The 288,358-nt window shown below is 38.7% G+C and overlaps 1 pseudogene; it reads left to right on the top strand.

Moving 5' to 3' along the window:
- Nucleotides 1–68,052: 68,052 nt before the first annotated feature.
- Nucleotides 68,053–241,433, top strand: LOC149245130 (protein rough sheath 2-like; annotated as a pseudogene).
- Nucleotides 241,434–288,358: the final 46,925 nt, after the last annotated feature.

The following is a 288,358-nucleotide window of genomic DNA, read 5'->3' as shown; positions in this document are numbered from 1 at the left end:
TTTGGAGGACAATTGGGTCTTCAAATCCTGGATAATTTCTTTGTCATTTACAACTAGCAACATATCATCCACATACAAGACCAGATAAATAACACGGTCACCAATTAATTTAAAATACACACAGTGATCTTCTTTGCTTCTAGTGAAGCCAAGTCCCCGTATAAATGTATCAAATTTTTGATACCACATCCTTGGTGACTGTTTTAACCCATATAGAGACTTCTTTAACTTGCATACCAGTTCTTTCTTACCCTTCACCACAAAGCCTTTAGGTTGCTTCATGTAGATTTCCTCTTCTAGATCCCCGTGAAGAACTGCCATCTTTACATCCATCTGTTCTACCTCAAAATCAAAAGCAGCAGCAACAGATAAAAGTAATCTAATAGAAGTTACCTTGGCAACAGGAGAAAAAATATCGCCAAAATCAATTCCTGGCACCTGGGAATAACCTTTTTCTACCAACAAAGCTTTGCATTTCTCCACTTTTCCTTCTTCATTTGTCTTCTTTTTGAACACCCATTTGCTACCAAGGGGTTTCCTTCCAACTGGCAACTCCACCAAATCCCAAGCCTCATTTTTGTGCAAAGATTCCATTTCATCAACCATGGCCTCTTTCCAGAGTTTTCCATCCTCTGAATCCACTGCTTCCTTCATAGTTCTGGGATCATCATTAGTAACAGACAAAGCAAAATTTGAACAGAAAGCAAATGGACTATACCTTTTTGGCTGCCTTCTTTCTCGAACTGATCTTCTCACAGCTGGAGTTTGTGGCTCTTTATCTTCTAATTCCTCCTCTACTGTAGAGTCTTATTCTTCCTCCTTTAGTTCAAACTCTATCTTCTCAGGTTCCTTTGATTGGACTTCATGTTTAATAACATCTTTCACCTCTTTGAACACCACATCTCAGCTATACACAACCTTCCTTGTTACTGGGTTCCAAAGCTTATAACCCTTTAAGCCATCCTTATACCCAATAAAGATGCACTTTTCAGATTTACTATCCAACTTGGTTCTTTTCTCCTTTGGAACATGTACATATGCATCACATCCAAATACCCTTAGATGTGAAAGAGAGGGTTTCTTACCAGTCCATACCTCTTGTGGAATCTTATCCTCCAACGCTGATGAAGGTGACCTATTGACTAGGTAACATGCAGTATCCACCGCCTCTGCCCAGAATTCCTGTCCTAACCCGACACCATTGAGCATGCTTCTTGCCCTTTCCATCAACGTCTTGTTCATTCTTTTTGCAACTCCATTTTTCTGAGGTGTATATGGAGTAGTCTTCTGTTGTGATATACCACACTGCTTATAGAATTCTTCAAATTCCTTGCTGCAAAGCTCTCCACCATTATCTGTCCTCAGCACCTTTATCTTCTTCTTTGTCTGGTTTTCCACCAGAGCCTTAAATTCTTCAAACCTGTCGAAGACTTCAGATTTCTTCTTAAGGAAACATATCCATGTATTCCTTGAGAAGTCATCTAATATCTGTTTCACCTTCTTACCACCAGAGGGGAAACTCACCTGATTCTGCTTCCCATATACACAATTTTCACAGAAATCAAAATCTAAAGAGTTATTACTCATACCTTCTACCATGCCTTTACCATGAAGTATTCGAACGCCCTTCTCTCCAATATGTCCAAGCCTTTGATGCCACAGCATGGTCTTCTCTACAGAGACCACTAGATTTTCTACTCCACTTTCAGGAACCATAGAACTATTGCACCCATCAATAACAGTGCTACCTTGCAGCTTGTACAGAGTTCCAATCCGAACTCCCCACATCAACACCAGTTCTCCCCAAACCATCTTGCAGGTATCCTTCTCGAACACTGTTTTTACACCTGCATCATCTAGCTTTCTTACAGAAATTAGATATCTAGCCAATGCAGGAATATGTAGAATACTTGGAAGTGTTCTAACCCTTCCACCTTGCAACTTCAACTTTACTTTTCCGCGACCAATGATTCTAGCCTTCCTATCATCCCCCAAGAAGACGTCACCACCATCATATTTCTCATACTTGCAGAACCACTCTCTATGGGGAGTGAAGTGAAAGGATGCACCTGAGTCAATCAACCATGCCTCATGATCTACATGTGTACTTGAAGAATCCAAGTACACATCCCCACCTTCATCTGAGGTGGTTTTCGCCTCTGTAGAAGGAGCCTCATCAGATCCCTTTCCTTTGTCAGGAACTTTAGATTTACAATCCCTTTTAAAGTGGTCTTCCTTTCCACATTTCCAGCACACCACCTTTACAAGTTTTCCTATAGATTTAGATCTCCCTCTAGATTTAGATCTCCCACTCGATGACTTACTTTTGTTTCTGTTCTGGGACCATCCTTGTACAGACAAGGCATCACCATTATAGCTCTCCATATTTTTCTGTCTCATCTCCTCCATCAGCAAAGATGAAATTATTTCATCAAACTGCAAGGTAGTTGCATTGTTACCTATTGCAATAACCAAACTATCCCATGAATTTGGTAGAGAACACAACAAACTGATGCACTTATCTTCATCTGAAATTTCAATATCAACAGATGCTAACTGACTTACCACAATATTAAATGTGTTTAGATGCTCTGTCACCGAGTCTCCATCCTTCATTCTCAGGTTATATAGCTTTTTCCGCAGGAACAGTTTATTCACCAGAGACTTAGATTGGTACAAGGTCCCTTACTTGTCCCACAAAGCCTTTGCCATAGCTTCCTCTGATACATTCAACAATATTGAATCTGAGACACACAATCGTATTGTGCTATTTTCCCTTCGATCCAACTTCTTCCATTCTTCATCAGACACTCTCGTTGGTTTAGTACCTGGATCTATCACAATCCTCTGATCTTTATCCACCAATAGATCCTCCATCTTGAGTTTCCACAACTCAAAACTCTGACCATTAAATTTCTCGATCTCTATCTTTCCATTTCTCGCCATCTTCTTTCACCACCAGAATCGATCTTGCAGATCTCCCACTGAACAGGGTCTACCATAGGCCCGAGCGAAACCCCTGAGCAACAAAGGCGTCCCCTTGAAGCCAAAACTACTCTGATACCAAATGTAGGTTTTAACCCCGTACAAAAATTACGTGCATATGAATTCTAAAACACAGAAAATAAATAATGCAAGAGCAGAACACATAAAACACATATACACAGATATTTTCCCCTGGATCCAGAAACTAGGACTACCAGCTTGATTTTTCATTATGTTCCTTTCAATGTTACAGTACATATTTATACATGCTGAAGCATCCAATACCATGGACCGAAAATCATCGCGTCCAATACCATGGAGCGAAAACCATCGCGTCCAATACCATGGACCGAAAAACCATCGCGTCCAAAAAAACATGTGCGAAAATCATGCACAAAACCATAGGTGGGTCCGCCCAACCTAACATAGGGTCCAAAACCAAAATTTTCCAAGGCGCTACCCTGGACCCCATAAAGTGAGGTTACGAGTGCCCTTAAAACCCCCTGTTAACTACGTGGAAAGAATATAACAAAACCCAACATATACAGGCGATTTTTATGATATATTCAACATAGTTCAGGGCCTACCAAGCCTCGACTTAAATAGTAGATTACATGCTCATATAAAGCATCATATTTTGAACCAAAACCATACCAATGGTTGATTCTGCTATAACGAGATAACAAAGGAAGTTTCTACTATAATCGGGTGGACTCAATAATGGAGCAGAGGTTAATGCTTTTTTCAAAGCATCAAAAGATCATTGTGTGAAATCATCCCATAAAAATGGGACTCCTTTCTTAAGCAAACACATAAATCCTTTTGTAATCTCGGCATAATTTGCTATAAATCTCCTCAAGAAATTTTCCTTTCCTTGGAGATTTTGAAGTTAACAAATGGAAGACGGGGGGGGGGCAATTGAAGTATTGCCTCAACCTTGAAGGGATCAACGCGAATCCCCTCTTTCGATATGATGAATACTAACAACCGAATGGATGTGATGGCAAAAACACATTTATTTGGATTCAACCAGATTTTATAAAAACGACACCATGTAAAGATCAACCGAAGTTGTTTAGGATGATCGATTCTCTTTCGAGAACGAGCAGCTAAATCATCTGCATATGCTTCGATAATGTGTTTGATGTCATGAAAAGCATAAGATATGGCCCACTGAAAAGCGACTCCAACATTTTTAAGGCCAAAAGGCATATTTTTGTATGCAAATGTAATCCAAGGACAAATAAAGTCTATCTTGTGTTGATCTTCTGGACGGACAGTAATTTGATTGTAACCAGAGAATCCATCCATGAACGAAAAAATTTCATTACCCGCACATTCATCAATAATTTGATCACTAAAGGGTGTGTGGTAATTGTCTTTTGGACAAGCCTTATTTAGGTCCCTAAAGTCAATACATAATTGGATCGTTCCTTGCTTTTTATCTACGGGGACTAGATGAGAGACCCACTCAGTCAGAGGAACAGAGTATATAAAGCTTGCCTTAAGTAGCTTTTCAACTTAAGCTTTAATAGCTGCTACTTTTCTAGGATTGACTGGTCAAAGTTTTTGATGAATAGGTTTAGCATTTTTTTATATCTTGATCTCAAGCTGGACTATAGATGGATCTATTCCAAGAATTTCCTCATGAGACCAAGCGAACACATCACGAAACTCATTGAAGAGATCGGTGTAAATTTGAATTTCTTCAGGGGAAGATTCGGCTCTGATGAAGACATTTTTTGATTACGGTAGGATTCCTAGAGATGTTCACAGGTATAGTTCGTGAGATAACAGACATGTTACCTTCGGCAAAAAATTGTGCTGGTACCAAAGGGTTTAAAAATTGTATGAACATCACTAGTAAACGGACTGGACAAACTTGACTCAATTTCTTGCAAATGAGGGAGGAAATATGAACGATGATGTAAATCATCCCATGGTATATCGACACCCATCATTGCTTCTAGAATTGATTCCTCAGATGGTAAGACTATATCTAAACAATCCTGAGCTAAAGTTGAATCGAGGGTCTAAGCGGGAGACACATCTCCATCTAACTCCTCTTGTGAGAAAGGAGTAGGACGGGAGTCTGCAGAGTTAACAATAGACTAATAAGCAATTTCTGTTGTAGACATAGGACATGCCATTCCACCTACCTACCTTCCATCTAATGTGGTGGTAGATGAGGGTAAACACCAAGGGTCTGAAAAATAATGAGTTCCAAAGAACTCTCTTCGAGAAGATCCCTTGGAGGATGAAATAGCATTGATTCTTGCTAAAGAAGCAGGGAGATAAAAACTACCCATTAAAGAAGAATACATCCCAACTCCTAAATTCTCAATAGGTTGTCTGAGATTGTCCAATAATGAAATAGTAGAGTCAAAGGATGCGTGAGAATCACCTGGAGAATAATCCATCTGATCAACTTTTACAATCCTTCCCTTATGAGGAAAACAAAGGATGCGAAATAATGATGAAAATAAAGCATCCATCTCGTAAATCCAATTTTTTGCCTAAGAGAAGGTTGTAATCCAGGTTCACATTGACAATTTATACCTCAATATTTACCACCTTTCCCCAACACAGATGGGAAAGGCTGGTATAATCCTGTGCGGCCTGTTAGGTTCCTATACCAATAGGTTTCATTTTTCATGATTGACTATGGAAGTGCCAAATATGATCATCCTTTCCAGATTGCAAAGGTTCCATATTTTGTATACAGATAAAGAAAATTAAAAAATGTAAAGAGGGTATGCCCTAAAGGAAAAATCAAAGGGCAAGAAGAATGAAGTGGTCAACAAAAAGAAAAGAAAATGAACCCCAAAGAAAGACCAGCAAAGTGGCCAGTCAGAATGCCACTATTATATTATTTGTGCAAGGCAAGTTCACAAGGTGCAAAAACTGCTTCATCACACCTGATGGAGGGCCCAACAGCTCAATCTGGACCACTCCATATTTAAATTTACTATTGTAGAATAGAGAATGAATATCTATCAAAACAGTTCAAGCTTGGCAGATAAGTAGATAGGTAGAGGAAATAAGGAGCCCAACTGCTTAATCTGGGCCCTTGGAAGAGATAAGGGTAGACTTAGATAGGAGGGCAGTCAAAAGAAAAGAGGAAAATCAGGGTTTGCTAGTCCAAATGCACCCAATCAAAAGGAAGAAAAAATGCTAGGTGTAACCTGGGTAAGCAGTTTGAGTTTGCAGAAGCAAGGTTATGATCACTTTTTGTCTTGTCAAGAAATACTCATCTCATCAATGACATTGGTACCATGGCAGTTGTTTGGTTGCATAACAGTGGAAGCATGACTAATTCCCTTATCATTCCACCAGAAATCATTTGCTAACATCCCCTCAAGGACCTTGGGATCTGCCCAATAGTCCTGTTTCACTTCATTCTAGGAGAAATGCTAAGCTAAACTCTGAGTTTACTTAGTGAAAAGAAGCCACATTTCTTGTGTAAAAATCATTATTCCATACTCCTTTCATTTCCTTATGCCTAAGTTTTCACTCTATAAACTTAGCATTTGTTCATGCAGTTTCATTCCATAAAATCATATTAACATTTAACTTTATTATTTAGCTCCCTCAATCATTTTTCCCACCCCTATTTTTACAAAAACTATATAAAAACCCAAAAATCTAAATACCCCTACCCATTGGCAATTATAGCCATACAATACAGTTTTCGGGGAATATTAAGTCCATTTGGGACCTTAGTATTAACCCTTCCGCGTATAAACCTTGGGGTTATCCAACTCCTGGTTAGATAAATAACCCTGCTAACCCACCCACATAAACCATACCTTATAACCTCGCGCACATGTATATAATGGGATTAGTTTAATATCTGGTTAAACTAATAACCATACCCACCTGCACAACCACAAAAACCCATAAACCCAAAATTTTAAACCCCCGCGGCATTATATAATATTAAAATATGGGTGGGTCCCCGCGCCGTATCATATTGTCACCTGCGCTTCCCGTCAGCCGTTGGATTGCGCCCACCAGATCCGACGGCCCATGCTGATATCAGAGCCGCCCCGCTGTACGAGGGTTAGCACCCAATAGAAAGCAGTTTTTCCACCGTACACAGGGACGTGTGGCCCATTTCTATTGCATCGGGCCTGCTCTGACAGAAACTGCTCCCGTACCAAAAGCGGTCCGATGCAAACCACTTACCGCTTGTTCTCCCGGCCGCGCACGTCATCCCCACGTCTGCTTCTGCGTCAACGCCCATGCTACTGTACAGTCCACCGTGTCCACCCCGTCACCCACCCACATCAGCTGCCATGTCACCCTCCGTACCATGCTATAGGACAAGGTGACGTCATGCTAACGTCAGCACAAAAAGCGACAAAAGGTCCGAAAAAACACAAATTTTCGTTAAAACTCACGAAAGTGACGTTTTTGTTTATTTTCTATGCAACCAATGGTGAAAGTCTGTGCATGAGAGATACGTCAAATCCGCCATCAACGTCCCATTCTGTCACCTAGACGTGTTCAACCTGCAAACCCGACCTCCTCAGCTCTACCTGCAACTGCATTTCACCACAAAGTCACGAATAAACAGGTATTTATTCAATTGTCACCCGTAAACCCTGTTTTATGAAGTTTCTCTGTTAAAACAGTCTTTGAAAGAGCTAAATGTGATTGAAATATGCTTTTACCTCTAGACCTCCCTGTTTCAACTCACTACTCACCATTGCTTCCCAAGAAAAACTGTTTACTCTATCGCCCTCTGCAAATTGCCCATGTAACTAGAAATTGAGCTCGTTTCCGCCCGTAAAACCATCAAGAAAGCACCTGCTGGTGAAACAATCTTCTCACTATTTTCTCACCTTCCTAGCTAAACTCTCAAGTTCTCCTTTGAATCTTTCCTAGAGAAGCCATAACCATATAAACTCATATTGCAGCATTCCTGTCAAAAAACCCACTGTCAGGACTCTGTTTCCTGTTGAAACATAGACTCAAATCCAACTATAATCACAGTAAATCATGGAGGCTCCAGTGGCCCTGAATATTGCACCATTAAATGCACCTCATAAAAAGTTAGAGTGGATACCTCTTGCTGATAGAGACTATCAAATCGATGGTATGGAGGGAGACAAGCCTCACCTTCAGGCTTTCTATGAAATAAGGAATAACTTCAGAAGCAAAGCTAACCTATTTAGGATATGGGAGTCTAATATGCCTATATATTACCTGCCCTCAGTGAATGTCTTCCCTGACCTCATCCATCAATGTTGTGCTAATTATGAGCCTTCTCAAAGGGCAGTGATGGACCCTTCCAGAAATATCCTCTTTTACATTACCCCTCAGTCTATAAATGAGATGCTACAATTCAAGCCAATTCAGCCTTTGGTCCCCCTTTCCATGAAAAAATTGCTGGATCAAGCCTCAAAGTTGTCCTCTGTAGAAGTTGACCAAATTTCCAAGATGTTCATGCCTCCAGAGTGTTACTCTAGATTCAAAATCCCCTATCACCATCCTTGGTTTACTGAGGCTGGAAAAATGCTCATAGACATGATTTCCTACATCATGGGATTTAGAACAAGTGAAATTGTGGATGAGACTGTCTTTGCTTTGATGTCCATGTTTGCTCCAGGACAGCCCCCTGCTGCCAAGTATGATTATGCCACCTTCATAGCTAACAAAATTCATGATCAGTTCATGAATTTGGAGAGAGAAAGAGTGTTCAAATACACTTCATATATATATCATTTGCTGTTGTACTATCAGTCTGATAGTTTCCCAGTCTTCCTTAAAAAATTAGATGCTAGGGGGGAGAGAAGGTCTGTAATATTTTGGTCCTCACTGTTCCATCATGTTAGTTTCTCCCCATACACATACTGTGAGTTTATTGACCCTTTTATCTATCCAGCCACTTGCTTATTTTCAACAGATCCTCCTGTCAGGCTCACTGCTGAAATGCAGAGAATCCTACATCTATCAAAGGGATACAACATTGGTGACTGGTACTACTACCAAAACCACACTGTATCAGGATTTATGGCTATGAATTAGCTCCCTACAGACTGCCAAAATATGTCCCCATAAGACTCTTTGCCTTGGAGTACTATCGGCAATTCAACAGTGCAGATCTAACTCACTTCTATGGTGCTAGGAAAAAAGCACAGCTTAAAATAAGACATCAATTGGGCCCCTTTATCTTTAATAAAAGGGAAGAAGCATGGAAGGATGCTGAAACTATTCTGAGAGAGAAACTTAAGCTCAAACTAAGTTTCCATTGGTCACCATATGACCCTGAACATTTCATAAGCTTTAGAAGAGTTAAAAACAAGCTCACAGGGTATGTGCATCACAGAATCCCTGAAATTGAAAAATATGCCAATCAAAGACCTTTAAAAATCAATTGACCTGGAATCTTTTGGACAGGTGTTTTGCACATTGCCTCGACACCTTGGAGCGGGCACATCATCTGCCACAACTTCCCAATAGCCTGCCCAAGAAAGTGCTCCACCAGCAGACACATCTAAAGGCAAGGAAGTACAGCATTCCGAGCAGCAAAAGACAATGGCAGACCGGCCAGTTTCAACAGATGAACAAAGTCAAGGGCAAGACCCTTCAACACAAGAAAAGGTGACTGAAATCCCTGTGTTACAGACTCCTCTTAATGAGGAAAGGACCAAGAAAAGGGATAGGTAGGAAGAGACACCCACAGGGGCATCTACAGATCAGCAAGGAGAAAAGAGACAAAGATTAAATCCTTATTCAGAAGAAGAATTTCCAGAGGGGCCAGCTGGACAGCAAGTTCCCCCAAGTATGGAAACATCAGCTAGCTCCTTTCAGCCAGAGCAAGAGAGACAACACGGTGTGGAGGTTACATCCACCAGGCAACAGAGCAAACAGGGCTCTGACATCAAGAAGGAATTCACTGATATCAAGGCCAGAAATGAGCCAGTAAGGTTCCATCTCTATAACCAATTACTAAGAATGGCTCCCACTAATCAACAAAGGCTAATGGCAGCCTATGATATCCAAGAAGGGAAAATGACCCTCAGTCATTTCAGACCTACAATGCAGCAACCACAATCAGCTGCTGACTATATCAGAACCAATCTGGAAGTTCTCTCCAAAGACATCCATCCAATGGACCAGATTGAATTGTACAAACAAACCGGTGAAATGGTATATTCTATCTTGGCAGACAAAACATTATTAGCTCACAGATTGCAAAATTCATTGCACAATACTTCTGCCCAACTGGAATTAGAGAAGGCCTCCTCAATGGCTAAGGATAATATAATCAAATCCTTGGAGGAGATTATTATGGAGTTGGGACATGATCCCAAGGATCCTAAGGGCATTCAGGCCTTGATCAAAAAGAAAGAAGAAGACATAGCAGCCCTCAGAAAACAACTCAGGCTGCCAGCTACAATACATCCTCAAACTACAGAAGTAGCACAACAAAAAGAAGAGGAGGATGTAGTAAGCTTGCTCATGAGGATGCATAAAAGACTGATAGAAACAGAGAGTGCCTTGGAGGCATCACTGCAAGGAAGACAGGGAGAGTTGGCCTCTCAGCCAGTTCAAACAACTCACATTCTTACAGCTGCTCCTCCTACGGTCACCACAACAGTCCCTCCTACTGATCCAACATCAATAGCAGGTACCTCAACTTCAGCAACAGTTTCAACAACAACTACAGCAGCAGCAGAGCAAGAGGCCAGCCTGAGTATGGAGGAGATGATGAAAGAAATAAAGGCTCTGGAAGTACAGATGGCAGAATTAAAAGAGGCCAAAGAAAAGCTGGCCAAAATTGAGGTAAGATATGACAAATCAAAGATGGATGTAGCAGAGAAGATAAGGGAAGTAAAGGCCTTGGAGAAAAGAATAAAGGAGCTGGAAAAGGAGCTTACTCTTGATAAGACTCTAGCTGAAGTCAAGAAAATTTTGTGGGCCAAAATTGGCCAATCCATTACTGACCAATGGCAATCAATTGAAATTATACATGAGCAAATGGAATTGATAGGCTTAGCTCAATTTGAAACTCAAAAGGCTAGAGCATCATTAGGAAATATGCCTGAGCAAGCCAATAGAATGATTCAATTTCTGAACACTCATACCAAAGAGCAGTTGGCAGCAATAGGTATCAGGAACAGGACAGATACCATCTTACTAGTGAAAAGGGTGCTGACCCTAAGGAATTTTGTGTAGACTCTAGAAAGAAAATGTCAAGAAATGCAGGTAGAGATAAATGACTTCAAAATCAAGTTTGCAACATTACAGAGCAAAGGGCTACCCAGTTTATTAACCAATGCTGGAAGACTGCTATCACATGAGAAATATGCCCACAAGGTTAATAACTATGCCTCCAATCAAATTACATCATCCTCAAGCACCTCAGAAGAAACAGGGTCTCCCTCTGGAAAGAGTCTTTATGACAAACTAGAAAATTTGTTTTACATTGAACATGAGATAAACCACCTTTTCGAAGTCTAGCCCAACTTTTATAGATACACTGAAGCTGATGAAACACTGATAAAGATACAAAGACATCAGTTGCCTACAGAGGATTGGTGGAAAGGAATGTTGGAGATATTTCTCAGGTAATTTTGTTTTTATTTTTCCTTTTGGTTAGTTACAGGTCAGCAGATACAGAGGCATGGTCCACCTGTCAAAGGGTAAAAAACAACAAAAAGCAGAAATTGAATGGTGACTATAGCTCGTTGATGAAAACCAAGCACCGATGACAAGGCCAAGACAACGACACAGTAACATAGCAACATCAAGGCAACAAACGCAGAGTAAATACGCAGCAATCAACCGACTCACTTAGTCCAGAAAGTCAAAAATCTCTGACAAATTGGACAGCTAGCACACCAACATTTACTATGGCATTTATTTCTCTTATTTACTTATTCTAAAGAGTTGGTGAAGGAAGTTATTGCATGAAGACTTATCTACAAGATATTTGGTATCTCATTTTTGTATAAATACCTCACCATAATATGAATTTGGGGTTGGTGATTTTCTCTCTGGGCTGCGCTGTAAATTCTGAGACTGTTTTAATACAAAATCTGTTGAAGTTCACTGTTGCTGACCGTCTGGATGTGGATTTGATGTTCTGGGACCTGCTACAGAATTCCTGTGTCATTCTATGGATCAATAAGTTATTCTAAACTGTGTTTTATGTTTTCTGTGTTTGCAAATTTCATATATGTTCCATAATCTTGGTAAAAGAGAAGAAGAATAGGCCAGGATTTGTTTAAATGCACCCTGTGTTCAATCTCTGCTATTAATTATGTTTTCTTCAGACTTAGTCATAAATATGAATTCTTAGTTGCTCATGTTTGCACTAATTCTTTCACTTTGAATATTACCCAAGAATTCTTTATTGCTCCTTGATAATATCCATGCACTTTCCCTTTGCCAGCATAATGAAAGATGCTTGATTGCCTTTCATTCCCTGACTTCATTCCATCAATTTCAGATTTGAAAATTGTTCCAAAACTTCCTATCTTGCTCTGTAGCGTTACCATTTACCCAAGAAACACTTTCAGCAGTACACCATCATTGAATCCATTGCCCAATAGTATAGACTGTTTGGGACTTGCATCACAGCTCTGCCTGAAATCACCATCCAACAAACTTAAAACAAAACCCTGTACATCATAACTAGCCTAAAATATTTCAAAACAAAGCTAAATTACAAAGAGAGAGCCCTCTCTGGTTACAGATTGGCTAGAATCTGCAGCTAAAAGATTGGTTAGTGGTTACCTCGGCCGTATTCCCTTTAGGAGGAAGGGAAAAACCTGAGTGATAACACGGCCTATGAGAATGTCCATCAAATGCCATCAATAGAGTCGGTGAAGGGACAACTTGAGGTGATCCAATGGCCTTCCAACATGACATGGACATCACACATGTGGAAGCTCCCTCATCTATAACTTTTCGAAAGATGTTAGTCTTTCGATATGTAGACTTTATCTGGAAAGCCATATGATGGGGAAGTCTCTTTTTGATGTTTGACATATCAAAAGTGAGCATAAGAGAATTTTTTGGATCTACTGCTCCAATTGTCGAGAGCAAAGCACTCCTTAGAGCAAGGCACGATTGGAGTACCTCTAATGCTGACATAGCGCAAGGACTTTGAGCTAGATCTTCTACAATTGAGTAGTTCTGGGTTGCCCTAGCATTAGGGTTAATGGTCGAGTGCTTCGCAGAGCCTTTTAGCATATGAGGTATAGACTCAATAGAGGGCCTCTCAATATGGAGCGGCTCTAGGGTATCGGAAGCAGACTTAGCCTTAGATGATTCTGATTCACCGTAATCATGTGATCACGTAGCAACGTCGATATGTGAGCACGTCATATAGACATTTGACGAATTGTACCCTTCTTGGTTGCCCCCTGCGGGGGTAACAGCATTAGAATTTATGCCAGCAAGTAATTGCTGCCCTTAGGGAAAAGCGTTAGTGAGAACAACCTAGGAGCTCGAAGACCCCTACTGCACTAATAAGCGCTGAGCGACTTGGATCTTAGGGCAAAGATGAGTCAAATGATCCCCATTGCATAACTGTTGGGCATGGAATCCCCCCATAGCATGTTTTGGGGCTCAAAGCCCAAGTTTTGAGTTGATATTATTGTAAATATCCACGAATTGCGGGCACGAAATGTATGTTAGAATCATAGGGTTTTCTGCCCTAAGTGTGAATGTAATGTCGGCCTACCAATGGTCCGCGTACCATGGGATTGTATAGATAGAGTGAGGCTTTGAGTTGTAAAGACATCATAGAATCTAATGAATAGAAGGAGATAGTGAAGCATAGAAGAAGAGTCTAAGTGTGTCTTGGGTCATAGTAGTAGAAAGAGGCCCTACAGCTGAGTGTGCAGAGACCTAGTAGAGTCTGCAGCTAAGTGCGCAGACCCTTGCAGCTGAGTGCACAGGGTAGAGTTGAGTCTGTAACCGAAGAAGAGATTGATAAAGAAATATTTTGTTACCAATTTTGTGCATCTGTACTGAGTTATTACATGTTTGATATCATTTGCAATTATATTGTTTATTTATTGTGCGCACTTATATGAATTGAGAATATTTTTAAGTATAACTGAAAGCATACAAATAAGCTAAGTTAATTAACTAATATCGGGTTACTAGTAAGTACTTCGGTAATAAAATTGTTCGACCCCCGAGTAGGGTTGCGTGAAGGTAGCATCTCAGGTTGCAAAGTACGGGTAAGTGCGTGTAACGACGTGCACACAGGGTCGAACCACGAACTGCTTGAAATCATCAGACATCTCTAGGGTGCAGAAACCTAGTTCTAGCACCCTTCCATTCTACTTCAGGTGAGACCTTAGTCCGCGCTCTGTGGACTGTTGCCGAAAGGGCCAGTAGTACCAGGATTTGTTTGGCTAAATCACCTTTGAACCTGGGTGCCCCAACAAGCCAACAAATGGTTTCGTTGCCGGGATCGGGATCTGCATAAGGGATGTCTAATGTCGTGTCACTTTAATCCAACAAAGAAATAAATTGAAGGGTGGTTGGACAAAAAGATTCACAAGTTCGCGATGCAGGAAAACAGGAATCTGTGAGTATCAAAGGAACAGTAGTTGGAGCGCTACTTATATATGGAAATCCACGAAATTTTCTTTGCATCCTTCCTTTCTAAGTTATATGAGTGGATCGTGAAGCTAGCAGATAGTCAGGGAAGGTGTAAGCTCGAAAAACCGATTGTGTGGACTCCAGAATTGGTGCACATACTAGAAGCATCGGGAGATAAGATCACGCGTGCTGTGGACCATTGGCTCGATCAAATTATAGGAGGGTTTATCACTGAGTTCGTGGTAGACACGACAGTCAGCTACAGCGAGGCAAAACAACGCTTCCTCAAAGGACCGCGAGGTAAGTACATTAAATCATTGAACACTTGGATTAAAATGATATTGTGTTAAAAGCGAGTTATGTGAATAAATTGATGTTTGGGGCTACGCAAAGTGGGAGGATCTATAGAAACGAAGGTAGCGCAGAAATAGAAAATAGCCCCTTGATTTCGCCGCGGCAAGAAAGTGAGGAAGAGCTCACGAAAGTTTCTCCGAGAAGCACGATCAGTTTGATAAGGTAGCGAATTCTACTCATACCACCCCCACCTACAATGCCACCGGTTTCACCATCGTCACCTTGATCTCCACCCACACCACTTCCGCTGCTACCACAATTCAATATGGCGAGCGCGATAAAATTTTCAGTATTCAGAGGAGTAGGGAACGAAGATTCGGACCAATTTTGGTTTGTAGTAAAGGCTGTATGAGAAGCACAAGGAGTCATGGATGAAAATATAAATAAGGCAACGCTGGTAAGCACGTTGCAGTATTGCGCACTGACATGGTACATTAAGCATTATAATGACCACCCAAACACAAGGATCGCAGATATCCAGGCTGCACTAAACAGGGAATTTAGCACGCCAAAATTGGAGACACAATCAATTATCTCGTTTAAGGAAATCATGATCCTTCCAAGCAAGATCCCATGGGATCTGGATCAGAGACTGAAGAGTATGATTCACAAAGCCAAAATGACCTTGACGGATGGACAACACCGTGCATGGTTTGTAGCATCACTAACGCCGCATTTAAGGACGGCGCTGTCATAGTAGAAGTTATCCACCCAGGCCGAAGCTTTGGAGATTGCAATGAGACTGCACGAGACCCCAATACAAGATCCTGGCCTGGGAGTCCAACAAATCCACGTGTAACTGCAAAATTTGTGTCTGGAAATGCAGAGTTTGAAACAGGACAGGACAACTTGCCCAGAAGTGCGCGAGGAGGTATGGTGCATAAAATGCAAAGGCCAGGGGCATGACAAGGACCATTTCCCAGTCTTCACGAATTACTTGGTGGGAGGAGGGCCGATGCCATTAAGACCAGAGGCACAAGCAAGACTAAACGTGGTGCCTGCACTATGGTGTGCGATTTGTCAGATAGGAGGAAAACATGCTATGGATAATTGTCATCTATTACAAAAGTATACACAGACGTCCAAGCAATTGTTTTGTAATTTTTGCAGGTTAGTAGGCCATGATGAATGGACCTACAAAAGTTACGAGCTAATGATGGATCGAAGTCCTGCTTACATAGTGCAGATCGAAACGCGAGCCCTCAATCCAAATGCAGGGATGACGCGTGATGGATTTCTGGGGTAGGGACGAGGTCGAGGTGGAATGGGAACAGTCAGGGGTTGCAGACAGCTGATTTGCTACGATTGCGGAGGGCTAGGGCATTATGCTCACAATTGTACAAATTCGACAAAGGCATCATGTTTATATTATACCCAATTTCATCATGAGACAGAGGACTGCCCTACATTGATAGCAAGGTTACGCGATAAAGGAGTAATCCAGCCTCCTCCGACTTAGAACCTACAAATGATGAGGTCTGAGCCCCGTAAAGAGGACCCAAATGTAAACATCGTGCTTCGAAGTGGTATCGCGATAGGAGAGGACAAAGGTAAGAAACCTGAAGAAAGTGCGTGGGATTGCAAGGCTCCTACAAAGGAACCTAAATTTTATTTGGAGCACACGAAGGAGAGATTCATGGAAGCTAAGAAGAGCTTCACGAAGACCTCTACTTCAGGTAGTAAGGATCCACTAGAACTCGGGATGGATCCTTCAATTCTCACTACCTTTCTGGAGACATGTATGAAGCTATTACGTGACGACAAGGGTGTGAAAGGACTACAGGAATTGACCACCAGGTGCACTGGGTTAGGAGAACCATGCGTAGTCCAGAAGCTCAAGAAACAGACATCGCAAACAGGAAGGGAAATGAGATTGACTACGCAAATCACAGAGTATGAAATGGATCAAATGATTCTGGATCTAGGATCAGACGCAAATGTATGGCTAAAACAGACATGGGAATGCATGGGCAGGCCCACATTGTAGTGGTCTCCTATTCAATTGTGAAGGCGAACCAGCAGAAGATCCTATCGATGGGAAGGTTGTAGGGGATAACAGTAGACATCGAAGGTGTGAGCACACTTGCAGATTTCTAAGTGATAGAGATTGTCGATGACAACAATCCCTATCCCGTGCTATTGGGAATAGATTGGAACACTGATATGAATGGAGTGATAAATCTAAAGAAGCGCAAAATGATTTTTGAAAAAAAATCACTGTGCGTAGTGGTACCTTTAGACCCTGCAGAAGGATCATGCTACACAAATTGAGTGCGTGAAAATGAGAGCAACGATGAGTTAGACTGTATCTACAAGATAATCGCTTAGGAATAGGAATGTGTAAATCCTACAGTGGATGGCAAGATTTCATGGGAGTGCGAGAGCTCCTGCACATCAGATTCGGACGAGGAAATGGAACGATGGCAGAACTGGTTACACAAGGTAACCACACTCAATTGTAAAATGATGGTAAGATCATTGCGCTGCGTGACAATAGAGGTAATGGATCTGCCTATGTACGATGGGTTAACAATGGTGGATGAATTCCTGAACAAATTTGAAAGCGAAGTACCAGAACAGTAGTGGTTCAATGCTATGAAATGGGCACTGCGCTCTACGCCTGCAAGGTGGTGGGGTACGCATCAGAGAAGTATTAGAAGCTGGCAAAAATGCAGAAAGATGATGCACTTACGATTTGGGAAACTGCAGATGTGGCTAGGAGACAAGTATGATGGGTAGGATGATCCACGTACATACCTCACGAAATGGACCAAGGTCTACGGGGAAGATCCACAATCTGAATGGGTGCATTTGTTCTGTCATAACCTGGATGTCATACCCATGAATTGGTATACTGAGACGGAGCTCCGCCATGGTATGAGTGAAGGGGATATATTGTGCGAGGGATTTCTGTTAACTTTCACGTTTGAAGATCGTTGGTGGGACACTGTTGATGATGTGCTACAAGCGGTAAAAGCAGCTATCTTCAAAATACCCTAGGAGCCAATGGAAGTGCTCCAGTCGGCATGGGAGAAACAGCCAAGCTGTGCACTGGAGTGTTACAATGTAAATGTTGAGGAGGATGATAGGGACCCATGAAATATTAACATTCCAGAAATGGAAGGCTATCGCAAGGTTCGAGGACCATTGATTGAGGATCTCGACATCACCGTGCCGCTAAAAACGAAGCAGGTAAACATTGGAATGAAGACGGCACCAAAGTATGCAACGCTTGGAGACTATTGGGATGATGCCACAGTGGATAAGGTTGTTGAGTTACCCCGTGAATACCAAGAGTTTTTCTTGACCAAAATTATGGATTTAAAAGGGATTGTTGGCGACTTAGGGATGATGAAGATCACTATAAAACCTGACATGAAGCCGGTTAAGTAGAGGCCTTACTGCTTGAATCCAAAATATTAGGAAAAGGTTCGCGTAGAATTAAACAAAATGCTCACGGCCGGAATTATTGAGCTGGTGGAAGAATCCGATTGGGTAAGTCCTGTGGTAGTACAGGAGAAAAAGCAGAAGCGCGAAATAGGAATATGTGTGGACCTCAGTGTTGAAGCCCTGAAAATCGGGTCGACAACAAGGGGGATACCCACCCAGTCCAGACCTTGGTTGGAAGCTCCTTATCCATTTGGTATAGTGGGTCCAACTAGGGATAATGGGACCAGTTTCCCAATCTAAGGGGTGTGTGTGTGTGTAGAGTTGGATGATGCTGATCTAGGAGTACTTATAGCTAATTTAAGTCAAACTTCTAAACTAACTCTATGCTATTGTAATCTAATGAGAAACAACACATCTAATCTACGCTAACCCGGGGCGAATTTCTTCTATTATGCGATCTAAAGAGATTTCAAACAATAACTGGTAATAAAGATCATTCATCTATCATAAGAATAGAAATCAATTAAGATAAACCACTTTGCATAAAAAGTTAGGCAAAACAGTTGTGAATAGCATATCGCATAATAAGTTATTCATATATCAAACATAAATAAATGACTCCACCGTACAGAAGTGCCAAATGGTAACCCACACATTCATGCATTAACATATAAACAACTGAAAACTGTATATCACTTTAAGAATATAAGCAGAAATGGTCAAGAGATAAAAGTACCATTTATGACTGGTTCCTACCCATAAACTTCAAGTAAAAACGATTTATCTCTACTTGTTCTAACATCTACTAAGAGTACAAAAGTGCAACATCAGTAGCAGACGTTAAAATGCAAACATTAATAAATCTCGATCCATCCATTCATCAAAACCTCTTCTGAGGGTGCAGAAGTGCATGTTCCGAGGAAAAGTTTTTGACAAATTTCTGGACCCTTCTCCAAATGCAATGAGAAGGGTTAAAATACTACTTCCTAATTCTAATAATAGTATTTTTACAAAATTTAGGATGCAGTTTTCAAATGACCGTCCTTTTTCTAATCTAATTAAAAGAAAAAACAACATTCTAAATAAGTCTACTTCTGAACCTGGTCCTTAAAGTTGCAAGTGTTCAGCATGGGCTTGAGGAGAGTCGGCTGACTGATTTCTGCGCTGAACTGGGCTACGAAAAAACATCTACGAGAGCTGGCACTACTTTTTCGGCCGCGTTTGTGATGCATTTCACCGTCATCCATTGACTGTGTGGTTTGACCAAGTATGTCCAGTAACATTCCCAATTCAACCTGTTTAATGCTTGGATCGCTTTTCCCTTTGCCTGCGCTTTCTGCTTCCATTCTGCTTCCAATTGTAACTTATTTGGTAGGTACCCCGGGGTGGTCTCTGCGATTAAATTGGCCCTGTGTAAATTCTCATTTACACAGTCGATAAGAATGCTTGCCTGTGTAGCCGCTGTCTTCGCTGCTCGCTCCGCCTTCCTGATTTGATCGTCCCATTTATTAAAGAAAAATTCTTTATTATTTTCGTTTATCCTGGGTGCACCTGATCTTTTCCCTTCATCTTCATCCTGCCAAGTTAAGTATTCTGTCACCCGTCTGTTACTCTGATCATAGTCACTCCGCAAGTCTACCACTTGATTGGTGATTTTATCGCTCAGCTCGCAATAGTGACCCCATTGTGATATTTTACGTCCCAACTCCTCCTGTTGGTACAGTAGTTTCTCATTTAAGCCAATAGATTCTGAAATAAATTCTGCCAGCTTAGGCTCATCTTTATGCATTTCCTATAAAGTCTGCAATTGTTTTCCTTTCTCATCTAGACTTCTTTGATAGCCTATCTGCATCTGCTGAAAGTCTTCCTGCAGCTTCTCGAGCTTTTTGGAAGCTTCAATATTAGCATTGGCTTGTTGCAACTGTCGTTGTAGCAGCTGTACTTGATCTTCTTGTTCTTTCAATAGTTTTTGAACTTCCGATGACTTGTCAATAGTTGCAGAAGCATATGCTCCTACGATCTAAGACAACTTAGTGAGATTTTTCAGTTGGGTTATTGTTGGGGTCTTTCCATAAGACGTCCAAATGTTCAGCATCTTGTGACAGTGTATTTTCTAGTTTTCTTTTCTTCCTCTGTCTCCTTACAACTGCTTTGTGTTGGGGACTATAGAATACATCCAGTGGGGGAATTTCTTCTACATTAAGTAGAAGCTCAGAAGGTGGAGCGATAGGAATGTGCTATGTTTCTGTGACATTGCTGACTATGGTCGAAACCACTTCTTGCACTACCTGTGTATTGTTCACAGGTGTTTTTGGGGCTTGCCCTTCAAGATTGATCAATTCATTGAAGGTTTCCCATTCTTTGTCCAGTTCTGTTGTGACGAGTGGTGCTTCGATGACAGGAGGGGGGACATCTCTTGGTGGAGAGGCGATAACTTGTTGTTGAGACATTGCACTTGACTGAGCTGTATCTTTAGTTGTTTCTTCGTTTTTTCCTTGGTCACATCCAGACTCTTTAGGATGCTCAGGTACTCCTTGTGCAGCGTTGGATTTACATCTGGAAGTGCTAGAGTTTTCACTGAGGCTAATGCTTGGAGTTGGTTCTCTTGCAGGCAGTCGCAGCTTCTCTAGAGGAATACTGGCCAGCCTTCTTTCCCTGTATAACATGAATCTTTGGAGGTCATCTGGAGACAACCTCGACCGAGCTTCCCGCAAGAGAATTTTTCATCATCAAACAAATCTTTCTTTCCAGCGAATACTTTTATTTTGACGTTCGTTGTGAAATCTTGGGCAACATCATTTGGGTCAAATGGCCTTGCTGGGAATTTAAATAATTGTACACACGTCACATTCTCCACTTTGGTGAAAGCGTGTCCTACACCGAACAATGAGAAGGCCCCACAAGCTACAGGAAATTGAGGCCATATGGCCTTCTTTTTGTCCTTTAGGTCTTTGGTCAGGCCGCCTTCTGAACAGGTTTGATAAGCAATTTCCCGAGCCAAAAGTTTATCAGGGATATATAGAGGTAGGACATGTGGAGGTACAGTGCTTCCAAAAACTCTAATATAGGTAAACCATTCTTCCCCGAACCATCTTGCGATGGGGATGATGTCTATTTGTGCCTCGGGTGAGCACCTCGGGGGGTCTTCATCATACATTATTCTATACAAGGGAAAAATAAGCGCGTGGAAAATCTGGTAGAAGTGAGGGACGAACTAAGAATCCCATAACACCTTATGATAAACATGGATAGGCAATGGGTCCTGGGTAGTCCATTTCCAACCCATAATGGGAAATTTAGACACATAAAAAATAGAATCCATAACATATGCAGACAGATAAAAAGGAGGATAGATCCTTTGAGACAAGGATCTTTTAGACCGGTAATTGATAACAGCCGTGTATAGATTATCGGAAAGGATCTTGGCCCAATCCATAATATTGGCGTTTGTGGCAGCATCAATTAATTGTAGCCATTCAGACGAAAACTTATTGATATCCGGCATCCCAAATAACCTACAAAGCATGGCTGCAGCAAAACAATATGGAGAGGTGAGGGAACCAGTGCTGTACATATCCTTTTTGTCCTTTTTGAGCGGCTCCTCTTTTCTGGACCAATCTTTGGTGGTCCCTGATAAGTCTGGGTTCTCTTCCGCAAATTTCTTAACGAATTGTGCATTGTAAGTCACCTGCGGTTCAGGAAGATGATACATAAGCTTCAAATCTTGCGCAGCAAATGATCCAATGAGCCCGTGTCCTTGAACCTTGAATTTCCTGTTGTTCATGTCTGCATTGTCAAGTATCCACTTGATCATATCTGTATATGGTAGAATTTTGGGTCTTGCTGCTATCCTGTGAAGAAATGAACATGCTAGCTCATCTAAGGATTCCTCGGAAGAGTGTTGTGAGCCCGCGATAGCAAAAACCTTCATTATTCTAGGATTTTCCTCCTCAAGCAGCCTGTACATGCTTTCCCATGTCGATATCCCTGCGTCTTTGTTACAGGCTGTGTCTGTATACAAAGGCGCCATCTCCTTCGTCTTTTCCTTCACTTCAGATATTTGAGCTTTATTTTTCTTTCCCATTTCTTCCTGCGTTTGGGTTTGAATCGTCTTAGCTCTTCGTTCCTGCAGATTACGAGTGAAATGGAAATGACTGATCCAGAAAGGTGATGGGAGAGTTTTAAATGCAACAGATGTATCAAATATGCTACCTTACATGAAGTAATTCTCTACAAAGGCACACGTCTTTAATTCATTTAATAACTGACAACTAATTCATTTACTATCATTAGAAGCGCATGATTTCGAGTCAGATTATGGTAAGTGGCTTTTTCTTTGAATGGCGTGCCCGAAGGATTTGTAATGAAGTGATCTATGATTTGCTTACGTAACCTCGCATATCGCGCCATCGCAAATCGCACCATCGCAGATCGCGAGAACGCAATATCACAGCAATCGCAACATCGCAGATCGCAGAAGTTTGATGTTTGCCAAATCTTGTCGGCTCATTTCTGCGATATGCGATCTTGCGATCGGTGTTATCGCAGATCGGTGAATCTTTAAGTTTTTCCTTATGAGCATTACTTTGTTGTGACGCGATGTTATACTTAACATGAGGGTCTTGCGCATACTGATATTAAAGAGAAATGGAGGCATTTCCTATCCTTTTTGCAACGCGACTTTAAAGATTTTCTCCTTATCATAGACTTAGGTTTAAAATATTCAAAAGACTTACCTAAGCTTATGATGGTAACCTTATTTTGAGGAAAGGAAACTCTTGTTCTTCCTAAAAATTAACTAAGGGTCCCCATTCATTTAGTATTTTGGTCGACACTTAAATGAACAAAGGGGGGGGGGGGGGGGGGGGGGTTGTTGCCGACCACAACAATTGGCGATTCACTTGGGAGAACCAGTTATCTCCTATCTTCTATTGACGTTTTCAAACTTCGGAAAAAAAAATTTCTCAGAGAACTTAAACTTTATTATAAAAAGATAAAACATATTATACTTCAAACTGTCAATGATATTTCGTTTCAACCTCTTTCTATTTTAATTACTTGTATCCTCAGCTTGTCCTTGCATTTACATCAGCCATTACTTGGTCTTGCAAAACATAAAATAAAGTTTCCCCTGTGTAGCAGCCTTTTAAATATGCTCCTTTGTCGCAGGTAGAGCCTCTGCTGCCAGCAGGCGTCCATAGCCTCGACAGGGTTACCTATTACCCAGTAATGATCCTTTATCCTGCTTAAGGCGATCTACAACCTTTCAGAGAAAAACCCATTTTGACACTTTTTTCCTTTTTATTCTCTAAAGAACAATGTCTTGATTTGGTGGCCAAATTATGACACAGTCATTCACTTGATTTACACTTTTGCTGAACAAGCTGGCTCGTGATGAGACCCCTTGTCTTTTGATTGTAACAATCTTGAGTCGTTGCCTTGTTTTGGTGGACAGTATTGGCAAAGTCAGCAAGTTATAATATATGTGATCATGATAAGCCGGCTCATGATGAGACCTCTTATTCTTTGAGATATAGTGTTTTTTTTTTTTTTGGATTGTTCCTCTGAATGCTGCGATTTCCTTTAGCAGGGAGGAAGTCAAATTTTCTTTCCTTAAGAAAGTTCTGGACGACAATGATAGAGTTGTTTGGAAATGGTTGTTTCTATAGAGAATCTTTATTTTAGTATTGATACATGTACTGACATAAAACAATTTCTTCACTAAGATAGCTTTCTTCAAATTTCTTGGAGTTGAAACTAGTATCATATCTGGGTTAAAGTTCTATTGATAATAAAGATCAAGTTTCCAAAAGATTTGTTGTTCGTAGAAGCAGAAGTTCAAAATCTTTGATAGAGAAAAGGTGTCTTTAGTAAATGTCAAATGCTGTTAACCATAGCAAATTTTATTATGGAGAAAAATATTTAACGAAATGAGAGGTAGACATTCTCTAGGGTTATGTACAGAATAGGGATAATCTCTTCTCTTATTTTGCCTACCAACTATTAAAAGTAAACCTAATAACCTAGCTAAATTACTCCTACTCCTATTCTAACTATATACAGAAAATTAACTAGGTGAAATGGTATTTCCAGTGGAGCCATCTTTTCATTTTTATTCCTACACGTATATAACTTTCAAACATCAGTGTTAAGAACAAAATTTTTCTTGGACTGTTAATGTTGGATGTGGAATAAGAATGCGTAACTTCAGTTGGAATTCTGTCTGAACTCTCTTTCTCACGAAAACTTCTTTCCAACTGGATACCTATTGGATCATAAAAATTAGGATGAATTTCTGTTATGGATTGATGATCTCGTAATAGGAAAGATGACAAGCCAGGTTGTGAATATGATTTTTTAGTTTCAATGGCTTGTAACCTACTGTTCGTTAAAGTTGAGCTTTTAGCGATTTCGTTTAAAAGGAAAGTTTCCATATATAAATCACTAAATAAATCGATGCAGAATAGATGGAAATTCCTGGAAAGATTCTTATCAATTGGCGCGAATTGCCAACAAGTTTCGAAAGGTACTTTCCTTGGTTGATGGTGTTTTGGATGCCAAAGAAGTTTTTTAAGAAAGTCTCATATTGATTGATCTTGAAATTGAAAAGGTTCTATACTTTCTTGACACAGTTTGGCTCTCCAAAATGGTATTACGTCTTTCGAATGTTCTTTGATAAGATGCTCAACGTGCCACAGTAATCTATCAAAAGTGTGAAAATTTAAAACACAATCCGATTTTGTACATAATGAGTGCAAGTGAGAAAGAAAGGAATGATTATCTGTACAAATACTGTTACAGCACAACTGGGATTTACTTGTAATATCTTGCTTCTCACAAGAACTGGCCAGAATTATGGGATCCGAGCAATTTCGAATTCTTTCTTGTGAATCAGAAGACAAGTTATGATTGTGAACAGGCATGGAGGTTTCCTCATGATATGAATCATAGATCGGGGTATTGTCTTGGATAGTAAAATCATACAAATGATCTTTTACTTTGAAATGAGGATTGACTGATATGATTTTAGCATTAGAATATCTCTCATTATCTGAGCTTTGTTGAGTTACTTGGGATAAATCAACAACATCATCGTTGTCAAAGTAGCTGTCATAAATGATTTTACAGGTTTCCGTAGATTTCTCTTTTTCGTCATATATTTTCAGACAAGGGAGGTCAAGTGGTTCTTGTTTGAAAATGATCAAAGGATGTTCTATAGCTGTCTTATTATCTTGAAAACCTAATGATGATTCATTTGAATAATCCTCTATACTTTTTGAGATATCTTTAATATTGAGAGGGGAAAAATTATCATCACTAAAAACATCAGGATAAAGAGAAAAATGCTATTCTAGAACAATGCATTTGAAAATATCATCATGGAAAAATCGTTGTTCATCAGATTCATCATAGACATTGGGCTTTAGATCATACCTTTGTGTACTGATACTTTTTGAAAGAGAAATAGTTTGTTGTTCTAACCTTGGCATCTGCATTTGTTGATTTGCAATGATATTATCTGACCTTGTATCAAAGTCATCTCCTGGTTCCAAGGTAGGCTTTCCTCCAGCATCCACACTTTTGTATTCTTGCATTAGAGCATGCATGACTCCTAGGCTTTGGGGACTTTCTTCATCATGGCTGATTTGTATATTCAACTTGGAATTCTCATTCACATTAGAAGAAAATGAGACAAAGCTTGAACTAATTTCTGCTTGATCAAACATAGGAGGCAGGGAATACTCAGCATAATCTGAAGATTCTTCATCCATGAGTTCACTTTCAAGGTCATACTTTAGACAATCAAGATGAAATCGCATATTAAAATCCCTAACAGATTCATCTTGTTTCCGTAGATAATAAATTTCATCGTATACCTGGTCATAGTCATAACAATCAAATTCAAAAATGAAAGTCTTGACGAATTGGTCCCAGCTGTGAATTGATGCAACTGGGAGGGTTCTGCACCATTTTCTAGCTTCCGCCGTGAATGTAAGAGTAAAAATTCTGCATAAAACGCCTTCATCAATTCTCTGAATATCAGAACTTGAAACTTTTTGAATAAATTGAAGAGCATGATTAAAAGCAGAAGAATTATTCTTACCATTGAATTTTACCTGAGACAACAGTCTTACCACTTCAGGTGGAGTGTTGGAAGAGGTAGGAACATGGATGCAACTCCAAATAGGAATTTTATGAGCAGCCATACTGATTCAAATTTTACAATTGAAAATTATTCCAACAGACGCTATGTTCAGGCCCTCCTTCTAGCGCCAAATATGTTGAAGCCCCGAAAATCGGGTCGACAACAAGGGGGATACCCACCCGGTCCAGACCTTGGTTGGCAGTTCCTTATCCGTTTGGTATAGCTAGTCCGACTGGGGATAATGGGACCAGTTTCCCAATCTAAGGAGTGTGTGTGTGTGTAGAGCTGGATGATGCTGATCTAGGAGTACTTATAGCTAATTTAATTTCTAAACTAACTCTATGCTATTGTAATCTAATGAGAAACAACACATCTAATCTACGCTAACCCGGGGCGAATTTCTTCTATTATGCGATCTAAAAAGCTTTCAAACAATAACTGGTAATAAAGATCATTCAGCTATCATAAGAATAGAAATCAATTAAGATAAACCACTTTGCATAAAAAGTTAGGCAAAACAGTTGTGAACAGCATATCGCATAATAAGTTATTCATATATCAAACATAAATAAATGACTCCACCGTACAGAAGTGCCAAATGGTAACCCACACATTCATGCATTAACATATAAACAACTGAAAACTGTATATCACTTTAAGAATATAAGCAGAAATGGTCAAGAGATAAAAGTACCATTTATGACTGGTTCCTACCCATAAACTTCAAGTAAAAATGATTTATCTCTACTTGTTCTAACATCTACTAAGAGTACAAAAGTGCAACATCAGTAGCAGACGTTAAAATGCAAACATTAATAAATCTCGATCCATCCATTCATCAAAACCTCCTCTGAGGGTGCAGAAGTGCATGTTCCGAGGACACGTTTTTGACAAATTTCTGGACCCTTCTCCAAATGCAATGAGAAGGGTTAAAATACTACTTCCTAATTCTAATAATAGTATTTTTACAAAATTTAGGATGCGGTTTTCAAATGACCGTACTTTTTCTAATCTAATTAAAAGAAAAAACAACATTCTAAATAAGGCTACTTCTGAACTTGGTCCTTAAAGTTGCAAGTGTTCAGCATGGGCTTGAGGAGTGTCGGCTGACTGATTTTTGCGCTAAGTTGGGCTGCGAAAACAACATCTACGAGAGCTGGCACTAGTTTTTCGGCCGCGTTTGTGATGCATTTCACCGTCATCCATTGACTGTGTGGTTTGACCAAATATGTCCAGTAACATTCCCAATTCAACCTGTTTAATGCTTGGATCGCTTTTCCCTTTGCCTGCGCTTTTTTATTCCATTCTGCTTCCAGTTGTAACTTATTTGGTAGGTACCCCGGGGTGGTCTCTGCGATTAAATTGGCCCTGTGTAAATTCTCATTTACACAGTCGATAAGAATGCTTGCCTGTGTAGCCGCTGTCTCCGCTGCTCGCTCCGCCTGCCTGATTTGATAGTCCCATTTATTAAAGAGCAATTCTTTATGATTTTCGTTTATCCTGGGTGCACCTGCTCTTTTCCCTTCATCTTCATCCTGCCAAGTTAAGTATTCCGTCACCCGTCTGTCACTCTGATCATAGTCACTCGGCAAGTCTACCACCTGATTGGTGATTTTATCGCTCAGCTCGCAATAGTGACTCCATTGTGATATTTTACGTCCCAACTCCTCCTGTTGCTGCAGTAGTTGCTCATTTAAGCCAATAGATTCTGAAATAAATTTTGCCAGCTTAGGCTCATCGTTATGCATTTCCTGTAAAGTCTGCAATTGTTTTCCTTTCTCATCTAGACTTCTTTGATAGCCTATCTGCATCTGCTGAAAGTCTTCCTGCAGCTTCGCGAGCTGTTTGGAAGCTTCAATATTAGCATTGGCTTGTTGCAACTGTCGTTGTAGCAGTTGTACTTGATCTTCTTGTTCTTTCAATAGTTGCTGAACTTCCAATGCCTTGTCAATAGTTGCAAAAGCATATGCTCCTGCGATCTGAGACAACTTAGTGATATTTTCAGTTGGGTTATTGTTGGGGTCTTTCCATAAGGCGTCCAAATGTTCAGCATCTTGTGACAATGTATTTTCTAGTTTTCTTTTCTTCCTCTATCTCCTTACAACTGCTTTGTGTTGGGGACTATAGAATACATCCAGTGGGGGAATTTCTTCTACATTAAGTAGAAGCTCAGAAGGTGGAGCGATAGGAATGTGCTCTGTTTCTGTGACACTGCTGACTATGGTCGAAACCACTTCTTGCACTACCTGTGTATTGTTCACAGGTGTTTTTGGGGCTTGCCCTTCAAGATTGACCAATTCATTGAAGGTTTCCCACTCTTTGTCCAGTTCTGTTGTGACGAGTGGTGCTTCAATGACAGGAGGGGGGACATCTCTTGGTGGAGAGGCGATAACTTGTTGTTGAGACATTGCACTTGACTGAGCTGTATCTTTAGTTGTTTCTTCGTTTTTTCCTTGGTCACATCTAGACATTTTAGGATGCTCAGGTACACCTTGCGCAGCGTTGGATTTACATCTGGAAGTGCTAGAGTTTTCACTGAGGCTAATGCTTGGAGTTGGTTCTAGCAGGCAGTCGCAGCTTCTCTAGAGGAATATTGGCCAGCCTTCTTTCCCTGTATAACATGAATCTTTGGAGGTCATCTAGAGACAACCTCGACCGAGCTTCCCGTAAAATTTCTTAGAGTGAGCTTCTACTCTGAAACAAATCATCAAACAAAGCTTTCTTTCCAGCGAATACTTTTATTTTGACGTTCGTTGTGAAATCTTGGGCAACATCATTTGGGTCAAATGGCCTTGCTGGGAATTTAAATAATTGTAGACACGTCACATTCTCCACTTCGGTGAAAGCATGTCCTACATCGAACAATGAGAAGGCCCCACAAGCTACAGGAAATTGAGGCCATATGGCCTTCTTTTTGTCCTTTAGGTCTTTGGTCAGGCCGCCTTCTGAACAGGTTTGATAAGCAATTTCCCGAGCCAAAGTTTATCAGGGATATATAGAGGTAGGGCATGTGGAGGTATAGTGCTTCCAAAAACTCTAATATAGGTAAACCATTCTTCCCCGAACCATCCTGCGATGGGGACGATGTCTATTTGTGCCTCAGGTGAGCACCTCGGGGGGTCTTCATCATACATTATGTTGGGTGTGGAGCCTGATTATCTTCTATATTCAAAGGTATCGCCACATAGGACCCCAGTTCGAAATGGGGGCGGCAACGCCGCCAGTAAAATATTCGCTGCAGGGGGGGCCCGGGGGGGGGGGGGGGGGGGCGGCTGCGACCTTTGGGAGCCCCCCCCTGGCGGGGGGTTTCGGGGGCAGTGCCCCCGAAGCTAAAAACAGCTGTAAAATTGCCTTGTAAAAGTATAGTAATTTCTAGTCAATCTGGGCCGTTCATTAGGCGGATGATCTGACGGTAGAACTCATGTTTAGTTAAGGGTTTGTTTCCTAGAAGGCAACCCCTCTCTTTGTATGAGGGTATTGTATTTGAGGCTGTGAGATAGACGTGTATTCTCTGAGCGAGAAACAGAGAGGTGAGACTGTGAGAGAAAACAGAGGATATTACAGCGGATTTGCTGTAGGTTGTGTCTCTTCATTTTGCTAGATAATAAAAAGGAAGGACTGGTTGTTCGGGTTGGACGTAGCCCAAACTGGGTGAACCACGTATATCTGTGTCTCTCTTGTTTTGTGTGTTTTCTGTGTTTATAATTCTGCAATATTTTATGTGTTCCATTGCTCCGTAATATATAATTTTCTAACACATTATTCTATACAAGGGCAAAATAAGCCCGTGGCAAATCTGGTAGAAGTGAGGGACGAACTGAGAATCCCATAACACCTTATGATAAACATGGATAGGCAATGGGTCCTGGGTAGTCCATTTCCAGCCCATAATGGGAAATTTAGAGACATAACAAATAAAATCCATAACATATGCAGACAGATAAAAAGGAGGATAGATCCTTTGAGACAAGGATCTTTTAGACCGGTAATTGATAACAGCCGTGTATAGATTATCGGAAAGGATCTTGGCCCAATCCATAATATCGGCGTTTGTGGCAGCATCAATTAATGGTAGCCATTCAGACGAAAACTTATTGATATCCAGCATCCCAAATAACCTACAAAGCATGGCCGCAGCAAAACAATATGGAGAGGTGAGGGAACCAGTGATGTACATACCGTTTTTGTCCTTTTTGAGCGGCTCCTCTTTTCTGGACCAATCTTTGGTGGTCTCTGATAGGTCTGGGTTCTTTGCCGCAAATTTCTTACCGAATTGTGCATTGTAAATCACCTGCGGTTCAGGAAGATGATACATAAGCTTCAAATCTTGCGCAGCGAATGATCCAATGAGCCCGTGTCCTTGAACCTTGAATTGTCTGTTGTTCATGTCTGCATTGTCAAGTATCCACTTGATCATATCCGTATATGGTAGAATTTTGGGTCTTGCTGCTATCCTGTGAAGAAATGAACATGCTAGCTCCTCTAAGGATGCCTCGGAAGAGTGTTGTGAGCCCGCGACAGCAGCAACCTTCATTATTCTAGGATTCTCCTCCTCAAGCAGCCTGTACATGCTTTCCCATTTCGATATCCCTGCGTCTTTGTTACAGGCTGTGTCTGTATACAAAGGCGCCATCTCCTTCGTCTTTTCCTTCACTTCAGAGCTTTGAGCTTTATTTTTCTTTCCAATTTCTCACTGCGTTTGGGTTTGAATCGTCTTAGCTCTTCGTTCCTGCAGATTACGAGTGGAATGGAAATGACTGATCCAGAAAGGTGATGGGAGAGTTTTAAATGCAATAGATGTATCAAATATGCTACCTTACGTGAAGTAATTCTCTACAAAGGCACGCATCTTTAATTCATTTAATAACTGACAACTAATTCATTTACTATCATTAAAAGCGCATGATTTCGAGTCAGATTATGGTAAGTGGCTTTTTCTTTGAATGGCGTGCCCGAAGGATTCGTAATGAAGTGATCTATGATTTGCTTACGTAACTTCGCATATCGCACCATCGCAAATCGCACCATCGCAGATCGTGAGAACGCAATATCGTAGCGATCGCAACATCGCAGATCGCAGAAGTTTGATGTTTGCCAAATCTTGTCGGCTCATTTCTACGATATGTGATCTTGCGATCGGTGTTATCGCAGATCGGTGAATCTTTAAGTTTTTCCTTATGAGCATTACTTTGTTGCGACGCGATGTTATACTTAACACAAGGGTCTTGCGCATACTGATATTAAAGAGAAATGGAGGCATTTCCTATCCTTTTGCAACGCGACTTTAAAGATTTTCTCCTTATCATAGACTTAGGTTTAAAATATTCAAAAGACTTACCTAAGCTTATGATGGTAACCTTATTTTGAGGAAAGGAAACTCTTTTTCTTCCTAAAAATTAACTAAGTTTCCCCATTCATTTAGTATTTTGGTCGACACTTAAATGAACAAAGGGGGGGGGGGTTGTTGCCGGCCACAACACTCAGGAAGCTAAACGACACCTGTGTACATGACCCATTCCTGACAACGTTCACAAATGAAGTATTGGAAAATGTTGGCAAACAAGAAGCATACTCGTTCACGGATGGGTTCTCGAGTTACCACCAGATTAAGATTGCACCGAAAGATAGGAGCAAAATGACCTTCGCAACGGAATGGCACTGCTTTCAATACACCGTTATGCTGTTTGGATTGAAGAATTCACCAACCATATTTTCACACATCGTTGTTGCCACGTTCAAAGAATACATCCACAAATTCTTGGAGGTCTATTTGGATGATTGGACTGTCTTCGGATTAGTTAAGCACCATGTAGCAAGCTTACGCTTGATGCTGGATACTTGCCGATGACACCAGATTGCACTGAACCTTAAGAAGTGCACATTCCTCATTCCCTTTGGAAACCTGTTGGGACATGTGGTCTGCAAGCTGGGACTGATGGTGGACCCTGTGAAGATTGTTGTTATTCTAAATTTGGAAGCACCGCGAAGTGTTAAACAATTGTGCGCTACCTTGGGACACACCGGGTACTACAAAAATTTTATCAAAAGCTATGCCCAAATCACTGCGCCGATGGAAAAACTATTGAAAAAGGATGTTACATTTTGCTGGAATGACGATTGCATGAAAAGTTTGGATGTCCTGAAGGGGAAATTGGCCTCCACTCCAATCCTGGTCTTCCCAAAATGGGATGTGGAGTTTCATGTCCATGTTGATGTGTCATGTATTGCGCTAGGAGAAGTGCTCACACAAAAGGGCGGGGAAGGCTTGGATCAACCTATCGCGTTTGCAAGCCAAAGGTTGTCCAAAGCAGAGAAGAACTATTCCATCACCAAGTGTGAGGGGTTGATGATGGTGTATGCGCTCCAAAAATACTGACACTATTTGCTCGGAGGACATTTCAAGATGTATACCGACCATTCCGTACTGAAATACCTGGTCAATAAGCTTGTGTTGGGGGGGCGCATATGCAGGTGGCGCTTATTGTTCTAGGAATATGATTTTGAGGTCATTGTAAAGCAGGGACACCTAAACGCAAGACCAGATCACTTGTCGTGCATTGAGATGGGTGAGGAACCCACTAATTTGGAGGAGGGACTACCTAACGTACAACTCTTTGCGGTGCACGTCACAAATGGGAACTTCAAAGATATAATCCATTTTATGACAACAGGGACTACGCCGAGGGAATACTCCGTCCAACACAAGAAGGAATTGGTGGTGCATGCGATGGATTTTTTGGTCATCGCGGGGCACCTATACAGAATGGGAAATTATGAGATATTGTGAAGATACGTACCTGAATTTGAAAGAAGTCAGATCCTCATAGAAGCACATGGGGGTGCTGTCGAAGGACACTATGCAGGATGAGCAACTACACAAAAGATTCTCCACGTAAGGTTGTGGTGTCCAAACCTACACCAGGATTCGAATGTGCATTGTAAGGCCTGCAATATATGTCAAAGGACTGGAAAACCATCGTGGAGGGACGAGATGCCATTAAATCCACAAATGACACAATAGTTGTTCGAAAAATGGGCAATCAACTTTGTGGGATCAATCAAACCTCAGGGAAAGGTGGTTGCACGCTACATCATCACTGCAATGGAGCATCTAACACGATGGGCAAAAGCACAACCAGTCAAAGACTACACAACCACTACGATTGCAAAGTTTTTGTTCAAAAACGTGTTGACCTAATTTGGCTATCCAAAAATCTTAATGAGTGATTGTGGAACACATTTCCCAAACGAAACCATCAGAGCTCTCACAGAAGAATTCTAGGTGTATCATTAAGAAAGTACACCGTATCACCCACAAGCCAATGGGACTGTAGAAGCTTTCAACAAAATACTGAATACTGTGCTAACCAAAGTGTGCAACACGCAGCGAAACGATTGGGCCCTGCACGTACCTGTTGTGTTATGGGATTACGGACAACATGCAAGAAACTAACGGGACAAACACCTTTCAGGTTAGTTTATGGCATAGAAGCTGTCATGCCAATGGAATATATCGTACCTAGTCTGTACATAGCACCGCTCACAGGGATGATGGACAACGAAGCCCTGGAGAAAAGGCTCGTGTAATTAGAAAAACTTGAGGAAGAATGGTTTTTGGCTGGGTTTCATCAACAGGTACAAAAGTAGTGTGAAAAAGCCTGGAACGACTGCCATATCAAGTTGCGCACCTTCAAGGTAAATGACTTAGTGCTACTGTATGACAATAAGTTTAAAACATTTCTAGGAATATTCAGAATGCATTGGCTGGGACCATACGTGGTTATGGAGGTCACAGATGGAGGCGCAGTCCAGCTAGTCAAACTAAATGGAGAACCCTTCCCAGACAAAGTAAATGGCAACCACTTGAAGCCCTACATGGGTGGGTCAGCTATCTGACTAGCCAGCCGATGCATAGTCTTCGCGCTTCGAGGAGCCAGACAAAGGCGCGGGACTATAAACATATGCATCAGAAGCCAGTACAAATGTAAGGAAACAATTCCAACACTGAGGTCTCAAGATAGAGGATGCAGCAGGTTCAACAAGTAGTAGCTCAGTGCGCTGCGGACATCAAGACCGTTCGAGACCAGTTGGAGGGACTCCACCCCAAGATCACCGCACCAGTAGAGTGACTCGAGGGCAAGTCACGATGTATGTGTTTGGGGCCTGTTGGGCATGGAATTCCCCCACAACATGTTTTAGGGCTCAAAACCCGAGTTTTGAGTTGATATTGTTGTAAAGCTCCGCGAATTGTGGGTGCGAAATGTATGTTAGAGTCATAGGGTTGTCCACCCTAAGTGTGAATGTAATTTTGGCCTACCCATGGTCCACGGACCATGGGATTGTATAAATAGAGTGAGGCTTTGAGTTGTAAAGCAATCATAGAATCTAATGGATAGAAGGAGATAGCGAAGCATAGAAGAAGATTCTAAGTGTGTCTTGGGTCGTAGTAGTAGAAAGAGGCTCTGCAGCTGAGTGCGCAGAGGCCTAGTAGAGTCTGCAACTGAGTGCGCGAACCCCTGCAACTGAGTGCGCATGATAGAGTTAAGTCTGTAACCAGAGAAGAGATTAATAAAGAAAGATTATGTTACCAATTTTGTGCATCTATACTGAGTTATTACATTTTTGATATCATTTGAAATTATATTGTTTATTTATTGGGCGCACTTGTATGAATTGAGAATATTGTTAAGTATAACTGAAAGCATACAAATAAACTAAGTTAATCAACTAATGTTGGGTTACTAGTAAGGACTTGGGTAATAACACTGTTTGGACCCCAGATAGGGCTGCGTGAAGGCAACATCTCAGGCTACGAAGTACGGGTAAGTGGGTGTAGTGACATGTGCAGAGGGTCGAATAGTAGACCACCTGAAATCATCAGACATCTCTAGGGTGCAGAAACCTGGTTCTCGCACCCTCCCATACTACTTCGGGTGAGACCTCAGTCCGCGCTCCACAGACTGTTGCCGAAAGGGCCAGTAGTACCGGGATTTGTTTGGCTAAATCACCTCTGAACCTGGGACAGACCCCAACAAGCCAACAATAACTTGCATGGAAATTTTACCTTTTTCTTTGATTCTTTCTTATCCTCTACGGCATCATTGTTGGGTTTGTTTGCATTAACCTTCCCATCCTAGTTCTTCTTCCTACCTCGTTCTTTTCCTTTCCATCGGATTTTTTATTTCCTTTGGGGTTAGAAGCTTAGATGACGTTTATAGACGTAGGTTGAGAAGTTGTAGATGTGGATAGTGATGCTTGCATAGAGGAAGCAATTTGTAAAGACAACTAATGCAATTGATTTAGCAAGTTAACCATGTTGACATCAATTAATCCGACTAGCCCATCCGCATGGGGACCTAGCTTCAGTTTGGCTATATCCACCTTGGATCTAGGAGTGTCAAGTAGAATTTTTTGAAGAACCCTAGACTGAGAATAGATCAGTTCTAACTGTTGGGCCCTGAAAATAGCCTGCTCTTCAGTGAAAACACCGGAGAGGGACACGTCCTTAGAGATCTCAGGTTGTAATGATTTAAGAAACCATTCAAGAAGGAATTCTTGTGGGATATTGGCTTTGATGAGCCTCTTCCTTCTCCTCCATTCCTGGATATGATTCGAAATTTGGGTCATGTTGGGTTGTGTTATATTGTTTCCATGACTAGCCCATGTAGTTAACTGAGGGGTTGGAGGGGGGGCGTAGCCCCCCCGTCATTGTGCCAATTGCGTAGTGGGGGGGGGGTCACAGGGGGTTTGAGGGGTGCAGGTAACCACCCTCTATGGTGTCTAGGGTAGCGCCCCGAATTTTTTTTTTTTAGGTTGGCCAGACCTACCTATGGTTTTGTGCATGATTTTCGCACATGGTTTTGGACGTGATGGTTTTCAGTCCATGGTTTTGAATGTGATGGTTTTCGGTCCATGGTATTGGATGCTTCAGCATGTATAAATATGTATTGTAACATTGAAAGGAACATAATGAAAAATCAAGCTGGTAGTGCCGGTTTTGGGATCCAGGGGAAAATCTCTATGTATATGTGTTTTATGTGTTATGCTCTCGCATTGTTTATTTTCTGTGTTTTAGAATTCGTATGCAGGTAATTTCTATACAGGGTTAAAACCTACATTTGGTATCAAAGTTGCTTTGGCTTCAAGGGGACGCCTTTGTTGTTGAGGGGTTTCGCTCGGGCCTGTGGTAGACCCTGTTCAGTGGGAGATCTGCGGGATCAATTCTAGTGGTGAAAGAAGATGGCGAGTTGTGGAAAGATGGAGATCGAAAAATTTAATGGTCAGAGTTTTGAGTTATGGAAACTCAACATGGAGGATCTGTTGGTGGATAAATATTAGTGGATCGCAGTAGATCCAGGAACTAAACCAACGAGAGTGTCCGATGAAGAATAGAAGAAGTTGGATCAGAAGGCAAAGAGAACAATATGATTGTGTGTCTCAGATTCAACATTGCTGAATGTATTAGGGGAAGCTACGACGAAGGCTTTGTGGGACAAGTTAGGGACTTTGTACCAATCTAAGTCTCTGGTGAATAAATTGTTCCTATAGAAAAAGCTGTATAACATGAGGATGAAAGATGGAGACTCGGTGACAGAGCATCTAAACGCAATTAATACTGTGGTAAGTCAGTTATTATCTGTTGATATTAAAATTTCAGATGAAGATAAGTGCATCAGTTTGTTGTGTTCTCTACCAGATTCATGGGATAGTCTGGTTATTGCAATAGGTAGCAATGCAACTACCTTGAAGTTTGATAAAATAGTCTCATCCTTGCTGACGGAGGAAATGAGACGGAAAAATATGGAGAGCCAGAATGGTGATGCCTTTTCTGTACGAGGACAGTCCCAGAACAAAAACAAAAATAATTCATCGAGTGGGAGGTCTAAATCTAGAGGGAGATCTAAATCTCTAGGAAAACCTGTAAGGGTGGTGTGCTGGAAATGCGAAAAGGAAGGGCACTACGAAAGGGATTGTAAATCTAAATCTCCTAATAAAGGAAAGGGATCTGATGATGCTCCTTTTGCAGAGGTGAAAACCACCTCAGATGAAGGTGGGGATGTGTACTTGGCTTCTTCAAGTACACATGTAGATCATGAGGCATAGTTGATTGACTCAGGTGCATCCTTTCACTTCATTCCCCATAGAGAGTGGTTCTGCGAGTATGAGAAATATGATGGTGGTGGTGTCTTCTTAGGGGATGACCGGAAGGCTAGAATCATTGGTCACGGAAAAGTAAAGTTGAAGTTGCAAGGTGGAAGGGTTAGAACACTTCCGGGTGTTCTGCATATTCCTGCATTGGCCAGAAATCTGATTCAGTAAGCAAGCTAGATGATGCAGGTGTAAAAATAGTGTTCGAGAAGGATACCTGCAAGATCGTTCGGGGAGCACTGGTATTGATGCAAGGAGTTTGGATTGGAACTCTGTACAAGCTGCAAGGTAGCACTATTGTTGATAGGTGCAATAGTTCCATGGTTCTTGAAAGAGGAGCAGAAAATCTAGTGGTCTCTAGAGAGAAGACCATGCTGTGGCATCAAAAGCTTGGACATATTGGAGAGAAGGGGCTTTGAATACTTCATGGTAAAGGTATGGTAGAAGCTATGAGTAATAGCTCTCTGGATTTTGATTTCTGTGAAAATTGTGTATACAGGAAGAAGAATCGGGTGAGTTTCCCCTCTGGTGGTAGGAGGGCGAAATAGATATTAGAGCTTGTGCATAGTGATGTGTTTGGACCTGTGAAGGTTCCATCACTGGGTAAGTCTGTGTACTATGTATCATGTATAGATGACTTCTCAAGGAATACATGGATATATTTCCTTAAGAAGAAATCTGAAGTCTTTGACAGGTTTAAAGAATTTAAGGCTCTGGTGGAAAACCAAATAGAGAAGAAGATAAAGGTGTTGAGGACAGATAACGGTGGAGAGTTTTGCAGTAAGGAATTTGAAGAATTCTATAAGAAGTGTGGTATAGCATGGTAGAAGACTACTCCATATACACCTTAGCAAAATGGAGTTGCAGTAAGAATGAACAAGACGTTGATGGAAAGGGCAAGAAGCATGCTCAGTGGTGCCGGGTTAGGACAGGAATTCTGCGCAGAGGTGATGGAGACAACATGTTACCTGGTCAACAGATCACCTTCATTAGCGTTGGAGGATAAGACTCCACAAGAGGTATGGACTGGTAAGAAACCCTCTCTTTCACATCTGAGGGTATTTGGATGTGATTCATATGTACATGTTCCAAAGGAGAAACGAACCAAGTTGGATAGTAAACCTAAAAAGTGCATCTTTATTGGGTATAAGGATGGTCTAAAGGGTTATAAGCTTTGGAACCCAGTAACAATGAAGGTTATGTACAACTGAGATGTGGTGTTTAGAGAGGTAAAAGATGTTATTAAACATGAAGTCCAACCAAAGGAACCTGAGAAGATAGAGTTTGAGCTTAAGGAGGAATAATCTGACTCTACAACAGAGGAGGAATCAGAAGAAGAACCACAAACTCCGGGTGTGAGAAGATCAGTTTGAGAAAGAAGGCAGCCAGAAAGGTATAGTCCATCTGCTTTCAGTTGGATGAGTAAGAAACAATCTGTAGTGGCACTATCAACTACAGAGGCAAAATACATGGCAGCCACTCATGCAAGCAAGGAAGCAGTTTGGTTGTAGAGATTGTGTTTAAGTATGGGGTTAGTACAGGGAGCTACAAGGATACACTGTGACAACCAAAGTGAAATTTTCTTAGTAAAGAACCCTGCATATCATTCAAAGACAAAGCAAATTAATTTTTAGTATCATTTTGTGAGGGATATGATAGAAGACAAAAAGGTGTTGCTGGTAAAGGTGGACACTTTGAAGAATACTACAGATGCATTGAAAAAATATGTGAGCTCTAAGAAGTTCTCTTGGTGTAGAGAAACAATGGGAATTGCAGGGCTAGATAAATGACTAATCTCTCTTGTGGCCCCCTGTGGAAATAAAACAACAAGTGGGAGAATTTTGGGTTGTGTTATATTATTTCCACGACTAGCCCACGTAGTTAACCAGGGGGTTAGGGGGGGGTGGAGCCCCCCCTTTGTTGCATCGATTGCGTACCGGGGGGGTCACAGGGGGTTTGAGGGGTGCAAGTAACCCCTCTCTATGGGGTTCGGGGTAGCACCCTGGAATTGTTTTTTTTTTTAGGTTGGGAGGACCTACCTATGGTTTTGTGCATGATTTTCGCACATGGTTTTGGACGCGATGGTTTTCGGTTCATGGTTTTGGATGTGATGGTTCTCGGTCCATGGTTTTGGACGTGATGGTTTTTAGTCCATGGTATTGGATGCTTTGACATGTATAAATATGTATTGTAACATTGAAAGGAACATAATGAAAATTCAAACTGGTAGTCGCAATTTGGGATCTAAGGGAAAATCTTTGTGTATATGTGTTTTATGTGTTATGCTCTCGCATTGTTTATTTTCTGTGTTTTAGAATTCGTATGCAGGTAATTTCTATACAGGGTTAAAACCTAAAAGTCGCCTGATCATGTTGGAAATTAGCCAGAAGCTCAGTGCGAGCATCATATTGGACAGGCAATTGAAAATGGTTCAGAAATATAGTAGCCAAATCACCGAAACAAGTGAAGGTGCCCCCTGGCAACTCTATGTACCACTTAGCCACATTTCCAGTTAGGTATGTTGAAATAATCTCAACCTAATTGAATCGTCTATCAGGGAGTTGGGTGAACACCATAAGTGGAAGGTGGTTACATGGTCACCCGGATCTTCACCTGTCTTCCCCTCTAATTTTGGGATATCAAAGGGAAGTTTGGTTGGGACCGAAGGCCAAACCGGGTTATACCTAATCGGATCATTAGTCAATTTAGTGAGATTTGGTAAGTTTAACGTTTCCAGAAAAGGGAGTCATGGCAAGCCTTGAGGATCCCACCCGGTGTGGGCGGAAATACCAACATTCTGAAAAGAATGACCTAGATTTGTGAAGGCACCAGGTTGCCTAAAGTAATTCGTAGACCCAACTGAACCATAAGGAGCCCCTTGTGATCCAGCAAAATTCAGAGTTTGACCAACTCCTGCCGAAAATCCTTCGTAACTAGTAAAGTTACCCCCTAAAGAAGTGTTAAAAGGAGCAGAAAGCCCCTGATAAGGATTCCATGCATTAGCATAGGGAGAATTTTTTTGAAAAGAATTGACAAAAGAATACGACATATTCCCCTGTTGGTTGAAATAAGATTGATTCCCGGCTCCTAACCCACTAACTGCAGGGTTTGTCCAACTTTGAAATGGATTATAACCTTGACCTGAAAAGGAAAAAGGCATGGATCCCACAGTTGGGTTGGAATGTGGTATATGACCACCCCTAAATGGGAAACCCTAACAAGACGCTGATCCACTCACAATGGATGCAGAGGTAGCTGATGGAATACTCAATGGAACCAAAGGAATCGCGTTGGTCGGCATTCCAAAAGGGAAAAAACCAATGTTAGAGACAGCAGCTTAAGAAATTCCACTCAATGATAGAATGGAAGTAGAACCAAATATAGCAGTTCTAGGAGTAACAAAAGGTATAGAAATTGTTCCTCCTCCTTGTATAGATACAAGAGTCTGCATAATCGTAGCACTTGTCATGGATGTCGTGCTTCTAGCAATGGTCATCAAAGGAATATATTGATGTAAACCTGGGCTCGAAGGCATGTTGGTCAGAGTTACGACGTATAATAAAACATCTTGATGATCAAGAGGAAGAGGAGAATTAGGAGCCGTAATAGACTCTGAAAGCTCTTCAACCTCGATATTATCTTCTGACTGAAAGAGGACTCAAGAAAGAACTGGAGTGTTCCTCTCTAACTCTCTACTTGTACCAAGTCTATCTTGTGAATCAATGACTCCAACCGGAGGATCAATCTCTGATGCGCCTGCTGCCACTGGTTGAAAACCATTGGCAGTATTTCTCCTATGCCTTCGAGGAGAAGGATCAGGACTCGTAGGTGATAGCCCATGAAGTCTCCTAGATTGACAAGTTGGTCGATCAGCCACTTTGAATTATTTTTAAGAAATCTACTTAAAGACTCGAAAATAATTGTAAAGCTAGGCCAACTAGGCTCTCTCTAAAAGTACCTAAAGATATAAGAGATCAAACAACTTTCAAGTATTGCCACTCTGGGTGAGTAGGACCGGAGACCAAAATACAAGAAAGCCAAAATCAAGGGCCTTCCGAAAATAGACTGGGGTAATTATGCCCCAGGCCTACCAGCGAAGGTATCAGAGGAAATTACACTAACCTCCAGACAACAACCTTTGCCGATGCAAGTACCCAAGCTTCACAAGGGCACCCTCCAGAAGTAGTGTTGAATGTGATGCAATGTCAGCCTCAAGTGCCATGGGATTCCCCTCCGCAACCACTTATTGATCCCTAGGAAAAGCAACTATGGATACCAACTCGTATCAGAAGCCAGGTAGAACAGTCATGAGGCGGGATCCAACAAGTTGGAGTGGGGGTATCTCTCTTCCTTGTCTTCACTCTCCCTCATGCTTAACTCCCAGTCACAAAGCTTTCTCGATCTTTCTAATGATATTGGGTTCACTCTTTGTTCAACTTCTACGTTTTGTAAATTGAGCATCCTTAGAGATTTAACTCTCCACTCACCTAATCCAAGGCCCTAATGAACCTAAACTTGTTGGTGTTTGTTTAATGACAACATTAAAAGTTCTAGTTCATTTTATTAATCGCTTGATTTTATATAGTTGTTCTTTAAGTCAGGGGGAATTAGGAGAGTGAAACTGATGATGTTTTTATGATGCAAAAGAAATCAATAGAAAACTAACTATATGAATGCAGTCATTTCTTCAATGAAGAGTGATCTCTACTTGGGTTCTATGAAAACTTATATTTAAGAAAAATATTTTTCTTTTCTTTTTGTAGGTTTGAACCTCGTACAAAAATTACCTGCATGCGAATTCTAAAACACAGAAAATAAACAATGCGAGAGCATAACACATAAAATACATATACACAGAGATTTTCCCTTGGATCTCAAAACCGGGACTACCAGCTTGATTTTTCATTATATTCCTTTCAATGTTACAATACATATTTATACATGCCGAAGCATCCAATACCATGGACCAAAAACCATTGCATCCAAAACCATGGACTGAAAAACATAGGTAGGCTCGCCCAACCTAATATAGGGTCCAAAAAAAAATTTCCTAGGGCGCTGCCCCGAACCCCATAGAGGGTGGCTACCTACCACCCTTAAAACCCCCGGACAAGGGGGGCTACCGCCCTGTTATAGACAATTTTGTGCCTTACAGCATCAGGCATGAATTGTCAATAATCCAAGGGATCCAAAGTCCCTAAACATGATGTTCCTACCCCTAGAGGAACAAGGTCAGCAAACCAACAGCTCTCAGATCAATTCTCCACCTGAAAACACTCAAAAACAAGCAATCCTGAAATCAAAGCAGGTGCTCCACTAGGCTTCTGCGCTGAAACTCAACTCCTCCATGGTGTACCTGCGTTGCAAAGCAGGTAGAATAAAGGCCACCTGCGCTGAGCGAGATGGGACAAGTGGCACACTGAGTCATTGCTCTGGAATCTTCCAAAAATGACACTTGGATCAGGGATTTCGCCTTGTGATGAGTCAGAGGCTCTGTTTCTCCAAGTGGAAGCAAGGTTCTCCAAGTGGACTCAAGAACTGAAGATCAACTGAAGAGAGAGAGGACACAAGGTAGCTACACATCAATTGCAAGCTGACTCATCCTTTCTCAATTCATCTATATATTGAGCTCTCTCCTATGAGCTCAGCAGGCTGGAATTTTGTGCAAAGTAATGATATGCTGTTGGTTTCACCATAGAACTATTGGGTGATTGCTTGAAGGAGGTGAAGAGGAGAAATTCTTTCTGCTGGGAGGTGTTGCTGGATTGGGGCCTTCAATGGTTGTAACCTTCTCAGAACTTTACTTCTTCCATTAATAAAAGCTATTGAGGTTCTTCTATATGCACTTGTTTCAATGATGTATTGTGATAATTGTATATTTGATTTATGCTAATCCTTGAATCAGTTATGATTGCATGCTTCTTGTAGTTTCCTTCTTTGTTATTTTGCAGGATCTCATTGTAACTAGGCCAGCAAAAGAGCAAAGAGCTGGGAGCAAGCAGCAAAGAGAAGAGTTTGGATTCGACATTAAGCGCAAGGCAACGGTTAGTGCATTCCTTCATTCTCTCTTGCTTTCATAAAGAAGTCAACCTTAAGTAGTTTATTTTACAGTCGTTGCTGAGGTACTATCACCCTTAGAGTGGGATAGGGTCATCCGAGTCGAATACTTTTCCCTACAACAAACTGGCGACTCCGCTGGGGATCGTATCTGTTTGATTTTTTGTAGTATTTTGCTATTCATTTCCTGAACAAAAGAGTACCAAATCGAAAAGCTTTTGACTATATCAAAAGCGAAGTAGAGGGCAGCTACTCTAGCTCATTTCTGAGCAGGTTCATGATTTGAAGAGCTGATCTACAAGGATCCTTGTAAGCTCTTAGTGATAGCTTTTCATCTTCCTTGTCATCCCTTAGTGTGTACTTGACTGATAGCTTCTGATTTGAGCAAAAACTGTGAATTTTTTAGAAAATTGTGACCCGGAAACTGAGAAAACGCAACTTTCGTTTTCCAAATCAGGTAGTACACAGGCTACCTGCTTTGCAACGCAGGTTCCGAAGGGGCTACCTGCGCTGAGAGCCAGACTGGCTGTGCAGCGCCTGCGTTGGCCCAATTTTTCCTTGTGCATTTGGGGTTTCCTCCCTTTTTCTTGCTTGTTTTCACTATAGATTTTGCAGCCAGTTACCAGTCTTGTACCTGTTCTGAAACCAACCTTACTTGCCATCATTCCGCCTCTGTTATATAACGAAATTGTACTTGTTCTTTTGTATTTCTTACATCATTTACAATTTCCCATAACGAAAGTGAAATAGTCTTGCTTTGGCCTCTTAGATCTGAACCTGTGTTAGGCATTTTGCTGGTCTAAAGAGTTAGCTTGTTTGCTGTCCATAGCTGATTAGTCTTTTTACTTTCGTCATTATGGTTTGATTTCATGTATTTCCAGTGATTAAACAAGTAAATCTTAAGGTGTCTTTTGATTTTGGACAAGCTTGTTTGTTTTCGCTTTAAATCGAAATCAAAGTTATATAACAACTTTCTTTTTGTAATACATCAACATTAAGAAAGGGAAAAGAAAATACATGCATTGTGCATTTTGCATTTGACTGTTTGCATGCTGATTTAGGAAATTTTGCATTAGTGTGTGCTCTATGATCTGTGTGAAAAGATTTGCCTTTCTTCTCCTCAGTAGATAATATTTTCAAAGTTGAAAGATTGAAAAGTTTGCTTCTCATCTTAGACTGCATTTAGGAATTTATTACATACATCTCGTGGTGATCCTTAAAAGCAAACTGCTAAGCAAGATCAACATTAAAATAAATCCAATTTACTTAACAACGCTTTGAAACATAACGCAAACACATAGAGGTCTAGGTAGAGACGTGTTCCGGCGTCGTTAAACGTAGTGACCGTCGATCTCTACGAAGGTGGGTGATTCCTCCTGAGAGTCGGTGGCACTAATACGGACTTGTGCTCCCACGTACCGTCGCGTATATATTGGGAGACCCCTATAGGAACAAAGCCTTTATCCATAGGAAGCCGTGTCAGCCGCCCTACTGATCGCGATGCAGTGAACACAGCATTCACGAAGATCGACCACCCGTACCGTAAAACGTATTCTGTGGTTTCGCGAAAAGTTTGGCACACCCTCTACTTAGAACTCCAGAGTAGTTTCTTTTGGCCTTTTTCAAACTCTATAACTGAAAAAGTCCATCCGAGCATTTGTCACTTCAGGCTCGTTAAAACATCGAAGGAGACTAGAGTCATCTTTAGCTTTTTCTCGACTCTTAAAACATGAAAAAGAAAAGTTGTGTCTAAAGTGTCGTTAATAAAATTTATTTTAATCGGAACATAATCACCTGTTATTCCCACGTTGATCTTTTAGTTGAAAAGTATGGAGCCCACCAACCAAGGAAGTCACCTTGGTGGAAGTCCCAATCCCTTCTCCTCTTGGGGAGATGTTGGTGCGCCTCATATGGCCACATTGTCACTTTCAGGATTGACAATTGGCCTACCTGTATGGCTCTTTTCAATTAATGTAGTTCAGATCACCACTAATCCTGAGCAGTCGAATCAACAGTCAGACCAGTCTAGAGCTACCCACTAGCCTTCCACTTCTTACAATTCTTCCTCTGATCCTTCATCTTCGCAAGGTAGAGCCGGCAAAAGTCAGCCTCCCATGGAGAAGAAGGAAAAGAAGAAGAGAGAAAAGAAGTAGAAGGGGCCTATGGCGAAGGCGACTGGGGGCAAGCAAAAGACATCTGACAAAAATCCACACACTACACCGACCGGGCCTAAATCGCCATGTGTCATTTGCAAAGGGACCCACTTCCACCGTGACTGTCCTTGTATTCCCCGGATACTAAGGGACTGGTCCCCCAGGTTGCACAATCCGGTAGCATCAACCTCTGATAGACATGTTGATTGCATTCCGTCAACTAGCGAGAGTGAAGGACAAAGAGGGAGACCAAGATCACCCTGCAGACTGTGTGAAGGCGATCACGCCATCCACCGTTGTCCATTCTTAGATGAGGCGAAGAGAGTTTTGGAAGATCGTCTGGTTTCACCGTTACGACTTCCTCCTGGATACCAAAAACTCGTGCCAAGTCCCTCGATAGTTGAAAATCCAGCTGGCCCGATCAAGTGGTCAGCTGAAGTGTCGGTCATTGAGAATGAACCTACTGAATCCAGACCAGACGAAAGTCTAAAGGTCGAAACGGCAGTTGACCCGGTTCTTCCTTCAGAGGTTTCATCCTCAAATGACACCATCGTTGAAGATTCATCTTCAAATGACACCCTCACTGAAGAGAACAAGGATGACACCATCCAGATTCTTTTCATCAACACAGACTCTGATGAGCATCAGGGCAATGCGCCCATTCCTTTATCGCAGGAAGGAACATCGTCAGGGTCGTATCCGGCCGTGTATTCGGTCCCACCACCAAGAAACCTGGTTGTGTCCTTTGATTGAAACCAACTAGGCAGACCCCGGTTACCAGCCAATATACCATTCAGAATCATTGTCCAAATCTATAGAATGGTGATGGCTGGAACTATCATTGATGAAGGGGCATCTGTGAGTATCCTTTCCTCTATTGCTTGGAAAGCACTGGATTCCCCGGTGCTTTTACCTGAGATGAGAAATCTATCAGGTTTTGATAAAGGAACCAGTCGCCCGTTAGGGATTCTCCCCAATGTTCCCGTTACATTGAAGGGGAAGACAGTTCATATGAACGTCATGGTCGTCCAGGGACCCTTGGTGTATAACTTACTCCTTGGACGAGACTATATATATTGCATGGAGGCGATAGTGTCCTCACTCTTCAGAGTTATGTGTTTTCCGCACGAAGGAAGAATGGTCAAGCTCGTAGACCAACTTTCATTTCTAGGATCACGCATCGCAAATAGTCAAATACCATCCCTTAACGGTTTATCCACTCAAGGAATGCCTCCACCCCCGGTTCTACTTCCCGATGAATGCGAGTGATTCGGAAGAAAGAACTGGGACCCAGGGGGCATGCACCCTGGCCTGCCTTGGGCAGAGAAAACCTTGGGTATAAAGTTAATTTCTGCAGAAGAATATGACTAGTCCGTACCCCATCCGGCATGGAAGAGAGGGTTGTTCTAGGATAAAGTTCTTTTGTCAAAGTTATGTGAGTGAGATAATCAGCTTCTCGCTCCCCTTGTCTAGGTAAGTAGGATGCCGAGGGAGGAGATCCATTTGTGGCGGCAAGTAGCCACCATCTTTGAAGGCAAGCCTCACCCATTAAAACATATGTTTTGAAGGATAAGTAGGGGCAGCCTCCAAAGAAAGAGATGAAATTGCTGCAACAAGTGGTCACCATCTTTAGTAACCTAGTAATAGACATCGCCGGAAAAAAGAGTTTAGTTTCCGGCAGCGAACAAAACCATTTTTCGGATAATAAGTAAGAGGCAAACCTCCCTCCGTAACGCCAATGTTTTATCTGTTGCGATCTTGCAAAAATCGAAAAGTGAACTGATGGGAAGACAAGTACCGTCGGCACCGAAAAATAACGAGAAGACAAGTATCGTTAAAAATATAGCAAGATGACAAGTGGAAAAACAGAGGTGGGACAGAGGAGGGGTAGCCTTGAAATTATACTTTATACTTGGGGGCATGCGAACCTTTTGGAGTGCAAGCATGGGACGACTATTTATTTTTTAAATTTTTAGGTCCTCCCTTTAAACCTGTAGGTATAACCCGTTAAACTCGTAGGATTAGCCGTTTCCAGCTTGCATAAAGAAAGGATGTGGGGCAAAAGTTAAAACTTGCCAAATTGGAGTAACTAGTGAGGTATAGCTCCTTAAATATGACTACCTCACCTGAGGCGTTCCTTGTATTAAGACTGGTATAATCGAGCAGTTTTAGCACACAGTTCATGCTCGTTAAAAAATAAATGCAAGATCCGAGCAGTTTTAGCACATAGTTCATGCTCGTTAAAAAATAAACATGAGTTGTGAGCAATCTTCCCCTAGAGTTCAAGCTCACCCAGAAAAAATGAACCGGTAAATAACCTTGGTAAATGTAACCTTTGACAGCCATATTAAAGCCCTTGGTCGTGTTCTTGCAGTCTCACCCCCATCCGTTCATTTGGCCAATCGTTCATCTCCATATGTTTGTTTACCCATTTTGAGGAACAACTGCGAAGAGTGATTTCACTTAGCCATCCTTGTGACACTGCCGTGATTGGAAAATTCCAACCTGTACCTGGAATCTGCTGCTATCCCTGTTTATCACTCGTTCCTCAAAAGATGAGTCTTCTTTGAGCTCTTTTCTCCTGACTCGTAAAATATGAAAAGTTTGCCGAGTTTTGGCCTTCCAGCTCGTTAAACGACCGGAAGAGCTATCCCTCCTCTAGATTTTAATCTTTTTGGACCTGAGGGATTATTGCACAAAAAGATCGAGCGCTTGTTTTGTTCGGCTCGTTAAAGCAATCAAAAATTCATCCCTTCTGTATTGTTTTATACTTTTTCGGACTTAAGGGATTAGATGACGAAAAAGGAATTCTGGAGTTGACTTTATGTACCTTTTCAGACTCTCTAAAAATGAAAAGGACCGAGTTATCCTTGTCGTTAGACTCGTTAAATTCATTAAATAGCGACAAACTTGTCTTTATATGAGAACGAGTTTCCCTATCGCTAGGCTCGTTAAAACATAGCGATGGGCTTGCTCGAAGGGCAGGTTATAGAACAAGCATATGTTATCCTCCTCAAGCTTGACAAAAATAAAGAGGTACTGGTCAGCAATGACTGGGGAAAAATTGGGAGAACCTCACAGCTTTAATGGTAGCAAGTCGCTCTTGAACATGACACTTTGTCCTCCGTATCACATCGGGTTGGGTTGTTTCGTTCACCGGTCTCATCACCATGGTCCTCGCCACACCATCCACATTTGGGGTAATGCTACCGATCCATCACATCAGTGTCATTATATGTTCAAGAGATGTTGTTCTGCAAAGAGTCAACCGTGTCCCATCCACTGCCATACATTGTCCTTCATCCATTTCATGACCGCCACCCTGAATCATGCATCACAGTTTGTTTTCACCTCATCACAATCACTAGCTCCGTTTCGTGTCACTGATGTGGGATTCATTAAGGTCCTCCTTTGACGGATCGCTCCTTGTCGACATCAGCTCATTATCCAAGGAGTTGATCTAGGAACAACCCCTTCAGTACTTTGAAGCTTGCATGCCTCAATGGCAAGTTTCTCACTTCCAGCGACAGGTATACATCAATGACCTTCGACCAGAAGATTTTGCATGGTGGTCGACGCCAAGTCCTTTATTCCCCCCATGTGAATTGTACTGCCGTACCTTGAGGGTCATCATCCTTATCGGTGATTCCTCTCGCGCTTGTTAACGGTTTACATCATTGACCGGTAATCAAGCGATGTCTTTCCATGTTCGACTTCAAGAAATTCTCACATGGATCGACTTGTACATCGAGTGAAGATCGAAGAGATTGAAGACCCCGGATCTAGTTTCATCCATCCAAGCTGCGGTATATATTCAGGATATAAAGACATTTGATATGTACATCATTGCAGCAGATGATCATCCTTCTCAAAGGATGATAATTTCAGCAGAGAATTATCAGTCTATCATCAGACAATCATCTGTGCTATGTACCAAAATGAATTTATAAAGCTAAGTATGGGAATGCCCGCCTCAGCTAGATCATGAAAAAGAATGAAAAATAATGTATTGTATTGTATCTTATTACAGGACACTTCTCAGCAGATTGAATGAACTTCGGATCCTCCTAATAAAGCATTTCACCCGATAAACGACCTCATACTTTAGGGGGCATCTGTTATAGACAATTTTGTGCCTTACAGCATCAGGCATGAATTGTCAATAATCCAAGGGATCCAAAGTCCCTAAACATGATGTTCCTACCCCTAGAGGAACAAGGTCAGCAAACCAACAGCTCTCAGATCAGTTCTCCACCTGAAAACACTCAAAAACAAGCAATCCTGAAATCAAAGCAGGTGCTCCACTAGGCTTCTACGCTGAAACTCAACTCCTCCATGGTGTACCTGCATTGCAAAGCAGGTAGAACAAAGGCCACCTGCGCTGAGTGAGATGGGACAAGTGGCACACTGAGTCATTGCTCTGGAATCTTCCAAAAATGACACTTGGATCAGGGATTTCGCCTTGTGATGAGTCAGAGGCTCTGTTTCTCCAAGTGGAAGCAAGGTTCTCCAAGTGGACTCAAGAACTGAAGATCAACTGAAGAGAGAGAGGACACAAGGCAGCTACACATCAGTTGCAAGCTGACTCATCCTTTCTCAATTCATCTATATATTGAGCTCTCTCCTATGAGCTCAGCAGGCTGGAATTTTGTGCAAAGTAATGATATGTTGTTGGTTTCACCATAGAACTATTGGGTGATTTCTTGAAGGAGGTGAAGAGGAGAAATTCTTTCTGCTGGGAGGTGTTGCTGGATTGGGGCCTTCAATGGTTGTAACCTTCTCAGAACTTTACTTCTTCCATTAATAAAAGCTATTGAGGTTCTTCTATATGCACTTGTTTCAATGATGTATTGTGATAATTGTATATTTGATTTATGCTAATCCTTGAATCAGTTATGATTGCATGCTTCTTGTAGTTTCCTTCTTTGTTATTTTGCAGGATCTCATTGTAGCTGGGCCAGCAAAAGAGCAAGGAGCTGGGAGCAAGCAGCAAAGAGAAGAGTTTGGATTCGACATTAAGCGCAAGGCAACGGTTAGTGCATTCCTTCATTCTCTTTTGCTTTCATAAAGAAGTCAACCTTAAGTAGTTTTCTTTACAGTTGTTGCTGAGGTACTATCACCCTTAGAGTGGGATAGGGTCATCCGAGTCGGATACTTTTCCCTACAACACGCCCTCCCTATGACCCTCCCGCTGCGCAATCGATGAAATGAAGGGGGGGCTCCAGCCCCCCTCTGACCCCCCAGTTCACCACGTAGGTTAGTCGTGGAAAGAATATAACACAACCCAACATTCTTCCACTTATTGTTTTCTTTCCACAGGGGGCCACAGGAGAGCTTAGTCATTTTTCCAGCCCTGAAACGCCCATTGTTTCTCTACACCAAGAGAACTTCTCAGAGCTCATAGATTTTGTCAATGCATCTGCAGTATTTTTCAAAGTGTCTACCTTTACCAGCAACACCTTTTTGTCTTTTATCATATCCCTCACAAAGTGATACTGAACATCAATGTGCTTTGTCTTTTAATGATAAGCAGGGTTCTTTGCCAAGAAAATTGCACTTTGGCTATCACAGTCTATCCTTACAACTCTCTGTACTAACCCCATACTTGAACACAATCTCTACAACCAAACTGCTTCCTTGCTTGCATCAGTGGCTGCCATGTATTCTGCCTCTGTAGTTGATAGTGCCACTATAGATTGTTTCTTACTCATCCAACTGACTGCTCCTCCAAATAGGTTAAACACATACCCACTTGTATATCTTCTCTGATCCAGATCTCCAGCCCAGTCTGCATCAACAAAGCCACGAATATCGAACACTTTGTCCAATCCCGGTCTTCCTTGGTAGCACAAACCGTAATCACTAGTGCCACGCAAATACCTAAAAACCCGCTTCACTGTTGTCCAGTGCTCCTTCCCTGGTTTTGACATAAACTTGCTCAATACTCCCATTGCATGTGTAATGTCTGGTCTAGTATAGACCATTGCATACATCAGGCTACCGACTGCACTTGCATATGGAACACGAGACATATCCTCTTCTTCTTCTTGTGTCTTGGGACATTGTTTAGTAGATAACTTAAAACCTATAGGAATAGGAACCTTCACCGGTTTACTATCCTGAATATTAAACCTCTGTAGTATTGTCTCGACATACTTCCTCTGGTTTAACCAGAGCTTCCTCTTTGCCTGATCTCTTTTAATTTCCATGCCCAAAATATAGTTTGCAACACCAAGATCTTTCATGTCGAATTTGGATGACAATTGGGTCTTCAAATCCTGGATAATTTCTTTGTCATTTCCAACCAGCAACATATCATCCACATACAAGACCAGATAAATAACACGGTCACCAATTAATTTAAAATACACACAGTGATCTGCTTTGCTTATGGTGAATCCAAGTCCCTGTATAAATGTATCAAATTTCTGGTACCACATCCTTAGTGACTGTTTTAACCCATACAAAGACTTCTTTAACTTGCATACCAGTGCTTTCTTACCCTTCACTGCAAAGCCTTTAGGTTGCTTCATGTAGATCTCCTCTTCTAGATCCCCATGAAGAGATGTTGTCTTCACATCCATCTGTTCTACCTCAAAATCAAAAGCAGCAACAACAAATAACAGTAATCTAATAGAAGTTACCTTGGCAACAGGAGAAAAAATATCACCAAAATCAATTCCCGACACCTGGGAATAACCTTTTTCTACCAACCGAGCTTTGTATTTCTCCGCCTTTCCTTCTGTAGTTGTCTTCTTCTTAAACACCCATTTGTTGCCAATGGGTTTCCTTCCAGCCGGCAACTCCACCAGATCCCAAGCCTCATTTTTGTGCAAGGATGTCATTTCATCAACCATGGCCTCTTTCCAGAGTTTTCCATGCTCTGAATCTACTACTTCCTTCACAGTTCTAGGATCATCATTAGTAATAGATAACACAAAATTTGAACAGAAAGCAGATGGACTACACCTTTCTGGCTGCCTTCTTTCTCGAACTGATCTTCTCACACCCGGAGTTTGTGGCTCTTCATCTTCTGATTCCTCGTCTGCTGTAGATTCTGATTCTTCCTCCTTTAGCTCAAATTCTATCTTCTCAGGTTCCTTTGGTTGGACTTCATGTTTAATAACATCTTTCACCTCTCTAAACACCACATCTCGGTTGTACACAACTTTCCTTGTTTCTAGGTTCCAAAGCTTATAACCCTTTAAACCATCCCTATACCCAATAAAGATGCACTTTTTAGATTTACTATCTAACTTGGTTTGTTTCTCCTTTGGAACATATACATAAGCATCACATCCAAATACCCTCAGATGTGAAAGAGAGGGTTTCTTACCAGTCCATACCTCTTGTGGAGTCATTCCTCCAACACTGATGAAGGTGATCTATTGACCAAGTAACATGTTGTCTCCACTGCCTCTGCCCAGAATTCTTGTCCTAACCCGGCACCACTGAGCATCTTTCTTGCCCTTTCCATCAACGTCTTGTTCATTCTTATTGCAACTCCATTTTGCTGAGGTGTATATGGAGTAGTCTTCTGCTGTGCTATACCACACTTCTTACAGAATTCTTCAAATTCCTTACTACAAAACTCTCCACCGTTATATGTCCTCAACACCTTTATCTTCTTCTCTGTCTGGTTTTCCACCAGAGCCTTAAATTATTTCAACCTGTCAAAGACTTCAGATTTCTTCTTAAGGAAATATATCCATGTATTCCTTGAGAAGTCATCTGTAAATGATACATAGTACACAGACTTACCCAGTGATGGAACCTTCACAGGTCCAAACACATCACTGTGCACAGGCTCCAATATCTGTTTCGCCCTCTTACCACTAGAGGGGAAACTCACCCGATTCTGCTTCCTGTATACACAATTTTCACAGAAATAAAAATCCAGAGAGCTATTACTCATACCTTCTACCATACCCTTCTCTCCAATATGTCCAAGTCTTTGATGCCACAACATGGTCTTCTCTCCAGAGACTACTAAATTTTCTGCTCCACTTTCAGGAACCATAGAACCGTTGCACCCTTCAACGACAGTGCTACCATGTAGCTTGTACAGAGTTCCAGTCTGAACTCCTTGCATCAATACCAGTGCTCCTTGAACCATCTTGCAGGTATCCTTCTCGAACACTATTTTTACACCTGCACCATCCAGCTTGCTTACAGAAATTAGATTTCTGGCTAATGCAGGAATATTCAGAACACTGGGAAGTGTTCTAACCCTTCCACCTTGCAACTTCAACTTTACTTTTTCATGACCGATGATTCTAGCATTCTTGTCATCCCCCAAGAAGACATCACCACCATCATATTTCTCATACTCGCAGAACCACTCTCTATGGGGAGTGAAGTGAAAGGATCCACCTGAGTCAATCAACCATGCCTCATGATCTACATGTGTACTTGAAGAAGCCAAGTACACATCTCCACCTTCATCTGAGGTGGTTTTTACCTCTGTAGAAGAATCATCATCAGATCCCTTTCCTTTGTCAGGAGCTTTAGATTTACATTCCCTTTTGTAGTGCCCTTCCTTTCTACATTTCTAGCACACCACCTTTACAGGTTTTCTTGGAGATTTAGATCTCCCTCTAGATTTAGATCTCCCAATCGATGAATTATTTTTGTTTCTGTTCTGGGACCATCCTCATACAAACAAGGCATCACCATTCTCACTCTCCATATTTTTCCATCTCATCTCCTCCTTCAACAAGGATGAGACTATTTCATCAAACTGCAAGGCAATTGCATTGCTACCTATTGCAATAACCAGACTATCCCATGAATCTGGTAGAGAACACAACAAATTGATGCACTTATCTTCATCTGAAATTCTAATATCAACATATGCTAACTGACTTACCACAGTAATAAATGCGTTTAGATGATCTATCACCAAGTCTCCATCCTTCATCCTCAGGTTATATAGCTTTTTCCGCAGGAACAGTTTATTCACTAGAGACTTAGATTGGTACAAAGTCCCTAACTTGTCCCACAAAGCCTTCGCCATAGCTTCCCCTGATACATTCATCAATACTGAGTCTGAGTCACACAATCGTATTGTGCTCTTTGCTTTCCAATCCAACTTCTTCCATTCTTCATCGGATACTCACATTGGTTTAGTACCCAGATCTACTGCGATCCATTGATCTTTATCCACCAATAGATCCCCCATCTTGAGTTTCCACAACTCAAAACTATGACCATTAAATTTCTCGATCTCTATCTTTCCACTGCTCGCCATCTTCTTTCACCACCTGAATCGATTTCGAAGATCTCCCACTGAACAGGGTCTATCACAGGCCTGAGCGAAACCCCTCAGCAACAAAGGCATCCCCTTGAAGCCAAAATATCATTGATACCAAATGTAGGTTTGAACCCCGTACAGAAATTACCTGCATAAGAATTCTAAAACAAAGAAAATAAACAATGTGAGAGCATAACACATAAAGCACATATACACAAAGATTTTCCCCTGGATCCCAAAATCGTGACTACCAGCTTGATTTTTCATTATATTCCTTTCAATGTTACAATACATATTTATACATGTTGAAGCATCCAATACCATGGACCGAAAACCATCGCGTCCAAAACCATGGAATGAAAACCATAGGTAGGTTTGCCCAACCTAATATAGGGTCCAAAAAACAAAATTCCTGGGGCACTGCCCCAGACCCCGTAGAGGGGGGCTACCCGCCCCCCTCAAACCCCCCAAACAGGGGGGGCTGCCATCCTCCCTGTGACCCCCCACTGCACAATCGGCGCAACGAAGGGGGTGCTCCACCCCCCCTCTAACCCCTTGGTTCACTATGTAGGTTAGTCGTGGAAAGAATATAACACAACCCAACACTTTTCTGAAACAATCCACACACACCCAAAAACTGAAAAAAACTAAGAATGCCTTAAAATGCAAACTAACCTAATGCAAATTACAATGATGATGCAACATCCTAAAAAACACTCATAAGAAAATGCAACTCTTTATAGAGACAATAAGCCAACCTAAAATGAAGAGGGCAAAAATTTGAACACAAATCTCTCTTCAAAGCAAGCGAAACAAATCGCAAAAGATCTCAATTCACTTTTCAACACTAAAACAAAAGAAACCAAAAACCCAAAACTTGGAAAAAGAAAAACAAAAGAAAAGTTTTTTGAGCTTTTTCTTTTAAAGGGAACAAAACAACTTTTTGAGGTCACAAAATTACTGCTAAAACTCGAAAGATCAATAAATAGGAAAAAGGAATCTTTAAATCTCGCAAGTTATAAACTCGAAAATGAATAAAACTTGAATAGGAAAGACTATGAACTTGTACAAACTAACCCAAGTAGCAGCAAAAGATTTCGACAAACTGACAAAAAGGTCAAGAAAGAAATACTTTCAAACTTGTCAAAAAGACTCTCAAAAAGCAAGAAAAGCAACAAGGCCACCAAACAAGGGGAAGCAAAGCAAGGGATTTGAAATCTGGGTTGGAAACGAAATTGAAAACAATTTTCTGTTCTAGAAGACCAGAACAACCAAGAACTTCAGAACGAAGCCTTGAACCCAAGATACAAACTACAAACTTGCTTAAGAAGCAATCCTAGGCCAAATATTTTCAGTGAGAAGGAGATTTTTGAAAAATAAAGCTTGTAGGAAAAATGAATTCTCTAGACAGCAGATGACCATACAATAGCATAAACCACCAGGTAGAAGACCTAACTAGGCAGAAAGATTTGAAAAAACAATCCAAAAAATTGCATACGCGACTGTGTAAAGACACAGAAGTGTGCACACACGTTTCTAATACAGGAAACTCATGTATATGCGAGTCTGCCTTAAAGAAACCTGCATGTATACGCTACTGTAGTCAAAGAAAACAATGTATACAAAGCTTTATTAGGAAAAACAAAAATCAAGGTCTGATCAAGAAGATCATACTTGATGCCTGGGATACTAATGGACCAAACAATACTGTAAAAGCAAGCAATCAAGAAAGTGAACCCTGATTGAGAACAAACAACCCAAACCAGGAATAACAAGATTGTTATCCCCAGTGGAGTCGCCAATTCTGTTATGGGTGAAACCACCCTAGGGCTTTGGGTTGAGAACCCCAACAGAGTAGAGGGCAAACCTCAACAAGAAATGCTCAAGAAATCATAAAAAATGCTTATTCTACTAAATCATGTAGGAGTGTCCTTACCCGGATGTCCTTTGTTTGGGTAGATCCTGCAGGGTGCAAACCCTCAGCTTCTCCCGATGTTCTTGAAACCTGAAAATTATTCAAATGGAACATACACGATAGTAGAAACATAAAGCATATACATGATGTTAACTTTAAATCATATAAATGAATGACTAATTATATGTCGATATAAGATTCATAAATGAATTACAACATAATTTGATGCATAAACACATTTCATATCGAAAATAGAACAACATTCCTTTTATTGAAGTAAGCTATAAATAAGGTGGAGAAATACAACCTAAGTCCTTCTCTGGCTCCAAGCAGAACCGTCCTCTGGATTTGTCCTTTCCTGGCCTTTAGCAATCTTCCTCCATCACCAATACAAGGATATCTCAAGAAAGATGGGGGATATCTATAATCAAGGAAACAAGGGTTTCCTAAAGCTTTGGGGAGTGCAGGAGGCACAGGGATTCTTCAAACTCGATCAGGGATAATCTCACTATAGTATCAATATCTCATCCTTTCTCCCTTAAGGCCTTCCCATGGAGGTTTATTTATACCTTTCCAAATTAGTTTTTTCAGTTGGGAAACAGTTGGGCCATGGGAAATAGGAGGTGAGTAATAGGTAAAACCCGTGAACTCTGCCCAAAATTAAGGAAATTTATTTTTTTTAAGTGTTTTAACATATGTACGTGGGTTGGATATATGCTAACCCACGTGTACACACTTTTATCACAGGGAAAAGTAGTGTATAGGGAATAAAACACTGTTTTTTAGATTTTGGACCAAGTCTGGAAGGAAGGGTTGCCCTAGGCCATAATCAGAGCATCAGATCTACCAAGAGTGGTAAATGGTGCTATAATAGTTTGGCATGGATGATTGCAATCCTCTAACTACTCCAATGGAACAAAACTTAAAGCTCACATCCATTGAAGCAAAACAATTTGAGGATGCAACAAAATATAGACAACTTGTAGGAAGTCTCAACTACCTGACTACTACCAGACCAGACATTTCATTTGTTGTTGGAATCCTCTCCAGGTTTATGAAAAATCCTTGAGAGGGACATTCGTCTGCTGCAAAAATTGTTCTAAAGTACTTGAAGGGAACCCAAGACTTTTGACTCAAGTATACACAGGTGGGCGACTTCAGCTTGATTAGATACTCTGAATGAGACTTCTATGGAGACAAGGAAACTGGGGTATCTACTTTAGGTTATGCTCTAAGTCTTGGATCATGAGTTGTCTCCTGGATATCACACAAACAATTAGTTCCAACAGATTCCACAAGAGAGGCAGAATATGTGGCAGCAGCTGAGGCAACAAAAGAAATTGTGTGGCTTAGAAAAATGTTGGAAGATTTGCAGGTAAAACAAGTACATTCAACTCCCCGCATGATTGACAACACCTCTGCAATAAATTTGGCCAAGAACCCAAATTTCCATGATCGAATGAATCACATCAATACAAAATACCATATGATTCAACATCATGTTGAGGCCAAGACAATCCATCTACGCCATTATTCCACTAATGATCAGATTGCAGACATCTTCACCAAAGTGCTTGGAAGAGAAAAGTTTGGAAGATTTAGAACGATGCTTGGGCTCACCAACATCCCTTTAGATTAAGGGGAGGAATGTTGACACCTAATCATTTGGATTAGGTGAATTCTTGTAAATAATGGAAAATAAAGAGCCATCAGGAGGTGAATCTCAAGAGTCACTCCCTCATGTATATAACCATGAGTAATCTTAATGAATAAACACAATTCATTTGAGGAGTTACCTCCTAGCATGACACTAATGACCTAATGATAAGAACAAAGGAAAATATAAACAAATTCTCATCAAAGGAAATAAAAACCACAAGAAAACCATATGGACGCTTCTAAGAAACACTAATTCACCGAGGGACACAAGGAAAAGCAATTGGAAGATGGTTGGACAGAGAGAAAACAAAAAAAAGGCAAATTTTGGCATAAAACAGGGGTCAGCGTAGGTTCTTAAGGGACACCAGTGCTCTGTAATTTAGGACTAGAAAGGGCTGGGGTGCACTACAATGTAGGTGCAAGGAAGGCTCAGGTGCACTGCAATGCATTGTCTCTAGACCAGAGGGTGCACTAATTAAGGAATATCAAGTTCCAACACAAAAAATGCAATGTAACCTCAATGACAAGTCTTCTTATGTCTAATCAAGACTGAGTGAAACTATAAATATAAAATCAATCCCTAGTATGGTCGCCAATTTGTTATATGGAATCTACGACTTCAAACATAAGTGTCTTCCCTAGACCTGTTGGACTGACCTAAAACAACAGAAAGAAAAGGGTACAATTTATTCCTTGAAGTAATTGAATGATGCGATTAGGCCTACCTAGAATGTGTCACAAGCTTCACTCCTTCCTCGGCTTGCACACTCTAATCCTAGCTCTGATCGTTATAAATAGAACCTGCATAATCAAACAAAACAAGCCAAAGATCTATGACATATTTGTAGTATAATCCAATTACTACATTCAATAGATCAACGTGGTATTGAAATACATGAAGTCATAACATCATATATAGGAAAACAATTTAATCTTTGTATTAATAGAAATAGAGAGAGTTATAACCAAAAATACGAGTTGACCTTGTAGAAGAGTTCCCCAAGTTGACTTGTCCTTTCCTTGCCACAAAGTATGCCTCTATGTCACCCTAATTAATGGAATAATGACTCTCAAAGCAACAACATGAGGGTAGAAGCAATCTCCAAAATCGAACCCCTTGCCCATGGATAACTGCAAATATATAGGTGTGATAGGTAGTTCATGAATTCTTATCCATTTACCAATCTAGGCTTGAGATCCAAAAGTGATGGGAGGATTAGCTCTAGGGATAAGATGGTGATTTCTCCAAGGTGGAATCATATAGGATTTGAATGTCTATCTAAGATAAATGGTTGAAACAACCTCAAGAAGCTTTTGGATGAGGAAGCTTCATAATTCTTTTTATTTTTCTTGGATTTCTAAAATCAGCGCACCCCTAAGACTGAGCAGCCTATTGGTGATCAAAGCAGGTGCAGAGAGGGTCAACTTGGTAGTCAACGTTGGTCCCTAAAGGGCCAGGGTGCATTGGGCCTTAAAATATTGGAAATTCACCAGTTAAGAGAAAAAAAATCAGGGATTCCACAGAGTCATGCTGAGGTCTTTGTGTAGCGATGATGACAATATGTTTAAGGATTTGAATTGATCCCGTTTGAAGGCTTATTGACCAGATGCAACAAAATGGCCTATAACAAGCCTAGAAGACATAAGATAACTAAGGAAAAAGGTCAATCAATTAGAAAAACAACTGCAAGAATATAAGGATGAAAGATGTGATGAAAATTCAATCATTCTTTCAAATTGAAGTAGAAGAAACAAAGCCTATAAAGGAGTTTCTAACAAAAGAGTTGAAAGAAAAGGAAGGAAATTGTGAGAAGTTGGAAGAATAAATTATCTCTTTAAGAAAGACATTTATTCCTTTCTCTTCAAAAAAGTTATTCCTTTCACCGAAAAATATACATCTTGGTATCAAATTTTATTTTATGGATACTGCTACTCATGTAATAATTTTGGTCATAAAGAAGTTGATTGTAGAGCCTATGCAAGAGTAAAATATGGAAGTAGAGAATTCCTTAAAACTCCAATGAACATTCACTTAAGAAAAAAACCTAGATGTATGTATGAAACTAGTATTAGAAAAGGTAATTCTTGTGCTCCTCTGTTGAATTACATAAAATGTTACAAATGAAACAACTATGGGCACAAAGCACGAGATTGTAGAAGTAGTCTAAACATGCCTTTACTCATCTTTTTACCCATTTTTCCTTTTGACTCACCCATATTTAAATTATCTAAGTTATAATCATAAATCAAGAGCTACATTAGATACAATAAAGTAAGAGTCCAATACCTTCTCAATTCTATATGTTTTTCTTTATAAATTTGACTTAATTTGCATGAGTTATGGAACTTAACACATTTTGCAGCCTTGACAATATTTTTTAGTTGAATCCAAGGCATAGGTAGACACCGTGGAGGACAAATCAACCTAAGCACATAACTAGTTTCAAAATTCCTACATGGTTTTCCACCTATCTAGCGCAAGTAGAAATTCACAAACCGATCGCAATGGAAAAGTCAAACCTCTGGTCAAATATAAGATGGCATGAATGACACCTTAAAGTTACTTGGCACTAGAGATAAATATTAAGCGAGTGTGACATATCTTCAAGGAGTGAAAGAAAAAAAAATGAGGACGTGTTTAAAGATAAACATTTCTATGATTCACTTCCTTGATAACAAATAATAGATATTAGAGTTTCAATATAATTTGAAGACTATGTTGTCAATTCACCGATCTAGATTATAACATTTAGTTTATCAGGGTCATTATTGTATAAAAATTATATATATGCTTCATTGAGGAACAGAAACATAATCCATATATTGTTATTTCCTCAATTGACTATTGGCACTTTTGATGTATATGTTGTTCTATTAATAAAATTTGTTCATTTCCATGGTTACATATTAATGAGAAGAATTTATAATTGATCACCAGTTTCTATGTAGTTTAGATCTCGTGCTTCAGCAGGAGGCCCCCCTATTGTGTACGAGTGTAATTTAATCTCTTTCTCTTTCAATTTCATTGGTTTCCGTACTATGTTTTTATGCTCCGTTTCTTATCATATGCTTCGTAGGATCCTACTCATCCATTTCATTTGCTTTGCAAACATCAAGTGCTTGGATAAGCTTCAAAAACTACCAAAAACATTTATCAATTATTGTTTCCTTCATTTCTTTACCATCACATTCATTTCTTAGTCTCGCTTTCACACTTATCTTAAGTATCATATTTATAGATAGGCTAGGAATCTTTGCATTACATCGTAGGCATGAACAAACTCTAAAATTTGTACACACACATCAGTTCCATAATCAATCTAGTTACTTATATATTTAATTATTTCAATTCATTGTTTTCATAGCTAGTAGCATTTAAAGTTTGATTTTGTTTTCTTATAATAGACTCTGTTTTCATATGAATAGACTCTACATGCTTTGATAGAATACAAACTATCTTTACTTTGTTAGAATAGAATTTAAAAATATTTCATAGAATAAAATATGTTTGTCTTTCATAGAATAGGACAGCCTTTGATTTCTAGAAATTAGAAGTTGATTGTCCTTTTAGAATAAAATGCCTTTACTTTCCTTAGAATAATATATTTTAAGCTTCCATATAATGAAATGTCTTTACTTTTCATAGAATAGGATTTGTGAAGTTTTCATAGTGTGATTCATTTCATTGCTTTCCAATTCATTTGATTTCCTAGACTATAAACTCGTTACTTTCATAGAATTGCTAAAATACGTGTGAGCCTTTCTTAGAATTCATCTCATTAGCAGGATTTCATTCCACTCTTTAGAGCAAGTTTTTGCATTTTTTAAAATTTATTTTCTTTCAATAGAATAAAACTCTCATTCAAACATTGAAATTGAAAAGTTAATCACCTCACACATATAGTGTAGTGTACTTCATAAGTGTATGAACTTGGATTGACATTTTAATGAAAGTAATTTAACTCACAATTAAATTACCCACAAATACCCTTAGAAATCAAAATCTAGTAGTATGGAAAAAGAAATAAGAGTAGGAAAAGTGTTGTCTTATGTTATATGCACAAAAGCAAGAAAACAAATTGTAGATTGATAGTGGATGTTTAAGACACATGATAGGATATCAGAGAAAATTCATCAAACAAAAAAAAGAAGATGGAGGCAAATTAATACTTGGTAACAATGAATCATCAAAAATAATTGGGAAAGAAACAATCAACATAGATATGGAAGAACTAAGGCCCAAAATGTTTTATATGTGGAAGGACTAAAACATAATATTGCAAGTATTAGTCAAATGTGTGATCAAGGGTATGATCTCACATTACATTCCAAATAATGTGAAATTAGAAATGCTGAAATATGAAAGCTAGTGGTATAGGCTAACATAAATTCAAGCAATGTGTACATTCTTGATGGAGTAGAAGGAGAAAAATGTTGTATGGTAAAGATTGATGAGAGTTGGTTATGGCACAGAAAGATGGGACACATCAATTTTGATAATCTGGTAAAGATAAGAAAAATATTGGGCATGAAAGACATGCCAAATATATCAAAACTAGATAATTCTCTTTGTAAGGCATATCAACATGGAAAACAAACCAGGGTTTCTTTAAAACAAAAGAATAGTCTAGATCCAAGCCTCTAAAACTCATCCATACAAATCTTTGTGGACCATCCATGACTCAAACACTAAAATGTGAAAGGTATTTTATGTTCTCATTGATTATTATACAAGAATGACATGGGTTACTTTCCTTAAAGAAAAATGTTAGGATTTCAGGAAATTCAAAGCCTTCAGGGCTTTACTTGAAAATGAAACTAGTGCAAAACTCAAATGCATAAGAACTAACAGAGGAGGTGAGTTTAATTCAAATGAATTCAACAGATTTTATGAGAACACATTTGATTAGAAGACAATTAACTGTTCCAAGAAATCCATAACAAAATGGAGTTCTTGAAAGAAAAAATCCAATAGTGCAAGAAATGGATTGAATGATGCACAATGAAGCTCAGTGCCAGATAGATTCTATGAAGAAGGAGTTTACACAACATGTTATATCTTGAACAAAACACAAATCAAGGTAAACAATACTAAAATACCTTTTGAAATATGGAAAGAAAGAGAAACCATTGTCAAACATTTTAAAGTGTTTAGAAGGAAATTCTATATAAGATAAATGAAGATGATTTAGGGAAATTTGATGATAGAACTGAAGGATTTTTTCTTGGATATTCATACAAAGAAAGGGATACATATGTTATAAAAAAGGACATGTAAGGTTCTTGAAATTATTGATGTAAGAATAGATGAGGCATTGCCTCAAACCCAACCACAACCAAATAAAGACCAAGAAGAACAAGAAGAAAAAATCACAATGAAGAGCATGAAGAGGAACAAGAAGAAGAAGTGTAGCCATTACTTCCAAAAAATCCATCCAAGTGTGTCCAAAAGAACCATCTAGATAGAAAAATTCTTGGAGATAAGGAATCAAGAGTTCAAACTAGAAGGAAGCATGTTGGTACAATAAGCCATGATAATTCAACCTTGTTATCCCGGATGGAACCCCAAAATTTTTCTCAAGCTAGTCAAGATGAACAATGGGTTAAAGCTATGAATGAAGAACTAGATCAAATTGAGAAGAATGATACATGGGAGTGTGTTCCAATACCTAAAGACAAAATTTTAATTAGAACCAAGTGGGTCTACATAAATAAGTTGAATGAATATGGACAAGTAGTGAGGAACAAAGAAAGACTTATATGTAAAGGATATGCACAAGTCAAACGTATTGACTTTGAAGAAACATTTGCTCCAATATCTATAATTGAAACAATAAGAATGTACTTAGCCTTTGTAAGCTTTAAGGTGTGTTGGGTAGTGGATCCCCTACGTAACTGTTTTGGGGCTTAAAGCCCACAATTTTTGGTAATGGTATTGTAAAGGATCCACGAAATGCACAAAGTGCGAATTGTAATGAGTCAAGTCAAAGGGTAGTCCACCCTAAATATTGTAATTTAATCTAGAAGGTGTCGGCCTACCCATGGTCCATAGACCATGGGAATGTATAAATAGAGCAAGGCTCTAAGTGTAGAAAGCAGTTTTTGGGTGGGAAAAAAGTATTATGGGTTTCTGAATATGGTATTTGCTCTAAGTCTGTAAGTCTGAGTCATGGGTTCTAGTAGTAGTAGAAGAGGCTCTTCTGTTGTGTGCGCAGAGGCCTGATAGAGTCCACAGTTATGTGTGCACACCCCTGCAGTTGAGTGCGCAGGGTGGACTTGATTGTACTGGGACAGCAAGTTAATAAAAGCTAAGTTGGTTCTGGAATATTGCACCTCTTTTCATAGATCTTTTTTTTATGCTTCTAGTATACGTTGATGCATTTGTTTACAAGTTTATGGTTGTGCGCACTGAATAATTGAAAAAGGTTACTAGACCCACAAAATTAAGTCAGATATATAATAATAACCCAGTAAAGTTAGAGGATCTAGGTAGCACCCCTTCGTGTTTTGTATAAAGCTTCCTGAATGTCAGACAGCTGCGCGAAGCTGCACTAGTGCACAGGATCAGTTAACGACTATTCTAGATCTCATCAAGACATCCCTAGGGTGAAGAAACCTGGTTCCAGCACCCTCCCATACTACCTTGGGTGAGACCTCAGTCCGCGCCCCAAGGACTATTGCTGAAAGGGCCGGTAGTTTCAGGATTTGTTTGGCTAAATCACTTCTGAACCTGGGTCAGACCCCATCAAGCCAACAAATGGTTCCATTGCCATGACCAGGATCTGCCTAAGGGATGTTTGATGTCGAAACACTGAAACCCTATGAAGAAGGAAATTGAATATTGGTTGGATCAGAAGCCTCACGAGTTCGTGATACAGGAAAACAAAACCCCGCAGATATCTGAGAAGAGGTGGTTGGATCGCTATGTATATACAGAAATCCATGAAATCTTCTTTGCGTCCTTCTCTTCAGAACTATATGATTGGATCGCGAGGTTAGCTGATAGCCAGGGAAGGTATAAGCTCGATAAACCCATAGTGTGGACTCCAGAGTTGGTGCGCAGGCTAGAGGCATCAAAAGATAAGATCGTGTCAGTAGTAGACCATTGGCTTGATCAATAATAGGATGGTTTATCACTAAATTTGCGATAGACACGACGGAAAGCTACAATGAAGCAGAAAGATATTTTCTCTAGGGACCACGAGGTAAGTACATCAAATCCTTGAATACCTGGATTAAGATGTTGTTATGTGAAAAACGGATGATGCGAATACATTAATGAGTGGAACGACATGGAGCAGAAAGGTCTACAAAGGTATCAAAAGGTTAGGAAACAATCCTTTAATTTCACCTTCATGAGCGAGCGAGGAAGAGTGTGCTCGGGTTTCTCCAAGGAGTGCAGTCAGCTTGATAGGGCAATGCATTTTGCAGTTACCATCCCCACTTACGCCACCACTCATGTCACCTCCTCCACCTCCATCTTCACCCACACCACTTCCACCAAACCCGCCATTAAGCATGGTGAGTGCGATCAAGTTGCCTGTATTTAGAGTAGGGAATGAAGATCCAAATCAATTTTGGTTCATAGTAAGAGCAGTGTGGGAAGCACATGGGGTTGTGGATGACAACATTAAGAAGGCCACACTAGTAAGCACGCTGCAGGATTGCACATTGTCATGGTATATCAAGCACTCGAACATCCATATTGCATTGAACAAAGAGTTTAGCCGGCCGAAGTCAGAGACGCAGTCAATCATTGGATTTAAGGAGATCGCGATGCTTCCAGGCGAAACTCCCTAGATCTAGATCAAAGGCTGAAAAGTACAATCTGCGAGGCTAATATGACACTAAAAAATGTGCAGCATCAAGCATTGTTTGTGGCGTCTTTGACACCACACCTTAGGACGATGTTATCACAGCAGAAGCTCTCGACCCAGCCAGAAGCTTTGGAAATAGCGATGAGGTTGCATGAAACATCGATCCAGGATCTGGGGTTGGGAGTCCAACAAATCCATGCATAGCTATAGAACCTATGCTTAGAGATGCAAAGTTTGAAGTAGGATAGGGCACCCCGGCCTGAAGCGCGCGAAGAAGTATGGTGCATAAAATGTAAAGGCTAGGGCCATGATAAGGATCATTGTCTAGTATTTGCAAACTATTTGGCAGGAGGGGGACCCATGCCATTGAGACTAGAGGCTCAGGTAGGGCCAAGTTCAACACCCGCACTCTAGTGTGCAATCTATCAGGTGGGGGGGAAGCACACTACAAACAACTGTCACCTATTACAGAAGTATACACAGACTCTGCAGCAGCTATTTTGTAATTTTTGTAGATCAGTGGGCCATGATGAGCGAAACTGTTGGAGTTATGAGTTGTTGATGGATTGAACACCTACCTACAGGATGCAGATTGAGGTGTGAGGTCAAGATCCAACCACAACAATAGCATGCGGTGGATTCCAAGGACGCGAATGAGGACGAGGAGGAATGGGACCCGGATGAGGGCGCGGACAGCTAATCTGTTACAATTGCGAAGGACCAGGGCACTACAGTCGTGATTGTACCAACCCAACGAGAATATCTTGTTCATATTGTGAGAAATTTAATCATGAAATGGTAGACCGTCTAACATTGCTTTCCAGATGCACGAGAAAGGGGTGCTCCAGCCTACTTCGATGTAGAATATTCAAATGATGAGGTCTGAACTGCATGAAGAAGACCCCAATGTGAACATGGTGCTCATAAGCAGTGTGACCACAGGGGAAGATAATGTAAAGCAACCAGAGGACGATACATGGGTTTGCAAGGCTCCTATGAAGGAACCTGAGTTTGACTTGGAGCGCACAAGGGAAACATTTATGGAAGCTAACAAGAGCTTCATGGAGGCCTCTACTTTAGGTAGTAAGGATCAACCAAAGCCAGGAATGGATCCTTCTATGCTTACTACTTTTTTAGAGACATGCATGAAGCTGCTACATGACAATAAGGTGGTTAAAGGATTACAGGAGTTGATAACTAGTTATGCAGGGTCAGGAGAATTGCGCGTAGTCCAGAAGCTAGGAAAGCATGCATTGCACACCGGGAGGGAAATGCGGTTGACAGCGCAAATTGGTGACTATGAGATGGATCAAGTCATCCTAGACCTGGGCTCAAATGTGAATGTGTTACCAAAGTAGACATGGGAATGCATGGCCAGGCCCGTGTTACAATAGTCTCCTATTCAGTTACAGATGGAGAACCAACAAAAGATTGTGACCATGGGAAGACTACAAGGGGTAACAGTGGATATCGAGGGTGCAAGCACGCAGATGGATTTTGAGGTAATAGAGATTCTGGATGATAGTAACCCTTACCCCGCATTTCTAGGAATAAACTAGGCCACTGATATGAATGGGGTCATCAACCTGAAGAAGCGGAAGATGATATTCGAGAAAAAGTTGTTTCATGTAGTCATTCTGCTAGATCCAGTCGAAGGAGCACGCTACACTGAATCTATGCGCGACAATGGATATGATGATGAGCTGGATTGTATCTACAAGATAACTATGTGCGATCAAGACTGGGTGAATCCGACTGTAGATGAAGGGATCTCGTGGGAGCGCGCAGGTTCCTGCATCTCGGATTCAGGCGAAGAAGATGAACGCTGGCACAATCGGTTGAATGAAGTGACAACGCTGAATTGCAACATGATGTCTAGGTGACTACGTCGTGTAATAGCCCAGTTCTGAGATCTATGGACATATGATGGATTGACAGCGGTAGATGAACTTTTGAGAAAGTTTGAAGGTGCAGTACCAGAGCAACAATGGTTTGATGCATTGAAGAGGGTGCTGCATGCAACACCTGCGCACTGGTGGGGAACACATGAAAGAAGTTTTGAGAACTAGCGTGGCTGTAGTAGGATGATGCAGCTACAATTTGGGAAACCATAACTTCGGCTAGTAGAGAAATACGATGGATGCAACGACCAATGTGCGCACCTCGCAAAATGGACCAAGGCCTACGGAGACGAGCCTTAGCCTGAATGGGTACACTTATTTTATCATACCCTGGATGTCATACCCATGAATTGGTATACCGAGACAGAACTCCGACATGGTATGGGCGAATGGGATGTTCTGTGCGAGGGATTTTTGTTAACATTCACATTTGAAGACTGATGGTGGGATTCTGTGGATGATGTGCTGCAAGCCGTGAAAGCCGCCATCTTCAAAATACCACCCGAACCACAAGAAGTAGTTCAACTAGCATGGGAAACCTAGTTAAGCCATGCCCTAGAATGTTATAACGTATAGGTGAGGAGGATGATGACGACCCCCGAAACATTAGTATTCCAGAGATTGAAGGGTGTCGTGAAGTTCGAGGGCCATCAATTGAGGACCTCGACATCACTTTGCCGCTAAAGATAAAGTAGGTAAACAATGGTATAGGTGCGGAGCCAAAGTACATGATGCTTGGTGACTATTAGGATGATGAGATGGTAGATAAGGTCACCGAGTTACTCCGCGAATATCAAGATTTGTTCCCAACCAAAATCACGGATTTAAAGGGGATCATTAGCAACTTAGGGGTGATGAAGATCACTCTGAAACCAGACGTGAAGCCGGTTAAGCAGTGACCTTATCGCTTGAATCCAAAGTATAAAGAAAAGGTCCATGAAGAATTAGACAAAATGCTTGTAGCCAGAATTATTGAACGAGTGGAAGAATCAAATTGGGTGAGTCCTATGGTAGTATATGTAGGAATTTACAGGGTAAGTTCCACAGAAAGAATACCAAAAGGACACCGCTCACAACCAGATCTCAAATCAATACACCAGTATTTTTGACGTGGTTAAAACCCTCAGAGTGCAAGGAGGGAAATAGTCCACGGCCTGTCCCAACGTGGGTACTACAGGCAATTTATTAATCAAAGAATGAAAATTTACATAAGCTTCTCTCATGCACGGATTACCCGAACAATGACCCTCCATGCACTTTAAATAGAACTCATGGACCAATCGGGTGTCAAGCCACGGATCAAGTGTCGGTAATACCGAGGTGAGAGTGAACCGTCGGATCACTACATATCGTGACCGTCGGATTGTAAGTTACAAAATGTACAACGGTAAAGAAACACACTTTACCTAACTCTAACCTAACTCTATACTAGACCAAGTTGAACTTAACTATATCCTATGTGTCGGAATATCCTAACATCCCCCCTTAAGAACAACTTGGGATAGGATTGAAGGATTTACAAATATGACACAATAGGAGAAGGAAGGAGGCACTAGAGCCTATCCCCCCTTAGTGACAACTTCCTGAACTCCAAGCATATATCGAAGTTTAGTGAACTTCGCCTCTGTGAGAGCCTTTGTGAAGATGTCTGCAACCTGATCATCTGTTGGACAATATTGCACTTCAAGAACATGATCATGAATGAGCTTTCTGATGAAGTGCATGTGTAGTTCAATGTGTTTGCTGCGCTGATGCTGGACTGGATCTTTGCATAGCTGAATGGCACTTTGATTATCACACCAAAGTGTGGTTGAATGCTGCTGCTCAAAGCCAAACTCTGATAGGATCTGACGAAGCCACAAGGCTTCCTTACTAGCTTCCACGGCACCATGATACTCTGCTTCTGCTGACGAAAGAGAAATGGCAGTCTGTTTCTTACAAGCCCATGTAATAGGTCCTGAACCAAGAGTGAAGACATAACCGGCAGTAGACTTCCGATCATCAGGGTCACCAGCCCAATCAGAATCAGTGAAACCAACTAACAGAGGAGCTGCTTTGGCACTGTAATGAATCCCAAACTGTACTGTACCTCGAACATAACGAAGTATTCTTTTAGCTGCTTTCCAATGACTTTCACGGGGGTTTTGCATAAAACGAGCAACAAGGCCAACAGCAAAGGAAAGATCAGGACGAGTATGGGTTAAATACAGGAGTTTTCCGACAAGTTGACGGTATAAGGTAGCATCAACTTCAGGAGAAGTACAAGAGACTGAAAGTTTAACTCCAGACTAAAAGGGAGAAGGGGCTGGCTTACAGTCTTCCATGTGAAAATGACGAAGAATATCACAAGCATACTTGGACTGGGAAAGGAAAATACCCTCTTGGGATTGCAAGACTTGAAGACCAAGAAAATAGTGTAAATGTCCTAAGTCTGTCATTTCAAATTTCTTTTTAAGGCTGGACTTCACATGGTTTATAAGGTTGGGATCACTACCAGTAAGAATAAGATCATCAACATAAAGAACAAGGATGATAAGAGAGTTGCCCACTTTCTTGGTGTAGACAGTATTGTCAGAATGACACCTAGAAAAGCCAGATTCTAAAAGAAAGCTATCCATTTTGGCATACCAAGCCCGAGGAGCTTGCTTGAGGCCATAAAGGGATTTCTTAAGTCGACAAACAAGGCTGGAGTCTGTTTGTATGAAGCCAATGGGTTGTTCCATATAGATTTCTTCCTGCAAGTCCCCATGCAAGAAGGCAGATTTAACATCCATCTGATGGACTTCCCATTTTAAAGAGGCAGCAAGGGAAAGAAAAAGGCGGATGGAGTTCATTTTGGCAACAGGGGAAAAGGTTTCAGTGTAGTCAATGCCTTCAACCTGTGAAAAGCCCTTAGCAACGAGACGAGCTTTATGTTTATCAACTTTCCCATCTGGTCCATACTTGGTTCTGTAAACCCATTTACATCTAACAAGTTTGCGTCCCTTTGGTAGAGGAACAAGATCCCATGTATCATTTGTCATCAATGAATGATATTCTTCATTCATAGCTGCTTCCCAATGTGGATGGCCTGAAGCTTCTGCAAAAGTGTCAGGATCATGATTTACTGGAGCTTGAGCCAGTAAAGAAGAGGCTCTTTCAAACTGAGAACGTGTACGTCGCTGATCTGTAGGATCACCGGCAAGATCACCTGCTGCATCCCGAGTGGCACGGACCCATCTTGGAAGTTGAGGATCCTGAGAAGGTGGGGGAGGATTATCATCCTCGCTTTCATCTTCTGAAGAAGAAATGTTTTCAAAGATAGAAGAGATAGGAAGAGGTGGCACATCCGCCGGACTAGGCTCGCAGGCCAATTTATTTTCATCAAACTTTACATCTCTTCTAATGATAACATTTTTAGACTTAAATGGAATAAGTCTATAACCTTTTACATCTTCAGAATATCCAACAAAAGTACATTTCTGACTCTTAGGTTCTAAAGCTTTATGCTTTTCATCTGGAATATGGGCCCATGCTTCACTTCCAAACACACGAAAGTGACTTACATCTGGTTTAATGGAACTCCAAGCTTCTTCTGGAGTGATATTCTCTAGAACCTTAGTAGGAGTGCGATTGATTATATAATTTGCACAATTAATTGCTTCGGCCCAAAAACTAAGACTGAGTCCTTTAGATTGCAGCATACAATTAGCCATTTCCTTTAAGGTGCGATTTTTCCTTTCAGCTACACCATTTTGTTGTGGAGTGTATGGAACAGTATGTTGCATTTGAATTCCATTTTCGGTGCAAAAGTTGATGAATGTGTTTTTAACATATTCTCCACCATTATCAGTTCTTAGCTTAAGAATTTGATGTCCAGATTGTTTTTCAACAAAGGCTTTGAAGGCCAAAAAAGTGTTAAATACTTCGCTCTTGAGTTTTAAGAAGTATAGCCAAGTGCGTCTGGAGAAATCATCAATGAAAGTTAAGAAGTACTTGCAGCCAGAGAATGAAGCAACAGGAAGAGGACCACATAAATCACTGTGCACAAGCTGTAAAGGGGCTGAGGCGTGCCAAGAGGCACGTTTGTCAAAACTGTCCCGATGATGTTTTCCGAGTACACATCCGGAACAAACACCATCTCTGCAAGATACCATAGGAAGACCTGTCACCATATTTTCTTTACATAGATGCTGAAGGGAGCGATAGTTTAAGTGACCAAATCGCTCATGCCAAAGTTTGCTCACTTCATCATTATGAGCAACAAATACTGAGGGAAGATTTGATGACCCAAAGTTGTGAAACTTATACAACCTTTTGGAATCATCAGCAAGACCAGTAGCTAGAATCTGTTTAGGATCTTTTAGATCCTTGATTACAACATCATGAGGTGAAAATTCAACAATTTTACCTTCACCTGAATGAGTTATCTGATAGACAGATAGAAGGTTGCAGGATAAGGTTGGAACACATAATACATCATTAAACTGACCATTGTCTAGATGAACAGTTCCAGTCCCTACAACATTAAGAGATCTATCATCACCAATATATATATATTTTGGTGTTACAATCATTTAAAGAAGAAAACATGGCTTGGTTTTTGGCCATGTGACAAGAGGCTCCAGAATCAATGAGCCACTCATGAGAATGAGAAGAAGAAGAAGATACATTTAATGCATAACCAGACTGAGATGATTGATAATGACATGCAGAAAGTGCCATTCCGGAAGTTGAAGTTGAAGTAGGCTCCACATGGATGTTATGTTTCTTCATTGCAGCTTCCAAGGCTTCCATCTTCTTAAAGCATTTAGATTCTAAGTGGCCATCTCGATTACAAAAGTTACAATGTCTATCAGTCTTCTTCCATTTGTTTCTATTGGTCTTATCATTTTGCTGAAATGATCTTTCATTTTGAGGCTAAGATGGTTTAGGACCATTCTTTTGAGGATATGACTTCTTAGGATTCTTTGAATTTGGTTGCTGCTGGGCGGCTAACGCTTTCGTGGAAGAGTTTCCAAGATTAAGAAGACCAAGGTGTAAGAGTTTTTCTTGTTCTCTTATTAAGGAATCACAAAAGGAGTCAAAGGAAGGGGCCTTGTAGTCTTGTCCTTGACAAATGAAAGCTTCTCTTGTAGAATGGAAAGTGGAAACAAATACAGAGTAGGCTGGTCCCAACTTAGTAAGGATGGAATAAATAAGGTTACCATCGTCTTTCTTAACTTTAACACCTTCCAGGAGATATCTAAGGTTCTTGAATTTGGACAAGAAATCTTCAATGCAAGAAAAATTATTAGGATCCAAAGTAAGCAGCTCATTTTCAAGTTGATGGGCTCTAATTTCATTTTTAATCCCAAAAACTTTAGCAAGTTTTTCTAATGCTTCATGAGGAGTCTCAAGTTCTGCAATGTGGAATCTAAGATCAGGAGAAATAGACATCCCTATCAAACCACGTGCTTGATCTTGTCTATTTTCCCATTTTGCCGCCTTGTCTTCATCTTTTGGTTTCTTCTCTTGGTCTGTGGCTATTCTGAAGAGACCTTTACTTCTAAGTAAATCTTCGATGTAGGCTACCCATTGGAAGTAGTTAGTGCTGTCAAGAATGACTTGGCATGGGCTTTCCATTTTAAAAAAAAACTGAAGCTGAAGATGCTGAAAGTAGGTGTTCCAATGGATAGATCTCGAAAAAATAGGCGGTTTTAAAAAAAAATGGCTCTGAAAAAGGCTTACGGATGAAGAAGTTATGGCTTTTTGAAAAATAATTGTTGAAGTTGCCGGCAAAGTGCGCGAATGTGCGGGAATGAAAAAAAAATCGCCCCCCACAAAATGGAGACTTGAACCCAAGACCTCTACTCTCTTAAAATAGCTTTGAACCAATTGATCTATACAAAAAGTTTGAGAGAGAGAGAGAGAGAGAGAGAGAGAGGGGGGGGGGGGGCCTTGGTTTGCGTGCTTGCCTTGAGAAACCTCTTTTTCCCTACAAAACACAAAACACAAAACCCAACACGAATATGCAAAGAAAAACGAACCTTGCGGCTCGAAGTTAGCTTTAGCCAAAAAACTAGAAATTTTATAAAAAAAAATCTCAGAGTTAGCTTTAGCCGAAAAACTAAATATTTTTCTCAATGTTTCTGATTTTCCGAGATCACACTAAGGTGCAGGGAAAAGAGCATACGCATGGGAAAAATCCTTCCTCTCTGTTTCTGATTTGCCCAGATCGCACAGAGTCGCAGGGCAAAGAGCATACGCAGAAATGAAAGGTATAGATCCGGTTTAAAAAAAAGGCTAAATAAACCGAAACCGAAATAAGCAGAGAGAAAATAACAGTAAACTGCAAAAAAACACTGTATACCTCCCGATCTGAAAAATGACGCAGCTAGGGCTACCGGAAACCTTTTCGCGTGAAACGAAAGGGGTTCCTCACTGGAACAGATTCTCCGAACGCAACAGAGCAGTCCTCTCGGCCCGAAAGCAGTCAGAAACAGCAGATCTAGGAAACGACAGCCGCATGCAGTTCTATCGGCTTCAGATTTGGATCACCAACGGATGCGGCCCTCAAATAGCTCTGATACCATGTAGGAATTTACAGGGTAAGTTCCACAGAAAGAATACCAAAAGGACACCGCTCACAACCAAATCTCAAATCAATACACCAGTATTTTTGACGTGGTTAAAACCCTCAGAGTGCAAGGAGGGAAACAGTCCACGGCCTGTCCCAACGTGGGTACTACAGGCAATTTATTAATCAAAGAATGAAAATTTACATAAGCTTCTCTCATGCACGGATTACCCGAACAATGACCCTCCATGCGCTTTAAATAGAACTCATGGACCAATCGGGTGTCAAGCCACGGATCAAGTGTCGGTAATACCGAGGTGAGAGTGAACCGTCGGATCACTACATATCGTGACCGTCGGATTGTAAGTTACAAAATGTACAACGGTAAAGAAACACACTTTACCTAACTCTAACCTAACTCTATACTAGACGAAGTTGAACTTAACTATATCCTATGTGTCGGAATATCCTAACAGTATAGGAGAAAAAGCAGAAGGGAAAAATTAGGATCTGCATGGACCTCAGGAAGCTTAACGATGCCTACATTCATGATCCATTCCCAACACAGTTTATAGATGAAGTATTGGAGAATGTTGACAGACAAGAATCTTACTCTTTCATGGATGGTTTCTCAGGGTATCATCAGATCAAGATCGCATCGGAAGATAGGAGCAAGACAACCTTTGCAATCGAATGGGGTTGTTTTCAATATACCGTGATGTCCTTTGGACTGAAGAACGCACTAGAAATATTTTCGCATGTAGTGGTGGCCTCATTCAAGGAATACATCCACAAGTTTTTGGAGGTCTATCTAGATGTTTGGATTCTATTTGGGTTAGTTAAACACCATATAGCGAGCTTACAGTTGATGTTGGATACTTGCCGACGACACCAGATTGTGCTGAATCTTAAGAAGTGCACCTTCCTTGTCCCCTTTGGAAATCTGCTCGGCCATGTGGTCTGCAAATAGGGCCTGATGGTGGACCCCACGAAGATTTCCATTATTCTCAATTTGGAAGCGTTGCGAAGTGTCAAACAACTATGCGCCACATTGGGACACACTGGTTACTATAGAAAGTTTATTAAGAGCTATGCACAAATCACCGCACCAATCGAACAGTTATTGAAAAAGGACGCTATATATTGTTGGAACGATGATTGTGAGAAAATATTGGATGTTCTCAAGGAAAAGATGGCATCTGCTCCCATTTTGGTCTTCCCAAAATGGGACATTGGATTTCATATACTTGTTGATGCATCGTGCATTGTGTTGGGCATTGTACTTATGCAGGAAGGCGCAAAAGGCGTGGATCACCCAATCGCATTCGCAAGTCGACGAGTGTCCAAAGCAGAAAAGAACTATTCTACTACTGAGCATGAAGGATTGGCCATGGTTTACATGCTCTAGAAATACTAACACTATCTACTTGGGGGGCACTTCAAGATGTATACTGACCATTTCGCGATGAAATACCTAGTGAATAAGCTTGTGTTGGGGGGGCGCATATGCAGATGGCTATTGCTATTTTAGGAATATGACTTCTAGATCATCGTAAATCCAGGACGCCTAAATGCAAGACCATATCACCTATCACGAATTGAGAACGGCGAGGAGCCAACAAATTTGGAGGAAGGACTACCAGATGCATAACTCTATGCAGTGCCCATTGCAGATGGCCACTTCGAAGACATAATCCATTTCTTAACCACAGGGACTGCGCCACAGGGTTATTCAGTCCAGCAGAAGAAGGAATTGGTGGTACAAACAACATAATTTTCTATCATCGCGGGGCACCTCTACAAAATGGGAAACGATGAAATATTACAGTGTTATGTACCAGAATTTGAATGGGTCAGATCCTCATAGAAGCACATGGAGGGGCTGCAGGAGGACACTATGTAGGACAGGCAATGGCATAGAAGATCCTTCACGCCGGGCTATGGTGGCCAACACTACGTTAGGATTCAAAAGCATACTGTCAGGCTTGCGACATATGTCAAAGGATTGGGAAACCATCAAGAAGGGATGAAATGCCCCTCAACCCACAGCTGACGTTGTAGCCATTCAAAAAATGGGCAATCGACTTTGTGGGGCCAATCAAACCTCAATGGAAGACGGGTTCACGTTACATCATCACTGCGACCGAGTACCTAACTCGATGGGTGGAAGCACAGCTGGTTAAAGACTGCACGTCCACCATGACGGTGAAATTTTTTTCGCCAACATGTTGACATGGTTTGGGTGCCCGAAAATTTTAATGAGTGACTGCAGAACACACTTCCTAAACGAAGCTATTAGCGCACTCACCAAGGAATTCTAGGTGTATCATCAGCAATGTACGCCATACCATCTACAAGCTAATGGGATAGTAGAAGCCTTCAACAAGATTCTGGAGACTAAACTGACCAAAGTATGTAACACGCATCGAAATGACTGGGACTTGCGTACCTACCGTATTATGGGCATACAAAACCACATGCAAGAAATTGATGAGTCAGACACTGTTCAGGTTAGTCTATGGCACAGAGGCAGTCATGCCAATGGAATACATCATACCCAGTCTATGGATAGCAACGCTGACAGGCATGTTTGACCACGGAGCTTTGGAAGAAAGGCTTGCGCAATTGGAAGAACTTGAGGAAGAACGGTTTCTGGCGGGATTCCATCAACAGGTACATAAACAGCTTGAGAAAGCTTGGCATGATCGCCATATCAAGTTTCACACATTCAAGATAAATGATTTAGTGTTGTTATATGATAGCAAGTTCGAAAAATTTCCTGGCAGACTCAGAATGCATTGGTTGGGACCCTATGTGGTAAAAGCGGTCACAGACGATGGCACAGTCCAGCTGGTCAAACTCAATGGAGAGCCCTTCCCAGGAAGAGTATATGGCAGTCGACTGAATCCCTACATGGGGGGGTTGACTACCTAACTAGATGATGAGCAGACAGTCTCACCACTCCAGACAATTGAAAGAGAGTGTGGGACTATAAAACAGTCTGTTAGGAAGCTACGTGTCAACAGGGGTGTGCACAGGATCGGTATGTCGAAAGGATCGTGGGTGCGCAGAAGGGGCTGTGTTGTTGTGCGGATAGACAAAGAAGTGACCTTTGGCGTCATTTTTCATGACAAGATGTCCGAGGTAAGGTGAAAAGGAGCGGGCAACAGGCATTTAAGACACGAAACCAGAATTAGATTTGAACTGATCTGCTACCAATCTAGCATTAATGAGCCGGAAAAGGGGGGAATGGTCGAATTTTAATTTCAAAAGGCCTATAAATCACAGCTGGTCCTCCACCGAAAAAACCATGGCATCTTGGGACTTAAGTTATTACGCTATCCAATAGATATGACTCGTCGAACTTCGATGCTTTGAGAATAAGCCCAGTGTTTACAACATTGCCAAAAGAGATGCAAGACGACGTAATGTTGACAGCCAAGGACGCCGCTCTGAGCCCAATGCTAACGGAAGGAGATGTACCGGAAATTCCCAAACAGGTCGCGGGACCAGTCTGGATGTCGACGCAAAACCCGCGGTCTGGTAAGCGATCCATGAAAGATAAGGGCAAGATGATGAATCTTGAGATGAAAGATGGAAGTTCGTCTCTGGGCTGCTTTCCCACGATGAAACTTGAAGATTGGGACCTCACAGACAACAACAACTCTCTTACAAAAATGCAACACAAGCTTCAACGGACATTGAGTATATTGAACCAAAGATCGGAAGCTTACTGCCCTGGCACAAAAAGTTCACACATTTGACATCTCAGCTAGAGCTAAAATCCTATGAGGGGTCATTTTCTTATTAACCTAGCATAGCAGAATGGGCATCATCAGTTAAGCGAATTAGTAAGGGTAATGTAGCAGGAGCTTAAAGAAGCATTGCAGGAGGTAAGGATGGAACAACAGATTCTAGTGTGTCACTCACAGGGATGGTGGACCGCGAAGCATTGGCAGCGTGCCTCGCCACACCTACGAGTGACTCAGGACGAGTCACGATGATTGTGTTGGGGGCCTGTTGGGTAGAAAATCCCCCGCATAATGGTTTTGGAGCTTAAAGCCCACAATTTTGGGTAATGGTATTGTAAAGGATTAGCGAAATGCACGGAGCGTGAATTGTAATAAGTCAAGTCAAAGGGTAGTCTGCCCGAAATATTGTAATTTAGTTTAGAAGGTGTCGGCCTACCCATGGTCCGTGGACCATGGGAATGTATAAATAGAATGAGGTTCTAAGTGTAGAAAGCAGTTTTTGGGTGGGAAAAAAATATTATGGGTTTCTGAATATGGTATTCGCTCCAAGTCTTGGGTTGTAGTAGTAGTAGAAGAGGCTCTGCTACTGTGTGCGCAGAGGACTGGTAGAGTTCGTAGCTGTGTGCACGAACCCCTGCAGCTGAGTGTGCAGGGTGGACTAGATTGTATTGGGACAACAAGTTAATAAAATCTAAGTTGGTTTTGGAATTTTGCACCTCTTTTCATAGATCTGTTGTTTATGTTTCTGTTATACGTTGTTGTATTTCTTCACAAGTTTATGGTTGTGCACACTAAATAATTGAAAAAGATTACTAGACCCACAAAATTAAGTCAGATCTGTAATAATAACCCAATAAAGTTAGAGGATCTAGGTAGCACCCCTTCACGTTCTGTATAAAGCTACTTGAAGGACAGACAGATACGCGGAGCTACACTAGTGTGCAAGATCAGTTAGCGACCATTCTAGATCTCATCAAGACATCCCTAGGGTGCAGAATCCTGGTTCGAGCACCCTCCCATACTACCTCGGGTGAGACCTCAATCTGTGCCCCATGGACTATTGCCAAAAGGGCCGGTAGTTTCGGGATTTGTTTGGCTAAATCACTTCTGAACCTGGGTCAGGCACCATCAAGCCAACAAGGTGTTTAAAATTCATCATATGGATGTAAAAACAACATTTCTAAATGTAAATCTACAAGAAGAAGTATATATTGAGAAACCATAAGGATTTTAGCGATCATGATTTGAATTGTATTATTATATTAGTTTTCATCCATATCAATGCTTTCAAAGTGGAAAAAGTGGAGGAATTAGCTCACATGACCATTTTTATTGAGGTGACGCAGTTTGGCAAATTGTAGTCTGAAACCTTCCGAGAACATTTTGAGGCATGAAACAACATTTTTTGGGGCTAGAAATCCACTTCTTTAATGCAAAACCTTTTTTTCTTATTCTACACACAAGGACCTTCCTGACGACGTAAGAATCACCTCAATCAAAGTCCATATGTAAAAGTTCTGCCACTCAGAAGTTGACCTTCCTGTTTTGGCTACCATAATTTGGGAGGATGCCACGTCAACCCCCATTACTCAAGGGAAAGGGGCTAGCCACATAATCACGATGAAGAAGACTCTAAAATATTCCATATTATAACTTTGGTTAAGAGTTGAGGGAGTCAAACTTAACCACTAGTAGGCTATTAGGTTGTGCTATAACTGTGTCACTAGGAGGAAAAGGGGTTACATTATTTTCGAGTGTATCTTGTTCAATAGACCAACAACTTAGCTGAGCAGAGTAAGGAGAAAGAACACATAGATGATTTGTGTGTTGTAGTAGCCCATTGGCCACAAGTCTTACTTCTTTATACTTGTAGCCAATTTCTATTTAGAGAAAGAGAACAAAAAGGGCCTCACCTTCCAATGACATTTTAGGCTCGAAAGGGCTTCTCAGAATATATCTTGTGTCAATCATAGTTTGTGAGTTTTTATTTCATTGTTCTCTATTTTTTGCATAACTATAATTCGAATGCATGTGACATAATCAATAATTTACAGATACAAAAATCTAAAGAGAAATAAACCTTCATAGTGTATATTTTAGATTTTAAATATAATTTATGAGATTTCTTGCGACAAACTTTCTAATGGAATATTTGTTATATGAAAATTTGGGCACATCAACCCCAACTTCCAGATCAATGTTATTGGGGTCCTTCAACCCTTAATTCAGTTGTTTTCATTCCCTAATGAAGTTAACCTACATCATGCTTGCTTCCCAAGGGTTTCATGACACCATTCATCCAAAAAATGTCCCTAAGGTAATCATCGTAGGTGGCCTTCTATCTGGCTACAATGAATGGCAGGCACTACACTGTCTGGGTTTTATGCATAGCACCTGGCCTTTGTATCACCTGTGATGAGCGAGATCCATCGAATTTTTGAAATGAATCCATTGGATTCCTCATCCAATGGATCCTTCTGGAAGTTTTCAAATGGATTGGGCTCACTTTTGGATAAGGAATGAGATGAATGAACCTTAATCCATTATCCCCTCCTCCATGGAACCACTTCCCAATTTTGGCAAAGCATTCACGAGGGACATTAATGGCTTAACCTCCTCCATTCAGCTATAAAAGGACCAGGCATTCAAGGCTGGTCTAAGGTTGAGACTTCTTAAGCTAATGAAATGCTGCTTGGATGAGATTAGTAGAGAGAGTAATGTTATCATGTCAAATTGTTGTTTCCATGAGGAGAGAAGGGTTTGAAGCTGGGAGGATGATGTTGAATTGAACATGCATCTACATGGGTTGTAATCATCCTTTCTATGAATAAAGAGTTCTATGCTTTTTCCCATTCATGTGTTATGTGATGTATATTGTACTTTCGATTCTATAATTGTTTAGTTAATAGATCGATATGTATTCTTTGATGGTTTTCTGTCTCGGATTGTGTGCAGGTACCTTTCAAGCGAGTTAAGTATGGAAGGGAGTGGTGAAAGTGGTCAAAGGGAAGAGGGATCGAGCGAGAGATACAGGTTGGTACTTTTTCTCCTCTTTCTTTTATCTGTTAGCTATAGGAAAAGCAATGGAATTACTTTAACTGTTGTTCTAGACTTTCTACTAGGTCTAGGGGTTAGTCATTCGAAAAGACACTAAATTTTCCCGTAACAAAATGGCGACTCCACTGGGGAGTGATCCTATCCCTTATAGTAGCTAATCAATCTCTTAGAACATTTTGACATACTTTACCCTTTGTTTTTCATCGAATTTAAGTCCAATTCACTGAAATTGAGTCAATTTTGAGCATAAAATTGTCATTCTGCAATCATCGCAGCTCTGTAACTGAGATAGTGCACTGAATGGCACCCTCTGCACAGAGACAGTGTTATGCATCGCATTGTCCCTCACTCTGACTTGCGCTGATTCCTTTTGGATCAGTTTTCCCATTTAGGAGCTGAAGCCTTAATTCAATTTTAAGTTGTTTGAATTGTTTGTTGGATTTAGATGAGTTCTTGTCTCTGAAAATAGTCTTTGTTTCCTTGTTTCAACCCAATTTAGACTGGATTGTTAAATTCTTGTTTATGTGTTTTCTTTATCATTTTTAGTCCTTAGTCGAAAAGTAGTTTTAGTTGATTGTTTTGTTAAATATGAAGTGTCGTAAAATCTTCCTTCTTAGAATAATTGATTGGTCTATTTTGTGCATCTGATTCATATTTTCGTTTAAGTGTTGAAAGTCTTCGTTTCCTTAAATTTGAAAGTGTCATTTAGTCTTCCTTTATCTTTAAGTGAAATTGTCATAAATCGACATTTGTGTGAAAAGAGCTTTTGAGTCATTTGTTCATTTGTTTTTCTTAGTGCATAATTCACATTAAGGAGAATGGAAAAGAAAAAGAAATACATGTAATTGCATCTTAGAGTTTGATTGTGTGTGCTTAAATGGAATGGTTAGGGAAATGCATTAGTGAGTGCTCTTTGTTGTTTGATCCAAGAAGTACTTGTTTTCTCTATCCCTTATTAGTTAGGATTTTCATTATTAAAAGCAAAATGCAAAGAGTGCTTCTCATTTTAGTTACATTATTAGGAATCTTGGAAAACATCACGTGGTGAAACCCAAAGGAAAATTTTAAGCAAGATCAACCTAAAATTAACCTCAATTAACCTAATAACGCATTGGAATTTAACACAAACATCTAGAGGTGTCTAGGCTAGAGATGTGTTCCGGTGTCTTAAATCCTAGTGGTTGTCATTTCATTGAGGTGGGTGATTCCTCCTCTCTGAACTAATAAGTACTAGTATGGACTTGTGCTCCCTGTACCGTCATGTATATAGTGGGAGACCCCAATAGGTTTAAATCCTTTATTCCTAGGAAGTCGAGTCTGTCACCTTACTGATCACAATGCACCGAACACAGCATTCAGGAAGACTGACTGTTGTACAATAAATCCTTGGTAATTTCTCCTTAATTTACCACCAAGGTGTATATTGCAATTTTGTGATTAGTTTGGTAAACCCTCTTGCTTAGTATCTCCAGAGCATGGTAAATTTTAGTGGCGAATTATAGCCCAAAGGTGAAATTTGAGGGTTTTTACATTTTAAGAGGGCGAATTTTTTATTAAGAACCCTTTTCATATAATTAGCCCCAATTTTATTTAAAAAATAATTAATTATTTGATTTTAGCCCAAAATAAAAAATGGGCGGATAAACTAACCGAACCTTCATTTGGCCTGATTCACTGGTTTTGGGAAATTGTATTCTCTTAAAATCACTGAATTTTGATATTTGTCCCTGGTTTGGGAGATTAAAATATTTTAATACCTTACATTGGGCACAATTTTTTTTAATACCATGGGCCAATACCACATGCCCAAAAACCATCTCTCATTTAACAATCAAAATATTTATAAATATTTTATTTGAATTTAATTTTATAGCATTTTTTAATTAAATCTAAAAGAAAAAATATTATAATTACTTTTAAGATATATCTAAATCCCTTATCACATTCAAATATATGAGACATAAATAATAGTTATAAATTAAGATCCATTTTACCATATAAGTTAGTCTAATAATTTTGTAACCATATTTAAACTTTATTAATAAGCACATAAAAATTTAATACTTATAATATAACAAATTTTTTAACCATGGATATTCACCCCCACTTTACCATGGACATTATTAAGTTGTGAACATGCTTTGTTACAATACCATGGGCCAATACCATGACTTATCAATACCACATGCCCAAAAACCATCTCTCATTTTACAATCAAAATATTTAATAGTTTATTTTTTAATTTAATGTTATTACATTTTTGGTATGGAAAAGATATTGTAATGTCATGTTATGTTATCTAAACATTATGACTCAATCAAATTAAAAAAATTGATTAATTAATTAATTAAAAATTAAAATATTTTGACTCAATGAAATTACATAAAAATAGAAATTACATTAAAAAAATAAAATTAATAATTATAATAATTAATAATTAAACAAACCTAGATCCATTTTAACTTTGGATCTATCTAGAGATTTGATAATTAATAACCCTATGTTAAAATGAAAAGTCTACATTATTATTTTATGTAAAAAATTTAGGTTATTATTTTTTTAATCAATTTTTGTTGAGTAAAGGTAAATTTGAAATAAAAATAAAAATAACTCTATGTAAAAATGAAAATTCTACATTATTATTTTTTTATTATATCAAGAGATATTTTTTTGTCCATTACTGGTTTTTGAGCTCAAGGTTTATAAGAACCTATGGTATTCATGTGGAATATAGTCTATTTAAAGGGGGGAATTATACCATCCTAAATCCATCTTCTCATTCTCCCTCTTTCTCTCTCCCTCTCCCTCAGTTTTGATTCACATTTCGCATTAGCCTTAACTGTCGATCTCTCAAGATTTGTCGATCTCTCAAGCTTAGAGAGGGATGGATCTTGGCTTGTGTATATCTAAAGAGAGGTATGCTATGAATTCTTAAAGTAGTATACTTGGATTTGCAAAATGTAAGATTTTTTTTACATAGGGATATCTTAAAGTAGTATACTTGGATTTGCAAAATCTATTATTTTTTTTCCATAGGGATATCGTTTACTTTTGATTGTGGTCTTGCCTATTAAGTGCCCATATTCTGGTTTTGATGAGTTTTGATTATGGTTTTGATCAGGTGCAACGTCTATGACCCTTTCCTATTAAGTGTCTATATTCTAGTTTTGATCAGGTGAAGCATCTATGACCCTTGTCTATTAAGTGCCCATATTCTAGCTATCATTTGGGAGGTTTTCTTTATTGCATCCAAGGATGTTGTCTTGTTCTATGAAGTTACCAGTGGCTTTTGAGCTCTAGGTTTATGAGAACCCATGGTATTTCCCATGATATTCATGTGGAATATAGTCTTTTTAAAGGGCGAATTAAACTAGCCTAGATCCATCTTCTCCCTCTTCCTCTTCCTATGCGTCGAAACCATTAGTTTTGATTCTCATTTCCAACTCGCTAGGTTTTGATTCTCATAAACTAGCCTAGATCCATCTTCTCCCTCTTCCTTTGGGTATGCCTCGAAACCCTCAATTTTGATTCTCGTTTCCCACTCACTAGGTTTTGATTCTCATTTCCCATTCACCTTAACTAAGGATGGATCTAGGTTGGTGTGTATCAAAGGAGAGGTATACTGTGAATTCTTAAAGTAGTATACTCTGATTTGTAAAATGTAAGGTTTTTTTACATAGGCATATAGTTCATTGGATTTGCAAAATGTAAGGTTTTTTTATATAGGGATATGTTTTACTTTTGATTATGGTTTTGATCAGGTAAAGCATCTATGACCCTTGCCTGTTAAGTGCCCATATGCTACAAATCATTTGGGAGGTTTTCATAGGTTGATCATGATTTTGAAACCCTATTCCAAAACAAAGACATCTATCCACTTAATTAATCTTCTTCTTTTTTTCATTTTAAATTAAAATAAAAATCAATAATATGAAAAATATCAATTATGGGGCTGAAAAAAAGCTAGAAGCACTAGTAGCTGTTGGGAGATTTCAGGTTTTCTAATATCATGAGAAAAATGTTTTTTTTGTTGCTTTATATTTTATAGTTTGTGTACAGCAAAATATGGTATATTAACAACTTAATCACTTTCTATGTTAATGGTTAATTTTTTTAAATTCATTTTTATTATAATTAATTAACTTGATATAAAAATTATTGATGAGACAATATTATATAAAGGGAAAGCAATTTGATAATTATAATTACAAGTTGTCCAAATTTGTGAGTGAATGATTATCTTCACTTTCAATTTCTGAATTGAGATATAATTAAATTTGTAATGGTTTATTTATATAATCATCACTCAAACATGATATTTTTCCACAAGGAGGTTACTCACAAAACATAATAAAAATATATATATATTATTTAATTCCAAAACTAAAGAGGTCATTTCATGTTACAAGGGTTTGTCTAATATATATATATATCTATCTATATATATATATATATATATATATATATATATATATATATATATATATATATATATATATATATATATATATATATATATATATATATATATATAGATAGATAGATAGATAGATAGATAGATAGATAGATATAGATATAGATATATATATAAAAATTAACCATCATGCAATATAATGTTATTTTGACTCCGTTAAATTAAAACATAAATGATTATTTTAATATGATAACTATAATTATTATTTTATATGTGTCATTAGAGGTATCCTAAAGTGTTGTTAGATTCTAGCTAGTTCATTTTTTATCATGTTAAGGAAACAATCATAGTACCTAAAGTGACCATGTATATTCATTTTAAAATTTAAATATTTTGTAATAATTTTTGTCAATATAGACAATTTTAAAACTGAAATTCACTAAGCAAAATCATAACAACAGTTATCTACTAATCTCTCTCAAAACTACATCTCTCCCTAGACTTTTGTAATTAATATACATTTAAATAATAAATATTCAAAACTAAAAACTAAATCTCTCCTTAGTTTCAAATGTTATATAAAATCTTTTTTAATTAGTACATATTTAAAAACTAAATATTCAAAACTTATTCACATCGAGCCGCATTTTCCGATGATGGTCTAAAATCCAAAACCCTAGTAGAAAAAAAGATTCCTTGCCACATGATATGCTTCATCGCGCTCAGATTGCTGGGAGGATGATACTAAGATGTAAAAACTAGCAATTCAAAAAATACTGTAAGATAAAGAATAAATAAGTTAATTACATTGTAATTTTTTTGAGTTGAATTACAAGCTGCAACCCTCAAAATTTAACAAAACATTACTTAAATCATGATCAGCCTATTTACCTGCTTGCAAATAGTAAAATCTCATCTTCCTTCTTAGCTCTTGTGAATATATGTAGGGCTCTACATTTTAAGGACGTCGCTTTGAAATGTTGAGCATTTTTGCAGGGCAGAAACCTCTTCTTTGACTGATGCGAGGGGTTCTCACTTATTTTCGGCTAGGGCTTTGTGTTTTGGGGTTTCATCTTGATACATAAAATTCCAAGGGAGACGTGGGCTTATTATCATTGTTTTTCTTGGCCGCAGGAGTTTTAAGGCTGATTTCTATTGCAAACCTTTATGCGCTATAACCTTTCATGCTGATTTTCACCATGCAGATTTTATTAATATGTTCTTTTAGTATGTAATGTTGGATTTTTTATGCTTTTTAGTACTAAAAAGTTTTTGGTTTGGGAATATTGTCGATACAGTTGGGGCATACTTAATGATGGACATGGCTATACCTGTACAATTTGTTACAACAAAAAAATGGGAGAATTCTATCTCCAATACTCATATTTGTTCATCTCCATCTAAAGATAGGTAGGATGAGTAAAAATCATTTCACAAAATCCATGTTCTAACATAGCTACTTGGCAACTATTTTACAAACTAATTATATAACAAGATACATAGATAGATCATTCCTAATTTTTCAATAGGCCTCAAAGGAAGTACCCAAACTCAACAAGCAAGGATTGTAATCCCAATGCTTTGTTCCATTTAAATTCTTGTTCTCACGTTTCTTTCCCAGATTTCCTCCCTCTCAAGACTAGCATAGAGCTTAATGTTTTTTTAGCTACACTTGCATAAGTGAGAGTTCTAATGTCTACCTTTGTTACCCCTAGGCTGAGGGAACATCTTCCCTCACTATCTCTAATCATTATTCTTCCCATGGATTATTAATTTGTTGTTTCACCATTTTTCCCTTATATTTCTTCTCAATTTTTCCATTTTCACCTTTTTTATTTTTTGCACTTATCTTCTTCATGTCAATTTTCTAAGGACTTATTGTGGCTCATTTCCCACTCCTCACTCATATATTATATTCCAATACATGAGAAATATATTTATATTCCATATGAGTAATATACATATTTCAGTCCTTGAGGGATTTCTTAGAAAACAAGGCTCATAGTCATTACAAGAAATACTCATTATGAACTTTGTTAGCCCTTTACAAAGCCTTTATTTTTCAATGGAATATTCGCCAAGATCTTACAAGATTTTATAATCTAATGAAAGATCGCCATGATTTTACAAGATAATATAACTTGGTGAGAGATTCGCCAAAAAAATTATATATACATATTATATTATTGATAAAATCGCCTTCCATTTTTCCTATGTATCATGGGGATTCACCCATTTATTATATATATAAATTTAGAGGGGTTCTTAAAATTTTCCTTACTCCAGAGTAGTCACTTTTGTTCCTTTTCGACTCCTTAAAAGAAAAGGTCCATCTGAGCACTTGTCCTTTCAAGCTCATTAAACAACGAAAAAGACTAGAGTCATCTTTTGCTTTTTCTCGACTCTTAAAAAATGAAAAAGAAAAGTTAAGTTCTGGTGTCGTAAAAGTTAACTGACCGTGGATAACATCCTCCACGCTTGTTTTTTAGTTGATCTTAGGTTGAAACATATGGCGACAAGACCAGAGTCCACCAATCAAGGAATTCATTTTGATCGGAATCCTAGTCCTTTTCCTCCATTTGGAAATATTGGTGCTCCATATATGGCTACATTGTCCCTTCCGAGATTTACCATTGGCTTGCTAGTATGGTTGTTTTCAACCTCCTTGGTTCAAAATGTCGTGATTTCTCCGCGATCGAGTACACCTCTAACTGGACAAAATCAATCTCCAGTTGATCCTAAAGTTGACCCTTTTCCTTCTTCCTCGGTTGTTTCTTCCTCCCGTTCTTCCTCTTCGCTTGGTGAAAGTATTAGTACTAGTAACCAGGTGGCTAAGAAGAAGAAGAAGCAAATTCAGCAGAGGGGAAACTAGGCAACCATTGCTTTGAATGCAACATCTAATGAGAAACCATCCATCAAGCCTCACAAAGTTCGATATCCATGCAAACTTTATGCGGGAGACCATATTCTTCGAAATTGTTCTAATATTCCTCAGATCTTAGAAAAATGGTCTTCCCGTTCACATCATCTTGTGTCATCAACTTCTGGAGATCATGCTGGTGACACACCATCAACTAGTGGTAGTAAAGATCATGGAAATAAGGGTAAAGTTAAGTTTCCATGTAGGTTATGTGAAGGGAATCACCCCATTCACCTTTGTCCCTATTTGGATGAAGCCAAAAGAGTGTTGGATAACTATCCTGCTTCACCGCAGTGACTTCCATCTGGTTATAGGAAACTCTCCCTAAATCCTCCACTAGTTGATGAATTGACTGACCAAAATCAATTGTCGGTCAAACCCACTCTCTCGAAAAGTGTATCTTCTGAGTCTATACCCAACCCAAATCAATAGGTCGAGGTAACAGTTGACCCAGTTTCACCTTCAGCAAATCGTACCTTTCCCCAAGAGAGTGAACATGATACCACTCAAGTTCTTTTTGTTTCTTCAGATTCAAATGAGTTTGGGGGCAATATGCCTGTTCCATCAAGACAGGAGGAAAATCCTCCAGTTCTCATAACTCAAGGGGTTAATTCTCATGTTTCTACGGTACCCCCTCCAAGTAGTCTAGTCACTTCCTCTGATTGGAATCGACTAGCAGCATTCTGCCTTCCTTCTTATGTGCCTTTCCAAATCATAGTACAAGTTTGTAATATGATTGTATCGGGCATTATTTTAGATGAAGGTGCATCAGTGAGTATCCTTTCCTCAACTGCTTGAAAAGCGCTTGGTTCGCCACTGCTTGTGCCTGTTACACAAAGTCTGTTGGGTTTTAACAGAGGAACCAGTCAACCATTAGGGATCCTCCCTCTGTTACCCATTACTTTGAGAGAAAAAAGCGTTTATCTGAATTTGATGGTAGTCCCAAGCCCTTTAGATTACAATTTACTTCTTGGGCGTGACTATGTTTATGACATGGGAGCTATTGTTTCAACACTCTTTCGAGTGATTTGTTTCCCACATGAAGGCAGAATTGTCACCGTTGACTAGATTTCATTTCCCGGTCCAAATATGGCTTCCAATCAACCATCTACCCTAATTGGTCCTTATGTACCAATGCTATCATCCCTGCCATGGGTTAATTATGTGGCACCCTGTTCCATACCTACATTGACTGACTATCAATTCAATGTTGTTGTACATCATGTACTGGGGGCATTGGAACCAAATCTCTCCTTCATGACCACTTATGAGTTGTGAAAAAAGGAATTCGAGGATAGTTTGTTGTCTTGTGTCAACCTTGTTAAAAAATGAAACAAGGATCCGAGGATAGTTCGTTGTCTTATGTCAACCTCGTTAAAAAATGAAACAAGGGTCCGAGGATAGTTCGTTGTCTTGTGTCAACCTCGTTAAAAAATGAAACAGAGATGAGGAGAGTTCTTGGTCTTGTGTCAACCTTGTTAAAAAAATGAAACCAAGGATATGAGCATAGTTCCTTGTCTTGTGTCAAGCTCAGTAAAAAATTAAACAAGGTCCCCTGGAGAAAAGTTCCAAGTCGGGCCTTTGAGTAGATCTTGTAAAATCCCAGTTGAGTCTTTCACTTGATCTTGTAAAAGAACCTTCATTTCATCCACCTAATAGCCACGAGTAGTCTACTTAGGTGAATGTAATGAAGCTTGGGGGGCATGCACCTAATGGTAAAGTTAAGTTTCCTTGTAGGTTATGTGAAGGGAATCGCCCCATTCACCTTTGTCTATCTGGACAAAGCCAAAAAGGTGTTGGATAACCATCCTACTTCACCGCAGTGACTTCCATCTGGTTACATGAGACTCTCCCTTTCATCATGCTAGGGGCATGCAAACCATATCCAAGCATTGTTTTGCATTTCGAGCTTGTGTAAAAATGAAACTGAATCCAAGCATATTTTTTTCATTTTAAGCTTGTGTAAAAATGAAACTGAATCCAAGCATAGTTTTTTCGTTTCAAGCTTGTGTAAACATGAAATTGAATCCAAGCACAGTTCGCTATGCTTCAAGATTTTCTAAAAATGAACCTATTTCCAGTTTAACCCTCGTGATTTCCATTCTATCAGCCTCTTTCATTAGATGAGCCTTGGTTGTTTTCATCACATTTCCACCATCCCTTTGGCCGATCATACATTTTCACTTGGTTGTTTTACCCTTTTTGAGGAATAGTTGCAATGAGTGGCCTTATTAGCCAACCTCTTCACATAAATCAACATGTTTTGAGATGTTCCAACATCACTGGAACCAGTTGCTACCCTAGACACCACTCATTCCTCAAAATGGAGTCCTCTTTAAGCTCTTTTCAGACTCTTTGAACATGAAAATATTGCTGAGCACTTGTCGTTTCTAGCTCGTTAATGGATTAGAATTGATATCTACTCAGTATAGTTTTACCCCTTCTTCGGGCTGAGATAGATTAACTATGAAAAAGGTACTCGTTGGTCAAAAATGATCAATAGGTTCTCTCTTGTATTGTTTTATGCTTTTTCAGGCTTGAGAGACAAATGTACAAAAAAGAACTTGTGGAGTTTTCTTTTAATCCCTTTTTAGACTCTCTAAATGTGAAAAGTACCGAGTTATCTTTGTCGTTAAACTCGTTTAAAAAAATCAAATAGTGACAAACCTGTCCATCTAGACAAGACCGAGTTTCACCTTCGCTAGACTCGTTAAAACATCAAATAGTGATGGATTCACCCGAAGGGTGAAATTATACAACAAGCATATGTTATCCTCCTCAAACATGATAAAAATAAAGAGGTACTGGTCAGAAATGACTGGGGAAAATGGGAAAAAGCTGGGAACACTTTATGGTAGTAGGTCGCTCTTGAACATGACACTTTCACCTCATCATCGTGACTTTGTGGGCTAGGTCATTCAGCTTGATGGTTATCACACCGTTGGTCTATCATACCATCCATCACTTTGTTTTGGGTCAATGCTACCAATTCACTTCAGTGTCATCGATATGTTCAAGAGAAGTCATTCAATTCAAAACTTCATCCTTTGCAATACAATAAACCTTCATTTTCATGTTCGCCATTCCTGAACCTTGTGTCTTCAGTCGATGTTTCATCTCCAAAATCATTTACCTCGTTTCATGTCGTTGGTGTGGGATACATCAAAGCCCTCCTATGACGAGTCGCTTCTTGTCGACATCAGCACATCATCCAAGAAGTTGACTTAGAAACACCCCTTCAGTACCTTGAGACTTGCATACATCAATGGCAAGTTTCTCACTTCCGGTGATAGGTTGACATCACTGGCCTTCGACCGAAAGACTTCGTATGGTTTTCGACATCATATCATTTATTCACACCATGCGGAATGTACTGTAGTACCTTGAGGATCATTATCATTATTGGTGATTCCTCTCGCATGTGTTAATGGCTTACATCATTGGCTGGTAATCATACGATGTCTCTCCATGTTCGACTTCAGATCATCTATTCACATGGTTAGACTTGTACTTGACTGAAAGATTGGACGAGATTGAAGACCCTGGATCTAGTTTCATCCATCCGGGCTGCGATATATTTAGGAGTACTAAATCAAATGTACAATGGCCTTACATTCATGGTCATCCACTCATGGGTCTATATCTGTAGACGACTATATGTGTACATGTAATGAAAGTTTATAAGCTAAGCATGGGTATGCCTTCCCTCAGCTAGTTTGTGAGAAAAAATCAAAGTATCATGATATTTGTATTGTAACTGATGCAGGTCACCTTCCGGTTCAAAACCTTCTCTCCAAGTGGTAAAGCATCTCACTCGACATGGTTATTTTTGACTTCATGCTTTAGGGGGAAACTATTATAGGAAAATTTTGGCACATCAACCCCAACTTCCATATCAATGTTATTAGGGTCCATCAACCCTTAATTCAGTTGTTTTCATTCCCTAATGAAGTTAACCTACATCATGCTTGCTTCCCAAGAGTTTCATGACACCATTCATCCAAAAAATGTCCCTAAGGAGATCATTGCAGGTGGCCTTCTATATGGCTGTAATGAATGGCAGGCACTACATTGTCTGGGTGTTATGCATAGCACCTGGCCTTTGTATCACCTACAATGAGTGAGATCCATCGAATTTTTGGAATGAATCCATTGGATTCCTCATCCAATGAATCCTTCTGGAAGTTTCCAAATGGATTGGGCTCGCTTTTGGATGAGGAAGGAGATGAATGAACCTTAATCCATTATCCCCTCCTCCATGGAACCACTTCCCAATTTTGGCAAAGCATTCATGAGAGCCATTAATGGCTTAACCTCCTCCATTCAGCTATAAAAGGAGCAGGCATTCAAGGCTGGTCTAAGGTTGAGACTTCTTAATCTAAGGAAATGCCGCTTGGATGAGATTAGTAGAGAGAGTAATGTTATCATGTCAAATTGTTGTTTCCGTGAGGAGATAAGGGTTTGAAGCTGGGAGGATGACGTTGAATAGAACATGCATCTACATGGGTTGTAATCTTCCTTTCTATGAATAAAGAGTTCTATGATTTTTCCCATTCATGTGTTATGTGATGTATATTGTACTTTCGATTCTATAATATGTTTAGTTAACAGATCGATATGTATGCTTTGATGGTTTTCTGTCTCGGCTTGTGTGCAGGTACCTTTCAAGTGAGTTAAGTATGGAAGGGAGTGGTGAAACAACAACAACAATTTCTCAATTTCTCCTTCACTGAGTTACCTTTTACTGGTTTGTTCTTGCCCTGAGTTCTTCAAAAACATTTACCTGTTCCTGCAAACATTTACCTATCCCTGCTCTGATACCACTTTGACGTAGGAAAACCCTGTTATTACCCACAATGTGCATATGAAATGCATATATCTTATTGCCCCAGGAATTTCAACTCTCTACCGAGTTCAATCTTCATTTGTTTAATGGTCTAAGGCCCCCTTTATTAAATCTCATGCGGAATGCTTTATAATTTACCATAGTTTATCCCTTAGCACAATTTATTCCATTGGGAGGCTATACTCTCTTAAACCTTTAAGGTCTTTATGCCCGCACATGTTGACCAACCCCACTCTACAACTATGGTTATATACAGACTTAAACCACAAACCTTCTATCAGCGCTATTTCTATTATAATTCCTTTATAATAGAAATCCACATAACACATATATAAACCATACCTTTTTCCGTGTTTCTTCAGCCTAGCACATTTATCAAAGCATGCCTTTATCACTATTGCAATCTTGGAGTTTCACGAGACTCTTAAGACTTCTCCTTTCGCATCCGGGATGCGATCATACTATCCATCATATCGCAACCTTTATATATATTCTCCTTACCATTGATTTCTCGCATCAATCCATCATTGTCGCAATACTCACAATCATACTAACATATGACTCTTTATCGCATCCGGGATACGATAACACAACCGGACTTCAATATAATATAAACCGCATTCATACCTTATTGGGTCCACTCTATATCCGATGTCGCAATAATTATCAGCCCGCTCACATTGTGCCTTCGCAAGGTCGCATATCACAGTTGCTTAGGGCCCGATACATTACCATGGGATATTTGTGATGCGATCAAATCTTTGATCACATCGGATATCACATATCGCACATTCTTGTGGCCCAAGGTTCATTCCTCATAATCGAAACATTGTGATGCGGGGTTTTATCAATGCTCCTCCACCATTGATCAAAAAATTTGATCCAACGGTCAACAGTGATTTCGCATGTCACAATCGTCCATCGCTTAAGGCTAGTTCACTCACTCTTGAGACATGTTGCGATGCGATTTCACTTATCCTGTTCTTTGCGACTTAATCCTGTCCGTTGATCTGTTAGATCCAACGGTTACTGTGAATCGATAATTTACTCCCTCGTTCCTCTTTTCACTTGGATTGTATGCCATTTTTTCAATTCAACTGTGGTTTCGGATTACTCTAAGGTTTCTCGCCCTTCGCTATTCTGCTGCGCAATTCCTCCTGAGCTTAAGTATGTGTGTTCTTTCATTGTTGTCCCTCCAGAGCTTTCACTTTGATCCTAAGAAACTCATGTGAATGCAGTAGAAATAATATTTAGATAGCTATAGGGCACCATAAATTTCGGCTTGTGGTATCGATGGGGCACAAACCTTACTCTTAGAGCTCATAAAGATGTAGATTGGGTTGGTAGAGTTGATAAGAAGAGTACCAGTGACAGAGGCTTCTTTCTAAGCATATTCCTAGTCTCTTTGCTCAACAAGAAACAAACCTCCATTTCTTTATCCATAGATGAGGCAAAGCATATTGCAACAACATCATGTTGCACTCAAGTACGGATCTTCAAGAAAATGATGATCAACCTATGCCCATCATGTGTGACAACACCAATGCTATCAATTACTCTAAAATCCTTGTTATGCACTATAAGAGAAAACAAATCTTTATTGAATACCATTTTCTTAAAGAACAAGTCACTGATCATGCTATTAGGTTAGAATACAGTCTAACAAAAGAGAAAATTGCATACATATTTACCAAACCCATTCCTAGAGATAGTTTTTAATATCTTAGAGAAAAGATGGGTGTAGTTTCTTCCTCATTAAGGGAAATGGTCCACCACTTTAAGCAAAACAACATGTTGGTGACAAGGGAAGTTCAAGGAAAGGATATGCATCAACACAGGGGAGTATATGCCATTTTCCATTGACGTCAAAGGGGGAGAGTAAGCAGACATCAAGAGAGGAACAATTAACAAGAAGACAAGGGGAGTCTAGCTCAAAACCAACAGTGACTAGAAGATGTTTGGTAGTGTTTGCAGGTTTTAACCCTATAGAGAAATTATTTGCAAACAAATTATTAAAAGTACAAAAAATATACAATGGAAAAAATAGAAAATATACTTAAAGACTTTTCTCGTGGAACTCAAAATCAGGAAAATCATATTGATGTTTCATTGTATTCCTTTCAATGTCACAATACATTATATACATGCCAAAGCATTCACAAGCCCTAATTCATTAACCTTGGAATAAAACATAATCGTAGTTCCCTTGACCATATTTAGAAAATACCATGTCACAATACATTATATACATGCCAAAGCATTCACAAGCCCTAATTCATTAACCTTGGAATAAAACATAACCGTAGTTCCCTTGACCATATTTAGAAAATACCATAGACAAAACCATCAAACATAAAACCATACCCAAAACCATGAATAATTCCGCGAGAAGAGTTTAATCCATTTTCCATTTTATCTGTTTGAAGAGATTTTCAACAATCTAATCTCAGCTGAAATTGATGACGATGGCATTTATCCAGCTCAATGAAGTGTGATTGCGTATGCCATGTGCAAATTTTCATAGCTTTATTTTATTTGTTTATTTTCTAAGTTTTGTTGGAAACCGCTTAGCTTGTTACGCAAACTCCTAAAGAAAGTCTTTTTCATACTTAAAAAAAGTGAAACAGGATTAGGAACATTCCTAATTATGAATTGGTTATAATATAACTACCTCACCCACTTACAAATAGACAGATCAATCACATCCAACTCAAATAAAAATAATTAATCAAAACTAAACATATGATGTCATGAAATTAGATTACTTTATAATTACTGCCCATATTTCCACAACATCGTGATTACTACAAGAACAATCGCGGGAAAATTAAGTGGGGATCATATAAGCTATTAATGGAATACAGGGTGTACCATTCCAATGTTGCGTAGATGTGTGAAATGTTAGATCATTGTAATTTCTAACATAACATCAAATAATACATGGTTTGACTTTGTCTTTGGTTAATGGATTATTTGTTGTTTGTGCATATTAAAACACAAACAAGGCACCTTCCATTTTGTTTTTGAATGTGAGCTTTATATCCTTAGTGAATAATGAGGAAGCTCATTTTCTAAGTGCAATAATAGATAGTCATAGATAGAGGTGACCTTGGGAAGTGCAATAATAGATAGCCATTGAGCTTGGGACGCTGGTTAGAAGACACAATGGCTATCCACATCATTATGAAAAGGCTTTTAATGAAGAATTCTTAAAAAGGTCTTGGTTTAGGAAAGGTGTGTAAAGTTTACAAACTTTAATGATAATAGAGAATTCTTAAAAAGGGAGGGAACATGTGTTTCTTGTAATATGGTTTTAGTTCATATGTGACAGTGATAATGGAGATTTCAATATGGTTTTGTTTTCTTAGTTTATTTTAAAATATTTAGGAGTAAGTTTGTATTATGGTTTTTAAATAAAATAATAATATTTTATGTTTAGATATGTATTTTTGTTTATTAATGTTAAGGTTTTTGTAATTAAATTATTTTAATGAGTGGTAATAGAAATTAGACATAATCTATAAATTATGGAAATATTGTTTTTTTAATGTTGTATTTGCTTTGACTATGGTAGCATCATGTTTTATGAAAAAATTGTTACAGATAAGGAAAAGATAAAGATTTCGTTATAGAAAATGTGTTTTTCTTGTCTTGATAAAGTTCAAATAAAAGAACATTGAAACTTGTAATCTTAGATAGTGAACTTATCTGTTACATTGTAATGCTTATCTTCTACTTACTGCTAGAAGCTCCCTGTGCTACTATTGTATAGTTCATTCTCAAGATCTTCATTCATTTCTTCAATTTTTTCTCTATGTAGAAGTGTTTTCAATTATGAAATTAGGTCCTTGAGTGTTTTTTATGTATCTATATGGTATCAATGCAAATATGCAATCCCCTTATCATGTTTTGAGATATATTTGTAATAAGTGATCAGATCCAATATGATCTAGCCTTACCAATTCTTATCTAATTTTGTATTATTTCCAAGAAAATATGTTGGTGATCCACAACAGTTATTGAGTTATTTTGTGGTCATATCTGTGGTGTGTCTACGTTGCTAGGACATATTATTGCAACTATTGGATCTAGTGCCTGCAACAACATTAGCTCAAATAACCAGATTAGGCAAAGATCCACACTATGACTTTGACTTTGGTAAACCCTAGGGTATTTTTAGCAAAGTAATTTGTAGTGATTGTTTTTTAGTTGGTGAATTTTTTTTGAAAGATTATTTTATTTATGGGCAAAATGATTTAGGCTTTTTCAAATTCTGTTAGGTAAATTCATGAAGATTTGTTGTCAATGGTTTTTCTCTTTTGGTCATTTAATTGTTTTTTTAGTGGTGAACCTAAAATCTTTTTGGCAAGAATATTTTATTTTCAAGCAAGCTTTTAAAGGAATTTTGGAGTAAAATTATTGTAAATTTTGGTTGCAACTTATATGTGAACCACGCTTTCTTTATTGATAACATGGTAGAGTTAAGGGCCATTGGGCTCTTAACTACCCAAATTGATCACACTTGGAAATTAAAAATGAAACAACAACTCCAGTCTAAAGGAATTTAGTAGATATTAAGTGAAAATCAGCTAGTGTTTTCCAAAGAAATGGATAAGCTTTCTTATCGAAATAAGCAAGATGGGGCCTTGGGATCAATTGGGCTAAATGTTTTAGATCGATTATTGTTTAATCTTGATAAATGTACAAATCTAAAAGAAAGATGAGATAACTTGGCCTCCCTATTTTGAAACATCAACGAATTTGATGTTTTACAGTTGGATGCGGAGTTATCAACATTGATAATTAATGACCTTGCCTCCATTGACGATTAACTTGCCAAATTTATGCTATTGTTGGCCTAATTAAAAAGATGTGGAAAAGAGAAATGAGAATATGAGTGTTTTTTATTTCTTTGATCTTATAAAAACCAAAGGGTCGTTTTCAGTATTTTTCATTTACATTCTAATCTACTATGGATTCCCTTGGAGTTTCATTTAAAATTCCCAACTTTGAGACATTTTTTGATCACATTACAAGAGATCTATCTAAGTTTAAGTTGCTAGATGTTCTTTCTAGTTCATCAATTTAAGCTCTTCTGGTTGATATCTCCAAAGGTAAGCATAAATCCCATTTCAAATAGAAGAAATATTTTTCTCAAGCCCATGAGGTTCGCTCTAAGCCTAAAAAAACACTACATCTTCATCTCCATCTGCCAAGTCTATTGGATCTTCCTCCAAGACAAAGGAGAACAAGAATAAGTCAAGTGCATTGGGGCACATTACACTCAATAGTTCATCAAGACCTACACTATAGCCATCATTAGACCCTCTTCCATAAATTATTAGGGGCATATATGACCACTTTTCATTTACTACTAGACAATCCCTATCATTTGGAAATTTTCTATTTATTTACTACTAGACAATCCCTATTAATTGGAAAAATTCATATTTTTAGTGGGGGTGCCATCTAGCATGACATGTGGCATTGACTAAACATAGGTTGGAGGATGGCATGGCTATTTCCACTCCATAAATTTCTACTACTTCATGCATAGGCCTTCCTAGAGTGAGTACAAGCTTCCTCCCTACTTTGTAGCAATTGATTGCCATTTTTCTCTCTCCTTTGCTTGTCAATTGACTTTTAGGTCCATTTCAAAGTTTAATTGGTTTGTATTTTACATGTGAGAGTTATTGATTATTTATAACTATTTTCTAACTCCAACTATTTCTAATTCACTCCATTTTAGGATAATTTGATAATTTTGGATCTCCCAGTCTAATTTTGACTTATTTTCCAAGTAGAGAGAGTCATTTTGAGTTATATTGAGTGCATGCGCATGGAACCTCATACTAGTTTGAATTGCTTGGCTTCTTGGAGAGTGTTTATATTCTATTCATGTTAAGAAATAGCACATCAAATGATTTTATGAGTAATTTGAATTGTCTCCTTGGTTTATTACTCAATTTCTCAACAATCTTGTTCTCTCTTCTTTCTTGTTCATAAGTAGATAGTTTAGGATTTGTTTCACATTTAGATCCTATGATTGTGCTTAAAATCCAACATGGTATCAGAGCATAAGTGATTGTTTGAAAAGTGTTGATATTTTATTACAAATTTGACAAGATTAAATAACCCAAAGAGAATGGACCAACTTAGAATGATCCTCACTCGTTTCAATAAATTTGGCTAAAAGGCAAAGATGTTAATATTGTTTCATAGTAAGGGACTCTATAGCGTCACTATGGAATTGAGAGGACATCAGTTAGAAAATAAGTTGATTTGTCTAGATCCAAAACATTTTGAGACCCTAAAGGAATTATTCTTAAGATTCAAGCCTTTGATTACATAGATAAAATATTGTGGAATAGATAGGAAGGAGGAATAACTAGTCCTTTCTATACTTTCTGAACTAGGTCCTCAATATTTTGTCTTTGTTTTTCTTTCCATACTACTAAACTCCCCATGGATAAGAATTGGAAGATTCCATATTTGGATGATTTGGTTAATTCATTGATACATGAACAATATAAGGTGATACACATGATGGATATTATGGATTTCACACCCTATGCACTTACAATGAAGGATGATAAGGAAAAGGGCAAGTAGAAAACAAGATATCTTGGTCATATAGATGGAGAAATCTCTTAATATAGTAAGGTGACTAAGATTCCCAAGGGAGAAAAATATAAGAATGAGAGAACAAAGAGTAGCTGCTATAATAGAGGGTTCCATCCATAGAGTTCTTGTATGGTAAATAAAATTGATCAGATAACACAAGTACTTCAAATAATAATCTAGATAATTACATTCTAGACAATGTCAAGGAGAAGACTGAAGACACGCCTTTAAAGCATCAAGGTATGGATCATGCTTTGATTTCCATTGCTCATCATCTAGTAAATTAATTTTTGACTTAGGTTCATGTTGTCATTGTTACAACACCCTCCAAATTTTGGCCTATACTTAAGCTTTGGAGCCTTTTTTTAACCATGTGAACTATCATTTTTAGTTATTAGATTCGTTCCATACTTGTTTTATAAGTTTCCAAGTCTCTTTGTGAAGAAATTCCAAGTGTCGTATTTTGTTAAGGGAAGTGTCGAAGGGAGTTATAGTGCATTAAGATGTAGCTTTGGTTTTTTCTATTGTAACAATGGGTTCTATCTGTCATAGAGATATGTATTAGACATATTCCCAAAGTACTATGCACTTTCTTGGTGAAATCAACACTAGTTTTTCTTGATGTATCTTAAGTGCCGCACTTGGAGGTAAGTGTCGTTTTGTTGTCATTCCAATGGATTCATGTTTATTTTGTGTCTTAGGTGTATTATTTTCATGTGGCTAATCATTTGTAAGTGTGTGATCGAGTTTAATTATTGTTACATGTTTTGGTCTCACCTTTCTATCTTATTGATCCCACACTTAGTCAATCTTTGAAGTGTTTTTGTCTTCGTAACTTGCCCAATCATCCACTCCTCATCTTGCCTTCCTAAACTACACACTGTGTAGTCTCAAGCCCTAGACATCCATCCTTGCCTCCTAGAACTGTGCACTGTGCAGTCGTTGCCTCCAAGAACTGTGCATTGCGCAATTCCAGTGTCCAGTCCCTGCCTCTTTCACTTTCTCATTGTGAAATTTCTACCCAGTCAGGCCTCCACTACACACTACACATTCTCAGATAGCAGTTAGGCCTTGCCTTAGTCCTTGACTTTCTCAACTGACTATAGAGAATGTGAATGTGTTGACTAAATTTGTTTTTTTAGGGGACCACAATATGTTATTTTGATTTGATCACCAAAGCTAGTTGCAAGGGTTTGACAAGATCTAGCTTATGGATTATTGAAGTCACAGTGATAAAAAATTAGGTTTTTGATTTGATAATTGATGATTTGCCTTGATGAAAATGCTATGTGGCCATAGTAACTTTCAATGACTAATGTTCAACAATGATTTTGTATTTGCATCATTAGCTTTAGCACTTTGGTTGAAGTATAAACAGTTGTGACTTATCCTTGGTATATGCATTTGCATCTAGTGACAAAAATAATTCATATTATCATTATGTGGATGGCCTGATGGAGTTTGATATTATTTAATAACATTTTTTTAAAATGAAAATAGATGAATTCATAACTTGGTATTTTGATGTGAGCTCTGCCTAAACAATTCATACGAAGATTTTGCTTTAGTGATATTGGCATAAAATTTTATGACTTGAATAATAGTTTTGATCTGGCATTTAAGGCTTTATAAGGTGACTTAATTCATTTGATTGCATAGTGTTGAATTGTGTGAGGTTGAGTATATTGGTTTGATCAGTATAATGTTTGCAGATAGCATTGTATGATTTGAAGCAAGCTTCCTAAGCCTGGTATGTCTGCATTGACAGTTACCTAGTGAAGCCAGGAAGATGTGCCAATGCAAACCTCTACTTCAAAATTGGTTCAAGGTATGACTTTGATTTTGGTTTTACATGTTGATGGTCTACTCTTGATAGTAAATGAGCCTTTGATGGTCAAAGTAAGAGGGAGTTATCCTTTTAATTTTGAAATGAAGATCATGGCATGATGAATTACTTTCCGAAGTTTGGAAAAGAAAATCTATATCGTGAATCTATTGAATAGTTTTTTTTAAAAGTGGAAATTCAAATCCTTGGAAACTCCGATTGAATTTCAAGAAGTTACGTAGATATATTGTTGACCCTAACTTGGCAACGATAGTTGATTGAATCATTGATGTTCCATTTGAACACCTTTCCATATATATTTGTTTTGCATAGAACAATCTGAGTCAATTCATGATTGATCCACTTCATACACATTGGGTTTCCACCAAATTCACTTTGAGATATTTGCATGAGATGATCAATTTTTGGTTTGAGACATTGCTTCACCGCCAGCAAGCCTAAACAATACCAAGGTGGAGTTACTTGCTTCACCTCTTTGCATAGGAATCCTTTCTCTTCTTTCACCCTTTGTTTATTTTATTTATTGAACTGTGCTTAAGAAATTATTTAGTTTCACAAGTGGAATAGGGATCTCGACTTATTGAGAACAAGAGAGGTTGTTACTTCATAGAAGGTAATATATACCTCTGATATTGGTTTTCTCATTATTTTTTTCCCCTTTCCCTTCTCTACTCGATTGGATCATTAAGGGAACACTATCCAATTACAATCTTGAGTTAAGGAATGAAGATCCTATAATAGATACATGCATCATGGTTCTGCTGAGAGATTTCCATTAGAATGGATCATATTTTCCATTCATACATCATTGAATTTAAGATATATAAACCCAAATAGATAAGAGGGAATATATTAACCAAGAATTGTGTTGGGAATCATGATTACCATGGGGAGCATTGGTTTATCCAATACCCAAAAATCTCCCCCCAACACGAGTCAGGTGTGTATCGAACTTGTGATCTACGCTATGATACCACTTGTTAGGAATCATGATTGTCATTAGACTAAAACCTACAGGTGTTAGTCAACGATCACATCGCCAGAGATACGGATCCACGTGTTGAGAATGCAACAAGATGATGGAGCTTAGTGAAAAGAAGTCGCCTTCACTAAGTGGGCCCGTAGGTTATTTTTGGCAAAAAGTCTATTTTTAGACTATGTCTATTTTTAGACATATGGATCATGGTTTATGAGTTGCAGTATGCTATTTTTGCATGATTGGTCATGTTGGTAAAAATAGATGGACTTCTATTTTTAGACATATGGGCGGTTTCTATTTTTAGACTGCCAGGCTAAAAATAGAACAGTTGAATATTATTGTCTCATAATAATATTTGGACTATAAACATTATCTTATCCTCTTGGAGCACTTCAGTTTGAGCTACAGATGTGGCACATGCATCTGTCAGAAGGAAATACACTTTTCTTGTGGGTCAGTTGAGCTATTGCATGCAGGACTTCAGTTAGAACTCATGTGCTTGAGTTTGGTGGATTTGATTGTGTAGTTGATGGAGTTGTGTTCAGTTTGAGTTGGTTGAACTAGTTGTATTTTAGTCTAACTAAAGAATACACTAGTGATGAGTTGTGTGAATTAATTATTAATTAATTCACTAATTATTAACTCATAAAGCAACTAAAGAATACATCAGTTAACTCAGTGCATGTACAGTTCAGTGGAGACAGGTGTTAGAGGTTGAGATTGCTATTAGTTGTGACTATAGTTGTGCATGAGATTTGCACATGCATGGATGGAGATTTCCCATGAGGCTTGCATAGTATAACCAAAGGAATTCGATTTCACAGAGTGATTGATTCCCTTGTAGGATTGTGCAGTGGAGGCAGGCACAGCAGTGGAGGAGATTTGTGCTGTGATTGATCAGATCTGAGCTAGTTTTGTGTGTAACAAGTGGAGATAGTATTGAGTACTTGTGAGGAGTATTGTAATATGTATTGTTACATGTTCTCTATCATTATAATATACAGATAGTGTGGGGTTTTCAGCTGTATGCTTTCCTCGGGTTACGTACTATGTTAATGTGCGCATGCGATTGATGTTTCATTGTTTTTAATGCTGCTAAATTGATGATCAACGTAGAGGAGGTTATGTGTTATGCATGTATTCGGCAATAGTGTATAATCAGGATAATCTCTGTGAATAAGTGTCATATTATTCGAAATTTATACATGGTATCAGAGCTGTTGATCATCATATCTATTATTCAGAAAGTGTTTACATTTTATTTCTTCAAGCAGAGTCTGTAATCGGGCCAGGTAGCCTCTGGATTCATCTGTCCTTTGGAAGGTGAGATATCTGGTAAAAGCCCATACAGTCAATATCTATACAAGAAAGACTTTGTTCTCACGAATTTTAGATCAAAGGCGGTTGAGTTTTGAGCTAGTGGAATTTGAATTTGCAGTAGTGTTTTCTTGGTATCAACGTGGCAATGTCTTTCAACGGATTGTTATTGGAGTATGCTCTTGAGGACAACTCGAACTATATTGCATGGAAGGATAGGATGGAGGTGGTGTTAGATGATAATAGGCTGAAGGAGTTCATAGAGGCTGAGGTCCCAAAGCCTATTGATACTACGCAAGTTGATGCTTGGCAAAAGAAGAAAACAAAGTGTCGAAGGATTCTGTTGGAGGCCATGAAGGATCACATTGTGTCTAGCCCACATGGAAATCCTTCTCCATACATGATGTGGAAAGCATTGACAGATCTATTCCAAAGCAAGAGCGATCAAAGGAAGCTGGCACTCAAGGATAAACTCAGAAACATTAAATGCGAGAAGGGAGACAGTATGCCCAAGTATCTCACGAAGTTCACTCAATGCAGGGATGAGCTGGGAAGTGTGGGGGTGACTGTTGATGATGAGGACTTGGTGAGCTTGGCTCTCCTTGGTCTTTCGAAGAGTTGGCATTCCTATCAGGACTCTGTCAATGGTTGGGAGAAATTGCCAGGATGGGAGAGACTTTGGTAAGATCTTGTGCAAGAGGAGATCAGGAGGAATACCATGGATGGATCTTCATCAAAGGCAACTGATGAAGAAAATTGCGCTTTGGCTGCCAAAGCAAAGAAGGGGAAGAACAAGAAAGCTTCTCATTTCGGTGCGAAAGGCAAGAAGCAGGACATGTCCAAGGTGAAGTGCTTTCACTGTCACCAGCATGGACACTATGCCACTAATTGTCCGCAGAAGAAGAAGAACAAGCAAGCTGCTGGATCTGCAGCCAAAGAGGCCTTAGCCTCACAGTTTGAGCTTGATTTTTCATTGATTTCATGCTTGGTATCAAGTGTGATGGGATCGGTATGGTTCTTGGACAGTGGTGCATCTTTTCACATGATAGGAGATCGAGATTTGTTTTCTGATCTGGAGGAGAAATATCTTGGAGTGCACATCGAGATGGGCGATGATGGTAGATATAGTGCGACCGGTATTGGTACCATTTCCTTTGAGAGGGAGCCTGGTAAACCCTTAGTATTGAAGGAAGTGATGCATGTTCCAGGATTGAAGAAGAATCTTATCTCTGTGGCGGTGTTAGAAGACAAGGGATTTGATGTTGTTTTCAGCGAGGGAAAGGCTTTCCTGCGCAGTAAGACAACTGGAGAAACCCGGAAGATAGGGGTTCGAGTTAGGGACCTTTATCAATTGCATGTAGATGGTTGCGTAGCAATGGCATGCAAGGTAGAAGGATTGGTGAGCCAGGATGATGGCGAGCTATGGCACAGGAGATTGGGTCACCTTCACCATGGAGCCTTGAAGATACTGCAGCAAATCACTACAGGGCTTCCTAAAGGCACTCTTGCGCAGTCAGATCAGTGCAAGGGGTGTACTTTGGGAAAGTTTGTGAAAGCCACCTTTCATGAGAAGGATAGTCGCACCACGATGATCTTTGAGAGAATTCACACAGACGTGTGTGGACCTTTCTCAGTAGCTTCGATAGAAAAACACAGGTATTATGTGATCTTTGTTGATGATTTCTCTCGAAAGTGCTGGATCTTCTTCATGCAGAAGAAGAGCGAGACATACTCAAAGTTCTGTGAGTTCAAAGCACGGTCGAGAAGGAGTTGGGGAAGAAGGTGAAGGCTCTTAGGAGCGATAATGGTGGTGAATACATCGCTGGTGAGTTCAAGGACTTTTGCAGTGCAGAAGGGATTCGAAGAGAGCTCATAGCTCCCCATAACCCACAGCAAAATGGGGTTGCTGAGCATAAGAACAGAACGATCATGAGTGTTGCACGGGCGATGTTGCATGATCAGGGCCCACCCCTTCACTTGTGGGCGGAAGCATGCAATACTACAGTATATGTGCAGAACCGTTTTCCTCACATGATACTTGGCATGAGTACACTCGAGGAGGCTTATTCTGGTAAGAAGCCTGATCTTTCTCATTTGAGGATTTTTGGTGCTAACGTTTACATGCATGTCACGAAGGATGCTAGGAAGAAGTTGGAGCCGACCGCAGAGGTTGGGATATTTGTGGGGTACACTGATACGCCCCACAACTATCGTGTGTATTTTCCAGACAGTGGCAAGACTGTTGTGCGACGGGATATAAAATTTCAGGAGGAGAAAGCCATGAAGTGTTCGCTTGAGAGGGAGCCACACAAGCATGCAGATGAGGAGCTATTAGTTCCTAAAGATGAGCTTCAGGACGTGGATCAGTTACAGAACGAAGTTCATGGAGTGGAAGAGACCACTCATGCAGCGCCAACCATTAGGGGGCGAAAGCGCTTGATAGAAGCTTAGCGACTAGCTCAAGATGCAGAGAAGGTTGTAGGACCACCTACAGCTCAACACAGGCAGAGACAGTCACCTGAACGGTACACTAGATACATGGCTCTTGTGAGCAAATGTGTTGTGACGGAGCCATCCTCTTTCGAGGAAGCTGTGGAGGATCCCGCACAGGTAGATGCCATCGTGGAAGAGTATGATTCAATTGTTAGAAAAATGCATGGGAGATTGTCCCAAGACCAGAAGGGAAATCAGTGGTGGGTTCAAGATGGATCTACAAAGTTAAGCAGGCAGCTGAAAGGAGTGTGGAGAAGTACAAGGCAAGATTTGTTGCCCGAGGCTTTTCACAGATAGAGGGGATCGATTTTGAGGAGACCTTTGCACCTGTCGCAAGGTATTCTTCCATACGGATGATTCTTGCTCTCTCAACATAGATGGGATGGCACATTCATCATATGGATGTGAAAACTGCGTTCCTCAATGGATTCATTGAGGAGGAGGTGTACATTGAGCAGCCTGAAGGTTTCGAGAACTTCAGCAGCGAGTCGCATGTGTGCAGGCTCAAGAGAGCGTTGTATGGGTTGAAACAAGCACCACGTGCTTGGTACACACGAATAGACAGTTATTTCACCAGACTTGGATTCTCCAAGAGTGAGGTGGATCCTAACCTATACCAGATTGTGGTGGAGGGTAAGTTGCTTATCATTGTAATTTATGTAGATGATTTGATTCTAACAGGTGATGAGCTGTCGATACTTTCATGCAAGGATGATCTTGCTAAGGAGTTTGAGATGAAGGACTTGGGCCTCCTTCATTATTTCATGGGATTGGAAATTTGGCAGCGCAGTGATGGACTATTTGTTTCTCAGGGTAAGTATGCTCGGGAGATACTGGAGAAGTTCAACATGCATGGCTGCAAGCCTGTTGATACTCCTCTTCCTGGAAGTTGGAGGAAGGAGGATGCTACTTCAGTTGAAGTAGTGGATGCCACTGTTTATCGACAGTTGGTGGGGTCGCTTATGTATCTGGTCAATACACGACCCGGTATATGCTATGTTGTTAACTAGCTTTCACAAGCTATGGTTAAGCCAACCAAGCCCTTCTGGAAGGCAGAAAAACATGTATTATGTTATCTAAGAGGCACATCGGGATATGGATTGTGGTACAGATAGGAGGATGAGGTGAAGCTATGTGGCTTCACGGATGTAGATTGGGCAGGGAGCCCAACGGACAGAAAGAGCACATTAGGAGGGGTCTTCAGTATTGGGTTGACAACAATTTCTTGGTACAGCAGGAAGCAGAGATCCATGGCACTCAGTTCAGCAGAGGCCGAGTATATGGTAGCAAGTTTGGCTGCATGCAAGGCTATATGGATGAGGAAGATCCTGGTCGGGTTGTTCGGTTCTCACTTGGAGCCTACAATGATTTATTGTGATAACCAGAGTTGCATTAAATTCTCAGCTGATCCAGTATTTCATGATATATCTAAGAACATTGACATCAGGTACCATCATATCAGAGATTGTGTGCAGCGGAGAGTCATGTTACTTTCATACATTCCAACGGAGGATCAGGATGCTGATATCTTGACGAAGGCACTCACCAGGAGAAAATTTGAATACCACCAAGGCAAGATAGGGGTTGCTAATAATCCATAACTTGTTGAGAGGGAGTGTTGAGAATGCAACAAGATGATGGAGCTTAGTGAAAAGAAGTCACCTTCACTAAGTGGGCATGCAGGCTATTTTTGGCGCAAAGTCTATTTTTAGACTATGTCTATTTTTAGACAGATGGATCATGGTATATGAGTTGTAGTATGCTATTTGTGGATGATTGGTCATGTTGGTAAAAATAGATGGACTTCTATTTTTAGACATATGGGCAGTTTCTATTTTTAGACTGCCAGGCTAAAAATAGAACAGTCGAATATTATTGTCTCATAATAATATTTGGACTATAAACATTATCTTATCCTCTTGGAGCACTTTAATTTGAGCTACAGATGTGGCACATGCAACTGTCAAAAGGAAATACACTTTTCTTGTGGGTCAGTTGAGCTATTGCATGCAGGACTTCAATTAGAACTCATGTGGTTGAGTTTGGTGGAGTTGATTGTGGAGTTGATGGAGTTGTGTTCAGTTTGACTTGGTTGAACTAGTTGTATTTTAGTCTAACTAAAGAATACACCAGTGATGAGTTGTGTGAATTAATTATTAATTAATTCACTAATTATTAACTCATAAAGCAACTAAAGAATACATCTGTTAGCTCAGTGCATGTACAGTTCAATGGAGACAAGTGTTAGAGGTTGAGATTGCTATCAGTTGTGACTATAGTTGTGCATGAGATTTGCACACGCATGGATGGAGATTGCCCATGAGGCTTGCATAGTATAACCAAAGGAATTCGATTTCACAAAGTGATTGATTCCCTTGCAGGATTACGCAGTGGAGGCAGGCAAAGTAGTGGAGGAGATTTGAGCTGTGATTGATCAGACCTGAGCTAGTTTTGTGTGTAACAGGTGGAGATAGTACTGAGTACTTGTGAGGAGTATTGTACTAGGTATTGTTACATGTTCTCTATCATTATAATATATAGATAATGTGGGGTTTTCAACTGTATGCTTTCCCTATGCTTTCCCCGGGTTACATAATGTGTTAATGTGCGCATGCAATTGATGTTTCATTGTTTTTAATGCTGCCAAATTGATGATCAACGTAGAGGAGGTTATGTATTATGCATGTATTCCACAATAGTGTATAATCGGGATAATCTCTGTGAATAAGTGTCATATCATTCAAAATTTCTACACCACAAGAGGTAGTTAGTCCATGTCACGAAACACATGGGGAGAGTTAGTTTATCTAATCTGAAACACATTTTTCGTCATCATAATTTCCCTTTTCAAGTTGTCCACATTGTCTTTTGAGTCAAAAGGAGTATCTTTCATGCATGGAAAATTTTAGGGGCAAATGTTCGCCCTTTGGCGAAATTAAGGGGTTTTAAATTTTTAGTGGGCGAATATTTTGTATCATAGTACATTTTTACAAATCACCTCAAATAGCCCACCTTATTTTAAGGGAGAGGGTAAAAAAGGTAAATTTAGCCCTTGAAATTAGGAGTTACAACCTTCCATTTGCCCTAATTTTCAAGAATAGGTTTTATTTAAGTGAATCCTATGGGCCAAATACCATATTTATAAAAGAGGTATGGTAAATTAATAAAAATATAAATAAATGAAAGGTATGGTATATAAATAAAACATTTTTTTATATTTACTCCATAAGTCACCTTATATACATGGGTGTAAACAAATAAAAATATAAATAAAGTGGAGGTATGGTAAATAAATAAAACCTCTTTTTATACTTACTCAAAAGGTATGGTAATTAAATAAAAATACAGGTAAACTAGACGTATGGTAAATAAATAAAACCTCTTTTTATATTTAGTCCATAACCCTCTTTCTATTTATGAAGGCTCAAAAAAGAGGTTTTATTTAAGTGAATCCTATGGGCCAAATACCATATTTGTAAAAGAGGTATGGTAAATTAATAAAAATATAAATAAATGAGAGGTATGGTAAACAAATAAAAAAAAAATTGTATTTACTCCATAAGTCACCTTATATTTGTGAACACTCAAAAAATGCATTATATTTAGGTGAAACCTATGGGCAAAATACTATGGGCCAAATACCATGGGCTAGATTATTACTAATACCATGCAAAAAAACATTATTAACCCTAATATTAGTATTAATAAAAATAAAAATGGCACATGGTATTGACCCATGGAATGTAGCCTATTTAAATGGGGGAATTAAACCAGCATAGATCCATCTTTACTCTGGATCTACTAAGCCCCGAGAGGGATCAAATATTGTGATATGAAAACTAGCATAGAGTGAAAAAATATTAGATCCCTCTCAGGGCTTGGTGGATCAAGAGTAAAAATGGATGTTGTAATTTAATGTATGTTAAACATTTTAACTTGGTTAAAATAAAAAATAAAATAAAAATCAATTATTAATTTTATTAATTTTTATAAATTACTAATAGTAATTTTTAAGCTCCAGGTTTATGATAACCCATGTTAATACCATGGTATTCATGTGAACATATACTATTTAAAGGGGAAATTCTATCATCTTAGATCATCTTAATTCTAGGTCTACCAAGTGCTTAGAGGGATAAATAGATTTCATCCCCCTAAGAGTGGTAGATGTGGAGTTAAAGATAGATATAGGTTGGTTTTTATGATAATGAAGATATTAAATAGACTTAGGAAATTATATTGTAAAAACATTTTAAGGTGAATGGTTAAAGCTACATTTAGTCACTTCACAAAATTTAGTAAAAAATACCAATATCTCCATTAATATTGGTTTTTAACTTTTTCTTATTTAAAAAAAATAAAAATCAAAACAATGAAACCTTATCACTCTTTCCGCATCACCCTCACAGAAGATTTCTCACCATTTTTCAAACATTCTCAATATGATATCTTCATGAAAAATTTTAGGTACTGATGTTGGATTAGTTGTTTGAAAAATAAGTTGGTTTGTACAACCTTTCATCTTTTGTGTTATTCTTAGTTTGTCCTAATGATCTGTAGGGGTTGGAGCCATTGCACCATATTTTCCTAAAAGGTGGAGATTGTTCACCAAAAAGGAAATTAATCTACATGTTACAACACTATTAAAAACTACGAGACCTATGAGGGTAGTGAATATTGCTAATAAGCAATTTAGATTGGGAGAGACGTAATTAAATTTCATTATTTAATTGAAGATTTCCAATAAAAATAAAAATAAATCTACATTTATTTATTCATATATTTATTGGAAGGATTCTCACAATGGTCATTTCTTTCAATTAGATCCCCTTCAAGCCTTTGGGATACCTAATACTTTCTTATATAATATAGTTGGGGCTTGCTACTTCTTGGCGTGCTGGGGTAAACAAACTTGATGTGGTTTTTTTTTTATCTCGCAGTTGGAGTCTATGGAATAAGAAAGAAATTTGATAACTTGAAAAAAGTGGTAGCTTGACAAAAGTTGTATAGAAAAAATTAATCTCTCCTACCTTGACAGAACTCGTTGTCAATATCAACACCTACAAGAACTTTGTTGTGGAATATTATAAAAACTAATAGAAGGATACGAAAGAGTGTATTGTAAGAACCCTGACAAACACGACCACTGAAACTTGGAACATTGTTTTTAGGAAGAGAAAATTATGTTTCCTTTTTCCAAACATGTATATTTGTATATTACAGTTTAATGAATATGTTTTCTTATTATCATATATGGTTTCATACTTTAACAAAACATTCGCGAAGACTTCACAATGTTTTATTATTCAATAAAAGATTTGCCAAGATCTTACAAGATTTTATAATTCAGTGAAAGATTCTCCATCACTATACAAGATAATATAATTTGGTGAGAGATTTTTTAAAATTATATATACATATTATATTATTGATAAAATCACCTCCCATTTTTCCTATGTATCATGGGGATTAGCCCATTTATTATACATATAAATTTAGGGTGGTTCTTAAAATTTTCCCTGCTTTCATGTAAGGTCCTATAAAAAAAAACATGAAATAAAAGATACCTTAAAACAACAAAACAAGATCGAAAGAATAAATAAAACATAGAACTGAACCAAAAAGAAACATGCAACCCAAAAAGTAAGAAAACAAGAAAAATGCAGAGACTAGATGGAGAGCAAGTGCAGGATGAGTGGAAAGGAAACTAGAATGCAACTAGACATACTCTTGACCTAACTATCTAGAAGGTTAGAGCTAAGTGTAATGAAATTTCCAATGTAACGACTGTAACTACTCCCGACCTACAATCACAAAGATATAATCAATTAAAACCGATTTATAATAATGTGAAACAAAAAATATAAGAAACTTAAATAACTCTCACAAAATGTTGAAGGTATTTCCTGTCAGCAGAAATATGTGTCATAGAAACTACCTTTAACTAACTTGTAATCTTACCTTTTTTTATGAAAACCATAATCAAACAAACCTCGAAAGTTTCTTGTGAATGCAGCTTCATTCTTGTTGTCCTTCTTAACAAGCATGAAAAAATATTGAAGCTTGTTTTTGGCATAAGGGCTTGCTAAGTATGATGCTTCTAATTGATCATAGATTGGATCATGAAATTCAAAACCATTCTCTTGAAAACCATGAAATATTTAAGAACATAATTTTTAAATTAAAGGAATGGAATCAAGGTGATAATATTGTAAGGGAGAATGATTCTTATCATATTCAGGAGGATTGTCAAGATAGTGAGGACCTGACATAACCATCTTCGAGGGTTGAAGTGCCTAAAATACTTGGCAAATATCAGAATAGTAAGATGATGAACCATAAATATCAATTGATGGAAAACGACCATCATTAGATACATTAGTAGGAAAATGGTTGGTGAAGTGACCATTGTTAGGACTAGAATTATGTTTGGATTGACTAATTAAGGAAAAATATTCACAGTTAATAGGAAATAAAGATACATAAGCTTGAAGAGATTTTCAAATTATTTGAACAATATGATCATCTTCCTCATATGTTAAGTGTGACAAATCATTTCCTTGTAACTAGTTACAAACTGCATCAACATCATAATGATCAAAATAAATGAAAAGGAATTCCAGTATAGAAAACACATTAAACCAATAAAGATGCAAAGGATGGAAAAGAGGAACTTGATTCACAACATATATCAAGCATTCAATAAAAATTAAGAGGACATATGGTTCCATGAAGAAAACAATTAGCATTATAACATTCACAAGAAATATTAGGAGTTGATTATTTTCAAAAGAATCTAATAGGTATGCATCTTTTGGCCAATTCTATTCTTTGAAGGGATCACCTTCATAGCTCTGTTCATTTATGGAAAGTATACACTCCAAACCGAGTTTGAAGCAAGAGATTCACATGGAGATGAACTAACTAAAATAGAATCTTCAATTAGATTAGAAACCAATTCTTGAAAGCTAAAATAGCTACATCCAGGATACCAAATATCCTTCAACAAGGAATTTACATTTAGTGAAACAATGCAGAAAAAATAATTTTGCAAAAAGATCCATATATAACTTAGTTCGGTGATCTTACCATAGTCACGAGAACTTGACATATCCATCAAGTGAATTTGAAGTGCCTCGACTTCTCAACAAGTTGTGCATATTGAATTAGATCATGCATGGTTTCTGGACAACTACCACCAATAATTGTAACATGATCACTTATTTCCAAATGGAATCCATCTACATTATCAATTTGATCATATTTTATAACCTCAACAAACAAATTACCCTAGTCAAAATATTCTTCTAATTGAACACCAAAGAATGGATAGACTAGATCAATCTCATGAGTAACCAGAAAAAAATAAATAAATAAATAAATAATATATATATATATATATATATATATATATATATATATATATATATATATATATATATATATATATATATATATATATTTCTTCATGCAAGACTGGAAATGATAAGGAATGGAATGGATATTCAATGATTTCCTTACCTTATTCTTCATCATGGATAACCTCACTACCTTGTGTCAATTAAGAAGTCAACTCATTAGATGATGAACTTGATGAGCACACAACAAAAATAGTAGGGCTCAAGGGATAGTGAGCTGAAGAAGAACTTTCAATAAGAACATCTTCTTTAACCAAATTAAATTCTAGATCTGAAACTTTCAATTCAAAACCTTCTTGAGAAGTTGAAATATCAATAGATGCACTTGGGAATTCATTACCATGTACATCAATAGAATCATCATCGTCATAATGATGGTTTCCCAAGAATTTAAATGGATTAGGGAAATTGATTTCGTTTGATTGACTACTGACATTACTATATTTTATATCAGCCAAGAATGGAGAAACGTCATATTCACATGGAGGAATTTAAAAAATAGGAGAAATATTGAAAGAATATTCACCTTTTAGCTTCTCTATTTGTGGAATTGGACCGCCTTCCATCTTATCACTACTTGGATTTGGAATAGGTTGATTGAGCAAATCAAGGGGCAAGGGATCATAATAAAAAGATGATAGAGGATGACATGGATTCAAATCAGATTCAATACTAGAGTTATGTCATGATAATATCATCTTAATAGATCACGAGTTTGGTCTTCACCTTAGGTTCCATGGACTAGTCCAAATTATCATCAATCAGGTCAAGATCATGGGAAGTGGATGGTGGTTGAAAATATGGATTAGGAATTAGAGAGAGAGAGAGAGAGAGAGAGAGAGAGAGAGAGAGAGAGAGAGATAGGAACCCCTATTGGTACCGAAAAAGGTGATAGTAGGCTCCTCCTATGAAATTAGAGGTGTCTCATGATTTACAAAAGTTGGGAGAGCAGAATCATCAGGGAGTTTAGACTCATCATGTAAAGATATTTGAACCAAATTTTCAAACTTACATTCATGGAAATTCCAATTCATATCTTTTCAAGGAAACTCATAACCTAAGTGAAGGAATCGATTAGAAAAATATTCAATTGATCCCATTAGGGTATATTCTTAGTTGATTAATCCTTTTAAGAACATCTCAGTAATCATACCTATCAAAATCTTAATGAAGCTCATTAAGGAATTGATCTAATGAATGGATGGAAGTGGGTGGTAAGGTGTGACACCATTGATTAACATGACCTTCAAGGATGAGGGTGAATAGTACACAAACAACATCTTCCTCATTGATTTCATGATATTTACAAAAACCAAGAAAATCATATATGTATTTAGCTATGAGTGTACTTCCCTCACCATCAAATTTGAATTAATACAACTCATGAATTTGTTCATCAAAGAAGAAAATTTTACAAGGATATAGGTTATAAAAACACTTCGGGATTATTATTTGGGATATAATCATTAAATATAAGAGATCCAAAACAAACTCAATGGGCGCATCTTGTCATCTAGCCCTCCTTCTAGTGCCAAAATGTTGACGGTACTGGATACTGCCAACATACAGGGGTTATCCCCGATGTGAAGTCCCAATTAGACCTCACACTATTTGGAGTGGGATTCCCATCCAGAGTATCAACCCAACCACCATAACACAAAGGTTTGCTTTGGTTTCAATGAATAACATGAGATTATACACATAACCCTTGAACAAGCAAGTAAGTTAACATTATGTGGCACCAATTGCAATGTGTAAAAGGAAACCTTCACGAGAGAGAGACAAGAGTGAGTCTTTGGAAGGAAGTAATAGTAGTAACCTAAGAGAAACACACAAGAGCAAAGAAGGAGTCATTAATTATCTATCAAAATAGTTCACATAGACACAATGATCATTAAACAAAATACAACACACATTCAACATGATAAGTACAAAATCCAGTGTAGTTCAATTTCCTTAGTACGTATGAACAAAACATATACCACAAACATCAAAAGAATAGTCTTATCATATTCACGATATATGAATGATGATGTTTTGGCTCATCAAGCTTCAATTATTAGGTGAAATATCCAATTACACAGTTACAATGGTAAGGCACTAGTTCCAATAGTGGAACATTAAGTCACATCTTGCTTCTCCAAAGAATAGTATTCTCTCCTATGACATGTTAGAGAAGCCAATTCTAGCTCTCAAAAGCCTAAGCCCCCAAAATCCCCTTACTTGAGTTATGAGGTTGATTTTATAACAAGAGGAATGACCTTTCATATCTTCATGACCCTTGGACTTATAATATGTCCTTTGGACTTCCAAACAACTTTTGAAATTCTAAATGAATTTTGGATTTCTCTAAATGACCTTTGGACTTCTCCTAAAGACTCTTTTGTCCATATATGACTAAGTGACTTTTCATTTTCCATATATGTATTGGATTTCCACACATTACATTTTGTCATTTTCCTTAGAAATACATCATTACATTCCACATGATAATGTGGCAAGAGACATGGACACATATGACATAGTGATGATACTTGTACAAGTCACAACTTGCAAAATGATGTCATGGACTTCATTATGAGGTGGAAATGCTAAGCTATTCTCCTTGCTTCTATGTATTTAATATTAATGGCAGATCTAATAAGTACTTCATCTTCATGGAAGGTATGTTTTATTCTCCATCTTCATCCTCCAATGGGTCTTGAGTCAATATTGGAATCCTATGAGTCATCATGCAATGTCTTCTTTCTATCCTAGTTTAGGATTTTATTCATGTTTTCATGAGGGTTCTCCTGTGTGCTTCTTCCTTGCAAGTGCTTATTTATGCTCTCTAATTTCCATCTTCTTTGATAATTACCTTGTCATTCTAGGAAGGTACTCCTTCCAATTAAAATCATCCATGACAAAGCAAAATTAGTCTTAAAATCATCTATTCTAACACTACCTAGTTTGGGGAATGGATTTCTTATAATATGCCCATGGAAGGGTTGAAAGGAGGAGGTTTGATTAAGAGGGCACAACCAAAATAAATAGTGGCTTAGAAAGGCTCCACTATTCATTTTTACTATGACATGCACTATGAATAGGATCTCTCCTTGGCCCAATGCAGTGGGGAAACTAAAGGGACAAGGTGGTGAGCTTGTTGCTTAAGATTGTGCCATGTTTTAAGAAGGAAAGAGAGGAAGACTTGGAAACCATAGTTTGACTATTCAACGGCTCATTGTCTCTTGATACTGCACCATGCACTAAGAGATACTTTCCAATGATGATTCTTGAGCACAAAGCACATTTGGAAGAGGGAAGGGGACTCAAGGATGCTTCATTGTGTGCCATACGCTGGGAGGAAGAGGAAGCTCAAGGGCCATCATAGTTTGACCTATCAAGGGGTCATTGTTGATTAAGAATGCACTTTTCCTTCTAGGTGAGTGCAATTTTACTCAACATTGGGTTCTTGTCCATTTGCAATGTGCTTTTCACTGAGGGAAGCCATAGGAAGGAATCCACCTTGTTTAGGAGGGTTTTCACTGGATTTTTAGGATAGGAGGTTCAATGTAATGCATAGTTTAACTCTAAAAGTGAATGTTAGGAGTCCATGTGTCACACGGAAAGAGTCATTAGTGCGGACACAACCGACCTCCCTAGAAGCCTAAGACTTTCTAGTGACAAGCAAGACAAATAAGAGCAATCCTTCCCTAAATATGCTTTTACAATATGAGAAATCAAGTGTTTAGATCCTACATGTAATCCAACACTGTTGTAGTAGTCCAGCCTCGTTGATCCGGATGAGCTCCTCCTTCTCTTCGAAACCTGCATTCACTAAAAATCAAATGATTAAATAGCACCTGAATATCACATAAAATAAAACATATTTAACATATAGACCAAGGAGTATATGAAACAACTCATAAATAACAAATTGTTGAGAAGAATGGACTAATTTGTATTAAAAGGTAACAAAAGGAACCATTACAACCTGAGCCTTGGTGTTGTGTAAGCTCCTCCCAGGGTCCACAAGAGTTCTCCTTTACTCTGATCAGCTCACCCACTTCCAAATGAAACAAGCAAAGATGGTAATCTCTCCTCACAAGCTTCTACAAGGAAGTCCTAATTCCAGCAGCATCTACCCTTAGGAATGTTCAGCTTTCAACCTCCCCTCCTTTTGGCCCAATGTCTATATTTATAGTGCTCTAGAGGAAGTTATTCAGGTCCACCATCAATGGGATAAGCCCCTCTTTGGATGGGATAGCTCCCCTCTTGATGGGATAAGTTCCTCTTTGGTAGGGATACATGAACCATCTGGAGGCGCTTCATACACGTCAAACAAGCTTCTAGAAGACTCTAGAAATGACCACAAGTAACTTTTTTGGAGTGAAACTTGCGCCTTTTGACCTTTACAGGAGTACGCACCCATTACTTTACATACAGAGCGTACAAGTACGCAGGTATTGTGAACTTGGGTTGCGTACACGCAGGTAAGGCTAAGAGAAACTGCGTACCAGAGATATTTGACTTTAAATGACTTTTCTCTCTTTCTTGGAGTTTGACATGAAGAGAAAAGGCATGAGACTTGCCAAGGAGGATAGTATGACAGTGGATGGAGCCATACTAACTGCAAATAGTCATGGTGACATTTTTTTAGTGTAACAGATTGCCCCCTAAAGTGCGAAGCCTGTAGTATATTAGGGTTTTATATGATCTAGGAAGGGTGAAGTACTTTATCATTTCAAGGAGTATCTTGCGGAGAGCCCGGTCAGAACCTGCAAATATTCAACAAAAAATACATATATAAGATGATATCATCGTTGAGGTAGGCATTCCCATACTCAGATTGAAAACTTTAACTAACAATCTAACTACTGCTCTGATACAAGAATGATTTCGTAGTACATCGCAATCATAGACTTTTGTAGACACAGTATGGACGCAGCCATTTGTTTATGATTAGTCTACTATATAATGAATACAAAACTCCTCGCAGCCTGGATGGTGGAAACTAGATCCAGGGTCTTCATTTCTACTTCCCGAATTGGTACGATTCTATCCATGCGAATAAATGAGTTGATGTCGAGCATGGTAGAAACCACTTGATTACCGATCAATGATGTAAACCGTTAACAAGTGTGAGAGAAACCACCAGTGATGTCAATGGTCCTCAAAGTACCCAGTACAATCCATGAAATGTGAATGAATGAGTTGATGTCGAACACGTCACGGAACCCTTTGATCGAAAGTCAATGATGTAAATTGTCGTCAAAGGCGAGAAGCCTGCCATTGATGCATGCAGACTTCAAGGTACTGACGATTTCTAAGTCATCTTTCCAGATAATGTGATGATGTCGATAGAAAGCGACCCGTTGCAAGCAAGCCCACAACACGAAATCATTGTTCAAGTTGAAGAAATGTTGCTGTAAGGACTGACTCAAGGATGGTCAAATGGATGACAAGTATTTTGCATATGAATGGTTTATTTGCAGAGACCTCTTGAACACATAACGACATGACAGATGGCTTGGTGACGATTGACCCAAAGTTAATACCCGGAAACGGTTGAAGACTTTCAAAGTGGTTTGATCAACTTTAAGGCAAAGGATTTCCCAACCCAAGTGAATGAAAAGTGTCGTGTTCAAGAGCGGTGATAAGGTTCTTCTGTAACAAAGGATAACAAATAGGTTCATTCTTCTCTCTTTTCCCCCACCATTTCTGGCAAGTACCTCTTTATTTTTTACAAGCTTGAGGAGGATAACATATGCTTGATTAAAAGCTCATCCTTCGAATGAGTCCAACTTAGTTTAGATTTGGACCCTAAGAAGGAGTGGATCGTTCCTGTTTGTAATTGAACAGGTCCTTTACTGTGAAATTTTAACGAGTCCAGTATAGGAGAAACTCGGCATTTTTCAATTTTAGAGAGTCTGAAAAAACTAAAGGAGACTCCAAGGTGAACTTTTTCGTAAGTTTGTGTCTCCCAAGCCCGAAAAAGTATAAAATAATACCTGAGAGAACATTTTCGGGATATTATATCCATTTAAGCATAATACCTCTTTAGGTAAAGTCCATTTCTGGGCTTACCCAAAGAGTCCCCATCAAAATCTACCAGCTCATAGGCCCCTTTTGCTAGCTTTCGCTTGACAATGTAGGGCCCATGCCACATGGGAACGAATTTTCCAGCACCTAATTTATCGTTAGCTTGATCATATAATAGCACTAGGTCTCCTTCCGAAAAATTACGAGGGGTCACGTTACGATCATACTGAGCTTTCATCCTTTTTGCGTGAGTCTCGATTTCCAAAGCAGCATCACGTCGAGTCTCATCTAATTTAGCTAAGTATAACAAACGCTTCTCCTCTTCGGAAGTAGCTGGGAGTAATTCGATAGCCATTTGAAGTGATGGGATTTCGCATTCAATGGGCAACACTGCTTCCAAACCATAAACTAGTTGGAAAGGAGTGAACCCCGTTGATGTTTTTACTAAGGTTCGGTACGCCCAAAGCGCTGAAAATAACATGTTGTGCCAATTCGACCGATGAATACCAATGATTCGTCGGATCATGATAACTAGAACTTTGTTGATAGATTCAACCAAACCGTTTGCTTGAGGATAATAAGGAGTAGAACTATCATGACGTAAACCAAGCTGGCTTGTAAGTTCGGTCATCATAATGTTTCGAAAATGGCGTCCATGGTCAGTGATTATCGCTTGTGGGACACCAAACCTAGCAATAATATGATTGAATACGAAAATCGCAGCTGTCTTGCCATCTGCCTCGAATGTAGGCATCGCCTCGGCCCACTTAGTAAAATAATCAACCGCAAGGATGATATACGCATGCCCCCGGCCGAGTGAGGGTTACATGTAATAAAATCGATACCCCATTTAGCAAAAGGACCAACGACAATTATAATGTGGAGAGGAGCAGGTGGTGCGCGCATCTTGCGATCAAACACTTGACAGTTGTGGCATTTTCGGACTGCAATGATACAATCTTTAAACATGGACGTCCAGAAATAGCCAGCACGCAACACCTTCTGAGCTGTGGCATACCCAGACATATGACCGCCACATGCTCCAGAATGACAGTCATTCAGAACCCTTTCTGCCTCTTCATGATTTAAGCAACGACGAAAAACCAAGTCCGCCCCACAACGATAAAGAGTATCTCCAATAATTTTGTACTGTTGGGACTGGAATCGAATTTTCCGACGTTCCGACTTTGAAGCTTCAGGCTGAAAGGATTAGGTTTGGAGATAGACGATTATATCCCCATACCATGGATCTAAAGTGCTGATAAGAAACAGAGATTCGTCCGCAATGGGTTCCTCTGCCACAGTTTCCGTGTCAGCACGCGGGAAGTCACACATCAATTCCGCAAAAACTAAGGATTTCTTAGACTTGGACTTCTCGAACTCCAAATCGAACTCCTGCAGGATAACGATCCATTTGGAGTACTTGCCCCATAGCAATTGTTTAGTCAAAATATAGATCATAGGGTTGCAATCCGAAATCACTGTAGTTTTACAGAGAAGAATGTAATGACGAAAACGCTGGACAGCCTGAACAGCTGCCAGGGCCAATTTCTCCACATGCGAATATTTTAGCTCAGTGGGATTTAATGTCCTACTAAGATAATATATCACATGTTCCATTCCGAATTCGTCTTCCTGAACTAAGACCATTCCAATGGTGGAGTGGGAGGCGACGAGATACAAAAAGTAGTCCCGGTTGTAGTTGGGAGGATGCAGCAACGGTGCATGGGTCAACGCGTGCTTAAGTGCATCAAAAGACTTCTGAGCTATCTCATCCCAAGAGAATTGTGCATTTTGTTTCAACAACCGGGTGAAACCCTTTGTAACCTCGGCGTAGTTAGGAATGAATCGACGTAAAAAGTTTGCTTTCCCTTGCAAACTTTGGTGTTGGCGCAAACGCGAAGGAGGAGGCAATTTGATGATAGCTTCGACCTTCGAGGGATCGACGCGGATACCGGCTTTTGAAACGACAAATCCTAGCAATCGTCCCACTTCTATGCAGAAGACACATTTGTGTGGGTTCAACCGAATTCGATAATGCCGACACCTCATAAGAATAGCGCGTAAGTGGACAAGGTGATCAGCTCGATGTAAAGAATGAGCAGGCAAATCATCGAGATACGGTTGCACAATGTTCTTGATGTCATGAAACGCGTAAGACATTGCCTGTTGGAAAGTGGCTCCGGCATTCTTAAGTCCAAAAGGTAATTTGCAGTAAGCAAATGTCCCCCAGGGACAAATGAAAGCCATTTTTGGTTGATCGGCAGGTAGAATATTGATTTGGTTGTAACCGGAAAAACCATCCATAAAGGAAAATATTTCACTGCCGGCACAATCATCAATTATTTGATCGATATAGGGCGTGGGATAGTTGTCTTTTGGACAAGCACGATTTATATCCCTATAGTCGATACATATTCTTATTTTTCCTTGTTTCTTGTTAACTGGAACAATATTCGATACCCAATCCGTTAACGGGATCGGATAAATGAAACCTGCTTTCAACAGCTTCTCGACTTCTGCTTTAATCGCAGCCGCTTTCCTAGGGTGTATCTGACGCAGACGTTGCCGAACGGGTTTAGCGTCCGGGTAGGTCTTGATTTCATGAACAACAATGGAGGGATCAATTCCTGGCATTTCTTCATAGGACCAGGCAAACACGTCGCGGAATTCTTGAAATAGGACCTTGTATGTTTGAATTTCGTCATCTATACACGAGGCACCTATATGAATGTTTTCAATAACTCCGGTTTTAACTGAGATGTCAATGGCAATAGTTTGGGAAATGTTTCCCAAATTCAACTCTGAATCAGGATGTTTCATGGGATTCTGAGCGTCCTTGACATATTCAGCTGTAAAAATTGATGAAAAATCATTTTCAAAGTCATCACCCTCAGGTAAAAACGAAGATCTATGATGAAGATCTTCCCATGGTAAATCGTCTACACTTAGGATTTCGCGAAGTTGTTCGTTAGATGACACAACTTCAGGAAATGTTATCCATTCTGAGGTCGATGTGAAAAATGATTCCTCACGGACCACATTCATTTGGTCAGATTGGGTTGAACTTGAGTCGGAAAAAGACTGCACGGCCTCATAAGAAATTTCATATGGACTCAAAGGCATTGCATTACCGAATGAGTCTATCTCAGATTCAGATGGGACAATCCAAGGATCATCATAAATAATAGTGTCTGAAGTAATCATATGAATTGTTGTGAATGAAGGATCTGCGTTGATTGGAGGAAAAGGAAAAGTTCTCAGTAAACTGGAATCTTTAACTAATCCTACACCAACATCCTTGTAAGGGATAGTCGTTTTACCGACATGCTGGATACTCTTTGAAGAGGCTGGGTCGGATGAAAAGTAAGCCAGCTGGTCTATCGTTACGATCATACCATTGTGTGGAAACTTTATAACTCTGAAGACCGATGACACGACCGCTGTCATAGCGTAAGACCAACTGTGACCCAAAAGAAGGTTGTAGTCTAGAGGGGCATCAACCGCTTCCACATCCAGACTAACGGTTTTTCCTTCAACCCCTATAGGAAAATCCTGTAGAATGCCAAACGGATGGAACCCACGACCATCAAAGGCCTTAAGAATCGTTGGGGATTGGTTCAGTGAAGGAGAACCAAGCGATCTCCAACACTAAATAGACATAATACACGTAGAAGCTCGTTCATCAATTACAGTCCGATGAATAGGCCTGTTTTTGACTATCACTGGAATCTGGAAAGCCATCTCATGAGGGAGATGCGGTGTACTATTTTCTAGATCAAAGATTATCAGGTTCGGGTCCTGAACATCAACAACTCCTATAGCCGACAAAAGTAATTTTCTCTGTGCTGGGCATGATTGCAGCACTTCTAAAGCCGACATTGCTGAGGGTGAAACAACTAAATCCTCAACAATGTTGTAATTCTGGGCCGCTCTCGCATGTGGATTGAAAGCAGACCTTCGAAGTACACCCTTGGCGGGCGGTTTTATTACTAAGTCCGGGTTAGGTTTCTCGATTTGTAGTGGATCGGAATCGGGAGCTGAGGTTGATGGATTTGAACGAGAAGATTCTGCTTCTTTCGATCCATCAACAGGACTTTTACTACCATAATCTTGTGATCGAGTCGCAATCCGTACATGAGACATCATCAACATGGGTTCTTCACTGGCACTCGAGGAAGAACCTATCATCTTACTCTCCTGCTTTGGAAATGGATCTTTCAAAATGGCAGGAGTTGGGGAACCTTTAACGATTTTCACAACCTCCGCTCGATGAGGGAAATCTCTTGTGAAATGATCTTCTTCACAAATTAAACAAGGATAGCGATGTTTGCGCTTTTCGTCGTTAGATTCTGACTTCTCTTTTTTCTCCTTTGGAGCCTTATCTGCTTTATCCTTCTTCTTGCCTTTCTTCTTACCACCGTTTTTTGATTTAGCCATAGATGACTCTACAGCGTGAATGTCGGCGGTAATTTCAGGAGAAGAGTCTCCTATCGGGGAGTCAAGTAAGGTTATTATTGGAGAAGAATTCTTTGAGGATTTCTTCTTACTTTTAGTATTCACCGTACCAATCATGCCATCGGCAGCATGAGACCCCGAAGGAGCAGCAACGATTTGATTCGACTTAGGAAGATCTGGGATCTTCTCATGCAACGTACTCGATTGAGTGTAAACTAAGTCAAGGTACTGGGCTTAAGCAATGACTTGCTCCTCAGTAACTACTCCGGCCTTAGCTACATCTTCAGTAATCTTCGGTAATAATGATTTTACAAACCATTCAGCTAAGATTTGGTCCGGGATAAAAACTTTCACTAATCGTCGTCGACGTCTCCATTCATGAATATGATCGGAAATATAAGTGGAGGTCGACTGTTTTAATGAAGTTAATAGCTCCGTGCCGTTATCGTATCTGACCGGCAACTGAAAATGAGTTAGGAACGAGGTAGATAACTGGCTGAAATTGTAAAAAGAGGCCCGTGGTAACTCAATGTACCACTTGGCCGCGAGACCAATGAGCGTACGCTGGAAAAGACGTAAGCGGATCGAATCATCCGAGATGGAATTTGAAGCACACCAGAGGTGGTAAGTCATCACGTGATTGGACGGATCCTCTCTAGACTTACCTTCGAACTTGGGTATATCACTGGGCAACTTATTTGGCATTGGCGGCCAGAATGGAAGATATTGTATTGGATCGTTCGTTAGGCGCGTCAAGTCTGGTAAATCCAAAGTTGCGATAAACAGTAATTTCCGGTTAGGATCTCTAAAACTCTGGGTCACAATACCAGTTCCAGGAGGAGGATATCCAGGATAACTAGGAATAGGAATCGCGTTCGGGATATTATATCCTCCTGGAAAACCAGGATTAACCGGACCGTACTGGGGTTGCTGAGGTTGTTGATAAGTGTACCCAGGATACAGTTGATACTGGTAAACTGGTTGTTGGACAACAGGACCGAATTGGTACTGTCCCTGGTACTGTTGATAAGTAAATTGAGGTTGACTTGTTACAACAGTACTTAAACCAGGCTGCCATACAGGCATTTGGACCGTGGTTTGAATCGTAGATCCAGACAACGGTAAAGATGTCTGAGGAGTGGTTACAGAGACAGTAGAAACCGGAGCTGTCGATACTCCAGAAGTAAGTGCGGTAGATGTTGCGGTAGTTGCAGTAGTCGTTTGAGATGGAGTACTAGGTGCAATTGGTAGCTGAGTAACTACCGAAGTTACAGAAGTTTGAACATTTGACTGGACAGGTTGCGGTTGCTGGGGTGAACCAGAAACTACGGGTTGTCCAGTTTGAGGTAACAACTGTATACTTGGCTGCAACACCTATTGACCTTGTGATGGATCCCACACTATCATTCCGGGGTATTGACCCATAACAGGTTGAGGATACTGAGATCCATAACCGGATTGAGGATAGGATTGATAACTGAAAGGCACAGTTCCCATACCTTGAACATATGACTGACCTTGAGGTGGTTGATAACCTTGACTCGAGTATTGACCTTGAGGTTGATAACCTTGGGGTAAATACTGATACTGGGGTTGACCTTGACCTTGAGGTTGATACCCTTGAGGTTGATACCCTTGAGGTAAATATTGATACTGAGGTTGACCCTGGGGTACATATTGAGGCTGGGGTTGACCTTGAGGCATGTATTGTACTATGGGTACATACTGGCCTTGAGGTTGCCCCCCAAACACGATTTGCGTACCTTGAGGTTGCCCCCCAGGCGTTAATTGAGGCTGCCCCCCAGGCGGTAATTGGCCACCTTGAGGTTGAGAAACGAGAACTGAACCTGACATCATATAAATGTCCCCTACACCCAACGGTTTATTACCATTGTTTCCAGCTAATAACCCATGATCAATGGGTTGAGGAGATGCCCCCGCAAAGGTACCAAAAAGTGATTGATACCCGGCGGGAACAGAAGGACCGCCGTGTAAGAAAGATTCAGGAGATTGAGTGAACACGGACGACTGACCAGACATATTTACAGGAGTATAAATACCTCCAGGTGGAAAAGGAGTACGAGGTGGAGAAAAACCTATCCCTGAGTTGTCTAAATAATTAGTTAATGAAAGGTACCAAGTAGTACTTCTAGGAGGACTGTAAAAGATAGATTCACGCTCCCTTAGATCAATAGTAGGTTGATCTTCAAGGATAGATACGCCTAATTCTTCCTCTGGAGCAAGTTCTTCAATAGCTACCAAACCAGAAGGAAGATTTTCGGTGATGACTCTTTCTACCCTAGGTGAATCTGGTGCACTAGAAGTTGGAGTAACAGGTTCAGATACTTCAGGTTCTTCGCCTATATCACTAGTAGATGAAAAACTACCAGCAAGCTCAGAAACTGCAACAGCTTCAGGATTATAACCTGTTTCTAAACCTTGGTAATCTGGATGGACTACCAATGACGATTCTCCTTCTTCAGGTGAACCTACTTTACTGCCACTAGGAGTTACAAGGACCTTTAAACCTTCGCAGTGACTTGGGACGTCTTGAGGAGGTTCACCCCGAAGTCTACGAGATTTCCTCAACAATTCGGCCACAGAAACAACCTCAGGAGACTTGCCCCGAAGTCGATGGGACTGTCTCGGTAATTCCGCCACAGTTAAAAACTTTTAACTACTGCACACGCAAACAAAGTAAAATCTCAAAGCAAACCACCTAAAGTCTCTAAGAACCAAACAAATTTGAATCACACGCCTAAAGAATCTAGGGCGTCAAACCAAGCACAAACAGTAGCCTTCCGGACCAAAAACGCTAGTTGGAGATGAAACCCAACATCGCTGGATTCAGTACAGAAGTGGCGGGTGGAACAGTTACCCCAACAACCTGCTTAATGAATAGACCGGCACAAGTTCCTCCACTTTAACCGTCTCGAGTGAAGTGAACCCCCCGGAAAATCCAAGTGAGTCTAGCCGACGTCTGCTCCAGGTACAGTGGGATCTTCCCTCCACCATCACCTCGGTAGAATCCTAAAGATAATGGTCACTAAGGTTACCAATAGCAACAAATGCACCTGGGGGAACAGTCTACACTCCGACAGCACGCAAGGGCAGAGTATCAAGCTCAATCCCCTTGCCGGCTCCTTGACAATAATCCAAGGTTTACCGACAAGTGACCCCTGGCTCCTCGACAATGGTTAATCCGAGGTTTACCATTTGTAATACGTGCGTGTCTGGCGTCGTTCCCAACGAGGGAGGATTGATCCCCTCACTGCTTCGGACACGAGCTCGTGCTTCTCCTTTAAGAGGAGCTTTCCCAGAGTACAAATGAAACAATTGGATTTGTTCTATCACAAGATAAGCTACTTGTTTGGTTTTGTTGTCTTGGAGAGTTAATTACTCTCCTACTCCAAGACACTAGCCTGATCTAAATTGGTGTTTCAGAGCCCTAGTAAATAAAAGTTACTAAGTTGATTTTACTTTAAGCGTTAATTTTATGGTTTTTCTTAAAGACAAAAAGGTGGTGGAGATGAAACTGGTGGTGTGTAGACTCGACTCGCAACCACTACAAAGATGCACCTAAGATGATTTACACTACTTTTCTTTTTCAATGAATCTCCTAAATAAGAGAGTTGGAAAATGCAAATTTTATAGAAAACAACTTTCTTAGTAAAGACAATCAAAGAAACAATTTCTTTATCTTTTCAAAACACACAACTCATGACCACTAATTACTCTACGAAATTTCATTTTTCTCCCAAAAGTCTACAAATGCTACCAAAGCAAACTTTTTCCAAAAGAATTTTTGTGTTTTTTCTATATTAATAAAGCATATAAAAACTATTTATCAAATGAAATTTAACAAATCTAAGACAATCAAATCAAATTCATTCAAAAGCAAATTAAAAGGAAAATTACCTAAAAGCAAAAATAATGAGGACAAAAGCCTACAAGGATGATTCCCGGATGTTTTACTCAGTCTAAATGCAACTAAGGATCAGTTCATGCAGAACCATAAACTAATCAAAAAACAAAATCGAAATCTTTTTGTTCTTTTTTCTCAAGAATGAAATTCAAGGTTTTAATAAACAAACTTTTCGAGATTCGCAAAAGAGAAGACACAAAGGTAGGTCTCTCACTAGGGTGACTTCTATGACAGGCCCAACTCCTAAGAGGACTGATCAAAACCAGGGAGATCCAAAGTTTGACAACCTCTAACGCCAAAGTCACTACAGGACCAGTTAAAAATCAAACCCTAAGGCAAAATCCCTATAAATTCCACCAAAACCCTCGACACTAACGGGACAAGTTCAGGTGAAGATCTCTGACAGTAAACTAATGGATCTGGGCAGTAAAAACAAAGTAAAAACAAAATCTAAAGAGAAAAAAGAGGAAAAATGAAATTTTCTCAAATTTGACAGGGGTACGCAGGTGATCTGTTGACATAGGCGCGGAGACGCCCTGTGCACAAAGACGCAGTGCGTACAAGTACGCACTATGTCAAACTCAGAGATTGCGTACTGCTGGCAAAGCTAAGAAAAATAAAAATCTAAATTGACTCTAAGCTAACCCACCCAAATACACCGTTAGACAGCCAAAAATCAGAAAACAAGCGATTTTTCTTAGACCAAAATATCAAATAAAAAAGAACTCAAACACATTCATGGATTCCCCAGTGGAGTTGCCATTTTGTCACACAGAAAGAGTCGTTAGTGCGGACACAACCGACCTCCCTAGAAGCCTAAGACTTTCTAGTGACAAACAAGACAAATAAGAGCAATCCTTCCCTAAATATGCTTTTACAATATGAGAAATCAAGTGTTTAGATCCTACCTATAATCCAACACTGTTGTAGTAGTCCAGCCTCGTTGATCCGGATGAGCTCCTCCTTCTCTTTGAAACCTGCATTCACTAACAATCAAACGATTAAATAGCACTTGAATATCACATAAAATAAAACATATTTAACATATAGACCAAGGAGTATATGAAACAACTCATAAATAACAAATTGTTGAGAAGAATGGACTAATTTGTATTAAAAGGTAACAAAAGGAACCATTACAACCTGAGCCTTGGTGTTGTGCAAGCTCCTCCCAGGGTCCACAAGAGTTCTCCTTTACTCTGATCAGCTCACCCACTTCCAAATGAAACAAGCAAAGATGGTAATCTCTCCTCACAAGCTTCTACAAGGAAGTCCTAATTCCAGCAGCATCTACCCTTAGGAATGTTCAGCTTTCAACCTCCCCTCCTTTTGGCCCAATGCCTGTATTTATAGTGCTCTAGAGGAAGTTATTCAGGTCCACCATCAATGGGATAAGCCCCTTTTTGGATGGGATAACTCCCCTCTTGATGGGATAATTTCCTCTTTGGTAGGGATACATGAACCATCTGGAGGCGCTTCATACACGTCAAACAAGCTTCTAGAAGACTCTAGAAATGACCACAAGTAACGTTTTTGGAGTGAAACTTGTGCCTTTTGACCTTTACAGGAGTACGCACCCATTGCTTTACATACATAGCGTACAAGTACGCAGGTATTGTGAACTTGGGTTGCGTACACGCAGGTAAGGCTAAGAGAAACTGCGTACCAGAGATATTTGACTTTAAATGACTTTTCTCTCTTTCTTGGAGTTTGACATGAAGAGCAGAGGCATGAGACTTGCCAAGGAGGATAGTATGACAGTGGATGGAGCCATACTAACTGCAAATAGTCATGGTGACATTTTTTTAGTGTAACACCATGTTATAGTTAGGAGTGATATATGTGTCATGCAAGCTAGAGGAGATCAAAACTTAGTGTAGTGATTTAGTAAGAACAATAAGGGTTAGGTGACTGTCCTTGGAAGGTTCTTAATATGCAATAGTTTTGAGGAGGAATTAGTGTACCAATATTGGTGGGTAAGGTTTCATAATTGAGGCCCATGATAGGTTAATCTCATAACTAGGTTAGAGGATTAATGTTGTCACAACTTACACTGAGCACGAGGACCAAGGAGAGCTCCCAAAATGGCTAAGTGTGGGATCGAACCAACAGAGTAAGAGAAGGAAATGCATCTTAACATGACTCAAATATTGATCACACATATAAATTACATCAATTTAATCTATGAGGATGAAAAAGACTCATGGATAGAAATCAAACCTTGAAAAGACAACAAAGCGACACTTATTTCTAAGTGTGACAGTTAAAATGACACATTAAGACACTTAGAACACAAGTTGCAAAAAAAGTGTTGACTGTGATAAAACATTGCACTAAGTTGTAGGAATTTGTTTAGCACATACTCTAATGATATGTAAGACTATTGAATGCATAGGAGTTGACTGGAACTAACTTTGGTGATACGCAGAGGTGAAAAACATGTAGGAGTCAAAACAACAAAATGTGACACCTACGACAAGATGAAAACATGAAGACGACACTTGAAAAATGCGAACGAAATTAGAAGCAACACATGTCAGAGTGAAGATAACATAAAAATGACACTTATTAAAGAGAAAGAAATAAAAGGTGATAACCACAAACATAAAAGAAACACTTTTGAAATCAAGGGTGTGAAAAAGTGACTGTTGAGAAAGCTCACCAAAATAAAAGTACAATTACAACCAAAGTAAGGGAGACTATCAATGAAAGTGTGCACAGACTATTGACATGGGTGGAACATTTAAAAGGAATTGTACCATGTGTGTTCAAGATTGGATAAAGAAAGTGTGCTTATGAATTTATTATGGACTAAGCATGTGTGAGAAAGTGACTTCGACAATTAAAACCAAGGATAAGACTTAAACACTTAGCACAAAATTAATCAGAAATGAAGTGACCATAGATGAAAAATCGTAAGATTCTCAGTAGGATCCAAAATTAAAATGTAGGAAATTTTTTTGAGGGTGTTGATCACAACATCAACCCATCCTTAAATTATGATTTATTATTCCACTAGCGTTATAATCATAAGGGGGCAATGAGTAAAACTAGAAATTTTGGGGTTATTCAACTTGTTTGAATGCAAGTTCCCTATCTTTCAATTTTGTTTTTTCCAAATTTAATTGGAAAATTGAGCCAAATTTTCTTTTGAAGTTTCCTCAATTTCCATTCTTGTACATTCAATGTTGTTTGATTCACTTCCTCTCTAAGAGAATTTCTCTCATGAATATATCTCGACAATACATGAGGACCTACCTCACTTCCATATATTATGAAGTAGGTGAATACTTCAAAAAAACAATCTCAGTTTTTATCCAATGCCTCTTTGAGGTATTTTCTAATCCTTGGAGGAGAATTCCCAAACATGACCTCATTTAAAGGGACCATATCGTAACATAAAATGTCATAAAAATGAAATTTGTAACTATTTTCCCATAGAACTTAAGCATAATTTTGAATGTCTATTTGTTGGTCAATGGGATAATTCCAATTCATAAGAGGAAAAGGAACAAATTCAATCACAATATCCATAAGATAGGAAGACATAAAAAGCATATGTTCATAGCCTGGAGGGGATAAAACTGATAATTTTATGGCATCTGTTAGGTTTTGAGAGAGAATGTCATCCCAATTAAAACATTTTGAGTCATGGTGAATACTCTAAATTAAAGACATCCACTGAAATTTGCAATGTTCAGGGTCCTTTTCTCCATATAGTCTGGACAACATTTTGATGATAAACCTAAAATGTCTTTAAAATTAACAACGAGATAATTCTTAGATGATTTGAGTTTGTATCCCTCTTTGTCTTCTTGTAACCAAACCTCAATGAATGTATTATAATCCTTGCCACTTTGTTTTAGAACTATATTGTTGAAATTGTCTAGGAATTGAGTAGAAAAGAATATCTCAGGGGAACTAAGCTTATAAATTGTTGTAAGGATCTATGGCTTCTAGGATGCTATCACATTTTTACTAAAATATAGAACTGAGCATGTAGGAAGGTATACATGTGCTAAAATCCATACTATCATGTCATAATATGGAAATATTTTAGCCCTAGTAGCAATCTTGTGTAGCTATGTTCTAATATTTTCAAATTGAGTAATTTTCTCCTTACTTGTACTCTCTGACTTTAACCACTATCTATCCTCAAACGAATTGCAAATTTATTCCAATTTCATCGTACCTGCATCTTATGTATTGTAAGTGGTGTCAGAGATAAGAGCTAGGTTGAGATTGTAGTCCTCATGTTATGGACTTTCAACTTCCTTTAGCCTTTCCTTAATGTGGTGTGTTATAGACATTTTTGGGCACTACAACCCCAAGCATGAAATGTCCATAAACCAAGGGCTCCTAAGTCCCTAAAAGTGTTGTTTTAACCCCTAAAGGAACAAGGTCAACTAATTACAGCTTCTCCCAGAAGTTCTCCATGAAAAACTGCTCAAAATTGGTCAAAACAAGATCATTTCAGCTGCTCCATAGGCAAAGTGCGTTGCATCTCACCTAAGTACACTATGTGGGTGCATTGCATTTCAAAAAGCACTTCTATGGGGTGTGATGGGTGAGAAGTGACAAATGGCAGTGTCAATCCGCGAGGTGGAGAGGCATGGAATCTTCCAGAAACTTCTCCTGTGACACTTGCCTCTCTGAATTCGACCAAGGATGAGTAAGAGATCATCGATCTCCAAGTGGAAGCAAGAACTATCAGAGGGAAGACACTAATCAAATCACAAGCTGACTCATCTCCCTTACAGATATCTATATATGGATCCCTCATCCCAGAGATCCGGAGGCTAGAATTTTGCATCTTGTAAGGAATTGCTGTTGGTTTCTTGAGACAACATCATAGTGTTGGGTGATCTAAGCTTTGTATGAGGTGCAGAAGGGCTTACTAGCTGAGAGGATGATGTTGGGTCAAAAAAACTGGTTGTAACTCCCTTGGCTCTTTCTTGATTATCAATAAAAGCTATTCAAGTTTTCCTCCATACTCTTGTGTCATTTATGTTTTATACATTTGTATGGTCAATTTACATCTGATCCTAGATTGTTTATGATTATAGATCCATGTTCCTGTATAGTGTTATGCTACTGTGATACACAGGTACTCTGTGAAGCTAGGCATACAAGGGAGCAAGTAGCGAAAGACTATCAAGAGAGAGAGGAATCGAACTAGGAGATAAGCGCAAGACAGAGGTTGGTCTTCTTTGTTCTTCTCTCATCTATATTTCATAAAGGAAAAACGAAAGTAGCTTTACTTTGTTTGTTTCTAAGGTAGCTACCACACCTTAGTGGGATAAGTAGTTCTGTGTAGACACTTTTCCCTATAACATGGTGAACCACTTGTCTTGAGGCAATATATTTGATTTTCTTCCCCATTTTATGACTTGAATGTGAAATCAAAAGAATAATTAAAAATTCTCCATGTAAAACCTTTAATTCTGTGATTAAATATTTTTAGAATGTATGAAATTATAGGCTATGGAGCAAATTTTCACTATTACTGGTTGAATTTTATAGCTATGAATTATGAATTGGGTGAACAATTGAGACATGATAATAAAAAATTGAAAGATTGTGAAAGCGGAAAAGGGGAAAATATTTGATAATATTTGATTAAATTTCAGAATTAGGGACGTTTAATTTGCATGACAGGTATTGAATTCCAAATAAATGGGACATGACTTTTATCTGTTTTTTGAAAAATGAGGCAAGGTCAGGAGGTTGGAGTCGAGGAAACAATATATTCAAAACCTATAATGAAATGCATCTAATTGACGTGATATATCGAAAAACATTAAAAATTCTAAAATAATAAGAAGTGTTTTAATAAAAAAAAAATTTGATTATTTTTTTTGCACTCGGGATGATCACAAGTCGAGAGGTCAGAAAGTATTTCCAAAATACTTTATGAGTTTATTGACTCCAACTATGACTTAAAGCTAAGTTGTGGTAGGTTCGAAGTCGGGAGTGAGGATAATCACAAGGTCGGGAGGATGGAAAGGTTTTTCACAAAACAATATTTTTAGGTCTAACTCCCAGCTAAGATAGGTCGGAATGATCAATGATTGTGAGGTTGGGATTCAAGTCCTTCTTTATCATTTTGAAAATCAAAAGTTCCGACCTCCCAACTTCCAAATTTTTCTTAAATATTTTTTATTAATTTTTTGAATTTTGTTTGTTTCTAAAAGGATTTATTTACTTTAAAATAAAAATAAAAAATTAGACAAGGTCCCTTTTTTCTGTCTTTTATACAAACAAAATAATGAAAAAGAGGAGGTTGTTGTAGTCCTAACAACATGAGTTCATTTCACTAAACCTTGGTGGTAGCAACTATGGCATTGGGTTTTGCATCGATGAATTGTTTCCCCTTGTCAGGGTTTGGTTCAAAGTCAAAACATACATCTGACTCTGAACCTTACATCTCTACCAATAGTGACTTCTTTACGTGACACTCATTTATGTTATGAGTGAGTTTCTTGTGGAACTCACACCACATTCCCATGTCTTTCTTCTTCTTCCCATTCTTATTCTTCTCTTGTGGCTTTGATGGGTTGTCTTGGGTTGTTCCACCTTGGATTTTTCCATTTTTATTTAGTTTGGGTGCACCCCTACCCTGTTTTTTATTTGCAAATCGAAGTATTGCTTCTTATATTTAATTTTTTGCTCAATTCTGGTAGCATATCAGTATGTTGTGCCAAGCGTAGATATGTATAGGAAATAGATTTATGTCTAAATTTATTTGTGTATACAACCACGATACTTGAGGACCAAATGTCACTCAAAGTCCTTGATACCCAACTTTGTGCATAAAGTATGAAATATATTTGTGAACTCTGGCACTTCTTGGTCTCTTTCCTTCTGTAATGTGGTCCATTTTATATATTTTCCTTTGTAGCTTCCACTATGGTAATACAGTTACATAATAACATCCTTAAACTAGTTCCAAGAAGGTGCAACTAAAAATAGTGCAAACTCTTCCATGGCCCTTTTCTCGCAATGAGTTTCCCACTAGTCCTTGACATGGGGGGGTGGCTTAATTAAGTAGTGCAAAAGTAAGTTTTTCTGTATCAGAAAAATTATGGATTGAAAAATATCCTTCTATCAGATTTAACCATTTATATAAAACATTTACATTTATCTGGCCTTCAAATATATAAATATCAAAATTAACTTGTACCTTAAAGAGGGTGGTGCCTCTGAAGTGGTTGTTGGATGAAGATGTGTCACTTATTGCTATCCATGGAAGGATTTGGGAAAATTTATCCATCGTTTCATTCCTCTCTCACTCAAGGGTTTCTTCGAGCAACAATTTGATAGGATGTCCTACTCTCTCATCTTTATTTTCTTCTGCAAAGGGATATTATTAGTGTCAGCATGGACAATCTTGTAAGGGCTCAAGCAACTGGAGTCACAACTCCATATACCCTAGCATCATTGGGGACATGCACAGAAAAATAGAGAAAGAGAAAACCAATCTGATACCACTGATCCAAATTTATAAAGGAATGAAATGAAATACATATTTAAAATAGAAACACATAGAACAACGAAAATAAACTTCAATTAATAAATAAAAAATGTTGCAATTGTTTACATGAAAAATGAAAGTAAACTAGGTCGAGTAGTGGTAGATTATCTCTGAGAAGAGATGTGACGGATAGTCGCCTTCCTAAATTGTGTTACAATGAGGCTAAAAGACCTTTTTAACATGAAAAAATAATGAGAAACCCTAAACATACAAAAGAATAACCCTAGGAGATGAAGCACCAAGGGCTTATGGGGCCTAATGGCATAAGTTGGAACCTTAACTTCCCACGGTCGTAATTTTGGCATACAATCTTGATTTGTTACATAAAATAGCCCATTGGTAATGTATATCTAAGGAGAACAACTTTCATCTAGCTTTACTTGTGTTTTCTCATTTTCTAAAAAAATGTCATTTTGGGCCTCAAAATGACTCCGGATATTCAAGTATTGAAAACTTCCAAAAATAGAAAACTACCAAAATAGGAAAATCATGTTGTGAGATAGTGGAACAGGTGAGTGGCCACCAATATCCACCTGCATCAAAGTACTTTGAAGTTGTACTATATTTAGGAAGGCTATAAACCTAGGTAGTGTTCCAAAATTTCTTGTTTTAGCGAACCAAGAATTTGAAAGGATATTGAAGGATTAGCATATTCATCAACATCCTCTATAGCGACCATACTGGGGATGTAAAGTGATCACCCTCTTTTTGTATATATTTATTTAATTTTGGTTTCTTGGTTCTGTTTGGTTTGCTTGTCTAGTTTCTCTTTTTTGTTTGCTTTATTATTTTTTTTGTTATTGGTGTTGTACATCTTTTATCTCATATATTCTAGAGGTTATGACTAGGGTTGTACCATTTCAACTATGTACTAAAGAAGAATATATTTCTTTATAATTTCTCTCATTGGCTAAAGAAATAGAAGTAGAAAGCTTTAATCAAGGTCATTTTCTCACATTTTCAATTTTACTTTTGAGGAATATTTATGAAATATTTTCTTTCTTAGATCATGTTGATTAAATATTTCTTTTACTCAGTAATAAATGATCGTACTGAACCTTTTTCAACCAGATATTTTTCCCAATTTGAATAATCAACATGGTATCTCTATAGGTTTATTTAATATTATGTTAGATACTGCCAAAAATAGGGAAGAAATTCAAAAATCTTGGGTTGTTATTTCATGAGATATTGAAATTATGATAAACAATTTAGAGGATGAATAGCCCGAATTCAAACTAATTAAATTTCCACCAAGTAAATGCATACATCCCTTCGTCGATTTCATTCTTCTCATCAAGGATTTGAAACTCATCGCTAGTCACGAAGACATAGAGGAAAATCCCCAAAATATGAACCTCTATCAACCGCAAAGGGTAGGAAGGAAAATCTTAAAAATCTTAAATCATTCTTAAAATATCATTTCCTGAATCTAGTGCCACATGCATACACCAGATTCCCTTTTTTAATATACTTCCAGTCAATATGGTTGCACCCTTTTTAGGTAGTGTCTACAATAATTATATACCTAATGTTTCAATCAGACCAGGCAGTAACTCCTCCAAAACAATTCGTTGATATTCATTCAGGTTGGTCTTTATTATATACGTGAGGGAGAGACTGTTCATTTCATCTCCTGGTGACTATTCATATTCTCTATTATTTATTTACATCAATTTCACTTATTCACCCAATCCTGATGATTAGGTGTCAACATTCCCCCCCTTAATCTGAAGGGATGTTGGTAAGTCCAAGCATCTTCTGAAGCTTTCAAGCTTTTCTCTTCCAAGCGCTTTGGTGAAGATGTCTGAAATTCGCTCATTAGTGGAACAATGGCTTAGATGGATTTTTTTGGCCTCAACATGATGTCGAATCAGATGATATTTAGTATTGATGTCCTTCGTTCGATCATGGAACTTTGGATTCTTGGCCAATTTTATTGCCGAGGTATTGCTAATCATGAGTGGAGTTGATTGTACTTGTTTTACCTGCAAATCTTCAAGAATTTTCCTCAGCCACACAATTTCTTTTGTTGCCTCAGCTACTGCCACATATTCTACTTCTATTGTGGAATCTGCTAGAACTGATTGTTTGCATGATCTCCAGGAAACAGCTCCTAATCCAAGACTCATAACATAACCTGAAGTAGATACCCTAGTTTATTTGTCTCCATCGAAGTCTGAATCAGAGTATCCAATCAAGCTGAAGTCGTCTACCTGTGTATATTTCATTCCAAAGTCTTGAGTTCCGTTCAAGTACCTTAGAATTCTTTTTGCAGCAGACCAATGTCCCTCACAAGGTTATTGCATAAACCTGGAGAGGATTCCAACAACAAACAAAATGTCTAGTCTGGTAGTAGTTAGGTAGTTGAGACTTCCTACAAGCTTTCTATACTTTGTTGCATCCTCAAATTCTTTTCCTTCAATGGATGTGAGCTTTAAGTTTTGTTCCATTGGAGTAGTGAGAGGATTGCATTCTGTCATGGCAAACCTGTTCAAAGTATCTCCAATGTACTTCTTTTGAGAAATAAATATGGACTTCGGATGTTGAGTTACTTCGATACCAAGATAGTAATGAACATAGCCCAAATCAGTCATTTCAAAACCTTTCCTCAATTCCTTTTTTATGGATGCAATGTAGCTTTCATTGTTTCCTGTCATCAAAACATCATCTACACATACCACAGATATACAACTTTTTTGCCAACTTTCTTGACAAATAAAGTTGCATCATCAGGATCATAATGTTTGAAATTGAGTTTCAGAAGATGCTCAGTTAGTTTTTCATACCAGGCTCGCGGTGCTTGTCTGAGGCCATATAAGGATTTCACAAGTTTTCATACTTTATGTTCATGTCATTTCACAGCAAATCCTTCAGGCTGGGACATAAAAACATTCTCTTTTAGATCTCCATTCAAGAAAGCAATTTTTACATCCATTTGATGGACTTTCCAACCGTTCTAAGCTGCTAGGGAAAATAGTGTCTGAATGGTAGCCCATTTTGTTGTGGGGGAAAATGTCTCCTCATAATTGACCCCTTCCTTCTATAAAAAACCTTTTGCCACAAGCCTGGCTTTATGCTTGTTAAGTGAGCCATCTGCTTTACACTTGTTATTATAGACCCCACTTGTAGCCAATTGTTTTGGTTCCTAATGGAGGATCAACCAGCTTCCAAGTACCATTCTTTATCAGGGAATTATACTCCTTTTGCATCGCTTATTTCCATTCATCATGAGAAGTAGCTTCTTTGAAGGAAGTTGGTTCGAAATCTGTAGACAAATTCAATTCACAATCATAAGAAACATCCATATCAACAGGTGAATCAAAGTCATCTACATCACCTCCATTTTTCCAGTTTGAATTTCTAGTTCCTGTCTTTCCAACCTCATCAGGATGAACACTTTCAATTGTCTTTATTAGCCACTTTGGGGGACCTTTCTCAGATGGTACAAGCTGCTCCATTGATTGAGTTTGGATTGAATCAAGATTGAGTCTCCCAATCCTATCAATCACATCGCTTAAAGCATCATTTGTTGTTGGAGTTTCATGCGGGGGAGAAAGTTCTTTAGAAGAAGATTCCACATGTTGATCTAGTATAGGAATCCCCCCTTCAAGATGTGGAATTTGATTATCAAATTCTTGAAATGATTTTGCATTTGCGAATCTATCCAAGCGATCAAGTTGCCGCTCAACAACATTGTCAGTTTTGGATGATTCAAGAAAGATTATATCTCTAGACACAACAAAATTTTTATTGACTTCATCATAGAGACGGTATGCTTTGGAGGTATTTGAATACCCCAGGAAGATACACTTACGACTTCTTGCACCAAGTTTGTTTCTATGTACCTCTGGTATCAAGGCATAACAAGTGGAACCAAAGAACCTGAGATGATTTACCGAAGGAATGTGTCCATACCACATTTCATATGGAGTCTTGTTTCTAATAGCATTAGATGGACATATATTATTTATATATATAGCACATAGAACTGCATCAGTGAAAAACATCAATTTTACATTTTTGAAAAACATCATGGAGCGTACCATATTTAAGATTGTCCTATTCATTCTTTCAGCTACATTGTTCTGTTGGGGATTATAAGGCACAGTTGTTTGATGTTTGATCCCATGTTGGCGAAGATAGTTTTCAAATTCATTTGAAGTGTATTATTTTCCATTGTCAGTGCAAATAGAGCCAATATGAGATTGTGCATCATTTTCAATCCATGTATGAAAGTTCTTGAATGTTTGAAAAGCATCATATTTGTTCTTCAATAAGTAAACCCAACACATTTTGGTGCAGTCATCAATAAATGTCATCATATATTTATTTCCATTTGCAAAAGGAACAAGCATTGGACCACATAAATCTGAATGAATGAGTTCAATTTTTCTATGTGCTCTTGAATGTGAATCATGAAAAGACTGTTTGCTATGCTTTCCTAGAATGCAAGCATCACATTGCTTAAGTTTCCTAGGAATTGTAGGCAAACTAGCAACACCATTTTTCTTCAACAAGCAGAGGCTGTCATAGTTCAAATGTCCAAATCTAGCATGCCATAATAAAATTGATGGAAGTGTACCTTCTTCATAATGAGAATTGTATGAGAAATGTTGTGCACGAGGTACCTTGCAGTGTGAGAAGCCTTTCTTCTTCTATTCCCCTCATGACAAATGAGTGGTCAGATAATTTTCTCACCTCAAGCTTGCCATCAAACATATGAATGGAGTTACCTTGCTGGTGGATGTGGACCAAGGACAACAAGTTTCTCTTTAGCTGTGGGAGATATAGAACATGATGCAGAAGAAAGTCTAGAAGACCAGGCAATTTAAGCTTGATTGTGCCAAGCCCTGATGGCTTGATTTTTGATTGGTCTGCAAAGTACACTGCTCCATCAACATTGTCAGTAAATTCTTCAAAAAAATCTTTTCTATGAGTCATGTGGCAAGTTGCTCCTAAATCAAGCAACCAATCATTTTTCCAAGAAGCAAGTCAAGCATTAAATAAGTCTTCATTTACTCCGATATTACATTGTGCCACAACATAATGAGATGATTCAGGTGCTTTACCTTTTTCTGTGTCATTAGTTTTACCTTTCTATTGGTTTTTTTACTGTTCAATTTTCTCCCAAGGTAACTTGCATGTAGAGGCATCATGTGATCCATTTCTTTTGCAGCGTATACAATGTCTGCCCCCCTTGCCTCTGAAATATCGTCCTCTTCGTCTTCGACCACCTCTTCCTCTGGAAGAATCTTGGGCAAGATTCTTTTATTTATGAGCAAGGCACACAACCTCTTCAGAAGATTCAGGGGCTGTCTTCTTTCCAAAATCTTTCTCTCTTTCAGCAATTTTTTTCACAAGAGAGTCAAAGGTAATATCTTTGAGATTTCCATTTACTTGCAATGACTCAAGATAATTGGAGTAAGTAGGATAAAGTGCCTTGAGAAAAGAAATAAGAGGAATATCCAAATCAACCTTAGTGGATTTCATATCATGCATTATAGATTTTACTTCGGATGCAAGAGCAAGAGGATCATTATTTTGTAATTCAAGAGTGAGGAGTTTAATCATGAGTTGAACAACTTCAAGTGCAGAATGTGAGTCATACAGTTCTTTCAACTTTTGTAAGGCTTCGAAAGCAGTTGTGTTATGAAACTAGCTCAAGAAAAGATAGAAAATATAGATCAACGCCTTAGAATTCAGCCTCTTCGAGGGGGCAACCTCCTTTACATTACATAAATGAACAATTCTTGGATGATTCAAATGACAAAACCTCCTTTCTATATATAGGAGTTTAAGGAGTCACAATATAATTCAGCCAACCTAACAATAATAATATAAAGCCACAAAAATAACAATAGAGGGATTCTATGGGGCACAGTAATAACAATATGGGGCCAATAGGGGCACACCAATATTAATAAGGGGTATAACTACAATAGTAATGGGGTAATCACTAGTATTATAGGGACCCAACATGCCCCTCTCCTTCAAAAATTGTTGTCCTCAATGCTTGAGTAGTTTTGGATACTTCTGCATAAAATTCTCATCCTCCCATGTGGAATCTTCAGCGAATAAGTTCTTCCACTTGATAAGATACTCTGAAATTTCGTAGCTGTCGTGTTCTTGTCTCTGTGACTGCTTCTGGTTCCAATATAATTTTTCCTTCCTCGTCAAGTTCTGGAAATATTGTTTGAACTGGGAGCTTGTCGCCTATAACCTTCTTTAAACATGAAACATGGAAAACTGGGTGCAATTGAGAAGCTGCAGGAAGCCCCAATTTGTATGCCATAGTACCAATCTTTTGCAACACCTTGTACGGACCATAATACTTTGGTGATAATTTATTATCCTTCTTAGCTTACTTGAGGGCCATTTGCTTATATGGTTATAGCCGTAGGAATACCCAATCACCTACATCAAAACTTCTTTCACTGCGATGTTGATCTGCCTGTTGTTTCATTCTATTCTGTGCCAACACGAGGTTATCCTTTAAGAGTTGGAGGACTTGTTGTTGATGTTCGATGTGATGTTCCACTGCCTGAACCTTAGAGTTTTCTCTTAAATATGATGTGAGGGATGGTGGTTGATACCCATAAAGTGCCATAAATGGGGTCATTTTTGTTGCTGTATGGAAGGAAGTGTTATACCACCATTCAGTCAAAGACAACCATTTGACCCATTGTGTTTGTTTATCAAATACAAAGCAACAAAGATATCCTTCCAAACATGTGTTTACTATCTCAGTTTGCCCATCAGATTGAGGATGATAAGATGAGCTATGAGCTAACTGAGTACCAAGACAAGAAAATAACTCTGCCCAAAAATTTCTAGTGAAAATGGGATCTTTGTCACTTACAATAATCTTTGGGTTTCCATGTAGCTTTTGAATTGTTTCCATAAATGCAGTAGAAACTGTACTGGATTTAAATGGATGTGATAATGCACAAAAGTGTGCATACTTGGTAAGTCTTTCAATTACCACCATGATGACACTCTTTCCCTCAGACTTGGGTAAACCTGTGATAAAATCCATTGAAACCTCCTCCCAACGTTGGCTTGAAATGGATAAAGGTTGTAATAGAGCCGGTGTCTTAATTGTTTCAACTTTATTTTGTTGGCAAACCAAACATTCAGCCACAAAATTTTGAATATCTGATTTAAGGCCATCCCAAAAAAATTCCTTCTTAACCTTGTGGTAAGTTTTTAAAAATCCTGAGTGCCCTCCTAAGGGAGAAGTGTGCAATTCCATAAGAATCTTTTGTTTTAGCTAGGAATTCTTACAGAGGTATAAGCGATCTTTGTACCATAACGAATCATCTTGCCATCTAAATGTACCAGACGTACTGGAATCTTGTTGTAACTTTCGAATAAGTGCCCACACTTCTTCGTCATTCTTCCATTCCTCCCTTGCTTCGTTTATCCAATCTGGTTGGATAATAGAAATGGCGCACAAAAATGCTTCCACATCCTCATCCTTTCTTGAGAGTGCATCTGCCACCACATTTTGCTTCCCTTTTTTGTATATGATTTCAAAGTCATAACCCAACATCTTTGTGACCCACTTTTGTTGCTCTTCAGAGGATAATCTTTGTTGTAAAAAGTATTTAAGGCTATCATGATCTGTTTTTACCTTGAAGTGTCTACCCATTAGGTAGGGTCGCCATTTCTTAAGTGCATGGAGTATTGCCAACATTTCCTTCTCATAAATAACTTTGCTGAAAAACTTTCCCTTGATTGGACGACTTTCAAAAGAAATGGGTCTTTCATCTTGCATTATAACAGCACCAATTCCATTTCCTGAAGCATCACATTCCACAATAAAGGTTTTTTTGAAGTCTGGTGTAGCTAAGACCGGTGCTTGGCACATTGCCTCTTTAATATGTTCAAAGGCCTTTGTTGCTTCCGGAGTCCATGAAAATGCATCTTTCTTCAATAATGTTGTTAGAGGTGCTGCTATTCTCCCATAATTCTTAACAAACTTGCGATAATACCCTGTCAACCCGAGAAATCCTCATAGACGCTTTATGGATGTGGGGATTTTCCATTCCTTAATGGATTTAATTTTGCTAGGGTCTACCTTAACTCCTTCATGAGATACAATATGACCCAAATATTCCACCTCCTGGACTCCAAAGAAACAATTGGATCTTTTTGCATATAATTGTTTCTCCTTCAATAGTTGTAGCACCTTGTCAACATGTTCAACATGATCCTTCCAAGACTTGCTGTAGATTAGTATATCATCAAAAAATACTAACACAAATTTTCTAAGGAATGGTTTGAAAATTGAATTCATCAAACCTTGAAATGTTGAAGGTGCATTGGTAAGGCCAAAAGGCATGACCAAAAATTCATAATGAACCTCATGAGTTCTAAATCCTGTTTTTGGAATGTCTTCAGTCTTCATTCTGATTTGATGATATCCTGAATGAAGATCCAACTTGGTGAATTAAATTGATCCATGCAATTCATCCAGTAATTCATCAATGACAGGAATGGGGAACTTATCTTTAATACTGAGCTTGTTGAGCTCCCTATAATCCAGACACATGCGCCATGATCCATCCTTCTTGTGCACCAATACTACTGGAGCAAAGAAAGAACTTTGACTCGGTTGAATTATACCAGCCTCTAGCATTTCTGCAACCATAGTTCAATTTCACTCTTTTGGACATAGGGATATCTGTACGGCCTGATGTTTGGAGGAACACTTCTTGGAATCAGATGAATAGCATGATCATGATCACGCATAGGTGGGAGACCTTTGGGAGTCTCAAATACCTTGGAATGATTGTCCAGGACTTTTTGGAGATCTGGAGAAATAGATGATTCCGATGTGGAAACATCTAGCGAGCATAATTGTGCAATTACACCTCTTTGCTCCTTTTTTAGAAGCTTTGTCATACTATTAGAGCTGATTATCTTTCCTGGTTTCCCTGCAATACCCTTTAATTCAACTTCCTTTACTTCTGTAGAAAATTTGATGAAAAGTTCTTGAAAATTAAAAGCTATTGTACCCAGGGATTGTAGCCATTGGACTCCTAGTACAACATCAGCACCTCCCATTGGATTGGAAAGCATTGGGCTAGTCAATACATATTCTCCCATGGATAGCTTGATATTATGGCACTTTCCAGAGCAATTTATTGTTCCTCCATTTGCAATCATCACTTGACACTCTGGTGCTGCATATAGGAAGCAATTCAATTCTTTTGCTACCTTACAATGAATAAAATTGTGGGTGCTTCCTAAATCAATCAACACTATTACCTTTTTCTTCTTGCTTTGTCCTTCTATCTTGATGGTTTGAGGAGTGGTAATTCCCGCAATGCATTACAAGATATGGTCAGATTTTATTTTTCTTCATCTAGGCTTTGTTCCTGGAGAATATCCTCTTCTTTTGACCATTCTTGCTCCTTTTCTTATTCCTCTTCACAATCTATGTAGAATAATTTCTTCTCAGCACACTTATGACCTTTAGTGTATTTGCTATCACAACTGTAACAAAGCCCTTTTTCTCTTTTTTCTTCCAATTTTTGTGGTGTCAAACTTATAGGTTGTGGAAGACTAGGGGCAACAACACTTCCGTCTTTATAGTTGTGAGTGGTATGCTTCCTGGTTGCCATAATTTTGCTTTCCATTATTCTTGCTAACCTGAATGCCTTCTCTAATGAATCAGGTTCCCAAAGGCAAACATCATGTTGGATATTATCCTTTAAAGACCCTATGAACACATCAACCCTATGCTCCTCTGGAATATCTTTTACCCTTATGTTCAATTTTTGGAACTCCTCAATGTGCTCCATTATTGAACCCTTTTGTTTGAGACTTATCAATTGGCTAAAAAAAGTGTTGCTTTTTGTATCCTCATAATGTGCTATCAATTCTTCCGTAAAAATTTCCCAAGTGATAAATGGTTTACGAGAGCAAAGCCATTGATACCATACAAACTGATTTGGTTCCAAATATAAAGTTGCCATACGTACCTTTTGTGTGTTTTGCACATTATTGAGATCGAAGAATTGCTCCATCTGTAATATCGATGTGGCAGGATCCTTGCCATCAAACTTCCTCATATCGATTTTTGGAATATGGTGAGTCTTCGATCCAACATTAGCGTCTATGGAATCATGATTAACATTTCTTTTGTTCTCATCATGAGTTTCCTTTAGTACCATTTCACCATTAGTAAGTATTTCTTGTAGAAAATTTGTCAAATTTGTCTTCAAATCTGCCATGCCTGTCTTCAAATTTGTGTTCAAATCTATCTTCAAATTTTCCATCTTAGCTTCCATGCCATTCATCTTAGCTTCCACGCCATTTATCTTAGCTTCTGTTAACTTTTGTGAGCGTGACATTTGTTGCACTTGTTCTTGTAATTTTGATATATCATGTAGCATTTCTTCCTCTTCTTCATGAGTCATGCTAGAGATTTCAGGTTCCTTACTAGGTGTTTGTATTTTCTTTCCTCGGGGCATCAGTTATCGATAATAATTCTCTACTATGCCCTTTGAATTCCTTCAAAATAAATTTTCAAACCAAGCTTAAGCAAAAATTTAAAAAAATCTACACACCTTTTTTCACTTTGTAGGAGCTCGATATTGCCTCCGATGTATCTCTGTACTTTCCAGTCATCTAGTTTTGAATTTGTGACCTGTAGTAGCTCTCTATGTCCTCTTTCCAATGCCACCAGTTTGATCCAAATTGGATTCTCCAAGAAAGAGTTATGCACAATCTCCCAAGATGACCTGATTATAGACCTTTCCAGAAGAGCGAAGTTGTATGAAGTGCCACATGTACAATTTTCGATATTTGGTTCTGAAAAAGATATACAAGAAACTAAAGTTCGTCTTATTTCTGTACCTTCTTACGAAATTTCAATCTGATTCCCAGAGAGAAAGTTATGATGATTTTCCCCAGGTCACCTGTTTTGAATGTAATTCAGGAGTCCTGCAAAAAGACCAAATTCCTCAGATCATATCTCCGCAAATATCGTGCGAAAAACTCTGAAATTCGGACCCAAGGTTTAAAGCAATTTCTTCTCAAATGGGTTTTTTTTGCGACTTCTGAAACGTCATAGAAAAAAGTTATAGCGAAAATGCCACGATGACTTGTTTGGAGCAGCGAAACCCTAGAATCCAAAGCTCTGATACCAAATGTTATGAAACCAGCTCAAGAAAAGATAGAAAAGATAGATCAACACCTTAGAATTCAGCCTATTCGAGGGGGCAACCTCCTTGACATTACATAAATGAACAATTCTTGGATGATACAAATGACAAAACCTCCTTTCTATATATAGGAGTCTAAGGAGTCACAATGTAATCCAGCCGACCTGACAATAATAATATAAAGCCACAAAAATAACAATAGAGGGATTCTATGGGGCACAGAAATAACAATATGGGGGTAATAGGGGCACAACAATATAAATAAGGGGTATAACTACAATAGTAATGGGGTAATCACTAGTATTATAGGGACCCAACAATTTCTATAATGGAGGTGTACCAAGGACTGCTTGAAACTAGGATTCAATGAGGTCCACATATTTACAATTTTCCAACTCATACAAATCTTCCACAACTTGACGAACACTCTCTTGGAGGAATACTGAATCAAGTGAAAGACAAAAGAAAAATCCCTCAAATTTAGGCTCAAATATTTTCCTTTCAAATTGATAACAATCGTTGAGGGAGATTCTAGGGTTTTGAGTTTCAACAATAATTTTAGAACATATTCCAAGTGAATATTTCTCCTACAATGGTCTTTTAATCAAAGTTTCTTCCTAACGTGAATGTTCTTTTGTGATAAGAGATGTTTCCAAACTCAACTCTTCCCCCAACCTTGAAGATATATCATTATACTCAATAGGGGAATCAATGGGAAGAATAGGTGTTTTAAATTGTTGTTCAACCTGCTGGTTTGTATTAGGGTTTGGGATATGGTTTGGGTTAGGGTTTTAACTAAGCTTTGTATTAGGGTTAGGTCTAGGGTTTGACTTAAAGTTCTGGGTAGGTCTAGTATTTGAATTATAGTTTGGACTAGGGTTAGGATTAGGGCTAGGGTATGGATGAGGATAAGGGATAGGGCATGGATTTGTTGAGAAATGGCAACAACAAATTCCAATTTAAATTTGTCCTTGAATTTAAACTGAGAATTAAAATAGAATTTTATTCTCATAGAAACTTGTAAATAGTTAATTAAGTTTAATTAACTTAATTATTTTAGGAATTTCGAGTTGGAAGTCTTTTGGAAATCATGTATATGTTCTCCCTAAATTTTAGGGGTCTATATGAGTTTAGATTGAGTTGAAATTAGATAACTCAATTTACTGAGTTATAGACAATTAAACTAGTTCTAATTGTTTTTTGAACTAGTAGAGGATTAGTAGTCAGTTAGTGCACTGGTGCATCCGCAGGTGCTACTCCAGTTAACTGAATATTATCCCATCAGAAACGCATGCATGTCAGTTCTGAGAAAGGCCCAGTTGAGACTAGAGTGCAGGGACAATGTACTATCAGTTGTATGATTTATTGAGTTGTATAGATTATGCATGCAATCAGGAAGAGGACCTAGATTGGATTTTGTAGTTTTAGAAGCACTGGATTCCCATTAATATGGGCTATTCATCCTAGGAAATGTGTAAGGAAACAGGGGCTTAGTAGGCAATGGAAATTGGCTAAGTGTTGGCTAAGAGTGAGCTTGTGAGGAAGATAGCTGAGCATACTTGTGTTTAATTGTTCTTGTGAGAACAATCTTTGTATATTCACTCATATTTCTGATTAATGCAATACATATAGGCATGGTTTTGAGAAATGGCTTTCCCCAGAAAAACTTATTGTTTTATGTGCCATTGATTTGTCTTCTTCTTATTCATATTGTTTTCATCGATCTATTGGCTTCCACTGGTTGAAAGTAGAAGTAGATTCTTGTCTCTTGTTTTAGTATATTACATGAGCTTTTGAATCTATAAGAAAATCTACATGGTATCAGAGCTAAAGATAATATACCAGAGGGGATTTCGAAGTTTTGAGTTTTGGGTTACAGGTGAAATTCGAATTTGTGATACATACTACAGGATCGGTAGATGGCGTTCTATGATTTGCGGCTCCATTATGCCTTGGAAGGCAGGTCAAATTATATAGCCTAGAAGGACATAATGGAGAATGTTCTAGAGGATAATGGCTTGAAGTAATTCGTTGATCAAAAAATTCTTAAGCCAACAGCATGAGATACACAAAATATGGCTGAATGGAAGAAGTGTGTGGTGAATGCAAGGCAGATAATCCTTGAGGGAGTTCGAGACCACATTGTCTCGAGTCTCCATGATAAGGAAACTATGTATGATATGTGGAAAGCATTGATGGACTTGTATCAGAACAAAAGTGACCAAAGGAAATTCTCACTGAAGGAGGAAAGCATTGATGGACTTGTATCAAACAACAGTGACCAAAGGAAATTCGCCTGAAGGAAAAACTACGAATAAACAAAATGGAGAAAGGTGAGACTATTCAAAAATACTTGACCAAGTTCACTCAATGTTGTGAGTCGAGGATGATATGGTGAGTCTTTCTCCTCTGGGACTCACAAAGAGTTGTCATAGTTATCAGGACTTTGTCAATGGTCGGGAGAAGCTACTAGATTAGGAACGACTATGGTCAGATTTGATGCAGGAGGAGATTAGGAGGAACACTAAGGATGGCTCTTCATCAAAGACTGATGGTGAATGGAACAGTGCCTTAGCGATTAATTTGAAGAAATTAAAAGTGAAATCTTCCCATTCCAAATCTGATTCTTGTCATGGAGGCAACAAGAAAGATATGATGAAAGTTAAGTGCTTTCATTGTCACAAGCTAGGCCATTTTTCTACAAATTGTCTACTCAATAAGTCCAAGAAGAAGTCCTTAGGAGGAGCGATGGGTGAGGATTTGGCCTCTTAATTTGAATTGGACTTTTCCCTCATTGCATGCATGGTGTCATCAATGATGGGAAGTGTATGGTACTTAGACGGTGGAGATTCATTCCACATGACTGGTGACAAGGATTTATTCAGTGATTTAGAGGAGAAATATCTCTAGATGCATATCGAGATGGGTGACGACAGCATGTATAACTCTATTGGATTGGGCATGGTTACTTTTCAGAGGGAGCATGGGGCTCCACTCACCTTGAAGAATGTTATGTATGTGCCCAAGCTTAAGAAGAACTTGGTATACGTTGTCATTCTTGAGTATAGAGGCTATTATTTCATCTTCTCGAAAGGAAAGGCGCTCCCTCGACACATAGCCACGGGTCAAGTAAAGAAGATAGGGATTTGGGTAAAGAATCTCTATAAGATGGAGGCAGAGGATTGTGCTATTTTGACCATGAAAGCAAAGATGGTGCAGAGCTGAGACATTGGCGAGTTGTGACACCGGTGATTGGGTCACTTGCATCATGGGGCTTTGAAGATCATGCAACAAATCTCCACTGGTTTGCCCAAAGTTACACTATAGTAAGTTGATACATGCAAGGGGTGTACTTTGGGTAAATACACCAAGTCTTGCTTTCATGACAACAATAATCAAGCATAGGCTATTCTAGAGTGAGTCCATTAAGATGTGTGTGGACCATTCTTGACAACATCCACATCCAAACATAGGTATTATGTTATATTTGTTGATTACCTTTCTTGAAAATGTTGGATATTTTTCATGCAAAAAAAGGATCAAATCTTCAAAAAGTTTTGTGAGCTTAAAGCATTGGTGGAGAAAGAGTCAAGAAAAAAGGTTAAATATATATGGAGTTATAATGGTGGTGAGTATGTCTCAAACGTTGTTAAGAAGTTATGTGCAACGGAAGGGATTAAATACGGGAGTTGACTGCACCCCATAACCCTCAATAAAATCGGTGGCCGAGAGGAAGACAAGAAGCATAGTAGGGTCAGTGAGGGCGATGTTGTATGATCAAGGTCTCCCGCTACACTTGTGGGCTGAGGCATGCAACTCAACAATTTATGTTTAGAACCATAGCCCGCATTGGATACTTGGGATGAAGACACCAGAGGAGGCATATTCCAATAAGAGGCTAGATGTTACTCACTTTAGGATTTTTGGGACATCGATATATTTCCATGTGAAAAAAGATGCATGGAAGAAGGTTGAGCTGATAGCAGAGTTGGGGATTTTTGTGTGCTACACTGATACACCCCACAATTATCGGGTGTACTTGTCGACTAGCAGTATGACAATGGTTCACAGGGATGTCAGATTCGATGAGGAGAAGTCCATGCAATTTTCCCTTGAAAAGGGAGCTTAAGCTATGTGTGGTTGAGGAGATTTTAGCTCCTAAGGTTGAGGAGCCTCAGATTTATGTGGAGAATCCAAATGCAGAGAATCTAGGAGTGGAGAGATTCACTCAGGCAGAGTCATCCAGAAATGGGAGAAAGCACACCAGATAGTGGATAGATTGTTGTCGGATGCTAGAGAGAATGTGGGAGCACCCACATCATAGCACAAACAGAGGATATCACCTGACAGGTACACTGGATACATGGCTCTTATGAGAGGATGTGTTGTGACAGAGACATCTTCCTTTGAGGAAGCAGTGCAACAACCAATTTGGGTTGATTCCATGGTGGAGGAGTATGACTCCATAGTTCATAACAGTGTTTGGGATGTGGTCCCAAGATCGAAGGATAAGTCCGTGGTGAGCTCCCATTGGCCTTACAAGGTAAAGAAAGCTACATATGGCAGTTTGGAGAAGCATAAGGCTAGATTTGTGGCCCGTGGCTTTTCATAGGTAGAGGGGATTGACTATGATGAGACCTTTGCTCTTGTTGCAAGGTACGTGTCGATCAGATCTATATTGGCACTATCAACGCAGATGGGTTGGAAGATACATCAAATGGATGTGAAGACAACCTTCTTTAATGGCACGATTGAGGAAGAGGTGTGCATAGAGCAACTTGAAGGTTTGAAAGATTCGACCATGAGTCGCATGTGTGCCAACTCAAGAGAGTGTTTTATGGGCTAAATCAAGCACCTCGTGCTTGGTACACCAGGATAGATAGCTACTTCACTGGGTTGGGCTTCCTGAAGAATGAAGTAGATGAGAACCTATACCACACAGTGGTGGAAGGTAAATTGTTGATCATTGTACTTTATGTTGATGATTTCATACTAACAGGTGATGATCAGCTGGTCAAATCTTGTAAGGAGGACCTTTCAAGAGAGTTTGAGATGAAGGACTTGGGGCTCATGCAATAATTTCTGGGCATGGAATTATGGTAGGGTGATGGGGAGTTTTTTGTGTCTCAAGGCAAGTATGCCAATGAGATACTTAGGAGGTTTTGCATGGAGATCTGCAAGCCTATGGAGACTCCTCTAGCTGGTAACTTGAGGAAGGATGATGATACTTTGAGAGAGGTAGTGGAAGATACTGTTGACACAGGAGGATGATGAAAACAAGGTGGTAGTAATCTAAATAGACTATTGGTTACTTTATAACCAATAAGATGCATTATAGCAGATTTTGTACGTGGCTTACTTTACACTGAGGGTCCTACTTTACCTTAAATACGTTGGTCCCACATTGACTTCCCTTTAGAAACAGCGCTTCACTCTACGCCATTAATCTCTTCTCTCCAAATCTAATGGTCATCACTCACCCCGATCAGCAAAACAACTCATTGATCCTCCACCGTTGATCAAAGCGCGCTGGATCCAATGGTTCACAACGATTGGCCGAGGAATTTGTGCAACACCTAACCAACCTTACGGAGCTGATAAGGATTATAAATCCTTGATCTATAATTGTTCGGGTCCGTGTTTGGAATTAACGCCCGATCACTTTATGACCCGATATCCATTGGATAATAGAGGCCATCAAATCCTACGGCTTGTGTTTCTTCAACTAGCACACGAGTTAAAAATAGGCTTAACCCCCACCGTTGATTGTGATCTAAGAGTTTGAAATTACGATCGACGGCTAGGAGTGAGTGCGAGTCTCCAACCACAATCAATAAATTTCGTACTCTCCTACCCCCGCCATTAATACTAAATGACCATGATTAACACATAAACACTAAGATTTACAATTTAAAGTGTGAAAACAGGGAAAATACCCGATTAAGTTTCAGAACGCAGATACACAGAGGTAAACGAGAGTCTTCACTAGATTAACACACAGTTCCATATTGAATCAATTTATTCAATATAATAGTAGTTACGGAGTCTTGGCCCTCTCAGCTCAACTACAACAATCTATCTGACCTCTGTATCAATCTCAAAACCCTATCTATCACTCAACTGTCGCCTCTCACTCAATTCTCCACCATCTCAGCTAATCCCTCTCTATTACATCTTTTTTCTCTTTTATGAGTCAAATCCTATTCTAACTATACTAACAAATCAATATCTATTTTAATCAATCTAACAATTAAATCTCTATTTTTAAGCTCTATTACACACCTATGCTAACAACTTATCCCTTATTCTAAAATAAGACAATTTCCTAATTATTACAATAATGAAGTAAAGATCATTTTCGAGAGATCCAACCCTCTCTACCAAAACTGACTTTTAACCATTCGGGTCATTGAAATTCAACTCATTTAGCCATAACATGTGAACAAACCATCACATTGTTGGCTAAGTCTAGATGCTCCTGCATCAGACTCCCGGGGAAGAAAAGAATCATCCCTCAGACTTTCAGGGTTTACTCCATACCTTTGCAACTCTGCTGTTGTCAACCAACTAGCATCCTCCATTGGTTTTCCTTGCCATTTGACTAAATATTGAAAATAAACCTATCCTCTAGTTCTTTTGGATACTCTTTCCTCCAAAACAACTTCCACCTCTTTCTTAACTGTCTTTGGCATTTGTTCTTCCCAGTTCAAAGTTTGAACTTCATCTTCTGTAGTTCCCCCCTGTAGCTCTATCGTTGTCTCTTTGTATGGATACAAATCTACAACATTAAAGATAAGTGATATTCCGATCCCTTCTAGCAATTCAATTTCATAAGCATTAGTTGAAAACTTTCTTACAATTCAACATGGTCCTATCTCTTTACATTTTAGTTTATTGTAAGTCTTAGCAGGAAATATTTCTTTTCTTAAATACACCATCACTAAATCTCCCACTTGGAATTATTTCTCTCTTCTTTTCATATCTACTCTCTATTTGTATTTGCTACTACCTTCCTGCAATCTGCCTTTGACATCCTCTTGTAGTCTCTGCATTTGCTCTGCAAACTCTTCAGCTTTTGCACTTCTTGTCCTCTATTAACCCAAATTTCTAAGCTCATACACACCTCTTGGATTCGTCCCAAAAACAAACTGAATTGGACTCATTCTAGTACTTCAGTTTAGAACAATGTAAACTTTGAAACGGGAACTATAAACTCAAAACGAGAAATCTACCCAAAAAACCCAAAAAAGACATGAAAACCAATGCTAAAAACGAAAAGTGTGTATACTAGAACGATGATTTTTTTTTTAGGGTCAATTTTGAACATGTTTTAAAAATGGCAGCGAGAACGAATTTTTTGTGCAAAAATTGTGCAAAAACCAGCCTAAAAATGAAAAGTGCTAATAATGAAACGATGGATTTTTTTTTTAGGGTTAATTTTCAACATTTTAAAATAATGCTAGTAAAACCGAATTTTTATGTGCAGAAATTGCGCAAAAATCACTCTCAAAATGAAAAGTGTTGATGCTTGAATAACACTTTTTTTTTGGTAAATTTTCAACATTTTTAAATAATGGTGTAAAAGATTTTGTTATGACTCGAAAAACATTAAAATTTCAAAAAAAATAATGAAAACATAAAATTAAAAATAAAAACAATGAAAAAAACGCAAAAAAAAAAGCTTTAAAAAAAATACCAAAACGTAAATAAAAATATATATTAAAAACAAAACATAAATTGTAAAAAAAAAAAAAAAAAAAATCAATCATAAAAATGTAAAAAAAAAAAAAACAAAAAAAAAAACAAAATTAACCTATAAAATATAAGAATTAAAAATTAAAAAAATTTAAAGAAATAAATAATAAAAAAAACATATTTTCAAAAAAATAACTTTTTTTTTTAATGTGGTAAACGATAAATTTTTTTGGAAAAAAATAAAATAAAATAAAATAAACTATAAAATTAAGTAAAAATAGGAATTTTTTTAAAAGTACTAAGAAAAACTAAAAAAATAAAATAAAATTAAAAACAAACTAGATTAAAAAAGATAGAAAAATAACAAAAGAAAAACAAAAAGAAAATTAAAAAACTACAAAAAAATTAAGATTAAAAACATTTTCAAAAAACCATAAAAAAGAAAAATATGTTGAAATTAAAAATAAAATAAAAACCTGAAAAACAATTAAAATTTGAAAAAAAATACTTATTTTCAAATTAAACATCATTTTCAAAAAAGCATTAAAATTAAAAAAAGTGAAATATATTTTTGATATTTTTTAAAATAACATTTAAAATATTTAATATATATATATATATATATATATATAATTTAAAAAAATTATATATATATATATATATATATATATATATATATATATATATATATATAGATATTTCACAAAATTTATTTTTTATTTAAAAAATAACAATTTTATCGGCCACCACCCCCACGGGCGGCCGGGCGATGGCTATTCAATTATGAGAATCAAATAGCCACTTCGTGGCCACTCCCACGGGCAGTTGGGCGGTGGCTATCCGATTTCCGAAATCGGATAGCCACCACTCAGCCGCCTGTGGGAGTGGCCGGGTGGTGGTTATCTGATTCTGAGAATCAGATATCCACCTCAAGGGTGGTCAGGGGGTGGTTATCCAATTCCGAGAATTGAATAACCACCGCCTAACTGCCGGTGGGGGTGGTTATCTGATTCTCAGAATCGAATAACTATCGCTTGATCGCCCGTGGAGGTGGCTATCCGATCCTTGGAAACGAATAGCCATCGTCTGGATGTCCGTGTGGGTGGCTATCCAATTCCCAGCCACCTGTGGGGGTGGCTGGGCTGTGGCTATCTGATTCTAAGAATCAGATAGCCACCGCACGGCCACCCCCACGGGTGGCTATCCAATTCTCGGAATCAGATAGCCATCGCCCAACCACTCGTGGGGATGGTCGGGGGTGGTTATCTAATTCTCAGAATTAGATGGCCACCGCTCGGCCGCCCATGGGGGTGGCCAAGCGGTGGCTATCTGATTCCAAGAATCGGATAGCCACCCCGATGTGCAGTTGAGCGGTGGTTACTCAATTCCGATTACGAGAACTGATACTGTTATGCGTTCAATATTTGTAATATGTGATTTTCACATTACTTTTTAAGTTAATCACTATTTTTTGAAAAAAAAAATGATTATCGTTATTTTTTTGATATGAAATTCATGAAAAAAAACTATTATGTAACCATTTTTAGTTAAAATTTTCGTATAAAAATTGTGATTTTGACATGTCAATTCTAGCAAAAAATTATCAAAATGTGTAGTTTTTTAGTTATATTTATGTTAAAAATGGTCATTCTTATGTCCATTGTTAAAAAATATTGTTTTTTAGAAACAATAATTTCATGTGGATTGAAAAATTAATTAAGAATGTATAAATATGTAGAATATTGAAAATTCAAAATATCGGTCTTCTAATTTAAAAATGCAAAACAATAAAAACCTCACTACAAAAAAATTAAAGTTAAAATAAAAACAAGAAAATATGAAAAAAATGACCACTTCAAAAATTATTAAATTTACAAAATAATTATTTACATTTCATACATTAGAAAATTTAAAGTCAAAAAATAGGTCTTTTAAAAAAACGGTTTGATGCAAAATTACCACTTTTTAAATCAGCATGAAAATTACTACCATTCTAAAACACAATGTACATAAAAAAAATTAAAGTGCCAAAAACTATGCTCTAAAAAAACATGTGTTCTGCATCACCCCTTTTCAAAATCAGGGCACTTTTTTGCTATCTTTACGAAACGGATAACAGTATCAGTTCCTGTTTCAAACTTTACATTGTTTTGGAGTGTCACTATAAGAAAATTCAGCCTGAGCTAGTGCTAAATCCCACTGCTTAGGATTTTGATACACTAAACTTCTCAATATATTTCCCAAGCTTCTGTATACCACTTCGGTATATCCATTTGTTTGAGGATGGTATGCTGAACTGAAACTGAGGTGAGCACCTTGTTTCTTCCAAAGAGTTCTCCAGAAATTCCCTACAAACTGTTTATCTCTATCAGACACAATACTTACAGGCAATCCGTGTAATCTTACAATTTCTAAAAAAAATAGATTAGCAATTTGTGTTGCATCACTAGTCTTCTTACATGCCACGAAATGTGCCATCTTGGAAAATCTATCTACCAAAACATAAATGGAATCATTCCCGCTTTGAGTTTTAGGTAACCCCAAAACGAAATCCATGCTAACTGCATCCCATGGTCGGTCTGGTATTGGAAATGGCTGGTACAATCATATATTCTGGCTTCTCCCTTTAGCATGCTGACATATCCTGCACTTCTCAACAAATCTCTTAACATCAGTCTGCATCTTTGGCCAATAGTAAAAAGTATTTACCTGAGCAAAGGTTTTGTCTTGTCCAAAGTGACCAGATAATCCTCCACTGTGTTTCTCCTTTATTATGTTTTCCCTCATAAAACATTTGGGAATACACAACTTTTTGCCTTTAAACAATAAACCTCCTTGGATAAGATAATCTAACCACTGACTTATGTTATGAGCTATTGGATTTTGTATTGCTGTATAAATATCTTTGAAATCTACATCATCTTTATACATTTCAACCATTTCTTCAAATCCTACAACACCAAATTTTAATTCTTGCACAATGAAATTTACCCTGCTTAAAGCATTAGCAACTTTGTTCAACTTACCACTTGTGTGCTTTATCACAAAAGTAAAGCTCTACAAAAATTATACCCACTTGCATGTTTCTTGTTCAATTTTCGTTGGTTGTTTATGAACTATAATGCATGATTGTCAGAATACAATATAAACTCCTTTGGTAGCAAATAATGTCTCCATTTTTTAAGGCTTGTACAATAGCATAAAATTCTTTATCATAAGAAGAATACTTTTTCTTAGCTTCATTTAATTTCTCACTGAAATATGCTATTGGTCTCTGTTCTTGACTCAAAACTACTCCAATTGCAACTCCACTAGCATCTGTTTCAACTTGAAATACTTTTTCAAAATCAGGTAAAGCTAAAACTGGTTTCTATAAGATTTTCTTCTTTAGTAACTTAAAATTCCTATCTGTTGCTTCTGTCCACTTGAATGGCTGATTAGTTTCCTTGATTGTTTCAAGAATTGGTGCAAAAATCTGACTAAACCCTCTGATAAATTTCCTATAAAAACTTGCAAGACCATGAAAACTGCTTACATCAAATATATTCCTTGGAATAGGTCAGTTCCAAATTGCTTGGACTTTCTCTAGATCCATTTTCAACCATTCTTTAGAAACTACAAATCTCAAGTAAATTAATTATTCTTTCATGAAACTATATTTTTTCAAATTTATCAGTAGTTTCTCTTTCTGTAGAGTTTTTAAAACCAACTTAAGATGCTCTAGATGTTCTTCTTTACTTTTACTAAAAACTAGAATATCATCAAGATAAACAATAACAAACTTTCCTGCATACTTCTTCAAGACTTCATTCATCAATCTCATGAACGTGCTAGGTGCATTAGTGAGTCCAAAAGGCATCAATAACCACTCATAAAACCCATTGTTTGTTTTAAATGCAGTCTTCCATTCATCTCCTTCTCTAATTCTTATTTGATGATATCCACTCTTCATATCTATTTTGGTAAAATACTTTGACCCACTCAAACAATCCATCAAATCATCCATGCATGGTAAAGGAAATCTATGCTTGATAGTGATCTTGTTTATGGCTTTGGAATCTATACACATATGCCATTCACCTCCTTTCTTTGGACTGAGTACTGTTGGTACAACACTTGGACTAAGACTCTCTCTGATTAGTCCCTTATCCATCAGTTCTTGCACTTATCTTCCAACTTCTTCATTCCCTTGAGGATTTAATTTGTATGTTGCTTTGTTTGGCAAACTTACTCCTGGTATTAGATCAATATGATGACTAATACTCCTGATTGGTGGCAATGCATTTGACAACTCATCCACAATAACATCAAAAAAATCATTCAATAGAGTTTTGATTTCTTCAGGTAAATCATCTAAGCTTGTGGAAGTTAAAATTACCTTAGGTCTCCCTATGACAGCAAAATGCATTTCTTCACCTTTTCCAACCTCTCGTAACATCTCCTTTCCACTCATCAACATAACACTGTTTCCAGGTGCTCCTTTGTCAGCTTCATCCTTCAATGGCAACAATGCATGTTTATTTCCATCCTTCTCTAGAGTATAGGTATTTTTCCTCCCATCATGAATATATTTCTGATCAAACTGCTAAAGTCTTCCTAGCAATACATGGCATAAATCCATTGGCATTACATCACACAATATCACATCTTTATAAGTACCAATCTATATCTCTACCTTGCATTGTTCTGTCACAATAATCTAATGTCATTTCTGCAACCATAACACTTTGTAAGGAGTAGGGTGTACTGTCTTCACTAATTCTAGCTTGTCCACCATCTCTGTAGAAACAAGGTTATCAGTGCTTCCACTATCAATTATCACTTTACAATATTTACCTTTGGATTTGCATGTAGTTCTAAATAAACTCTTCCTTTGAGCTGGTTCCCCAGTTTCTTTCTCTGTCTTAAGCAATGCCCTTTTCAACAACAGGTATTCTCCTACTTCACGGGATTCTTCCTTGTTTATAATTTGAATTTTTTCTTCCTTTGTATCAACCACATTCACATTCCTCTAACTTGTTGTTTTATTATGAGGACAGTCCCATGATCCATGTCCCCATTCTCCACATGTGTAACACTGAATATCTCTTCCTTGACCTCTTCCTCTGGGTGCAAATCTTCCTCTATTAAAATCTCCCCTCTGTGGTGGTCTACTACTTGAACTTCCTGCTTCATTCTGATGTTGTTGAAACCTTGGTCTGGTAGTTCCTCTACCTCTTACTGAACTTTTCCCTCTATTCCTCTGATTTTGTTTTCTCAACATCTTCTCTTCTGCCTTCAAACCTGCTTGATAGGAACCTTTAATGGTTTTCAGACTCAGCAAGCTGATCTCATCCTATATGTAATATCTAAATCCATTGATATATCTGGCTACCTTCTCTATGTCATCCTCTGCATGTGCTGCTCTAATACTCAATCTATAAAACTCTTCTGTATATTCTTTAATAGACATTCCTTTTTGCCTTAAATTATGTTACTATCTGAAAAGATTTAACTAATAATATTTTGGCATAAATTTAGCTTTCATTTTACTCACCACTTTGTCCCATTACTTGATCTTAGACTTTCCTTTTCTTGTTCTGGATGTTTGTAGTCCATCCAACCAAATAGTTGCATGACCCTTCAATCTGGTAACTGCAAATTTCACCTTCTTTTGTTCATCAACCTCTTCATAGTCAAAATATTTTTCCAATGCACTGATCCAATCCATTAGCTCTTCTGCATTGAGACTCCCTTCATATGCAGGAATTTCCACCTTTGGATTTCCACCTACTTTAGCCAACATCTTGATAACTTTGGTAGTTTCATTTTCCTCCTCTTCTTCTTCCTCAGAAGATTCTTCTACAACACTGGAAACTCCTTCATCAGGTGTTCTCCTCTGAGAAGTCTCCATTGTGTCCATCCTTGTACACAGACTCTGGATCTCCTCCAGCAGAACTGCATTTGCTTCAGGTCTTCCTCGACCTATGCCAGCTCCTCTCCTCGGCGGCATGTTTACTGCAGTCAACTCAATCTCTGTGCTCTGATACCAAAATGATGTAGGAGGCTGATGAAAACAAGGTGGTAGTCTTCAAAATAGACTATTGGTTACTTTATAACCAATCAGATGCGTTATAGCGGATTCTGTACGTGGCTTACTTTACATTGAGGGTCCTACTTTTCCCTTAAATACGTCGGTCCCACATTGACTTCCCTTTAGAAACAATGCTTCACTCTATGTCGTTAATCTCTTCTCTCCAGATCTAATGATCATCACTCACCCCGATCAACAAAACAATTTGTTGATCCTCCATCGTTGATCAAAGCACACTGGATCCAATGGTTCACAACGATATCGGCCGGGGAATTTGCGTGACACTTAACTACCTTTATGGATCTGATAAGGATTATAAATCCTTGATCTATAATTGTTCGAGTCTGTTTTTGGAATTAACGTCCGATCACTTTATGACCTGATATCCATTAGATAAAGGAGGCCATCAAATCCTACGGCTTGTGGTTCTTCAACTAGCATACGGGTTAAAAACAGGCCTAACCCCCGCCATTGACTGTGATCTAAGAGTTTCAAATTGTGATCGACGGCTAGGAGTGAGTGCAGGTCTCCAACCACGATCAATAAATTCTGTACTCTCCTACCCCCCCCCATTAATACTAAATTACGACGATTAACACATAAACACTTAAGATTTACAATTTAAAGTGTGAAAATAGGGAAAAATACCTTATTAAGTTTCAGAACGCAGATACACAGAGGTAAACGAGAGTCTTCACCAGATTAACACACAGTTGCACACTGAATCAATTTCTTCAATATAATAGTAGTTATGAAAAAAAGTTTTTCAGTGAAAATCACATGAAAATACATTTGTTGACACGTTTCGAACCAACCAGTGTGGTACACGTTAGGACAAGTTGAAGAGTCAGATCATGGCTACATATTAAATAGGGAGAGCATATCTTCCAACAGCTAGGTTTGACTAAAGAAACAACTATATTGGGTCAGACTAGACAAATGGCTATAATTGACCAAAAAACGGCTAGATTTGACTATTCAAATTGTTTAACTATATTAACATGTTAAAACTAATATTGTTATAATATTTATCATGTGTTATTTTAAGTAAAAAGTTAATCAGAGTACATTTAGGGAATATTTACCAAATAATAACTATTAGTAACAGAAGGGAATTAATATAGAATAAATAATATTATATTATTATTATAATAACGTATAGTATTAATCTTCTTATTAATGGCTTGTGTAACTAATTAAAAATTTTAATAGTAAAGTTTATCAAATGGGGATAAGGTTTAATAGATCTAGGGATATTAATACTAATTACAATAATATTAATTCTTGTTATATTATTTGTACTAGATTATTCAGATTAGACATGAAAAGGGGAAATATTTTATAATAATATCAATCATGTATAATTAGTAACAGTATGGATTTAATATTAAAAATAATATTAGTTATTATTGTACTTCTGTTATGATAAAAGTATTATTCTTATTATTGATGGTTAGCATAACTAATTAATATCAATTTAATAGTAAAGTTATCCAATGGGAGCACATATTCATAGATCTAGGGATGTTAGTACATGTAAGGATTAATTATATTAATATAATAGTGTTATAATAATAGTATTATTATTAAAGTTTTGTGTAATTAATTAATATAAATATATTAGAAAAGCTGACATCTTGTTATTTAAGATAGTCATGAAAAGGACTATTACTTAAATAAAATAAACCAAGGGAGATTTCCCAAGAGGATTAAAGAATTACGGCTAAATAAAGTAGGATAAGGGATAACAAGGGGAAACATGGAAATCTAGAATAAGTCAATAATAGAGGAAGGGGAAGAAGAGGAAGACACGACTAGGAAGAGAGGGCAGGGATCCAACAACTACTGATCTTCCAACCGTCATCTCTATTGAGATTGTTTGGCCTTCTTTCAATCTCTATTATTAATATCCCTAGATCTATTAATGCTTATCCCCATTTGATAAACTTTACTATTAAAAACTTTTAATTAGTTACACAAGCCATTAATAAGAAGATTAATACTATAGCGTTATTATAATAATAATATAATATTATTTATTCTATATTAATTCCATTCTATTACTAATAGTCATTATTTGGTAAATAGTCCCTAAATGTAGTCTAATTAACTTTTTACTTAAAATAACACATGATAAATATTATAATAATATTAGTTGTAACATATTAATATAGTTAAACAATTTGAATAGTCAAATCTAGCCATTTCTTGGTCAATTGCAGTCGTTTGTCTAGTCTGACCCAATATAGCCGTTTCTTTAGTCAAGCCTAGCTATTGGAAGATATGTTCTCCCTATTTAATATGTAGCCATGATCTGAATCTTCAACTTGTCCTAACGATGAACCACACTGGTTGGTTCGAAATGCGTCGACAAATGTATTTTCATGTGATTTACACCGAAAACCTTTTTCTCATAATCTTGATATGGATCACAGAAGCCTCAATTCAAAAATAATAGTAGTTACAGAGTCTTGGTCCTCTCGACTTAATTACAACAATCTATTTGACCTATATATCAATCTCAAAACCCTATCTATCACTCAACTCTCGCCTCTCACTCAATTCTCCATCATCTCAGCTAATCCCTCTCTCTTACATTTTTTTTCTCTTTTATGAGTCAAATCCTATTCTAATTGTACTAAAAAATCGATCTAACAATCAAATCTCTATTACACACCTCTGCTAACAACTTATCCCTTAGTCTAAAATAAGACAATTTCCTAATTATTACAGTAATGAAGTAAAGATCATTTTCGAGAGATCCAACCCTCTCTACCAAAACTGACTTTTGATCACTCAAGTTAGTGAAATTCAACTCATTTAGCCACAAAATGTGAACAAACCATCACATTCCTAGCTAAGTCCAAATGCTCCTTGTTATAGACATTTTTGTGCCTTACAGCTATAAGCATGAAATGTCCATAATTCAAGGGATCCAAAGTCCCTAAAGATGTTGTTACAGCTCCTAAAGGAACAAGTTCAACCAATGACAGCGTCTCCCAGAAGTTCTCCACCAAAAACGACTCAGAAACAGTCAATTCAGGATCAATTCAGAAGCTCCACTAGCTGTCTGCGTTGAAAAGCACCCAAATGCACTGGCTAAGTGCATTGCAACGCACTTGGATGCACTACCAAGGTGCGATGAGCGGGAAATGACAAATGGCAAGCTCATTCAACGAGGTGGAAAGACCATGGAAGCTTCCAGAATCTTCTCCAGTGACACTTGCCTCAATGAATTCGACTAGTGATGAGTAAGAGGCTCTCAACCTCCAAGTGGAAGCAAGAACTGACAGAGAGAAGCCACAAGTCAAAACATAAGCTGACTCATCCTCTCTGCTTACATCTATATATGGATCCCTCATCCCAGAGATCCAGGGGCTGGAATTTTGTACTTTGCAGAGAATTGTTGTTGGTTTGAGATTGAGATTAGTACATTGGGTGATTTATGCTTTGTTGGAGGAGAGGAAGGGATTCCTTTGCTGGGAGGTAGATGCTGGATCGGAACTCACTTGGTTGTATCTCCTCTTGGACTTTCTTATTCTATCAATAAACTATTTGAGTTTCTCCTACATGCTGTGTACCAATGATGTTTTGTTATGCTTACATGTTTAGCTTAATCTGATCTTGAGATTTTTATGAATGTATATCTATATCTTCGTGTAGTTTCTCTCTCTTGTGATCTTGCAGGAATTCGGTGAAGCTGGGCCGGGAAGGGAGCAGGGAGCTGGGAACTATTGAAGAGAGGAGAAATTGGATCAATAAACTAGCGGAAGACACAGGTTAGTTACATCCTTTCTCCTCATTTACATTTCATAAAGAAGAAATACTCTATTAGTTTTCCTTGTTTGTTGCTAAGGCACTATCACACCTTAGAGTGGGATAGGGGCATTCCGAATGGATACTTTTCCCAACAACAAATTGGCGACTCCGCTGGGGATCGTATCTAGTTAGTTTATTTGTGTTTCTATTGTTGTTCTTCTCATAAACTCAGGAGTGTCGAATCGAACTGCATTTGCCATTTACAAATGCAAAGTAGAGATCTGCTACTCTAGTCCATTCACTGGGCCTATTTTTATGATCTGAACAGCTGATCCACAAGTTCTCTAACAGCCCTTTGTGATAGATCTTAGTCCTCCTTTAAATCATCCTCCTAATTGTACCTAATTGATAGCTTTTATCCGGCCAAAAACTGTAGATTAAACTGCAAACCGTGACCCAGAACCCAGAGACAATTCTCGTTTCTACTTCAGCGCAGGCTCTGTGAAGAGGTTCTTCATTTCAACGCAGGTCCCGAGAGGGCTACTTGCGCTGAAGTTCAGTTTCTCTGTGCTGGGGGTGCGCTGATCAGCCTTTGCCTTGTGCAGCTGTGGTTCCCTGCTTCCTTTTGCACAATTTTGTCTCTGTTTTTGCAGCCTGTTATCAGCGTGTGTACCTATCTGAAACCCCTTTTCTTTGCCTCAATTCCACCTCAGTTGTATAAAGAAACTGTGTTTGTTCTTTGTGTATTTGTTACATCATTTGTAGTTTCCCATTACAAAAGTAAACTAGTCATACTGTCGCCCTTAGATCCAGACCTGTCGTAAGTGTCGTTTTGATCTTAGGAGTGAGTTTGTTTGCTGTTCATAGTTGATTACGCTTTTACTTTTGTCTTTTGGTTTGAATTTATTCATTTCTAGTGTTGAAACAAGTGTTTACTTCAAAATCATAAAGTGTCATAATCGTCTTTTTGATTTTCGAAAGAGGCTTGTTTGTGTTTTTCACTTGAAATCGAATTCAAATTTGTACAATAGCTTTCTTTTTAGGCATCAATATTAAGAAAGAGAAAACAAATACATGCATATGTGCATTTGCATATTGATAGTTTGTATGGTTTGATTTAGGAAAAGTGCATTTACAGTGTGCTCTATGCTCTTTGAGAAAAGTTTGTCTTCCTTTTCCCCTTGTAGCTAGGATTTTCATTGTTGAAAAGAGATAAATGCTTGCTTATCATCTTTAGACTGCATTTAGGAGTTGTATCATACATCTCGTGGTGATCCAAAAAGGCAAACTTCTAAGAAAGATCAACCTAAAGTAAATTGAATGAACTTAACAACGCTTTGTAACTTAACGCACAACATAGAGGTCTAGGCTAGAGACGTGTTCCAGCGTCATAAAACCTGGTGACTATCGATCTCGCTGATGGTTGGGTGATTCCTCCTAAGAGACGATAAGCGCCAGTACGGATTGTGCTCCCACGTACTGTCGAGTATATATTGGGAGACCCCTATAGGCATAAAACCTTTATCCATAGGAAGCCGTGTCGGCCGCCCTACTGATCGCAATGCACTGAACACAGCATTCGGGAAGATTGACCGCCCGTACCTTAAAAAGTATTCTGCGGTTTTGCGAAAAGTTTGGCACACCCTCTACCTAGATCTCCAGAGCAGTTCCTTTTGGCCTTTTTTAGACTCTATAACAGAAAAAGTCCATCCGAGCATTTGTCACTTCGGGCTCGTTAAAAAATCGAAGGCGACTAGAGCCATCTTTTGCTTTTTCTCGACTCTTTAAAACTGAAAAAGCAAGTTGTGTCTAAGCGTCGTTAAAATTTATTTTAAACGAAAAATTCATACCCTTTTTCTTGCGTTGATCTTTAGGTTGAGAAAAATGGAGCCCACCAACCAAGGAATTCCCCTTGGTGGAAATCCTAGTCCCTTCTCCTCTTGGGGAGATGTTGGTGCGCCCCATGTGGCCACATTGTCGCTTCCAGGACTGACAATTGGCTTGCCGGTCTGGCTCTTCTCAACCAATGTCGTTCAAAATACCACTATTCCTGAACAGTTGAATCAGTAGATAGACCAGTCCAGAGTTACCCACCAGCCTTCTACTTCCTCTAATTCTTCTTCTCCTCCTTCCTCTTCGCTTGACGGGACTGGTAAAGATAAAAACCAAGTTCCTAAGGAGAAGAAGGAAAAGAAGAAGAAAGAGAAGAAGAAGAAGGAGCCAAAAGCAACTGGGGGCAAACAAGTGTCGTCTAACAAAAATCCACACACAGCACTGACTAGGCCTAAATCGCCATGTGTCATATGCAAGGGAGACCACTTCCACAGAGATTGTCCCTGCATCCCTCGAATACTAAGGGACTGGTCTCCCCGTTTGCACAATCCGGTGGCATCAACCTCTGATAGCCATGTTGAATGCACACCGTCAACTAGCGAAAGTGAAGTCCCTAGACAAAAAGGGAGAGCTAGATCTCCCTGTAGACTGTATGAAGGCAACCACGCCATCCACCGTTGTCCCTTCTTAGACGAAGCGAAAAGAGTTTTGGATGATCGTCCGGTTTCACTGTTACGACTTCCTCCTGGATATAAAAAACTCTTGCCGAGTCCTTCGTTAGTTGAAAATCCAGTTGGCCCGCTCAAGTGGTCAGCTGAACCGCCGGTCATTGAAGATGAACCAGCTGAATCCATACCCGACGAAAGTAAAAAGGTCGAGGTGGCAGTTGACCCGGTCTTGCCTTCAGAGGTTTTATCTTTGAATGATACAGTCACTGAAGAGGATAAAGATGACACCATCCAAATTCTCTTCATCAACACAGACTCCGACGAGCACGGGGGCAATCCCCCCATTCCTTTATCACAGGAAGGAAGTTCGTCAGAGCGATACCCGGCCTTCTACTCGGTCCCACCACCAAGCAACCTAGTTGTATCCTTCGACTGGAACCAACTAGGCAGACCCCGTTTGCCAGCAAGCATACCATTCAGAATTATCGTCCAAATATATAGAATGGTCATGGCTGGCACCATCATTGATGAGGGGGCATCTGTGAGTATCCTTTCCTCTATTGCTTGGAAAGCGCTTGGTTCGCCAGCGCTTTTGCCTGAAATGAGAAATCTGACAGGCTTTGATAAAGGAACCAGTCGACCTTTAGGGATCCTCCCCAATGTGCCCATAACATTGAAAGGGAAGACCGTTCAAATGAACGTGATGGTCGTTCAAGGACCCTTGGATTATAACCTACTCCTTGGACGAGACTATATATATTGCATAGGAGCCATCGTCTCCTCACTCTTTAGAGTAATGTTTTTTCCGCACGAAGGAAGAGTGGTCAAGCTCGTGGACCAGCTTTCATTTCCCGGATCACGCATCGCAAATAGTCATATACCATCCCTAAATGGTCTCTTCACGCAAGAAGTGTCTCAACCTACAGTCCGTCCTCCCGATGAGCGCGAGTAATTCGGAGGGATATGACTGGAACCCAGGGGGCATGCGTCCTGGTTTGCTTCGGCAGGAAAAATTTGGGTATAGGGTAGGTTTCCGCGGGAGAATATGACTAGTCCGTACCCCGTCCGTGATTGAGACAGGGGTTGTTCTAGAATAAGATTCTTTTGTCAAAGTTATGTGAGTTGGCGGGCCTCGTTGCTCACCTTTGTTTATCTCGGTAGACATCGCCGAAGAAGTGTTTTGTTTGAAAGATTAACGGAACAATCTTTGGGTAACCTGAAAGAGGTAGGCCTCTCTCGGTAAAACAATTGTTTTGGCGGAAGTGAAGTAGAGGTAACCTTGAAACTCTGTTTTATACCTGGGGGCATGCAAACCTTTTGGAGTGCAAGCAAGGGGCGGCTATTTATTTTTTAAATTTTTAGGTCCTCCCTTTAAACCCGTAGGTCTAACCCTTTAAACTCGTAGGATTAGTCGTTTCCGAACTTGCATAACGAAAGGATGCGGGGCATAGCTTTGTAAGGCGCAAGCTCCATAAAAAATGGAATCTTACATGAGACATTCTTATCATATGACTGGATAATCGAGCAGTTTTAGCGCATAGTTCATGCTCGTTAAAAAATAAACATAAGATCGAGCAAGTGTTTCAATCCGCGTTTAACCTCGTTAAAAAATGAACTACCCTCCGGTAAATAACCATCGTGAATGTAACATTATCAGCCATTAAAGCCTTGGTCGTGTTTGCACCGTCACCTCCACTTTTCCATTGGCCGATCATTCACCTCCATTTGATTGTTTACCCATTTTGAGGAACAGCTGCGAAGAGTGATTTCACTAGCCATCCTTGTGACACTGCCGTGCTTGGAAAATTCCAACCCTTACCTGGAATCAGCTGCTACCCATTTTATCACTCATTCCTCAAAAGACGAGTCTTCTTTAAGCTCTTTTCATCTGACTCGTAAAACATGAAAAGATTTCTGAGTTTTGGCCTTCTAGCTCGTTAAAGCGACCGGAAGAGCTATCCCTCCTCTAGATTTTAATCTTTTTGGACCTGAGGGATTATTGCACAAAAAGATCGAGCGCTTGTTTTGTTCGGCTCGTTAAAACTATCGAAAATTCATCCCTTCTGTATTGTTTTATACTTTTTCGTACTTAAGGGATTAGATGACGAAAAAGGACTTTTGGAGTTAACTTAACGTACCTTTTTAGACTCTCTAAAAATGAAAAGGACTGAGTTATCTTTGTCGTTAGACTCGTTAAAAAGATTAATAGCGACAAACTTGTCTTTAGACGAGAACGAGTTTCACTATCGCTAGGCTCGTTAAAACATAGCGATGGGTTTGCCCGAAGGGCAAATTATAGAACAAGCATATGTTATCCTCCTCAAGCTTGACAAAAATAAAGAGGTACTGGTCAGCAATGACTGGGGAAAAATTGGGAAGAAACTCAAAGAACTTTTATTGGTAGCAAGTCGCTCTTGAACATGACACTTCCGCTCCGTGCCTGAGTCAGGTTGGGTTGTTTCATTCACCGGTCACATCACCATGGTCTCGCCATACCATCCACCTTTGGGGTAAATGCTACCAATCCATCACATAAGTGTCGCCGATATGTTCAAGAGAAGTCATCCAGAGAAGTCAGCCATGTCCCATCCACTACCATACATTATCCTTCATTCTTTCATGACCGCCACCCTGAACCATATATCATCAGATCGTTTTCACCTCCATCAAAATCATTTTCTCCGTTCCGTGTCACTGATGTGGGATACATCAAGGCCCTCCTTTGACGGATCGCTTCTTGTCGACATCAGCTCATTATCCAAGAAGTTGATCTAGGAACACCCCCTTCAGTACTTTGAAGCTTGCATGCCTCAATGGCAAGTTTCTCACTTCCGGCGACAGGTATACATCAATGACCTTCGACCGGGAGATTTTGCGTGGTGTTCGACGCCAAGTCCTTTATTCACACCACGTGAATTGTGCTGTAGTACCTTGAGGGTCATTATCATTATCGGTGATTCCTCTCGCGCTTGTTAACAGTTTACATCATTAACTGGTAATCAAGCGATGTCTTTCCATGTTCGACTTCAAAAAATTTCTCACATGGATCGACTTGTACTTAGAGTGAAGATCAGACGAGATTGAAGACCCCAAATCTAGTTTCATCCATCCGGGCTGCGATATATATTCAGGAAAAATAAAGACGTTGACATGTACAGCACTGCAGAACAGATAATCATCCTACCAAAAGGATGATGATTTCATCAGAATCATCAGTCTACCATCAGACGATTGTCTGTCCTATGTACATAAAAATGAATTTATAAAGCTGAGCATGGGAATGCCCGCCTCAGCTAGATCATGAAAGCAGTATAAAAAATAATGTATTGTATTGTATCTTATTACAGGTCTCCTCCCAGCATTGAATGAACTTCGGATCCTCCTAATAAAGCATTTCACCCAATAAACGGCCTCATACTTTAGGGGGCAATTGTTATAGACATTTTTGTGCCTTACAGCTATAAGCATGAAATGTCCATAATTCAAGGGATCCAAAGTCCCTAAATATGTTCTTACAGCTCCTAAAGGAACAAGGTCAACCAATGACAGCTTCTCCCAGAAGTTCTCCACCAAAAACCACTCAGAAACAGTCAATTCAGGATCAATTCAGAAGCTCCACTAGCTGCCTGCGTTGCAAAGCACCCAAATGCACTGGCTAGGTGCGTTGCAACGCACTTGGATGCACTACCAGGGTGCGCTGAGCGGGAAATGACAAATGGCAAGCTCATTCAACGAGGTGGAAAGACCATGGAAGCTTCCAGAATCTTCTCCAGTGACACTTGCCTCAATGAATTCGACTAGTGATGAGTAAGAGGCTCTCAACCTCCAAGTGGAAGCAAGAACTGACAGAGAGAAGCCACAAGTCAAAACATAAGCTGACTCATCCTCTCTGCTTACATCTATATATGGATCCCTCATCCCAGAGATCCAGAGGCTGGAATTTTGTACTTTGCAGAGAATTGTTGTTGGTTTGAGATTGAGATTAGTACGTTGGGTGATTTATGCTTTGTTGGAGGAGAGGAAGGGATTCATTTGCTGGGAGGTAGATGCTGGATCGGAACTCACTTGGTTGTATCTCCTCTTGGACTTTCTTATTCTATCAATAAACTATTTGAGTTTCTCCTACATGCTGTGTACCAATGATGTTTTGTTATGCTTACATGTTTAGCTTAATCTGATCTTGAGCTTTTTATGAATGTATATCTATATCTTCGTGTAGTTTCTCTCTCTTGTGATCTTGCAGGAATTCGGTGAAGCTGGGCCGGTAAGGGAGCAGGGAGCTGGGAACTATTGAAGAGAGGAGCAATTGGATCAATAAACTAGCAGAAGACACAGGTTAGTTACATCCTTTCTCCTCATTTACATTTCATAAAGAAGAAATACTCTATTAGTTTTCCTTGTTTGTTGCTAAGGCACTATCACACCTTAGAGTGGGGTAGGGGCATTCCGAATGGATACTTTTCCCAACAACACTCCTGCATCAACTGTTTATAGGAATATTGTGGGTTCACTCATGTACTTGGTGAAAAAATGGCTAGATTTATGCTATGTAGTTAATCAGCTAAGTTAAGAGATGTTTAGGCCTACCAATCTATATTGGAAGGCATAAAATCATGTATTGAGATACCTCAGGGGCACTACTCAGTAAAGATTATGGTATAGATGGATAGAGGGAGTGAATCTTCAAGGCTTCACAGATGCAGATTGGGTGGGGAGTCCATTTGACTAGAAAAGAACATCAGGAGGGATTTTCAATATTGGGTCAATGACAGTTTCCTCGTACAACAGAAAGAGATCGGATTCACTAAGTTCAACAAAGGCGGAGTACATGGCTACGAGTTAGGCAACATGTGAGGCCATCTGGATGAGGAAGATCTTGGTTGGTTTGTTTGGTCCGTAGATGGATCCAACAGTTATTTACTACAACGATCATAGTTGTATCAAACTCTCTAAAAATCTAGTTTTTCATGATAGGTCCAAGCACAATTATATCTGATATCATCATCTACGGGATTGTGTATTGAGGAGGATCATGTTCTTAGAGTACATTCCCACGAAGGAGCAAGATGTTGACATTTTGACAACGACATTATCTAGATGTAAATTTGAGTTTCACATAGACAGGATTGTGGTAGATGATAATCCCTTTCTTGTTGAGAGGGAGTGTTGAGAAATGGAAACAAGAAATTCTAGTTTAAATTTGTCCTTGAATTTAAACTGAGAACTAAAATAGAATTCTATTCTCATAGCAACTTGTAAATAGTTAATTAAGTTTTATTAACTTAATTATCTTAGGAATTTCAATTTGGAATTCTTTTGGAAGTTGTGTATATGTTCTCCCTAAATTTTATGCGTCCAGTTTGAGTTTAGATTGATTTGTAATTAGATAACTCAATTTACAGAGTTATAAATAGTTAAACTAGTTCTAACTGTTTGTTGAACTAGTATAGGATTAGCACTCGGTTAGTGCACTGGTGCATCCACAAGTGCTACTCCATTTAACTAAATATTCTCTCATCGGAAACTCATGCATGTCAGTTCTGAGAAAGACCCAGTTGAGACTACAGCTCAGGGACAATGTACTATCAGTTGTATGATTTACTGAGTTGTATAGGTCATGCATGCAATCAGGAAGAGGATATATATTTAATTGTGTAGTTTTGGAAGCATTAGATTCCCATTAATATGGGTTATTCAACCTAAGAATTGCACAAGGAAATAGGAGCTTGGCAAGCATTGGAAATTGGCTAAGTGTTGGCTAAGAGTGGGCTTGTGAGGCAGAGAGTTGAGTGTACTTGTGCAAAATTGTTCTTGTGAGAACACGCTTTGTATCTTCACTCATATTTCTGATTAATGCAATACATATAGGTGGGGTTTTGAGCAGTGGCTTTCCCCAGAAAAACGTATTTTGTTATGTGCCATTGATTTTTCTTCTTCTTTTTCATATTGTTTCATCGATCTATTGGATTTCGCTAGTTGAAAATAGAAGTATATTATTGTCTCTTGTTTTAGTAGATTACATGAGCTTGTGAATCTATAGGATTAAGATAAGGGATAGAGTATGGATTAGGGTAATGTTTCACATGTAGCGGGGACCATGGAGGAGGAGGACTTAGTAGTGCATTGAGTGAAAATTGTGATTCTTATTGTTGATTAGGTAATTTATTTTGCATGAAAGACTGCACTAGAGAAAAAGCTCCAAACCATTCTTGAGGACACGGGGATATCTGACTCAAAGAAGAGGGTGAAGGAGAGGGCCATAATGGCCATGAAGTAGGATGTTCAATTGGAGGAGGATTAAAAGTTTTCCATGGAACTACAGGATTATAAATTTTTTGAGGAACTTGCTCAAGACAATAAACATTATTCCACGTATTAAATGATGACGAGATTTGACTTATACCTGGAAATTGATTCAATTCCTTACTTGATTTCTTGAGCACCTTTAGTAGTCCTAGTAGTAATGGGAAATGTTCTATTGCATGAGAGTCTTCACAAATTCTACAAACTTCCAGGCTAATAAATGAACACTTTCCAAGGAAGTGCTTCTTCCTACAGTTGGCACAATAGATCAATAGTATTTCTTCATCCGTTTTTTGTTCTTCCTACAATTAATCCAATGTTGAAATCAAAGATTTAATAATATTATTTTTATGTTCAAGAAAAATATTAAAGTATGCACTTGTGAGTTCTTCATTAGATTATTTGTATATCTCTGTAGCATCATCAAAACTACTCATTTTATGATTCCTCAAAATACCATTTTCCTATTCTCAACAAGACAATTGGTATATTCTGACAGCACAGGAGTAATTTATATATATAAGGGAGTTATTTAGAACTTGGGAAATGAAAAACTTTCAAATAACCAAGATATGCAAGAAAGAAATAAATTCAAGGAACATAAACTTGAAAGAGAAACTAGATGAAAAGAAAACCAAACTGCAGCGGGTTACCAAGTTCAATTCCTTAAGAACCTCCCTGAAAATAGTGCCAAAATGTCAGGCATAATAAGAAAACTAACATTTAATTTTCATTCCAAGATTTCGTAAACTTCGAGGCACAACACTAGAAATTCCAAAGAGAACCCCCAACAACCTGCAAATCAAATTCTAGTCTAACTTGCACATCAATCTCAACAAATTAAATTGAATCTTGCACTTCAAAGGAAACTTGAGAAAGCATAAACACCAATCCTGACAGTTGAAAACAAACCTCAATCTAACATTTGGAAAACAAAAGGAAACCCTTACTATTGACAAACAAAAGGTAAATCCTAACTATTGTTTAACTGGAAACCAAGAAATTCTTACCAATTCAAACTGAACAACATCAAAGAGGAAGATTGTAAATGCTGAAAGAAATTTGAATTCAAGATCAATCCACACCATTCTTCATGCAAAGCAGATTAAGAAACACAAAACTCTTTTAACAATTTTTCACTAATTATATCCAACCCACCTTAATGCACTAGAGCTTTGAGGAGATTAGAATTTGGCTTACTAAAAGCATCATCATACATTGTCAAGTGTGTTTAATGTGTAGATAAAATAGACCTAATTTAAATATTTCCATTCTCTCTCATACTATAGCAATTATCTTGTTTTTGAAATAAATAACACCTAGAAGAAAACACATCAAATGAATATTCAAAAGATGAATATGTCAATTCACGAGTTACCATTTATCAACAAATGTATGCATTACTATAGGATTCAAAATCATAAAGGTCTTCCAATAATGATAAGTAGTGTAGGAAGATCAAATTATCAAGCCCTCAACACGTTTTTAGACCAATACAAGCATTCAGAACTAGAATAATTTCGATAGATAAAAAGCACACCAACCCCTGCAGCTTGACATCGGATACCCTGTTCATCCTTCATCACAATCATTAGGGTAGAGGTGACAAATCAAAATTAGTGCAATATTACAAAAAACTCGAGTTCTAGCTGAATCAAAAGATACATGGTCATCACCTAGAGGAACAAAGTATCATAAGAAAAGTATAAATCAGAACGAGAAATTCAAATTGCACAAAATATTTTGAAGATTACACAACATGAATATGCATAATTCAAAGGAAGAATGATAGATCATTGGCCTAGCATTTTTCATACAAATTCATTCTATACCAGGTGACAATTTCCGCAAGTAAAGCAAAAATAGATCAGAATGAAAATCACTTTAAGAGACCCTACATATATAACATTAAGCACACCATGCCACATAGTAAATGACAAATTCAATATACTTACTCAACATATCATAACATACCCTAATATCATCAAATCAGAGTGGTGTCAAGCTAGTCTAGTGGAGAACCCAACGAGCTCATACCCTCTATCAACGATTTAGTTCACACAAAGATTATAATCATAAAATGTATAACATAATTAAACAAAACCTAGCGTGAACTACTTCAATTAATCTTTGAAAGCTCAATCTTTACATGGTGCAGGAAAATATCAGACTCCAACAAATAGAGGGAGTGATCCACATATTGACTATACTCGTGTAATGTTACATTGGAACCATCTCCCTCTAGGCTCACGATGATCTTTCAGTTTATACAAATTGGGCTACTAACAAGCCAATCGAATACAGAAGGAATAGATCACAAATGGTAACAGTTTTCCACAGATACAAGTTGTGTAGAAATTTTGAATAATATGACACTTATTCATAGATATTATCCCGATTATACACTATTGTGGAATACATGCACAATACATAATCTCCTCTACGTTGATCATCAATTTAGCAGCATCAAAAACAATGAAATATCAATCACATGCACACATTAACACAGTATGTAACCCAGGGAAAGCTTACAGCTGAAAACCCCACACTATCTGTATATTAATGATTGAGAACATGTAACAATACATAGTACAATACTCCTCACAAGTATCCAGCACTATCTCCACCTGTTACACACAAAAATAGCTCAGATCCGAACAAGTCACAGGTTCAAATCTCCTCCACTGCTTTGCCTACCTCCACTGCACAATGCTTGAGAATCACTCACTCTGGAAATCACGTGAGCACATGCTATAATACTTGGTATTGGCCCACATTGCGTAGTCTTCATTGGCATAACTCAATCCCACTAATTGTGCAAGATCTCATGCACAACTATAGTCACAACTTATAGCAATCTCAACCTCTAACACATGTCTCCACTGAACTGTACATGGACTGACATGCAACTGAGTTAACTGGTGTATTCTTTAGTTTCTTTATGAGTTAATAATTAATTCACACAACTCATAATTAGTCTATTTGCAGTTAGACTAATTACAACTAGTTTAACCAAGTCAAACTGAACACAACTCCATCAACTCCACATCCAACTCCACCAAACTCAACTACTTGAGTTCTAACTGAAGTCCTGCATGCAATAGCTCAACTGACTCATAAGAAAAGCATATTTCCTTCTGACAGCTGCATGTGCCACATCTATACCTCAAACTGAAGTGCTCCAAGAGGATAAGATAAATTTTATATTCCAAATATTATTATGAGACAATAATATTTGACTTTTCTATTTTTAGCCTGGCAATCTAAAAATAGACTTTGATCACACTGCTGTAACCAAAAATAGAAGTCCATCTATTTTTTCCCAATATGACCAATCATCCATAAACAACATCCTACAACTCATAGACCATGATCCATATGTCTAAAAATAGACATAGTTTAAAAATAGACTTTGCACCATAATTTGCCTGCAGGCCCACTTAGTGAAGGCGACTCCTTTCCACTAAGCTCCATCATCTTGTTGCATTCTCAACACTCCCTCTCAACAAGATATGGATTATCAAAAACCCCTATCCTACCTCGGTGGTACTCGAATTTGCTCCTGGTGAGCGCCTTCGTCAAGATATCAGCATCCTGATCCTCCGTTGGAATGTATGAAAGTAACATGATTCTCCGTGCGCACAATCTCTGATATGATGGTACCTAATGTCAACGTGCTTAGATCTATCATAAAATATAGGATTAGCTGAGAGTTTAATGCAACTCTGGTTATCACAGTAAATCATAGTAGGATCCAAGTGAGAACTGAACAAACTGACCAGAATCTTCCTCATCCATATAGCCTCGCATGCAGCCAAACTTGCTACCATATACTCGGCCTCTGCTGAACTGAGTGCCACGGATCTCTGCTTCCTACTGTACCAAGAAACTGTTGTCGACCCGATACTGAAGACTCCTCATGATGTGCTCTTTCTATCCGTTGGGCTCCCTGCCTAATCTGCATCCGTGAATCCACATAGCTTCACCTCATCCTCATGTCTGTACCACAAACCATATCCTGATGTGCCTCTCAAATAACGCAATACATGCTTTCGTACCTTCCAGAAGAGCTTGGTTGCCTTAACCATAGCTTGTGAAAGCTGGTTAACAGCATATCATATATCGGGTTGTGTATTGACCAGATACATAAGCGACCCCACCAACTATCGATAAACAGTGGCATCCACTTCTTCTGCCGAAGTGGCATCCTCCTTCTCCAACCTCCACGAAGAGGAGTATCAACAGGCTTGCAGCCATGCATGTTGAACTTCTCCTGTATCTCTCGAGCATACTTACCCTGAGAAACAAATAGTCCATCACTGCACTACCAAATTTCCAATCCCAGGAAATAATGAAGGAGGCCCAAGTCCTTCATTTCAAACTCCTTAGCAAGATCATCCTTACATGAAAGTATCAACAGCTCATCACCCGTTAGAATCAAATCATCTACATAAAGCACAATGATAAGCAACTTACCCTCCACCACAATCTGGTATAGGTTAGGATCCGCCTCACTCTTGGAGAATCCAAGTCCGGTGAAATAGTTGTCTATCCGTGTGTACCAAGCACGTGGTGCTTGTTTCAACCCATACAACGCTCTCTTGAGCCTGCACACATGCAACTTGCTGCTGAAGATCTCAAAACCTTCAGGCTGCTCAATGTACACCTCCTCCTCAATGACTCCGTTGAGGAACATAGTCTTCACATCCATCTGATGAATGTGCCATCCATTCTGCACTGAGAGAGCAAGAATCGTCCGTATGGAAGAATACCTTGCGACAGGTGCAAAGGTCTCCTCATAATCGATCCCCTCTATCTATGAAAAGCCTTGGGCAACAAATCTTGCCTTTTACTTCTCCACACTCCCATCAGCTGCCTACTTAACTTTGTAGATCCATCTCGAACCCAACACTGATTTCCCTTCCGGTCTAGGAACAATCTCCCATGCACTATTTCTGACAATCGAATCATACTCTTCCACCATGGCATCTACCCATGCGGGATCCTCCACAGCTTCCTTGAAAGAAGATGGCTCAATCACAACACATTTGCTCACAAGAGCCATGTATCCAGTGTATCGATCAGGTGACTGTCTCTGCCTGCGTTGGGTTGTAGGTGGTCCTACAACTTCCTCTACATCTTGAGCCAGTCGCTCAGCTTCTGTCAAGCACTTTCGCCCTCTGATGGTTGGCGCTACATGAGTGGTCTCTTCCACTCCATGAACCTTGTCCTATGGCTGATCCATGTCCTGAAGCTCATCCTTAGGAACTAATAGCTCCTCATCTGCATGCAAGTGTAGCTCCCTCTCAATCGAACACTTCATGGCTTTCTCCTCCTGAAATTTTATATCCCGTCGCACAACAGTCTTACCACTGTCTGGAAAATACACACGATAGTTGTGGGGCATATCAACGTACCCCAAAAATATCCCAACCTCTGCGGTCAGCTCCAACTTCTTCCTGGCATCCTTCGTCACATGCATGTAAATGTTATCACCAAAAATCCTCAAATGAGAAGGATCAGGCTTCTTACCAGAATAAACCTCCTTGGGTGTACTCATGCCAAGTATCCTGTGAGGACAACGGTTCTGAACGTAAATTGTTGTACTGCATGCTTCCGCCCACAAGTGAAGGGGTAGGCCCTGATCATGCAACATCACCCATGCAGCACCCATGATCGTTCTATTCTTCCACTCAGCAACCCCGTTCTGCTGTGGGTTATGGGGAGCTATGAGCTCTCTTCGAATCCACTATGCTTTGCAGAAATCCTTGAACTCGCCAGAGATGTATTCACCACCATTATCGCTCCTAAGAGCCTTCACCTTCTTCCCCAACTCCTTCTCGACCAGTGCTTTGAACTCATAGAACTTTGAGTATGTCTCGTTATTCTTTTGCATGAAAAAGATCCAGCACTTACGAGAGAAATCATCAACAAAGATCACATAATACTTGTGTTTTTCTGTCGAAGCTACTGAGCAAGGTCCACACACGTCTGTGTGAATTCTCTCAAGGATCGTCGTGGCGCAACTATCCTTCTCGTGAAAGGTGGATTTCACAAACTTTCCCAAAGTACACCCCTTGCACTGATCTAACTGCGCAAGAGTGCCTTTAGGAAGCCCTGTAGTGATCTGCTGCAGTATCTTCAAGGCTCCATGGTGAAGGTGACCCAATCTCCTGTGCCACAACTCGCCATCATCCCAGCTCACCAATCCTTCTACCTTGCATGCCATTTCTGTGCATCCATCTACATGCAACTGATATAGGTTCCTCACTCGAACCCCTATCTTCCGGGTTTCTCCAGTTGTCTTACTGCACAGGAAAGCCTTTCCCTCGCTTAAAACAACATCATGTCCCTTGTCTTCTAACATCATCACAGAGATAAGATTATTCTTCAATCCTGGAACATGCATCACTTCCTTCAATACGAAGGGTTTACCAGACTCCCTCTCAAAGGAAATGGTACCAATACCGGTCGCACTGTATCTACCATCATCGCCCATCTCGATGTGCACTCCAAGATCTTTGTCCTCCAAATCAGAAAACAAATCTCAATCTCATGTCATGTGAAAAGATGCACCACTTTCTAAGAACCACACCGATCCCATCACACTTGAAACCAAGCATGCAATCAATGAAAAATCAAGCTCAAACTGCAAGGCTAGAGCCTCTCTTGCTGCAGATCCATCAGCTTGCTTGTTCTTCTTCTTCTGTGGACAATTAGTGGCATAGTGTCCATGCTGGTGACAGTGAAAACACTTCACCTTGGACATGTCCTTCTTCTTGCCTTTCGCACCAGACTGAGAAGCTTTCTTGCTCTTCCCCTTCTTTTCTTTGGCAGCCAAAGCGCAATTTTCTTCATCATTTCCCTTTGATGAAGATCCATCCCTAGTATTCCGCCTGATCTCCTCCTGCACAAGATCTGACCAAAGTCTCTCCCATCCTGGCAATTTCTCTCGACCATTGATAGAGTCATGATAGGAATGCCAACTCTTCGGAAGACCAAGTAGAGCCAAGCTCACCAAGTCCTCAGCATCGACAGTCACCCCCACACTTCCCAGTTCATCTCTGCACTGAGTGAACTTCGTGAGATACTTGGGCATACTGTCTCCCTTCTCACATTTGATGTTTCTGAGTTTATCCTTGAGCACCAAATTCCTCTGATTGCTCTTTCTTTGGAATATATCTATTAGTGCTTTCCACATCAAGTGTGGAGAAGCCTTTCCATGCAGGCTGGACACAATGTGATCCTTCACACCCTCCAACAAAATCCTTCGACACTTTGTTGTCTTCTTTTGCCAAGCATCAACTTGCACAACATCAGTAGGCTTTGGGACATCAGCCTCTATGAAATCCTTCAGCCCATTATCATCCAACACTGCCTCCATCCTATCCTTCCATGAAACATAATTCGAGCTGCTCTCAAGAGCATACTCCAATCACAATCCGTTGAAAGACATTGCCTCGTTGATACCAGGAAAACACTGCTGCAAATTCGAATTCCACCAGCTCCAAACTCAATCGCCTCTGATCTAAGATTCGTGAGAAAAAGTTATTTCTCGTACAGATATTGACTGTATGGGCTTTTACCAGATATCTCACCTTCCAAAGGAAGGATGAATCCAGAGGCTACCTGGCCCGATTATAGACTCTGCCTGAAGAAATAAGATGTAAACACTTTCAGAATAGTAGATCTGATGATCAACAGCTCTGATACCATGTAGAAATTTTGAATAATATGAAACTTATTCGTAGAGATTATCCCAATTATACACTATTGCGGAATACATGCACAATACATAATCTCCTCTACGTTGATCGTCAATTTAGCAACATCAAAAATAATGAAACATCAATCGCATGCACACATTAACACAGTATGTAACCCAGGGAAAGCTTACAGCTGAAAACCCCACACTATCTATATATTAATGATTGATAACATGTAACAATACATAGTACAATACTCCTCACAAGTATCCAGCACTATCTCCACCTGTTACACACAAAACTAGCTCAAATTCGAACAAGTCACAGGTTCAAATCTCCTCCATTGCTTTGCCTGCCTCCACTGCATAATGCTTGAGAATCACTCACTCTGGAAATCACGTGAGCATAGGCTATAATACTTGGTATTAGCCCACATTGCATAGTATTCATTGGCATAACTCAATCCCACTGATTGTGCAAGATCTCATGCACAACTACAGTCACAACTGATAGCAATCTCAACCTCTAACACCTGTCTCCACTGAACTGTACATGCATTGACATGCAACTGAGTTAACTGATGTATTATTTAGTTGCTTTATGAGTTAATAATTAATTCACACAACTCATCATTAGTCTATTTGCAGTTAGACTAATTACAACTAGTTTAACCAAGTCAAACTGAACACAACTCCATCAACTCCACATCCAACTCCACCAAACTCAACTGCTTGAGTTCTAACTGAAGTCCTGCATGCAATAGCTCAACTGACTCATAAGAAAAGTGTATTTCCTTCTGACAGCTGCATGTGCCACATCTGTAGCTCAAACTGAAGTTCTCCAAGAGGATAAGATAAAATTTATAGTCCAAATATTATTATGAGACAATAATATTTGACTTTTCTATTTTTAGCCTGGCAGTCTAAATTTGATCACACCACTGTGAACCAGAAATAGAAGTCCATCTATTTTTCCCAACATGACCAATCATCCATAAACAGCATCCTGCAACTCATAGACCATGATCCATATGTCTAAAAATAGAATTTCCACCATAATTTGCTTGCAGGCCCACTTAGTGAAGGCGACTCCTTTCCACTAAGCTCCATCATCTTGTTGCATTCTCAACAAGTTGGATCTAGTTTTGTGCAACTAAATTTCAAATAGAGGAGCTGAATCTGGTACATGAGGGACCTTTTTGTTAACTAGCTCCTCTTTTCTCGGTCTGTGACTAGTGGTGAAAACTCAGTGGGATGTTGACCAACAAGCATTTACCAAAATATCTTGGAACTGATGTTGAAACTTCCAGGTAAGTAATGTCCTCCAAATTTGAATAATTGAAGTAGTCTATGCATTCTTTGACTCTAGTGCAGGAGTGTGAGTTCAGGAACTTGATACATGGTATAGGAACCTTTAAGAGTGCGGTGGTCTATAACTTATAATAAAATGGTGCAAGAATCTTCATGAGTGAAAGAATCCCAATTGGTTCAGGAAATTGATGCATAGTATATGGAGGTGAGTGCGGGATCAAGGCCTGTTGGCATATGCATAATAAGGTAATCAACTAAGTTTAAACCTGCAAGCACATGAACTATTATTAATGATTCTTTTAATGTTTAAATCTCGTTAAAACAAGGGAATCATGGCAAATAGTAAATACTTACTATATTGTGTCCAAGAATGCACAAAACCACGACAATAACCATTCAAAATAAACAAAAGCATGAGTTATTTCTGAGTAAAGGGTAATATAAAGCAAGACAAAATAGAGGCTTGAAAGTATAGATTATGGTACATAGGACAGAGGGAGTGAATATTTAAGGCTTCACCAATGAAGATTGGGCATGGATTCAATCAAACAGGAAAAGTACTTCAAGTTCTATCTTTAGTGTTGGGTCAACAACTATTTTCGGGTATAGTAAGAAGCAACGGTCTTTGCAATTCAACTTAGCAGAGGTTGAATACATGGCTACAAGTCAAGCAGCATGTGGGGCCATATGGATGAGGAAAATAATTTTAGGTATTTTTCAGTCCAGAGATGGATCTGACAGTGATATATTGTGATAAACAGAGTTGCATTAAGCTCTCTAAGAAAATGGTATTTCATGATAGGTCCAAGCACATTGATATCCAGTTCATCATTTGTGGGACTGTGTGCAGAGGATAATTATGTTGCTACAATACATTCCAACTAAGGAGAAATATGTTGACATCTTGACAAAGGCATTGTTAAGAGGTAAATTTGAATTCCACATGTTTAGGATAGGGGTGGTGAAAAACCCCTTTCTTGCTAAGAGGGAGTGTCAAAAACTGTAGCAAGAAATGTTGGAAATAATACTGGGGGGGGGAGGTGGATCATTATTAGCAAATCAATAATATTTCATTTCCATAATTAGATTCATATACGCTACTTCAATTGATGGAACTTGCATGTATACACATCTGTATTTAAGGAAACTAGCATATATCCTGCAAACTTATGATTCAGTTAATTTATCATATGTTGATATTTAATCAGTGCATCATAACCATATAAACAGTAACCAGGTGTAGTAAAATAGAACAAATAATCACACACACATGAACACAAGATATAAGGTGGAAACCTAATGTGGGTGAAAACCACCTGCTACAATCATCTCTATCTTCTTTTAATAAGAAACTTCTTTTTACAATTTTTGCATTGGTGCAGTCTTATACCAGTACACAGGCTTATACCTGTAGAAGGCTACAAACTTCTCTCATTCTCTAGCTTCTCCTAGAAGGGAGCTACAACCCCCTAGCTCTTGTACTAGCTGATATGTTTACTAGTAAGTAGGTGCCAGCCTACAGAAGGCTACAACCTTCTCTTTTCTTCCAGGTACCACGTTTCATAAATTTTTAGAGTGGATCCATCAATAACATCATTCAAACATCAAATACATCTGCATCAATCAATCTCCTTTGCACCAACCACAACTAAATCGATTAATCACTTTTCAGAATGCTGTAACCAGAATACAGTAACCAAAAAATAGTAACCAGAACCCAGAACATTGTAACAGCAACCAGAAGTAGCTAAAGCATATTTTATGAGATATATGCTACTTCAATGTGTCGAACCTGCATGCATACACACTTTTCTCAAGGCGAACCTGCGTACAGATCTGCAAATCAAATTTAAGATGTATATGTTGTTTTGATATGCAGAACCAGCGTGTATACGCACCTTTTCTAAAGTGAACCTGCGTACAGATCTATAAATGATGATTTAATCTTTACAATAATTCCAGACTTCAGTTATACCCAGATCATCATATTTATAGTCTACAACATGCACCAGTTATTCAAATAAAAGATCAAAACACACAAAGATACTTCACTTCAAGCCTTAAGATCTTGACCCATCATTAGATCTTATCCTTCATCAAGCACTAAGGTTCATCCTTGATTCAGATCCATCTATGCACCATAATCCAATAACTTGTATTCTAGATCTTGCTCTTCATTAGATATTCATTGCATGAGTGCCTTTGCCTAATGATCTTCTCCTCCTTTTATAGTCATAGGCCTTACTCAATACCATGGACCAAAACCACTTAGAACCAATACCTTTGACCAAATACCTAGGGTCAACACTTCAGACAGGATACCTTGGACCAATACCATGGATCAAAATACCATGGACCAAACACCACGGACCAAAACTAAGTTTTCCAACATGTACGTGACTTTCATTCCGTGAAAGTGAGTTTGTACGCTATACGTGCCTTTTCGTCTATGAGCCCGCATGTACACGCAGCTTGGTCAATGAGGAACCTGCGTATACCTTTCTTTCTTCATTCTGAGAGTCTAAACTGTGATCTGTCATCTAAGTGAGTTGCCATCAAGGACAACACCTGTGTCATAATGCCAAATCTGTGTCATAATGCCAACAAGAAAGGCTCAATTTGACTTTAGCCTTAGTCAAATTGAGTAAATTGGTTCTTGTCACTTACTTTGCTCAATAAATTTGAGTTAGTGGGATTGGAGTTTAGTAATGCATGTTTGATTACTAAATTTTAGCAATTTAGTTTAGTTATTTTCAGTTGTACTCAGTTAACTGACCTCTAACTATTGATAGAATCAGTTGAAGGTTAGTTGTGCAGTGGGACAACAACCTAACTTAGAGATTTCTCAGTTAACTGGTCAATAAGCTGAAAATAACTCATGCTTGCATGGAATTCAGATTTCTTAGCTGAAGTGGAGGAGACAAGTCCAATGTAACATGAATTGTATTGAAGCAAGCAAAGTTCCTTCTACAGATTAATTACTCCAAAAGACTTGGAATATAAATATATCCATGAGGATAAAGTATATATTAAAATTGTATGAATAAGATTATTTACAATGAGAACAAGAGGCTTGCTTATATATCAAGCAAGTGTCTCTTCATGGAGAGTCATGTCTCATTTAGACATGACTCTTCAGCCTAATTAATAATTAACTAATAATTATTTATGGTTATTATCATTTACATTATTTTACATTATTTCCTATACATTTATTCATAACATTGCCTTCCTCCTCAAAAAGATTTGTCCTCAAAGCTTGTTGATGAAAAAGGCTTGATCTCTTTTTCGGCTTCAAATGTCTTTCTCTCTGGGAACAATCATCTTTGTCGATACAAGCTGATATGATCTTCTAAGTGAAAAACAAAATTGTCGCACTGAGTAAGGGATCAGAGCATCCTAGATTAATCTTCTGTGTAGTATTCTGATAATTGGACTTTTGTAACGACTTGTCAGCATAAGATGAGATTTATGTTACGTCATTATTCTTTGGAACATCATTTTGTTGTTTCTAGTCTGAATGGTCCCAATACATAGCTTGGTTGATTTGTCTACTCTCGTGATTCGAATGCTGATAGGGAAATTTTTTGGTTTGACATTCCCTTATTAAGTGTGTGGAAATTTTTTGTTTTACTTCAGGGGATGATGTTGTTGAGTTCATTACCAAACCTTCACTTGGGGTGTTTATCATCTGAACTGCAACATTCAAGTGTGTCTTTTCTTCAACTTGCTTGTCTTCTTCCTGAGTTGTGACTTTCACTAGATTGGTATCTCTTATTTTGTCGTCAACTTGAATTCCTACATTTGATGCTTCCTTCTCGATAAGTTGTTGTACCTTGTTTTCTAATGACTTCTTATCTTTCTTAAGTTTCTTAATTTGCGTCAATAATTTTTCACTATGGTTTTTAAGCCGAGAAACTTCTTCATTTTTGTTAGAAATGATCTTGTCAACTTCTCCTTGCATATTTTGTAAAACAAATTTCCTTCTTAAGAAATTACTTTCGAAATATCTGATATATCTTCTAGCGTTACTGAATTTGGTTTCAGTGTAACATCTTGGAGTGTTATTTTCTTATTCTTGTATGAAAATGTTAGAAACTTTTTCTTCATATTTAAGATGACAAATCCTACCATTTCCATCTAGGGTGATCCCAAAATAATGTCACCTTGATTGTTCCATAGGGTGTGAACTGAGAATTGCAATACAAATGTATAATCTTCAATGTTTAACTGTAAATTGGCTATGTCATATATTTCCTATACATATATTCATAACATGTATACTATTTGAGTGTACAATTTTTGCATGCACTCAGCAGATTAATTCCTTGAGAATTTCACAAGGAAAAAGGGACTTCCCTATTATTTAGGAACTCAAATTTTCTCAAATTTTCACAAGGAAATAAGAGGTTGGTGGAGCAAACAATTGGCTAAGTGTTGAAGATAATTGAAAATATCCTAGAATTGGTTGAGTTGGTTCATGTAACCTCGGGATAGGAATTAGTTTTTATTTCTTAGGATGTTGTTCTAACTTCCCTAAAACCGTGTTTTCTATTTAATGTGTAATGTGCATGAACAATGTAGAGCGTTTTGCAAAGCCAGACTCTCCTAGTTCAGACTCTCTTTCATAGAGCTAACCAGTGGGTTTTATTTCATTTAATACAAACATTATCATTTTTATCATGATATCAAATCATCAGGGCTAAGGAATCTATACGTCATCTGGTGGGTGCGACTAAACCGAAATCGACGCAGGTTTTGAGTGGATAAGCATGATGATAGCATTATTGCGATGACATCTTAGATATTAGGTGTACATCTGCGACACGTCTCATAAAATTGGTGTCATCTGCGATGATCATGTAAACAACAAAAGGGATTTGAGAGAAGGCTGCATCTTGGAGAAAGCTGCAGAGGCTGACAACAGAAGGTTGTCTGGAGGCTGTGAAGGAAGCCACAGTGATCAGTGGGTGTGCTGCGAGATCAAACAACATTGAAGATTAGTGATCTATCTCTGTCACAGATCTGGGGTAAAATCTAACATCTTCTTTAACCTGTCAAATTTTTTTTTCTAAATCACCAAGATGAATAACAATATGTTTGAAGCATGCTTGAATGATCATAACAAGCTCGATGGTTCCAATTATGAAAATTGGAAATTCAAGATGTAGACTCTGCTAGACATGCAGAGTGCTTAGACAATTGTGAATGGGGATGAGCCGAAGCCCATGCTGGATCAACATTGATCCCAGATTGGGAGAAGTGAGAAGGTAAAGCAAGGACACTATTGAAGATGTCAGTGAAATACTGCATCATACCACACATCAAATCATGTAAGACAACTAACAAGATCTTGGAAATTCTGAAGGAGTTATATGAGATCAGGAATTCAAATCATGTTCTGTTCCTCAAGAGTAAGATCCCATCCCTGAAGATGGAGGAGAATGAAACAATTGCTTCATTCGTATAAAGGATCAAAGACCTGAAGAACAAATTGGAAGACATTGGTCATACAGTTGACGACATAGATCTTGTAACCATTACAATGAATGGTGTCACTGATGATTACCAAATTTTCATCACTGGGATAAATGCTAAAGAGAAGATGCCAAAATTTGAAGAGATGATAGGTATACTGATGCAGGAAGAAGAAAGAAGATCGACTCTGAAGCCCCAGAGTGTCGATCTTTCATTGATGGAAAAGAAAAACTTCTTCAAAGGGAAAGGAAGTCCACAATAGAAAAATAGAGCAAACTCACACAAAAGACCGAATCAAACCCAAGGTATGCATCCGAATAGAAACTACTCTGAAACTAAATGTTTTTATTGCGGAAAACTGGGTCATATTGCCAAGGAGTGTAGGAAGAAGAAATATCATGAAGAACAGCAAAAGCAGAAAAGACATGCAGGTCATCTTGCGAATGACAATCATGTGCAAAATTTGAGATTGTTCATGACATATCATGATGAGAATGTTGATGCAGAAATCTGGTATGTAGATTTAGGAGCGTAACACACATGATAGGGAACAAGCATTGATTCAGAGATTTTAAAGAAATCAACTAAGGAGCACAGATTTACCTAGGTGATTATAGAAGTCATCAAATCAAAGGGTGTGGGAAAGTTTCTGTCATTCTACCTAATGGTAATATCAAACAAATTCATAATGTTATGTATGTCCTTGGTGTAACAAAGAACTCGATTCATGTATCCATGATTACAGATCAAGATCTAAAAGTTGAATTCTTTAAATCTAACTGTTATATTAAATATCTGCTAGATGGAATGAAGACAATTGCTACAGGAATTCGAACAGGAGGACTATACAAGTTGGATGTAAGACTTGCACTAGTTTGAGCATTAACAGCAGCGAGTCTGACTATAGAAGAGCTATGGCATCAGAGATTTGGCCACGTCAACTACAATGATTTGATGTTACTACAAAAGAAGGAAATGGTAAGAGATCTTCCTATGTTAAAGCAAGTACATAATGATTGTGATGCCTGTACATTAGGAAAAATGCATAGAGAATAATTCCCTGTTTGTGTAGAAAAGAAACAGAGGGATATACTTGAATTAGTGCACACAGACCTTTGTGGACCCATGCAGACAAAATCATTAGGAGGTGCACTGTATTTCCTATTGTTTATTGATGATTGTACGAAGTTTTATTAGGTCTATTTCTTAAGTAAGAAGAGTCATATATTCGAATACTTTAAGCATTTTAAAAATATGATTGAAAGACAAATAGGGAAACAGATAAAAATTCTCCGTTCTGATCAAGGGGGAGAATACAGGAAGGATGAGCTTATCAGGTATTGTAAAGATCATGGAATTTTGTAGCAATTCACAGTACCCCATACTCCACAGAAGAATGGAGTAATAGAAACAGAACACTGGTGGAATGTGCTAGAAGTATTTTTAAAGGTAAGAATCTTTTGAATGGTTTTTGGGCTGAAGTAGTGAATACTTCAGTTTATTTGAAAAATAGGAGTCCTACAAAGAGTCTTGAGTCTAAAACTCCTTATGAAGCATTATATGGATTTAAGCCTACAGTAAAACACTTAAGAATATTTTGATCTAAAGCATTTTCCCACATTCCAAAGGAAGATAAAGGAAAATTAGATTCAAAAGCCATGAGATGTACCTTTATAGGGTATTGTTCACAGTATAAAGCTTACAGATTATTCAATCCCTCTACTCACAAGATTTTTGTTAGTAGAGATGTCAAATTCCATGAGAAGGATCATGAAGAATCTGGTGAGCACAATGACGAATGGGACATTCCGTACTTCGTGGAAGAAGAAGCAAAGAACAATCAGGGTCAGCAACAGACAAAGGTAGAGGATGAACAACAACAACAACAACAACAACAATAGTAGCAGGAAGAAAAAAATGATGATCAAATAAGGTTTGAAGCCACTCCACCACTCAGGAGATCAGGTAGGAAAGCTCAAATGCCTACAAGGTATAGGGAAAATGCTTTTATAACTAGTATGATGAATGTGGTTGAACTATCTAGTTTTAAAGAAGCAAATGAATGTAGTGAATGGAAAATAACCATGGAACAGGAATATGATTCAATAATCAGAAAAAACACTTGGGAATTGGTTGAACTTCCTAGAGGAAAACAAACCATAGGTTGTAAATGGTTATATAAACCGAAGATTAATGTAGATGGAACCATAGAAAAACTAAAAGCTAGGTTGGTAGCAAAGGGGTACTCACAAAAATAAGGGATAGACTATGAAGAAACCTTCACCCCTATAGCTAAATTGAATACTATCATAATATTAATCGCTTTAGCTACTAAGAAACATTGGATGATGCACCAACTAGATGTAAAGTCTACATTTTTTAATGGAGAACTAAAAGAAGAGGTTTATCTAGAACAACCAGAAGGGTTTGTCCAAAAAGGAAAAGAACATTTAGTTTGTATATTGAAGAAAGCACTTTATGGACTAAAACAAGCTCCTATGTTCACGTAACCTCGGGATAGGAATTAGTTTCTATTTCTTAGGATGTTGTTCTAACTTCCCTAAAGCCATGTTTTCAATTAAATGTGTAATGTGCATGAACAATGTAGAGTGTTCTATAGAGTTAGATTCTCTTGATTTAGACTCTCTTTCGTAGAGCTGACCAGTGGGTTTTATTTCATTTAATACAAACATTGCAATTTTTATCACTAAGTGTTGGCTAGGGGCTCTCATTCAGCATAGGGAAAATTTATTCTTTTGTAGGTTGTGCTTAGAGCTGGAGCGAGAAATTGTAATAGTTTCTCTATTCAACTAATTAATGCAAAGGGTCTTGAGGGGTTTTTCCCAGTTGGGTTCCCCTAGAAATCACTGTCTACTTGTGGTTTTTCTTGTTGCATGTCTATGCATGTTATTCTAAATTGTGAATTCCATTCCACAAATCAGTAGAGTAGAATTGTGTCTCTTGTTTTTTAGTTCGAAATATTGAGTAGTCGCAATTTCTATAAAATTTCTATAGATTTTCAAAATTGGATACATGACATGTTGTGAAAATTCATTCTTGGGAAAAATCCATAAGGAACAAGTTTGGGAGAAGTAGACCTGATGAAGGAAGAAGTAGTAGGTAGATTTGGTGAAGGTCAAAGTAACTAATGAATCTAGTGAATCCATAAGCAACAAGTAAACTTGCTGAATGTAGAAGAAACTAACATGCATTTTGAAGAAATAGGAAGACTTAATGACGTAGGTTGGTGACTACAAATATTTTTAGCAATGGGGATTGGTGTCTCTTATAGGTTGGTGCCTACAAATCTTACAATAATGGGGATTGGTGTCTCTTGAAAGTTGGTTCCTATAAAACAACATAGGGGTTTGGTTTCTTTTTTAGTTTGGTGCGTACAAAGTAGGAAAGAGGATCAAGTCTTTTGTAGGTTAGTACCTACAAAGCAACATAGGGGATTGGTGTCTCCTATAGGTTAGTTCTTACAAAGAAACAGAGGGTATTGTTGTCTCATGGTTGTTGGTACCTACAAAAAAATAGAGAGGATTGGTGTCTCCTATAGGTTGGTGCCTTCTAAATGATGTAATAGTAGGTTGTTCCTATAAGAACTTTAATATAAAGAAGTTTTGTGGTTTTCTCCTGTAAAGGTTTCCATGTATATCTTGTGTTACTTTTTCAGTTTATGACATTGATGTTCTATGATGTTGAAATGTTTAAATAAGTAAAACTTTTCATTATACTGATTCACTGCCCTCTTAGTATATTATGAATTCAACACAAAGAGGAGGCCCTTAATGTGAATGACAAGTTTAATTCGACCTAAGAAGAGTTTTACTAGAATATGAATTCTATTCAAGTTCAACACAAAATATTAAATAATTATTCATAAATAATCATTAAAAAAACAAATTGAGCATTTATAGGTGAAAAATAGATTTAGTAGGTTGCTATCATGGAAATCTAAACAATATATGGCACCAAGATACCTGTATAGAATATCAAAAAGTGAACAATTGAAGACCAAGGTTGCATTGGAAAATTGGAAGCATAATCTCACACACTCTGAAAATCTGGTGAAGGATGCTTAGAAATACTATGCTACACTAATTGATGGAGCTATGGATTTAATCATTGACTTTGACATGCCTAGTGCCCAATTCATGGGATAAATCATTAAAGGAGATTCATGTATAGTGGATGTAAAAAAACAAAGAAAAGATGTTGAAGAACTGATTTATGAATTGAATAGAGTTGACATGAAATTGGTTAATCAATTATTTTCTCAACAACAAGGCCGCATGAAAGTCATGAAAAATTCCTCTTTGAAGTTTCATAGTGAATTGTTGAGTGTCCCAGAGAAAGTTTTCAATTGTGAAATTGTGTTGAGACATAGCCTCCATCATTGATTTATCAAATCATGAATATCCATGATCAATGGAAAGATTATGTGGAAGGGTCATAGGAAATTAAATCTCTTGAGCTAGAGGAAATCCCACAAAAGTCTTAACGATATTCCTTGTATCTAACTTTAATTATCTTGTACTATTTGTGCTTCTAATTATTTTTATTTTTGTATTTAAGAAAATCCATTCAAATTGTAAAGGCTTCACATTTTTTGAGGAAATGATTGTGCAAAATTGTACAAATGCTATTTTTGAAGAATTAAGATAAAAAAGTGGTGTTGATAATATGTGTCGAGAATGCATTTTGTGGTTCTATTATTAACTCAATTGATTTGGTATGGTTGATTATTGTCACATATTTCTTATTTTTTAATTAATCTTTATTATTGATGTTTGACCTATTGTCGCATTGTTGTTAACTATTAGATTTAGTCATAATTCTTTCATTGATTGATTTAGTAAATAAAATTGCATGAATGTTGTAGCATACTATTTATTCATTTCACTATTTTTATGAATGATATGTTATCTACAATTGCTTTTATAAAAAATATTAAGAATAGACAAACTATTTCTCTTTTTGAACAACTGCTACTTCGTAATTCATACCTTGATAAACCATGCTCCTAGGATAGGTTAGAACTAGATCAACTTAATTAGTTTCGTTTATGTAATTAGAATAAAATTAGTTTTAGATTTAAGATAAAATTTCATTAAGTCTCTGATGAAGGATCAAAACACCTTTAGCGACAATTGAGCCCACATACCAATGAGGTTCGCCATCCCAAATGAGTACAAGTCTGATTTGGACCTTGATCAGGTGATTTCGCCCATTGATTACTTGAACAAATTTATTAACAAGTTGAAAAGACAAATTATATGAAAAGAAAAATGGTACTCTAGGGAGAACATAAAGGAAAAATTTCCTCGCCTCATTCAATAAATATTTTGTGGGCAAAAATCCTCTAAAAGTGGAGAGGTATAGTTTGAATTGGATCATTATTTATTTCAAAGAGGAAAAATTAGAGGATTTAGTTTACATAGTCATTTTTATCGAAGGGTCCTGGTTTGAACAATTGGGTTCCTGAAACCTTCCATAATCATTTTGAGGAATTAAATGATATTTTTTGGGTTGAAAACTTTCCGATTTGAGTGTAGAACAAAAAGATTCTACAATCAGAGAGATTTCCAATGGTTCAAGAATCATGTCAACTCAAGTTCATATGAAAAAGTTATGCCTCCCACAGGTTGACTTATTGTGTTTGACCACCACGGTCTGAGTGGATGCCACATCAACCTCCTATTGCTAATATATGTGGCTCTATCCATATGTAGAAATTGAATAAGACTTTATAAGGCTAAAAAATGTAACTTTGGATAAGATTTGAGGGAGTCAAACCTTAACTCTAGTTGGCTATTGGGCTATGCTATATATTGGACCATTAGGAGGAACATTCTATGCTATGATATCTTGTTCCATAGTAGAGAAGAGAAACTGGGAGTGGGATTTAGAAGACATAACAATGGGGGTTATCATTATGTAGTATATTGATATGCCACAAGTCTCAAGTAACTCCATAGAGAGCTCCTTCTCCTTCACACTTGCATTATTTCCATATCAGAGAAAAGAGAGTAGAACAACCTCACCTTCTAGCTTGGATTTCTCCCATAAGGATTTCCCAAAGAAAATATTTGTTTTCATTGTGGATGAGTTTGATATATTTATTGTTATCTATTTTCCACATTTTTTATATTTCATAGATAAGCAAAAAAATAGTAATTGATATATGTAGAATCTAAAGGAATTTGACCTTTGTAATATAAATTTCAATTTATTTTTATCATATTTTTGGTGATGCATTGTCCTGTGAAATATACATGATATTTTATAAATCATGATAACTATCTCATACATATTAGATTTCCTTTATTCTCTACTTTATTTCTTTTAATCAATTATTTATGATTTCTTTCATATTATCATTTTCTTGTATTATTTTGAATGTATTTATTTTATTTTCAACCTTCATCTTGTATTTACCATTATATAATTAGAAGTGAAGCCTAGTAGACTCTATATGGTTTTCTTTTGTTATGGCATTGAAATAAAATTCTTTATTGCAACCATGGTTGTCACAAGACGTATTTAAATAGTCATGTTGGGTGCTATAAGGTGTCTTTAAAAACTCCTAATTGCCTCACATTAATCTTCAACCTGTAGAATTTTGTAGAATTTTTCTACAAATGAGCTAGCTCTGATACCATGTAGAAATTTTTCTACAAATAAGCTAGCTCCGATACCATGTAGAAATTTCCCACCTGTAGATCACCTAGTAATGCAATGTACTAAAGCAAAACACTTGATCTACTTCTACAAAAAAATTAGCGGAAGCTTAATCAACCATGAGCAACATCAATAAGAACACATATAACTGATAAGACGGAATCAATCACACATAACATAGAAGAATTTACCCGGGGAAAGAACCTGCCTAAAACCCCATCTATGTATTATCATACAAGTGGAAATATGTCTGGATTACACAAAGCCTTAGCTCAGAAGTTATCCAGCTCTCAGTACAATCCCTTTGCTGCTCATAGACAGTCAAAGGCTTCTCAAAAACCTTCTCCTCTGCCCTCCAAGCCTCCTATTTCTATGCACAGTTTTTCCTGGGTCCTCCAGCTGCAACTTGTGTGATTCTCACCTCACACACAACACTGACCTCTGAAATAACTGCACAAACCTGAAGGAGATAAATCCTCATCATGGATGAGCTTCCTTTATAGGAAAAATATTCATCTAACTGATAGTACATTGTCCCTTATCTGATCTCAACTGGGTCTCTGTCTGAACTGACATGCATCAGTAATCCATGAGGGAATACTTAGTTATCTGAAAATAACAGTTGTCACATGCATGCAACCATCAACAAACTATATCTCATTAATTTAAAAACTTGTTAAATTAATCTAACTGAACTTGACTAAGTTACTCTAAGTCAATTGATCCTCTCAATATAGAACTCATCCTTAATTCCTCAATCAGTGGAGCAAATCAAGGACACATTCCCCAATTAGTGGGGAAATTATTGCATGTTCTCACAAAGACTTCAAGTTTGATTTTCCTTAACTAATTAACTCAAACTGAATTAATTAATTAATATTCAAACTGCTGGTAAGACCAAAATCAAAATTTACTTCCTATTTTAGACCAAAGACTGTCTAAAAATAGGAATCCAACTTGAACTGCTAAAAATAGAACTTCGCTTTTTAGCACTTGCATTTTTCATTCCCTGTTGCCCAATCTAGCATTGATGCCCAAACTGCTATTTTTAGCAGTGATATTTTTAGCACTTCCATTTTTAGCAATTTCTTGTTGCCAAATTTCAACACTCCCTCTCAACAAGAAAGGCTTCCTCTCAAACCCGATCATGTACCTCTGGAATGTTCTACATGAAACACATCTACCAAGTGTGGTTGCTTTGGCAACTCTCGGAACAAAAAAAACTCCCAACTGACCTCTCTGTTGGGTTAGAAACATACTCTAATGCTAAAGCTCTACCTGCTGCTAACAAGTGCTCCCTCTCTGACCTCTGTGCTATTGCAACATCTTCATGCATCTCGCACCATTGCACCCTTCTTTGTGCTACCCTACACTATGCAACACACTTGTGCCTCTCGCATTGCTGCAGCCTACATGCTCTGCGCTTTCCTAGGATTCCCTGCACTGTAGCTCTCTCTACCACTCCATCTGCATCTGTCTCTACCCAATCATTCAGTTCTGCTACTCCTCATCGGGGCTCTCGTAGCAAAGTCGAATCAAAGAGGTTGAGTACCTCAAGGATCCTGCCCCTCCTCCTTAGGACGATCACTCCACATCACCCCACCTCCTACCTGTAGGTATGCCTGCATGTGATCCCTCTGCCCACCTGGCTTGAAGTTTCCCCCTACTAGAGGTCTCTGCATGAGTAGATGTCTCTACTCGATCTCCTCTCAGCTTCTCCTGTTGTGGCTGCTCCACAACCTCCTAAAGCTACTACACCAATCGTGGCTCCTCCACAATCGTCTAAGACTTCTTTTGGTGCTACATGTTGAGAGGTAATTTACTCTCCCTCTCAACCACCAAGTATCTAACCTTTGCCTTGCTCCTCAAGGCTTTGCATGCATCTTGTACCCCAAGTGCATATAGGTTCTTAGCTAGCACACCAATCTATTTCCACTTTCCTACCGTCACAAAATTTTCTAGAAAAAGCGCTGATTTTAAATCAGCAATATCTCCCTCATCCGAACTCCGATTCAGCCATTTTTTTTTTTATTTTTTTTTTATTTTGGGTATTTTTCCACAAGGAATCCAAATTTGCTATTTATTTCTAAAAATTTTGTACAAAAATTTTCAGATTTTCTCTGCAAACTCTCGGCCCAAAACTCAAAACTTTGAAATCTCCTCTCAGTGTATTGTTCTCTCCTTGATCACCTGTGCTCCGATACCATGTAGAGATTTGTAGAATTTTTCTACACATTAGCTAGCTCTAATACCATGTAGAATTTTGTAGAATTTTTCTACAAATTAGCTAGCTCTGATGCCATGTAGAATTTTTTCTACAAATCAGCTAGCTCCGATACCATGTAGAAATTTCCCACCTGTAGATCACCTGGCAATGCAATGTACGAAACAAAAACACTTGATCTACTTCTACAAACAATTTAGCGAAAGCTTAATCAACCATGAGAAACACCAATAAGAACACATATAACTGATAAGAAGGAATCAATCACACATAACATAGAAGAATTTACCCGAGGAAAGCACTTGCGTAAAACCCCATCTCTGTATTATCATACAAGTGGAAATATGTCCTATTTTTAACACTTCTATTTTTAGCAATTTCTTGTTGCCAATTTTCAACACAACCTAGGTACACATTTCTATTCCAAGAGTGTACACAATATGTGCAAATGTTATATCTATGGAGAGTAATGATTTAAGATAATTTATTAAATTCAATACAAGAGTAAACAGATCAAATCATAAATATCAAGCTTGTAACTTCAAGGAAAATAATCTATCTAAGCATCAAAACTCAACCTTAATCAAAACCACGACCCAATCTTAATCAAGAGATCCTAATTGCAATCACATCAACCGAGTGCACTGTAGCAATAATAGATCTCTTTCAACTGAATCTAAACTATTGCATAAGAATAAATCATCCAATCCAATCAATACCACTCTATCTTTTAATGAACAGGAAATAACTCTCTTCTAATGATTAATTCAATCCGCAACATAAATAAATGAAATCAATTGACATAAGTAATGAAATACATACACAAATTCCACACCAATGAAGGTAAATCGTCTGTAAAACTATAACGCTGAATAATTAAACTTGTAGTAAAGGAAAAGTAAAAGTATAACAAAGGGAACAACAGTGGAATCAACCAGGGACCAGGCCCAAGCTGCCATCGAATACTGCTTAACTACTTCAGAATATCACGAGTGAATAGCAACTCAAATTATGTATTAATCATCAAATTCAAATGTCATTACAACGCATTGTGCTCTTCAAAATCATGCTCCATCTATTAAAATTACAACCTCCTTCAAAAGGGCGAGAAGTTCCCCTTTATAATCAAGAAGTAAAAGAGATAAATGCGATTCCTCAGGATCAGGAGTTCCTGAGGAATTCACAACTAAATGCTATTATCAGACAAAATTCCAACTTGCGTTGATCCTCTTGATTCATTCCTTGACTTGCCCACATAAGACATGCTCCTTTTCCCCTGTTTAGCATTTGTTATTCAAACTTTTGAACAACAACTATTACCTTTGCCAATTTCTGCATAAAAACAATGAAAGTTAGTTTTGCTTAGTCAAATCGTATCAAAAGCAATTTCATTCATTTCTTATCGAAATTTTATCAACATCTTACTACATCAGGGCACAAATGCATAAAAAGGAGGAAAACGGTAGTGTAATAAAGAGTAAACTTATACCCATTGTACAGCCCAACATACTCCCCTGCTTACCTTGTTTCATGTCCTCATGAAAAACAAGTAGTTTCGATGTAGTGCAGTTAGAGAGTAAGCTGGAAAACCTGTTTCTTTATCAAACCTAAAACCTTGCTATTGTATCAAACTTGCAAAGGCTATTTCTTCATGTCCTTCCAGCAATTCATATTTGGAACGATATCCTTCAGGAGGATACCAAATAATAGGACTCTTATATCGACATCCCAACCAATATGGTCCTTCCCTCAGGATAATATTGTTGTATGTGACCAAACGGCCTGCAAAAGCTTTGAAGTTTCTGTAGTTAAATGGTTCTCTTTTCTTGACATTATTAGTTGAGATTGTCCATCTCATATTGGATGCAATCAAGGACCTTTCCTGAATGGAGATGAAATATGCCCTTCCGTTTGCACGATTTCCTTATGTGTAGGCCCCAAAATCTTAATTATGCCTTCCTGTGTCATAAGCCTTTTATGTTTAATAAACAATTGTAAAGGGTGAGTAGGCTCACTCTTACCCATAAATTCATTTCATGTTCTTTACTCTAGAAAAAGTTATAGGCCTTAAACCACTTAAGCTGATTAACTATGAAGAAAATAAAAGCTTGAAATTGAATGTCCCCAACAAAAGGGCTAGGATTCTTATCTACCTCCTCTTCTAATACAAAATTATGTAAATAAAATTCACAAAGAAGTCGTTGAACTTTTACCCCATGCTCTTTACAACAACTTATAAATTCTTGAGTTGTTTTTTATTCTATTGGTTTGCTGGCCTTTACGGCTTTAATATTCAGCAATAAGTATCTTTTTAATAGAAATAGGGCATACTTCGTAGCAGGAGACCTGCAAGATAAGACATCTGAATATAGAAAGAAAATGGTGTCAATCTGACCCATGACCTTGTCCATCTTTGTCTTTACCTTCTTCATCATTTCTTCCACCTGCCTAAACCTAGCAAACGTTTCATCCTCTGTTATAGCCAACTCTCTGAATTGCTTTTGCAACTCCTGATAACTCTGCGGAGGAATTGTCTCCTTCCTACATTGCTTTAAAGCAAGTTGGGCTTGTGCCAGTTCCTCCTATAACTTCAAAAGGATAGGATCACTGCTTGAAGGGGTGTACTTGAATTTTTCTTTAGTTTGGGTGCCTGTGGTGTGAGAGGGTATACCCTCGGTCTAAATTCTTTTATTATGGGAGGACCAAACCTCCCTCTGAACAGTTGTATCCATTAAGTCAGCATGCAAATTTGTTTGGGTGGCTACCATTTTAGTAAAAATAGGTTCGGTCAGGGTTTTTGTTGCCCTGCCCTCACATATTTTTGTTTGTGTTGTTGGCATTATGATGCATGTGTTGTACTTGATGGCAACCCACTTGTGACAGAACAACTCACTTATATATATATAAGTAGATGAATCTACAGAAGAGATATCAGATGTGATAGAATACATGGGATGTAGGGTAGTTCAAAGGAATCTGTTCAGATGTAATGTACAGTGACAACTCATTAAGATGACAGTTCACAATGTAGCAAGTTAGCATTGCCATCAAGTCCAAAGGGGGAGATTGTTGGAATTATGATACAGGTGTTGTCCTTGATGGCAACTCACTAAGATGACAGATCATAGTTCAAACACACAGAATGAAGAAAAAGAGATATCCGCAGGTTCCCCTTGACTAAGCCACATATACACGCGGGTTCGACGAACAAAAGACGCGTATGCGTATACACACACTTTCATGCAAGTAAAGGCGCATACATTTGGTTTTGGTCCATGGTATTTGGACCATGGTATTGTAATCCATGGTATTGGTCCAAGGTATCTTGTCCGATGTGTTGACCCTAGGTATTTGGTCCAAGGTATTGGTTCTAAGTGGTTTTGGACCATGGTATTGAGTAAGGTCTAAGACTATAGAAGGAGGAGAAGGTCATTAGGCAAAGGCACCCAGAAAGCCTTGAATATCTGATGAAGTATGAGATCCAGTATGTAGGTTATGGGTTCATGATGCTTTGCTTGATCTGAGCCAAGGAGGAATCTCAGCAGTTGATGGAGGACAAGAACTAAGGATAGATCGGGATCTAATGGCTTGGAATGAATCATCTCTATATGGTTTGATCATGCTTATTCTAAATCTTTATACTGACGTATGTAACGTTCTGTAAATATTATGATCTGGGTATAACTCAGTATTGGAATAGCTGCAAATCATGAATGAATATTTACAGATGTATACGCTGGTTGACATTGATAAAAGCACGTATATACGTAGGTTAGATATATCTAAGTAGCGTATACCATATGAACTATGATGTTTTAAGTTACAAGTGGTTCTGGTTGTTGATGCAAAGTTCTGAGTTCTAGTAACTATTTACTGGTGTCATTATTCTGCATATTCAGATTGGTTGATTGTGTTTAGCTTCAGTGTTGATGGATGAGATCTAATAATGGATCGGGATAATAATGACTTATCTTTATGTGATCTAATGCACTAGATCTGGTTGCTAACACATGTATTATCCTTTTGTATGTTATGATCTGGGTATGTCTGAATTCAGGAAGAGCAGCGAAATTATAAGTAAGTATTTGATGACATATACGCTGGTTCGTTTTGGTGAAGTTGCATATACACGCTGGTTTGGCTCTTCCAGGTAGCGTATGCACTCTGATGCATGATTTTTTATGATACAGTTGGATCTGAATATTTTTGCAGAGTTCTGTGTTCTGCTGTGTGTTCTGGTGACTATGTTTTTGTTGACAAGGTTTTAGTGACTCAGTATTGGGTGATTCAGAGATTAATGATGCAAGTGGTGATTGATTTTGTGCTTTAATGATATTGATGGGTCCAGTATGAAAATTGGATGAAACATGGCCTTCAGATTATGATGTTGTGTTCCATGAGTATCCAGTTATGGAATGTAGTACCTGGAGGAAGAAAGAGAAGGTTGTAGCCTTCGGTAGGTCAGCACCTACGTACTAGTACATCAGCTAGTACAAGAGCTAAGGGGGTTGTAGCTCCCTTCCAGGAGAAGCTGCAGAATGAGAGAAGGTTGTAGCCTTCTGTAGGTTGGCACCTACATACTAGTACATCAGGTAGTACAAGAGCTAAGGTGGTTGTAGCTCCCTTCCAGGAGAAGCTGGAGAACGAGAGAAGGTTGTATCCTTCTATAAGTCGGCACCTATGTACTAGTACGTCAGCTAGTACAAGAGCTAAGGGGTTTGTAGCTCCCTTCCAGGAGAAGCTGTAGAATGAGAGAAGGTTGTAGCCTTCTGCAGGTAGAAGCCTACGTACCGGTATAAGACTACACCAATACAGAAATATTGTAAAAATAAGTTTCTTATTAAAAGAAGATAGAGACTAATTGTAGTAGGTGGTTTTCACCCACATTGGGTTTCCACCTTATATCATGGTGTTCATGTGTGCTTCTTATGTGTGGTGATCTATTCTATTTTACTGCACATGTTTATTGTTCATATGGTTAATGAAGTTATAATGCACTAAAGATCAACATTTAATGGATTAATTGAATCATAAGTTTACTAGACATATGCTAGTTGCATTAGACAAAGTTGCGTGTACACACAGGTTCCCTTAACTGAAATAGCGTACATGAATCTAAGTATAGAAAAGGAAAAGATTGCTGATTTTCTAATATTGATTCAATGCCCCCCCCACTCTCAGTATTATTTCCAACATGTGTGGTCATGGTGACTACCTCAGGAGTAGTGCTCTGGGTCCCTCTATTTGCAGTTTCTTTCAATTTCCAACATAGCCTTCTAACTATCTTCTGAAGCTTTTGGTATTTCTTCCTCAGCCTCTTTAGTTTTGTTTCAGCTACTCACTTTTTTTAAGGAGCCTTCTTTGTAAGAACAGGTTTGTCTATACCTTCTGTATCTAAGGGTTTTTGGTGCTGGTCATGGTTGTGCTCCAATATAATTGTGTCACCAGACTGGTTATCAGATTCATGAATAATTGTTGTGTTCATATGCAGCTTCTAGAGAAGGCAGAATATCTTTATGACCAGAATCTCCTAAGGATTGAGCTTCCATTAGGTTAGGATCGAGTGATCCTCCAAGTTGCATGTATGCATTCAAATTTTCCAGGACCTGTGCCATCCCTTCCTCAAAATCCTACAAAAGATCATCTTGGGGGTTCATAGGTGGTGTTTGAGGACACCCTGCTTCATTGTCCGGTTCATCATCAAAATTTTGTACTTCCTCTAGTTCTGAGTCCAACTTATGTTCTTCCTCGGGTTCTTGTTCTGAATTGGCTTCTTCCCCGGGTTCTGATTCAAAATGACATTCTTCCCCCTATTCAGGTTCAAAATTGCACTCTTCCTCTAGCTTATGCTCTGAATTGCATTGTTCCTCTGGTTCTGAATCAAAATCCTATACATTAATTGGTTTGGATGGCTCCGCTGGTCATTCAGCACTACCTTGAGGATCTACGAACGTCCTCTGGACTAGTTTTAACCTTGCATGCCACCTGCGCTTATGAGGTTCAATTTTTGAATGAGCAGTATTTTTCCACTTCGGAACAGGGTTATGTTGGCTAATTTCCAAGATTGCAGAGTTTTGGATTACAAGGTCTTGACTAATCTCTAGAGGCACTATGAGACCATCCCAAGTTAAGTTTTGTTGAACAAGATTATGACTAACAATTAGTCTAATCAAACCATGGTCGTTGACTACAGTTTTGGGGTGCCTAGCTCATCTTATTTTATTAGCGGTATCATGCAGTAATGAATTCAAGAAATATGGCAGATTAATAATGAGCTTTTGTTTTAAAACAACTAAGAGTTTGAGTTGTCGTTGTCTTACCACATCTCATCAACCATCACAGGTAATGTACCTCTAGACAACACTTGCCAATTCACACCATGGTTCTCCCAAAAAAGACAATTGAATGCCCTTTCCTTTTATGGTTAATTCTTCACCTACATCTCTGAAAATCTCCACCACGTCATGTAACATTACGTGACTTTTAGGCCATACATCTCCTTTTGCCAGTAGCCCAAACACTTCAGCTATCACAGCTTTTGATACTGTGATTCTTCTTCCTTTCACCATGGATTGCCCATTCTGTAAGTGTTGTAAGAATTTGAGAGAAACTTCACTATTAGGGGCATGAAGCCTGGTGAAGTATGACATCCATCCCGTGTGCACCAGAATCTCCCTGGCTCTATTAGAAATTTCCAATACTAAAGGTTCTCGGCGCACTGATTTTCCACCCATAATTATTGAATTCTTCCTACAATTAACACAGTAAGAAAAATGCAGCAGAGAACAACAATAGCAAGAAACATGCAACAAAGAACAATAATGGTGAGATACAATAGCAAGTAGATGTAATAGCTAAGTTTCATAATGTTAAGCGGCATTTCCATGAGAATTAATATTATTAATTCATATTGCCACATTCTATTTGATCATGGGGTACCATAGCAACATATGAAGTCCAATAAAATAAATACAGCGCATACAAAGGTGTAATGGGAGTCCTCCCCCTCCTTCAAATGAGAGGTCACATACGACCAAATAGACAGGGAACTTATGTTCTGACGGCAAGGCAAGAGGGCGAAGGGTACGACAGTAAATGAAATAGAGCATGCGTTCAGTGATGGAATGGCAAGAGGTATGGTTATAATGAAAGTGGAGTGTGTAAAGGTAGTTATGAATAAGAGATAAGACACTTTGGGTTGATGATAGGTTATGCGAAAAAGAAAAGGAAACAATATGCCAAAAAGATGCTCTGTTGACGGTATTCTAGCCAAGAATGATACGATTGATAAAAAAAACATTATCCCGTGCATAAAGGTTTTAAATCGGAAAAAATTAAGGAAATAATTTCTCCAATAAAAAGAAAGAATAAGAAAAGGGTATTATAATAATTATTGACGTTAAAATATCACTTCAATACCATAAGCAGAGCCTCTACTACCAGCAGGCATCCATAGCCTCGGTAGGGTTGCTTTTTAACCCATATGAGCCAGGATCCTCAATTTATAGGTGGAAAATTCCATTGTTGTTCTACAGAAGAGATCAATGTGCTGGCATGGTAACCAGATGACCACACTGCCATTCACTGGGATGTAGCAAAAGTGATCAGGCCGGCTCGTGATGAGACCTCATGTTCCAAGGATATTCTAGCTATCTAATGGATTATGACCCTGGTGTGGTGGTCATAGAGGGAATGTCACTTTGCTACAACCTTATGAACATGGTAGGCTAGATCTTAATGAGACCCCCTATCCTCCATGTGCAAACAAATTTTTTCTATTATTACATATTTTTATGATAAATAGAGGGAGGCTCAATACTCCTTAAGAGCAGGGATGGTGGAAGAAGATGAACATGTTAATAGAAAAAGTATACCCATAATATTATTTATTATAGATAGAGAAGACTATAACCAGGAGGACTAGAACCAGCATTGTATTGAATATGATCAATTAATATCAGGTACATCAGAAAACAATGCAATAGAGTAGTATATAAATAGTTGTGTCCCTTTTCTTGAAAAGAATCTATCATCAAGAGGTTGTCCTATTAAAGATCATAATGTTAATAGTATTAACTCCCTTCAATAGGATCCATAATTCTAGCCCCCATAAAAGTAGTGTACTTTATGTCATGAAAAGAAAACAAAATGGGGTTGAGATAAGCTAAGAGAAATCACACAAAAGGAAAATAAGTGTTGTTCAATAGATTGAACAACAGCTATTCAATTAAATGAACAACAAATAATGCAAAAAGAAAAGAAGTGTTGTTCAATAGATTGAACAGAAAAATAATCGCAAGAGAAAAGTGTTGTTCAAAAGTTTGAACAACAGTTGTTCAAAAGTTTGAACAGCAAAATACACAAAAAGTGTTGTTCAAAAGTTTGAACAGCAGCTGTTCAAAAGTTTGAACAACAGCTATTCAAAAGTTTGAACAACAAAATACGCAAAAAAGGTGTTGTTCAAAAGTTTGAAAAACAGTTTTTCAAAATTTTGAACAGCAAAATACGCAAAAAAAGTGATGTTCAAAAGTTTGAATAACAAAACACACAAGAAAAAGTATTGTTCAAAAGTTTGAACAACAAAATACGCAAGAAAAAGTGTTGTTCAAAAGTTTGAACAGTAGCTGTTCAAAAGTTTGAACAACAAAATACATAAGAAAAAATTCTATTCAAAAGTTTGAACAACAAAACACGTAAGAAAAAACACTGTTGTTCAATAGTTTGAACAGTAGCTGTTCAAAAGTTTGAACAACAACTGTTCAAAAGTTTGAACAGTAAAATACACAAAAAGTGTTGTTCAAAAGTTTGAACAGCAGAATACGCAAAAAACAGTGTTGTTCAAAAGTTTGAACAATAAAATATGCAAAAAGTGTTGTTCAAAAGTTTGAACAACAGAATACGCAAAAAAGCAGTGTTGTTCAAAAGTTTGAACAACATCGGTTCAAAAGTTTGAACAGCTACTGTTCAAACTTTTGAACAACAAAATACGTAAAAAGTGTTGTTCAAAAGTTTGAACAGCAAAATATACAAAAAAACAGTGTTGTTCAAAAGTTTGAACAACAAAATATGCAAAAAATGTTGTTCAAAAGTTTGAACAGAAGAATACGCAAAAAAGAAGTGTTGTTCAAAAATTTGAACAACAACTATTCAAAAGTTTGAACAGTAGTTGTTCAAAAGTTTGGACAGCAAAATACGCAAAAAGTGTTGTTCAAAAGCTTGAACAGCAGAATACGCAAAAAAGTGTTGTTCAAAAGATTGAACAACAGTTGTTCAAAAGATTGAACAGTAGAACAAGCAAAGAAAAAGAAAAAGAAAGAAAATCAAATCAAATCAACAATCATATTTACATATTTTACAATGAAGAAATGACTTTTATCATCTTGAAGCTGCTGAGGGATTTCCCTCTTCAGCTAAAACTTGCATGGTGGGGTCCTCACGTATCTGCTAATAGAAAGATTCTCTAGTAAGTGGTTTTTGGTAGAGGCACACCCGATGCCCATTTGCTTTAAAAGAATAACTAGACCCATCAATGGTGGTCAGCATAAGGGTGCCATTGTCATGTACTTTCTTTATTTCGTAAGGGCCTAGCCATCTAGCCTGTAGTTTGCCTGGGAAGTCTTGGAACTTGGAATCACACAGAAGTGCCTAGTGACCCTCATGAAATTTCTTTTTCTTAATAAGTGCATCATGCCATAGTCAATGGTGAAAAAATATTTTTTGTTAAATATGTTACAGGTTGTTTCCGAGTTTTACAATGTTTAGGTTCAGCTAAGCAGGAGGGTATAAGACTAGATTCTTTACATTATTTCCTCAGGTTATGGTCATACTGCCTGTTCGGCAGCTTATATAAGCATCAATTTTTGCTAGCCAAGGCATTCCTAATATTAAGGGATGTCCATCTAGCCGGTTCCTAGGGTTAATAATCCAAAAATCTACCGAATATTCCCAAGTGTCTACAGAAACTATCACATCCGGTAATGTTCTTTCTGGCTTAATGACTGAACGATCAGCAAGTTCCAGCACAGTAGTAGTTGGTTCCAAGGTTGTGATGCCAGGCATTTCTCAAGTTTCTATTGTGAGAATGTTAATGGCTACCCCTAAATCGACTAAAGCATTGAGAAAAGAGCGGCCATTTATTTGGACTGTGACAATGGGGTTTCCCGGGTCTTCGTATTTTACAGGTGTCTCTTTGCCTAGTAATAAATTAGATAAAGTCACGACAACATGGACAGTTGGGGTTACTTTTGTTTTCCTCACAAACTTCTTTACACACAATTTTTTAATAGTTTTAGCATATATCAGAATGTCTTGAATAGCCTGGAGGAGGGGTATTTTTATACAGATATTTTTGAGTTCACCCAGAAGATCAAAATCAGGATATTCAATCGGTCGAGGTATTATCAATATTTCTGGGAATGGGGGAGAAGTAGTTATGATTTGTTCGGGATCCTTCTACCTGACTCTATCTTCTCCCTGAGTTTTTTGCTGGCTATCTACAGTCAAAGGCTTATCTGGATATGTCTCTTTGGTTTCTAATTGCAAATTTTTATCCTCGTCTAAAGTAATTATGCGTCTAGATATTAATTTAAGTTCATTACATTCTCTCGACTCAACTTTATGGTCCAGATTCTCAATAGTTTGTACTAACTGGATGGGTCTGTTGTTAGGATTTTGGATTTGGTTGAGCTGGGAGTTGTGGTCGCATATTAGATTGATAATTTTGCTACAATGTGTAAGGTGTTGGTAAGGTTGGTTGAGATGGAGGAACTATTCCCGTAGGTTGGTTTACAGATCGTTGCCAATTCGTTTGCCAGTTTTGATTTTGTGAGGCAGAAGGGGACCATTGAGAGGGATAGGGGTTACTCTACCAAAATGGTGGAGGGTAAGAGGAATTTGACCAATTTGATTGATTGGGCCATGATGGCATAGAAAAGGCTTGAGGTGGCCAATTAGAGAAGGGTGGTTGGTTCTGCCATGTTGTCCCTAGATACTGCTGAGAATTATATTGTGAGGAAGGAAAGAACGAAGAAGGGTTTGTAGGCATACCTGTCGATTGTGCTTGCCATTGACGATGTTGGTTCATCAAATATACTGGTTCCACTTCCTCTTTGACTTCCTTGAAGACTTCTTTTAATCCAGGAAGCGATGGACAACTTTCCGTAGCATGATCCTTAGTGCAAATGGCACATGTCTGTATCATATCTAGCGGACATTCTCTATGGTGGTGTTTCTTTCTACAACGTGGATAGAAAATAGCTAGGTTTTGTTCTACTTTAGCCTGTTTCTATTTGGCTTGCATAATATCCAGTTGTGTTGTTAGGGTCCCCAAGATATCAGTCTTGAAATCTTCCAGCAAATACCCAATTTCAACTCTTGTAATGTTTCCTTCTGAGGTTCTATTATCTCTAGTGATCACATCACGCCCGGTTGGTTTTAGCCTTGTACTACCTTTGGAACACCTGATACACAATTGTACAATATTGTCATAATCCTCTTGATAAATATCCCCTTTCCCCATTAAGTTTAATGTTTCTACCCATTGGTCTTTCATACCTTTAATCATTGTGGTTTTAAGAACTTCAAGGGGTAGATTTGCATAAGGAGATCTTTGCAGATTATATTGAAAACGTTCTACATATTCTTCAAGAGTCTCATTAGTCTTAGCTACCATTTGAAAGATTTCATCCTTCAGTTCTCTACTTCGGCAAAAATCTTGGTATTTTTTCAGAAAGGTTGTTTTCATTTGTTCCCAGTCATTAATGGTACCTCCACCAAGCCCCATAAATCAACGCAGTGCTTCTCCCTTTAGAGTAGAAAGAAACAACTTTATTTTCTAGGGGTCAGTAGTGTAATCATAACCCCTACATAAAACATCGAATCCAAAAATGAATGCACTATAATCCTCTGAAGTTAGCCCATGAAAGGTAGGAATATTCTGTAATGGGATGGCTTTCATGGGAGCATTGACAGCTGTGTCAAGAATACGATATTGTAATGTAGAGGTTTGAGGTTGTCACTGATTGTCATGCGGAAAGAGTCAATTTTGCGGACAAAACCGACCTCCCTAGAAGCTAAGGCTTTCTAGTGACAAACAAGACAATTAAGCACTATCTTTCCCTAAATATGCATTTAGAATACAAGCAATCAGGTGTTTATAACATACCTTTAGTCCAACGCTTTGTAGCAGTCCAGCCTCCCCGATCCAGATGAGCTCCTCCTTCTCTTCGAAACCTGCATTCACTAACAAGCAAACGATTACATAGCACCTGAATAACTCATAAAATAAAACATATTCATCATAAAGACCAAGGAGTATATGAAACAAATTATGTATAACAACTTGTTGAGAAAAATGAGCTTAATTGTATTAAGTGGAAACAAAAGAAACCATTACAACCAGTGCCTTGGTGTTGTGCAGGTCCCTCCCAAGGTCTAGCAAGAGTTCTCCTTTACTTTGATCAGCTCACCCACTTCCAAATGAAGCTAAGAAAGGATGGGAATCTCTCCTCTCAAGCTCTATAAGGGAGTCCTAATTTCAACAGCATCTACCCTTAAGAATGTTCAGCTTTCAACCTCCCCTCCCTCTGGCCCAATGCCTGTATTTATAGTGCTTTGGAGGAAGTTAATCAGGTCCACCATCAATGGGATAAGCCCCTATTTGAATGGGATAGCTCCCCTCTTGATGGGATAAGTTCCTCTTTCATAGGGATACATGAACCATCTGGAGGCGCTCAATACACGTCAAACCAACTTCTAGAATGCTCTAGAATCGACCACAAGTAACTTTTTTGAAGTAAAACTCGCGCCTTTTGACCTTTACAGGAGTACACACCCACCCCTTTACAGACAGAGCGTACAAGTACGTAGGTATTGTGAACTTTGGGTGCGTACACGCAGGTAAGGTTAAGAGAAACTGCGTAACCAGAGTTAATTGACTTTTTAAGGACTTTCTCTCTTTTTTGGACTTTGACATGAGGAGCAGAGGTATAAGACTTGCCAAGGAGGATAGTATGACAGTTGATGGAGCCATACTAACTGCAAATAGTCATGGTGACAAATTTTAGTGTAACAGATTGCCCCCTAAAGTGCGAAGCCTGTAGTAGATTAGGGTTTCATATCATCTAGGAAGGGTGAAGTACTTTATCATTTCAAGGATTATCTTGTGGAGAGCCCAGTCAGAACCTGCAAATATTCAACACAAAATACATATGTAAGATCATATCATCACTGAGGTAGGCATTCCCATACTCAGATTGAAAACTTTAACTAACAAACTAACTACTGCTCTGATATAGGAATGATTTCGCAGTACATCATAATCATAGACTCTTGTAGACACAGTATGGACGTAGCCATCTGTTTATGATTAGTCTACTGTATAATGAATACAAAACTCCTCGCAGCCTGGATGGTGGAAACTAGATCCAGGGTCTTCATTTCTACTTCCCGAAATGGTACGATTCTATCCATGCGAATAAATGAGTTGATGTCGAACATGGAAGAAACCACTTGATTACCAGTCAATGATGTAAACTGTTAACAAGTGTGAGAGAGACCACCAGTGATGTCAATGGTTCTCAAAGTACCTAGTACAATCCATGAGATGTGAATGAATGAGTTGATGTCGAACATTTCACGGAATCCTTCGATCGAAATTCAATGATGTAAAATGTCGTCAAAGGCGAGAAACTTGCCATTGATGCATGCAGATTTCAAGGTACTGATGATTTCTAGGTCATCTTTCTAGATAATGTGCTGATGTCGATAGAAAGCGACCAGTTGCAGGCAAGCCCACAACACGAAATCATAGATCAAGTTGAAGAAATGTAGCTGTAAGGACTGACTCAGGGATGGTCGAGATGGATGACAGGTATTTTGCATATGAATGGTTTATTTGCAGTGACCTCTTGAACACATAACGACATGACAGATGGCTTGGTGACAATTGACCCAAAGTTAATACCTAGAACCGGCTGAAGATTTTCAAAGTGGTTTGATCAACTGTTAGGCAAAGGATTTCCCAACCCAAGTGAATGAAAAGTGTCGTGTTCAAGAGTGGTGATAAGGTTTCTTCTGAGACAAAGGATAACAAATAGGCTCATTTTTCTCTCTTTTCCCCCACCATTTCTGGCAAGTACCTCTTTATTTTTTACAAGCTTGAGGAGGATAACATATGCTTGATTATAGGCTCATCCTTCGGATGAGTCCAACTTAGTTTAGATTCGAACCCTAAGAAGGAGTGGTCCATTCCTGTTTGTAATCAAACAGGTCCTTTACTGTGAAATTTTAATGAGTCCAGTATAGGAGAAACTCGGCATTTTTCAATTTTAGAGAGTCTGAAAAACTTAAGAAGACTCCAGGGTTGAACTTTTTCGTAAATTTGTGTCTCCCAAGCTCGAAAAAGTATAAAATAATACTTGAGAGAACCGCTTGATATTTTACGACCAAGGAGTACTTTCATAATTAGTGTCTTTGACCTGAAAAGTAAAAAGCGATCAAGGACACGTCGTTTTATTTCCAATATCGAATTTGAAACGACAAAAATCCGGCAATCTTTTCCTGTTTTTACGGTCAGAAAAGGGCTATAAGGGGACCGTCTTTTAATTCCGTTTTAACGAGTGTAAAAGAAACGCTCGACAATCTTTTCATGTTTTAGGAGTCAGAAAAGGGCTTAAAGATGACTCTGATGTTTTTGTTTGTGAAAAATGACAATTTTCCCTGAAAATCCTTTTATCCTGCACAAAAACCAACACATTACTCATACATGTTTAAGATAGATAAAAATACTTTGAAAAATACCTTTTCATGGTGAAAAATAAACAAATTTACGATCTATTTATCCAAAAAACCTATAAAAAGGGCTTTTACCAATTCATTTTTACCATTTTACTGTTGAGGAGAGAAAAAGGGCTTTTGGCAAGAAACTTCCCGTGGACATTGCGAAGAATCCGACCATCGAAATCGAACGCCGTCTCATCAGGTATTCTACAACATCCTCCTCTTCATTTCCATCCATTTAGAAATTGATTTTAGGCCCTAGTTTCATTTTTTGGAAGCTTTGGGGTTTCAAGGTTTGCCTTTCGGGGTACGCAGGTGCTCCACTGGTGACCCGCGTACCCCGACATTTTCTCAGTTGGGAAAATGTCGGGCGTACGCACCTTGCCTTAAGGGAACCCGCGTACGCACGCCCTATTCCTAAAGGCGGGGTGCGTACCCCGCAAAACGAATTTTTAAACCCCAATTTCTTCAAAATGGACCAATTTTTTTTGATTTCATTGATTCTAACAGATGTTTTTTGGTGTGTAGATTGCCCACCATGATTGATTGGCGCGAGAGAGAGCACGAAGATGTCGATTTGGCCGCTATTAATCATCAATCGTCCATTGATGCTTTGAAGGCATGCGACCTTTACAAATACTGGGCCATACCTGGCATGAGGGCCCAGGTGTGCTTTCTAGAGTGGCTGGTAGAGAGATGGAACATCCAGGACCAGTGCTTTTACATTGGAGGGCACCAGCTCGAGATAGAGCCCTTACTTCCTTACTGTTTTTCCCAAGAGAGGCGAACACTTGACTCTGTTCGGGACTAGGCCGGGTGGCCAGTCGATTGCTAGTCTCCGACAAGAGTGGTGTAACACTCAGTCTCAGGAGAAGGGGATAGAGATCAAAACTATATCTCGACCTGAACTTATGGTGATTGCTTTTACGGTTACCAGACTTTGCGGGGCTGCCGCGTTACACATTGCCACTGGATCCCAGATGCGAATGGCGATTGATTGCTATCGGGGCACCATTTTCAACTGGTGCGATGCTGTGTTGGCCAACTTAAAGGGCCAACTAACTAGGACCAAAAACGGACAGCTAAAGACTTTTGGTTATGGGCCTTTAGTTGTGAGTTTTTCCCTAGAGAGGGTTCCGATGCTGATCCCACAGCAGCTCACTGTTGAGGTTGGGCCTCCCCAAGAGCCTAAGTTGATGCGATGGGTTGCGGTGATGGCCCGTCATCCTGACGAGGGTATGGAGGTTGTCCGATTTACTCCGGAGTATTTTCACTGGTTGGAGGACCAGATCTTTTCTATACAGGATTTTCCTTATGCCGGAGTTGATTTTCGTGGAGATCCGGACATGGTTCTTCCACCAGGAGAACAACGGGATGACAAAGGTACTTCATTTTCCACAAGCTTTTAAATTATCTACTTTTTTTGTTTTTTATATCGTCTCAAAACTGACAGTAACAATTTTCAAAATGCAGATGTAGGCCCACGTCGTCCAGCCAATCTCCGGCCTTTCGAGAGGAGACTACCAGTTGCAGCGGCACCGGCCCCACAATATGAGGCCACAGAGACCCTAGCTGAGTTGGAACAAGACCTAGAGCGTCTTACGGCAGACATACCAGAGACTACTATAGATGATATTCCTATCAGGCTTCAGCGCTATGTAGTCGCAGTCCCAGGACCTTTTAGGAGGTTTTTGTGTAGGGTGGCTCGTGCAGTGGTGTCGTATAGAGAGCATCACCAGTGATTGGATGGTCGTTTTTGTAGACACATGTGACATTTTGTTTTTTTGTACTTATCATTTTTGCCGATCATAAGGTGTTTTTCAACCTATGATCGAAGACGATGTATTTTTTGACACACTCCTATCTATATATATCATTATTACCGGCTTATCTTGTTAAACATGTGTGATGAAATGTTTTTAAATTTACATGTATGATTATCGCGAATGTCTGTTTAACATTCGAGAAGCAATTGCATCTGCTAATGTATTTAAAGACCTTGGAATATGCTGATATTCAATGTAATCAAATTCACATTCCAAGAGACGCACTCTCAAAAATAACCTTAATAACACTAGATTTCTAATGGCATACACTCTATTAAGCTGTAATACAACGAGTTCAGAATCTAACCTCACTATCAAACTCCGAATCCCAAATGAAATAGATTTAGACAATAACTCAATCACTGCACTGTACTCTGCAATGTTGTTTGTTGTTTGACCGAGGCTCACCCCATGCATAGAAACTAACTCGTCAGAGGGCGAATAGATAACCCAAGCTGCGGAAGAGATATTCCGTGTACTACGACAAGCACCATCAGCAAATCCGATGTATGTTTGGAGAGGCATCGACATCTGCAAACATCAAGCGTAAAACCAAGATAAGCAGAATAAGGACGAAAAACACACTTTCTAAGCTGAGCACATTGTCTAAACTAACAAACACACCAGCTAGAAAGAAAAAACCTAACCTAACTAAAATCTCCATACCCAACATTTAAGCATAATACCTCTTTAGGTAAATTCCATTTCTGGGTTTACCCGAAGAGTCCCCGTCAAAGTCTACCAGCTCATAGGCCCCTTTTGCTAGCTTTCGCTTGACAATGTAGGGCCCATGCCACATAGGAACGAATTTTCCAGCACCTAATTTATCGTTAGCTTGATCGTATAATAGCACTAGGTCTCCTTCCGAAAAATTTCAAGGGGTCACATTTCGATCATACTGAGCTTTCATACATTTTGCGTGAGTCTCGATTGCCAATGCAGCATCACGTCGAGTCTCATCTAATTCAGCTAAGTATAATAAACGCTTCTCCTCTTCGGAAGTAGCTGGAAGTAATTCGACGACCATTTGAAGTGATGGGATTTCGCATTCAATGGGCAGCACAGCTTCCAAACCATAAACTAGTTGGAAAGGAGTGAACCCTGTTGATGTTTTCACTGAGGTTCGGTACGCCCAAAGCGCAGAAAATAACATGTTGTGCCAATTCGACTGATGAATACCAATGATTCGTCGGATCATGATAACTAAAACTTTGTTGATGGACTCAACCAGACCATTCGCTTGTGGATAATAAGGAGTTGAGCTATCGTGACGCAAACCAAGCTGGCCTGTAAGTTCTGTCATCATAACGTTTCGAAAATGGCACCCATGGTTAGTGATTATCGCTTGTGGGACACCAAACCTAGCAATAATGTGATTGAATACGAAAATTGCAGTTGTCTTGCCGTCTGCCTCGAATGTAGGCATCGCCTCGGCCCACTTAGTAAAATAATCAACCGCAAGGATGATATACGCATGCCCCTCGGCCGAGTGAGGGTTACATGTAATCAAATCAATACCCCATTTGGAAAAAGGACCAACGGCAATTATAGGGTGGAGAGGAGCAGGTGGAGTGTGCATCTTGCGATCAAACACTTGACAGTTGTGGCATTTCCGGACCGCAATAATACAGTCTTTAAACAACGACGGCCAGAAGTAGCCAGCACGCAATATCTTTTGGGCTATGGCATACCCAGACATATGACCGCCACACGCTCCAGAGTGACAGTCATTCAGAACCCTTTCAGCTTCCTCGTGAGTTAAGCAACGGTGAAAAACCAAGTCTGCCCCACGGCGATAAAGAGTATCTCCAATAATTTTGTACTGTTGGGACTGGAATCGAATTTTCCGACGTTCCGACTTTGAAACTTCGGGCCGAAAGGATTGGGTCTGGAGATAGACGATTATATCCCCATACCACGGATCTAAAGTGCTGATGAGAAACAAAGATTCGTCCGCAATGGGTTCCTCTGCCACAGTTTCTGTGTCAGCACGCGGGAAGTCACACATTAACTCTGCAAAAACTAAGGATTTCTTAGACTTAGACTTTTCAAACTCCAAGTCGAACTCCTGCAAGATAACGATCCATTTAGAGTACTTGCCCCCTAGCAATTGTTTAGTCAAAATGTAGATCATAGGGTTGCAATCCAAAATGACTATAGTTTTACGGAGTAGAATGTAGTGACGAAAACGTTGGACAGCTTGAACGGCTGCCAATGCCAATTTCTCCACATGTGAATATTTGAGCTCAGTTGGGTTTAACGTCCAACTAAGGTAATATATCACATGTTCCGTTCCGAATTCGTCTTCCTGAACTAAGACCATCCCGATGGTGGAATGGGCGGCGGCGAGGTACAAAAAGTAATCCTGGTTGTAGTTGGGAGGATGCAGCAACGGTGCATGGGTCAACGCGTGCTTGAGTGCATCAAAATATTTCTGAGCTATCTCATCCCAAGAGCATTGAGCATTCTGTTTCAACAACCGGGTAAAACCCTTTGTAATCTCAGCGTAGTTAGGAGTGAATCATCGTAAAAAGTTTGCTTTCCCCTGCAAACTTTGGAGTTGGCGAAGACTCGAAGGAGGAGGCAATTTGATGATAGCTTCTACCTTCGAGGGATCGACGTGAATGCCAGCTTTTGAAACTACAAATCCCAGCAATCGTCCCACCTCTATACAAAAGAAACATTTGTGTGGGTTCAACTGAATACGATAATGCCTACACCTCATGAAGATTGCGCATAAATGGACAAGGTGATCAGCTCGATGTAATGAGTGAGCGGGCAAATCATCGAGATACGGTTGCACAATGTGTTTGATGTCATGAAACGCATAAGACATCTCCCTTTGAAAAGTGGCTCTGGCATTCTTAAGCCTAAAAGGTAATTTGCAATAATAAAATGTCCCCCATGGACAAATGAAAGCCGTTTTTGGTTGGTCGGCAGGTAGAATATTGATTTGATTGTAACCGGAAAAAACCATCCATAAAGGAAAATATTTCACTGCTGGCACAATCATCAATTATTTGATCAATATAGGGTGTTGGGTAGTTGTCCTTGGGACAAGCTCGATTGATATCCCTATAGTCAATACATATTCTTATTGTTCCCTGTTTTTTGTTAACCAGAACAATATTCGATACCCAATCCGTTAACGGATCGGATAAATGAAACCTGCTTTCAACAGCTTCTCAACTTCTGCTTTTATTGCAGCCGCTTTTCATGGGTGAATCTGACGCAAACATTGCCGGACGAGTTTAGCGTCCGGGTAAGTCTTGATCTCATGAACAACAATCGCGGGATCAATTCTTGGCATTTCCTCATAGGACCAGGCAAACACGTCGTGGAATTCTTGAAATAGGGCCTTGTATGTCTGTACTTCGTCATCTGAACACGAGGCACCTATATGAATGTGCTCAACAATTCCGGGCTTGACTGAAATGTCAATGGGAATAGTGCGAGAAATGTTTCCCAAATTTAGCTCTGAATCAGTATGTTTCATTGGACTCTGAGCTTCTTTGACATATTCAGCTGTAAAGATTGATGAGAAATCGTTTTCAAAACGATCATCCTCAGGTAAAAATGAAGATCTATGATGGAGATCTTCCCATGGTAAATCGTCTACACACAGGACTTCAGAAAGTTGTTCGTCAGATGACACAACTTCGGGAAATGCTATTAACTCCGAGATTGACGTGAAAAGTGATTCCTCACAGACCACATTCATTTGGTCGATTTTGGTTGAACTTGGGTCGGTAAAAGACTGCACGGCTGCATAGGCAATTTCATATGGACTCAAAGGCATAGCATCACCAAATGAGTCTATCTCAGATTTAGAAGGAACGATCCAAGGATCGTCATAAACAATGGTATCTGATGTAATCATATGAATAGATGCAAATGAAGACAAGGCGTTGATTGGAGGAAAAGGAAAAGTTCCCAGTAAACTGGCATCTTTAACTAATCCTACTCCAACATCCTTATAAGGGATAGTCGTTTTACCGACATGCTGGATACTCTCTGAAGAGGCTGGGTCGGATGAAAAGTAAGCCAGCTGGTCTATGGTTACGATCTTGCCATTATGTGGAAACTTTATTACTCTGAAGACCGATGAAACGACCACTGTCATAGCGTAAGACCAACTTCGACCGAAGAGAAGGTTGTAGTCTAGAGGGGCATCAACCACCTCCACATCTAGACTAACGGTTTTTCCTTCAACCCCTATAGGCAAATCCTATAGAATGCCAAACGGATGGAACCCACGGCCATCAAAGGCCTTAAGAATTGTCGGGGATTGATTTAGTGAAGGAGAACCAAGCGATCTGCAGCACTGTATCGACATAATACACGTGGAAGCTCCCTCATCAATTACAGTCTGATGAATAGGCCTGTTTTTTACTATCACTGGGATCTGGAAAGCCATTTGATGAGGTAAACACGGTGTACTATTTTCTAGATCAAAGATTATTAGGTTCGGGTCCTGGACATCAACAGCTCCTATAGCCGACAAAAGTAATTTTCGTTGTGCTGGGCATGATTGCAGCACTTCCAAAGCTGACATTACTGAGGGTGAAACAGCTAAATCCTCAACAATGTTGTAATCTGGGCCGCTCTCGCATGTGGATTGAAAGCAAACCTTCGAAGTACACCCTTGGCGGGCGGTTTGATTACTAAGTCCGGGTTAGGTTTCTCGATCTGTAGTGGATCGGAACCGGGAGCTGAGGTTGATGGATTAGAATGAGAAGATCCTGCTTCTTTGCCATCAACAGGACTTTTACTACCATAATCTTGCGGTCGAGTCGAAATCCTTACATGAGACATCATCAATATGGGTTCTTCACTGGCACTCGAGGAAGAACCTATCATCTTACTCTCCTGCTTTGGAAATGGATCTTTCAAAACAACAGGAGTTGGGGAACCCTTGACGATTTTCACAACCTCGGCCCGATGAGGGCAATCTCTTGTAAAATGATCCTCTTCACAAATAAGACAAGGATATCGAGGTTTGCGCTTTTCGTCATTGGTTTCCAACTTTTCAGTTTTCTCCTTTAGAGTTTTGTCTGCTTTATTCTTCTTCTTACCTTTCTTTTTCCCACCTGATTTTGATTTAGCCGTAGATGACTCTACAATGTGAATATCAACAGAAGATTCTCCTGTCGGGGAGTCTCGTAAGGTTATAATAGGAGAAGAATTCTTTGAGGATTTCTTCTTGCTTTTAGTATTCACTGTACCAATCATGCCATCAGCGGCATGAGACCCCGAAGGAGCAGCAGCGATTTGATTTGTCTTAGGAAGATCTGGGATCTTTTTGTGTAACGTACCTGACTGAGTATAAACTAAGTCAAGGTAGTGCGCTTGAGCAATCACTTGCTCCTCAGTAACTACTCCGGCCTTAGCTACGTCTTCAGTAATCTTTGGTAATAATGATTTAACAAACCATTCAGCTAAGATTTGGTCCGGGATAAAAACTTTCACTAATCGCCTTCGACGTCTCCATTCATGAATATGATCGGAAATATAAGTGGACATCGATTGTTTTAATGAAGTTGGTAACTCCGTGCCATTATCATATCTGACCGGCAACTGAAAATGAGTTAAGAACGAGGTAGCTAACTGGCTAAAATTATAAAAAGAGGCCCGTGGTAACTCAATGTACCACTTGGCCGCGAGACCAATGAGAGTACGCTGGAAAAGACGTAAGCGGATCGAATCATCCGAGATGGAATTAGAGGCACACCAGATGTGGTAAGTCATCACATGATTCGACGGGTCATCTCCAGACTTACCTTCGAACTTGGGTATGTCACTGGGCAACTTATTTGGCATTGGCGGCCAAAACGGAAGATAATTTATTGGATCGTTCATTAGGCACGACAAGTCTGGTAAATCCAAAGTTGCGATAAACGGTAATTGCCGATTAGGATCCCTAAAAGTCTGGGTCACAAGACCAGTCCCAGGAGGAGGATATCCGGGATAACTTGGAATAGGAATCGCATTCGGGATATTGTATCCTCCCGAAAAACCAAGATTAACCGGACCATACTGGGGTTGTTGTGGTTGTTGATAAGTGTACCCAGGATACGGTTGATACTGGTAAACTGGCTACTGGACAGCAGGCCCGTATTGGTACTATCCCTGGTACGGTTGATAAGTGAATTGTGGTTGACTAGTGACAACCGTACTTAAACCAGGTTGTCCTACAGGCATCTGAACCGTAGTTTGAATTGTAGATCTAGAAAATGGTAAAGATGTCTGAGGAGTAGTTACAGAGACAGTAGAAACCGGAGCTGTTGATACTCCAGAAGTAAGTGTGGTAGACTGAACAGATGTTGTGGTAGTTGTAGCAGTCGTTTGAGATGGAGTACTAGGTGCAATAGGCCCAGACTGAGAAACTACCGAAGGTACAGAAGTTTGAAAATTAGACTGGACCGGTTGCTGGGGTGAACCAGAAACTAAGGGTTGTCCAGTTTGAGATGACAACTGTACACTTGGCTGCAATACCTATTGAACTTGCGATGGATCCCACACTATGTTCATTCCGAGGTATTGACCCATGACAGGTTGAGGATATTGATATCCATAACCGGATTGAGGGTAGGATTGATAATTGAAAGGTACATTTCCCATACCTTGAACATAAGATTGACCTTGGGGTGGTTGATAACATTGACTCGAGTACTGACCTTGTGGTAGATACCCTTGAGGTAAGTACTGATACTGGGGTTGACCTTGAGGTATAAATTGATACTAAGGTTGACCTTGGGGTACATATTGAGGCTAGGGTTGACCTTGAGGAATGTATTACACCACGGGTACATACTGTCCGTGAGGTTGCCCCCCAGACGCAATTTGTGTACCTTGAGGTTGCCCCCCAGGCGTTAATTGAGGCTGCCCCCCAGGCAGTAACTGGCCACCTTGAGGTTGAGAACTGGGAATTGAACCTGACATCATGTAAATGTCTCCTACACCCAATGGTTTGTTACCATTGTTTCCAGTTAATAACCCATGTTCAATGGGTTGAGGAGATGCTCCCGCAAACGTACTAGAAAGTGATTGATACCCAGAGGGAACAGAAGGACCGCCGTACAAAAAAGATTCAGGAGATTGAGTAAACATAGACGACTGACCAGACATATTTACAGGAGTATAAATACCTCCAAGCAGATAAGGAGTACGAGGTGGAGAAAAACTTGACCCTGAGTTGTCCAAATAATTAGTTAACGAAAGATACCAAGTAGTACTTCTAGGTGGACTGTAAAAAATGGATTCACGCTCCCTTAGATCAATAGTAGGTTGATCTTCAAGGATAGGGACGCCTATTTCTTCTTTTGGAGCAAGTTATTCAATAGCTATCAAACCAGAAGGAAGATTTTCGGTGATGACTCGTTCTACCCTAGGTGAATCAGGAGCACTAGAAGTTGGAGTTACAGGTTCAGATATCTCAGGTTCTTTGCCTATATCACTAGTAGATGAAAAACTACCAGCAAGCTCGGAAACTGCAATAGCTTCGGGATTATAACCTATTTCTAGACTTTGGTAATCAGGATGAACTACCAATGAAGACTCTCCTTCTTCAGGTGAACCTACTTTACTGCCACTAGGAGTTACAAGGACTTTCAAACCTTCGTAATGATCCGGGACGTCTTCAGGAGGTTGGCCCCGAAGTCTACGGGACTTCCTCAACAAATCGGCCACGGTTACAATCTCAGGTGATTGGCCCCGAAGTCTACGGGACTATCTCGGTAATTCAGCCACAGTTAAAAACTTTTAACTACTGCACACGCAAACAAAGTAAAATCTCAAAGCAAACCGCCTAAAGTCTCTAAAGAACCAAACAAATTCGAATCACACGCCTAAAGAATCTAGGGCATCAAACCATACACAAACAGTAGCCTTCCGAACCGAAAACACTAGTTGGTGATGAAGCCCAACATCGTCGAATTCAGTACAGAAGTGGCGGGTGGAACAGTTACCCCGACAACCTGCTTAATGAATATACTGGCACAAGTTCCTCCACTTTAACCGTCTCGAGTGAAGTGAACCCCCCGGAAAATCCAAGTGAGTCTAGCTGACGTCTGCTCCAGGTACAATGGGATCTTCCCTCCACCGTCACCTTGGGTAGAATCCTAAAGATAATGGCCACTAAGGTCACCAACAGCAACAAATACACCTGGGGGAACAGTCTACGATCCGATAGCACGCAAGGGCAGAGTATCAAGCTCAATCCCCTTGCCAGCTCCTTGACAATAATCTAAGGTTTACCGACAAGTGACCCTAGGATCCTCGACAATAATCTGAGGTTTACCGTTTGCAGTACGTGCGTATCTGGCGTCGTTCCCAATGAAGGAGGATTGATCCCCTCACTGGTTCAGACACGATCTCGTGCTTCTCCTTTAAGAGGAGCTTTCCCAGAGCATAAATGTAACAGCTGGATTTATCCTACCACAAGATGAGCTACTTGTTTGGTTTTGCTGTCTTGGAGAGTTAATTACTCTCCTACTCCAAGACACTAGCCTGATCTATATTGGTGTTTCAAAGCCCTAGTAAATAAAAAGTTACTAAATTAATTTTACTTTAAGCGTTAATTTTTATGGCTTTTCTTTAGGACAAAAGGTAGTGGAGATGAAACTGATGGTGTGTAGACTCGACTCAAATCCACTAAAAAAATGCACCTAGGATGATTTATACTATTTTTCTTTTTTCAATGAATTCCCTAGCTAAGAGAGTTGGAGAATGCAAAATTGATATAAAGACAACTTTCTTGGCAACGAAAATCAAAGAAACAATCTCTTTATCTTTTCCAAAGCATACAACACATGACCACTAATTATTTCATGAAAATTCCTTTCTCTTCTCAAAGACTTCAAACGCTACTAAAACAAACTTTTCTTCAAAAGAGATTTTTGTATTTTTTCCTATATTAACAAAGCATGTAAAACTATTTAACAAAAATCAAGTCTATGACAAATCAACTCAATTTTACCTAAAAGCAAATCTAAGAGAAATTCACCTAAAAGAAAATCTAATGAGGCAAAAGCCTACAAAATATAATTCCGGGATGTTTTACTCAGTTACAATTCAACCAAGGACTAGTTCATGCAGAATCATAAACCAGTCAAAAACAAAAATCAAAATCTTTTGTTCTTTTTCTTAAGAATGAAATTCACAGCTTTAACCAACAAGCTTTCTCGAAATTCCACAAAGAGACAACACAAAGGTAGGTTTCTCACAAAGGTGGATTTTATGAAAGGTTCGACTCCTAAGAAGACTGAAAAGACCAGGGAGATCCAAGGTTTTACAACTTCTAAAGCCAAAGTCACTACAGGACCAATGCAAAAATCAAACCCTAGGGCTAGAACTTCTATGAATTTCACTAAAACCCTTGATACTAATGAAACAAGCTTAGATGAAGACTTCTGACAGGTAACCAGTGGATCTGGGCAACAAAAACAAATTATAAACAAAATCTAAGAGGCAAAAAGGAAACAAGTGAAATTTTCTCAACTTTTGACAGGGTACGCAGGCAACCTGTTTGCACAGGTGCGTGTACGCTCTGTGTACAAAGCTGCAGTGCATACAGGTACGCACTGTGCTTAACGCAGAGGGTGCATACTGCTAGCAAAACCAAGAAAAATAAAATCTAACTTAACCCTAATCTATTCCACCCAAATTTACAGTCAATCAGCCAAAAACCAGAAAGAAAACGACTTTTCTCAAATCAAAGTATCAATCAAAAGAGAAATCAATCAAATCCATGGTTTCCCCAGTGGAGTCGCCATTTTGTCATGCGGAAAGAGTCAATTTTGCAGACAAAACCGACCTCCCTAGAAGCTAAGGCTTTCTAGTGACAAACAAGACAATTAAGCACTATCTTTCCCTAAATATGCATTTAGAATACAAGCAATCAGGTGTTTATAACATACCTTTAGTCCAACGCTTTGTAGCAGTCCAGCCTCTCCGATCCAGATGAGCTCCTCCTTCTCTTCGAAACCTGCATTCACTAACAAGCAAACGATTACATAGCACCTGAATAACTCATAAAATAAAACATATTCATCATAAATACCAAGGAGTATATGAAACAAATTATGTATAACAACTTGTTGAGAAAAATGAGCTTAATTGTATTAAGTGGAAACAAAAGAAACCATTACAACTAGTGCCTTGGTGTTGTGCAGGTCCCTCCCAGGGTCCAGCAAGAGTTCTCCTTTACTTTGATCAGCTCACCCACTTCCAAATGAAGCTAAGAAAGGATGGGAATCTCTCCTCTCAAGCTCTATAAGGGAGTCCTAATTTCAGCAGCATCTACCCTTAGGAATGTTCAGCTTTCAACCTCCCCTCCCTCTGGCCCAATGCCTGTATTTATAGTACTTTGGAGGAAGTTAATCAGGTACACCATCAATGGGATAAGCACCTCTTTGAATGGGATAGCTCCCCTCTTGATGGGATAAGTTCCTCCTTCATAGGGATACATGAACCATCTGGAGGCGCTCAATACACGTCAAACCAACTTCTAGAATGCTCTAGAATCGACCACAAGTAACTTTTTTGAAGTAAAACTCGCGCCTTTTGACCTTTACAGGAGTACGCACCCACCCCTTTACAGACAGAGCATACAAGTACGCAGGTATTGTGAACTTGGGGTGCGTACACGCAGGTAAGGTTAAGAGAAACTGTGTAACCAGAGTTAATTGACTTTTTAAGGACTTTCTCTCTTTTTTGGACTTTGACATGAGGAGCAGAGGTATAAGACTTGCCAAGGAGGATAGTATGACAGTTGATGGAGCCATACTAACTGCAAATAGTCATGGTGACAAATTTTAGTGTAACACTGATTATTGGCCATTTGGTCAAGAATATGCCAATACTCTTCAGGGATTTCTGGAGCTGGAGATTTGTTCCTGGGGGGGCTAGAAGAGACTTGTAAAATGATTTTAACAACACTTCCTTGGTTCGGAACACTGGGGGTCCTCTGTTCAACCACTGTTTGAGGAGATTTGGGTTTTGATGATTTAGTCCTTTCTGTACTACCTATTTCTCCTCTTCCTTCATGGAGATTGCAATAATTCCCTTCTTGTAAAGGCTAAACTGCACATTTTTAGTGTTCTGATAACTCTATTCAGACCGTTTAGTCCTGCTGTGAATCTCAGCATTAGCTGCAGATGGTGATCCTGTGACCTGAAGGGTTACAATAGGATTTCTTGTGGAAACAATTCGAGCTCTTACTGATGACTGAGACTCGACTTTTCTTATGATATCGTCAATGAAGGTTGATTGTCCAAGGGTCACCGGTCGCTTGGATTTTTTGGATTTGGATGGAGGAATTGTATCTTTTCCTATTTGTTTCTTCTTAGTCATTCATGAAAAAATAAAAACATTCATTTCTACTTGAATTCCTACACAAGTTTGCTGAAAAGCGAGCAAGGGAGCAAGAACTTTACTTACTCCTACGCAGGTTCTTACCTTCTATTTTTAATACCCAATTCTTTCACAGCAAATAAACACAAAATTTATATTTATACTTTAATTCCTACCTAATTGTGATGAAAAGTGGGCGAGGGAGCAAGCACTTTACTTACTCCTACACAGGGTCTTACCTTCCATTTTTAATACCCAATTCTTTCACAGCAAATAAACATCAAATTTCTATTTCTACTTCAATTCCTACCCAATTGTGCTAAAAAGCGGGGAAGGGAGCAAGAACTTTACTTACTCGTATGCAGGTTATTACCTTCCATTTTTAATACCCAATTCTTTCCCAGCAGCAACTATCAAACATACATCACTCTCTGTGAAATGGCAACACTTTCCCCAACAACGACACCAAAATGTTGGGTGCTATAAGGTGTCTTCAAAAACTCTTAATTTCCTCACATTAATCATCAACCTAGGTACGTCTTTTTGTTCCAAGAGTGTACACAATATGTGAAAATGCTATATATATGGAGAGTAATGATTTAAGATAATTTATTAAATTCAATACAAGAGTAAACAGATCAAATCATAAATCTCAAGCTTGTAACTTCAAGGAAAATAATCTATCTAAGCATCAAAACTCAACCTTAATCAAAACCAAGACTCAATCTTAATCAAGAGATCCTAATTGCAATCACATCAACTGAGTGCACTGTAGCAATAACAGAGCTCTTTCAGTTGAATCTGAACTACTGCATAAGAATAAAGCATCCAATCCAATTAATACCACTCTATCTTGTAATGAACAGGAAATAACTATATTCTAATGATTAATTCAATCCACAATATAAATAAATGAAATAAATTGACAGAAGTAATGAAATACATACACGAATTCCACACCAATGAAAGTAAATCATCTGTCAAACTGTAACACAGAATAATTAAACTTGCAGTAAAGGAAAAGTAAAAGTATAGCACAGGGAATAGCAGTGGAATCCATCAGTGATCGAGCCCAAGCCGCCAGCGAATACTACTTAACTACTTTAGAATATCACAAGTGAACAACAACTCAAATTATGTATTAATAATCAATTTCAAATGTCATTACAACGCGTTGTGCTCTTCAAAATCATGTTCTGTCTATTAAAATTACAACCTCCTTCAAAAGGGCGAGAAGTTCCCCTTTATAATCATAAGTAAAAGAGATAAATGTGATTCCTCAAGATCGGGAGATCCCAAGGAATTCACAACTAAATGCTATTATCAGACAACATTCCAACTTGCGTTGATCCTCTTGATTCATTCCTTGATTCGTCCGCATAAGACATGCTCCTTTCCCCTGTTTAGCATTTGTGGTTCAAACTTTTGAACAACTATTGTTCCCTTTGCCAATTTCTACATAAAAACAACGAAAGTTAGCTTTTCTTAGTCAAACCATATCAAAAGAAATTTCATTAATTTCTTATCAAAATTTTATCAACATCTTACTACATCAGGGCACAAATGCATAAAAAGGAGGAAAAAGACAGTGTAATCAAGAGTAAACTTATACCCATTGTACGGCCCAACAAGTGGTTCAACCCATAATTTTTCTAGTGACTAGCCCTTTGATTGTAGCAAGTTCAATGATGGTTTGGTGAATATATTAAGGCTATGGATGCTCATGGATATTGGAATAACACATGAGTGATATTCCATCCATATTTGGGAAAATATTTCCAGCTCAAATCTAAATAATCCTTATAATCATGATACTAGTCAAGATTTTCAACTCATGATGTATGGTATAAATCCTCACCATAGTGTTATCTCAATAGAATTGTAGGAATGATCATTTACTTCATCATAGAAAGAGGTTTTATAGTTTTGTATACAGAATTCCAATGGGTAATGAATTTATCAATGTTTTTGTAAATTAATTGAATGTTTAATTAAAGGATTGCTTACGCATTATGCTATTGAGAGAAACATGTTCAATGCTTTGTGGTAATATGTCATTATTTGTATTTTCTCTAGTTTTAATTCCATAATCCTTGTTTCTTGATGAAAATCACGATTTAATGATTTTTGCATGTGCTTACTTAATGTAGAGTCTCCAAAATGTATTCAAAATATCATCCACTTTCACCTTTATCACCACCATTTCACTCACATGTCACAACTCCATGACCATATAACCATTCATTAGCCTCCATTTTCATAATTATCTGGGTTCCATTTTTTGTTTTCCAAAAGTTAAGGATTTCTAGTATTATAAGTGAATTAAATTGTTAAAATTTAGAAAAATGAGATATACTTGCTAATACTTAAAAGTGGTTTGAGTTTCATGACATGTGTAGGTCATTTGGAAGCTTCCAAGGCACCCTTATGTGGCCTCCAATACTCAAATTCGAATTATCTTCAAGATATGGAAGAAGATTTGGATAAAGGTCAAAGAGGATATGTGTCTCATCATTACCTATTTGAGTTGTAACTCTATGAGATTTTCTAGGGATCTAGGGAGAGAATAATGGACCTCCAATTATGAAGTAGCTTCTTATGTTTTTGTATAAATAGGAGAGTCTTCTCCTTTCAAAGGCATGTGTAAAGTTGGAGATACTCAGGTGGAAAATTAATATTACTTATGAATGGAATTTAGATTTAGCACCATCTTCATGAGTGATGTTCACCTTGATTGGTAATGCTTGCACTGGGAGCCTCTCAACTTGCCATCTCTCATGCTTTTGATTTGGCCACCTACAATGTGTGAAATTTGATGTTTTTCATAGATTAAGATTTATTGCTTTCATAGATTAAGATTTATTTCTTTCATATCTTTTCCTGTGTGAGAGGTTAAGACTGATTGTTTTTATTTGCTTTCTACCTAGAAGTTAAGAGCAATTGTTTTTATTTTCTTTCATATATTTTCCTGTGTGAGAGGTTAAGAGTGATTGTTTTTATTTGCTTTTTACCTAGAAGTTAAGAGCATTTGTTTTTATTTTCTTTCATATCTTTTCCTGTGTCAGAGGTCAAGAATGATTGTTTTTGCTTTTATTTCTTAAAGAGTGGTGTGCTTTTCAATTCATGCAAGTTTGAAATATTAAGATTTCAATTCTGCACGATGTACTATAATTTATCTTGAGTTGATTGTTGAATTAGAATAGGTGGATTTGGTTTGTCATTATTTGGTTTTGTAGTTAGATTGATCTAAATTGAAAGTTAATTTCTAGCATAAACAGTGCATGCACGCTTCACAAGTTTTATGAAACCCCCGAGTTGACAATTAAATGATAGGTAATTAATTTGCCTCAACATTTTGGCACAGTTGTCGGAGAAGTGTGCATAGGAACTAGCTTTCATTCTAGAGTTCATATTTTTTCAGTTTTTTCCTAGATGCATGATTAAATCATGTAGATGCATAAATCATTTAGCTACATATCATTTTAATAATAATAAAAAAATCTATATTAACCGTTTATGGACAAAGGATCTAGAATGCAGATTAAACATTCTTTGGAGCATAAGGACTATATTGAGCACTGGTATCGAAACGCGATTGCGCTACGACATTCATCTGTTCTTCAAGAGATCTTTGCAAAAATGATTTTTCATGTCCTCATGCACAATCAGGTACATTTTGCAAATTTGGATATGAACATTCTAGAAATTCTAATCTGTAAACGGCTCCATTGGAAACATTCATATAAAATTTAAAAAATATATTCTTTCAAGTAGGATAAACTAGGAAATAAAATCAAGCTTGATTGCATTTTTTTAAGTTCTTGATTGCATTTTTTAAAGTTGTTAGACTTTAAAATCTTTCAGAATTTGATTTATTTTCTTGCATGTTTTTCATTAACATCACAAATATTTTCAATAAAAATTCATGTTTTGATTTTAAATAATTAAAAAATAATAAAAGAAAAATCATGTTAGATTTTCATTAAAAAAAGGAAAAAGAAAAAATTCATTTTTTTATTTTCAATAAAAAAAAATTCATGTTTTTGAATAAGGAAAATAAAAATTCTGAAATCAATTTTATTCTTTGATTTTCATTCCCAAAAGAATTGAAAAATCGATAATTGGTTCTCATTCCACCTGCGAAAAAAAAAATCAATTGCATTAGCGTAAAATCAAAATCCAAAATTCATCATTAAAAAAAACAATTAACAAAACACATAAACCAAATAAAAACAATAAAAAAATGTACTTTAAAAATTCACAAAGAAAAATGAAATAACAATATTTTAAAAATTCACAAAGAAAAATGCAATAATAATATTTTAAAAATTCACAAAGAAAAATGCAATAACAATATCGAAATTTGATCAAGTGCATCATAGTTTGCTCGCAATCCTATAAATTGATTGCCCATCTATTATAGACATATTTTGGCATTGCAACCCCAATCACATATGTCCACAAACCAAGGGCTTCTAAACCCCTAAAAGTGTTTTTTCATACCCTAAAGGAACAAGGTCAGCTAATTACATCATCTCCCAGAAGTTCTCCATGAAAAACTACTCAGAAGTGGTCAAAACTGGACCATACAGACTGCTCCATGCATAGAGTGCGATGCATCTCACCTATTACACACAGGGAGTGCGATGCATACTAGAAATCCCTTCTATAGGGTGCGATGAGTGAGAGCAGACAAATGGCAGAAGCAGTTTGCTAGGTGGAAACCCAGATAATCTTCTAGAAACTGCTCATATGACACTTTCCTATCTGAATTCGCCCAGGGATGAGTAAGAGATCTTAAATATCCAAGTTGAACAAAGAACTATTAGTGAAATGACACTAATCAAAATCCCAGAAGCTGACTCACTCTCCTGTAAACATCTATATATGGATCCCTCATCCTAGAGATCCAAAGGCTGGAATTTTGTAATTTGCAAGGAAGTGTTGTTGGTTTCTCTTTGAAGACATTGTTGGGCAATCTTTCTTTGTATGAGGTGAAGAGGGCTTTCATGCTGGGAGGATGATGCTGGATCAGACAGCTTGGTTGTAATCCTCTCTTCTACTACTTCTATCGATAAATCTATTTGAGTTTTCCTCCATATGCTTGTACATCTCTGAATCTTGTATTTGTATATGCATTTATATGGTTAATGTACATCTGATCCTACATTGTTTATGGTTATAGATCTCTATGCTTTGATGGTATTTTGCTGCTTTGACTCCATAGGTGTTCTTTGAAGCGGGACAAGCGAGAAAGGAGTGGCGAAATCTCTATCAAGGGGGAGAGGAAACGAGCAAAGACACTAGCGAAAGATTGAGGTTGGTACTCTTTGCTTCTCTCTCATCTATCTCTCATAAAGGAAAACACAAGTGACTTTAGTTTGTTTGTTTCTAAGATAACTACCTGTCTTAGTGGGACTAGCAGCTCTAAATGGACACTAGTTTTCCCAATAACAAAATGGCGACTCCACTAGGGAACGAATAGTTTGTTTGTTTTGTTACTTTTGTTTGCTTTATAAACCACAGACGAAGCCTAAAGTAAAGCCAGCTAGCCTTCAAACTGCTTTTGCTATGCAACTGCAAAGTAAATCAATGCTGCTTCAGTCAATCTCTGGGTTGGTTTATGAACTAAACATCTAGCTTGAAAACATCCTAAGTGCCCTGATGGTAGCTCAAATAACCTCATTAGATCAGCCCCTATACTTTGTTTTTACTGAAAATCATTAACTCAGCCTAAATCCCTGAACTTAGCTGCAAACTGTGAGTGAAAACCAAGCACAGTCTCGTCCCCGGACCATCGCACTGTCTCTTCTTGGCAGCCTGGATGCATCACACCTCCCGTGTGTTGCAGGTGAGATGCATCCCTGTTTCCCTGTGTTACAAGTGCAATGATTGAATGAGACTATTTCTGCCTCCAGATTTTGGTTTTTTCTTCATTATCTTCAACTTTATTCAGTAGTTTTGTTGTCTATGATCAATATATCTCTGTTGAAACCATCTTCCTTTGCATTATTCAGCATCCATCAGAAGGAATTGTTATTGAAAATGAGATTAACTCAGACAAATTACAGAAAAACACATATAAAAATCAGACACAAAATATGGGCGGAAAAAGGCTGAAGCCTCATGCTTCTCTCTCACTTTCATTCATATAAAAATAATTGAATATAGTGTTACAAATAAATAGATGAGAGATAGTGTTCTCAAGATAGTGCGTGCTATCTTAGACACTTTTGGTTGAGATAATTTCTCCTTTGGTTGAGATAATTTCTCACCAGACACACACCAATATAGGAGTTACCTAAACTAACTCCTATCTTAGAGGAACAACCCAAGAGTTAGGCACAAATTCCTAACTTGGAATATTTAATTAATTTATTTATTTTTCGATTTATTATTGTTTTATGAGAGAGTCTAACATTCCCCCCCTCAATGATAAATCCAAAATAAGAATGAGGAACCATCTTTCAAGTTCTCATGTTGATCCTCAAAAACATTGCCTGAAAAAACCGCCAAAACTGGATGCTGGAAAAAACTCAAATCTGAAGAGAACATGAATCAGCTGCATGCCTGATTCATCTCTGAATGTTGCTTGACAACTCCATCACGTGCCAAGCCACAAAAGGATCCAACTATCCTTTGCTTGAAAACAGCATCCGGTGTCCACTGACACAATTTGATGAATGCCCACTGGCGTATTTGCTGATGATGATCGCCCACTGGCTGAAGATGTCGAAAAACAACTCAATTTTGCTTTTGCTATGATGAAAGCTGCTCACTGCTGCTTTGGTTGTCAATCGCCCACTAGCGAATTTGTTGATGCTCACTGCTGATGACAAATGCCCACTGGCTGATGAAGATGCCCACTGGCTACTTCGCTGATGTTGTCGAGACTTTCAGTCTGACAATCACTTGTCAATTTCATTGACATTTTCCCCCCTTTGTCAGCTGAAAGGAGAGACAATCTTCTCCAAAATATATTTGAACTCCCCCCCTTCACGTGTAGGAGAGTTTCATTGTTGTACTCCCTCATTCAACTGCATGAGAGTACCATCATCTGTTCACTGCTGGCTGCACTATGTGTGATTGTAGTCGGTTGTAGAACTGAGACAATCTTTTGACTGTGGATGACCATTCCCAAGGATCGATCCATTCATAATGTATCTTCAATCTGGCTGATTTTTGTTGGTTGCGACATTTTTCTGAGGAATGGTTGGGCTTGCCACAATGGCAACACGGATGGAGATCAAAACATTGATCTTCCATATGACCGGCTCTTTGACAATGAGAGCATTTCGGTTGGACATGAACTTCAGGTTGCATGCAATTCTGTTTGTCTGCAATTTTCTCAGAACCTTCTGAGATGAGTTGTTCAAGAAATCCTGCACTCACAAACTTAATTGGCTTGGAATAATCTGGGATATGTAAGTTGGTGTCATTAGTGACATATCCTAAGCCTCGTCGATTCTTGTTATTTTGAATCTCTTCCCAGGGCTTGATGATGGGTTTGGAAGAAATTTGAATTTGATCATGAAAAACATCGACACTTGATGTTGTTTGGATGAGTGATTTGGAATCAACATCTTTATCTTCATCTGTATGGTTGAATGACTTGGAAGAAGCACTCTTTTGTTGCAGCTCATCTCTTTGTAGTTGCGACTCTAGTTGAAGAAACTCAATGGTTTCATGTGTTTGTTGTAGATGTCGTGAAAGATCAGCAAGAGTTTCTTTGCTGATGTGCACCATGTCTTCATCACTGGAGATGATCAAACTGTGAAGAATTTTTAACAACTGAATATGTTGCACCATCTGAACTTGCTCACTTGAAATCAAGCTCGCTTGCTATGGGACTTGAATGGCACGCTCGCTTGATTTGTTTCTTATTGTACTTGCTGAGAACAATTGCTAGAGTTGTAGAACTTTCTTGCTTAAACTCTGGAATTCACGCTTGCTTGATGATGATCGTGTTTGCATAAATGCTCACTTGCCTCGCTTGATGACTTCACACTGAATGAATAGCCATGCTCGCTTGATGTCGATCTCAACTTGCTTGATTGGTGTTAGAGTTGAACTTGTTTGGTTGCTTTGATGGTTGTTGCAATGAACTTCACTTTGGCTCACTTAAAGGTTTGAACTTTGTACTGTTTTGACGCAAATACTCACACTCGCTTGTAGGAGATGTGAACTTGTTGCTTGTTTGCTTTAGAGTTAAAATTCATGCATTCACTTGATTATGATTAAAGGAAGGGTGTCGAACACTGTCGAAAATGCACCCAAAAAAGCTTACAATGATTTCAATGATTCACTACAATGAATTCAATTTGACTCAATTCAAGACTTGGGTGTCGGTTTCAACCGAGAATGCACCCTTACAATTCAATGTAATTTGAGTTTGATTACAAGTTCAACAATGTTGATGTACATTGTGCGCTGAAACATTGAAGTTTACAGATTCATTAACTTGATTGTAGTGATGTAGACATTGCTTTGAAATTCTAGAGTCTGCAGATTCATAAACTTGATTGTATTGAGTGAAATTGTTTGTTGACATAGAATGCCGATGTTGAAAACTTTGATTATTTGTTGTAGTGACGCAAATGCATTTGTTGAGCTTAATTATCCTTCCTTGATGCTATTCTATTACAAGTGTTGTGCTTGCTTGCATTGAACTTTATGTGTGTTAAATGAGATCATTTATGTATCAAAACTAGACACAAATCATAAGCAACAACATGAAGCCATAAAACACATGCACCATCAAACACACAGTGTACCTTAGATCCCCTTATTCAATTTCGGGCGGATCTAGGACACATCAATACCAAAAAAATAATATCTTTATTAATCACTGAGTACATCTGAAGCAATGATAATGCCAAGCTGACAACCCTTTGAAACAGCTCACCTTCAAAATCTGAATGGATAGTGACATGATCCTTCTCAAAGTAAAACAATACTTTGAATTACAAAAACTTTCCCTTATCACTCCCAATACAAAATAATACACTTATATCTCCACAAAATATTCTTCAAATTTACAAAATATAATGCACCTTAGGCAATAATCCTCTTGCCTATTTACTCCTTATATCTCCCAAAATTATCCACCACTTATCACTCCAAAAAAGTTTTACAAATTTAAAGTCACACCTTATCACTCCATTACGAAAACATCCCTTAAAAGAATTTCATGAATTCCCTTTTAAAGAAGTGAATTAAAAAGTGAACGAATTTCATGAAGTTCCTTTTTGAATGAAGTGAATTAAAAAGTGAACTTTATGGATTCACTTTAAAAATGAAAGATCTCCTTTAACAAAGTCAAATCACATTTAAAAAAAAAAAAAAAAAAATCATGTGGAGAAGTTATGTAGAACAACATAAAAAAATTCAACGCACATCATTTTGGTCATTTTGCGCAGTGAAGAAAATTACCAATTCGAAATTGTAAGTGAAGACTGCCCTTTAAGCTGGCTCAACGCACTGATAGATGAGAAAGATCGAATAGTTGGAGGGCATTCACTTCAACGACATGCTTTGAATCAACGCATCAATGCTTCAATGAAACTTAAGCATTACTTGTAGTTTCCACGCGGATCAGTCAAACAATTCCATGCTTTCCTTCAGCGTTTGCGTTGTGTCACTGGAAGTAACGCAACCACGAGAAGTAATGCATGGGATGCAGGCATAATAGGCAACCAACTTAGGTTCGATTCATGGCACAATCTTGTATAGGATTTATCTCAGAATCCCAAAAGTGTGACATGTCCTAGGACCGTTGATCTCAGTTTCTCCCAGAATTGGGTGATTTCTACCTCTTTGATTCAACAATTTCTTTACCCAAATGGATTTTCATTGCAATTTCAATTTCTCTATGCAAATTTATTTTTCAGTTGTTATTCGTCGCAGAAGCAATCTCTAGTAGCTAAATTGTTTTGCGATACAGACGGAGAATTAGGTGCTTTGAGGTACGATCTTTGGCTTCCTGTCCAGGAATCGATGCCCTTGATTCCCCTGTGCCTCCATGTGACGTTAATTTTAATTCTCGGAGAGGATGAGTAATAATGATCTTGCCTGGGCTACTTTATTTCCCACACATAGGCTCCTTCCTGGAAATGTTCCTATCAAGCTTCACATATCCATCTTCTCCCTAGTCACTACCCCATGAATTCCTTCCGATAACATAATCCTTACCCCCATCACTATCATAACAGTGCAAGTCTGAACAGGATTCTCCACTAAATGCCTGAGTGAATCAATACGACCAACAAGAATAGAACCATGTATCACGAAGAATTATAAATAAAGGCCTGGACAAAGATCCCAAGTCCTGTGCAGAGAGTTGGAAGAACTACTTAAAACCTGGAATTAAGAGAGGCTCATTATCTGAAGACGATCAGCAACTCGTGGTAAATATTCAAGGAAAATACGGTACAGGTGGAAGAAAATTGAGAGCCAAGTGCCTGGAACAATGGCCAAGAGGTTGGGAAAATGGTGGGAGGTTTACAGAGATAAACAAGACAAGCCCAAAGACACGGATGAAAGAAGCAACACAGATTCTCCCAGTCACAAAATTGAGGGAGGCAAATATGATGATATTCCTGAAAAATTTGCAGAAAAAATACATGCAAAGGCAAAAGAAATTGGCTACTCCCGACAGTTGTACTTTACCATCTATTGCTGCAATGCCTTCTGGAGACCATGAAAATGAATTGGGGACACCGTGATTGTGATATCTGCATCAAATATTATTGACCCTTTGGGTGCCAAATCATTCCTCCAAACTCTATAATCCAATTTTCCAGTGGTTGGATCCAAAGTCACCCATAACTCATTCCATTTCTGGAGTGTCTCTGATCGCTTTCGAAGTGTCCCTTGCAACAGAGTTCTTCCAGAAGCTGAATTTAAATGTTTCTTGATCTTCTCCAAGTTGTTCTCCGTATCATTTACATGATCCACCTTGGCATTTGACCCTCATAACACAAAACACTCAACAACATAGCTGCAAATAGACCTTCTCATTATCTTAATCCCAAGAGAAAACTGTGGGCTCTGATACCACATATTGAAAATGAGATTAACTCAGACAAATTGCAGAAAAACACATATAAAAATCAGACACAAAATATGGGCGGAAAAAGGCTGAAGCCTCATGCTTCTCTCTCACTTTCATTCATATAAAAATAATTGAATATAGTGTTACAAATAAATAGATGAGAGATAGTGTTCTCAAGATAGTGCGTGCTATCTTAGACACTTTTGGTTGAGATAATTTCTCCTTTGGTTGAATTAATTTCTCACCAGACACACACTAATATAGGAGTTACCTAAACTAACTCCTATCTTAGAGGAACAACCCAAGAGTTAGGCACAAATTCCTAACTTGGAATATTTAATTAATTTATTTATTTTTGGATTTATTATTGTTTTATGAGAGAGTCTAACAATTGTGAATGTTTTTATGTATTTTTCATCATTCACATTTCTCCTTTGCAAATAGTAACTTAATCGAAATGTCGTATTTTGATTTGAAAGTGTCACAACTGTCGTTTTCAGTCAAGAAAAAGAGCGTCGTAAAGTCTTTCTCTTTTAGATAGTCGATTACACTTTTGCCATTGTACTTGATTTTGAAATTATTTGTATTTCAAGTGTCGAAAGCAGTTTTAAATTCAAAATCGCAAAGTGTCATCTTAATCTTCCTTTCATTTCGAAAAGAGAAAATTGTTAGTATTGTTGCTTTCAAAGAAAATAGTTCAAATATGTACTTATTTTTCCTTTTTTCATTCTCACATTAAGGAAACTGAAAAACAATACATGCATGTGCATTTGCATTAAAACTGCATGCTGAAGTTGATTTAGGAAAAGTGCATCTAGTGTGTGCTCTCCACTCTATGTTGAAAGACTTTCATTTCTCTTTCCTTAGTAGCTAGGATTTTCATTGCAAAAAGAAAGTAAACGACTATTTATCATCTTAGATTGCATATTTAGGAATTGTATATCTACATCACATGTGAACCCTAAAGGCAAACTTCTTAAGAAATAACAACTGTAAAATAAACTTCAATGAACATAAAAACGCTTTGGAACCTAACGCACAACATTTAGAAGTCTAGGCTAGAGACGTATTCTGGCATCGTAAAGCCTGGTAACTATTGCTTTCATCATAGGTTGGGTGATTCCTCCTCTTTGAGATGATAAGTGCCAGTACGACTTGTGCTCCCACGTACTGTCGAGTATATATTGGGAGACCACAATGGGCTACATCCTTTATCCTTAGGAAGCCATGTCTGCCACCCTATCGATCGCAATGCACTGAACACAACATTCGGGAAGATTGATTGCCATACCGTAAAAAGTATTCTGCAGTTTTGCGATTGGTTTGGTAATCCCTCTATCTATATTTCCAGAGTAGTCACTTTCATTCCTTTTCAGACTCCTTAAAAGAAAAGGTCCATCTGAGCACTTGTCACTTCAATCTCATTAAAAATCGAAGGCGACTAGAGTCATCTTTAGCTTTTTCTCGACTCTTAAAAATTGAAAAAGCAAGTTGTGTCAAAGCGTCATAAAATTTATTTTAATCAGAATAATGTCATTGTTCCCTCGTTGGTCTTAGGTTGAGAAAATGGAGTCTACCAATCAAGGATTTCCCCTTGGGGGACATCCTAGTCCTTTCTCCTCTTGGCGGGGTGTTGGTGTTCCACACATGGCTAAATTGTCCCTTCCAAGACTCACAATTGGCCTGCCAGTATGGCTTTTCTCGACCTCTGTCGTTCCAAACACCGCAATTCCTCAACAATCAAATTAGCAACCAGATGACCCTGAATTCGCTCCCCCACCTTCTACTTCATTTTTTTCTCCCTCTCCTTGTTCCTCTTTGCTTGGTGAATCTAATAATGCTAAAAGCCAAGTAACTGAGAAGAAGAAGAAAGAGAAGGAGAAGAAGAAGAAGAAGCCAACAGCGAAAGGGGGCAACCATGCATCATCTAGCGAAAATCCACACACTGCACCTTCCAAACCTAAATCTCCATGTGTCATTTGAAAAGAGACCACTATCATCGAGATTGTCCCTGCATCCCACGGATCCTGAGGGACTGGTCTCCCTGCTTGCACAGCCTAGTGTCTTCAACCACTGACGATCATGTTGAAAGTACACCATCAACTAGAAAAACGAAGTCAATGGACAAAAAGGAAGATCTAAATTTCCTTGTAGACTTTGCGAAGGCGATCATGCCCTCCACCATTTTCCTTTCCTAGACGAAGCTAAAAGAGTCTTGGATAACCATCTTGCCTCGCCGCAACGACTTCCTTCTAGATATAAGAAACTCTTGCCGAGTCCATCACTAGTTGAAAATCTGACTGACACACCATTGTTGTTGGTCGAAGCACCTATCATTGAAGATAGACCCTCTAAGTCCACACTGGACCAAAGTCAACAGGTCGAGACGACAGTCGACCCAATCTTGTCTTCAGAGGGTCCACCTTCTGATAATACTATCACCAAAGAGAATGAGAACGACACCGTTCAAATTCTTTTCGTAAACACAAACTCCGATGAACATGGTGGAAATCTACCCATTCCTTTATCGCATGAAGGAAGTTCGTCAAATGTTTATCCAGTCGTTTATTTGGTCCCACCTCCAAGCAATCTAGTCGTTTCCTTCGATTGGAATCGACTAGGCAAACCCCACCTACCATCTAATGCACCATTCTAAATCATAGTACAAGCTTACAGAATGATCATGGTTGGTATTATCATAGATGAAGGGGCTTCTATGAGTATCCTTTCCTCAAATGCTTGGAAAGCGCTTGGTTCGCCATTGCTTCTGCCTCAGATTCAAAATCTGATAGGCTTCAACAAAGGAACTAGTCGACCGTTAGGGATCCTTCCAAATTTACCTATAACTTTGAGAAGGAAAACCGTTCATCTAAACATGATGGTAGTCCAAGGACCTCTAGATTACAATCTACTCCTTGGGCATGACTACATTTATAGCATGGGAGCAATCGTTTCCTCACTCTTCCGAGTGATGTGTTTTCCACATGAAGGCAGAGTGGTCCACCTAGTTGACCAGCTACCATTCCCTAGTTCAAACACAGCTATTAGTCAAATGCCATCCCTAACTGGTCTTTTTGCACAAGGAATGTCTAATCAATCTCCAGTCCATCCACCTGATGATCTCAAGTGATTCGGTGATTGTGACTGAAACCCAGGAGGCATGCGCCCTGGTCTGCTTCGGTAGGAAAACCCATATATAAGGTAGGTTTCCTATTAGGAATATGACTATTCTGATACCCTTACCCGTTTAGGAAAATTGATTTGGACTGGAAAAGGATTCCCCCATCAAAGGTTATGTGATTGGCACTGACAATAGTCACCTTTTTCCATTTCGAAGGACATCGCCAAGGAAGTGTTTTGTCTGCGATGCAGATGGAACAATCTTTCTAATGCAAGAACTTCCATATGGTGACCTGGAAACTCTACTTTATACCTAGGGGTATGCAAACCTTTTGGCATGCAAGTGAAAAGTGACCATTTCTTTTCTTAGTTTGTAGACTCTTAACCCTTTAAACTCGTAGGTTGGTCGTTCCTAGCTTGCATAACGAAAGGCTCAGGAGAAAAGTTGTGCATGGGGAAAGCTCCCTAAAAAATGAACCTACTGATGAGACATCCTTATTATACGACTGGAATGAGCAGTTTTGCGTGAAGTTCAAGCTCGTTAAAAAATAAACCTAGCCATGAGCAGTTTTACGCGAAGTTCAAGCTCGTTAAAAAATAAACCTAGCAATGAGCAAATGTTCCCCCAAAGTTTAAGCTTATTAAAAAATGAACCCACCTTCAGTAAATAATATTTGCGATCACATAATTATCAGATTTTGAACCTTGGTCGTGTTCTTACCATCACCTCCACTCTTTTTTAGCAGATCATACACCTCCATTTGATTCTTTACCCCTTTTGAGGAACAACTGCGACGAGTGATTCTATTAGCCACATTCCTTACATTGCCATGATTGAAAAGTTCCAAACCTTACCTAAAACCAGTTACTATCCAAAAACATCACTTGTTCCTTAAAAAACGAGTCTCCTTTAAGCTCTTTTCATCTTACTCGTAAAATATGAAAAGATTGTCGAGAAATTGGCCTCTCCAGCTCATTAAAGCGATTGGAAGTGCCATCCCTCCTCTAGATTTTAATCTTTTTGGACCTGAGGGATTATTACACTAAAATATTGAGCGCTTGTCTTGTTCAGCTCGTTAAAACTATCGCAAAGTCATCCGTTTCGTATTATTTTATACTTTTTTGGACTTAAGGGATTTCATTACAAAAAAGGACTATTGGAGTTTCCTTTCTGTCCCATTTTAGACTCTCTAAAATTGAAAAGGACCGAGTTATCTTTGTTGTTAAACTCGTTAAAACAATAGCGACAAACTTGTCCATGCAGACAAGAGCGAGTTTCACTGTCGCTAGGCTCATTAAAACATAGCGACAGGTTTTCCCGAAGGGAAAATTATAGAACAAGCATATGTTATCCTCCTCAAGCTTGACAAAAATAAAGAGGTACTGGTTAGCAATGATTGGGGAAAAAGGGAAGAAAACTTGAATAGCTTCATTGGTAGCAGGTCGCTCTTAAACATGACACTTTCACTTTGTCACCATGATTGAGTCAGCTTGGGTTATTCCATTCACTAGTCATATCACCATTGATCTGCCGTACCATCCACCTTGGTATTAACACTACCAATCCATTTCATTGTCGTTGGTATGTTCAAGAGAAGTCGCTTAGAGAATTCACCAACCTAGCTAACGACGCATCTGCTGCAATACCTTCACTCTCCATTTTTCATGACCGCCTCCCTGAACCTTATATCATTAGATCGTTTTCACCTCCAGAAAATAATTTGCTCCGTTCTGTGTCGTAGATGTGGGATTCATTAAGGCCCTCCTACGACGGGCCACTTCTTGTCGACATCAGCTCATTATCCAAGAAGTTGACTTAGGAACAACCCTTTCAGTACTTTGAAGCTTGCATGCCTCAATGGCAAGTTTCTCACTTCCGACGACAGGTTTACATCAATGATCTTCGACCGAAAGATTTTACGTGGTGTTTGACATCAACTCATGCATTCACACCACGTGAATTGTACTGCAGTACCTTGAGGGTCATCATCAATATCGGTGATTCCTCTCGCGCCTGTTAACAGCTTACATCATTGGCTAGTAATCAGGCGATGTCTTTCCATGTTCGACATCAGAACATCTTTTCACATCAATCGACTTGTACTTTGGGCAAAGATTGAATGAGTTTGAAGACCCCGGATCTAGTTTCATCCATCCGGGCTGCGATATATTCAGGAAAATAAAGACATCAAATATACATCATAGCTGCACAGATAATCATCCAAACTAAAGGATGATGGCTCTACCAGAATCATCAGTCTTCCACACAGACGATTGTTTGTCTTATGTACATGAATATGAATTTATAAAGCTGAGCATGGGAATGTCCGCCTCAGCTAGATCATGAAAATATTATGAAGATAATGTATTGTATTGTATCTTATTATAGGTCACCTTCTAGTTTGAAAAACCTCGGATCCTCATTATAAAGCATTTCACCCGACATCAAAATATTTACGACCTCATGCTTTAGGGGGCAACTGTGATAGACATATTTGGGCACTGCAACCCCAATCACATATGTCCATAAACCAAGGGCTTCTAAACCCCTAAAATTGTTGTTTCATACCCTAAAGGAACAAGGTCAGTTGATTATATCATCTCTTGGAAGTTCTCCATGAAAAACTACTCAGAACTCGTCAAAACTGGACCATACAGACTGCCCCATGCATAGGGTGCGATGCATCTCACCTATTACACACAAGGAGTGCGATGCATACTGGAAATCCCTTCTGTAGGGTGCAATGAGCGAGAGTAGACAAATGGCAAAAGCAGTTTGCTAGGTGGAAACCCAGAGAATCTTCTAGAAACTGCTGATATGACACTTGCCTCTCTGAATTCGCCTAGGGATGAGTAAGAGATCTGAAATCTCCAAGTGGAACCAAGAACTATTAGTGAAATGACACTAATCAAAATCCTAGAAGATGACTCACTCTCCTGTAAACATCTATATATGGATCCCTCATCCTAGAGATCCAGAGGCTGGAATTTTTTTATTTGCAAGGAAGTGCTATTGGTTTCTCTTTGAAGACATTGTTGGGTGATCTTTCTTTGTATGAGGTGAAGAGGGATTTCATGTTGGGAGGATGATGCTGGATCAGACAGCTTGGTTTTAATCCTCTCTTCTACTACTTCTATCGTTAAAGCTATTTGAGTTTTCCTCCATATGCTTGTACATCTCTGAATCTTGTATTTGTATATGCCTTTATATGGTTAATGTACATCTGATCCTACATTGTTTATGGTTATAGATATCTATGCTTTGATGGTATTTTGCTGCTTTGACTCCACAGGTGTTCTTTGAAGCAGGACAAGTGAGAAAGGAGTGGTGAAATCTCTATCAAGGGGGAGAGGAAACGAGCAAGGAGACTAGTGAAAGACTGAGGTTGGTACTCTCTGCTTCTCTCTCATCTATCTCTCATAAAGGAAAACACAAGTGACTTTAGTTTTTTTTGTTTCTAAGATAGATACCTGTCTTAGTGGGACTAGAAGCTCTGAATGGACACTAGTTTTCCTGATAACACCATCTTTGCACACACTATATCTGACCATTTACAACTTTCTCTAGTCCGAAATGGGCAAACTCTATCACAACGTTTTTGGAATAAATTTGCAGAGACGTCATTGTCCACAGAAATGGAAATAGATACAAACATATCATTTGAACCTTTGTGTTTAAGTTCATCTACATTTTTCTTTGTTGATTCCTTCAGTGACATGGCCATTATTTTCTGTTATATTTCTTCTAAGCTTCCCATATCTGTAATACAGTCATGTGATCTAGAGAAATTAACTTTTCACTCAAGTGACTCCATTTCTCACTTAATAGCTATGTTCTCTTGGCAAGCCCTTCTAACCAAAGTAACTGCAGAATAGCGGGCACACTTTTTAGATACTAGTTTCTCAGTTAGTACTTGCAAGCCCAGTGTAAATGAAATTGAGGCCAGAGAGTTGGTGCTAAAGCTATTGCAGGGAGCAAGAGTGGGCTAGGATACTGATCAACATTATAGAAAAGGGGATCCTAAGGATGATGAAGATTGGGCCAAGGCATCAATTGCACGGCTGAGTTCTTCAAAAAATGCCAAGAAAATAGTGGGAACAAGAAGCAAGAAAATAGTGAGAGCAAGAAGGTGAGCAATAGGTTATGGAATTTGTTAAGAAATACACTCCAAATCTCCAGATTTGGCGATCAATTGAGGATTTGCAGGTTGAGCATCGATGGTTCGTTTGCTGAGCCTCGGATGCGAATTTTAGTAGGTTTGTTTTGGAGGATCTTTCTTTCCAAACTCACTACGAGCTATTAATAACTCCAGGTACGCGTGCTTGGCTCATCCTTGTGTCTAGTTTTCAGGGTGCACAAATCTTCCACATCGAAATCTCCCAACATTGAAGGCCGAAAAATTTGCATGTGCATTAGCATGGGCAATGTAATAAGTCCAAATCCCCAATCAATCTAGAAACAATTAATTTTGTTAACTGATCATTTGCCAGAATGCATAGCAGCTTAAAACCGTCAGTTTTAAAACACTATTTTTGGCCAAATGAAAACTATTTTCTAAGAACTAAAACATGGGTTTTTCCCAAAACCGAGTCAATTACAATACCCAGGAGAAATTTTCTCATATTCATAACATATTGGGAGATATTCTAGGTTCTTTAGAGCCTTATTTTCCATATTACGTGGAAAAAACAGTTTTTACTTATTGCCTTGATCCTGCAAGTCGTTGAAACAAATCTGGTCTGATTGAGTCCATGAGAAAGACGTCTTGATTTTGATGAGTGCCACTAGATTTTTGTCCACAATATGGGGATAAATGTGGGTTTGTGAGCACCAAGTATCAATTTATTTATGAAAACCAGATTCCGCTCTATTTTATATCTCCAACTGCTTCACTAAGAAGAAACACGCATCCACCCAAAAATTCCACCCGCTGCTCTCACCACCACCCATAGATCTCTTTTACAGGTTACACATTAAATTGTGGCCCCATCCATCCCTCCACATGGACATTTGAAATTAACAGCAATCAACTTATACTCCTTCATGCTCCAAATGAAAAGTTACAAATTTTATGCGCATTCTCAACGCTCTGGAATATACTGTTGCTACAGTCAAAACCACGTATCAGTTCAGATATTCACTCGCAATGCTTTGAATTTTCATGGCAAATTTCGTACTAATTTTTTCTGTATATGTATATTTTGATGTTAGTGGAATGTTGTTTTAATGTTTTATGTGTATAATTTTTGTTATTTTTTTTTTAAGTGTAAATATATGTTTTGTATAATATTTGTTTTTATCAATCTTTTATTTTATTTTTCTTATTGAAGTGTTTTTTATAATATTTGTATATTTATATGTTTTGTTAGTTTGTATGTATATTTTAGTTTGTAGATATATTTTTCTTGTTATGTTTTTTTATGTATATTTATTTTACTTTTTTTTAAGTTTCGTAAATATTTCTTTAATTTTTTTTAGATTGTATATTTTATTGTTTTTTAAGAAAATTGCCATGAGAAAAATTGTCAAAAAAGTTTGATGTGAAATCTGGAGAAAATTGAGAAAAAAGATTCTTGTGATGGTCCACTCAAACTCACAAGCAAACACTAAAAAAAATATATAGATATAGATATAACAAACAAACAAACAAAAACTATTTTCTAATTTTTCTGAAAGAAGCATTGATCAATTTGAATATTGGACTAGTTATTTGTTCATAACAAAAATGCATAGATGTGTGTACTTAACTGTCTGTTCAGGATTTTAGCTACAGAAACTACAAAATTCTATAGCTGAACCATAATTCTGTAGCTATGTATTTAACTCAATGATCTACTTGTCAACAATGCATTCTAATTAAAAAATCATGATCAAAATCTATTGGTTTTGTTTAATGATTATATTTTCAAGCATGATGCAGGAAAGAAGAAGAACTATGAAGGTGCTTAATCTGCAGGATCAATTGATGAATTTTTTATTGAGGATTTTTTTGCAGGAATCATTAAGCATTCGTGAATAATATTTCTTTATCTTTATGAAATGCTATGATTCAAACATAAATTGAGGAAAATTGCCCATATCATCATTTTAAAAAATTGGATTTATTATCGCAATTGTGAACTTGGACTAGCCATTTGAAATGAATACACGTCATGAACCTGTTAATTATGCAAATTTTTCGTGCATATAATAAAGAAATTGATCACTTCTCTTTGAACACACTTACATTTTATTGCAATGTTAGTGCCATGTTTATTTTCAGGCTCCACGGCAATCGGAGAAATGAAGAAATACAGTTTATGCATGATTGGTTTTCTACACCAATTTCAAGAGACATGAACCAATTGAATCCATTTCTATCATCCATTAATTCCATCACTTTTCCTCTCCAAACTCATAAGCTATCCAAACATTTTTGCTAAGCATCGTCATCACCATTTTCCTTGCAAGTGTCGCATGATTTCCATTTACATTTTCCATAATTTCCATTCATAGAGACATTCAACTCACTTACATGTTGATTTTTCCTTTTGCTTTCTGTTCTCTTGTTTACCTTCTTGTCATTTTCCTTTCCATTAAATAAATCTTGATCCACTGCAAAAATTTTCATTCATAGTCCTTCCAAAATCATCATTTCATACTCGCGTTAGATGATGGAGGATTCATTAAGGCCTCCCTTCTAACAAGTCTTGGCCTATCGACATCAGCACATTATCTAGGTTCAAGGCTAGAGTCCTTATTAGTACCTTGAGGCTTGTATGCATCAATGACAAGTTCTCTCACTGACAATCATGGGAATACATCAATGTCCCTTGATCGTTAGATCTTGCAAGTGGCTCGACATCAGCTCATCTATTCACACTTTGCAAGATGTACTTAGGTACCTTGGCACTCGTTGACATTAATGGCGAGTTTTCCTCGCATTGGTTAACGACATTCATCAATGGTCAGTAATCCAATGAATTATCTTCATGCTCGACAATAACATATTCATTTGCATGACTAGAATTATACCATCGAGTTTTGTAGCAGGTGAAGACTATATCATTCAACATTTTGTAGCAAATACAGTAGATTTAGCAGCAGCAATAAAGAATCCACTTTCACCACTTCATCCACTATTTATGCAACCAAGAAGTAGATGAAATTCTACATTCTATTCCATGATCCAGTCGCAGCTACAACTTCTCTACATATGCACAGTTTGTCCACTTCCTAGGTAAGTAAAGGTACGTTATTTTCTAGCTTTTAATCATAGAATTCCTTGAATATTAAAGTTATGATTTTTGGAAAATACTTCACCATATTTCCTTTCTAATTTGAAAAAGTCGTAAACACCTTTAGTTGGGGGGAAGGGACATCCATTTATTATCACATCCATATCAATTCATTCCATTTCACTTCATTTCATCCTAACATACTTGTCCTAATCATTATGATTACATCATGGTTCAAAAGTTATGTGATTTTCAAATAAATGCCTAAATGATGAGCATATTATATGGTTGATTTATGCATTCTTAAACATGTTCAATGAATCTTGCTGCAACAAAAAGAAACAAGGTATTGAAACACAAGAACCAATACCAATTAAGATTTGGTTGTCACACAAGAACCAACCAAACATGTTGCAATTCAATGTATGACAAGGAATACTTTGCAAAGCAAAATACAATTGTCAAATACTATCAAATGCAAAGTTTAAGGATATCTGATATAAGCCAATCTCATTCAAAAGCAAATCATGATTAAGCAATGCAGTAGATTGCATGAGGACATGCAATAACGTCAGTTGGGGGGAATGTAGAGTCTCCAAAATGTATTCAAAATATCATCCACTTTCACCTTTATCACCACCATTTCACTCACATATCACAACTCCATGACCATATAACCATTCATTAGCCTCCATTTTCATAATTATATGGGTTCCATTTGTGTTTTCCAAAAGTTAATGATTTCTAGTATTATAAGTGAATTAAATGGTTAAAATTTAGAAAAATGACATATACTTTCTAATACTTAAAAGTGGCTTGAGTTTCATGAGATTTTTAGGTCATTTGGAAGCTTCCAAGGTACCCTTATGTGGCCTCCAATAATCAAATTCGAATTATCTTCAAGATATGGAAGAAGATTTGGATAAAGGTGTGTTATAGACATTTTTGTGCCTTACAGCTCTAAGCATGAAATGTCCATAATCCAAGGGATCCAAAGTCCCTAAAAGTGTTGTTCCTGCCCCTAAAGGAACAAGGTCAACCAATGACAGCTTCTCCCAGAAGTTCTCCACCAGAAACTGCTCAAAACTAGTCAAATCCAGATCAATTCAGAAGCTCCACTAGCTGCCTGCGTTGAAAAGCACCCAAATACACTGTCTAGGTGCGCTACAACGCACTTGAATGCACTACTCAGGTGCGTTGAGCGGGAAATGACAAGTGGCAAAGTCATTCAACGAGGTGGAGATACAATGGAAGCTTCCAGAATCTTCTCCAATGACACTTGCCTCACTGAATTCGACCAGTGATGAGTAAGAGGCTCTCAGTCTCCAAGTGGAAGCAAGAACTGACAGAGAGAAGCCACAAGTCAAAACATAAGCTGACTCATCCTCTCTGCTTACATCTATATATGGATCCCTCATCCCAGAGATCCAGAGGCTGGAATTTTGTACTTTGCAGAGAATTGCTGTTGGTTTGAGATTGAGATTAGTACATAGGGTGATTTATGCTTTGTTGGAGGTGAGGAAGGGATTCCTTTGCTGGGAGGTAGATGTTGGATCGGGACTCACTTGGTTGTATCTCCTCTTGGACTTTCTTATCATATCAATAAAACTATTTGAGTTTCTTCTACATGCTTGTATATCAGTGATGTTTTGTTATATTTGCATGTTTAGCTTAATCTGATCCTGAGCTTTTTATGAATGTAAATCTATATCTTCGTGTAGTTTCTCTCTTCTGTGATCTTGCAGGAATTTAGTGAAGTTGGGCCAGTAAGGGAGCAGGCAGCGGGAAGCGAACAAAGGGAAGAGTGATTGGATCAACAAACTAGCGAAAGACACAGGTTAGTTACATCCTTCCTCTTCATTTACATTTCATAAAGAAGAATACTCAAGCAGTTTTCCTTGTTTGTTGCTAAGGCACTGTCACACCTTAGAGTGGGATAGGGGCGTTCTGAATAGATACTTTTCCCAACAACAAATTGGCGACTCCACTGGGGATCGTATCTAGTTAGTTTATTTGTGTTTCTATTTTTGTTCTTCTCATAAACTTAGGAGTGGCGAATCGAACTGCATTTGCCATTTACAAATGCAAAGTAGAGATCTGCCACTCTAGTCCACTCACTGGGCCTGTTTATGGTCTGAACAGCTGATCCACAAATGTTCTAACTGCCCTTTGTGATAGCTCTTAGTCCTCCTTTAAATCATCCCTCTAATTGTACCTTACTGATAGCTTTTATCCGGCCAAAAACCATAGATTAAACTGCAAACCGTGACCCAAAACCCAGAGAAAATTCTCGTTTCTGCTTCAGCGCAGGCTCTGTGAAGAGGTTCTGCATTTCAACGCAGGTCCCGAGAGGGCTACCTGCGCTGCAATTCAGTTTCTCTGTGCAACAGGTGCGCTGATCAGCCTTTGCCCTGTGCAGCTGTGGTTCTTTGCATCCTTGTGTTCAGTTTTATCTCTGTTTTTGCAGCCTGTTATCAGTGTGTGTACCTATCTGAAAACCCCTTTTCTTTGCCTTAATTCTGCCTCGGTTGTACAAAAAGATTGTAGGTGTTCTTTGTGTATTTGTTACATCATTTACAGTTTTCCATTGAAAAGTGAAATAGTCATACTGTCGTCCTTAGATTTAGATCTGTCGTAAGTGTCGATTTTTATCTTAGGAGAAAGTTCCTTTGCTGTTGACAGTTGATTATACCTTTTTACTTTTTCTTTGGTTTGAATTTGTCTCTTTCTAGTGTCGAAATGAGTGTTTACTTCAAAATCATAAAGTGTCGTAATCTTCTCTACCTTTTTGATTTCGAAAAAGAAGCTTGTTTGTGTTTTTTTTCACTTAAAAGCAAATTCAAATTTGTACATCAACTTTCTTTTTAGGCATCAATATTAAGAAAGTGAAAACAAATACATGCATTTGTGCATTTGCATATTGCTAGTTTGTATGGTTTGATTTAGGAAACGTGCATTTACAGTGTGCTCTTTGCTCTTTGAGAAAAGATCGTGTCTTTCTTTTCCCCTTGTAGCTAGGATTTTCATTGTTGAAAAGAGATAAATGCTTGCTTATCATCTTTAGATTGCATTTAGGAATTTCATCTACATCTCGTGGTGATCCAAAAAGGCAAACTTCTAAGAAAGATCAACCTAAAATAAATTGAATGAACTTAACAACGCTTTGTAACTTAACGCACAACATAGAGGTCTAGGCTAGAGACGTGTTCCGACGTCGTAAAACCTGGTGACTGTCGGCCTCACTGATGGTTGGGTGATTCCTCCTGGGAGACGATAAGTGCCAGTACGGATTGTGCTCCCACGTACCGTCGAGTATATATTGGGAGACCCCTATAGGCTTAAAACCTTTTATCCATAGGAAGCCGTGTCAGCCACCCTACTGATCGCAATGCACCGAACACAGCATTCGGGAAGATTGACTGCCATACCGTAAAACGTATTCTGCAGTTTTGTGATTGGTTTGGCACACCCTCTACCTAGATCTCCAGAGTAGTCCCTTTCGTTCCTTTTCAGACTCCTTAACGGAAAAGGTCCATCTGAGCACTTGTCACTTCAGGCTCATTAAAAATCGAAGGAGACTAGAGTCATCTTTTGTTTTTTCTCGACTCTTAAAAACTAAAAAAGCAAGTTGTGTCTAAAGCGTCTAAAATTCATTTAATTCGGAAACACATTTCCCCTTTTGTATTTTAGTTGATCGAGTAATCCGCAATCGTGGAAGAAAGTCAATTGAAACCCCGTCGTTCGCGGAGGCTTGCGAGTCAACCGTCTTTGTCTCCAGAATCGAAAACAGTACGGGCAAAGCGAACTCGTTTAACCGGTTCGAAATCTCCTATTAAAGTTAGAACAAGTGTTCCAACAACATCGGAGATTCCGGTTACTCCAAACATTTCTGGAAACCCTGCCTCTACAGAAGAAGTTCAACAACCACAGAGGGATAGTGATACTGATCCTAGTCTGAGAGCAAACACTTGTGTTACTGAACCAGTTCCATCTGCAATCGGTTCGGAGAGTCTGGCTCCTCAAACATCTGTCGCTGTCAATTCAACCCCTTCTTCGGCACCAGAAATATTTTATGGACCTAACGGTCTTCCCCTTCCACCTGGTTTGATTGCGATAGAGGAAATTGTAGAAGATCCGCAAGCAAGTTCTCCAACACATTTTGGAGTCGGGGTCACTCTATTTCCTTCAACATCAGAAGTTAGTCTACCACCAGTGGAAGTTCCTGTAGAATCGCTAGGTGATATTTTGGATAGACTCAAAATGTCTGAACAACCGTCAACATCTAGGACTGTGTCGACTGACACAGCGACAACAGAACTCCCTGCCGTCACTCCGACAATGTTTGCCGGCGTACCATCTGTCCCGACTAGCTCACAACCGCTAGAAGGAGTCCATCCAGGGGTTACTTCGACAGTATGGTCCATTCCTGTTTGTTCCTCCGGAATAATATCCGGCAACTCTTATGTTGAGACTCGCCAAATTGATCCATTTGGAGGTCAATTTGGGCAATCTAGTCCCCAAGGGCAGAAAATCTCCTTGAGTTCCGGATTACCACCGTATGGGGGACAGTATGCCCTGTCATTACCCCCTCCGGGAGGATATCCATACGGGAGTTCACAACAGTATTCAGGTTATACTGGAGTTACATCAAGTGGTTGGGTACCTATACTACCCCAACAACCAAGAGTTGTGTATTCTATGCAACAATGTGTACCTATGTCGAACATCCCGACTACACCAGCTATTGTGACAGTGTCACAAGTTCAAACGCTGCCTGTTGTATGTCAACCTCAGATTTCTCAGGTTGTAATGAAACAGCCCCTTGACCCTATGACTCAACCACAATCGCCGACTGGTGGGGTGACACAGGTCCAAACAGGTACAATTACCCCACACCTTGGTCCAACGGTTAGTATAGCGCAACAGAACATGGCTTCACAACCGTGGCTGGTGCAATACCAGCAACCACAATTCCAACAAGTATACCAAGGTTCTGAGCATCAGATCTTTGCGAATAGTGGACAGTCATACATTCAAAACAGTCAAAATCAACCACTTTACAACGGTCATGTCCACCAACCGTATCAGTCGTACCAGAATCAACTACATTATGCTGGTATGCAAAGGCCAACTGCTCAGGTAATTCCATCATATCCTGGGTATGATTCACCTAACCTGAATCAACAGTTACCAGTCGTGGCAACTTTAGAGTTACCTGATTTACACCGGTTAACAAACGATCCAATTGCTTACGCCCCTTGGTGGCCAGCGATCCCTCATAAACTTCCATCAGATATTTCTAAATTTAATGGAAATCCAGGTGAAGATCCATCGAATCACGTGATGAAATTTCATCTATGGTGTTCATCAAACACCCTAAATGATGATTCGATAAGGCTTCGCCTTTTTCAGAGGACGTTAACGGGTCCAGCGGCAAAATGGTATATTGAATTGCCTAGAGCTTCGTTCGACAACTTCAGTACCTTAGCCATGACTTTCTTAACCCATTTTCAATTACCGATAAGGTATGAAACGGGAACGGAACTCCTAACCAACTTCAAACAGACAACGGCCACTCACATATCTGATCATATACATGAGTGGTGATGTCATCGTAGGATGGTAAAAACGTACGTTCCCGATCAGCTATTAGCTGAATGGTTTATCAAATCCTTACTTCCTACAATCACGGAAGATGTGGCAAAGGGGGGAGTCGTAACGGAAGATCAAGTCGTCGCTCGTGCGCAATATCTGGACTTGGTCTATACTCAGTCTGGCACGCTCTACGACAAAATACCTGACGCCCCTTGTTGGAAATAATACTGAGAGGGGGGGTGAATCAGTATTATCAGATCAATCAAACTTTTTCAATTTCATACTCAGAAACATATACGCTACTTCAATTAAGTGTACACGCTACTGTGTCTAATGAAACTCGCGTATATCCAGAGATCTTATAATTCAGTTAGCTTAATCTTCAGTAAATGCATCAGATCATTATTAAGCATATTAATAGTAAACAGGTGCAGAATAACAGAACAGATCATCACACAAAAGCCACACACATGAACACAAAGATATAAGGTGGAAACCCAATGTGGGTGAAAACCACCTGCTGCAAGTCATCTCAATCTTCTTCTTAATAAGAAAATCCTTTTACAATATTTGTACTGGTGCAGTCTTATACCAGTACGGGAGCTACAACCCCCTTTGCTCTTGTACTAGCCGATCCATTTACTAGTACGCAGGCTGCTACCTGCTACAATGCTCCAAAGATCTCCTTTAGCTTTTGTACTAGCTTAGATACTAGTACGTAGGTGCTTGCCTACAATCTTCTCTCCTCCAGGTACCACGTTTCATCAATTTTCAGACTGGATACACTGAAGCACAACACATAATCTGAAAGGCCACATTTCATCCAATTTTCATACTGGTCCCATAACTATCATTGAAGCTCAAAACAATCATCAAACTCTGAATCACTGAAACCCTGTTAACAACACCGTCACCAGAACACAGAGCAGACACAAAACTCTGTAATAACCATCAGACCCATCTGCAACTTCAAGTATCAAGCTTTACAATGTATACGCTACTTCGATGAATCAAACCCGTGTGTATACGCGCTTTCGCCAAAGACAACCCGCGTACAGATCTAAAAATAATTTCTCATAACTTGCAGCTGTACCAGACATCAATCATACTCATAATACTTATAGAACAATACATGCGTCAGTATGTAGAACTATCATCTGATTCCTTTGAGCTGTCCTCCATCAGTCACATCTGATATCTCTTCTGAAGATTCATCATCTGATTCCTTTGAGCTGTCCTCCATCAGTCACATCTGATATCTCTTCTGAAGATTCACCCAGTTATACATAAGTGAGATATTCTTCTATGAGAGGGTTGCCATCAAGTACAACACATGCATCATAATGCCAACAATCTCTAGATATTGTTGGAAATAATACTGAGAGGGGGGGGGGGTGAATCAGTATTATCAGATCATTAAAACTTTTTCAATGCTCAAAAACATATACGCTACTTCAGTTAAGTGAACCCGCGTGTACACGCTGCTGTGTCTAGAGCAACTAGCGTATATCCAGAAATCTTATGATTCAGTTAGCTTATCTTCAGTAAATGCATCAAAACATTATTAACCATATTAACAGTAAACAGGTGCAGTATAACAGAACAGATCATCACACAAAAGCCACACACATGAACACAAAGATATAAGGTGGAAACCCAATGTGGGTGAAAACCACCTGCTGCAAGTCATCTCAATCTTCTTCTTAATAAGAAAATCCTTTTACAATATTTGTACTGGTGCAGTCTTATACCAGTACGGGAGCTACAACCCCCTTTTCTCTTGTACTAGCCGATCCATTTACTAGTACGCAGGCTGCTACCTGCTACAATGCTCCAAAGATCTCCTTTAGCTTTTGTACTAGCTTAGATACTAGTACGTAGGTGCTTGCCTACAATCTTCTCTCCTCCAGGTACCACGTTTCATCAATTTTCAGACTGGATACACTGAAGCACAACACATAATCTGAAAGGCCACATTTCATCCAATTTTCATACTGGTCCCATAACTATCATTGAAGCTCAAAACAATCATCAAACTCTGAATCACTGAAACCCTGTTAACAACACCGTCACCAGAACACAGAGCAGACACAGAACTCTGTAATAACCATCAGACCCATCTGCAACTTCAAGTATCAAGCTTTACAATGTATACGCTACTTCGATGAATCAAACCCGCATGTATACGCGCTTTCGCCAAAGACAACCCGCGTACAGATCTAAAAATAATTTCTCATAACTTGCAGCTGTACCAGACATCAATCATACTCATAATACTTATAGAACCTGCGTACTAGTAAATGGATCGGCTAGTACAAGAGCAAAGGGGGTTGTAGCTCCCGTACTGGTATAAGACTGCACCAGTACAAATATTGTAAAAGGATTTTCTTATTAAGAAGAAGATTGAGATGACTTGCAGCAGGTGGTTTTCACCCACATTGGGTTTCCACCTTATATCTTTGTGTTCATGTGTGTGGCTTTTGTGTGATGATCTGTTCTGTTATACTGCACCTGTTTACTGTTAATATGGTTAATAATGTTCTGATGCATTTACTGAAGATATATCTAAAAATAATTTCTCATAACTTGCAGCTGTCCTCCATCAGTCGCATCTGATATCTCTTCTGAAGATTCACCCAGTTATACATAAGTGAGATATTCTTCTATGAGAGGGTTGCCATCAAGTACAACACATGCATCATAATGTACCCGCGTACGAACCTACGTGTATGAACTTTCTCTTCTTCTTATAGTCTGATCATCAATTCCTTGTTGCTGACCTTCTGTACTATGATTTGTCATCAGTGAGGTTTGCCATCAAGGACAACACTTATCTCATAATGCCAACAATCTCCCCCTTTGGACTTGATGGCAAAGCTAACTTGTCACACTTAGAACTATCATCTGATTCCTTTGAGCTGTCCTCCATCAGTCACATCTGATATCTCTTCTGAAGATTCATCATCTGATTCCTTTGAGCTGTCCTCCATTAGTCACATCTGATATCTCTTCTGAAGATTCACCCAGTTATACATAAGTGAGATATTCTTCTATGAGAGGGTTGCCATCAAGTACAACACATGCATCATAATGCCAACAATCTCCAGATATTGTTGGAAATAATACTGAGAGGGGGGGGGTGAATCAGTATTATCAGATCATTAAAACTTTTTCAATGCTCAAAAACATATACGCTACTTCAGTTAAGTGAACCCGCGTGTACACGCTGCTGTGTCTAGAGCAACTAGCGTATATCCAGAAATCTTATGATTCAGTTAGCTTATCTTCAGTAAATGCATCAGAACATTATTAACCATATTAACAGTAAACAGGTGCAGTATAACAGAACAGATCATCACACAAAAGCCACACACATGAACACAAAGATATAAGGTGGAAACCCAATGTGGGTGAAAACCACTTGCTGCAAGTCATCTCAATCTTCTTCTTAATAAGAAAATCCTTTTACAATATTTGTACTGGTGCAGTCTTATACCAGTACGGGAGCTACAACCCCCTTTGCTCTTGTACTAGCCGATCCATTTACTAGTACGCAGGCTGCTACCTGCTACAATGCTCCAAAGATCTCCTTTAGCTTTTGTACTAGCTTAGATACTAGTACGTAGGTGCTTGCCTACAATCTTCTCTCCTCCAGGTACCACGTTTCATCAATTTTCAGACTGGATACACTGAAGCACAACACATAATCTGAAAGGCCACATTTCATCCAATTTTCATACTGGTCCCATAACTATCATTGAAGCTCAAAACAATCATCAAACTCTGAATCACTGAAACCCTGTTAACAACACCGTCACCAGAACACAGAGCAGACACAGAACTCTGTAATAACCATCAGACCCATCTGCAACTTCAAGTATCAAGCTTTACAATGTATACGCTACTTCGATGAATCAAACCCGCGTGTATACGCGCTTTCGCCAAAGACAACCCGCGTACAGATCTAAAAATAATTTCTCATAACTTGCAGTTGTACCAGACATCAATCATACTCATAATACTTATAGAACAATACATGCGTCAGTATGTAGATCTAGAATAAGCATCATAAAGATAGTTCATTTCAAACCATTTGATCCCGATCTCTCCTTAGATCTTGCTCTCCATCAACCGATGAGATCTCTCCTTAGCTCAGATCAAGCAATGCATCATCAACCCATAACCAGCATACTGGATCTAATGCTTCATCAAATATTCAAGACATTTCAGATATCCTTGCCTAATGATTTCCTTCCCTTTATATAGCCTTAGGCCTTGTTCAATACCAAGAGCCAAAACCATAGAAATCCAATACCATCAACTTCAAAACTAGGGATCAACACGTCCGCCGAGACGCCAAGGTCCAAAACCATAGGCACAACTTCCAAGGAATAACCGCCATGGACCAAAGGTACTTTTCCACATACACGCGCTTTTGATGAAGCCAAACAGCGTGTACACGCGACTTGGGCTTAACGAACCTGCGTGTATGAAATTTCTCTTCTTCTTATAGTCTGATCATCAATTCCTTGCTGCTGACCTTCTGTACTATGATTTGTCATCAGTGAGCTTTGCCATCAAGGACAACACTTATCTCATAATGCCAACAATCTCCCCCTTTGGACTTGATGGCAAAGCTAACTTGTCACACTTAGAACTATCATCTGATTCCTTTGAGCTGTCCTCCATCAGTCACATCTGATATCTCTTCTGAAGATTCATCATCTGATTCCTTTGAGCTGTCCTCCATCAGTCACATCTGATATCTCTTCTGAAGATTCACCCAGTTATACATAAGTGAGATATTCTTCTATGAGAGGGTTGCCATCAAGTACAACACATGCATCATAATGCCAACACCCCTATACCGGAATTCTCAATTCCTCCTCCTCCTAAATCAAACAATGACTCTCACGCCGGCGATGGCGTGATTGGCACGACAAACGCGAAATCGACAAAGGCTACGTCCAAGAAAGCCCGTAAGATTTCAGATCAAAATGCAAAAGACGAAATTCTTGCCTCGGAAGTAAATGCCGTGTCGACCGACAGGGGCAAAAAACTGAAGCAACCAGGGGGCAAGAAGAAAAAAAAAGGAAGAAAAAAGAAGCAGGATGAGTCATCTCCTGAAAAAGCTTCTGCAAACCCTTCTGGGCAAAGGAAACCCCCTGCGGGGTGTCATATATGTGATGAGGATCATCGGACGAGAGATTGTCCACATAAAGTTGAAGTTAAGAAACTCTTTAAGAGTTCAAAAACCTCAGTAGTTTTGACTGATCCGTTTCCAAACCCGGGAACCAAACTGGTTGCTAATCAAAATGCTTCCCGATCCCAAGTGCTTATGTTGTCTATCTCAAAGCAGCAAAATGATGCTTTGACAAGGAATAAAGATTACGAGAATCCGCAGCTGTCGAATAACAAGGCTAATGAACAACCTAGTAGTTCGACAACAACTTTGACCGAAGTTGTGCCACCCATCATTCCTGAACAAATGATAAAGTCGCCAAAGGGAGTAGTACACAAATCGACATTTAATCCTCGTGCAAAAGTAGCACAGAATTATAATATAATAGAGGACCTGGCCCAATCGCCATCCGCTATGTCGACACTTGAGGTACCACAAAATTTCCTCTCCCAAGAGCAAGCTTTATTATCAGCAATAGGTGGGATTGACCCAATGGATTCCAATCTTGTGGCCTTTGATCATAAAGGATATGACCCTCAGTTACCATCTCAACTAGCTTTCCTTATTCAAGTGAAAGCCCTCAACAAAACTGTTCATCGAACAATTATTGATGAGGGGGCATCTACATGTATTATGTCGATGAGTTGCTGGAAAAATTTAGGCTCACCACCCTTGTCGAGATCGTCAACGACGTTAAAATAATTTGATGGACGATCATACACTCCATACGGGATTTTAAGTAACTTGCAAGTTGAATTGGGGGCAAAACACTAGAAGTTGATGTTGAAGTAATCGACGGAAACCTCGATTACAACATCCTACTGGGAAGGCCCTGGATATATGCTATAACTGCTGTTGTGTCGACCTATTTTAGGAAGATTGCATTTCCCTTCCAAGGAGGAATTACAATCGTCGACCAACAAACATTTCTCCCCAACAGTTCATAAGTTACGAAAAGCATTCCAATGATCCATGGAAGCAATAATTCGCTTCAAAATATTGGAGTAGGCCTCCTAAAAGACCCTGCCTTAATGGGTACTTTTGCCCTGCCGCCTCCGTGTAAGCTGGCGGAAGTGGCCACAGTGGAAACCTGCAATATGAAATCTTCTATATCTAATGGATTCGGAAGATTCCTAAACATTTTGTCAGCATGGATCATCGCCCTAATAGAAATATTGTAGCAATCAATTTTCTTGGCCTGGGGGGCAAACCCAATTCAACACTCATCAAGCATTTGGATAGATAGGTCTAAAGAATATGGTACCCCTTCATATCCTTGGTCGCAAGTGCATGTCACCGACAAAGGAATTGTCCAATCAATGGTAATTGATGGGGCACCATGGAATGATTCCCACCATCGTTCCCTTCTCCCGGATTGTGGAGAAGACACTCAAGATGACCTTTATCATCCTTCAGTTTTTGATTTTCTATCAAATACTGTAAATACAGTGGATTATGAGGACAGTTCTTTTACTGTGTCAACCTCATTAAAAAATGAAACAATCCCCTTTCAAAATCTCAAAGGTAAACCTTCATTCCAACCACCAAGTTGAATGCAATGAAGCTTGGGGGGCATGCACCTCGATTTGTGTTATTATGCTGGGGGCATACAAACTTATCACGAGCAGTGTTACTGCAGGGTTCAAGCTCGTTAAAAAATAAACCCGCATCGAGCAGTTTTAACACATAGTTCATGCTCGTTAAAAAATAAACATAAGATCGAGCAAGTGTTTCAACCCGCGTTTAAGCTCGTTAAAAAATGAACTATCCTCCGGTAAATAACAACTGTGAATGTAACATTATCAGCCATTAAAGCCTTGGTCGTGTTTGCACTGTCACCTCCACTTTTCCATTGGCCGATCATTCACCTCCATTTGATTGTTTACCCATTTTGAGGAACAGCTGCGAAGAGTGATTTCACTAGCCATCCTTGTGACACTGTCGTGATTGGAAAATTCCAACCCTTACCTGGAATCAGCTGCTACCCATTTTATCACTCGTTCCTCAAAAGACGAGTCTTCTTTAAGCTCTTTTCATCTGACTCGTAAAATATGAAAAGATTGCCAAGTTTTGGCCTTCCAGCTCGTTAAAGCGATAGGAAGTGCTATCCCTCCTCTAGATTTTAATCTTTTTGGACCTGAGGGATTATTGCACAAAAAGATCGAGCGCTTGTTTTGTTCGACTCGTTAAAACTATCGAAAATTCATCCCTTCTGTATTGTTTTATATTTTTTTGGACTTAAGGGATTAGATGACGAAAAAGGAATTCCGGAGTTAACTTTACGTACCTTTTCAGACTCTCTAAAAATGAAAAGGACCGAGTTATCTTTGTCGTTAGACTCGTTAAAAAGATTAATAGCGACAAACTTGTCTGTAGACAAGAACGAGTTTCACTATCGCTAGGCTCGTTAAAACATAGCGATGGGTTTGCCCGAAGGGAAAATTATAGAACAAGCATATGTTATCCTCCTCAAGCTTGACAATAATAAAGAGGTACTGGTCAGCAATGACTGGGGAAAAATTGGGAAGAAACTCAAAGAACCTTTATTGGTAGCAAGTCGCTCTTGAACATGACACTTCCACTCCGTTCCTGAGTCGGGTTGGGTTGTTTCATTCACCGGTCACATCACCATGGTCTCGCCATACCATCCACCTTTGGGGTAAATGCTACCAATCCATCACATAAGTTTCGCCGATATGTGCAAGAGAAGTCATCCAGAGAATTCAACTGTGTCCCATCCACTACCATACATTATACTTCTTTCTTTCATGACCGCCACCCTGAACCATATATCATCAAATCGTTTTCACCTCCATCAAAATCATTTGCTCCATTCCGTGTCATTGATGTGGGATTCATTAAGGCCCTCCTTTGACGGATCGCTTCTTGTCGACATCAGCTCATTATCCAAGAAGTTGATCTAGGAACACCCCTTCAGTACTTTGAAGCTTGCATGCCTCAATGGCAAGTTTCTCACTTCCGGCGATAGGTATACATCAATGACCTTCGACCGAAAGATTTTGCGTGGTGTTCGACGCCAAGTCCTTTATTCACACCATGTGAATTGTACTGCAGTACCTTGAGGGTCATTATCATTATCGGTGATTCCTCTCGTGCTTGTTAACAGTTTACATCATTGACTGGTAATCAAGCGATGTCTTTCCATGTTCGACTTCAAAACATTTCTCACATGGATCGACTTGTACTTAGAGTGAAGATCGAACGAGATTGAAGACCCCGGATCTAGTTTCATCCATCTGGGCTGCGATATATATTCAGGAAAAATAAAGACATTGACATGTACAACACTGTAGAACAGATAATCATCCTACCAAAAGGATGATGATTTCATCAGAATCATCAGTCTACCATCAGACGATTGTCTGTCCTATATACATAAAAATGAATTTATAAAGCTAAGCATGGGAATGCCCGCCTCAGCTAGATCATGAAAACAGTATGAAAATAATGTATTGTATTGTATCTTATTACAGGTCTCCTCCCAGCATTGAAAGAACTTCGGATCCTCCTAATAAAGCATTTCACCCGATAAACGGCCTCATACTTTAGGGGGCAACTGTTATAGACATTTTTGTGCCTTACATCTCTAAGCATGAAATGTCCATAATCCAAGGGATCCAAAGTCCCTAAAAGTGTTGTTCCTGCCCCTAAAGGAACAAGGTCAACCAATGACAGCTTCTCCCAGAAGTTCTCCACCAGAAACTACTCAAAACTAGTCAAATCAGGATCAATTCAGAAGCTCCACTAGCTGCCTGCGTTGCAAAGCACCCAAATACATTGTCTAGGTGTGTTGCAACGCACTTGAATGCACTACCCAGGTGCGTTGAGCAGGAAATGACAAGTGGCAAAGTCATTCAACGAGGTGGAGAGACAATGGAAGCTTCCAGAATCTTCTCCAATGACACTTTCCTCACTGAAGTCAACCAGTGATGAGTAAGAGGCTCTCAATCTCCAAGTGGAAGCAAGAACTGACAGAGAGAAGCCACAAGTCAAAACATAAGCTGACTCATCCTCTCTGCTTACATCTATATATGGATCCCTCATCCCAGAGATCCAGAGGCTAGAATTTTGTACTTTGCAGAGAATTGCTGTTGGTTTGAGATTGAGATTAGTACATTGGGTGATTTATGCTTTGTTGGAGGTGAGGAAGGGATTCCTTTGCTGGGAGGTAGATGTTGGATTGGGACTCACTTGGTTGTATCTCCTCTTGGACTTTCTTATCATATCAATAAAACTATTTGAGTTTCTTCTACATGCTTGTATATCAGTGATGTTTTGTTATATTTGCATGTTTAGCTTAATCTGATCCTGAGCTTTTTATGAATGTAAATCTATATCTTCGTGTAGTTTCTCTCTTCTGTGATCTTGCAGGAATTTAGTGAAGCTGGGCCAGTAAGGGAGCAGGTAGCGGGAAGCGAACAAAGGGAAGAGCGATTGGATCAACAAACTAGCGAAAGACACAGGTTAGTTACATCCTTCCTCTTCATTTACATTTCATAAAGAAGAATACTCAAGCAGTTTTCCTTGTTTGTTGCTAAGGCATTGTCACACCTTAGGGTGGGATAGGGGCGTTCTGAATAGATACTTTTCCCAACAACAAGGTGTTAGGTAAACTTGACTCCGGATAGAGTCAAAAGTTGACTAGGGTAAACAGTGAGTGTTTTGGGGCACATGGAATCGTGCACCCATAGTATTCTACCCATGGTATTATATGTAATGGAGCTTATAAAAGGCTGGAAGGACTTCATTGTAATGCAAGACCTGGAGGTGAGTGGTGAAAGCTCACTTGGTTGGATTGGCCAGGGTTTTGGCCAATGCTAATGAGATCTTATTAGGTTGGGTTTTTCCCCAGATTTGGGGTTTTCCCGGATAAATATTTGTGTTTATGTGTTTATGGTTATTGCTCATTATTTTTATATTTGTTTCTCTCCGTAATTCTCCGTAATTAATTTGTGTTCTTGGGTAAATTTCTTAACAAAAGGTCAAAGAGGATATGTGTCTCATCATTACCTATTTGAGTTGTAACTCTGTGAGATTTTCTAGGGATCTAGGGAGAGAATAATGGACCTCCATTAATGAGGTAGCTTCTTATGCTTTTGTATAAATAGGAGAGCCTTCTCCTTTGAAAGGCATGTGTAAAGTTAGAGATACTCAGGTGGAAAATTAAGATTACTTATGAATGGTGTTATCACTCAGGTTGTCCTTAAAGCTCCTTAAAGGATACAGCCGAGGTAACCACAAACCAATCTTTGGACTGCAGGTCCTAGCCTACCTGCAATCATAGAGGGCTCTCTCTTTATAATTTAGCTTTGTTGAAGATGATATTAGGCTAGCTAATGAGTTCAAGGGGGTTTTTTTTATGTTTGGTGGGATGGGGGATTCTTTCAAATAGAGTTGGGATGCATAGTGTGAGAAATTCAAACCATTGGGCATGGAGTCGTGGATTAGGCTTGCTGTTGCGTTTTCTTGGTCACAAGAGGAATACAGAGCAGGATAGCTACACATAAAACAATATCAAGCTGGAATAAGGATGGAATGAAGGTTAGTGAATGAAAGGCAACTAAGTAGCTCTCATTATGCTAACAGAGGGAAGGTGAATGAACATTTATATAGGAGCAATCAAGGATTCCTAAACAACATTCATATATGAAGGAACTAGTGTAAATATGAGCCAATCAATATTCATATTCAGGACTAATTTAGAGGAAAACATAGATAAATCACAGAAATTGAGAACAGAATACAACTAAGTGAGCTCTGAACTATTCTTTCTTTCTGCTATTTAGATAGTGAAACAATGATGGCATAAAACATATAAACTGTAAACAGAGATAAGAAACACTTATTGGGCTATGTAGAAGTGTTAGGATTCCATAATCACTCTTTAGTCATTAAAACACAACAGCCAGTTCATATCCCAAACATTCCAGCGATCTTTGATTATAGAGACTCTCAGAAAATACAGTGCAAGTCTAGAGAGAGTTATCGACCAACCAACCCTTTACATAAATACAGAGGGTTGTTGAAATAGAAAATATTTACAAACATCCCTTGAACAGGTGTCAAGGGAGAAAATATCTCAAAATATCTATCAAAACAGAGCCAAAAGAGATCTGTGAAATAACTGCTTCTAATGCTAAGTTGTGCTGGAAATAAATGCAATAAAATATCTAAAACAGCTGCACATGAGGGAGCAGCGTCATCAAAATGCCTCTTTAGGGCTGCACAGGGTCCTGCAGCTTCAAAAATGGACTGAAAGAGTGCCTTGAGCCACGCGTTGTCCTCTGTGTGATAACTGTGCAATTAAGGAAGCAGCGCTGCTCCAAAAATATGACTGGGAACAATGTCTCTGCAATAACTCTGCCTTGAAAGCCTTCATCTATGCCTTTAGGTGGCTTTAAAGCAACAAAAGAAGTGTTGGTGAGCCTTAATGGCTGAATGATGCTTTGTTGACTTTGCTGGGCTTGCTTTGCTTTCATCTGCTTTGAAAAACTGGACTGATACTCTTTGCCGCATCCTGATACACTTTGGCACTGAATCTGGGCCTTTTCTCACCGCTGATACTCTTTAAACTGTCCCATCGCCCCTTTTCTGCCTTTTAATGAAAAATTAACTGCTGCTAATGTCCTTCGTGGCCATTGGAATGCTATCGGTGCTCTGGCTTATCAAAACTAGCTTTAAACTTTAAAAAATGGTGCAAACAGGAGGAAAAAGTGTTGCCGACTGTGCCGAGGCTAAAACTGGCTATCTGAAGCAAAACTGGGCCTTGGAGTGATCTCAAAAAACTTAGGGATGCATGAATTCCCTTATCGGGAACCGGGCGCGGGCATATATGTGAAAATATGAATGAATGCCGCCTTTTCTTTTACACAGAAAAAGACCAATTTCTATGTAAAATTCATGAAAAACATAGGCAGGAGCGGCACTGTAGCGGAGATTAAATCCTGGCCGTTGGATCGCGTGAAGGCAGATCCAACGGCTGGCGCTAACTCGCATCGGGGTGGACCATTGGTCCCAACACATAAAACCTCTGAAATGCCACGGACCCGAAATGCTTATATGCCCTTTCTTTATGGAGATCGGGTCCGGCCCATCGGAGCTTTCATATCGGCGGATTTGGTAAAAATGGGTAAGCGGACCCGAAATACTATATGCTGCACTTCATAGCTTTTCGGCTCCGGGATATAGGAGCACACAGTGCGGACCTTTTCAGACCCGATATGCCTTTATGTCGCGCTTTATTACTTCTCGGCTCCGCTGGTCGGAGCCATATAGGAGTGATGTGATTAAATATGGGCCGTTGATCTCTGGGCCTGAATGGGCGGCTGAGATTAACTCGGCAATTCGCTATCGGCGGGGTCATGGGGTTGCCACATAAAAACGCCGAAACCCATCGGACCCGAAATGCTTATATGCCCTTTCTTTATTTTATTTCGGGTCCGTCCCATCGGCGGGACCCAAATCGGCGGTTTTAATAGTGGAATGGGTCTGCGGACCCGAAAACCCTTAACACTGCATTTGATAACTCATCGGCTCCGTCAAATTGGAGCAGTATATGGGGCGATGCGAAGTGGGGGGCTGCGTGACAAGATCTGGACCGTCAGATTTGGGGCCCAAAAATGGATGGCTGCAATTATATCGGGACTTCGGCAATCGGCGGGGCAGAGGGTTGACATATATGTGATCGCCAAACTGCGCGGACCTGATATACTATTACTGGTCGACTTTATATGTTTTCGGGTCCGGCCCATCGGCGCTATGCCCCATGCCTTGAGACTTAGCCATTTTCGCGTATATATGCCACTGCCCCCTCCCGATAGCGATATCGCATCGGAGGGGGATCAAACAGATCTTTATCTCATCGGAGCACGCTTTTTATGAAAAGGCAAGGCAAATGAATTCGGAGAGGTTATATATGATGTTTTAAACATATGATTTCCCCCTCCCGATAGCGATATCGCATCGGAGGGGGTCCAAATGAAACTTTATTATATCGGACCCATGTTTTTGTAAACTGCCAAGCCTTTTGGGAAATCGGAAGGGTTCCTTTATAGTTTGGCATGGATTCTAAGGCATCGGAACGGGTCTGATAGCCAAAAAGGGAGGATTTATCCTTTTTTGAAGGTTTTTCATGGTTTTTGCATGGTTTTTGTATTCTTATGCCTTGGAAGGAGTCCAAAGGCATTTAGGAGGAATGTGATGCGTTTTGAGAGGGTTTAGCGACCAAAGAGGGTTTCATGCCTTATAAAGGCAAACCAAGGTAAAAGGGGTGATTCTTTAAACATGTGAAGGAGAATTATGCAACGGAATGAGTCCTTATGCATTTGGAAGATGGTTTGAGGGGGGAAGTGAGGGCTCTTGCTCAGTTTCAGGTAAACTTAGCAATTCCCAAGTGTACTTATGGTTATTTTTCAACCAGGGGGAGGGGATAAGTATATAGGGGAGTTATTAAAATAGTTTTAATAGGGGAAGGGGAAATAGATAGGGAGCTACATAGTAAAGTTAATAGTTAACATGACAAATGATCAGAGAGCGCTAAGAATGATGTCTTAGGCTATGAATGGGGGAAAATGACTGATAGAAGAAGTGTGAACATTCCTTTAGTGAAGCAGATCTTCACCAAGGCAGATAATATGGAGAATGATGAATCTAAGAGGTATCAAGCAGATCTTGACCTCTTTAGGGGAAGTTAGTGAGTGATTTGGGGGAGAGGAAGAAGGGGGAAGTTAGACATGCATTCCTTGAAGTCCTGCAACTGAAAAATCACCTTCAACTTGTGATATGATAGATATAACACTTGACAATATGAAATGGATCACAAGCCATGATTCTGCAACCACAAAGCTACCTACCCGGCCTATTCACCTAGCTTTTTCTCTTCTTTTTGGTTTGGGTGCACTTGAACTAGCATACCCAGCTTTTTGTTCTTTTCTTCTTGTTGTCCTCCTATCTACAACTACACTTATTGCATCCAGGGGCTCAGATTAAGCTGTTGAGCACCCTTGTTTCTCTACCTATCTACAAATCTGCCAAGATTAAGCTGTTTGGACAGATGTTCATTCTCTATATTCTACAACAGGAAATTGAAACCTAGGGAAGCCAAGATTAAGCTGTTTGGACCTCCCTTAGCTGAAAACTCATCAAAAATGGATCAACCCATCAAAAATGGAACACATCAATGGAATTTAGACTAGCACACTCTCATGGATACTTCTCTGGCCATCTGTAGCAAATATGGAGCACTGCAGCAAGCAAAGCATGACATATTTGGCATGTAAAAATGTCAATCATGAAAGATGATTAACCTGCTGCAGCAGGAGGATAACAGTGGCTCCACTTGGGGATGGCTTTTCCTTGTGACAAGCCAAGAACAGCAGGTCAGAATGCCTTGATCTTCTGTAGTTGCTGTTATTTGAAAGTTTCTTCTGTGCTAACTGATGAATGACTAGAACTTTAACTTCTGAATGCAACACTCCTCCTTATCTGAAACACTATGAAAAATAAAGCATCGCCTGCTTTCTTCTGCGTGCTTGATATTGCATACGCTTTTGCTTGAGCACTGCCTTGTGAAATAAACACAAAAAGGGAATAAAACTGGAGCTCTTCTTTTCTTGTCTTTGAAAGGGTGCTGAAGTAACTGAAAATCCTCCTTTCTTTTTGATATTGTTGACTTGAAGACTACAAGCTGCAAACAACTTCTCTTTAACATAAATCATTGTGATATGACAGCGTTGCTCTTGCTGTTTTGCTGAGATTACTGCAGAGACAGAGATTTAAAAATAGAGGACTTGCATTGGCTGTGTCTTCACAAACTTTGTTGCTGCTCCTCTAACAATCGGACTGTTTATAAAAATAAAGACAAAAGTGTTGATATATACAAATATCAATGTACAAAGAGATATATACAAAGCTGTGTTATTTTCAACAAAAGGGATCATGATAATGCTTCAGCATACGGCCATTTACAGGGCCTTCTTCAGCAGTTCTGCCCTCTACAGATTTGAGGAAATATGTGTTATTTCCCTGAACATTAGAAATAACAAATTGCCCTCTCCAAAGGAAATCGAATTTTGCATGTTTTCCCTTGTCTTCTCTTCGTGAGTCCCACCTTAGAACTTTGTTGCCAACACATAAATTCTCAGCCTTAGTTCTCTTATCAAACATCCTTTTGAGTTTTTCTTGCATAATTTGAGCTCTGTCATAGACTTGCTCTCTTGTCTGCTACAAATGGATTGTTTATTTTATCCTCCTTTGTATATCATTTGGCTCAGCTTGAATCTCTTGCAACAGCTTGATTATAGGAATGCCCAGTGATGAAGGAAATCTGGCCTCCATGCCATATACTAGCTCATAAGGGCTCATCCCAATGGATTTCTTGGTTGATAATCTGTCTGCCCATAGGGCATTTGTGAGCTTTCTATGCCAGTTCTTCTTGCTTTCTTCCAAGGTCTTCTTAATGATACTGATCAGGCTCTTATTAGATGACTCGGCTAAGCCATTACCTTGAGGGTAATAGGCTGTGGAATGGCCTAAAGTGATATGGAATTTATGGCAAAAATTGATCATCTTTTTGGATTTGAAAGCAGCGGCATTGTCAGTGATGATCTTCTCAGGGCAGCCAAATCTAGACAGGATATTGCACTCAAGGAATTGGATAATGGTGGTGTCATTGGCCTGCCTGCATGGAATGGCTTCAATCCACTTGGTGAAATAGTCAGTGGCAGCTAGAATCCACTTATGTTGGCTTGAGGAAGAGGGATGGATTTCTCCAATGAAGTCAAGACCCCATTGTTGAAAAGGCTTTTCGGTTGAGATGGGCTTAAGAGGGAAGGGCAACAGCTTTCTTTTGCCCTCAAATATTTGGCATTTGTGACATGAAATAGCAAACTTCTTTACATCTGCAAAGAAAGAGGGCCAATAGAAACCAGCCCTTAAAATTTTGTCAGCAGTGGACTTCCAATATAGATGTCCTCCACAGTCCCCTGCATGGAATTCTTTCATGACATTATTAGTTTCATTCATGGTCAAACAATTAAGCAATATGCCTTCATGATTCTTCCAAAATAAAGCACCATCTAAGACACAAAATTTCAAAGCCTTCATTCTTAAAAATCTCTTCTTGGTCCTGGACAATCCTGGGGGAGCAAACAGGTTTAACAATACAAATCATATATCAGCATACCATGGGGATTGCAAAAAGGTGTCACTGATCTGTGGAGTCACCAGCTCCTGTTCATTGTCCAGTTGGTTGATGTCTAAGGCTTGGAAGTTTGTTTCGGACATCAGTTTGGCTAAACCTTGTCCCTTTATTAGCTTGGTTGGTTTTATTTCTATGTCATACTCAAGAATGTTAGCAATCCACTTGCCTCTTTTGCCTTCTAACCCTTCTTGAGTTAATATGTCTTTTACAACAGCATTTGGGACATAGGCAATCACGTGTGAATATAAAATGTAAATTCTGAAGTCTTTGATTGCTTTAACAAGGGCATAGGCCTGCTTCTCCATGATTTGGTACTTCAGGGGTGCATCTCTTAAGGCTTGGCTGAAAAAAGCAATTGGATTTTCATTTCCTTGGTCATCCTTTTGCAATAGGACAGCAGTTATGGTATTATCAGATGCAAATGAAAATATGATAAAGTCCCTATCAAATTGAGGACTTGTGAGGACTGGGGCTTGAGTTAAGGCAACTTTGATACTCTCAAATGCTTGCTTGGTTTCAAGAGACCATTTTACCTTGGCATCCTTCTTTAACATGTTGCTCAACAGTCTTATCAGCTCGGCTAGATTTGGGATAAATCTCCTTAGGAAATTGATCTTTCCTAGGAATGCTTGCAGCTCTTTTATGTTTCTTGGATATGGGATTTGCAATATGTCTTGGATCCTTTCCAGATCAATTCTAATCCCGTCTTTTGAAATGATATGTCCAAGTAATTTGCCTTCTTCAAGGCCAAATAAAGACTTATTGGGGTTCAAGGAAATGCCATATTTCCTACATGTGATGAATATTTGTCTCAAATGTCTTAGGTGCTCTTGATCAGATTTGGAGAAAGGGGTAAGATCATCAAGATATACAACCAAGAAATCATGGATTTCCTTGGCAAATGAAATTTCCATGGCCCTTTGAAAGGTGGCACCTGCATTCTTTAGGCCGAAAGGCATTTTCACATATTTAAATGTTCCCCACAGTGTTGTAAAGGTTGTCTTGTCTTGATCATCTGGGTGAACCAGTATCTGATTAAAACCTGAAAAGCCATCTAGCAAAGAGATTCTAGATGACCCTACTACTCTTTGTAGGATGTGGTCCATTTTGGGCAATGGGTAGTGGTCTTTAAGGGAGACTTGGTTTAAGTTTCTCAAATCTACACAAAGCCTAATCTCACCTGTTTTCTTTCTTGTGGGAACAAGATTGGATACCCATTCAGAAAATCTAATGGGTGGTATGATACCTGCTTCAAACATTCGTTTCACTTCTTTCTCAATTAAAGGGAGAAGCACAGGATTGATTCTCCTCAGTTTCTGTTTGAAGGGCTTTTGATTTGGCTTTAAGGGAATGGTATGTTGAATAATTGAGGTGTCATAGGACTTCAAGTCCTCATAACTCCAAGCAAATACATCTTGGAATTCTTTGAACAAATCAACATATTTGGGCTTTTGATCGGGTGGCAAAGATTGAGATAGTTTGATCTTTTTTGGCCTTTCTACTGTCCCAATGTTATATTCCTCTATGGCAATGTTTATAGGATGCATTTTTGGCTTTTTGGGCACATCATTTGCATCAAACATGTCTTCTAGTGGAGTGAGGCCAACCGGGAGAAAATTGTCCTTTAGATCAATGATTTCAGCCTCTGTTTTGGCTATTTCCTCCAAATGCATCTGTTTCAGCTCTTCTATGTTTTCTTCATCAAAGATGGTTGGCTGTAGCAATTTTCTAGCTGTTTCAGCTATTACAATTTGCTGGATTTGGTTTATTGCTTGCAGTGGATCATCCATAGCATCCATATCAATGTTTAGGCCTGAAAACTCATGCTGTAAGGTAAGAAAATTGTTGATTTGAGCATCATTCTCAAACACTTGCCAATCTTTAACATTGTTAGGGACAGCAGGCCTGTGTTTTATCTCAGCAGTAAAGTGGTGATTGGGCTCAAAAGGAAGCTTGCAAGTGCTAGCAAAAGTAGCTAGGCTGTGAGCATGCATGTTATTACTTCTAGAAATCTTAGCAAGTTTGGATTCAGTGAAGGTATCAAGTATTGTAGTGGCAACAGTCCTATAAGCTCTTAGCCTTCTATCATTGGTAACAAAGTTGCCTTTCATTTGTTGGATTACTAGGTCTGAGTCATCTAGAATGGAAACTTTGGCAGCTCCTAAAGCTTTGAGCAGCTTAAGGCCTAAAAGGAGAGATTCATACTCTGCCATGTTGTTGGTGCATTTGAAATTCAGTCTATAAGCATGACCCTCTGCATGGTTGTTATGTGTATTGTGAATCCATATTCCTTCCCCTGCTCCTAACTTGTTAACAGAGCCATCAAACTCTAAATACCATGTGATTTCTTGCTTGTGGTTAGTATTAAGAGTTTCAGTCATTTTAGGATTGGGCAGACCCGATTCTTGTGTTTTGGGAGGTTTTTCTTGTGTACTGGTTGCATTGGCTGTTGTGACAGTCTCATGGGTATGTGCAACCGATTCTTCATTGATGTGTGCTTGTTGTACTAAAGCCATAGGCTTATCATCAGTTGGAGGACTTGTTTCATCATTAAACAAAATAAAAGAATCCATATCAAAATGGATTGAATAGATAGGGAAATTTTGGGGCTTTTCCTCACTACTTACCACATACTTCATCAGTGTTTCTCTATACAGTCTCTTTGGTTGCCCAAAGACTGAAATAGTGGCATAGGAGAGGTCTAATTGGAGAGACCCTTGGAGTTTTGCCCCCCAAGATCTTGACAACAACATGCCATACTTTGGTGGTATGTCAGCAACCACCACATCCATGAGGATTGTCTTGTTTGGGTATTGGACTAAGGAGACACACAAGTCTTTGATGAGGCCTAAACATTTGACTTGACTTGAGTCAAAGGAGAATAGATCTTTGTAGGGTCTTGTGACATCAAGGTTTAGCTTCTCCATTACAGCTTTGGGCATAAGGTTGTGTGAGGCACCTGAGTCAAACATTGCATTATGTAAAACTTTATCATGTATGTGCAGACTGACATAAAAGGGTAGAACAGCTCCATGTGCTGATTTTCCATCAACTTCTGGACCAAAAAGAAACTCAGGTGTATCATCTAAAACATTCACATCATCCCTATTCTCTGGCATTTGTAGTGATCTTTGGATTTGTTGCCTATACACATCATGCTTTGCAAGTTCAGATAAGGGGATGGAAATCTTAAGTTTGCTTATTTCTGCTTCTAAGTTGAATGGTTTCTCCAATGGAGTCTTTGTGTTGGCGATAGCAGATTTCCCCTTTTCAAGTGTATTTTCTGCGTTTTCCTCTTGATTATCAGTGTTATGGTGAGTGATACCTTGCGGTATTTCTGTTTTGGGAAGGCTTTTAGGAGTGTTATTTACATTTTCCTTTGAGGAGGAAGGTAGCAGAGGCTGATCATTAGAGGGTTGCATGTCTGTTATGTCCTCTACAGTCACTTGGTGCGGCTTTGGGATAGTTATATCAGTTGTTTCTGTTATAATAGCCTTGCCTCTAATCTGGTTGGACTGTTTGCCCTCCTTTGGTTTAACTTTTTCGGGCACATCTATGGTTCTTGTCCTCAGCTTATACTGTTTGTGGACTTCATAAACAGCTGAATCATAACCTTGTTTAAAGTCAAAAGACTCACCAGACTTAGTCTAAAATTGATTTATCTCATGGTCATCTTGGTCTTCTTGAGTTAGAAAATTTTTTTGCTCACCCTTCAAATCTATTAAGTTCATGTGAGTGTCTTCTATGGGTTCATTAGAAGTGGATGCCTCTGCGTAGTTTTCTTGAAAAGGAGGTCTTATATCATGGTCTGGGCTAGACCTACTAGCGTTTGGATTTTGATTTTTTCTGAAATTTGGGTTCCTTATGGTATTGGGTTGTTGCCCTTCCCATGATGATTTCCTCTCAACATTCTCTACTCTGTCTCCCAGCCTATGCATGCCATTGATAATAACATCTAGCTTTTGATCTAAGGATGAGGGCTCTTCCTTGAAGGTGGTTCTTCTCTCGGCTCTAGCTCTGTTTCTCTTGGCAATTAAATTGGCTTCTACGGTCACAGCAACATTTTGTGCCTCTGCAAGGGTTCGTGGAGCCCTTTCTTTTAACTGATATGCCATATCAGGGTCGAAACCATCAGGAAATTTGTACAAGGCAAGATCAGGGGGAGGCCTCAAGTTCTGTGGTATGGCATTATATACATTATTGAACCTTGCACAGTACTCCAAAACAGTCTCTTGAGGGCCTCTTTTAATTGAATCATATTCTCCTAGTATGTGCAATGGGTCCTTCTTTTTCTCCCATCTATTGGTGAAGGCTAGGTAAAGCTCATCAGGAGTGGTTATGGAATTTGCACCAAGTGATCTGAACCAGGTTCTTACATCACCTGTTAAACTTTGAACAAAAATTCTCATTCTTATGCTATCATCGTCTATTTCGTAGCTTTCAAAGTAATCCTGCATTTTCTTTGTATGTTGAAGGGCTGTGCAAGCACTTGTGCCATCAAAATAAGTTATTTTGGTCTGGTAATCCTGAGGCATAGCCCTAGGATTAGCAGGTAATTGTAAGGGTGCATATCTATTCGCCATGTTGGCAGGGATAAGAGGGACAATAGGAACAACTGGGATAATAGGAGTAGTAGTGGTAGTATGTGCAGTGAATGGAGGTGTGGAAGGAGTGCTTTGAGAGGTGGATGAAGAACAAGGGGAACTAGGGGTTGAACGAAATAAAACTTTGACAGGGGTTGGGCCACAGCGTGGGTGAACTGCTTCAGGACTATTATCAGCAAAATCCTCTCTTCGCTCTAGCTTCCTGAGGTTCCTTGGGATTATATTGGGATTTTCAAAAGCTAATGGGGGATTTGGGTCTGGATTTGACCTTGTATAACGTGAATTCTTTTTGGGAGACAGCTTCTAGCTTGTTTTTTTGGGGATTTTTCTAAGAATATAAGGGTTAGAAAGAAACTTTTGAAGGTCTGGTTCCTTCCCAGTGGAGCTTTCCACCTTGATTTGTGAAATTATCTGAGGATGTCCCCAGTGGAGTCACCATTATGTTATCACTCAGGTTGTCCTTAAAGCTCCTTAAAGGATACGGCCGAGGTAACCACAAACCAATCTTTGGACTGCAGGTCCTAGCCTACCTACAACCAGAGAGGGCTCTCTCTTTATAATTTAGCTTTGTTGAAGATGATATTAGGCTAGCTAATGAGTTCAAGGGGGTTTTGTTTATGTTTGGTGGAATGGGGATTCTTTCAAACAGAGTTGGGATGCATAGTGTGAGAAGTTCAAACCATTGGGCATGGAGTCGTGGATTAGGCTTGCTGTTGTGTTTTCTTGGTCACAAGAGGAATACAGAGCAGGATAGCTACACATAAAACAATATCAAGCTGGAATAAGGATGGAATGAAGGTCAGTGAATGAAAGGCAACTAAGTAGCTCTCATTATGCTAACAGAGGGAAGGTGAATGAACATTTATATAGGAGCAATCAAGGATTCCTAAACAACATTCATATATGAAGGAACTAGTGTAAATATGAGCCAATCAGTATTCATATTCAGGACTAATTCAGAGGAAAAGATAGATAAATCACAGAAATTGAGAACAGAATACAACTAAGTGAGCTCTAAACTATTCTTTCTTTCTGCTATTTAGATAGTGAAACAATGATGGCATAAAACATATAAACTGTAAACAGAGATAAGAAACACTTATTGGGCTATGTAGAAGCATTAGGATTCCATAGTCATTCTTTAGTCATTAAAACACAACAGCCAGTTCATCTCCCAAACATTCCAGCGATCTTTGATTATAGAGACTCTCAGAAAATACAGTGCAAGTCTAGAGAGAGTTATCGACCAACCAACCCTTTACATAAATACAGAGGGTTGTTTAAATAGAAAATATTTACAAACATCCCTTGAACAGGTGTCAAGGGAGAAAATATCTCAAAATATCTATCAAAACAGAGCCAAAAGAGATCTATGCAATAACTGCTTCTAATGCTAAGTTGTGCTGGAAATAAATGCAATAAAATATCTAAAACAGCTGCACATGAGGGAGCAGCCTCATCAAAATGGCTCTTTAGGGCTACACAGGGTCCTGCAGCTTCAAAAATGGACTGAAAGAGTGCCTTGAGCCACGCGCTGTCCTCTGTGTGATAACTGCGCAATTAAGGAAGCAGCGCTGCTCCAAAAATATGACTGGGAACAATGTCTCTGCAATAACTCTGCCTTGAAAGCCTTCATCTATGCCTTTAGGTGGCTTTAAAGCAACAAAAGAAGGGTTGGTGAGCCTTAATGGCTGAATGATGCTTTGTTGACTTTGCTAGGCTTGCTTTGCTTTCATCTACTTTGAAAAACTGGACGGATAATCTTTGCCGCATCCTGATACACTTTGGCACTGAATCTGGGCCTTTTCTCACCGCTAATACTCTTTAAACTGTCCCATCGCCGCTTTTCTGCCTTTTAATGCAAAATTAACTGCTGCTAATTTCCTTCGTGGCCATTGGAATGCTATAGGTGCTCTGGCCGATCAAAACAAGCTTTAAACTTTAAAAAATGGTGCAAACAAGAGGAAAAAGTGTTGCCGACTGTGCCGAGGCCGAAACTGGCTATCTGAAGCAAAACTGGGCCTTGGAGTGATCTCAGAAAACTTAGGGATGCATGAATTCCCTTATCGGGAGCCGGGCACGGGCATATATGTGAAAATATGAACAAATGCCGCCTTTTCGTTTACACAGAAAAAGACCAATTTCTATGTAAAATTCGTGAAAAACATAGGCGGGAGCGGCACTGCAGCGGAGATTAAATCCTGGCCATTGGATCGCGCGAATGCAGATCCAACGACTGGCACTAGCTTGCATCGGGGCGGACCATTGGTCCCAACACATAAAACCTCCGAAATGCCACGAACCCGAAATGCTTATATGCCCTTTCTTTATGGAGATCGGGTCCGGCCTATTGGAGCTTTCATATCGGCGGATTTGGTAAAAATGGGTAAGTGGACCCGAAATACTATATGCTGCACTTCATATCTTTTCGGCTCCGGGATATAGGAGCACATAGTGCGGACCTTTTCGGACCCGATATGCCTTTATGCCGCGCTTTATTACTTCTCGGCTCCGGTAGTCGGAGCCATATAGGAGTGATGCGATTAAATATGGGCCGTTGATCTCTGGGCCTGAATGGGCGGCTGAGATTAACTCGGCAATTCGCTATCGGCGGGGTCATGGGGTTGCCACATAAAAACGCTGAAACCCATCGAACCCGAAATTCTTATATGCCCTTTCTTTATTTTATTTCGGGTCTTTCCCATCGGCGAGACCCAAATCGGCGGTTTTAACAGTGGAATGTGTCTGCAGACCCGAAAACCCTTAACACTGCATTTGATAACTCATCGGCTCCACCAAATCGGAGCAGTATATGGGGCGATGCAAAGTGGGGGGCCACGCGACAAGATCTGGACCATCAGATCTGGGGCCCAAAAATGGATGGCTGCGATTATATAGAGACTTCGGCAATCGGCGGGGCAGAGGGTTGACATATATGTGATCGCCGAACTGCGCGGACCCGATATACTATTACCGGTCCACTTTATATGTTTTCGGGTCCGGCCCATCGACGCTATGCCCCATGCCTTGAGACTTAGCCATTTTCGCTTATATATGCCATTGCCCCCTCCCGATAGCAATATCGAATCGGAGGGGGATCAAACAGATCTTTATCTCATCGGAGCACACTTTTTATGAAAAGGCGAGGCAAATGAATTCGGAGAGGTTATATATGATGTTTTAAACATATGATTGCCCCCTCCCGATAGTGATATCACATCGGAGGGGGTCCAAATGAAACTTTATTATATCGGACCCATGTTTTTGTAAACTGCAAAGCCTTTTGGGAAATCGGAAGGGTTCCTTTATAGTTTGGCATGGATTCTAAGGCATCGGAAGGGGTCCGATAGCCAAAAAGGGAGGATTTTATCCTTTTTTGAAGGTTTTTCATGGTTTTTGCATGGTTTTTGTATTCTTATGCCTTGGAAGGAGTCCAAAGGCATTTAGGAGGAATGTGATGCGTTTTGAGAGGGTTTAGCGACCAAAGAGGGTTTCATGCCTTATAAAGGAAAACCAAGGTAAAAGGGGTGATTCTTTAAACATGTGAAGGAGAATTATGCAAAGGAATGAGTCCTTATGCATTTGGAAGATGGTTTGAGGGGGGAAGTGAGGGCTCTTGCTCAGTTTCAGGTAAACTTAGCAATTCCCAAGTGTACTTATGGTTATTTTTCAACCAGGGGGAGGGGATAAGTATATAGGGGAGTTATTAACATAGTTTTAGTAGGGGAAGGGGAAATAGATAGGGAGCTACATAGTAAAGTTAATAGTTAACATGACAAATGATCAGAGAGCGCTAAGAATGATGTCTTAGGCTATGAATGGGGGAAAATGACTGATAGAAGAAGTGTGAACATTCCTTTAGTGAAGCAGATCTTCACCAAGGCAGATAATATGGAGAATGATGAATCTAAGAGGTATCAAGCAGATCTTCACCTCTTTAGGGGAAGTTAGTGAGTGATTTGGGAAGAGGAAGAAGGGGGAAGTTAGACATGCATTTCTTGAAGTACTCCAACTGAAAAATCACCTTCAACTTGTGATATGATAGATATAGCACTTGACAATATGAAATGGATCACAAGCCATGATTCTGCAACCACAAAGCTACCTACCCGGCCTATTCACCTAGCTTTTTCTCTTCTTTTTGGTTTGGGTGCACTTGAACTAGCATACCCAGCTTTTTGTTCTTTTCTTCTTGCTGTCCTCCTATCTACAACTACACTTATTGCATCCATGGGCTCAGATTAAGCTGTTGAGCACCCTTGTTTCTCTACCTATCTACAAATCTGCCAAGATTAAGCTGTTTGGACAAATGTTCATTCTCTATATTCTACAACAGGAAATTGAAACCTAGGGAAGCCAAGATTAAGCTGTTTGGACCTCCCTTAGCTGAAAACGCATCAAAAATGGATCAACCCATCAAAAATGGAACACAGCAGTGGCATTTAGACTAGCACACTCTCATGGATACTTCTCTGGCCATCTGTAGCAAATATGGAGCATTGCAACAAGCAAAGTATGACATATTTGGCATGTAAAAATGTCGATCATGAAAGATGATTAACCTGCTGCAGCAGGAGGCTAACAAATGGAATTTAGATTTAGCACCATGCTCATGAGTGATGTTCACCTTGATTGGTAATGCTTGCACTAGGAGCCTCTCAACTTGCCATCTCTCATGCTTTTGGATTAGCCACCTACAATGTGTGATATTTATTGTTTTTCATAGATTAAGATTTATTTCTTTCATATATTTTCCTGTGTGAGAGGTTAAGAGTGATTGTTTCTATTTTCTTTCCACCTAGAAGTTAAGAGCAATTGTTTTTATTTGCTTTCATATCTTTTCCTATGTGAGAGGTTAAGAGCGATTGTTTTTATTTTCTTTCTACCTACAAGTTAAGAGAATTTGTTTTTATTTTCTTTGATATCTTTTCTTGTGTGAGAGGTTAATAATGATTGTTTTTACTTTTATTTCTTAAAGAGTGGCGTGTTTTTCAATTCCTTCGAGATTTAAAGATTAAGATTTCAATTCCGCACACTATACTATAATTGTACTATAATTTCTTTTGATTTGATTGTTGAATTAGAATAGGTGAATTTGGTTTGTCATTATTTGGTTTCGTAGTTAGATTGATCTAAATTGAAAGTTAATTTCTAGTATATACAGTGCATGCACACTTCGCAAGTTTTACGAAACCCCCGGGTTGAAAATTAAATGATAGGTAATTAATTTGCCTTAACACTTAATTCATTATTAATATATGAATTACATATTGGAAGTGATTGAAATAATTTTAGTATTTTTTTTAGTGTTGTGTAGTGCCTAACAACATTGGAATAAGATTACCAAGAACAAGAAAATGTTGAACATCTTGAAAGTTAATATGAAAAATAAAAGTAATTATAAACCTACAATGAGTAAGATTACATTGTCATAGGTGATCTAAAAGTTATCATCCAAAGATAAATTGATTCTAGCTCCAAATACTAATGTCAAACATGGAAAGATTAATATGTGGAAGGGAAATATGGGAAAGGTCTTTATCACAACAATATAAATATCATTTCAAGACTTGTTTGTGATTTTTACAATAATTCCTTATCAGTAAACATTTCCTAGCCATGTTTAGGCATGACAAATGAAGTGCAATTGATTCCTTGGTCGAGGTAGTTGTAGGTTTTAACCTTGTACAGAAATTACCTGCATACGAATTCTAAAACACAGAAAATAAACAATGCGAGAGCATAACCATAAAACACATATACACAGAGATTTTCCCTTGGATCCCAAAACCATGACTACCAACTTGATTTTCATTATGTTCCTTTCAATGTTACGATACATATTTATACATGCCGAAGCATCCAATACCATGGACCAAAAACCATCATGTCCAAAACCATGAACCGAAAACCATCGTGTCCAAAACCATGTGCGAAAATCATGCACAAAACCATAGGTAGGTCTGCCCAACCTAATATAGGGTCCAAAAAATAAAATTTTCCAGGGCATTGCCCGGACCCCATAGAGGGGGGTTACCTGCACCACTCAAACCCCCTTTGACCCCCCCACTATGCAATCGGCACAACGAAGAGGGGGCTTCGTCCCCCCTCTAACCCCCTGATTAACTACATGGGCTAGTCGTGGAAAGAATATAACACAACCCAACATTCTCCCACTTGTTGTTTTCTTTCCACAGGCGGCCACAAGAGAGCTTAGTCATTTATCCAACTTTGCAATGCCCATTTTTTCTCTACACCAAGAGAACTTCTCAGAGCTTATAGATTTTTTCAATGCATCTATAGTATTCTTCAAAGTGTCCACCTTTACCAGCAACACCTTTTTGTCTTCTATCATATCCCTCACAAAGTGATACTGAACATCAATGTGCTTTTTCTTTGAATGATATGCAGGGTTCTTTGCCAATAAAATTGTGCTTTGGTTGTCATGGCCTATCCTTGTAGCTCCCTATACTAACCCCATACTTGAACACAATCTCTGCAACCAAACTGCTTCCTTGCTTGTATGAGAGGCTGCCATGTATTCTACCTCTGTAGTTGATAGTGCCACTACAGATTGTTTCTTACTCATCCAACTGACCGCACCTCCAAATAGGTTAAACACATACCAACTTGTAGATCTTCTCTGATCCAGATCTCCAGCCCAATTTGCATCAACAAAGCCACGAATATCCAACACTCTGTCCAATCCTGATCTTCCTTGGTAGTAGAAACCATAATCACTCGTGCCACGCAAATACCTGAAAACTCGCTTCACTGTTGTCCAGTGCTCCTTCCTTTGTTTTGACATAAACCTACTCAATACTCCCAGTGCATGTGCAATGTCTGGTCTAGTATAGACCATTGCATACATCAGGCTACCGACTGCACTTGCATATGGAACACGAGACATGTCATCTTCCTCTTCTTGTGTCTTGGGAAACTGTTCAACAGATAACTTCACAACTACAGGAATAGGAACCTTCACCGGTTTACTATCCTACATATTAAACCTCTACAATATTGTCTCGACATACTTCCTCTCATTTAACCAAAGCTTCCTCTTTGCCCAATCTCTTTTATTTCCATGCCCAAAATATAGTTTGCAGCACCAAGATCTTTCATGTCAAATTTGGAGGACAATTGGGTCTTTAAATCCTGGATAATTTCTTTGTCATTTCTAACCAGCAACATATCATCCACATACAAGACCAGATAAGTAACACGGTCACCAATTAACCTAAAATACACATAGTGATCTACTTTGATTCTGGTGAAGCCAAGTCCCAATATAAATGTATCAAATTTCTGATACCATATCCTTCGTGACTGTTTTAACCCATACAGAGACTTATTTAACTTGCATACCAGTTCTTTCTTACCCTTCAATGCAAAGCCTTTAGGTTGCTTCAAGTAGTTTTCCTCTTCCAGATCCTCGTGAAAAAATGTTGTCTTCACATCCATCTATTCTACCTCAAAATCAAAAGCAGCAGCAACAGATAAAAGTCTAATAGAAGTTACCTTGGCAACAAGAGAAAAAATATCACCGAAATCAATTCTTGGCACCTGGGAATACCTTTTGCTACCAAGCAAGCTTTATATTTCTCCACCTTTCCTTCTGCATTTGTTTTCTTCTTAAACACCCATTTGTTGCCAATGGGTTTCCTTCCAGCCGGCAACTCCACCAGATCCCAAGCCTCATTTTTGTGCAAAGATGCCATTTCATCAACCATGGCCTCTTTCCATAGTTTTCCATCCTCTGAATCTACTACTTCCTTCACAGTTCTGGGATCATTGTCAGTAATAGATAAAGAAAAAATTGAACAGAAAGTAGATGGATTATACCTTTTTGGCTGCCTTCTTTCTCGAACTGATCTTCTCACACCCAGAGTTTGTGGCTCTTCACCTTCTGATTCCTCCTCTGTTGTAGAGTCAGGTTCTTCCTCCTTAAGCTCAAACTCTATCTTCTTAGGTTCTTTTGGTTGGACTTCATGTTTAATAACATCTTTTACCTCTCTTAACACCACATCTCAGTTGTACACAACCTTCCTTGTTACTAGGTTCCAAAGCTTATAACCCTTTAAACCATCCTTATACCCAATAAAGATTCACTTTTCATATTTACTATCCAACTTGGTTCATTTCTCCTTTGGATCATGTACATATGCATCACATCCAAATACCCTCAGATGTGAAAGAGAGGGTTTCTTACTAGTCGATACCTCTTGTGGAGTCTTATCCTCCAACACTGATGAAGGTGATCTGTTGACCAGGTAACATTTTGTCTCCACCGCTTCTACCCAGAATTCCTGTCCTAACCCAACACCATTGAGCATGCTACTTGCCCTTTCCATCAACGTCTTGTTCATTCTTTCTGCAACTCCATTTTGCTCAGGTGTGTATGGAGTAGTCTTTTGTCGTGCTATACCACACTTCTTACAAAATTTCTTCAAATTACTTACTGCAAAACTCTCCACCGTTATCTGTCCTCAACACCTTTATCTTCTTCTCTGTCTGTTTTTCAACCAAAGCCTTAAATTCTTTAAACCTGTCAAAGACTTCAAATTTCTTCTTAAGGAAATATATCCATGTATTCCTTGAGAAGTCATCTATAAATGATACATAGTACACAGATTTACCCTGTGATGTAACCTTCACAGGTCCAAACACATCACTGTGCACAAGTTCTAATATATGTTTCGCCCTCTTACCACCAAAGGGGAAACTCACCCAATTCTGCTTCCCATATACACAATTTTCACAGAATTAAAAATCCAGAGAGCTATTACTCATACCTTCTACCATACCTTTACCATGAAGTATTCGAAGGCCCTTCTCTCCAATATGTCCAAGCCTTTGATGCCACAACATGGTCTTCTCTCCAAAGACCACTAGATTTTCTGCTCCACTTTCAAGAACCACAGAGTTGTTGCACCCATCAACAATAGTGCTATCTTGTAACTTGTACAGAGTTCCAATCTGAACTCCCCGCATCAATACCAGTGCTCCCCGAACCATCTTGCAAGTATCCTTCTCAAACACTGTTTTTATACCTGCATCATCTAGCTTGCTTATAGAAATCAAATTTCTGGCCAATCAAAGAATATGTAGAACACCTGGAAGTGTTCTAACCCTTCCACCTTGCAATTTCAACTTTACTTTTCCACGACCAATGATTCTAGCCTTCCTGTCATCCTCTAAGAATACATCACCACCATCATATTTCTCATACTCACAGAACCACTCTCTATGGGGAGTGAAGTGAAAGGATGCACCTGAGTCAATCAAACATGCCTCGTTATCTACATGTGTACTTGAAGAAGCCAAGTACATATCCCCACCTTCATCTGAGTTGGTTTTCGCCTCTACAGAAGGAGCATCATCAGATCTCTTTCCTTTATCAGGAGCTTTAGATTTATAGTCCCTTTTCTAGCGCCCTTCCTTTCCGCATTTCCTGCACACCACATTTATAGGTTTTCCTTGAGATTTAGATCTCCCTCTAGATTTAGATCTCCCACTCGATGACTTATTATTGTTTCTGTTTTGGGAACATCCTCGTATAGACAAGGCATCACCATTTTGGCTCTCCATATTTTTCCATCTTATCTCCTCCGTCAACAAGGATGATTCTATTTCATCAAACTGCAGTTCAGTTGCATTGCTACCTATTGTAATAACCAAACTATCCCACGAATCTGGTAGAGAACACAAAAAACTGATGCACTTATCTTCATCTGAAATTTTCATATCAACAGATAATAACTGACTTACCACAGTATTAAATGTGCTCAGATGCTCTATGTTGGGTCCCTATAATACTAGTGATTACCCCATTACTATTGTAGTTGTATCCCTTATTGATATTGTTGTGCCCCTATTGTTCCCATATTGTTATTACCGTGCCCCATAGAATCCCTCTATTGTTATTTTTGTGGCTTTATATTATTATTGTTAGGTTGGCCGGTTATATTGTGACTCCTTAGACTCTTATATATAGAAAGGAGGTTTTGTCATTTGAATCATCCAAGAATTGTTCATTTATGTAATGTAAAGGAGGTTTTCCCCTCGAAGAGGTTGAATTTTAAGGCGTTGATCTATCTTTTCTATCTTTTTCTTCAGCTAGTTTCATAATATTTGGTATCAAAGCCTTGGATTCTAGGGTTTTGCTGCTCCAAACAAGTCATCGTGGAATTTTCACTATAATTTTTTTTTTGCGACGTTTCAGAAGCTAAAACAAAACCCATTTGAGAAGAGATCGCGGTGAATCTCAGGTCTGAATTTCATATCTTTTTACGCTATATTTACGGAGATATGATCTGAGGAAGTTGGTCTTTTTGCATAATCCTGAATTAAATTCCAAACTAGTGACCTGGGGAAAATCATCATAACTTTCTCTCTGAGCATCGGATTTAAATTTCATAAGAAGGTGCAAAAATAGGACAGACTATAGTTTCTTGTAGATATTTTTTTCAAAGCGAAAGGTTGAAACAGTGACTCGTGGAATGTCGTACAAGTTAGCTCTACTGAACTAGTCTATAATTAGGTCACTGTGGGAGATTTCGCATAACTCTTCCTTGGATAATCCAATTTGGGTCACACTGGTGGCATTGGCAATAGGACACAGAGGGCTACTACAGGTTGCAAGCTTAGGACTGGATGATCCGAAAGTACACAGATACATCAGAGGCAATATCGAGCTCCTACAAAGTGAAAAAAGGTGTGTAGATTTTTTAAAATTTTTGCTTAAGCTTGGTTTGAAAATTTATTTTGAAGGAATTCAAAGAGCATAATAGAGTATTATTATCGGTAATTGATGCCCCGAGGAAAGAAAACAAACACCTAGTAAGCAACCTGAAAGCTCTAACATGACTCATGAAGAAGAGGAAGAAATGCTACATGATATATCAAAATTACAAGACCAAGTGCAACAAATGTCACTCTCAAAAAGGCTAATAGAAGCTAAGATAAAGGGCATGGAAGCTAAGATGGACGATTTGAAAATAGATTTGAAGACAGATTTGAAGAGAGACATGGCAGATTTGAAGACAGATTTGACAAATTTTCTACAAGAAATACTTAATAATGGTGAAAAGGTAGTAAAGGAAACTCATGATGCGAACAAAAGAAATGTTAATAATGATTTCATAGACTCTAATGTGGGATCGAAGACCCACCATATTCCAAAAATTGATATGAGGAAGTTTGATGGCAAGGATCCCGCAACATGGATATTACAGATGGAGAAATTTTTCGATCTCAACAATGTGCAAAACACACAAAAGGTATGTATTGCAACTTTATATTTGGAACCAAATCAGTTTGTATGGTATCAATGGCTTTGCTCTTGTAAACAAATTATCACTTGGGAAATTTTTATGAAAGAATTGACAGCACATTATGAGGATACAAAAAGCAACACTTTTTTTAGCCAATTGATAAGTCTCAAACAAAAGGGTTCAACAATGGAGCACATTGAGGAATTCCAAAAATTGAACATAAGGGTAAAAAATATTCCAAAGGAGCATAGGATTGATGTGTTCATAGGGACTTTAAAGTATAATATCCAACATGATGTTTGCCTTTGGGAACCTGATTCATTAGAGAAGGCATTCAGGTTAGCAAGAAAAATGGAAAGCAAAATTATGGCAACCAGGAAGCATACCACTCACAACTATAAAGATGGAAGTGTTTTTGCCCCAAGTCTTCCACAACCTATAAGGTTGACACCACAACAATTGGAAGAAAAAATAGCAAAAGGGCTTTGTTACAGTTGTGATAGCAAATACACTAAAGGTCATAAGTGTGCTGAGAAGAAATTATTCTACATAGATTCTGAAGAGGAAGAAGAAAATGAGAAAGAAAGGTCAAAAGAAGAGGATATACACCGGGAACAAAACCTAGATAAAGAAGAAATGAATCCGACCATATCTTGTAATGCATTGGCGGGAATTACCACTCCTCAAACCATCAAGATAGAAGGACAAATCAAGAAGAAAAAGGTAATAGTGTTGATTGATTCAAGAAGTACCCACAACTTTATTCATTGTAAGGTAGCAAAAGAATTGAATTACTTCTTATATCCAGCACCAGAGTGTCAAGTGATGGTTGCAAATGGAGGAACAATAAATTGCTCTTGAAAGTGCCATAATATCAAGCTATCCATGGGAGAATATGTATTGACTAGCCCAATGCTTTCCATTCCAATGGGAGGTGCTAATGTTGTACTAGGAGTCCAATGGCTACAATCCTTGGGTACAATAGCCTTTAATTTTCAAGAAATTTTCATGAAATTTTCTATGGAAGGAAAGGAAGTTGAATTAAGGGGTATTGCAGGGAAACCAGGAACGATAATCAACTCTAATGGTATGACAAAGCTTCTAAAAATGGAACAAAGAGGTGTAATTGCACAATTATGTTTGCTAGATGTTTCCACTTTTGAATCATATATTTCTCCAGATCTCCAAAATGTCTTGGACAATCATTCCAAGGTATTTGAGACTCCCAAAGGTCTCCCACCTATTCGTGATCATGATCATGCTATTCATCTGATTCCAGGAAGTGTTCCTCCAAACATCAAGCCGTACAGATATCCCTATGCCCAAAAGAGTGAAATTGAACGTATGGTTGCAGAAATGCTAGAGGCTGGTATAATTCAACCGAGTCAAAGTTCTTTCTCTACTCCAGTAGTATTGGTGCACAAGAAGGATGGATCATGGCACATGTGTCCGGATTATAGGGAGCTCAACAAGCTCACTATTAAAGATAAGTTTCACATTCCTCTCATTGATGAATTACTGGATGAATTGCATGGATCAATTTACTTCACCAAGTTGGATCTTTTTTTAGGATATCATCAAATCAGAATTAAGACTAAAGACATTCCGAAAAAAGCATTTAGAACTCATGAGGGTCATTATGAATTTTTGGTCATGCCTTTTGGCCTTACCAATGCACCTTCAACATTTCAAGGTTTGATGAATTCCATTTTCAAACCATTCCTTAGAAAATTTATGTTAGTATTTTTTGATGATATACTAATCTACAACAAGTCTTGGAAGGATCATGTTGAACATGTTGACAAGGTTCTACAACCATTGGAGGAGAAACAATTATATGCAAAAATATCCAAATGTTTCTTTGGAGTAAAAGAGGTGGAATATCTAGCTCATACTGTATCTCATGAAGGATTTAAGGTAGACCGTAGAAAAATTAAAGCCATTAAGGAATGGAAAATCCCCACATCCATAAAGCATCTGTGATAATTTCTCGAGTTGACAGGGTATTATCGCAAGTTTGTTAAGAATTATGGAAGAATAGCAGCACCTCTAACAAAATTATTGAAGAAAGATGCATTTTCATGGACTCCAGAAGCAACAAAGGCCTTCAAACATCTCAAAGAGGCAATGTGCCAAGCACCGGCTTAGCTACACCGGACTTCTCAAAAACCTTTATTGTGGAATGTGATGCTTCAGGAAATGGAATTGGTGTTGTTTTAATGCAAGCTGAAAGACCCATTGCTTTTGAAAGTCATCAAATCAAGGGAAAGTTTTTACAAAAAGCTATTTATGAAAAGGAAATGTTGGCAATACTCCATGCACTTAAGAAATGGTGACCCTACCTAATGGGAAGACACTTCAAGGTAAAAATGGATCATGATAGCCTTAAATACCTTTTAGAACAAAGATTGTCCTCTGAAGAGCAACAAAAGTGGGTCACAAAGATGTTGGGTTATGACTTTGAAATGATCTACAAAAAAGGGAAGCAAAATGTGGTGGCAGATGCACTCTCAAGAAAGGATGAGGATGTGGAAGCATTGTTGTGCGCCATTTCTATTATCCAACTAGATTGGATAAACAAAGCAAGGGAGCAATGGAAGAATGACGAAGAAGTGTGGGCACTTATTCGAAAGTTACAACAAGATTCCAGTACGTCTGATACATTTAGCTGGAAAAATGATTCATTATGGTACAAATATCACTTATACCTCTGTAAGAATTCCCAGCTAAAACAAAAGATTCTTATTGAATTGCACACTTCTCCCTTAGGAGGGCACTTAGGATTTTTAAAACTTACTACAGGGTTAAGAAGTAATTTCTTTGGGATGGCCTTAAATCAGATATTCAAAATTTTGTGGTGGAATGTTTGGTTTGCCAAAAAAATAAAGTTGAAACAATTAAGACACCGGGTCTATTACAACCTTTATCCATTCCAAGCCAACGTTGGGAGGAGGTTTCAATGGATTTTATCACAGGTTTACCCAAGTCTGAGGGAAAGAGTGTCATCATGGTGGTAGTTGACAGACCTACCAAGTATGCACACTTTTGTGCATTATCACATCCATTTAAAGCCAATATAGTTTCTACTACATTTATGGAAACAATTCAAAAGCTACATGGAAACGTAAAGATTATTGTAAGTGACAGAGATCCTATTTTCACTGGAAATTTTTGGACATAATTATTTTCTTAGCTTGGTACTCAGTTAGCTCATAGCTCATATTATCATCCTCAATTTGATGGGCAAACTGAGATAGTAAACAAATGTTTGGAAGGATATCTTCGCTGCTTTCTATCCAATAAACAAACACAATGGGTCAAATGGTTGCCTCTGGTTGAATGGTGGTATAACACTTCCTTCCATACAAAAAAAAAAATGACCCCATTTATGGATATCAGCCACCATCCATCACATCATGTTTAAGAGAAAATTCTAAGTTTCAAGCAGTGGAACATCACATCGAACATCAATAACAAATCCTCCAACTCTTAAAGGATAACCTTGTGTTGGCACAGAATAGAATGAAACAACAGGCAAATCAACATCACAGCGAAAGAAGCTTTGATGTAGGTGATTGGGTATTCCTACAGTTACAACCATATAATAAAATGTCCCTCAAGAAAGCTAAGAAGGATAATAAATTATCACCAAACTATTATGGTCCGTATAAGGTGTTGCAAAATATTGGTACTATGGCATACAAATTGGAGCTTCCTGTAGCTTCTCGATTG

The sequence above is a fragment of the Pinus tabuliformis genome, chromosome 7 (genome assembly GCF_031772625.1).
Source record: "Pinus tabuliformis cultivar Carrire ecotype Pingquan chromosome 7, CPIR1, whole genome shotgun sequence".
NCBI lineage: Eukaryota > Viridiplantae > Streptophyta > Pinopsida > Pinales > Pinaceae > Pinus > Pinus tabuliformis.
Note: the sequence above shows the minus strand (reverse complement) of the source record. Positions and strands in the feature narration are given on the sequence as shown.